This window comes from Caloenas nicobarica, chromosome 1, assembly GCF_036013445.1.
Source record: "Caloenas nicobarica isolate bCalNic1 chromosome 1, bCalNic1.hap1, whole genome shotgun sequence".
Taxonomy (NCBI): Eukaryota; Metazoa; Chordata; class Aves; order Columbiformes; family Columbidae; genus Caloenas; species Caloenas nicobarica.
Genome location: NC_088245.1, coordinates 119706725 through 119930685, shown reverse-complemented (window position 1 = coordinate 119930685; position 223961 = coordinate 119706725). Strand labels below are relative to the sequence as shown.

General features: G+C 43.9%; 6 protein-coding genes across 14 annotated transcripts; 3 read left to right on the top strand and 3 right to left on the bottom strand.

Annotated features, from left to right (window-relative positions):
* Window positions 1-7558: 7558 nt before the first annotated feature.
* Window positions 7559-11634, bottom strand: LOC135991740 (trefoil factor 2-like). Its single transcript, XM_065640582.1, is given in 5 exon segments — window positions 7559-7575; window positions 8598-8747; window positions 10337-10483; window positions 11468-11565; window positions 11567-11634. Coding segments are annotated over 5 exon segments (480 nt in total).
* A 32400-nt stretch (window positions 11635-44034) lies between these two features.
* Window positions 44035-59725, bottom strand: TMPRSS3 (transmembrane serine protease 3). Its single transcript, XM_065640490.1, has 12 exons — window positions 59708-59725; window positions 58157-58301; window positions 56134-56244; window positions 55122-55238; window positions 53231-53354; window positions 52078-52203; window positions 51300-51343; window positions 50318-50483; window positions 48681-48850; window positions 46971-47066; window positions 45862-46004; window positions 44035-44412 (listed from the first exon to the last, which is right to left on the bottom strand). Exons 1-12 carry the CDS (start codon window positions 59723-59725, stop codon window positions 44035-44037), a joined length of 1638 nt encoding a protein of 545 aa, XP_065496562.1.
* A 2072-nt stretch (window positions 59726-61797) lies between these two features.
* UBASH3A (ubiquitin associated and SH3 domain containing A) lies at window positions 61798-83920 on the top strand. Its single transcript, XM_065643954.1, has 14 exons — window positions 61798-61910; window positions 65330-65383; window positions 66889-67075; window positions 69388-69586; window positions 70294-70463; window positions 71506-71714; window positions 72576-72702; window positions 75000-75108; window positions 76519-76641; window positions 77449-77541; window positions 78627-78771; window positions 82191-82297; window positions 82790-82896; window positions 83783-83920. Exons 1-14 carry the CDS (start codon window positions 61798-61800, stop codon window positions 83918-83920), a joined length of 1881 nt encoding a protein of 626 aa, XP_065500026.1.
* A 9886-nt stretch (window positions 83921-93806) lies between these two features.
* RSPH1 (radial spoke head component 1) lies at window positions 93807-101156 on the bottom strand. Its single transcript, XM_065643967.1, has 9 exons — window positions 101092-101156; window positions 100401-100514; window positions 100178-100283; window positions 98942-99032; window positions 98575-98710; window positions 98196-98267; window positions 96367-96556; window positions 95779-95922; window positions 93807-93962 (listed from the first exon to the last, which is right to left on the bottom strand). Exons 1-9 carry the CDS (start codon window positions 101140-101142, stop codon window positions 93931-93933), a joined length of 936 nt encoding a protein of 311 aa, XP_065500039.1. The 5' UTR covers window positions 101143-101156; the 3' UTR covers window positions 93807-93930.
* Window positions 101157-110853: 9697 nt separating this feature from the next.
* Window positions 110854-152569, top strand: SLC37A1 (solute carrier family 37 member 1). 3 transcript variants are annotated; one of them, XM_065650554.1, is made up of 21 exons: window positions 110854-110935; window positions 112371-112433; window positions 115493-115660; window positions 117304-117385; window positions 118264-118390; window positions 120759-120837; window positions 121705-121840; window positions 123428-123504; window positions 125326-125492; window positions 126238-126275; window positions 131914-131997; window positions 135388-135519; window positions 137562-137652; window positions 139178-139240; window positions 140930-141015; window positions 141666-141714; window positions 142555-142628; window positions 145093-145171; window positions 145748-145845; window positions 148216-148268; window positions 149469-152569. In XM_065650554.1, exons 3-21 carry the CDS (start codon window positions 115605-115607, stop codon window positions 149482-149484), a joined length of 1587 nt encoding a protein of 528 aa, XP_065506626.1. In that variant the 5' UTR covers window positions 110854-110935; window positions 112371-112433; window positions 115493-115604; the 3' UTR covers window positions 149485-152569. The 3 variants fall into 3 exon arrangements, with proteins under 3 accessions (XP_065506626.1, XP_065506610.1, XP_065506617.1); XM_065650538.1 differs by lacking the exon at window positions 110854-110935 and adding an exon at window positions 111206-111329; XM_065650545.1 differs by lacking the exon at window positions 110854-110935 and adding an exon at window positions 111206-111329 and having other exon boundaries at window positions 112371-112450.
* Window positions 152570-168067: 15498 nt separating this feature from the next.
* Window positions 168068-222351, top strand: PDE9A (phosphodiesterase 9A). 7 transcript variants are annotated; one of them, XM_065628632.1, is made up of 18 exons: window positions 168068-168143; window positions 183974-184044; window positions 185873-185950; window positions 186909-186952; window positions 194278-194332; window positions 195168-195238; window positions 200042-200126; window positions 205174-205255; window positions 207632-207706; window positions 210817-210903; window positions 214039-214143; window positions 215264-215346; window positions 216917-217073; window positions 218243-218356; window positions 219028-219132; window positions 219512-219640; window positions 219830-219925; window positions 221446-222351. In XM_065628632.1, the coding sequence occupies exons 2-18, from the start codon at window positions 184010-184012 to the stop codon at window positions 221494-221496; spliced, it is 1452 nt and encodes a 483-aa protein (XP_065484704.1). In that variant the 5' UTR covers window positions 168068-168143; window positions 183974-184009; the 3' UTR covers window positions 221497-222351. The 7 variants fall into 7 exon arrangements, with proteins under 7 accessions (XP_065484704.1, XP_065484685.1, XP_065484732.1 ...); XM_065628613.1 differs by lacking the exon at window positions 168068-168143 and adding an exon at window positions 169181-169448; XM_065628649.1 differs by lacking the exon at window positions 168068-168143 and adding an exon at window positions 169514-169534.
* Window positions 222352-223961: the final 1610 nt, after the last annotated feature.

Genomic DNA, 223961 nt, shown 5'->3' with positions numbered 1-223961 from the left:
CCCTGACAAACCCTACGCAGGTTGAGGACTTACTCAACCAGTGGGATTGTCTTTGTATTTTCTTGCCTTTGATGGATTTTCCTTCCCCAGATTTACCTGCTGTTCATCTTGACCATGCTGCCTACAAGTGTCAGCAGATGTTCCCCATGCTCTTTCATTACAGAAGGCAGTAAAGGATCGTTCCCTCTTTACCTTCTGCTCAACACTTTGCAATGTACAGATTTCCTCCTCCCTCGTTCCCAGCTGAGGAGAAACCATATTTTATTCTGCCGGTCACACCTGTCTGTTCCCCATTTTACAAGACACTGTTCTCCCTCATTCAGCGACAACACCCATGCTATGTTCTTCTGCAGCCCTCTGTGCATTTCTGTCACCATGAAAGGTCTCTTCAGCTAGATCAAAAAGCCAATATTTTTCTTCTCGTGTTTCTCCTGTAGATCCACATTGTCCAAGAAATGACATGCTTACTGTTTCTGCCAGTCTCCCAAAATGCAGTCCATGAGGTGCTGGGGCTGCTGCTTCCCATCGCGCTGGCAGGGAATCTCTTGGGCAGAAAACTCAACCTGTGTAAGGCCTCAAGAAGAGCAGTGTCAGAAGGAGGATTTCAGTGTAGGTGTCCCTTACTTTGCCCTATACTTTGGCTTCGTGGCTTTTCATGCTATTAAGCTGTCTGATTGCGTATCGGACTTCGAGTCAAGCATAGACAACATGGCTGTCCTTGTGCCGCTCCTCCTGACCACCACAGCAACAAAATTACCTGCATTGGTCACCACAGTTCACAGGTAACAGCCATGACTCTTACAAGTTAGTTAAGTATCCAGTCCTAGATAACGTGAGCAGCGATGCTTAAAGGATTAATTACCCTAAGGATGCAATAGGATTGCATTTTCCAAACTGGCAGCAAGACAATTTTCTGATGATAACAGAGATCACATTTTGTGTTATGTTTTATAGACTTGCAAATAATACTAGGTTGAAGGAATTATGGTCCCAAAAACTCCCCAACTGGCAAGGAAAGAGGAGGAACAGGACTCCTTTGTATCCCGAGTGGCAACATAACTTATGTTAAGTGTTTCACATTACAGTTGATGCTATGAAATAACCCAACCATAAACTTCTCATTAGCAACACTGCAAAAATTAATATACCTCACATGCAGTTAACATGCACTGTGTTCTTCAAATGGATTCATAAAATAAAGAGTGTTTTAAAACAAAGGACAGTTTATGTTGTGTTTTCTAACAGTTATCAATTTAAAAGCTGCTTCGTAATGCAGGTTGGAAGGCATTGGAAGCCAGGGAAGCTGCTGAGGTAAGAAAAATGGCCTCTTTCAGCATGGGAGGATACCAGGATCTGTGCAGTGTCCAGGTGAGCAATGAGCAGCTGTCATGCTGTCAGTCACCAGCACTGACACCTTATCTTGGGAGAACCTTGACAAAGGGCTTGGCAGGGAAGTGTACATTGCAAGCTCTGTTTCGGGCAGAAAAGCTGTCAAGGGCTGGATTAGTCAACTTGGCACTAATTGCATCAATTTCTTTTTTTTAATTTATTTTAAATTTCATAGCCTCATTTGTTTTTTTCCTGTGCCTTGAAGATTTTTTCAAGATTTGTGAGTTTTATATGCAATGTTAACTTCGTGCAATGGCACTGCTGGATACCTGACATCTCAGGTTTGTGTCTGTGCCCACACACACACATAGGAGGAGTCTCCTCTGGAGACATTCAAGACCCGCCTGGACACATTGCTGTGTGATCTGCTCTGGGTGAACCTGCTTTAGCAGGTGGTTGGACTAGATGATCTCCAGAGGTCCCTTCCAACCCCAACCAGTCTGTGATTCTGTGAAGGCTGAGAAGGAAGTCAACACTTGACCTCTTCCACAGATAGAAAATATTATCAAAACATGAAGCTGATCCATTGTCAGCCTCTGATTGCAAGAACACCCCTCAGAGTTTCACTATTTCCCCCCACTTCTTTCTAGCACATAGACATCCTCTTGTTTCACTGCCAGGTCATCTTCTCTTCTGGGAGGGTTGAATAAAGCTCCACCCTTCCTAGGACCTCCCTGCTCATCCCCACTGGCATCTGTAGAGTCAAATATTAAGTAGATTTCATGGCTTTAGCAAGAGTCTCGCAGGTGCTTTTTGTCTTTCTGCTGTGTAATGTTCAGGAGGTAGCCCCAAAGTAGTTACACAAGAAAAAAAAGCTACACTAAAGCTTTCCATTTTGCTCCTTCTGTTTGTTGAAAGCCGTCTAAGTCTTGGTGAAGCATCCCTTGGATGGGGTGTAATGCCAAGTCTGAAAAAGGATAACAAGCAGGGGAAATCCTCCTTTGTGGCAGGAAGGAGCATGTGTCCTGGCGTGTTTTCACTTGCTAAATTTACCTTTCACAAAGTTTCCTGGAAACACTATAGACCAAAATAATCAAAATGATGATACCTGCTTTGGAACAACAGTCAGTCCACTCCTGTGTTTAGTCAGACCCAACTAACTTCCACAGGCTTTGAACCCTGGGAATTTCCTGGAGTTTCTGCAACAAGCTCAGCAATAAAGGTGTTTGGCTCAGCTGCAGTGAAATATTCTGATTCCAGAATTCCAGGATTTAATTTCAGTTGTGGTATTTCAGTGTTAAATCCCTCAAAAATATTCTTTTTTTCCAAAACAACCTTTTGCTATGCCCAGAGATGGAAGCACATGTAGAAGGAAGCCTGGAAGACGTAACTCAGAGATGGATGGGAACAAGATACTGAGAGAGTCTGTCTTTATCTAGTGTCTTCTGAGGGGAATTTCTAGGTAGCACCATGGGTGTACAAAGGCTGCTCACAAAGCACAGGAAGTTATTACAGCTGGATTAATAGATACACTAGCCTCCAGCAGAAAATTACTTTGTTTTCTTAAGCTGCTCACCTCTGACAGGCACACGGAAATTTTACCATTCCCTAGCGGGAGGGAGTAGCACCAAACGACTACGAACACTTGAACAAACCAGCATCCTCTTCGACAGCATCTGCGAGTGGTAATTCTAGCACTTGAATGTGTTGCGCCTTGCAGCACACATATTTTAAAGCAAAGTCTACCTGTTTGGCCATTGTCTTCCACTACCACGGACACATTTGTAGACTCATCCTCCCATTGTGTACCTGGTGGGGTGTACTAGGACAGGGACCATGCATGCGGTCTTAGGTAGGTGGGCAGCTCACTGTTTTGTATACTGACACTGGCAGCTTTCAAATGCTTTAGAAGAAGGTTCAGATGGGGAAAAAGAAGTCTACAGGGTAATAATGGACTGTTCTGCCCAAAGAGGACTTTTGTTTCTGGCAGAGAGCTGCTTGGGAAACTCTCACCTGAACTTTGCTCATGAGGAAGGTTTTTCAACCCACACCTCAGAGCAGTGAATCTCCCTTTTTGGACTCAGCCTGGCAGCGAGGGCGACCTCCTGGAAACTGAATCTGGGTCTTGAGATCATCGTTCTGCCTGGTTTTAACACAGGGAATCAGATTTGGTTCTTCTGTCTTACCTTCTGCTATCCAAGCTGTTTCATGGCATCACGGTCAAGTTTTCAAGCTTTAGTAAAACCAGTAGCTTGTTAAAGACTTGTGGCAGACACGGTGCAATTTAGCTGCTCTCAACAAAGGAAGATTTCAGTTTCTGTATTCTTTTCACTTTGGTTTAGCACCTTGTCTGAAACCTTCCTTTTGAACGGGAGCTTTGCCGGAGGGAGTGTCTGATATTAACTGTAGCAAGAAGCAAACCCTTTCCAGAGACATTTGGGGGTAGGATCCAAAGTAAGTGGGCACACTAAAAAATTAACATTTTTTGAGGTGATTTCAGTTATATCCCTTTTTCACATTGCTACAGGTTTGTTCTATGTTCCTAGCACCCATCTGCTCTGAGCTCCTTGTCTGTCCTAGTTTTCTCCCCTGTTAATTCTCCATGTCAGCCAAATACAGCTTTCCTGCATTGCTTCAAGATGAATGATTTCTGAGACCTTTTCCTTGACTACAACTGCTTTAAAAAAACATAGAATATCCTCAATCACTGGAGAAGCACACAGGCAGTCAATCTGCAATGTCAAACATTTTCTCTTCAGCCTTTATTAGAAGCTGAAGCATTGGTTGTACACAGCTGTCACTATTACAGACAGTTTGGGACTACCAGGCATTTGTGATTTTAAACGTCATTCGCTATCTGCGTAATGGCCTCATTAGCACAAATGCTTTGTGTCACAGAGAATTGATTCCTGTTATGGTAGCACCTTTGCTGACGAAAATCATGTAGCTGACCTACTTTTTTTTTCCCTTAGAAAAACATTCAGAACTTTGTTTACCTATTCAGCACTGGCTGTAGAGAGATGTGGGTACGCAAGCGGAGTTGCAGAGACACAAGGTGTGAGTCTTCATTTGGGCTTCTCATATTCGCTTCTCAGAACTGACTCACACTTGTGACAGTCCTGAATTTTGTTAGAAGAGAAACCTTGTTATACGCTCATCCTGCCTCTCTCCCTAGACAACCCTTTTGGTCACTGACGGACGGGGGGCTGGATGAAAACGTGAAATGACCCAGTGTGGCCACCCATGATTCTCAAGGTGTTTTGGGTGCACTGGGATTTCTTTCCAGTATACACTTTAATTGGGTAAAGTAACCAGCCTGAAAAACTAATAACAGTTTTGAAGTTTCTGTTTTAAGTTCTCTTCCAAGTGCTGGATAGAGCTACATGCAGCAAAAAGAACAACAACAAGAAAGATGAAAAAGGGACAGAAAAAGGCAGACTTTACACAGTCCAATAATGTGATGCTATTTCAGTTGTGTTATCTAGTGTAGCTTGTTGATTGATTGACGCAAAATAAATAAACGAACTGCGCGTATCTACTTATGTCTATCTGCTGGCCAGATTGTGAGCTCCAAAAGGAGATCAGCTGCCAGCAGCCAGGACGCCTTTGTTCCCATGCAGTGGTTTGTCCTTTTGGGGCCTCTGCCAGCACATCAGCTAGGAAAGCTGAGATCGAGTTAGAAATCTGTGCCAGGGCAGTGGTGTTCCCCGTGTCTCTCTCCCTCCTGTCCCTTCAGTGGCTTTCTCAAGCATCAAGAGACACTGATGGGAAAACCCAGGGAAGGAGAAGAGATGCATAGAGCTGCTTGTCTGGACACCCCATGGAGCTGCACAGGGAGGAAAGCCTTGCTGGGCAGTTCAATTCATCCTATGGGGGACATCTGAACCAGTCAGATGACTTCCAGCCCAAAGGTGTCTTTTTCTCTCTGAGGGCTGGGAACAGGGCCCGTAGGGACTGACTCAGCTGTGGGGAGCCTGCAGTGTCACCCTGAAGGTGAGGAGAGGAAGGTCCCTCCTTCTGTAGCCACATCTCTGCAGGTCCTGCACATTCCCTGTTCCAGGATCTCACTTCGCTCTACCTGGCTTCTGCCTGTCATCTTCAAATCCTTAGCAGCTGTGGCTTTTATTCTGTTTCTGCGGCTTGTTTACTCACAAAAAAAATGTTAATTTTAAGAATTCTAAGCAGTTTTTTTCAAGTGAATGAATGTAGATAACAGTATACATAGGGGGAACTCAAGCATTTACTTAATGTAAATTCCCAGAATAGCCATTGTCCCTTAGGGCTTAGTGATGATGACAGATCCTTAGGTCGTAATTCTTTGTGCTATGAGCAACTAACTCTGATTTACAACTTCAAATGCCCAGACCAACTGCATGACCCATTGCCTTGGCTTAGCATGCTGTTGTGACTTGTTTGCTGGTCAGCACACAGCATTTAATGGTTTCTGCAGGGGACACCATTCCCAGGGACAGTAGGTGAGCAAGTTCAGCCTGCATTGCATCTGTTTGGGGTTAGACTGCTGTCAGCATGGCTTTCTTGCACCATCACAGCTGTTTTTTCCATGCCAACATGCAGACCATGTCAACAGCGAGGCTCAAGCAGTTCCCAGGACTTGCATCTGCTGTGCCTTGCCAGGCTGAGTTTCCCAACTAGGTTTTGCAGCAGAGGATGCCACAGTACCCACCACCCCCCTTACTAAGACATTTCTGTTCATAATTTTTTCTTGCAAAGGCAAATACAGTCCTGGTGCGCTGTGGCAGGGGAAGCTCAGCAGAACCACTGACCTGTGCCTGCGTGGCTGGCACAGCCTTGACAGAGGGATCTGGGAGGCTGTGACAAGTAGTGAGCGGTGGTCCATCTGAGCCTGTCTCTCTGAAACATTCATGTGCCCCCTTACACTCTATGTTGGGTACGTCGGCACATGCCTCTGCAGAAGGAAAAGGCTTTTGGTGAGTACGTGCGGCTCAGTGAGAGCTCTGCCCTGGCAGCGCCCTGACTCTGGCAGCCTCATTTCAGTCCCTGCAGATGATTTCCCACAGCACTAATTAGGGTTACACTTTTCAGTGTGGCTGCGTTTTCATTCTTTCTCCCAACAAGATTCCTTTGAAGGCCCTGGTACCTGATAAATGCACCTAGATGTTGCACCAGATTTTGCAGTGCAGTATTATCATGATTGCACTGTGCTTGCGCCTTCCAAAATTCACCTGGGCCACAGCACCAAACTTTCCTCAGCAAAGACCTTCAGATGCCTTCAGTAGACTTGTCAGTTTATTGCTCATATTACAACCAATATCCTACCATATTCAAATCGTATTATTGAGCCTATCATAAGTGCAAGATAATGAAGTTTTATGAATGACTAAATTTTACTCACTTGGATAAACTTAGTTATCACAAAAGGGTACTTGGAAAAATCTCTAAGGAAGCATGTGTCTCCACCATTTTCTCTCTCCCTGCACGACTGTTCTTTCCTGCTAAGCCTGACTACAGCTTGCTGCCACAGCAAACTTGCATCACCCATTTTGTTCCCAGTGGTGCTCTTAGAGGCTCTTTACTGTGCTCTCAGTCAGCTGAAGCAGGGCAGTATCCGAGCTGCGGTGCCAGGCATTAAAGACATCCAGGAGAAAGCAATCATACGTGCCTGGGGACCAGGAGCTTCTCCTGTGGCTGGCAAGACACAGCAGCCTCTATTTCAGGTATAGGCCAGGGCCAGCGGGACCTGTTTCTTGCTGTTAGTGTTGCAGAGGCTTTTCCTGAGCATGACCCAGGGAACCCACCTGCGGGGACTCTGGTTAACAGTGAGGGTGCGTGATGATTCAGCTCTGTGTTGCATCGGCAGCTGGGGCCCGTGATGGTTTAGGTACCAGGTGGGTACCTGCATTCCCGAGCTGCTCCGTGCCCCACTGATAGTGGCACCAAGGGATCAGCAGCACCAGAGACACGGTGATGCAGAGAGCAGGAGGTGTCTGAGTCAGACCAGCTCGGTGGTCAGCTGACAAAGGTACTCTTCCCTATGTCTTGAGGGGAAAAAAAAGTCCAGACCCATAGATGTAACTACATAAAGGGAAACACTGAATATTTTCAGTATTCAGAAGGGCGAGTGACCCGTGTGAAGCTGGGTATCAGCTAACAAATGCCAGCAGTCACTTGCAAGTGTGAAGCATAACTAACACCAAGTGCCACGTTCCTTTTTGGAAGTGTTAGTGACTACTCTCTCATCAACACATTGCTAAGATGCCAAATTTCCTGGGAAACAAATACAGAAGTTTAAAATAAAGACAGCAGAGAACTCACAAATTGTGTCTTAGGTCTTTTATTACAGTGAAAACCTGCACAGTACTAGCCTACTGAAAGAATAAAAGCTGCAAGTAACTTTTCATCAGAAAGGAGTCAATCCAAGGTAAAAATGACCTAGAAATCATAGCTGCTGCAAACTGTAAAGTCTGAGTTGGGACCCTCAGCTGTTGTTTCCCATTGGAGTATGTCCAAAGATCCGAAGGCTCTCGATGAAAGTTTCTCCTTTAACAAGCTGGGGAGGTAAAGAGGAGAAGCAGATTAAGGGACATGTTTTCATCATAAATTACACAAGAAGTGTTTTTCCTACATGCAAGACATCAAAAAGGCAATTTTTTAGCAATTGCTTCTCCCTGCTACCATCCATACATGTGTTTTCCTAACTATGATTCAGATCAGTAAAACCAAACTATGGTGAATTGTTTCCAGGACAAAGTACACTGTGAGGCAGGTTGGAATTGGCTGAGGCTATTGGTTAGTTATGTTATATATGCTGAAAGGTCAATCCTAATTAAAAAAAATTGAAGCAGTGGATCAGGAATTTCTGTAAAGTTCATACCACATTTCTAAAGCAAAGCCTTTTATCTCTCATGACAAAGTAGATGTGAGTTTGGTAGCTGCACCTCTACCATCGTGTCAGCTGAGGGCTTGGGCTCACACTTGAGCCCAGGCTGCCTGTGCAGTCACATTGCCCACAAGTCTCTGGCTCAGATGCAATGGCAACACCCACTCCTCTGCGAGAAGCCGGTCTCTTCAGGGTTTAGCCACGTCTGCCCCGCTCACACCCTGGGTGAGGAAGCTTTGCACCCACACTGGGAAGGAGACGAGACCCCATCTTGCTCGTTCCCTCCAGCGTGGCCTCCCGTCACTCTGAGCTGGCAGAGGACACCAGGCCTGGGCACAGCATGGACCCTGCCAGGAGCTGTGGCGTGTCCATGGGAACACGGGGGACGATGTCTCATGCAGGACGTTACCTTCCTCCGTCATGCGGTGGTAGAAGCACCAGGGGACACCAGCGGGGTATGCCCTGAAGCAGCAGCCTTTCCTTTCGCACTCCTGAGCCGTGATGCCGGGGAAGCCGCAGTTTATCCTGATGGGAGCATCGTTGGGACATACTTTCCTAACTGCGTAAAGTAAAATGGAAGGAAGGAGGCTGTGTTACTTTATGCTCCATTTACCTGGTGGCATGATTCACAAATAAAGAGCAGGCCATGAAGGTGAGGTCAGTGAGCAGACATGACAGCCATGATGACCTTCTCCACACCAGTTTCAGGCAGCGGGTTCACCCAAGCTCTTACCATGCCTGTTAGGCAAAACTGAATAACAAGGGGTGAGGAATTGCTGCTGTGCCCCAGAGGCCAGAGGGGACAAAATTCATCCCTAGAAAAGCCTGGCAGGCAGCGACCCGGCTTTACCTTTCCTAGATCCAGCAGTGGAGTCAGGAGGTGAATGTCTCCTGTAATGGTACCACAGACACTAGGCTCAGACCAGAGTATATTTGTGACCTGAGCTAATGCTAACTCCAGAGCAGCCTGGCTAATGTGAGGAGAGGAAGATCCAGTCTCCTCTGCATGCCAACTTGAGTTATGGAAAGGAGGCAGGTCATTTAAGAGGAAATCACAACTCATGCAGGCAATTAAAAGTAAAATCACAGGTAAAGAGGTTATATTACCCAGCCTGAAAAATCTGGTTTTCCTCTCCTGAAACAGTTCTGCTCAGAAAATCAATTCTATGAAAATGACACTGTAAGCTGCTGCCATTTGTTTTTCAAGATTTTAATGAAATGCAAGCAGCGTTCAAAAGCAAGATTACTTTTTTCCTCTGACAGTTCTGAGCCCCTTTGACCAATCTGTATTCATATCAAGCTCTTTTATCCGATAATGTTTCCTTGGCATCTTCGCTTCCTTTCATTTCACCTCTGCAACTGCTGAGATTGCCCTGAACTTCTCCTAAGCAGGAGTCGCACAGTCAGCCCAGCAAGTGTAGTTTACGTTTAGTAGGTGTGTAAAACATACACCCAATCCTTGAAGGACTGGGACAGCAGCTCTTACGCTTTCTGAGAAAACAAATGCAAAAAAATGGAAGCAGGAGTTTAGAAGCTTTAGAGGGAAGAATCTAATGGAGAAAAGGATTTCTCTGGGATATTTTTGAAATTCTGTTGAAGACTGGGAGAAAAAATGGGAGAAAAAGAACCACCAAGAGGAATTATACTGGGAAACAGAAGTAGTAATTATCAAAACAGACTGGAGAAAAGGACAAAAAACCTAGAAGTTACAGCATGTCAGTGGTTTTTTGTACAGGTACCGAACAACTACAGATGGACTCATCTACTCAGGACATTCTGATTTCTTTGACATTTAGCACTAAAGTTCTCCTCAGCCATGCAGAAAACCCATGTAAATAAGTGCTGAAGATCCCTTTCTCCACCAATCAACAAGACCACAACAGGCAGTGAAATGTTTTTAAACAATCAGCATGGGTTATTTGATAGCTAGAAGGCTGAAGGAAGAGGAAATGTCTTGTGTGAAGAGGCTGAGATAGAAGACTTATGGGTAGGCAAGGTTCAACTTCGCATTTTACTACCAGTGATCTTCCAATAGACGTTTATGCCCCCTTCATTGGGTTAGGAAGAAAAGCCGAGCTGCTCCCCGATTGTACACATTTCTGCATAATCGAACACTAGGTAAATCAGTGTTTCTGGCAGAGATATTACCTTTCTTTACTTTAGGAGAAAAGCACCAGGGAACGCCGGGGACTGAAGCGTTGAAGCAGCATCCAGCCTTCCTGCACTCCACTGCTGAGATTCCTGGGTAGCCGCAGTTTCTCCGCTCCCTGGGGACCTGTTTGCACTGGCATCTTGCTGTTCAGGACAAAAATCACAAGTTACTGGCTGTCAGTTTGCACATTTTTTAGCAGAAATTCATTTGTCAGGTGTCCACTGTGAACAATTATTTTTCCCTAGACTCTGTCTGTCTTTGCAAGTGTACATTACGTGTTGCTTGCTTAGGCCAGAACTTGTGCAATTTAAAAGCTGCTTTTAAACTCCCACACATTTCAGTAAGGGCTGTACTCCAGCCTTTTGTAATCTGTGGCCTCTCTTAGGGCCAAGTCAGCCCAGCATGGTGGAGTCTCTGGACTTCAGATAGACCACATCAAATGTTAAGAACCCGTAACTTCAAAATGTCATGCCAGTGAACGTTTGCTGCTTTGCCCATCCCATGTGAAGAAAGAAAGAGTTAAGAGTCCAGTGGATATTCAAACAGGTGTAAAACCACAAAATTTTTGCATTATTGTCAAGTGACCATAGAAACACAGGATTACATGCAAATAGTTGCAGCTATACTTTTAACATTTTAAGTCTACTGCATAGTCATACACAACCAAGAAATTCTAGAGATGTCCCTAGGTGTCTGCCATTGAGTTACTTGCTTTCCACTTAGTGTCTAAATGACGTGTCTTTTATTGACGAGGCAGACTTCTTTGAATTTGTATTCATGTTGCAAAGTAGCATAAAATAAATGTCAGAAGACTACTCAGACAGAGGTGTCTCCTGTTCCAGTCCTGGTCCTGTTCTATCGAGCTCCTGGGCATGTTTGTCCCTCTGCCCTTGCAGCAAGTTCCTGGTTATTCCACTAACACAAGAGCCCACCTGCAGTCTTTTTTATTTTGCCATAGATTTCTCTGAAAAAATTAAAAAGTAGACTCCAGCTTTGGTAATAGCACCAGAGCAAGACATCTGCTGTCTTGATATGTAAACGGGAGACACACTTTTGCTGCAGTTACAATCAGGAAGATCAGGCCCACTTACAAGCCTGCGAACACAACAGCAGATGAAGGTACTTACTTGGTGGTGCCTTTCCCTCTGCCAAGGTGCTGAGGGCTATGATGAGGATGGCAGAGAGCACGCAGACCACTTTGAGATCCATTGCTCGTGGAAGGCGGGTGCCACTCTCCCTTGGAGCAGCTCGTTTTATACACTCCTTGTGTTTGCCCGGCGAGGTCTGATAACATTGTTCCATCTGATGCTTCACTCAGAGGTTGGGTTTTCTTTTGTTTAATTAGGAAACGTTGCCATGCACATTTTGATATCTCTGAGATAAATTTCTAGGCTCCCGTGAGCTACTGATCACGTATCTATTACGTACCTATAGATACATATCTATTATGTGACTCCGTAATGTATTAATTGGACATTACTGCATGTCTCTGGCAGCCCCAGCTGATTTCATTGCCATTAATGTATTTCAGACCTCTGTGTTTGTCTTCAGACCTTCAGTGTTTGCCACTACTGAAAAACACATCCATATATTTCCTATATAAGTGTATCCTTTCTGCCTGAACTTTTCCATGGCCTTGAGGTTTTGGGTTATGCTTGCTCTGAAATGGGTAAGGCAGGAGAGCTGGAGGTGTGACACCTCCGAGCTTCAGGAGACCACAGGGGGAACCATGCTGGGGAACCGAGAACTGATCCAACAGACCTGAAGAAATATAATATGTAAACAGAGAAAGTGGAAAGTGTGACTGTGAAATACTGAGCCTGGCTGAAGCCACTGTTTGTTTCCACACATGAGGCAATTTACATCAGTGTGGAACAGGAAAAGAAGTTAAGATCAGAGGAGTAAAAAAAAAAAAATCACTGAAGAGAGACAACAGCATAAAGAGGCTTGAGAGAGAAGTATCCCCTCAGCCTGTTCCCCAGAGAAGGCTATCGCTTTGCAACCTGTCCAACACCACAGGCACATGATCTGCCAAAAACAAACTTCTGAAGCACCACGTTTGACCTATTAATTTCCTAATTTCTTTCCTCCTGGTTTCAAAGTTGGCCTGTAACACAGCCTTCGGGCTGTGTCAGGACAATGGGCCTTGTGGCTTGGACTGCCCAGTCAGGCTTTAATCTCCTTTTTGGACCTTTTCCTGACATTTACTGTAACATTTCTTAACTTCTAGCTCCTTCCCAATGCTTGAACACAAGCAGAACAGTGCCGGGGAGGGGGAAACAAGCAGTGGGATAGTGGGACCAGCTCCACACCCTCTCCAAAGGAGACACCCGCAGAGCGTGCACGGCTGGCCACAGCCCTGTGGTGTTCTGCTTTGTCCCTTTTCCGTGGGAAAACACCAAGGAATTATTCCTGTTCATCTCCAGAGAGAGGATTCAATGCATCTTTTTGATCTTTGACAGAACTGTGTCTTCATGCCTTTGATTATGATACATGAGTTTGTTTTGTACCTCTTTCCTTGAAAAAGTTCAAAGTGAGAATTTTTAACTTCTACAGCTGTGTTTTGAAGGTAATTTATTTGTTGAGAAGTATTTTGAACGCTGTGGGAGGGATTTTGGTCTACAAGGGAAAAAATAACTGAGCTAATTTTCCTGCTGTTTATCTTATTTATCGCTTTATGGACTTTATTTATGTTCATCCTTGTTTAATATATTTATGGTGCTTCTCATTGAAAGTTACAATTCATAAACCAGACATTTTGTGTATCCTTCACTTCACAAGATACCAAGCTGTAGGCAGAGGAGGACAGTGCTCCAGGACTCAGCAGTTCACGTGACAGCTTTTACCTCCATCACTGGGAGAAAACGTCAGACTTAGAAAATCCAGTTTTCTCTTTATGTGCAACATCGACAGTGCTCCCAAAGGCCCATAGTGATGCCTGGTCCAGCAAAGTCTTTAGCAATTTTTCCGTCAGCTTTGTTCTCACAGTGCAGGGGGTGAGTTTGGTTGAAATGTTGCTTGTGCGTGAGAGGAAAGTGGTCATGCTGAGCGGGAGACCGTGCTGCCTTCAGACCTCCACGGGGTTCTCTATAGATTATCAGCCCATCGTGTGAGTCAGGTGAAACTGTTGATAACATTTGTCCCTCCCACCTCTTACTGGACATTAATTAAGTCCTTATCTGTAAGCTGCCACCTCTTGGGCCTGATCCCAACTGTGTGCACAAAGGCACATCTACCACTGAGCTTTTGCTGCGGAAATAGCGTATGATTGGCATCTTAAAACAAACAGACTGAAAGAAATAAGCTTCTTGTTTTCTGCCAGCGGGTTACTTTAAGATCTTTAATATATTTATATAGCAAAAGCTTTAAAATTATCTGGGGTTTCCCTGTAAATGTGTTTCCTTTCCCAAGACTGGCATCTACCTAGATTTTTTGGTAACTCAGCACAGGGTGCCCAGGCTTTGCAAGTGTCCATGGCCAGAAGGGGCTTGGAGGGCTCCTTCCTCCTCTCCAGCCTCTGTGTCCTCCCTCACCATCCTCCTTCCATCCCAGGGGTCTTTTAGCTGAACTGTGGTGCTCTTGCTTCCTTTCTCAGCAAGCAAATGGAGAAATCATAATGGCTGGTACAGACCTTCTGTCAGTAACAGGCTACAACCGTGTATTCTGATATCGCAGAGCTCTTAAAGGATGCAGGTATTTTTTTTCCTTTTCCGTTAAGAATGAAGAACTGGCAACCAACTGTACAACTTAGTTTTTCATCCTAAAGGAAGCCTTTTGTCCTACAGGGAATTTTCTTTTGTGGTAACTGTCACTATGAGTGCTGACCCGAGAAATCTGTCATTGCACCAATGCCACTGCATGTGAGCCCACAAAATAAGCCCCAAAGTTTTGAGTGCTCCCTAAAATAAATCATCATAAATGAGAAAAAAAAAAGAGACAAAAGAGGGGGTAGTCTTCAGCAATTTTGCTCCTCCCAGCTGTGCAAGAGCACTTGGCAGGAGGAGATACTCAGGTGCAGGGATAGTCTGACAATACCACTTAGATGAACCTCACTACATGCCACACATTCGCTGCAATACTGGTTTTTATGAGAGTGTTTCATACTGGGTTTTATGAGAGTGTTTCTAAAAACCACAGCAATGAGCAATACTCTCCTCCCTTATCGTCAGGCTTACTGTTTGCCTTGCTCCGACAGCCCCTGGTGCCCTGCTGTATCTCCCTCCACCCCTTTTAGAGGTACACGAGGGGTGGTGTGGGGAACAGGCAGCACACGTGTCTGCTCTCCCCCACAGTGTGGTCTGTAGGACCACAACATTTAAAGGGTGTATTTTTCAGGGTGTACTTCCCACAGGGCCCATAGGACCACTTTGTGCGGGGGCTCTACCATGAGGAGTTATATGGGCGGTTTGTGTATGGCACCGACACAAACCACCTCTGCGTGTGTACACGCCAGGTACCTACACAGCGGGCAACTGCTGCATCTGTGGGCAGGGTCTGGGCTCCCCACAGGGGGATGTTCATCTCAGAGTGCATCTCTGGATGAGATACTGTGGCTGGAATTAGGTCCTCGGCTACCTGCAGACCTTTGTGTTTTCAATAGGCAGGTTCCCACGTGCCACTTGTCCTTACAAGGTGTGGTACAGTGATGAGCTTCCTTGCTGCTCCTGATAAAACCTAAAGAAAATTAAGTAAAGATAAATAAACTAGGGGGATGGATTTGGAGCTGCAGGTTTCTGCATGCAGCAGGGATCCTGGTCTAATGGCAGATATCATTCCAGTCCTCCCCAATCCCTGGTGCAAACTAGGGTTACCTGGAGGTTGAAAAACTTGTAATAGAATCTTTAAGTGATGTTGCAGTCAATTCCTAATGTTCCTTCCTGTTCTGAGCCTGTTCTCATTTATTTCTGTGTCAAACACATATGGGAACAGGAATTTTAAGAGGCCGGCAAACTTGTTGGCATTGTGCAGGAGTGTGCATTTGAACTCAAGGAAAATTACCAGGGAGGGGTTCCCAGTAAGATTCGCAGCTCAGTGCCGGTAACAAGCATCATGGTCTTAGATTTCTATTGGGCTTCCCTAACAGACGTTATTCTCTAGCCCACATAGGAAATCCCTGTGTTTTTGAAGCTTGAAGGTCAGTAATTTGGGTGTGTGTGTGGGGCGTCTAACCATGTTATTTTTAGATATAGGTCTGTTGTAAAACATGCACAAAAATTTTGTCTCCCACAAAGCAGGCAGGAGCTGTGCTGCAGCTTGGAGGTGTCCACGCAGAGCGGTACAACCTGTGCTGCTTCCTTGGGTCACCCTTGTTGGGCACAGTCTGGGACTGGTTTTCACTTTTTTTTGTCAGGGTGGCCCCCGATTCAGAACCAACCAGCCAAGTGATGCTTCACCGGAAAGCTTAAAAATACCACATCTAGGAAAACACAGCCAGACCTAAATATAACACATGAGACCCTAAAGCTTGCAACCGTGCATGTTTTTAGACACAGACTGAAATATCAGACAGGTGAGATTTTTGGGAAAAGTTAAAGACTCATTTATATATATAAGGTCCTGGAGTCCAGCCAAAGGTTTTGCAATGCTCCAGTCACAGGGTTGCTGCTCAGTTTACTTTTGCAAGCTGTGCTACAGAAAAAGGTGTTGCATAAAAACATCAGCCATCAGAAGAGGGGCAGATATGTGTCACTAAGCAGAACAGGGGAAGAACTGAGTTAGGAGAAATTGGATATAGAAAGGAATTCTGTGACCCTCACACATCCTTAAGCTCAGATGTAGGTTACTGCAGCAGCCAGTGTCCCACCACACTTCTTGTCTCCACAAGCTGCTAAACTCACCCTCAGTGGAACCAAAATTTGAACAGGTCTGGAGAAGGAACTACAGAAAGAGAAAGAAGCATTGAACTGTAAATGAAAAGAAATTTTTTTTTAAAAAAAAGGAAGAAAGAAATCAGGAGGGATAAGAGGTACTATATGGTCTCTGACGACCTGCTGTGTAAGGTGTTGATCCATGCTTGGGAGCAGTGAGCCAATCCTGGCCTTTCTGATGTAAATGAGAAAATTAGCCTCCCACATATTTTAACTAAATTAGTTAGCACAAAAAAGCCCTCAAATCAGGATGCCATCTGTCTATCTACCAAATAACATTGTGGGTTCAAAAACTGAACAGAGAGAACTCTGCATCGTAATTCTGGGAATGGACAGTTCAAAGTAACCATTGAGATCCACCACTTTGATAAACAAACCTACCTGAGATATACTAAAGCAGGTGTCAAAACCGACTTTAACCTGGTGTGTACAGGCTCCTTCATGGGAGTTTTGTGAAAGAACATGTCATTTCTACAAACCATAGGCAGTGTTGGAGGAGAGCTTTTGTCACATTTCTGTGGCCAACGTCCTTGCACAAGGTAAAATGAAAAAAGTAATTGTCTGAAGTTAATCAAACATATAACTCAGAGCGGAGTCAGTCCTAAAAGCCTGAATTTCAACATCCAATACATTGCAAAAGGTTTCGGTTGCAACTGCAAATCTCAGTGCCAATTTAGAAACACAGATCCAAGCCTATTTTTCTTAGTTCTTCTGGGTTCTCCAAACAGTCCATGATATCTGCATTGCCAGAATTCACTCTCTTTTTTTTGTGAGCACCAAAGCAACACTGGAAAATGCTTATTGTTCCTGAGATGAGGTGGCAACCAGCCTGTGGAGAAAAGAACACACTGGTTGTAAGCAGCAAGGCAGGGAAAGATGTGTTTCATTTATTTTCTAGACCCCATCAGTTTTGCAGTGACCCAGAGAGGGGAAGAAACCCTTGAACTGGGCCAGAGAAATGAAGAAAATCTGGTTCAAGATGTGGCCATTGAAACATCTCTTTATGATAGCACTTGTGATGCATTCCAGCTTACCATGCCCCAGGCAATCAAAAAGCTCAAATCCTGATCTAGATCCTGACTTTCTAAAAAGGTAAACATATAAACCAAGGAGACTTATTAAATGGAACTTACAGGAAGAGTAAAATGGGTAAAATGTTTGCAAACAGCAGTGTGCAATTTAAAGACACAATATGAAAGACTCAGAGTAAATATTTGCCATCAAACAAAAAGTATGAAAAGGATGTCCTCCGGCATGCATAGAGATCCAGAATAACTAAATGGCAAAGTAAAGGAAGCTACTAGAAGAAAAAAGATCTATTTCAAAACCAAATAAATAAAACAAAAACCAAACCAAACCAAACAAAAATCTGACCACAGGAAAAGTAAAATCATAAAGAGGTAAACAAATAACTTCTTTTAAGATAGGAGATGAAGGTCAGCAATCACAAGGAAAAGGAGAGGATTTTTGTTGTTCATCATCCTCATAAATGATCAGGAAATCTTGGTGAATAATGAGGTGATGAATACACTGATGACTCAGAATTATTTTTCATATTTTTCAAAAGTGCAGGTAACCGAACAGTCGCAGAATTATCTTACGAAACTATGTGATAAATGGCAAATGAAAAGCAGAGTGGGTAAGTGCAAAGCACACGGAGAAAGATTAACCCAATTATATATAAAAAAAGATGGGCTACAAATTAGCTATTGTCACTTTGCATCACTGTGGATATGCTATTTGAATATTCGAAGTGTCAAAAAGGCAAATCGAGTTTTCATAGTTGTTAGGAAAGGGACTGAGTACAAAGCAGCAAACATAATTTTGAGACTGTTGCAATCCCTGCTGCTCTCATGCCTGTATCACTTTGTGATGTTCTGGTTGCCCCAAGTTAAAAAGGAGAAAGTAGCATTAGAAGAGATGCTTAGAAAAGCCCTCTGGTTCGTGGGAGCAATGAGTTATGAAAAAGGTTTTTTGAAGAGTGCAAGAATCTTAGAAACTAAGTTGTCACAGGACAGACATGGAAGTTTTCTCCTGGATAAATAACAGGGTAACAAGCAGAGGGCAGGAGCCAGTGGGTGGTTTTTCCTGAAGGGAGAGGTCACAAGGAGGCTCCTGCAGAGAGTTATGCTGGGACCTTTGCAGCTCAACAAACTCACAAACCATCTGGACGAGGAGGCAAGAGGGTAACATTTGTTGACGACACAATATTTCTGTGGTAGTTAAGATATGGGCCAATTGCTGGGACGGATTGTGCAAAACTGAATGACTTCAGAATAAGATGACAGGTGATGCTTAACATCTGTAAATATGAAGCAATGCATTCCTGGGAAAGGAGCAATTCTACCTTTTCAAACAAAATGATGGGCCCTGAGCTGATCATGATCACTCGGGTGCATGTGAGTGCAATGTAAGTATGACACGAGCATATGGAGGATAACAGACAGTTTTATGAAAACACCAGCTCAGTGCTTAGCAACCGTGAGAAAAGCAAATTGCAGGTTAACGATTATTAGGCAAGGGATAGAGAATCACACAGATTCACGCTGTTGTGCCATCTTACAAGCCCACAGTACCTCCACTTTCTCATGCCGTGTTCTCAACCTTCAGCCTGTAAAATGTCTTGTGACAGGGACAGTGGTGTGGGACATCATGAGCACCAGGAATGAGCACGTATGCTAAGTTTCTCCAGGCTGCGAGCTCCACACAGGTCACAGGAGGCAGAACTTATTGTCTCATCTGATATAAAAGTCTGAGTGGTGGGTCAGAAGCACGTGAAGGAAGAAGGTTCTTCACTGAGTATGTGGGCATGATGCAGTGGAGCTCCCTTCTGCAGGATGTTGAGGATGCTAAAACTTCACACAGGTCTGAAAAGCAGTTGGATGAAATAATTGAAGAAAAATTATTTGGGGCTATTAAACACCTAAACTGTTCATCTGTCTCAGGAAATATCTAATCTGTAAATCACTGGAGGTTGGAAGAGTATTCTGTGAAAGTATTACTGCCCGTGGTTGGCTGGACTTTTAACTAATGTTATTCATCATTTCTCAGAATACAGCAACCAGAAGGCATTTAATAAAATGATGAGGCAGGAGTTGTAAATGAGAAGAATACAGTGTATGACTGTATTCTCTCTACTCCTTCTTGAAGTTTTCGTGTAAGCATCTGTAACTGGCCATGCAAATCATGGGGAACTGGACTAGGGATGGATTTAGCTTAGCCTGCTGATCCTATAATTTTATCATGGCATGTTTCGATTTTCACCATTTTTAAGAGTATCTTTTCAAACTCTCCTGAAATGATGAGTTTAATCATCTGGCGAAAGTTTCAAGCTCAAAACCAAGATAATTTAATCTAGTTTTAATACTGAATCTGGCAAAAATGTCCCAGTTTGGAGAATGGAAAATTCTGTGATGGAGGGGAGAGGTTTCACAGATGCTTCTGAAACTCACCAAAACCCGAAGCAAATCCATCCCCATGGATTGCTTGTAATTACCAGAGGACAGGTTATTTCAGAGAAGTTCTGCCCTAACCGTTTCAAAAGCGAATAGCAAAAAGATGCTGCCTAAACTGCTGTTTCCAAATAACGGCAAGGACTGGAGAAGGCTCAGAGGGAGGTACACTGTGGCAGGGTCTGTAAAAATATTAGAAGGCAGAAAGTGACCTAGACCAGCTCAGCTCAGCTGCTAGCAAAAATTACCTACAGTGGTGGCAGGGTGGAGTCAAGACCATTGCTGCTTTTATCAAGTTTCAATTATTGCTCTTTTTACTGATCACAGTGAGTGGAGGAAATACTGGCCAGGAAGTGTTTCTTCTGTACCAATTAATTGTGGTTAAAAATAGAGGGAGAAATATTAAGTTCTAATATTAGCAAGAGCCTATGAGGATTAATGGGAGAGCTACTTCAGGGGAAAACCATCTATACAGTTAAATTCTTCAGATGAGTTAACTAAATAATTAAAGAAAAATGTAGAAAGAAGTAGGAATTTCAAAAGAAAAAGGAGGTTAGCTATAAAATTCCTTCAAAACACTCTTTTAAGGGATTTTAAATAGAGTGACTATATGAAGTGAACTGTAAATTTCTAGTAAGAATCAGAAAAGGAAAAAATATTTTCCTCCTCTCGAAACTATAAGATCTTAACAAGAACTTTTTTTTTTCTGTGTTTTTCATAATATGTTACTGCAGGTGAAAGCATTGCAGAAGCCACAAAGGTATTTAGCTCAGGCCTAGACAAGTGTGTCGCTGTCTCCAGGTGGGATGAAGGATGCCTTGTAGGTGAAATGGCACCTGAGGCTGCCCTTGCTGCATCTTCTTTCTTCGTTTAACCTGACAAAGGTGATGCACCAGACTGGGCTATAGCTGAGATGCAAGAACTGGACCAAATGTACCCAGCAGGATGAAAACATTGCTTGTTAGAGTTGTCTGGGATATTTTTTCAACATAAAGTTTCTTCAGGATGAGTAGATTGAAATAGATGCCTGTGAGGACTGCATTGGCAAAACACAGCTGTGACAGTTTTTCCCAATCTGAAGGTGTCTGGGGATGGGACAGACAACAAGCGAGAGAGGTCTCTGCCAGCTCAACAAAAAGTCATTTGCCACAGTTCCTGGAAGGAAAAATCCATCAGGCTTTATTAAAAAAACAAACAAACAAACGGAAAAACAAAAATCACAGTTGGTTCATGAATTCACTAACTCTGGAACAACCAGCAGCTGGGAGTATACTAGAAGTGAATGGTTGCCCTCTTGTTGTGACCATGGAGACTGGTGTCCAAGGCCGAAGGAAGCACAGCTTTGCTCTTTCACACTTGTTGAGAAGGTGGCACCAGCTCAGTCTTTTCCCCTTTCATATAACACCTTCCCTCAGATCTGTGAGGCGAAGTGAGAGCTAAAGCCAGAAAAACCCTTAATAGTGAGAACATATGGCCTTTTGTGTGCAAATAGGAAAGCAATCAAATTTTTATGATAAAATATGTTGTTCACATTTTCTGTATATGTCACACAGACAATGCAGTAACCCAAGAGGGCTCTCATGTTGGATCACTGGATTAAATCTCTCATTTGTAGCACAATAAAGTAAATTGTCAAACATATTTCTGTCCATAGTAGCAAAACAGAAATGGCTTCATGCCCATAAATACAGGGAGGAAATGTTAATATTGCACTAAATCAAGCAGCTTCCCTCTTTGTCATATTTTGCTTTTCAGAAGTGAGACCTGAATTCTCAGTGTCTCTCTGCTAATGGAAAAACTCTGAAACCTAATTAAAAAGTCTTTATTCGATGGGCTGTGGAGAATTTATAGTCGTGAAACTGTCTGTGTCAGACAAATATGTTATTGATAGTCCAGTGGGAGCAAATGCTGAAGAGACTACAAATAAGAATAGAGAGATGAAAAGGAATTGGGCAGTACACTGGGTGCTGTTTTGGACAGCTGGGTGCTGGTGTGCGGGGAGGCCGAGGAAGGGAGAGGGTTGGGGGTGTGCTGGTGTCAGCACTCTGCGGGAGAGGTTTTGATGCGAGAACTGGAGATGTCCTGCGGGCTTCTACCTTTTCTCAAGGAAGGGGCTGCATCTGTGGTTTTGGCTAACCAAAAGGGCAGCAAACCATTCCACCAGGCATAAGTGTCTGGTAACGTTAAAGAAATCTTGACCCTGGGTTTCCTGTAGCATAGTCTCAGACATCTGTGCTTACAGAATTGATTTAAGAAAAAAGAAAAAAGAAATTGAAAGTTACAGCAAATAAACAATTCAGACTGGGTCTCAAGGGGAGTGACCCCAAGAAAAAAGAGTCTTGGGCTTTTAAACCCCCTCAATCTATGCACCTCCTCTTCACATGTCCTTCATGCACTGACCACACGCCTCTCAGTCCAATGGTAATTCTGGGTCTGGGGCTTCTTTTTTTCTTATTGGATTCTCTTTTCTCCATCTTCCAGGCAGCCTTTTACTGTTCTTATCTTGATGGTTTGCAGCCTCTGATGACAGTGTTGTCTCTTTGTCTCCTGGTACCAGTCTTCATGGTTCCCCCACCACCATCAACAAGCAACCAGGTTAAGATAAGTTCACAGCTTGCGGCCTGGAATCCCAGCAGGCTTGGCCACTCACACTAAGTTTGGCTACTCTTGCTAGAACAGGTTATTCAAACAAAAGAATACAGCTAAGACAATAGAATACAATTTAAAAGTTAGTTTGATTTAACTTATTCTGCAACAGGTAACATCACAGATCTCTCCTGAAGGGTGAAGGCAAATACTGAACCACAGCACCAGACCATCCTGGACACTCTGGTACCTGCAGTGACACTTGGCCACCCTGGCGGTCACCAGCAAGTGGCGTTTTTTGAGAGCATACACCACAGCCTGGCTCAGCTCCAGCTCTGTCGGAGGCTTTTGGGTAGTTCAGGGGCTGCTGCTACCCTGAGGCTGCCCCACATGGTAGGGGACTCTGGGGGTGACCTGCGCCCTGGGCTGAAGGAGGACAAGGCTGCTGGGATGGGCTGTGTGCACAGCCCTGGCCATCCCCAACAATTTTTCCTTTTGGTCCCCAGGAGCTGTGGTATCTGCATTATAGCCCTTAGCTGCACTTTGTTCATAGATAAAGGCATATTAACCACATCTAGGATAGACAAGGAGTGCTAGTGAAATTCAGTGACCTGTTGTAACAGCCATCGAGGCTTCTGGGTGGCCTTCTTCAGCAACATCGCCTGCACAACCGCATGTGTGCAGACGGCAGGCTTTGCCATTGATGAACTTCATGCAAACCTGGCGGACTTCAGGCTGGGTCCATGGCATTTCTCATTTCATCAGCCAGAGATTGAAGACAGCTTTTTTCCCAAAGTGAAACCAGTTTTCCCAAAGCAGGAACAGGCTCTTGCCCAGCCGTTACAGGCATGTTCACGCCAGGCAGGCAATGGAAAGCAGGCCAGCCCTCTTACCAGTCCTGCCCCACTGAAAACACTTCCTTGGTGGCAAATGTCCCCCTCCCACACCCTTAGAGACCCGCTGTGTCGCATCCTGAGCTGGTTACCGGTGCACAGCATGGGTGCACAGCACTTTGCAATGGCAGAACCCATTGCTGATAGCAAGGTTTAGTTACATATAAACTGAGCTATGAGTTTCTGGTTGCTGGAACCCACTGTTACTGTGTTCTCCAAATCTTGTTTCTGGGTTTTAGTCTTGGGCTGGCTGGACTTTGTTTGGAAAGGTTCAAAACCTCTTACTTCATCTCCTTGATAACAAAGGAGGGCTTTAGAAATGTGGAGAACATGAGGCCCCTATAAGAAAGGGCCTGATTTCTGAGCAACAAGCCAGGTGGCCTTACCTTCCTGCCAAATGTCCTTCTTATTAGGCAATAGGATCAACCACTTTCACCTAATGCGCATTTAATTGTTTGCATTAAGGAGGCCCACCTGCAAGGGAAGAAACTGAGAGGGGAACTATGTGAGTCAGAATGAACAGTCAGAATGAAGCCTCAAAAGTAGGGAACCCCATCCAGGTGCCCTCACCTGAAGAGGTTTGCATTTTTCCCCTCATTCTCTCCTCTAGCCTGGACTGGAGGCAAATTCCTGGCTCAGTCCCTTTGCCCCCCTAAAATACTTTTACTTAGTGAAATTACATTAGTAGTAAGAAAAAGTTCAGCTAATAATTTAATTCAAATTATTTGTTACCACCTATACAGTCCCTGATGTTTGTGTTGGGATCTATTCAGAATAACTATTATGTAGTAAGTGCTTTGTTTGCCATTCCTAAGTGTAGCTTTATACAAACTTTGATTAGATCATTCCCTGCCCAGTTTTGGGAGCCAACACGCTGGTCAGAAATTTTCAGTCAGAGGTTTTCTTCCCGTGCTGTAACTGAACTTGACTGCTGTAATTGTGTGATGTAACAAAATGATTGCTATTTTAAGTGTGAGTTTTGGTGTTACATTAATCTCAGAGATTTTCTGTGTTCAAACCAAAAAATCCCTATTGTTGATCCTTGGGAAATGCAGACCTGGAGATGGTGTGAAGCAGTGACCCTGGTGAGATACCTTCAGCTAAAATGTTCCTGAAAATAGTAGATTCCCAGCAGACTTCAAGTGGCAGATGCCATCAGGACAGCTGGGAGGTCCTGCAGAGGGAAAGCTCGACAGTGACGCTTTCTCCTTTTCTGAAAGAGCCTTCCTGGCCACAGAGGGAGCAGGGAAGGTGAGCTTTACTGACTTTAGGTGGCTCCAGGATCAGTGCTTCAGCTCAGCACAGACATTTGGTTCCCATTCACATCAAATGGATCATCCTGGTGCCAGCACGACTTTCTGCTACTGGTTTGTCGTCACTCACTTCATCATTTAACAGAAAAAAAGAAAACAAGTTTATATGTGTTCTTGAAGAGACAATTTCTCTGTTGTGGTCATAGCAAAATGGATGGATGAGGACAGGATTAGGACAAATGACTTTATGTGCTCCATCTGTCATCTTTCTCTTCCTCTATGATACAGAAATATGAGGCATCTCTCTGTAGGACCGATGGGGAGAAAATAAACCCTTAAATACCCTTTATTTCTTTCTCTTTTATTTATTTTCTCTCTTTCTCTTCTTGGTTAACTAAAAATGGCTCTGGGCATATAGACCTCAATAAAGCAGATGTGCTTTAAATCCTGTGCTTTGTTACACCAACATTTGGCCATTCCTGTCCTGAACTCATTGCTCTCCCATGACACAATGGGAAGGAGGAAAATAGTTTTCTCTTAGTATTCTTTTACCTTTTCTGACATTTAAAAAAAAATGTATACATGCTTTAGTGGATATTTGCTTTAACAGCTTCATGTTCCCGGTTGCACTACAGGTCACCTTTCAGAGTACAGGTCACCTTTCAGAGTACATGTCACCTGAAGCTCAGTGTGGGCCAGTGATGGTTTCATAGGGCTTGATGTGACTGCACCTTACAACTGGGGAAAAAAAAACATCGCAGCAGAAGGCTTATGCGAGCATTGCTGCCTTTTTCCTGCTTGGGCTGGTGGCTTTTAATCTGATGCGTCCTAGACTAGTATCCAGAGAAATGCGACAGCAGACCCAGACTTAGAGGGTCAGTCATCTTTCCACCTGACTTCACAAACCAGGAGGTGACAGGAGTATACCAAGCCTCTCCATTTACGCCGAGTCAGTGCTCATTCCTGAAGAGACAAGGTTGCACATACTGGATCAGCCCTCTGTCCTGAGCTTTAGGTACCATCCTCTTCCCTGAGGTCTTCCCTAGTCCAGTTTGCTCGGAGGACATAGGCAGCAAGCTCCCTCTGCAAGAAAGATGCAGAAGGAAAGTGGATTTCAGTAGATCCTTTGCCTCACCCCCTTTCCATTCAGTTAAACTCAGAAGATGTCTTTCCTTCCTGGTCCTCCATAACAAGCCTCCTGGGCCTAAAGTTAGCAAAAGTGTTTTTGAGATCTTGCACAAGTTGTAGGGTAGGGTGAATTGTCATAGAATCGTTTAAGTTGGAAAAGACCTTTAAGATCATCAAGTCCAACTGTTTTTCAGAGTTGGAGTCATGAGAGCAGACCCTCTCTGAAATTCAAGGCCCTTGCAGGAGATGGGGAGAGATGAGGTCACAGTGTTTACATTTGGCAGGTTTAACCCTGCACATAGAACACAGCTCTGCTGGCCATGCCTTTGTCTGCACCAACACCTTGCAAGAGAGCACAGCCAGGGCCGCAGGCTCCTGATGCCTGAGGCTGATCATTTGCATCTTGTGCTGCCTGAGCCTTTTTTCCCCACTTCCCATGAAAACACAAGTGTCCACAGGTAAAGCAGCAGAAGTTCAGATTTAGCCGAGTCACAGGACAGAAGCTGCAGCAGCCATGGCTGGACCCTCCCTGCCTGTCCCTCCCTGTCCCTGCCTGTCCCTGCTTGTCGCTGCCTGTCCCTCCCTGCCCGCAGCCCTGGACCCGGGCCCTTCCATGCCCAGGAGAGCTGTTGCAGCTCCCCAGGGCTGCTCCTCCCCTGCCAGCCCTCAGGGTTGTGTGGGAAGGGCTGATAATTGCAAACCTCATATTTCCTTCCTGCTTTTTCTTCTTCAGCGATATTGGGACGGGAAACATGAAAGGACTAATTGCCAGAGTCAGAGGTCTGTATTTTTTCTTTCTAAATTGAGCACATTTGCTAGGAAGCATGGATCACCCAAAGAACCGTGTCCTGCTTTGTGAGTGAGCTTTGCACTCCCTCTTCTGGCACACGGACCAGGTGTGCAGGAGGAGAAAGAGGAAGGACAGTGGTGGTTGTCCCTTGCAGAAGGGCTGCTAGCTGCTTGCAGGTGCTGGCAATGGGGACCCTGCCTGCCCAGCTCTCCCCAGCCATCCTCACCCAACTGTAGGGGCTTCAGCTCCTCTATGCAAAGGAAACCACTTGCCTCTCTTTTGACAGGAGCCTCCTGCCCCAGCTGCCTAGGTGCAGATCCCAGTGAGAGGATCTCCTTAAGCAGAAACCCTGCTCTGTGGGTTATGTTGGGGAAAAGACCCTGATGGTGCTTGCTTGTGGATTTGCGCATGTCAGGGCCCCTGCGAGCTTTGCATCAGGGCTCGATTTGGTTGTCTGTACCTCTAGTGCCAGCTGCACTACCCTATGGTGTCTGTGACTCTCCTGAATGCTGGTCAGTATCACATAGGACCTGGGGGGTTTGCTACAGGGTCACCCAACACCCAGATGTGAGTGCCAAATCACAGAATCACAGAATGGTTGGGGTTGGCAGGGACCTCTGGAGATCATCTAGTCCAACCACCTGCTAAAGCAGGTTCACCCAGAGCAGATCACACAGGAATGTGTCCAGGAGGGTTCTGAAAGTCTCCAGAGAAGGAGACTCCACAACCTCTCTGGGCAGCCTGTTCCAGTGCTCTGGCACCCTCAATGTAAAGAAGTTTCTCCTCATGTTTAGACAGAACCTCCTGTGCTTCAGTCTGTGCCTGTTGCTCCTCATCCTATCATTGGGCACCACTGAAAAGAGTCTGATCCCATCCTCTTCACGCCCACCCTTGAGATATTTATAAGCATAAATAAGATCCCCTCTCAGTCTTCTCCAGGCTGAACAGACTCAGCCTCTCTTCCCTGTCGTGTTTCCTGAGCACAGGCAACACAACACTGTTTGTTTAAGCAGGTCCTGTAATCCATGCAGTAGGGGTCCCAAAGGGTCAGCCTCCTGTTTCCCCCCTGCCCTCCCTCCACCACCAGCTGAGCACACCAGTACCTGAGCCACCCCACAGCACTCCAGCTTGCTGCAAGAGAAAGAAATTGATTGCTTCTAGTTATTTCATGTACTTAACGGCCTCAAGATAGAATTGTTTCCCTTTGGCTTGGTCCGGTGTGTGGATAACCCTGAGCTCCTCCCAGCACTTGTTCTTGCTCCCCAGCTGTGCTTGCTCAGAGCAGGAGATCTCTGCTATCGGCATGCAGTGGCATTTGATTCCCCGCTATTCCCAAGTACCTCCTCCCATGCCGCAGACCTGGTAGATCAAGCACCAAGGTGGCACCACACCACAGCCTGTCTCCTTGGCAGGACATGAAAGGTTGCATGTCACCGGGCTCTGGCGTCAGCAGAGACGGGGGGGAGGAACGGCCTCTCCTTGGCCCCCCATTCACGTCAGGGCCATACCTGCCCTTGCTGCTGTGCACATTGGCAGGCAGCCAGGCACATACCTATATACCATATACTGCTTTCCTTCAACCCGTGGTGTTGTGGAATTGATCAGAGAGTGACAGAGCTGCAGGTGAGGTGATGTTTAGTCGACCCTGGGGTCCATTCTGCAAGGTCCAGCATGGGTCTTAAAGTGCAGATGCACCAGTGCTGAGCCCTCACCATAGCACAGGTCTGGGAGAAAGCCAAGAACAGAAAGGTCTGCCATTAAAAACTGAGGAGAACTGGTAATGCTTCTGATGATTACTCACCACCTGGAGACAGGCCTGAAGCACCAAGGCACGTCTGGGATGGTTGGGTCAAAGCAGCACATCTGTTTGTAAGCACTGTGATGACTCTGTGGTGCCTAGAAACCTGCAGTTTTCTCATTCTTTTGGGAATCACATTAGTTGTAGCCTATCTAAGGGAAATGATAAGGTAAACAATATGTGTGTGTACATATATATGCCACAGAAACATGCATACACAGACAAACATACATTTATATAAAAGTATATAAAAACAGAGAGATACATATATTTTTTTTTCCTGACTAATAAATGCAGCCACTTCAAGGTTGTATTTGATATTTGACTTGCCTGGTCAAATGTCAAAAATAGCTGTGAACTCAGGTTGTATTGCCTTCTGCTATAAATAGGCCCAGCGCAGGTCAATCCTTTAAGCAAAGGGCAACTTAATGAATGAGGTTATGGCCTTGGCCTGCTATCAGGAGCAGAATATGCTAATCTTCACAGTTTCTCTCTCTTCACATTAGTCCCCAGCACCTCTCTGTGTGTATGACCATAACGCTGCTGTGCAGACTGATGTGCCTCTAAAGTGACACTGGGCTGCTCTGCTTCCCTGTGGAAACAGCCTTGCTGACAGGGGTGGCAAGTTGTAAATATCAGGCATTAAAAACTGGTGAGGTGTAAACATGAAGCAGGGTATGACTGAGCTGTAACACGAGAGCGATGCCACTGAAACTGTGGGTGATGTGTCAGGGTGACACAGAAAGCAGTCTGTGTGAAAAGCGAAGGAGGCTCTTGCGCACCCGCAAGGACAGGTTTGGTCAGTGCGGTGCCTGCCTTCAGCCCTGTCCGAAGGGGCTTTTCCCCATCATCTGTGGGAAATGCTCTGCTGCAGCCGTCTCACTGCGGACACCCCAGGGACCAGAGGTTGAGCCAGAGCCACCTGTGCCATCCAGAGTCTGGATCCTGACAGCTTGTTGCACCTTGTCTGGGCGCTAACACTCTAGCTCCTTTTTTCAGATTTTGTAGGGTACTGTCCATACACGTTGTACTGCAACCACCTGAGAGACTCTCTGACTGACCCTGTGTCTCTTACATTCCTCTGCCAGGGGAGATGAAGGCACCTGCATAAAGAGTATTTCTGAGCACTGTACAGCAAAGATTATACAGGATAATGCCATAGAAACATTTAAATAAATCTTACGTATATTATTAAAACTAGATTAACTAAACATTTAGAAAATCTCCTTTACTTCTGAATATTGTCTTATTTTGGAGTACATTTAACTTCGAGAATGAACATTGATTAGACCACTTGTAACGTAAACCTTTAGGGATGTTCACAATGCCACTTTATTTTTCCTAATGTCACATACGTAACAGAGTGAGGGACACCCATACACAATCTGAAAGCAGCTACTTAGCTTTACTCCCTGAGTCTCCGTTGGCAGAATGGGGGTGCTCCATTTGAGCTGCTGAATAGTTTAAATCCAAAATTAAATCTGCTTTTCGCCAACTCGAGAAAGAAAATAAATCTGCAGTAATTCCTGATCAGCTTCAGAAAAACATTAGTTTTGAGCTGCTCAAAAAGCATCACTGCAGGGAAAGCAAACTTGACTGTGACTGCACTACCACAGCTAAGAGAAACACAAATCATTGGTGTCCTGATCTCTCCCCTCCCTTCTTCTGACAGGAACACACTGAGAGTATCTTAATTCGCTGTGTCCACCATGTTTTTTGTGATCCCAGACCTAATTAGGTTTTATCTCTGCACATAGCCTGACAACTATGAGGATAATCAGCTAATATTTAGTATTTTTGGTAATGAAGCAAGCCCCCTATGAAAGGTGTTATTTAGCAGCACTCCTAAAAGGCGCAGGCTAATCTAGATGTCTTGATTTTATACCCAGTACAACTGCTGGATGCTGATATGGAAACTCCTGGGCTTACTCCCTGGGGTGCTGCTGAGCCCCACAGCCAGCGAGGTGGTGAGGAGCCAGAGCAACATCTTCTGCACAGCTGTCTTCCACCTGCAGACTTTAGGTAGGATGTGTGTCCACAGAAAAAAAAAAAAACCCAAACAACCACTTCTGAGGCTTGTATTTTATATCAATTGTGTTTGTCCAAATAGTCCAGTTTACATTTGCTTGAGGAGGAGCTTTTTGGCTGTTTTATGCTTTTTTAGTCACTCTTTATTAACATGTTGTTGGCACATTTAATGTTCTATAAACAAGTGGGTTGCTAATCTTTGGCAAAGATACCCCGTTCGGTGTCAGGTCTGTGTGGCAGAGAGGTTTGACCATCCAATTGGTCATTCACACCAGTGCTAGCCCAGCTCTCGTTTATCAGTAAGTGTGTGTTCTACCAGTTGCTAAATAGTTATCTTTAACATGATGAATCACCAAGTCAATGCTTTTATGTGTGTATACAGCAGTATCTTTTATATACTCCTTAAATTATGCACGTGATGGGGAGCCTTCAAATAACGCTCAGTTCAGGGGCAAAATGAACAGGGGCTGCAAGTGCTGGGAAAAAAAAGCAAGAATGGGGTTTTCTTTTTTAGCGAGGCACATAGGCACAGAGTCAAATGCAAATGGGTTTGCAGAGGGGCTTATTATTACCCTTCCTTTCTTTTAACAGTGTCTGGTAGATATGTGCTTACAGGTATATGACGGGTGCTTGCTGGGGGCCTGGTTTTTATGTCCTTGCTGGATAGTATACACAGGTTATCTGTAGCACTGGGGAAAACTGGGGTTATGGGTCAAGTGGAGCTGCACTTCTGCCCTTTGTGCTGCAAAAATATAATCGGCAAAACAGTCTGGAAAAAGTCAGTTTCCCCTATATGTCTGTGGTTCCTGTTGCTTCTCAGGAACTTCTACAGGGCCCAGGGAAAGGTGTTTAAAACATTCGGCTCATCGCAGTTGCGGATGCTGTCCATAGGGACTTACAAAGTCTCAGTCAACATCGCAGAGCTGGTGATGTCGGTGTGGTAAAAGGGGTGACCCAGCTGCCTGCTGCCCGGCGTAGGTGGAGGGGTTACCCCAGGGAGGCACAAACGGGGTGCAGGCAGCCCTCAGGGACAGGCAGCCCCTGGGAGCAGGCAGCCGCCCCAGGGCTGCTGCAGGCCTGGTGTGGGTGGTGTGGGCACTGGCCTTCTCCTGGGACAGCCCTGCTCTGCCGTAGCCTTCACACTTCAGTGTGTGTGTGCGATTTATGGAATTCTAGTGAGTGACAAATCCCCAGTGACATGCAGGTCGCCATAAGGACGGGTGTCACAGTGATGTCCCTGGTGCCCCACAACAGGATGCTGGCAGTGCTCAGGGAGCTGCTGGGAACAGCAGTCGCCACTCTTCTCTCCAGCTCAGCCATGTTTCAGGCAGGGGTGAGCAGCTTCAGGTCCCAGAGAAATCAGCAGTCAGCATTTGCTTGCTGTGCCATGGCAATGTGAAAGGGAATTAATTCATCATCTGGAGCAGCGTTTCTGAATCTCCTGTCTCAGTCTGTTAGTGATCAGAGGGGGATCTGCACAGCAGCTGACAAAAAAAAAAAGAAAAAAAATCTTTATAAATAGGAACATGTGCCCATGCATACAGGTGAGTGAACAGAGAAAGGAAACTAGCATCTCTACTTGTAAATTTTAAAAAATCATTTTGGCTGCATGTTGCAAGATGTTCCCTAGCTTTGTTTAAAATGACTCTCTGGCCCTCAGATTCAGAAAGGTGGGAAATGCTGATCCCAGCGTAGCACACGCACAGTATATCTGGCATTACACAGCAGGCAGGGCTGCCAGCAAAAAAGACCTTGCGTTTGGCAATGTGTAAATTGAGATGCTCCCAATTTGCTCTGCCTGCCCCTGTCAGCGAGTGCAATGGCTCTGAGCCCCTTTGACGGAAGCAGGGGCTCCACCACGGGTGTCCTTACAGCCACCTGAGGCAGTGAGATGTGCTCTGCCTCTGCAGCCACTGGCCTGGGCTTGATTTTCTCTGTGGAGTCCAATCTCCACCAAACACACCCTTTCGGGGTGCTCCTGGGCTGGCGGTACCTGTAAAATAGGGGGAGCGGCAAGGTCCCAGATAGATGTTGGAAATGAACCACAACCATAAAGCTCTTTAACTTTTCCAAGTGTTTGTTAGTGGTGGTGGCTTGCTGGCTTATTTCAAGCCTGTCTTTTTGAGGCTTCGTTCTTTTCTCCACCACACTCAAGAAGACAAACCCCTGAAGGCTCGATTGCCCAAGGCCAAAGGATAAGGTGGCCAGCAGAGCTGTGGGTGTCCTAGGAAGGAGGAGTGCAGGGTGCCCAGACATTGTGGTCACCACAGGGGACTGCGTGTGGCTCCCCTGCCCTGGAGTGGGTGACCCGGCTCTGCCAGGCTTGGCACCTGCGTGGGGACAGCAACAGAGGCTTCATCCCAGTGGGCTGAGGAGTTGAGAAGGAGGAGAGGCTGCTACCTTTGGGAGGGAATGAAGGCTTGAAGCTATCCCATGCCTTGGGGATACCTGTGGGGTTTCACCTGTTTTTTGCCCTCCTCCTGCCTGGCTTCCAGATCCCCTGATGGCTCCTGAACCTGTTGAATATTTTACAGAATCACAGAATCACAGAATGTTAGGGATTGGAAGGGACCTCGAAAGATCATCTAGTCCAATCCCCCTGCCAGAGCAGGAACCCCTAGGTGAGGTTACACAGGAAGGCGTCCAGGCGGGTTTTGAATGTCTCCAGAGAAGGAGAATCCACAACCCCCCTGGGCAGCCTGTTCCAGTGTTCTGTCACCCTCACTGAGAAGAGGTTTCTTCTCACATTTAAGTGGAACCTCTTGTGTTCCAGCTTGAACCCATTACCCCTTGTCTTACTGTTGGTTGTCACCGAGAAGAGCCTGGCTCCATCCTCGTGACACCCACCCTTTATATATTTATAAACATTAATGAGGTCACCCCTCAGTCTCCTCTTCTCCAAGCTAAAGAGACCCAGCTCCCTCAGCCTTTCCTCATAAGGGAGATGCTCCACTCCCTTCATCATCTTTGTGGCCCTGCGCTGGACTCTCTCCAGCAGTTCCCTGTCCTTCTTGAACTGAGGGGCCCAGAACTGGACACAATATTCCAGATGAGGTCTCACCAGGGCGGAGTAGAGGGGAAGGAGAACCTCTCTGGACCTACTAACCACCCCCCTTCTAATACACCCCAGGATGCCATTGGCATTCTTGGCCACAAGGGCACAGTGCTGGCTCATGGTCATCCTGCTGTCCACCAGGACCCCCAGGTCCCTTTCCCCTACACTGCTCTCTAATAGGTCATTCCCCAACCTGTACTGGAACCTGGGGTTGTTCCTGCCCAGATGCAAGACTCTACATTTCCCCTTGTTATATTTCATTAAATTTTTCCCCGCCCAACTCTCTAGCCTGTCCAGATCTCGCTGGATGGCAGCACAGCCCTCTGGCGTGTCAGCCACTCCTCCCAGCTTGGTGTCATCAGCAAACTTGCTGATAGTACACTCAATTCCCTCATCCAAGTCATTCATGAATATATTGAACAGTATTGGTCCCAGAACTGACCCTTGAGGCACTCCACTAGATACAGGCCTCCAACCAGACTCCGCCCCATTGACCACAACTCTCTGGCTTCTCTCCTTCAGCCAGTTTGCAGTCCACCTCACTACCCGATCACCCAGTCCACACTTCCTCAGTTTTGCCGTGAGGATGCTGTGGGAGACGGTGTCAAATGCTTTGCTGAAGCATTTGTAGACCACATCCACTGCTCTGCCATCGTCAATCCACCTTGTTACGTCTTCATAAAAGGCTATGAGGTTGGTCAAACATGACTTCCCCTTGGTGAAGCCATGTTGACTGTCCCTGATGACCCTCTTATCCTTGATATGTCTTAAGATGGCACCAAGGATAAGGTGTTCCATCACTTTCCCAGGGATGGAGGTGAGGCTGACCGGTCTATAGTTGCCCGGGTCCTCCTTCTTGCCCTTTTTGAAGACCGGAGTGACATTTGCTTTCCTCCAGTCCTCAGGCACCTCTCCTGTTTCCCAAGACTTAGCAAAGATGATGGAGAGCGGTCCAGCAATGACTTCAGCCAGCTCCCTCAGCACCCGTGGGTGCATCCCATCTGGACCCATGGATTTATGGATGTCCAGATTGCTTAACTGGTCCCTAACCCAGTCCTCATCAACTGAGGCAAACTCCTCCATTGCCCTGCCTTCCTCTGGGGCCTCAGGGGTACGGGGCTCCTCAGGACAGCCTCCGGCAGAGTAGACAGAGACAAAGAAGGCATTCAGTAATTCTGCCTTCTCTGTATCTTCTGTCACCAGGGCACCCACCCCGTTCATCAGTGGGCCTACATTGCCTCTGGTGTTAGTTTTATCTGCCATGTATTTGAAGAACCTCTTCCTGTTGTCCTTGACCCCTCTCGCCAGGTTTAACTCTAAGGAGGCCTTCGCTTTCCTAGTTGCCTCCCTACATCCTCTGACAACAGCCTTATATTCTTCCCAAGTGGCCAGCCCCTCCTTCCATGATTTGTAAACTCTACTCTTCCACTTGAGTTTGCCCAGCAGTTCCCTGTTTAACCACGCAGGTCTCCTGGCTCCCTTCCTTGACTTCCTGCGCGTCGGGATGCACTGATCTTGAGCTTGGTAGAAGCAGTCCCTGAATGTTAACCAACTATCTTGGGCGCCTTTACCTTCAAGCAGCCTTGCCTACGGGATTCCCTCCAGCAACTGTTTGAAAAGGCCAAAGTCGGCCCTGCTGAAGTCCAGGGTTGCAATTCTGCTCGGTATTCTGCTCCCACCACAGGAGATTCTGAACTCCACCATCTCAGATTAAATAAATTTGAGAGAGAAACTGGAAGATAAACTATTGGAATAGCCATACCAACTTCTGACAAGTTTTGTGCAAATTTGCAGCTGGGAGGAAGAAAGAGATCTGAATGACTGTCCCCATTGAAGGAAAAAACAGGGAGGTTTCAGGCTTTGGTTTGGCATCAGCAGATCAGTAGTTGTACTGACCAGCTGGCTGCTGCTTGTCCTGCCTCCTGCCCAGCTACATCCCATGGGCAGGGGACACGAGGGGCAACCAGGGGAGGGAATGTGTGTATTTAGAGATACAGAGGAGTGGAGAAAGCAAAGGGCTTGTGAGGCAAGAAAGAAGTCTTGAGAGGTGGAGAGGATCTAGGGGTATTGCAGAGGAGGTGCTATAAAAAGCAGGGATTATGGTGGTGTGGCTGGAGGTGGGGACGCAGTGCCATGGCAGGACAGGGACTGCAGGCTCCCGCTGACACGGCCCTGCCTTACTCCTCCTACAGGGAGAAGCAAGAAGAGGAGGTGAAGGAAACCTTAAATAGAATCATAGAATAATAGAATAGTTTGGGTTGGAAGGGACCTCCAAAGATCATCCAGTTCACCCCCTCACCCTAAACAGGTGACTGTCTTTCCCTTCACTCTCACTGCAGCCTCAGCTCAATGAAGTAATTTCTTTCTGGAGAAGCTTAACTTGCGTTTTCCTACCTGCTTTAAGGGTTTATTAAAATTAAGGTATCTAAAGGGCATCTGAACATGGCAAGTATATAGCACTGGGTACCTCTACAGAAGTATTTGTATGTGACAGCTATATTTTTCCCCTGAAGTGTGTAAATTATGATGCCATCCTAGTCCTAGTAAAAGTGCTAGTAAAAAAAAAGTTTGCTAAATTTCTAAATAAACTTTTTTCTTTCTGCCATTGGTGAGTGACACAAAATCATTTGCAGTGAAGCTTTTCTTTTTCACTGCTATTATCCAATTATAGCTTCAGTCTAGCCAGGTAGCTGGAGATGTGGATAATACACTGCTCCACAGATCTTTCTGGATCAAAACCAGCTTTGCAGTTATATCTTACTGCTATTCTGCTGTAATTCTTTAATATATTAAATATATCAAATATATCACTTTTAAATACATCAAAGCATGAGAAAGCCTGAGGCCATGATTTCCAGGGCATCCCGTACTGCGAGGAGCCAGCAACATCAGCACACAGCACAGCCACACAGTTCGGGGAGCCACGATCAGCACTGACCAGAGACCTGGACAGGCTGGTGGATGCTCTGACCATTCTCTGCGTGCCTGGGAGTCCCCTCTTCTGCTGGGACAGCTGCGTCTCCCCAGTAACCTTTCCTCAAATAGCCAAGAGTGCGATGGGAACCATAATGGTGTTCTCCTTGCCAACTTCTGGCAGTTGAGGCATGAACTGTTTAGGCAGTTAGTTTTGTGATTTGTTTTTTTTTTTTTTTTAATGGAGGATGTAGGCAAAATTTTGAGGTATGCTGCCATCTGCTGTGGGCTCAATATTATCATAAGCATTTCAAATTCATTTCTAATAGAGGTAATGCTGCTGAGAATAAGGGTGCTCAAATAAATGATACATGTCAGTCACACTAGTTGTAAGAAGAGGATCTAACACTCCCATTTGACTGTCTATGCAAAACACACTTCAAAAAGTGGGAAATCTTTAGAAACGAGTTATAATTTACTAGTAATTTGATTTTAAAGTACAAATTATTTCCTACCTCAAGCACTTCATGCTGTGGTACTTCAAGACAGTCTTACTCTTCACTCTCCCCTTCTAATTTTTTACTCCCTCACTGCCATCCCTCTCTCATTTGAAAGCTTCAGGGGGACCATATTTATTTTAAGATCACATGTCAGAGAAGAAGGCCGCATTCCCACTGCTGCTCTTGGGAGACACTTTAATTTAAATCAACAAGAATTAAGCAAGTGCTTTCTCGGGAAAGCCGCAGGCAGTCACCCAGCCACCAGAGCCCCACCAGCCTGCCCGCACCAGGCTCTGCAGGGAACGGTCTTTGAAAAGTGGGTGCACAGGGTAGCACCCCACTTGCTGCAGCTTATTTGCATTTATTTAGTCCTCTGCTACAGGACTGAAGCAGTTGCTTTGGCCTTCTAAGGCTGCATTTTACCAAGCTTGTTTTCACCATGCGACCATACCCAGCCCTGGCTATGGGGACACACAGATGTTCGCTGGTAATCTCAGAGCAGAGTTAATGTGGATACCCGAGGTGAGGCCAGGCTCCTCACTCAGCTACCAGTTATGTGCCTGCATTTACCTTGTGTAAATGCACTCTAGCATTAGGAAATACAGGATCATTAATTTTTTTGCTTTTGCCCATTGCTCTTTGAACATTCATATTGCTCCGACTTGCAGCTACCAAAGTGCTCTTCAGAAAAAAAAAAAAAAAGTTACAGAGTCAGTTTTCTTTTGATTGGGGAAAATTGATCTGAGCATTTTGTGCCATCCACAAGGCTACATTTTTACCTCTCTCCTGCCGAACTTTGAAGCAAGCTGTTCAAAGTCCTTCCCAGCTAATCAGTCTAGATGTTGGGGTCACAACCTGCTCTCCTCTACTGGGGCTGGAGTTCCACCAGCAAGAAAATGTGTGACAGAAGCAACAAATCAAACTCAGAAGCCTCTGTTTGAGTAAAATACAAAAAAAACCCCACCACAACCAGAGATTAAAGGCAATGATCTAGTGTGCTCTTTCAATTCAGATAAGCAAGACTTCCTTGTACCTTCCCTAAAGTTAAACAGCTGAAGTAAGCTCACTTCTTACTGTGCTTTATGTAATCTCAGGCTCCTGCCACCCACACGAGTGATACTGCTTCTCACAGGGCTATTTTCTGAAGAAAAGAAATTTGATCTGCATAACCTAAAATAGTACTACACTCACAGAGATATTGGAGAGTGTGTGCCTTTCAGGGATCAAACTAGGTTTGTCACCACACCACCAAGATTTACAGTGCAGCATTTATAATGTAAGATTTCAACCTGCTTTCCTTGGATGTTGAAGACCCTCAGAAGATTGGATGAGCCAGATCTATTTTTTTTTTAATTTAATGTGCAGGTTTTGTATTCACACTTGCAAACTTACACAAGTCTTGACAGTGAGACAGCCTCTATGAGCAGAGCTGTGTGGCACCTCTGCCTCTGCGCAGTGATTGCTTCCTGGTGAAGGATGTGTTAGCTTGTCAAAAGCATGTCACCTTCCAGAAAGGACTGCTTTCTCAGACACCAAACTTAGGCATTTGTTTTTATGCTTATCTCTGTGTCTTTACAGAAATTGCCTTTTTATTTGTATATCTCAAGTGAAAAAAAATAATTTCAGATTGGCCAATGGAGAGTTTATCTATGTGATCTTTTTCACAGTATTTGGGAAAACTGCAGTTTGAATACATGTTACATCTGGTTCATCTAAACTTATCAGCTTTGTCTCAGTTTCTGGACTTAAACATCATAATGACAGGAATGGCTGATGAATGGCAAAGGAGGGTTTTTTCATATGCTGGACATTTCTTGTGAAATTATACGCTGGATTCATTTTCTGAGTCTATTACGTGTTATGTGAGTTTGCTCCACAGGCTATGCATGCAAGCGGGTATTATTTCTAAGGGATACTACAGCTGTAATGCAATCCTGTGTCAAACCAACCCTTTTAACCAGTGATCTGAGTCCACAAGTTAGAAACTGCTTCATCGACCTCTTTAATAATGTAGCAGATATACACTCCTCTAGAATAAAGATCTCAAATACTTCCAAGATGTTTACCATGAAACTCCTAATCAGGATTACCTAAACTACAGCTGCCTTTAGTCCCACCTGGTTTAGCAAGCCTCTGTACATGCACATTCAGTATAGCTAATTATTTTCGTCGAATAGAGAGAATAAAATCCAAGGAAAAGGAAAGGCTTGGTAACCTGTCATATAACCTCTTTGAAAAGTAATTTTACTGTTTACCAGTTCATTCCAGCTGTAATGCTGACTACCAGTAGAGACCAGTTCATCAATCCCACCTCTCTTTGAATAAAACACAATGCTCACGTCTGTATAAAACCTTTCCTGTGGTAAATGTCCTAAACCCTTGTGTATCTTCACTTGTGTTAACACAAAGAAACATGCTAATACTGTGATTATTTTTATTTTCAAACCTCTGGCATGCATGCTAGTGGCATAAATTGGGGGAAGAAGACCCAGCTTTATGGAAAGACTCTTGTATTCTGCCTATACCTAAGACACCACAGCAAGGGGCATAACAGAAATCAGAAAAAAAGATTTGCAGCTCTGTGAGCCTGGGTTAAGTCTACCCATAAGTGCTTGCCATTGACCTGGGGAGGCCAACATGGCTTCTTGTTGGTAAGAGTTCACTAGCTTTCTAGATTTTACATTGGATTTCTCTTTCATATAGAGGCAGACCACAATGGATATTTATTGTATAGTTTTTTGTTTGGTTTTGTTTTTTGTTTGTTTGGTTGGGGTTTTTTGTTTCTTTAATGGAAATAGAGGAGTTCAAAATGAATTTTCAGGGATGTTTTCATAAATATGAAATAACAGCTCTGTGAGCTCAGGAAACAGTGTCCTTATCTCCAGACTGCTGATAAAACTAAAACATGAGCCATGTTGAGGCTGTGAAAATGTTATGACGACAAACAGTGAACATTGAAACTCTGGTTCTGTCAAGTCGAAATTTCCCATTTCATTCCAGTTTTTGTGTCAGCTTTGCTATAATGCTTCCCTCTTCTTTCTAACAACATGCCATTTCTGGAAGTGCTCTTTCCATTGCATTGCAGTTTCTTTAGCCAAGGCGAAAGATATTGATTCAATGTCCTCTGAGATCAAAGTCTGTATCCACAGAAGAACATGGACGTTGACATTTCATGCAGGTTTGCTGTTCTCTCTCGATTTTGACCTAATATGTTGCAGTGAGAAAACAGGTTCAATTCCACTGATGCTTTCTTGCAGCAGTGATGGGTGACAGTGGTGATGCAGATACTGATTTAGAACCATACAGACTGCATCCAAAACCACATTTCAAGAAAATCAGCAGCCCTTGATGAGATGATAAGATCAATTTTGGCTGATATTCAAAAACTCTGACAATATTATCCAGTATTCAGCCTACCTAGTCCCTGGCAGTCAGTTCTAAAATGGACAACTTTCATCCCAGGATTTAGCAAAGGGCAAGTGCAAAATGATTGGGCATCTTCCGACTTAACAACGTGAGGCTGTTCTATTAAAATGGCTTGCAAAACAAGAAACCACAGCAGCACTTCAGATATTTTGTCCCTTGCCTTGGCTGGCATCAGCTTATCCACACCACTGATGTCACCAATAGACACAAAGAGTGTGGGATCTTCACTGTTCTGTCTGCAGAGAAAGGGAGTGAAAACGGGGAAGGCGACTGAGCACGAGTGTATTGGTGGACTGTACTACATGGTGTGAGCTGGGGAGTACTCAATGGCTATTATACTGCATGGTGCATCACGGGTAGAGCAATGGGTTTGGCTCTCTGGCCTACTGAAGGCAGTAAAGAAGCTCCTCTTCCTTTAAGATTGTTCAGTAATCTCAGAATTTTTCAGTAAAGTTAAAACCTGTGTGTTGTTCATTTCAGAGCTATTTACCATAAGGAAACTCTTAAGAATTCAATTTTTAGGGAGTTTGTTCACAGCCACATTATAAAAGATTTGGATCCAGATATTTTTTTCTATTATAAGAAGTTGACCATACTTGCCAAATGCTTGCCAAAATCAGCAGCTGCTTGCTTCCTGCTTGCTTTATGGCTTCAAAGAAAGGTGTTGCTGCCTGTGCAACAGAGCATGGACCTTATATATGAGTACTTTCAGGAAAAAAAGTATTTTGGAGTTGGTTCTTGGAAGTTAAGTACTAAAATAATAGCTTGCAACCTCATCTGAAGGTTCTTTAGTCTTTTGTTCATGGTGCCTGCAAAACTTTACCATGATAGCATCCTGGGTTGTCAGTCTCAGTACTTTTTCTACATATGAAATTTGTAGTTGACAGCTGATGCACATGCCCATCATCAAGCATCTAGCTGCCTCTTCCACCCAAAATAGCCTGATTGTGCAACAGTTTTCATTAAATACCGGTACCAAAAAGGAATGGTAAAAAGTAGTCCATGGAGGTACAAATCCCAGAGCAGGTGTCCGGAAGAGTGTGGTGGGTCCTTCTGTGGGACTGGAGCGTGATGTGGGTTTTCAGAAGCCCAGCACATTGCTGCTCTCCTCAGGTCTGCAGTTCTTCTCTCTGAGAAGAAAAATCAGATGTGCATCTATTCAAATACTCACGTATCGAACTCTGAAAGGGAATGATGTTTTTTCCATGCTGTACTAGGGTCACCAAAGGAACCAGAGGGCTGCTGGAGCCAGTTCTGCAGCTGAAGTTCTTCAGAAAAACACATCACCTCGACAGAAGAGATGTGCTCCAATTTCCATTGCGTGCACTGTGAGCCTGAGCAAATGCCATCAGCTTATCTCACTACTTTAGTTCACTGGTTCTCAGCTTTGCATAAGCTGAGACAGGAACATAAGGCTCATAAAGAACTATAGTTACAGGGGATGGAGGAATATATTAGTAATAATGCTAGATACTACATGCATGGGATACATGCATGCGGAGACCTAAGTAGCCTTTGAAAGGGTTTATTTTGTTTCGTCTTAGTTGTTCCATTACTTTTTTCTTTTTTTTTTTTTTTTCTGGGATGGGAACCTTTCATGTCTATTTAGATTTAAAAGTTGAGGCACAATATTTCTCAGACAGTAGGTCACTGGTACTCCCTTTGGTGCTATAAACTTTTTTCTTTCTCCCTAGTGGGAGAGCTCTTCAAAATGGAGGCAGCAGAAATTCTGTTCAACATGTTGGAGAAACATCTTGCTAAATGACATCAACTAATTTCCACCATAGTGGAAAGCAAGTGCTTTGTACTCACAGGAGAGAGCCTTTAGCAAAATGTTTGTATCCTCCCAAATATCTGAGCGACAGAAGTGCTTTATTCAGGTTTCAAAACTGGAAATGGAAGAGCAGAAAACATGAATGCCTCTTCTTTGATCATGCCTTGCATTAGATGATTGGCCCTGATGGCTGAGCTGTTATAAAGCTAATTTCCAGAAAGAAAGCCTCTAAGGGCATGCTGATGGCCAAATTCCTTATCTTGCGATTTTGCATCTCTTAGATCAAAATGGAGCTTTTTCCTAACTCGTTTGCTAAGCCTTAGCTATGAGAGTTAATTTTGTTTGAAGAAACTTCTGGAGAGACCAAACAAACCCCAGTCCACGGTGACCAACGGCAGGTAAGAGCAAATCAGCAGCATTATGCTACAATACAGATCTGCCAGGTGCAAGCCGTTACCTTGGTCCCATTTTCAAAGGCACACTAGCTCTACTTTCTTTCCATTTGTTTCAGAGTCCATTAAAGAGTGTCCATGTTTCTATGCTGCAGTTGAAAATCCGTTCTAAGAGGATAAATTGATTAATTAGTGTTCCCTGTGAAAAATTATAACATGTTAGCATTTAGCTAAACAAAGATGTAGCTGTACTTTTTTTTCCCCTTTGATCACTTCTTTATAATAGAGATCTATGCTTTCATTGGATATGAACTCTTCATCTGAAATGTCTGGGCTTCTTAATCTACAAATGAATCACAATTATGTATATATTTGGGGGGAAGGGAAAAAAAAAGTAATATTATAGGTCTTCAAGATTCTGGGGTGCATTAGGAAAAGTGCGACCAGCAAGTCGAGGGAGGTTATCCCCCCCTACTCTGCCCTGATGAGGCCACTTCTGGAGCACCGCGTCCAGCTCTGGGCTCCCCAGTTTAAGAAGGACGAGGAATTACTGGAAGGAGTCCAGCGGCGGGGTACGAAGATAATTATGGGCCTAGAGCACCTTTCTTATCAGGAAAGACTGAGAGAGCTGGGTCTGTTCAGCCTAGAGAAGAGAAGGCTGAGAGGGGATCTTATCAATGTTTATAAATATCTCAAGGATGGGTGTCAAGAGGATGGGACCAGACTCTTTTCAGTGGTGCCCAATGGTAGGATGAGGAGCAACAGGCACAGACTGAAGCACAGGAGGTTCCGCCTAAACATGAGGAGAAACTTCTTTACACTGGGGGTGCCAGAGCCCTGGAACAGGCTGCCCAGAGAGGTTGTGGAGTCTCCTTCTCTGGAGACATTCAGAACCCTCCTGGACACATTCCTGTGCGATCTGCTCTGGGTGAACCTGCTTTAGCAGGTGGGTTGGACTAGATGATCTCCAGACATCCCTTCCAATCCCAATCATTCTGTGATCTGGAAATGTTATCCTATCTTCTTTAGCTTTGTTGAGTGACAGATAGGCATGTGATAGCATAAATCTTCTTGTGTAATATAGGTTGTGAAAACAGCATGTGTCATACAGTATACAGATGGGAGACTGAACTGAAATTACACACATAACCTTATTTCAGGCATTTCCTTGTCTGTGAACGCTTGATATTGGCACTTTGGTTTGAGGAGGAAATCTCACTTATTTCACAAACGAGATGGGGGCAGGAGTGGTTTCCTCATGTGCCACCATGGTGGCACAGGCAGCTGTCGGGGCTGGGGGCTGTATTGCTGGTGGTGGAATAGCATCATTGCTATTCATTCCTTCCTTCCTTCCTTCCTTCCTTACTTCCTTCCAGCAAACTGGGTGCTGGAAGAGCAGCCCTGGCACCACTGCCTGTGAAGACCAGGCTAGAGCAGGATAGAATGTAGACTTTGGTGCTTAGGGTAGTTTTGCCATGAAGCTAAGAAAATGATAACTGAGAGCCTGTGCATAGGTGTCCACCTGTGAACTATGTGTCTGGGTTCCTACCAGGGCAGTGGAGGGCAGTTCACTTGCCTTACACATGTACTATCTAGTGCCACTTGAGGTGTCTTAGTGCACTTTGCTTGATCTCCAGCACTTGATCCGGAAAGCCTCAGATCTCCCACAGATCCTTTGTCATATCCACCTGAGCCATTGCAGGGTATCTGAGACATCCCTGTGGGGATGGTGGATACAACCCAAGGCTAGGTGCGGATTCTTGCCCTTCTGCAGGGACACCTGTGGGCCAGACAGAACAGCCTGATGTCTCTAAAATGGCTCTAGATGCCTCTGCTTAGTCACCAGAGCCCTTCCTGGGAGTCAACCTGAAGCACAACAACCCTCTCTTCTCCACTGGCTGAGCCCAGCATCTCTGGCAGCACTGGAGGGGTGCTGACAGTGTAGGACCTGGCTCCTGGAGAGTGGCCCACCCTCGGGTCAGGCAAAGATGTCTGCAGTGTCCCCCCACTTCCTTGCCTCTGCAAAGCAACAACCGGAGATGGAGACACAGGGCAAAACCTGACCTCCATCTGTTCGTGTATCCAGTCGAGGAAGGAGGTGGTTCGGCTGTAGACACCGGGCTTGTTCTTTTCTGCACAGCCCACTCCAAAGCTGGTGGTCCCCACCAGCTTCCAGATACTCATATCTTCGCATGCTAAAGGGCCCCCACTATCTCCCTGGAGGACAAAAAAAGAAAACAAACATTAGTGCCCCAGAAAAGGAGGGGAACTGTCTTTTGGGGGAGATAGAGGAAGAAGCATAGCCCAGTAATTCAAAGTCTCCTGTTTCTGCTCTGTTCTGGGTCCTCAGAAAAGGATAATTTTCTTTCCCCAATTAGCAGTATAGTACAATAGAAGCAATGTTGAAACCTGCTGTTAAACAACATTTAGGTGCTGAGGACCATGTCTGTTCTGCAAGGCACGGCATTGCTAGTCTGCGGTCTCCATGCCGTAGTCTTGTTTTCTCACAGCTGCTTCTCTCAAAAAGCTCATAGCTATTGAGCCTAGCTAAGCTCAGGCTCCAACAAGAAGCTTGTAACCAACCTCCTTCCCTGCCTGCCTCTGCACACATTGCTTTTCTGGCCCTTCCCAGACACTTTGCTAAGCAGATTCAACTCACTGGACTTGCATCTAAGTACTGAAAACTAATAATTTACTTTGGCTGGGGCAGATTCCTGCCTTATAAGCAACAGAGACAACACAACAACAACAACAACAACAAAAAAAGGAATTTGGAATAAGCCTGTCCCTTTGGCAAGTGGGGTTCATTGTGTCATGTGGAGCCATGTGCTAAGTGTGCTGCTTTTGGGCAGCTCTCCCAGCCTTAGTGACATGCTGGTGCCGGGTACCTTGCTGGGGAAGTTGTGCAAACAGGCACTTAAATGAAGATCTGTGCACCTAATGCTTTTTCTTTGTCTTGTCCCATGCATACTGGGGACTGAGCAAATCTAGAAACACGAAATTCTGTCCCCACCCTTGCTCTTCATCCATGACTAGCTAGGTAAGTCCACATTATTGTGTATGGAGATGAGTCCTGGCACTAGGTGGGCACTGTCATGACTCTGGCAGTGATTTTGAATCATCACCACCCTGTGTTGTAGAGGATTCTCTGATCCATTGCTACTGTGAATCCATCTCCCCTAGAGTCATTACCAGTCCTCTGAGTTACTCAAACACCTCTCCCTTTCTTTCTTCTCCTGCCTCACTCTGTTTTTTCCAAAATCACACGCTTCTGCTTCTTTATCAGTATGTGCTTTGGCTGCTTTTCACTATGGGGTTTCTACACCTTGCAGGTCTCCAGAGCTGCTCACAGTGCAGTGCAGAGGCCGCAGCCAGGGCAGAGAAAGGATGGCACCATGCTGTAGCACAAGCAAGAAATTAAAATAATGTCTTAAGCAAATTTGGCTTCAGAAGCAGCAGATACGGTCTACAGAAGAAATATAAGAAGGGAATTGTAGCATATGAATGCATGCAGTCAGTGATAGATATTCATGGTAAACAGAGTAAATGGCACAAAACTAAATGTTTGCCCAAGAAAAGCCTGGGAGTGCCTTCTGATAACTTATCACTCATGTTTTTCCATTTCTGCTCTTAATGAGCACAGTTGCAGTTTGGAAACTTCCATACCTGGCAGGTGTCTACCCCTCCCTTTAGGAAACCAGCACAAAGCATTGAAGAAGTTATGATCCCACCATAGACATCCCTGTGATTGCAAATTGCATTAGAAATCAGAGGAACACCTGCATAATTCATGGTGTCGGATGTATCACCTGTTAAAAAAAAAAAAAAAAAACAAAGAAAAGAACTATCTACCCTTGAAACTAATCTCTAATTATAAACAGAAAATATTTTAGTATATGAAGAACTGGCAAGCAAGGGTGAAAGAAATACAATTAAAATGGCAACATCGAGTAAGTAAACTAGGTGTCTCATCACTTATAGAATTCAGTGACTAGCGACTCTGTAAAGCTGTGGATTATCACAGTATGTAGTATAAAGCTGCACATCATATGTTTCTACTTCAAACTAGACAATCAATGACCGTAATGAACTTAAAAGCTACTTGGACACTGTCTCAAATACTAGTGTCAACATTTGTTTTGAATTTATCACCTGTTCTCTCAGTCAGGAAATCATCTGAAAACATCTGATTTATTTTATAAATATCTATTTTATTTTATTCAGAGTTTGAATGGATCATTTCTACAAATGGCAGTATTTGCACACTGTCTAATGTCCATTTTTATGTGGTAAACCTTGCTTTCATTTTTTTCCCACCTTTCGCTATTATCTGTAGGTCAGGTAACATACTGTTCTTGTTCTCTGAACAATGGGAACACGTTAAATGAGATTAATTGGAGAATTATAAAAAAACAATGACCTAAGAATTCAAGCATTTTCACACGAAAGTGATTCAGTATGTATTATTGATTAACATGACCCATGAGTCATGGTAAACAAAAGAAAGAATTCCCTTTTCTTTGTGCCATTATTCACAGATCCAATTTCTGGATCATCCAACCTGCCTGAAAATGCATACATGCTTTCTCTTGAAAAATGCTTGGTGGATTCTTGCATTAGTGCTGTGCTTTCTATGCATTTAGAAATACATCTTCTTTTCCACCCCGGCTATTCCAGAAAATTTAATGCTGAACAATGGTCCAACCAAATCTTGTATTTAGTGTATGTGAGATATTTTTATGTAGTGCAATCAACAGCAGACCATTTCAAAATACCTCCTTCCACAGTTGCTCCCCATCCTGATACCCAGCACATTTTCCCTGCTGGGAACTGTTCACCAAAATTAGGCAGGCAAATTGGCTCTATGTGACCTAGTTAAAAAAAAAAAAAAAAAGAGAGAGAGAGAAGAGAGAATTGCTTTTCAAATTAAGCAAAAATTTTGGCTTGCAGTGAATGTGTTATGAACACCACCCACTCTCCACATAAATAGCCTGGCAGTTCCACAGGTCTTTTGTCATTTGGCCAATACTGTAGGTCTGAAACAATACCCATACCAGGCCTAATTAGTTTCTAGTATAAAGCAACAGAAGGAGGTGTTGGCAGGCGAATAAATTGAAGAATGAGCAAACAGGAAATGTACCGTTTATGCAGCTGATGGGCAGATCAGACCCCAGAGAAATGGCCATGGCTGACCATGGCATGACTGCATGGCACCTCCTAACAGGTTTTGTGCAGCAGCATGTACAAAGAGCCATGCGTGCATATCTCTGTCCTCTTCTGAAAGGGCAAAAAGACGTCTGGGGTGCTCTTGGCTTCCCACTCATCAGCTCATAGAGTTTCAGTGCCTCTGTGCTCCGGGGGACTCAATGCCATGCATTATAATCAGTGATGCTTGCAGCGAAAAACTGTGATGTGTCAAGATGAGCTGACACTGAGCACAGGGAGGGAAGATACAAGGTATTACTGGGCAGCTCCTGATGGTTTGGTTCCCCCCATTGCAATGATCCCAACTCAAAGCATCAAGCCCCCAGTGTGGAGCCTCCAAGTCCCCCAGGCTGCCCTCCACACCCCAGGGCATAGTGGGTATCAATCTCAGGTAGTCATTACTGTTCTTGACAGCCTCCCAAACCTATTCCCAAGCAAAAGAAAACAGCACAAGCTGAGACATTAAAAAAAAAAAAAAAATCAAGCTTAATTCCCATTCAAAGTGGCAGTTTAAATCATTTCAAGAGAATCAATTTTGGAACTGACAATCTAGATGCATCAGAGAGAGCCAGCTCCCCTTTGCAGAGAGCTCGCACTGATTAGGAGGTATTGGCAGGCGATCATTTAAATTCATACAATATTATTGGACATTATTTCAATTCACTAACTGTGTCAGCTGTATGTAGCATCCTGCTGAGAAGATAAAAGTAGTTTTAATTTAAAAGCATCATTATATTTGAATTGCCTTTTCTTCTCTTTGCAATTTAAGCTTGATTTTCAGCTTTGGACATGCTGGATCTCCCTATACTCACAGCAAGGACATGATAAAAATCTCTGTGACCTCCGAGTACAATGAGGTGGGGTGTTTATTTTAGATAGGAAAAATATTTAGAAAGAATAAAGTTAATGTTTGCCTATTATTAAATGCCTTCAGTAAGCCAATACTAGAATGAACTGGGAACATTTTGCAGAGCCCTGTGACCACATTGTTGCTCTCTGTGCCTGGATATCGAGTACAGAGGAGTTCCTGACACTAAGACCGAGGGGTTTCTGCTGGGGTAGTCTGTACAGGGATCTCTGCCTTGCCCTCACAGCAGCAGACTGGCTGTACCTACACTGCACATCTCTCATTGCTCTTAGAGGTGGTGGGGATCTATTCGGCTGTCCTGGGTCAGGCATAGGGCACCAACAGACATTTACCTGTCTGTACTAGAAAAGACCTTTCTCACTTTTGTCTAGAAAGGTGAGGAAGTCAAGTGAAAGCTAACAGAAAGAATTACCATTGAGAGGAAGTGTTGCTGACAGTTTCATCAGTGCTATGTCGTTTCCCATTGTCTTGGGTTTATAATTTCGATGGTATATAATTTTTTCCACTGAATATGGGTGAACCTGGGTGTCTTGCTGAGTCACAAAACCAACCTGCACACTCCATGAGCTCGGCAAGTACAGGCTGAAACAAAGAGGTAAGAGAGAGTGAAAAACCTTCAAGAAAATCTTCAGGTTTTCTAATTGTCTCCTGAGTTTATGAACCATGTAAAACTGTACAGGCAAATATCTATAGTCGGCTCTATTTGCTTACTTATCTATTAATATTTGCTATGTTTTGTGTCTAGTTTCCAAAAATACAGAAAGGGTGACTAATCTTAGTAACACACTGGGTCACTAGTATATTATCTGTGCAGTTTTCTACAAACATATGAGAGTTTTGCATTGGCCTACCTATCTGTCCTCCTACGTGACCCACAGCAGTCAATGCTACCGCCTGACATGTCTGTGTTCAGCCATCAGCTCAGCAGCACTTGTGGCAAAGTGTTTCCAAGGGCGAGGCTTTCCTTCTGGAAGGATTTTCTGCCCCCAGCTGATGAGCAGTCACATCTTTCAGCATCCAGCACATGAGCAGCTCCTCATCTCTTGGCTTCACCCTACTGGGCTAGGTGGGAAAAGGCTCCAGGGATGTGGAGCCTTTAGGGATTCCCCTAACCTTTTGAACATGCCACAAGCAACTGGGTTTCGGGGGATAGAGCTAAGGACAAAAGTTCTAAAATGCTGAATTCCTAAGTAATTGTTTTCATGGCAACGCAGGGCTCTAAATATGATCTGGGAGTGGGGTTTGTCTGTCCCATCTCTTCTCTCTATTGGGTATAAAAGCATCCTACAGGACTTGCTCAGAAGCAGGCATCTGTGTTGTGGGTGCATAAAAGTGGTCAGATAAATCCCATTTTAGCTGTCTAAATGACTTTGGTGAAAGTGGGCTGGAATTTGTAAGAGGGAAAAGAGCTCTCCTGCACTATTAGCAACAGATGAGACTGCAAAACCAAAGAACTCATAAATAAGAGAGAGGGCTACCTTTATAACTACACAAAGGAGTCCAAACAACAGCTTAGCATCTATTTACAACTCAAAGACTACTTCGACAGCATAAAAAGGAGCAGTGGATATGTTGTAATTGGCGTTACCACTGATTGATCCTGTCAACTTGAAAAGGATCATGGAATTTATTTTGGAGCCCCAGAGTACCAGAGCAGCCAAGTACAAATTCCTCCTGAGCTGTTAACTCACATGCAATGTACAGAAACTGCAGATTGGGATACCTAAAGTGTAGCATTTAAGTGTTGTTCTAAGCTGATTTCCCAGGAAGCTGGAAGTGCCCAGCATATCTGAAAACTGGAGCCCCTGACCTAGACCACTTCTTGGGGAGACTCTTTTTCAATAAATACTTGCACTTGTGCAAGAAGAGAAAGAGATGGTTTAAATGTTACAGAGCAATCCCATGAAATAAGGATAATCCAATCTCTCCTGCAGTTTATTTTTAAGACAAAGTACAGTGCATTGGCCTTCTTCTGCAGTGGCCTCACACCCAGACCTGCTGCAAGCGTGGCCAGTGGGACACTCTGAGCAAGATGATTTAGGAGCTTACTCATAGACGCAGTGGGCAGCTGTGATGATCCAGCGTGGGGTGATGACAGACCCTCCGCAGAGGTGATGTCCCTGGAACTGCAGGCTGACCTGCCAGGGCCACTGCCGGGGGGAGGATGCATTGCCCCCCACGATCCGTGGCCCGTAGCTGGCCCGTGTCCCGCACACTGCCAGAAAGCAAACGTTACGGTCCATGGAGGAAACACAGGCATGTTTTTGGTCACCTTCAGCCCCTCCACTCCCAGCCTTGCTGAGGCTGCGAGGTGTCTGCAGCAGGACTGTCCCCATCCCCATGGCCCACATCTCGAGCTGTGGCTGACCCCAGAGGTCTCTTCTCCCCGCTCCCACTCCTACAGCATCGTGACAAGCAGCCAGCATGGGAGCTGTGGGGCTCACATCTTCTCTCCTGCAGATGTAGTGCTCAGCTGAGCTGCAAAACTCACTGTTCTGCCCTCCTTAAATGCACAGGGTCCCAGGGGCACACACAGGCAAGCTGAAGCATCTCCCCTTCCCTGGTGATTATTTTGCTGTTTTGTGGTTTTGTTTTTGTTTGGTTGGTTGGTTTTGTTTTGCTTTTGTTTTGTTTTGATTTTTACTTCTTGTAACCTGATCTGAAAACTAGCTGACATGGAGAGGTATGGGATGGAAGTTAAAATGTTAAGGCAGAATTTCCTTTCTCTTACCAAGAGGTCAAAGAGTTGGAGTTACAATATCAGCCCACAGACTCCACTCTCAGCCCTTACATGTCTGGTTCCTACTGTGATTCTCACCAAAACACTCCTGCTACCTGATGCTCCCAATCTGCCCTCCCAGCCTATTCTCACTTTCTGAAATTCTTTTAAATTTTATACAAGAAATATAATTTTTTTGGTGTGATAAATTGATGGTATAGTATGCACTGAGTACACCATTCCTCCCACCTCCTGCCATGCAGTGGATGAAGGACAGTTTATGATTTTATTTTCACTTTTCCTGATTCTTACCTAAACATTTTAAGATGATCACATTGCCAGAAGTGCATTCCTCTCTAAGATGAAAAGACAGTGCAGTATTAGTTCTGATCCATAGATACTGGGGTTTTTTTTCTATATTGTTTCATCTTCCTGTACAGATATGTGCACATAAATATAAGTAGCTCATATATTGAAAAAGATACAAAGCCATGTACTAATCCAATCTATGCAGGCCATTTAGCTGAAGTACTTCAGTTAAAAGCTTAGACACCATCAGGAGCCTACAGACCATATGTTCCCCTGCTGAAGAGTGGTTTGCTTTTCTGTGAGGGGAGGCTCATCAGCAATTTTCAACATGTGATCTGTAGTCTCCTTGGATCCATAACTTGCTTATCAGTGAAAGGTAACTAAGAAAAACAAGCAATTGTCAGGAGGAAGAAATGGACCATAAAGGGTTCATAAGCCCACTGGGAAACATCTAGAAATCTGTAAACTGAAACAAACTGTGTCACAATGGAAAAAGATAAGTGTCTGGTGTCTATCCATTTGCAAAAAAGGGATCATGGGATAAATAGGCTTTTCAAATAGCTGATTTTAAATGCTTCATCGATTTTAATGGGCCTTGGATCAGGCTCTTAATTCACATTCCAGCAAGACTGCTACTGAACCTTGGTCCATGATGCATAACAACACCAACCACTTATGAAGTACTACATGCCTGAAAAAATAGGCAACAATCTCAGATGATTAGTAATTCTCCTTCTATTGATTGCTTTCTTTCTGTTAGGATGAACAAGCTGAGGCATACCTGAGATTTGTTGCATTGTACAGTGATGTCACTTGATCAGCTGAAAACCAGTGGCTGAGGGATACGAAATGTCTTTGAAACTGTTTTTCAACTGCAGACACAGGCAGGTAACCTGAACTCACGTAACTGCAAATAAACCATAAGCACAACTTCCTCAGACGGCATTTCAGTAATCTGTTTAAATAATTCAGTGGTTCTGCTAATGAAAATCCAGTGTAGCAACCACAATAATCAGATTCTGACACTTGATAAAGTAATCCTATCCTCCCCAAGAAACATTTCCTATAGGGTGCATGTATTTTTGCCATAATCATGTGTGCAAGGCATTTAACTGGCAGTGAAAGTAAATTTTAATTCTAATATTGCAATAAAGCTTTTATTGCAACAAGTTGACACATTACCTGAAGAACTGACAGGCACATTGTCTCCTTTTTCTAGAGTTATGATTTGCAACAGGGAAGACAGATAACTTGTAATCTTTTTCTTGTCTTTTTTTGTTGAACAATTGAGATGTATTTTATCCAAAAGCCAACAAGAATTTATTTAAAGACACTTTATACTGCTAATTATAATGTGCAGAAATTAGAATGACACCATTGTAAGAAATAAGAGAGCACCATTGCAAGTCACAACTTCAAACTCTTTCTCAATTGTGTGAAAGAAATGGTGCTTTTTTCAGGAATGGGATCAACCCGGTAAGAATCACCTCACCAGTTCTCTAATTGTGAGGTGGACCTTAATTCTTAACAGATGTCATGACATGAACTGTATATACAGTTTTCCTACAGAGGAAGTAAAAGAAATGGAAAATGATCATAAGATTTTTAGTGCCCCACTGACAGGCTGTATCACTACTAGAGAGATGAGCAGGGTTCAGGCACCTCCACCCCATAGCAAAGATTTAACCAAACCATTACATTTAGCTGTCATCCAGGATTTATAACAGTAAAAAATTATATTTGCAGTGCACAAGTATTCAGGGCTATTTCCTGCATCATCCCAAATCTCTTCAACAGTAGCATTCACAAAGGTGGATGGTTAAGTCATTTTTTCTTTTAAAGCACAGACTAATACGAAGTTTCATTAGGAACATTAAAAACCTCAATGTTAGTTCAAAATGTCAAATAAAGTTTCTTCCATTTTGTGTTCCTACCTTGAGAAACCCAGGTGTTTGCAGGTGGTATTTCCATACTCTGCTTTCCAGTCATCAGAGCAGACTGTTCGCCAGGATCCAGAAGTGAACACTTGCAGCACTGCTTTCTTACCACTCAACCTGACTTTGAGATTCAGGAGAAGAAAAACCCGAGTGAGTCATGACCCACTAGGATCCTTTGACAGAATTTTTCTGTGTGTGTTTGTTTGTTTTTTCCCCTCAAGGAAGGGAACCAAGGTATGCTGAGCTATAACAGCTAGGAGAAAATCATCTATGCTCATGGGAATGGATAGGGGATGGTAGCTCTAATGCAGATGGAGAAGGCTGCCTTGCCCTCCAATGAACCCAAGCAAGCCTTGTTGATTGCAGTGAGCTGGAGCTGCAGATGCTTGTCACCAAGGAAACCTACGATCAAGATAAGTGATGAAAGGTGGTTGACACCACCTGAGCTGCTCAACACAATCAGAAAGGCAAATGCACTTGTACCCAGCCACTCCTGGGCTACCATGGAGTTTCCTACCTTCTTCCCTCTGTTGAAATAGGGCTGGCATGTCTGGGCTGATGGGCAGGTAAGGGCTGGGGAGATGTACAAGTTGAGACCTCATGTCCCAAGGACTCCCTCATCACACCAACCTGGTTCTGCTCAGCACAGCCCTTCCCTGTGGGTGGCTTTTCACAACAGCCCTGCACAGGGCTGAGCCAATCCATGGAGCCAGCATGGCTATAAGCTGTGCTGTATCCAGCCCTACAGTAAACAGTAACACCAGTCAAGAGACTGATGGGGAAGCACTGCAGGAGGCCCAGGTACAGAGTCATCACCTACAGTCCCTTCATCCTGCATGTCACTATGTCCTCCTCACCCCTGCACCACAGCCACTGCCAGGGTGCAGAGCCCCAGAGAGCAGGAGGCACCTGGACCTGGGAAAGGGCATGTCTACGTGGTCTCCCCAGGGAGAAGGGAGGTCATGCACATGGTCACTGGTGGACAGGGATTTCCCTCAGGTGCCCATAGGCCAGGGCTACGGCATTGCAAAGGCAGCCAAGAAAAGCAAATATATTGCCCACGGTTTCTACAGAGGCCCAATGTCTCCCTGGGGAAAACACGCCAAAGGCTGACAGAATTGTGTGGGGTTAGCTGGGGCCAAAAGCTCATGGTTCCTGTCATTCCTCGTACTGCACAGATGGAATGCTGTGCTGCCTCCTTACTGCTGGGTACAGGAGTCAGATTTATACATGTACTGATCTAAAAATCAGTTATTCTGTTTACTAATATTAGAGTCCTTTCTCTCCAGTGGCTGCAAACACCAAAGTCACCTTCCATAGCACAGGACAGGGATGGACCTTTTAATATGGTGTTGTGATGCCTGAAACCATTACAGAGGGAAACTCAACCACGGGGGCACGCATTTCACACATTAAGCAGAAAACTCTGCAGTACTCAACGTACAAAAGGCAGTGCTGATCTTTCCAGTTCCCATGTCCCTTAGGGAAATAACAGGCTTTTGCAATCTTCAAAACTGATACAGTGCAACTGCGTGCCAGTGAATACAGAGGGTGCTGTATATACAGACTATAATGCAGTGGTGGTATACCTTGCAGGCAGAGAAAATGCCAGCAGTCAAGAAGCACCTAGTCTTCTAAGGGAGAACCATGCCTGATACGGCAGTAACAATAATCAACAATCCTCACATTTCTCTTAAGAGCAGGTTGATTTCTTATAAACTGTAAATCAATACCTCAGGGAGATTGTTCCTCTGAAGTGGTGATTTAGGTAATCCATCAGTGTCTATCTTTCTTGTCTCACGCAAACTCTCTACAACATGCATTTCTTGATAATGTGCCAGATGCTACAGGAGGAGGTAGGAGGGACTTATAATCAAATTTAAATTACCACATCCGTACTCATCCTCCCCTTCTTTACAGTTGAAGACACCATTGCACCTGGCTGATTTCTGGATACACTTAAAGGATGATCGGCAGCGAAACTTCCCAATGCAGTTGTATTGAACTAACAAGAATGAAAGGAAACAGGGTGATGAAAACACATGTGGATATTAATGTAACACTTCTGACTTCCATTACCTGGCCAGATTTCTATCTTGCTAAGCAAAAGATGACTCCTGTACTCTAGGAACTTTTGAAATTCAACCTGGAGGTTGCTACATGGTGCTGCTAAACTCATCCATTAATAATGATTTCTAGTAAGAATCAGCCTTGCTCTCTGTGCTGACTCCTTCCCACCTCCCTCTACCCAGTTTATGTTTCACTCCAGGGCGAGCTTCTATCTGGTGCCTCAGCCCCTCAGCAGCAAAGCAAGGAGACCCTTGCAAAATACAACCAGTGCACTCCCTTCCTGAGGGGATGCCTCAACCTGTCACAAGCTTATCCCTGCTATAGGTGTGGAGGCAGTGTTCTAGCATCAATGTATTTGGCATCTAGAACTAGGCAGGTCACGCTTCCCAGTCACAACTCAACTCATTCCACCTTTCCTTTTCCTTTGTAGAAGTTGTTTGTGATAGGGGAAAGTTCTTTATTTCTTTGAAAACAAACTTAGAGAAGTGAATTACAGGAGAAAAATATGGTGTGTGCTACCTGAAGCCTCCCCCAGTTTCTAAACTCTTAGCTCAGCACCTGAGATGAATCAGTGAAATTTTACTAGAGAAAGGTTTCCTGGAGCTGTGGGTTCTCCAGTGTTGTAAATATTACACCAATCCTCTCATGACTGCCAGATCTATTTTATCCCTACATGTAAATAAAATTTAAAGCCATCACATCAACAAGATTTTTTACTTCAGCAAACAAGCCACAGGAGCAGTTTAGTTCCATTCTAAGTAAAAGGCTCATGAAAAATTAAGCATTTGAATGGTTAAGTGAGAACCTAATGAATAACTAATAGTACTCACCACCCAGGCCAATGGCAACTGCTAGGATTACTGCAAGGAATAAACCACAGATATATGGAAAGTATTTTAGGGAGACAAAAACATGGCACAGCGAAGTTGGTTCGATATCTCCTAGAAACCAGACAGAGAGAACAGATTCTGTGAAGTTAAACCAGCTTGAGTTTGCAATGAAACAGATTTATCTGTTATTAAACTAGACAGCAGTGCTAACCCCTGCATGCACTTTGTGAGCTGACCTGACCTGGAGGGGTTCAGATCCCCTGGCTCAGGGACTGAGAAGGCTCCAAGCGCTTTGGGGCTGGCTGGTGCTCTCAGAGACCTCTTAAGCGTTTGCCACGTAAGGGTTCTGAATCACGCCCTTACAGAGCATCTGGCCTGTCCTCAATGCAAGTGAGAATGTGAGCTCTAAATTTCTATTTTTGTGGGCTACTTCACACTGTGAGCTTTACAAGTATATGACCACTTCTGAAAATGTGAGTCATGGAATAAAAATGTTTTGTTTGTTTAATCAAATCTCTGTGCAGGGTACAGGTGCAGTCTCTGAAGACTTCAGAAAGCTTAAGTGGACCAAAAAATTCTTGCAATGGAAGCAGCAGCAAACAAACTAGTTTGAGTCTCCTCTCTACAACCATGCCCATCTGTGATGCCTCCTGACTCTTGCTGGTACCAAGCCCGCAGTCCCAGTGTTCCTTCCAGCCATAGCCCCAGCTGGATGCTGCTCTGAGCACTGTGGGACAATTGAAATACTGGGATAAGGCTGGAGGCCACATAGCTCCTCCTTGTGCACTGGGGAGCTAAGTCCCATGTGCAATGCCTTCCTCCAGACTTGGGGTAACAGAGGCACAGGAACAATTGAGGAACACAAAGATTCAGACAGGAGCAAAGATTTTGGAAAAAGACAGGACTCCAAGAAGGAGGAAAGTCACTGGTCCTTTTGGACTTGGAAGGAAGGTTAGCTGAAAATGATAGAAACCTCAATTTCTTAAAAACTGGACCACCAAACTAGTCTTGAAAAATATGGGAAAAGGCAATCTGTCCAAAGTTTTGCTATAAAGACAAGGAAAAAAGATGCAACTAAAGTCAAAATATGCATTAGAAGTAATTGCATGACACGTTTCATGAGCTGGAGCAGTCCTGCTCACTAGCCACCTCCATAGCTGACTGCAACTTAGTGGTATTGTCAACCTTGAAGACAACAACAGATTCCACTGAAAATAATGAACGGTTCACTCATTTCAAACGTATTATGATACACAAAGGGCAAACTACGGGAAAATAGCACACACAGCTTGGTCATGGGTACACACAGGAACTGGCAGAACCTTGTCTTCAATTTTAATTCATGCAGTTCTTCGCCCCCTCATTCTTCAAGCCTTGAATTTGAGACTGGCAGACACGATCAGTCAAGGATGAGGAGTGTTTCTCAGTGCTTCTAGACTCACAAGCAAATCCCAGCCTACACAGACTCTCTCAGCAGTAGCTGAATAACTGGTTTTGACAATGGAATTGGTGTCTGGTACACCAAAATTCTTAGACAGTTGTAGTAGCTAATGGATTAGAAAATTAAATTGCTCTATCTTCATCCTCAATGCTCAGCCTGCCTGTGTTGAAGTAAATGGTTATTTTTGCCATGAAACCTATAGGAAGTAGAAAACATGCATGCTATTCCTCCAGGGCTGCTGTATTTTATATTCAGTTTTTTAAAGGACCAATTTCCAGATTGGTAAAATTTCAATTAGCCATTCAAAAATGTATCTGAAAAGCGTGGGCAAATATTTGCTGTGTGGCTGAAGTGTGTGAATAATCTGTTTGTGAAAATTGCTTGCGTATGCAGGCTGACACAAGATGTGATCACCTGTTAATATGCCTGCAAAACTTCACAGCTGGGGGAGTGAGGCTGTGTTTCTTCTTCACCTAAGTGATTGCACTCTCTGACTGAGTAGACAAGCATAGTTTTGCAAGGCTAAAGAACTGCATTAGCCAGTTAGATAATAAAGGTCAAAAAGCTGTGCAGTATCCCTACCAGATCCATCTGCAGTGGGGTCCACTTTCACTTGTGGTATGCAGAAAAATCTTTTGAAGGAAAACTGGATTTCTGGTACTGGCGGTTCATCTTCTGTCACAGAGATGATTTCAAGACTTCCAGAAGTGGTATTTGTCTCTTGTACCTAACTCAACAGGTTTAAAATACAGAAAGGAAAAAAAAATATCGCCTTTCAAAATGTTATTGTAGAATCATAGAATAGTTCGGGTTGGAAGGGACCTTCAAAGCTCATCTGGTCCAGCCCTTCTTTAATGAGCAGGGACATCTGCAACCAGATCAGGTTGCTCAGAGCCCCGTCCAGCCTGGCCTGGAATGTCTCCAGGGATGGGGCATCAACCACCTCTCTGGGCAACCTGGGCCAGTGTTTCACCACCCTCATTGTAAAAAATTTCTTCCTCATGCCTGGCCTGAATCTCCCCTCCTTTAGTTTAACACCATTACCCCTTGTCCTGTTGCAACAGGCCCTGCTAAAATGTCTGTCCCCATCTTTCTTGTAAGCCCCTTTAAGTACTGAAAGACAGCAATAAGGTCTCCCTGGACCCTTCTCTTTCCCGGGCTGAACAGCCCCAACTCTCTCAACCTGTCCTCACAGCAGAGCTGTTCCAGCCCTCTGGTCATTTCTGTGGCTCCTCTGGCCCCTCTCCAACAGGTCCATGTCTTTCCTGTGCTGAGGGCCCCAGAGCTGGAGGCAATCTATTATGTACTTAATGTTCACAAGAGGATCTCTTATAACTAATTTACCAGCAAACTACTGAAGTTAATTTTTGTTCAAATTTGTCTAAGCACCGCAGCTACTTTTAATAACTCACACTGGGGGTGTGAATCCATCCCTTGCTCTTTAATTGCAATAGGAAACAAGAGAAAGACTAAAAAGCGTATGACACCTGCACAGCACCTGACAGGATTCTCATGCAGGGGCTCACTGAATTTTATTCCAGAAAACTTTTGATCACTTTCTGCACAGAAAAAAACAGTTAAATCAGGCAACACTAGAATTCAGGGTAAACGGATTTGAAATGCTAATTTCTGACTCTGGTTCTGCACACACAAGGAATCAGATTTTTGAACTCACAGTGGTGTGAAACAGGTTGATATTTGTTAAAGACAGTGGAGCTGGTAAGCTGTAAAAGCAGCGTGTTTGCAGAATCAGTCCCAGAAAATGCTTACAATGACATATTTTAGACAAAATACATGTTTTCTCTGTGACACTATATCTTTAAGTCACCTGGAAAATCTTTTCACCTTTCAGCAAACAACTGCAATAAGGTTTCTACTCTTTCATTTGACAAAATTTCACGTACATTTCAATGAACATAAATGTTATATAGATTCTGCTAGCTTTAAGGCAAATAAAAGGACAGCTTGCTCTGCATGACTTTTAAATATATATTAAAAAAAAAAAGTCTTCCAACTGTTGCATAAGTTGTCCATCAGGAAACAAAACAGCATGGTAAAGAACATTACACGAAAGCTAAACACTGATGTATCATTTATTTAGAGGATATCGCATGCTCCCAAAGCTTCACTCACCTCTTCCTGAGAAGTCATAGTTAAAAGCAAAGCTGTTTTCTTTCTTCATTATCAAAAGAAACCAAAAGGAAATTCTGAGGTTGCTAAGCCAGTCTGCTCTGGAAAGTTTTTCGCTGAGCTGCCCACGGCTGCCCATTCAGTCATCTGTTGCATACAGCATTATTACGGCAGCAGCCTGTGAAATTCAACCTAGTGAGGGGTATCGGGTAGCCCCGGATGGCATGGCTGTGGAGAGGGGAAGATAAAAATTCAGCACGCTTTTTAATTAGCCTAGGAGTGTCAGGTAATATTGTAGTATTTGCAAACCTTTCTGTAATCCCTCAGCAAAGGAGAATCGCAAACTGTACAGGCTGGCGCTCGCTCATCTTTTATCAGAACTCGTGCAGCTGAGGAGGCTGCGGGTGGGTTGCCCAAGGCAGAAGCCCCAGGTGCTTCATCTCTTTGGCATGCAAGGCTCATAGGCTCCCCTTGCTCTTCCTTTACTTGGTTTAGCCTTTGCTGCGTGCTTGCAACAAAGAGCACACTTCAAGAGGGTTTTTGAAAGAGATCCATGGTTTAGTTATGGATAACTTTTATAATTAAATATTGCTCAGCATTTTGGAAGTGCTTTGCAAGCAGTATCTCGTGTTCCTGAAGAACCAATTCATTTGTGCTTTCGGATTTAGAAAATGAAAATGTATGCTCAGCTTCATAAAATGCTCAAGAGTAGTAATTATGTGGCTTATTTTATTACTAAGAAGAGGATAGGGTAGAGGGAAGAAGGAGGAGGGGAGATGAAGCAAAAAGCGATGGCATTGTAAGCGAAACAAGGCTCCTGAGAGGCCAGCGAAGAAATGAAGGTTTTCCATGAAAAAACCCCATGTTCCTGGAACATGGCTGCGATGAAGCTGTTCAGTCCCTTTGCTGTGCACAATGGAAAGTGGCACTTCCATAGGAAAGGATGCTACATCATGATCCTGTTAATTGTTCACATCTAGGCCATGACATCGAGAGTTCTTTATTATCTCTTATCCCACTCTTTCAGCAGCCTTCCCTGGAAGTGAGAAACACAGGGGGAAATTAAAAAAAAGAAATAGCAAGCAAGCAGGCAAAGATGTATAAAGAAAGCTGTACTTCTTGAGTTGCTCACAGTGTTCTGATGTTCTCCCCACTGCACTTCAGAGAAAAATGGCTGGAGAAGCAGCCCAAAATGGCCAGGTGCCCCAAGGGAAACTTCAGCCGAGGGGTGGAAAGTGACAGCTCATTTCAGGGGACCTGGAGCTCATGTGACCCTTTCAGTCCATGGGGTGAGATGCCCTGTCCTCCCCAGGGAGCAGTGGTACCTTCAATGAGGACAGCCCAGGACAAAGAAAATTTTCTTCAACCATTTCACCTGTTCTGCCCATACTGGAAACCCTGGGAACCAGCCAGTGCAGCTCTACAAAGGCTCCTGTGGTGGAACTGGCACTACCGGAAAGGACAGGTTTCTCCCCGATGCCACCCTGGGCTGCTCCAAGCCCAGCTGCAGGGGGCTTGATGGGACGTTGAGTTTGACCTCGCACAGACGGCCAGCTCGTCACCTTTGGCTGAGAAGACCAAAGCAGGAGTGATGCATGATAGGGATGAGAGGATGTAAAAATTGAGCCCAAATGTAAAGAATTGGCTTACGGACTAACTTCTTACACACTGCAGGACATCCCTGCTCACCTCCTCCATGCTGCAGTAGCAGCTCAGGTGGAATTCTCAGCTTTCAGAAGACAATTTAAAATGAAAGGCTAAAAGATCCCATCTCAGATCCTTCAGCAAGTCCAACCTGACTGTGGTGTTTATCTTTAGACTGATAATCTTGTTCTCATCCTGGTGGATGAGAAAAGCCTGCTGATAGCTTTTGGTTTTTTAACCACCCTAAAACAAAAATTCAGAGATGCAGATGCTACGAAAACAGGATGTCAGCTTTTGTCAGAAAAGATCACAAGAGGTTAGGGGTTTTTTTGCTTTAGCTGCCTCTTTCTCTTTCTCTCATTTTCTCACTCCCCCCCTCCCTCACACTCTCCTCCCACCTCCGAATTTCTGTCAGCACTCAGCACAGGGTCACGGGAAGAGTGGAGGAGATGGCGGTGGCTGAGGCTCAGCTGTACGCACAGGTCTCCAACAAGCATAGGAGCAAAAGCACCTCTGCACTCCTTGATTCTCTCCTTGCCAAAGGATTCCCAGCTCATATCGCGTGAGTAATGTGTTTGGCTGCCTTCGCACAGTGAGAGGTATTTAAGATAAAAGAAGTATTTCTCATAAGTTCCTGACAGCAGGCAGCTTGCTTTTTCCTTCAAGAGAGCATGCTGCTCCCTGGGGGTAATGTCCCCATATAGGAACCAGACCTGTCCTGCTTTGAATTTCTTGTAGAGCAGTGTCTATTGATCATAATACAAAAGTAACCTCGTCTGTATCCATTTTTATAAATACTGTGTATATCTGAAGACATGCCTTTCCACGTCTTCAGGTTGAGAATCTTTGCAATGAGTTAAGAAGTTGATGTCCATAGTTTGCTCTTGAGAGATATCCTCTCTCATTTTTCCTTCTTATCACTGTTACAAGGGAGTTAAATATAGATGTAACTTCTATTCAAAGTTTTTTCAGGCCTGGCAAAGTTCTCCTGCTGGATCTTGTCACTGGAAACTGTTTTAAAAGAGTAAGCTTTCCTTAACAAGATGACACATAAGTCTGTCAATTTTTCTTCCTGTCTTGAATCACGACCTTGTTCAAAATCATGTCCTACCTGGAAAATGTAATAGTGAAGAATGAGGCGCTATTCTTGGTGGACCCAATGGATGGGAAATTAACTGGTGGCAGCTAACCAAGTTAATAAAAAAGTGGTGGTCACTCGTCTCCCAGAGACCCCTCTGGTTGGACAGTGAAATTTTGGGGAGGATTTTCCAACTTCTGAAGGGCGAGTATGGGCATTTCATTTTAAAAAAAAAAGAAGTCTTTGTAATGTCAAAGAACCCCTCATAAAAATGTTTTAGAAAGGAGAGCACCATCTCTCCATTTTGACTGAAAATTAAGCAAGTTGAAAAGGCTCCATTCATAAATGCTCTGGTGCTTTTTCAGGAACATCTGTTTTTAGTGGGTCAACTTTAAACACTATGGGCACAGCTTACAAGGAAACCGAGGGTCCCTTGTTCCCAGTTATGCACAGTGGAACTGGAGCTGTGCAGCTGAAAACCTGGCTCATCATTTCTCTAGTAATACTATAAGTTTTGTCACCCCAAAGTAATAGCGGTTTTCAAATTTTTTGTCCTCTATGTGATATTTTTCAAATTCCCTTTGAAACACTTCCTGCAGTTGCTGAGATGGCTTTGTGCTTCCCAAGCCAAAATCAAGCAGCAGTGGCAGAAGTACTATGCAAACTGACATAAAATTACAAAATGCCCAAAAGCACTTTATTTTTTAATTTATTTGCTTTTATTGACTTTAAGACCTTCAAAATTTTGATTTCGTATTTATAAAATCTTATAGATGTCTCTGTAGTTCCTGGATTGAACCATAAATTAAAGTACTGAAAAATTGTTCTTTTGAGGTGTCCTGGCCTGAGAAAAATGAGGCTGGGTGGAAATACCTACAAAATCTTTCACAATGCAGAACCAGCATGTCAAAGCAGCATTTCCCCAAAGAACAAAAAACAAACATGTGAAGATCAAGCCTAGCATCAGATCAACAAAACGGGCCTCCACTGGTGCTTACACAGAACTGAACTGTGTCAGCAGCTTCTGCTGTAGGGAAGAGCCAGTTTATTCTTACTGTAAAGACACTATTTTTAATACACATTTTCAATGGTTTATTCCTACTGTCTATCTGAGAGAAATTCGTATGCACTGAATTTATTCTATGCATTATCTTTCAATCTTCACTGCTCATCTTGAAAGCATAGGATGTCTAATCACAGCCTAATGTTCTCCTGACTCAGCTCTACAAACCCCACTGGAAAGCATCCTATGGCCAACATATATGATGAGATAAAAAGTGGGAACAGGCACAGAGAGGAGCCCAAGGGAGCAAGGACTTAGTACTGAGCAGCATGACAGTCCATTGTCTCAAGTCTTGCTTGTCTTATTACATTTACAATTTTGCAGATCCTGTGGTAAAGAAAAGCTGATGTCAAGCTCCATTTGGCTTCAGGGCTGTTTGCACAGAGCTTCTCTCCGAGTGGGAGGAGCAGTGTGGCACAAAGTGGTGAAACACACACTCTGAGCTGTAATGAGTGGTTGACAAAGTCTGGTATCACTGACGGAGCCGCAACAGGCACTGACATTTCAACAGGATACAGCAAGAAGGGCTGCATGGGGAGAACAACAAGAACACAGATCATTCATGTTTGATGTGATGGAAGAGGGGGAGTCAACAGAGATATGGAAAGAAATTGTGCAGTGTTCAGTCACAGAGGACATAGGCTAGTTTTAGATCAGCTAGCTCATCGTTTTGCATTGATTTGGCCATGGCAGTTGACGGAGAAGAAAGTTAGAAGGTAAAGCTTGAGTGCAAAGACTCATGTAAACCCCCATCCATGTTGAGCCTCCACTAGAGAGCCAGGCATGGTTGAATATGCACATAAGTATATTTAAATGTTTTTAACAAGCCCGTGTGTAGTTTTTGCACTAGAGAGAAGACAAAAGGCTAGAAGGAAACACCAAGGATGAATCTGAGTCCTGCTGCTTAATGCACTCATTGCACTGCAGGTGCATGCACAGGTATCACAGAGATGAATGGATGAATGGAGGATAAAAATGTGAGGAGACTAAATGAATCAATGCCCTCAGGACCCAGTGGCCAGAAAGGATGGTCTCACAAGAGAAGGAGAGAGATGAGCAGATGCCAAGTAATTCAGCAGGTTTTCCTCTATATCTCCATTTCCCCTTCATGTCTCTTCTGAGAAGGTTGTAGCTGTGTTACAGGGCTGGAAATGGGGTTCATGGGTGCAAGTGCTACTTAACCACTGGAATCCTTCACCTGTCACCTAGCATTTAGTCACAAAGACTTATCCATGTAAAGTACATAGTTGGAATTTTGAAAGCTCTCTAGTGAAAAAAGGAAATGTGAATCAAATCCAATCCCAGACTACAACAGCTCCATTAACAGAGAAAAATGTGAAATATTGTCCCTCATCTTGGACTGAACTGGTGGCTTAGATCTGGCTCCCTGCTGGCCTATGGGAGATCCTCAGTCTGGATTTTCAAACCCCAATATAAGTGTGTTTTGCTTTGTTTATATGTAGGGGCTTGGGCCTGGCATCTTGAACCAGAAGAGTGTCCTATGTATGGAGCAAACCCTGCTTTTACACTGTGTGGATGGATGGTTTCCCCAGCCCTAAGGAAATCCATATAGTCAATAGGGCTGCTAAGGAAACACCTCCAGAACAAAAAGGAGGACATCCTGTGGGGAGGACAGGTTACCAGTCTTTAAGGAATTGAAGACTTACAGTGGAAAAAACTTCAAGAATGTTAATATATGCCAGGAATAACCTCATTGTTAAAGGTCTTGTCTGTGCTGGAAAATAGACTTGGTGACCACAGCATGTCCATTCCTTACTTTCTGGGAGTTTTCTTTCTGTTATTCTGATTAATCCATTTTGGTTTGGTTTGGTTTTTGTAGGCAAAAAGCTTTGGCTGCTACTGGACAAAAGACAATAGAAGATGCTGCAAAATGGTAAGTACCTGTGATTTCCAAGGAGTGCTTTGGCATTAAACCTGGCTAAAAATCCTCATTCATGTGCTGATTCTGTCACTGAATTTGAAGTTAGCTGCCATAAAAACCCCTGCATCTGAGTTCTTTTATTTATTTGTTTATTTTAGTTCATGCAGAGAAATAAATAATCATATTTGTAGTTATTATTGGAAACGAGGTTATTTGCAGAAGGTCCAGAGTAAATTTAAAAAAAAATGTGGAGGAAAGGACAGTCTTGGGTAGAAGCATCTGCTTTTACCACAGTGATGTTAGTCAGTTCATGGGACTGGCTGCTTGGGGCAGACACTTCTCAGTTTTAAGCCTCCTGCTTATTTGAGGCCATGGCTGCCAAGGTCTTCTCAACTGCCTGTGCAAGGGCTCCCAGGTTCCAAGCCAGCACTGTGGGCATGCACTGCGGTACGTCTGGGAAGGCTCCGGGAGTCACCCACAGGTTAAATGTCCTCACACCTCACGGAGTGCACCTGTGGGCAATGGGCACGGGGCCCGAGGGGGAAACTTGGACTCTTTATCCAAAAAAAAAGGAGGAAGGAGACAGGGAAAATATTTGTAAACCCACAGCTGCAGTTACAAATCCCTGCAGTAAAAACGTGGGGTTAAATGGCAATGGCTGAAGGGCATTCTTGATCCCTACGACGTTTTTTCCTCTGTATCAGGACTATAGAATATTCATATGTTATTCATATGCTGATAATTGATTCTTTTGTTTTAATCCACCTTTGAATTAAATCCAGCCTTTCCTTACACTTTCTTCTGGTTTTTGTTTTTCTTTACTTTTTTTCTTTTAATTGGTTTGATTGCTTTTTTCTTTTTTGTATGTACGTGAAAAGCCAGAGGAGACATTTGAGAATGACATGTTCTTCCCCAATAGTCAGGGATGCTACCATGGTTTCCAACAATCACTCCCAACTCCACAGCTGTGAAGCCAAACATACAACCTGTGAAGAACAAGATGAAGGATATCATCACATGAGATACGAGTTTCTGATCTTTGCTTATATATTTTCTGATTTGTCTTGTTTGCTTTTATTAGGGCGGAATAAAAAGGCTAGCTCTTTTTGAGCATTTTTTAAAATCTTCAGTTAGTTTTCATTTTGTCATTCTTCAACATTTTCTACCCATTGCTTCTTTTTCCTCCTCCATTCTTCTGTTTCCAGTCATGGAAAAGGGGAAAAAATAACACAACAAAAAAAACCCCAAAATTCTTTTTGTTGTCTTTCCTTTTCAGACATTGAAAGGTACATGATAAATGTAAAGTACACAAAAAATAAGCAGAAGAAATAAACCCATTCTCCATTAGTTAGCACTTCAGAGACAAAATTTCTAAGGAGCTTTTATTTTAACTTTTCACTTCTAAGAAAATAACAACCTTGTATTTCCTTTTTCTGGTCTCTACTATGGATGCCTTCAACCACAGGAAACAAGAGTAAGAGGTACACACGCTTTCTGTGATATGCTCTTGATTTCAGGTTGCACTCCCACTGCAATGATCCCTCTTTGGAAGACCCAATCCCTCAGGAGTATGCTCTTTACTTATGTCCAACTGGCCGTTTGCATAACTACCTGCAAGAATTTTGGAAGGAGAGCAAGCGCCAGTGCGGAAAAAACAGAGCCCACGAGGTTTTTCCACACGTCACTCTCTGCGATTTCTTCACGGTAAGGCACAAAAGATGTGCAGGGTCTAATATCAACTACTGGTGAAACTGGGCCACCTGCAATTGTCTTATCCCAGAACTTCTCCTTGGTGATCAAACTGGCATGCCCGAGGTCCAGGCGTGCTTGCTTAATATTTGAGTGTTCAGCCCCTGCGTAAGCACTAGGGGCTTTCTTCCCACCACCCACTTTAGCTACCCTCCTTAGGCCTTGGCATACCTGAAAATTGGATGCTGGAGCCAGTGGGATACTTCAGCACAGCTGAGTGACACGTGTCTAGCATCTGTCTAGAGTAACATCAGCCCAAGCTGCATATGGACCTGCCAGCAGAAAGCACTGCTCCCCATAAGCAGATGTCGGCAGGGACCATGCCCATTGCTGCATTGATCTAGGATGTTAAACTTTCATGGCCAGGGCAGCAGTGGCTGCCTTCAGACAGCTGTGATGGTGACAAGGCTATCAAAGGATGTAGATAACTATGGTATGATGCCTATGGGAAACTCAGGGAAACCCCTGCCTTCTCCAGAGAGCCCCAGCCAGAAGGTCACTGCTATGGTGGCATGTCCCAGTCTTCACCCCTTCTATTGAAGCCTGGATGTTGTAAATAAGAGAGAAGCAGAATGCACAGGGTTGGAAGGAGCAAGGGGAGCCAGACTGGAGTACAGTAATGCAACTGATTATCTTTGTCAGTAATTTAACATGGAAGTTAGGCTCCTGAGCTGGACTCCTGGTGGGCTGTTTTCTGGTGCTAGAGATGCTGCTGTCCTCCTAGGTAGCCTTCTGAATGCTCACCAACCCTCTAGAGAACTTCCCAGCTGAGCTCCTTCTCCTGCATAGGTGAATGTGCCAGTATCAGCAAAGACCATCAAGGAGTCACTGCTCTGGAAAAACTCTACGGCCACCTGAAATCCAGTTTTCGTATGTCGATGGTGCAGCACATGAACATCAGCTGCAGCTGAGGTGGCACTGAAACAGGCATGAGCTAGAGTGGCTGGACAAATATTATGCTGTTAGTCATGCTTTTGTGCTAAACCATGCCACTAAGTATAGACAGTGAAAATAAGAGTATTTTGTTGCAAAATATTGAATAGTACACTGTGGCTGTTAATTGCAATTATAGAGAACAAAAATCATTAACTAATAATGAATATGCTTCTGAAAGGTGTCAGTTTTAAAGGCCTGACCCTGGAAGAGACAACTGAATTGCAACCCTCACCTTGTGCATCTCAGCCCCGTTTCAGGTAGCATATTTCTAGGGATAAATGCACCCTTCTGTGCTGTTCTCTGCTTCTTGGCTGACCTGGCTACCTCACAGGCAGAAAGCGAGACACACTGACCTGGCTCCCACCTCCTCCTCCCCACCCATCCCTCTCCTGTTTCCTGACTCCCCACGTCTTTTGCAGCTCTCAAACTCATCAGCCCCAGAGGAGCCTGCTGCAGGGCAGTCGTGGTGCAGGATCCCACCTGCCTGACCCCCCACAGCCCAGTCTGCCCAGTGTCCCTTTGATGCATTCCTCCTCCCTGTGGCCTGAGACATGCTCCAGAGAGAAAGATGGTCTAAGCAGGAGGAGCTCTTTTCTCTCTTCTGCTCTTCCCCTTCAGCAGGTTGACCCAGTGTAAAAGATTAAACAGAGCAAATAACCCTGCAGAGGAGAACAAAGCAGCACAGAAATGGAGCATCATTGCTGTTCCTGTCTTTGGTTAGATGGCACAAATTCAGTCTTTGTCTCTTCACTTCTTAAATTGCTTAATTGCCTTTTTTTCTTTTTTTTTCTTTCTTTCTTTTTTTTTTTTTCTGGCAGCATAGCACTGTACAATCCCTTAATTTGCTGTGGTTAGAGCATTAAGGATCATAATGACAAAAATCAAAAATGCCTTGTGAATTTTGCTAGGTATGTTGCTCAGGATCCGAGATCTTGAAGGTTTAGCAGGAGCCATTTCAGCTAAGGACTGTAGGATAGCAATAACAAAATTCTTGCTTGAATTGAAGAAGGAAATCATGATCCCTGCCTCATTTCAGACACGTTCTGCTCACCTGTCAGATGCCAAAATCTTTCGGATCTTTCCTATGCAGGCTAGATACACCTCCTGGCAGAAGGCTCCATCTCCTCTTATAGCATCAGGATACTGAGCTGATCAAACTGCCCAATATTACTGGTTTTAATACCAGGAGTTTCAGGGAGGTTCGTAGATGTGTTGTCTTTCTCAGGAAGTCTAATGTCCACAGTGTTTTCTGGTACTCCTGTATAACACAGGCTACAATACTGGCTGTTGAGTCAGTGGGTAAAGCCTGCTCCTCCTCTGTTTTCCTTCAGTGCGAAGACCAGAAAGTGGAAATATTGTATGATGCCTTAAAGCGAGTCGGTGACAGCTTTTCACAGTGCTTTCCGCCGTCCATTTCTCTGTCACTACACTCATCCAGCAGCTACCTGGGCTTCTTCATTGGTGACAGCCATGCAAATATCCTCAAAGAGTTTGCTCTGGCATTCTCATCAGAGGCTTCGGCCCTGGCAGGTAGGATCAATACCAGAAGAAAGATGGGTGGGTCATAGCGTAAATGTTTAGGCATGGTACTGAAAACACCTCCTGTGTCTCCGGGGAAGGTTAGTTGATGTTTTACTGCCAGCAAGCACCCTTTCCTCCTACAAATTTGAAAACAGCATGGCTAGGGGAGCATGTTTTAGACACAGTGCTTTTGTCTAGAAGCTGAAATGGTTGTCTGTGTAACTTCATATGCTGTTGACTGGGATATCCAAGATAGGCAGGGATATAATACTCCCTCTTCCCAGACCTCCAGCCCCATGGTGCTATGGCCCAGCCTGATGGTCCAACTGCATCCTTGAGAAGAAGGTCTTAATCCCCACTCCAGTGACATCCAAGGGAAACTGTATCACCAGTGGAGACTGAAGGGACACAGCCCCAGCATAGCTTCATCTGGGAGAAATGAGATGAATACATCTCAGGCTGGGAGAGGAATTGAAACCTTGTTCATTTTTTCTGCCAGCTGAAGCCAGGGAGCAAATCCAGTCCAGATTTGTGAATTATTTTGGCATGAGTAAAACCGTAAAATTCTGTGAAACCATTATTCAGCAAAACTATGATCTACTCTACTAATAATTACTATATTTCCTGAATCATGCAACACATGTAGCATAGCATAAAACAAGAACAGCTTTAAATGATCTTTGTTTTTATGTTGTGAATGATTATTTCATTCCTAGATTGCCATGTGAAACCCTGCCTAAAACAGCTCCACCTTACCTTGGCTCACAAGTTTTATCCTCACCATCAGAAGACTTTGGAACAATTGGCCAAATGCATTAACCCAGGGGAGGCCTGCCAGTGGGTAGCTGCTCTCTACTCACGGGACATGCGTTTTGTGCATTACCAGGTATTGTCATCAGATATATTTAATTTCCTGAGTCCACTGTCAGACGCTTTGTTACAGTCATCTTGCCTTTTTTTCCACAAAGAAAATCAGTGCATGCACAATACAGTATTTCAAAAAGCATGGCTGTTTCAAGTACCTCTTTGGATTCAAAAACTGTACTCATGAATCAGTAGAAGATACCTTTATGGTAGGTTGCTTGACCTGTGTGTCAGCAAAGTCTAATTCCAAACTCCAGCAGAAAAAACTAATCTTACCATGATATGAGAAAATAAAAGAGACAGAAAATGAAGATCCTTGAATATTTACTAGGATTTGTCAGATCACAGCTTTACAGTAATATTCCATTTAGCAAAATTAGTTTTCTTGATTGTTCCAGCTTTGAGGAAAATTGCACAGATTAAATATCAGTGAGCAGAGCACAGTTCTCGCTGATGATTTTCTGCTTAACAGACTCTTAGTTACAACCAGTCAACATTTTTCCAGTTCTTATTTCCAAATATAAATTATAGAATGATCCAGATTTTTTAGTCAGATCAGTATATTGCTTTGTCACAAGCCTCATGTTGGATTTTGGTCATACTCAGGAGAGCTGAAAGTAATCACCAAAATAACTGATAATGCTTTTGCCGTGTTTTCAAACAAGTCAGTACTAGTTACAGGAGAAAAAGTATTTTCATGAAAAGCAAGTGGTTATTTTTACACATACTGGAAATGCAGTAATGTCTTCTTTTTCTCTCCTGAAGTGCCATTAAAGAGCATGATGCAGAGCGGAAAATAGTACCAGTCACAGTGTCCAGTAGAGAGTTGAACAAGCGTAGAATCATCAAATCATCAAATCATAGAAGAGTTTGGGTTGGAAGGGACCTTCACAGCCCATCTAGTCCAACCCCTCTGCCATGAGCAGGGACATCTTCAACTAGATCAGGTTGCTCAGAGCCCCGTCCAGCCTGGCCTGGGATGTCTCCAGGGATGGGAAGTCACTGCAGCACGTGCAGCAGTGGGCTCTGGGCAGCAGCCTGACCCCACTGCCTGTGTCCCCCAGACGCTGAGGGCCCTCTTCCAGTACAAGCCCCAGAACATCGACGAACTCATGATCAACACCGGAGACTTCATCTACGTCGACCCGACGCAGCAGTCTGACGTGAGCGAAGGCTGGGTGATAGGGACCTCGCATCGGACCGGCTGCAGGGGTTTCCTTCCTGAAAACTACACTGAGAGGGCCAGCGAGTCAGACACGTGGGTTAGGCACAGGTAAGCTGGGGTTTCATGAGTGTTGCTTTACGGCATCCACTTTTCCTGCTGGGGAGCTGTGTCAGCGTTCCTCCTCACCGTCGGCTGTGGGCTGCCAGGCGGGAGCTGGAGGTGGCGTGGGCAGGGGAGAGAGGGGCCTCAGGGGTCTGGGTGGGATGCTGAGACTCCTGGAAGAAAAGACATAGTACACACACCCGTAGGCACCCAGAGTTCGTTAGTTCATCTGCTGAAGGGATGACCTCTGTTTTCTCTTGAACAACCTATAACAGCCTAAGGGATTTTAAAAGACCACATTCTGCCAGGCAGGCCGAGCCCTCAACCTGGCTCGCTGCTTTCTTCTTTTTTTTTCCTCTCAAGAGCTGGCAAAGTTCACTTGAAACCACACAAAGGTTACTCCACCACCTTGAGCCCACCCTTTTCTTGTTGATCTAGCCTGTATCAGCAGGCATCTCCCTGGCTTCCTGCACTTTGCTCTGCAGCTGCCAGCGCGCCTGATGCTACTTGTAGATTAGAGCTGCTTTTTCTAAACAGGGAGGTGTAGGTGCACTTCTTGCTGAGTCCTCAGAGACAGAGAGGAGGCAACCAGGTAGTATTTCCTGTTTGAAGATCACACTTTAGCAGGGTTACACCCAGTATATGCAATCAGTTTGTATTATTAATATTTTAGCCTCATTTTTACTGGGAAGATTCTAAATCAAGGCCAAAGTGAAGTGGATTGCTAGTGTGCAAAAAAATATTGAATGGAACATGAATCCTGACTTACATATGTCTGCAGACAAAAACATGACTTAAAAATCCCTTCTATTTGCATGTGCACCCATATGTTTCTGTGTGTGCGTGTTGCTTCTGCTTTTTCTACAGGGAATATGTTTTTGTAACAGCTTCGAGATTCTTCACCCAAACTGAAAATGAACCTAATGTAAAGCTGAATGGAGAAGTCCATAACCCTAGTACCTCAAGGAACGTAACAAATGTACTTTCTGTTCAGGTAATTGGGGTTTTTTTTTCAATTTCTTATCTTTGTTATGTGCTTGTACAGGTGTACTATTAATTAAAAGCATTTAGTAAATTTAATAGTATCTTCCTTTCCCCTTCACATTTTTATGTTATGTTGGAATGTACATAGATATATACATGCACACACATACTCATACGTTCTTACTATATAGTATAATGTCTCATAAATATCATGTAATGTATTTGATGTGTATTACTCTTTCCTTCTTTCATAAAACTTTTTTGTTCCTGTCATAATAACACAATATACAAGTTCTCTGCTCAAGTTTCTCTGTGCACAGCCTGACTGGGCAAGATGTTCAAAGGTATGGCAACAAGTCTGAGAAGTGAAATGCAGGAACAACTTCCACTGACTTTTATATAGGTTCATAGCAGAGTAACTAGAGCAGAATTAGACTCATTGTTCATTGTTATTTTATGTTCAGGTTCTATGGATGTCACCTTAGTGGTTTACCTGGTCCTAGATCTTAGCACAATTAAATGTTTCATCTTCTTTTGTATTTTTAGATACATAGCCAATGCAAATAACTGCATAGAACTGCAGCAAGAGAACACATAGCTGTAAAGGCTGGCAGCACTGACGGGATTACATTTTTGTCCCAGTTTCAAAATCAACATGTATAATTTTTTTCTCAGGTTTTCCACTGGCCTTCTGTTAGGAAGAACAAAACAAATAAAGACTCTGGTTTTTTACCTGCAGCACATTTGCACTTGCACTGCCGTATTGGCTCTGACTGTCAGGGGTGCCAAGATGGCCCTTTCTGGCACACTGACATGCTGCAGAAATCCCTTTGAGTTTGCTGGCCCCACGGCCTTTCTTCATATTGTGCTGGGGGATAACCCCAGGTTCATTTGTGTTAGCATCAAATAAACTTGAGGACGCCCTGAGGGAATTTCCAAAATGGGCCCTACGAGGATGCTGTGTATACTACTGTAAGACAGAAACTTCTGCACGAGTCACATGTCCTTCCACCAGCTCTTGGCCTCTCTTATCTAACTCAGATCTGTGGCAGAGTCACCATTTGGCCCAAGGAACATGTTTTGCAGATGTGCACGTCTCCAGTCTAGAAGTTTCCCCAGCCTCTGGGTTCTTCCTAGGCAGAAAAGCAAGACCACAAAACCTTAGTTTTAAACCCCGATCTTGTGGCAGTTGATTTGTGTTTCATGGCAGAAATGCAATAGTGTTTAGCAGAATACATGACTATAAATCTCATACCACTTCTTAAGAATTTCCTTCCCTGCTGCTGCAGATACACATCGCTAACCTCAGTGCTGCAGCAGTAACGCTGTGATGGGTTGCTCTTGAAAAAGTTTTAAAGCCTTTGACCTTTTCCTCTTGATCGTCTTATCTGTATTTAATGTGCATTGTATTCGAACCCCAAACTGCTTAGAACTCATTTGTAATTCCATGCAGTCTGAGTAAAAAAGTGGCCTCAGAAGAGATCTGGGTTTACTGTTGATTTGGCCACACAGTTATAAAAAGTGTGTTTTCATCAGGAAATGAAGAACAAGCTTGGTGTTAGTCCTGATTTAGAAAGGAACATCACCACTTGAATCTTAGCTAGTTTCATTCTTTTGTTTATACCAACCATATGATGTACATTAAATTATAATTTCTTCCCACACGGAAATTAAAAGATCTGTTATCAGCACTACCTTTCACTAATGTAAACACAGAGTTAAAACTTGGTCTGTGGGCCGTGAAGGTCAGAGGTCTCTTTAATTTGTCTTCAGTGGAGAGCCAGTCAGGCTTACTGTAGTCCTGAAAATAGGCATCTATTATAGCAGCTTCTTTCTCTCCTTCTCTGTGCTTCCTTCATCAGGCAGCATCCAGGAATCCAGACTTTTCATGCAGGTCATCATAGAATCATAGAACAGTTTGGGTTTGAAGGGACCTTCAAAGCTCATCTAGTCCAACCCCCTGCCATGAGCAGGGACATCTGCAACTAGATCAGGTTGCTCAGAGCCCCGTCCAGCCTGGCCTGGAATGTTTTCAGGGATGGGGCATCTACCAGCTCTCTGGGCAACCTGTGCCAGTGTTTCACCACCCACATTGTAAAAAATTTCTTCCTCGTGTCTGGCCTGAATCTCCCCTCCTTTAGTTTAAAACCATTACCCCTTGTCCTGTAGTAACAGACTCTGCTAAAATGTCTGTCCCCATCTTTCTTACAGGCTCTTTTTAAGTACTGAAAGGCTACAATAAAGTCTCCCTGGAGCCTTGTTTTCTCCATATATATAATATCATATCGAAACCCCCTTTTTACACAGCTGTCTCAGAATGCCACCCTGCAAAGAGGAGTGCTGGTGATGCGCCACGGGGAAAGAGTTGATCAGGTCTTTGGCAAATCTTGGCTTCAACAGTGCTTGACTGCAGATGGTGAGTAAGATAATTGAAGGATCTTGGCAAATCAGAACCAAAATCAACTAACCCCAGCAATGGGTACAAGAGATTTAGTCTACTATGTCTAAATGTAAACACTGACACAAAAGAGTGAGTAACACTGCAAGTCAGGTACAATACTGTTTTGACCTACACGTATTTCATAATGTCCAAAAGTGCTTCATGTTTATGTTGGATAACCTCTGCAGAACAAGCAAAGCCCTTGTGATACTGACAGGTATGTGTTTCACTGACAGATGTACAAAACATAAGATCTCTTCCGCTCATTACACAAGGTTGTGGTTGACAGACCCCTCCACCTTTCCATGGTTGAGTCAGAATTGTGGTCAGTTGATCAGAGTCACAGTACGTCACTAGTTGAACCTGGGGAAGAAGAGCAAGAGCAAACCACAGTGGAAATAAGATGTCAGCACTGACTTAAATTAAAAGATTAATTTCTTGGCCCTCTCTCTCAAAAGAAGTATGTTTTGAGGTGAAGAAGGCTGACCCAGCATAGGGAAATATATGTCAGGATGAAGGAAAGGAACAAGCAGGTGCGAGATCAGAAGGAAGAGCTTTATGCTGAAAGTCTCCTTTGTTATACTGGAGATCTACTATATTTAGTGTGTGTAATTCACACTAGATAATGAGGGTGGTACCTTCTGACTGCATAATCAATTAATTGGTTTCATTTTTCTTTTATGGAAATGTTGGGGTTTGTAATTTTGGCAATGGTAAAAGAATATCGATATGGAGTGGATTTTTGTTTTATTTGACTTTTGCAAGGCCGAATTCTCACAATTTCCTGTCCTCCCTCTGCTCCACCCTGTTTGCTCCTTTAGAGCTTGCAGAAGAGGTGTTATTTTGTTAGGACAGGTGATTTCCCAAGCCAGTGTTGTGACCTTAAAATGCCATCTCTTTAAGGTAATAGCAGTCGCAGGGTTTTTTTTTTTCATCATTGAGACACTACGTCTGTACTGCTACTACAATAACCCTCTAGGCACCAGAGTCAGGCGGTACTGCCCCATGATCCCCCAAAACTGCTCAGTTATTAGCTGTGTCCTTGGTGTGGTCTCAGCTGATGGCAGCTCCCTGTCACCCACATGGTTTCCAGGTGAGGTTTGAGGAGGGCACAGACCATAGTCCATCCCCAGTGGACAGACGGCATGGGTGTTTGAGGTAGAAGGAAGAGAGACTAGCTCCTTGCACAGATGCCGTGCTTCATTACTTGCCCTCGTGGCCAGAGAACAGAACTTGATTTGCCAATCAGGATGTGACTCTGAGCTGAGTTTTCAGAACTAGCCATCCAACCATTCAGAAGAAATGAAGCCATTATAACAAAATGCGACCTGTGCATTCAGCTGCTGCCTCCCTTGTGCTGTGACAAAATGTCACACCTCATTTCAGGAAAATACTACAGAGCAGATCTGAACTTCCCTTCCACCCTGCCAAAGCGGAAAGACAGCGTGAAGCATTTTGAATACGATCCTCCTTTATCTTGCTGTGGTATTTTCCAGTCAAGGCTTATAGGTAAGCTGGATAATATCCTACTGCAAATGTAAGGGCTTGGGAAGCAGGCTTTCATCATCTGCAAAATGTTGCTCATATTGGCTTTGCAGTAGAAAAACTACCTAGCAGCACTTGTTGTGGTAACACTATTCTACGGGCAATCTCTACAAGATCTTGTTAAATAATAAAATAGAGAGCAAGACTGGTTGCTCATCTTTGAGAACCATTCTGCCAGTTCCTGGCAAAGAAAGCTAAAACACAGAAGCTGCAACACTACCTGTGCCATGCTGCTTGCCTGCAAGGGACTAATGTCTCACACAATTGTCACTGAATGGGCAGTGAGGAGTGAACAGCCTGGCCGGAGGAACCAGCTTTGTGGCCAGCAGTGTGGTCACCTCATCACAGGTGCCTGACAGCTGGGTGGTACAGGTTAGTCTGAGTCATTTCACTCACCAGACGAGGTTGTTTCTGCTCCCTCTGCAAGTGTGCCTGACAGTGACAATGCAAGTCTGATGTAAATGCGTGTCTGTGATGATTCAGATGCACGGAGACAGACAAATGCCTAACTGCCGCTTGCAGAACTGGAGTGAATCTTCCATAACTATCTTATTGACACCCATTTTAAACTTGCTGTTGCCACCAGAATGAGCTTTTTAGTGAGCTCATTCAGCCAATAGTAGGAAAAAATGAATAGAAAGGGACCGTCAATGTATCCCATGTCAATGAAACCAAAAAGCTCTAAGCTGTTTTTTGCAGCAAGTATTTTGTAGTACTTTCTCATCTGTCATGATCTGTTAAAGAGAAACTCACTTCGCTGTCCCCATCCAGGGGAAGCTCTGCTGGACCAGGAGGTGACCGTCAGCTATGTGTACTCATCACCTGCTCTCCGCTGCATACAGACAGCTCAACACATACTGCAGGGTAAGGTATCAAAACCAGACAGGTGTTTTTGCCACGGTGAAAATGTCTTCCTCAAACTTCTGTGAAGTCTCTGAGATGAGTAATTAAGAAGATGTATGACTTTGAGGTTATTTATTGTTGTATTTAAGTAGGGAAGACAAGGTGGTTTTTGTCTAGCTGGTAATATAGGCAGTAATAAACCTGCTGCCATGTGTATGGTCTGCAGAGTACTGTCCCGTTGACTCTAGTCCTTGCTAGTTAAAATGGAATCTAATGTTATATGAAACAGAGGTGTTCCGCATCAGGTTGAATTCAACACTAGTAGCTGCTCACCAACTCAACACTGCCACCTCTTCCAGAAGATATTCTGAGCCAAAACCCAAATGTTTCTGGTGCTCTGAAGGATATGTATGTGAATCGGGAAAGATAGGTTTCCCCTGAAAGCATTTGCCTTTGGAAGCCAAACTATTTTAGTTCCTTCATATTGCAGAACCTCTTTCTTTCTCCTTCTCCTCCTCCCTCTCCCTGTCCTCCTCTCTTTTTCCCTGTCCTGTCCCCTTCGACAGGTCTGTCAGGGATTCATAGTTCATTACCATGTTTACATCAGAATGACAACGTGAGTGCATTTCTTCTGGGAACTAGTGTCACTCAGCAACCTCTCAAGAATAATCAACAAAATAATGTATTTTCACAAAACAATTCCATTTCTAACACTGTAGGACAATTATTACCCCACCAAAGACCACTGAGCAAAATGCTATGTAAAAATGGTAAAAAAATTTCCTGTCTAAAGTTTATTCTGATTGCAACATTACTGAGGTCTTTTTCTTCTGTTCTCTCCTGTACCTTGCAGATCATCACAAGAGATCTCCAGAAATAATAATAACAACAACAATATTAACATAAGAATTTGTAGTGCCTTAACATTACTCAGACACGAATATAATGTTGGCTTCATATAATCAGCACACTCCTCTTTTGTTTGACAATAAGTAATTATTTTTCATTAATGAAAACATTGCAACAAACAAGGTAGAATGTACAGCATAAATGTAACACTTCAAGTGTACCTTTGTCTTCTTAATAAATATTTATTGTTCTTGCAGGGCTTAAATTAGATCAAAAAGTCAAAATCAGGGTGGAACCAGGGCTGTTTGAATGGACCAAGTGGGAAGCAAGCAGAGTAATTCCTAACTTCATGACTGTGACAGAACTGGCAGAGGCCTCTTACAAAATAGACATAAGTTACAGGTAATTGCTCCATATCTAGCTGTTAAAGCCCTATTTTTTTTTACCTGAGGCATCTCTTCATCTTTTTATTTGTCATAGACCATTATGAACACTGCAAAAAATGGGTGATTCTGATCAAATTCAAGTCTGCATGGTCTGTTCCTAAAATATGATATGCTATTAGCTGTCTTGTGCCAAGACAACTTCACTGCTCTGACACACAGACACACACATAAGCTTGGGAATGTGCACACATGTCGCACAGAGGTGCAGCTGCACATGCACAAACATCTGACGCTTGTGGATGGAACCAGCCCTGCTTTGGTGTTGCCATCAGTTCCACCACCTCAGGCCCATGGCTTGTCCTGAACTGCATATATATACGTGCATTATAGGCATTAGTGTCAGGTACCAGGAGTTTTGTTTTTACCTTTGGCTCGTGTGAAGCACACTTTAGAAATGTGAAGAGTAAATAAGATGCTGCTCTTCAGCGATGAAGAAATGTGACATTAGAAAATGCCAGTAAGCTCTTTGTTTAGGGTCTGCAGGGCAGCAGCAAGAGGTCTGCCCTGCTGCAGAGGATGAGCCCAGGCTGGGAGGTGGCAGGGAGCACGGCTCCACACCTGAAACATCACTGGTTTGTGTCACTGGAGCAACAGCCACAAGAGGAAGGGAAAGTGGGGGTCACCCCTGTGCACCCCAGGGCAGAGCCACACAGGGTCTGGGGAGAGGGAGGCAAGCCCAACACCAGCCAGCTGCCCTTCTGGTTTTGGGTGGAGGCAGGGTAGCAGCGTTTCACTATAATTGATATTTGTGCCAAATTCAGTCAGGGAGGGGAGTGGTTTTAAGTTGCTCAAAGATTAGCTCAGCAAGGACTTTTGGGGGCCCTTACAACTTGATGGTGGTGGGGAGTGATGCCTTTTCTGAGTGCTAGAAAACCACAGCAGGGCAGGAAATGATAAGCCTCCAGTTCAGTATAGCTCCTCATCTTGCTCACAAACCAGGCTGCTCTGTGTTCACAGTGCACAGCCAGATCCAGGAAATTACTCAGCTAATAAAAGTGAGTGTCTCTGGGGTTTCCCACATATACAAGAAAGGAGGAAAGGAAATTTCTCATGTCTTAATGCAGTTCTTACAGCCAAGAAACTGTCATCATTTGAAATTGCATGAAGGAATAGGATCCTTCATTTTCTTGGATCATAGTGCTTTCTCGTGTGTTTTACCACCAACTGACTATTTATATAGTACTTTTTTATTAAAAAATCACCTCCCTCAAACTTCCACAAAGAAAAGGATGCAAACACAGAGCAGTGGGAAATTCAGAGGGGAAGCTCTGAAGCAGTGCAAACTATGGGGTTCAGACCCCTCATGGCTCACTCAGGTCCAGGAAAAAATAGGATGGATGAGCTATGAACTTGCACATATGATGCCAGTTTCTTCCCATCACATGCAGGGCTCAAAATCCTCAGGTCTCAGGGGCCGGCTTTACTATATTCTACCACTGCAAATGACAACCTTCAACTAGGTTAAGTCCCTGATCATTCCCTGTCAGCAGTGGACCTAACCCAAATTCTCCTGTTTCCAGTGCCACTAAGCAGCAACTGAAACATTTGCTGCCCATGTGTTGTGTGCTCTGAAATCACCTTGATGTTCCCTGCACCCATTTGCAGACATCTGAGTTGGGTGCCTAGGCTGTGATGGTTAGCTAGGAGCCTTCTTGTGGGTGGAAAGAAGGGGACCCCCAAGACACTTATTTTCCATCTTAGCTAGCCTATGCCAAACACTTAAGATGGCATGAAGGGGCTTACTTGTCCCCAGTGACCTGGCCAGATGCTTGAGTTGTAGGTAGCTAAGGCTGGTTGAGATTAACACTGCCTCTCTCTCCTCTCATGCTCTCACAGGAGCAGAGGGGTGGTAGACACTTCTTGTCCCAAAGCAAGATAAACTCTGCCTTTGCCATTCCTATTGTTAAAGACTGCCAGTCACAGTGTAAGACACTTATTACTTTCTTCTTCACCCTTTGCATGGAGGACAGACCCTTCCTTTCCTCTTCACAACAGCCTTTTGTAGACTATCATCATGTCCTTCTTCAGCCTCTTCCTCCAAGCTGAACTGTTCCTATCTTCCTTTGTAGGCTGTGCTTTCTGGATCTCTGTTCACTGTTCCCCTCTGGATTTTCTCCTGTTGGTTCTCATCTTGCACTATAGCACTCACAGATGGACACAGCACTCTCACCCAGACCTGGGCTGGGCACCTCTGTTGCTATTTAGCCTGGAAACCACTCGGGCCAGTGCTGGGGATGCTCAGTTCTACTGCAGAATAACTGGTTAATAACAGGGTTAATACTGAAGGGACTGAGGTGCCAACAGGACAGCACATTTAAAAAAAAAAGAATTGCAGCTCTGCCAAAAGGCAGACTAGTTTTGAGTACTTCCATCTAGACTTCTCCGATCTGGCCAGGATTAAAATTAGCTACAATTAACAAACCAGCATGAGCTTTTCACATGGTTTTACCACCTCTTTTCAACTGTGGTTTGTGCTGAATCAATGTACTGAGGACTCACCTGCAAAAGTACACTGTGACACCATACCTTACTACAATATATTCATCTAACCTTTCTCCTGCCTATTCACTGAATAAGGACACAATCAAATCAGGGCGAGGGGGGGCAGCTGTTTATAGGAAAAAAAATAACACACTGCATTGTGTCCCAACATATGGCTAACAATATTTGCCAGCCATAGCAGCCAATGCCTCCCCTTCCAGAGAAGACAGGTTAAGACGATTACATGAAAAAAATAGACAAAAAATAGAAGAAAAGCTCAGACACTTAGGAGTGGTATGTTGTGATTCATGTCCTTGGAAACACTTTTTTTTAACTCTGGGAGTGAAAGTCTTTACTGCCCATTTGTCCAGCTAATGCAGATATGCCTCATTTGTTGTTGATTTTTGTTTTGGTTTGCTTTGTTTATTAAGGAGATGAACACTGAGGTGCGCAATTTTGAAAGCATTCACACTATCAGTGTCTCACCTTGGTTTGGACTCAGTCAGGATTGCTAGAGCTGGGCTGCACTGCAAGTCTGCAGTCTACACCTGGGCAGTGGTCCTCGCCAACAGAAGTGCTCAAAGCACAAGATTTTCTTAGGCATGAATCCTACTTTAAATAATCTCCACTGTAAACAAGAAGTTTTATTAAAGTGTGGGTTTCCCTGCATCTGGTGCTTTATGAGCTATGAGATTTAGCCATGAGATTTACTAGAAATTACTGTGGGGGAAGCTAATGCTCCATGCAAGCTGAGGTAACAATATGACAGCAAAGTCAGTCGGTAAACCTATATCCTTTTAATCGAGTGCCTTTTCTCTGCTGTAGTCATTCAATACTGCTAACAGTGCCCCCATAATTATCTAGATTAACATATGTTTGTGATTTTATTGTCAGGGGTAACTTCCCACTCTCTTCTCTGGTGCCATCAGAAAGTTATGAAGAATATGTAAGCAGAAGCTCTGCAGTTATAAAACAGATCATCACTGCCTGCCCCAGCAAAGGTAAAGGTTTCAGATCTTTGTATGTTCCGTCAGACACTTTCAGTAACAGGAACAGGCAGAGATTCGCCAACAGAAGCACATTTAACAGGAGTTGCTGGTGTCGTACAGAGCTTAAGGTAGTCTCTTAGTCCTGGGCTGCAGTAAATCAAAACACTTGTAATTTATGGGACAGAAAAGAAAAAGCAAAATTAAAAATAAGACAGTGGAGTACTAAATATACTCTTTGTTTGGTCTTTCCACATTGGGAAGTAGCTCAGCATAAGATAATATATGTTTCTGGAAAGCTTTTTTTTCCTCTTTTCCTAGCAAATACTTTCTCTCACTATCTGACATGCCTCCAACACACCAGGCTTTTTCTGATCAGCACAATACACCCTGCCACATTATCAAAGAGATCTGCCAAGATCCACAGCCCTAAAAGAGACTCATGCTGATGGGTAACCTGACAGTACTGCAGCTGACTACTTTTCTTTGCTTTCTCTGGTCTGGCAGGAGTCATCCTCATTGTGGGCCATGGCTCTTCCTTGGCATCTTGCACCCGACCTCTGGTAGGGCTCCCTGCCAGAGACAGCAGCGACTTTGCCCAGGCGGTACGAAAGGTAAGAAGTTTTTTCAGCAGGAAGCTTTCTTTTTGTTTTATTATACTTTTAATTAGGAGACTGCTTACACAGCAAGACATGCATATAATTGCATGCCAATACCAATGGCATTAGGTTTTTCATTACAAAGGGAATCTAATCTAGTTTTAGCAAAGCACTGGAGGTCAAGAGAAGGATTTTCTCCTGGTGAATATTGTGTGACTTTCAGCTAAGTCCTTGGAGAACTTCATGCAGGTCCCCTGGAAGGTCAATGCCAGACAACACCTAAAGGCAAGAGGCACATTTGGAAACCTCCCCATCTGGAGCTAGCCTCCTCCCTTTAGCAACAGGGCTAAGAGTCTTCCCTTTCCTCCTCATGGTGTTGGGAGTGTAACCTGCAGCTACATTCATTGTGTCACTCTTTAAGAAGCTCTGTGTTTTTTGAGTCACTGTAAGCTCACAACTTTGGTGCTCAGCTACAGAATGAAGTGGAGAAGGGTGTTCTTGCCAGCTTCACAAGTGGGGCGTGTGCTTGAGACTTGGATGCCAAGGATTTTTTTTTTATTTGTATATTATCACCAGTGGGAGAATTCTTCACCCCAGTTTTCCTTACCATCAGCCTTGGTATGGCCAACCAGAGAATTCAGTCTTTGGATATATTTTTACTACCACTTTCAGTGCATAAGGAGTGAAAACATTTTGATCATCAGATCAAGTATGACTGTGGGGTCATGACACAAGCTCAGCTATCACCCCACAGGCCGCCAGTATGGTTTTAGTTCATTTCAGAAGAGGCAAATTTTCCCAGTCTCTCTTCCCAGAACAGTCTCAGGATCTGCTCTCTTCTGCCTCCTTCACATCAAAGCAATGACCCTGCTAGTAACTCTGCTGGTAAATTCTTTCCTAGATCCCTTCGCTGGGCATGTGTTTCTGCGAAGAGATCAAAGAAGAGAACAAATGGAGGATGGTCAACCCACCAGTGAAGACATTAACTCATGGAGCAAATGCAGCATTTAACTGGAGAAATGGTATCATGGAAGATTAGGAGGCCGACTCTGCCTTCAAAGTTGTCAGAAATGAGCCAAAGACAGGTTATGGCTCAGTGCAGTCCAGAGATTCATCCAGAAGACTTACAGAGGCTACAAAATACCCTCTCTGAGTTGTCAAAGCACAGAAAAACACTTCCAAGTTTCGTGCCTGAATTTTGTTTTTATTTCAGTGGCTGAGAAGAAATAACCTATGAAATGGTGTGCAAGTGAGCAATAATTCTTCTGGTGGTGAAGAAAGTGCCTTTTCGCCTTTTCTGAGAGTACCAACATTCAATGAATATGGAACTACCTGATTTCAAATTCCACTGCTAAAGGCACTAAAGCAGATAATGTTGTGTTTTCCAAGGCCAAAATACATCCCATAAGAATTGCTTTTTTTCATGCACTTGGTTATTTTCAGACAAGCAGAAAAACTAGGACTGAAAAGAAGTTATTTTCTACCTGAAGAGGAAACCAGCTGTACCCAAAGCCACTGGGTTTCCTGTTCGCTCCGACAGTTCTGCAAGAGCAAATACCACACTGACTATTTATTTACCTTTTCTACAAAGGGGGCCCATTTTCTATCACAACAGCTCCCCACTTAGTGATTCCCAAGTGATCCATATTGCACAAGGGACTAAAAGATTCCTTTTTGAAGAAAACTGAACTGATTGCTTTACTGTTGCTGGGACAAAGAAAGATGCCCTGCTTTACTGTACTGGTGACGAAATCATGACGTGAGCAACTCTAACTGCTGAACACTTCCTGAGACGGCACTCGCAGGACAGCAGCTTGGCTTTGTGCTGTTCCGTGCCAAATCATATAAATGGTGACACACCTACTAGATGGGTCACCCAAAAGGTCTCTGTAGCTCTTCTCTTGGTGATCTGTTTAATTAAGGGAACGTAGCCCTAAAATTTTGTGCACAAACAAGTACATGCCTTTCCACAGTGTGTTTTCCTTTCTAGTTATCCTCTCATATAACTACCTCTGGGAAAGCACAAGCATTTCTTTCAAAGAAAGGAAAAAATAGAGGTTTCTTCTTCTCTCTTAGCGTGACTAAAAGTGTTTTCATTTTCACTCTTCACCTCCCTGCTCCTTCTTGACATATGTCTGCATGCATGCCATAAGCCATCAGGGCATGTCACAAAGCCAACATTCAGGCTTTTGGGCTGAGAGGTATCTGACAAGAACCCTTATCTGTGGGTGTGAAGATTTCATATCTCAGCCTTGCACCTGAAATGATTCATTTTGACTTTCTAACTCTGGTGAAGTTGCTTGAGCTCTTGCTTTTCTGACAGCGCTGTGATTTTAAAGTGAAAATCAAAAACCCCAGGGCCAAGAGAGGAGCTCTTTAGCTAGCAAGCGACACAAGGAAGGGCACAGGACTGCATCGCTAGTTGTAGCTTGAGCATATGAGCTGGGTGGCTACAGATGCAACCCCAGAAAAAGGTAAAAACCTCAAGTGCCATCATAGCCCCTTCTTGCTCCGAGGGAGCAGGATGCCACTGCAGCACTGAGAAGACCGTGGTTTGGTTACTTCTCTGTATCTTGCCCTGTCATGCACTTGCTGTTAGCTGGGAGGGGTGGGTGTGGTGAGGGATGGTTTTGCCCTGACCCCTGAAGGCAGTGGCAAGGCTCCTCTGTGGTCTTCAGGAAGGGCTGTGAGTCAGAGGTCTAGCTGAGAAAAGGAAGTACGATAAAAGAAAATCAGCATGTAGGGGAAGAGCAAGATGATGAGGGAGGAAGCAACACCTCTGCCTTGTGCTCAGCCATGCTAACAGCAACCAGTAAGGGTCTCCCACCACATTGCCTGCGCCCTTGGGCTGGGCTCAGCCTTGGCCACGGGTGCAAGCCTGACTCTCGGTTGGTGAAAAGCAGCCCCTCTGGGCTGCTTCCTCACCAAGGAACCTGTCCAAGTGGGAAGGAATAGGGAAATGGGGACAGCAGGACAATGAGGGTGGCGTGTGGCAAGGACTTGGCCCTGGGCATGGCACATCTCCAGTCACTCCCAGGAGGTTTGACCTCAATGCCCATAAAGGAGTCAACTTCCACCTCACAGTGCTCCTGTGGGTCTTTCCTCTCTATGGAAGCTGTCGCTTTTGGTGTGATTTGCTCTGATTTCATCAAGTGATTTCAAGCCATAGGACAGGTGTCATCTGAGAAGCTGTCACCCCAGACTAAAACCCCCATGTGAGAGATGGTCCCAGCTCTGGCCAGGGCTTGAGGATGTGCAGTACCAGGATGTAGGTGTTGGTGTGTGCTTCTGGGTCAAGCTTTTGCTAGGGATACAGTCCCTGGACAGGGATTTGGCTCTGTTTTAACACGTGATAGCAGCAGCACTTGTTATAGGCCATGCTACCATTGTCCCTCACATCTGAAAAGCTGCCCTTTGAAACAGCTTTTGCAGTCTGTGTCCCAGGTTTCAGCTTATCTGCTTTCAGCCTTTTGAGTTGCTCCAGCCTTGGGACTGATCCCTCCTGTCAACACGAGAAGAAACACAGGCGAGTTGCAGGGACTGTCTTTCTTCTCTAGTGGGGCACATGTCTATGCAACTATATTGAATAAGGGGAGGTCTTAGCTCGGTGGCCCCAACATGGAGGCTGGTTGGGGTGAAACAAAAGCCCTGATGAAGATAAGGACAGGTGGGAGTGATCGTGGTGCTCCACATCCATGCAGGAAGGGAAAATGCCTGCTGCTCAGATGACACTTGGTGAGAGCAGCCATGATGGCACACTGCTCGCCGGGGGACAGAGCCAGGAGCAGATAAGGAGAGGCAAGTGAGACTCACCTGGCTGCAGGATATGGAGTTGGCACTAACTCACAAGAAAGAGAAAAAGGAAACTTCCTTCAGGAACAGGAGTCTTCAAAGCCATTTAAAAGACTGGTCATTTTTAAAGCATTATTGGCATAAAATTTCAAGCGCTTTCATGAGAAACTTTCCCCTATTTTTTTAGGAGTAAGAGTTTTTTTCTGTAATACTCTTATATATTAATCCTGGATTGTGCTGCACATACTGGTTTAGGTTGAGAATCTGGACCTCCTTTTAAAACACCAAATAAAACACAAAATGACATCTCTCCCTTAACCCAATGGCATCAGAAGTATTGTCAGGGTGGGTCTGTTGTGAAAAGTAACCTGTAAGAACAGCATCACCTTCCTTGGACCAGCTTCCCTACATTGCTGCCACCATGTGCAACATAGCAATGAAATACCACTCTTTGCTTTTCACTCCTTTTGGTCTCCAGAAGTAATGTTACTAAAAGCCAGTTTACAGCAGTCTAATCCTGTAATTGTCCATCAAGTTCCTATCTAAAATGAGTACGTGCAGGCTGCCCTAGAGGCAGGTGTTGAGAGGGGAGATGGACATGGCTGGGGGAAGTGCCTCTGTGGCTGGTAGCCCTTTCTTACCGGTGAGTGGAACATGAGGGAAGGATTCAACCAGTATGCCCAATCTTGGTATTTAATCAAGAGGCCCACAGAGCACAAACAACACTATTTGCAAACTAAATATGCTCAACAGGTAGATTGCTAAGACACTTCAATAATAAGCAAAAGAAACAGGAAATTATTTTCCAGTTTCTTGATTTTTTATTGCGACTTCAAAAAATAAATGTTGCTTTTCTCCATTGCAATTTTCTTTAATCTGATCTATTTCATTACAAAGTTATGTGCTTTAATAGAAGCTTTTAATACTACCTAGAGAATCTGAATGTTTTGTTTATATCTCAAAAACTGAAAATATATATTCTTTTGATAAAGATATACAGTGCAGTTAATATATGGTGACACCTTGTGGGAAAACACAGCCTCAGAACTACAACGACTAAATAAGATCTGGTGTGATTGAGAGATAGGGAGGGGGAGCAGCATTTTTGTTTTCAAACAAGAATACTCTTTCCATACACGTTGAAAGCATAATAACAGAGAAATTTACAGTAATGTTTGGGACTACTTCTAGGCAGAACTGCTTGGGGAGACACTTTTGCCCAGTTCTTCTGAAAAGCAAGATTAAAAAAATGCTGCGCATGTTTTGTTCCTGATTTTTCTAAATCTTTTTCATTGTGCCAGTGTTGTTACTGCTGCAAGGCAAATGGGCGGTTCGGCTGACACAGAACAGTAGTTATTTCTATTCAGTTTGCACAATTTTAAATCATCAGGTGGGGAGTAAAGCAGTTGAGTAGATTTTTGGCTGTCTTCTGAGAGTTTTGTTATCGAAATGCTCTGAAACATAAGGAATTTTTTTGAAAAGAATGTATGCAGCTGTTTATTGTGAGTTCAGAAAGAAGTATGGGTCTGGTCTTTATCTTTTAGTGCTTTCTTTAGTGGGTGATTAAAAATTAAAATGTTCATGACCCTTTGAACCTGAGAACAGCACGAAAGCTTTGAACAAATAAAAGATTGTACTATGGGGAATAGGAAGGAGTTAGTGAATAATTTAATTTTACAATCCAGTTTTTTGTGGAGATCACAAAGGGTCTGGACAGCACATCAGGCCTCTTGATTCCATCACCTAGTTAGAAGAAAAACTTGGAGAAAAATTGTGCAAAACCTCAGGAAGCAACGTCTCCTACCTCTATGGGTGCAAGGAATAAAAACAAAACCATATTGTTAGAAGAATTTAACCCTATCCACCTGAAAGTGCCTCCTTAATGGAACTATTTCTGTAATCAAGTGTTTGGAAAACCAGGGCCTAGATCTGTAGCATTTTGGCATGCAGATACTGCTAGGTTGGGGAGGAAAGCAAATAGAGATGCTGCTAACATACACATGCTCTGGAAAATGGCATAAATTTCCTTAGCATGAAGTTGATGAAAGAGGGTAATGCTTGCTTTATGCAACAGCTCAAACTGGTCTTGGTTCCCTTATCTTCTGTGACTGTAAAATGAACTTCTCTCCAAAGGTGCTTAAAACATTTGCATTTTCAGGTGGAAACAAGTGCATCACAAGACCTTCTTGGTGTGAGAAGAACCACAGATGTCTCCTTTAGCTGCAATGAACTCTTGTGACCAGCTTCCTTGTCAATTGTGGAAAAAGTTCCATCTCTGGGAAAGAAGCTCTGCAAGTTAAACATGACAGGGTCTCCTGATGTTTTTCTAAGACATGTGGAGCGCAGATACTCTCAGCACCATTTTTCATACACAGCTTTATATGTAGGAGAGAATTATCTGACTCTTAATTTCGAACTCATAGTGTCTTATATGTCTTCAATATACCAAGGTCAGGTTGGATGAGGCTGTGACCAACCTAATCTACTGAAAGATGGCCCTGCTCATGGCAGGGGAGGTAGACTAGAGGATCTTTAAAGGTCCCTTCCAACCCAAACCATTCTGTGATTCTATGAGTCTATGATTCTATGATTCTATGATTCTACGATTTAAAGGCAAAAAGCTGGGCACCTGCATCAATATCAGATGCATAAGTTTAAATGGTCCAATATTTTTAAACAGTATTTGTACCAACTTTGGAGTACACTTTGGACAACAGAGTTATAACCTAAGGATGAAAAGGTGGAGGGAAAGCTTCAAGGTCTTAAGTTCAACATTATATCCTTGCATCCGGCACATTGTGTTTCTTACTTTATTTAGGAAGATGTCTGAAAAATGGCTGCTATAATACTATCTAAAATGGTCTTTCTTCATTACCAAGAAGTGAAGAGGCAGAAAGATGAGAGAGGTTTAGCATACCTTCATGCAACAAGTTTTGTCAAGGGTTCTTCTCTCTCCAAGATGGGGGTGAAGGAACCACTATTAACTAGTTTCCAAATTATCCTTAAGGTATTTCTGAAAAATACAGTGAAATGAAATGTCTCCTCTGACAAAAGCACCAGTGGTTTCCAAAAGGAGCAAGCCATCTTCTTGGGAGCACTTTTTAGCACATTAAAGTCTTCCACATGTTCTTAGCTGCTCTTGGTTGTATTCTAGACAGGATGGACTTTTTGCAAATATACCCACTGGAGGTCACTCATGTACTAATAAATGGTACCGTGCTGGCTGCTGCAGGGGAGAAGGTAGTTTCATAAATCAGCCAAGAATGAACTCAGCTTGAACTGAAGATTACTTTAAAACAGAAATTAGTTGGGAAATATGCTGTGTGGATATTTCTCAAATTTACAATAGAATGTACTAAAACTAGCAAACAAACTAATGATTTTTAGCTTTTTATAAATAGACAAAAACATCAACATTAGCAAGCCAAGTTTGCTTTCATCTAGTGACAGTAATAATGGCAATGCAGCACTTCTCTTTGCCAAAGAAAGCAAAAAAAGGAAAAGATAACCACCTTTAAAAATACTCACTGAACTCAAATTCAGTGCAACAAGAAATAGCAAACAGTATTACATGTAAGATAGGAGGGGAAAGATTGCATGGGAATTTTCTCACTGTGACATTTCTGGTAGGAGACAAATTGCAAGAAGAAGTAATAAATTCTGTTATATGTCTTGTTTCCTTATCTCTACTTTCTGTTAATCCATTTTTATCACTAAACTTCTGGGCACACCTTTGCTGAAATTGTGAGTTGTTGAGAAAAGGAACTTGCTAAAATGTTTTCCCTTTTTCCCCTAAATAAAATTTTTAGTATAGATTCCCTGCTCTGAGGTGAAGAAAAAAAAATGCAGGTCTTGTTTCAGCAATATCAGTACAATATCTCTTATCCCAGCTGGGCCAAAACCAGTTATTTTACTTCAAAAGCAAACTGCTACTGGCTGGCAACTCTCTACCTCAGGCTCCAGGCCCATCAACATTCATACCAATGTTCTCACTGTACAAGAGAGTCAATGAAAGTCAGACAGATACATATGTTAATAATTAAGGTATTGCTTACGTATTATCAGGAAAAAAATGTTTCAGAGCAGCTCCATTCACCTGCATAAGAGGAGAAAAGTTCTGTCCATGTCATTTAGTGTTTGCAAAATACCTTGTGCAGCTCTGCCTTCCTCTCTACTTTTAACTTACTATTTGTATAACGTCATTTGATTCTGTAGGCTTCTAGGGGACTTCTGCAGCTTCTGTCTCCTGTTGGCTGTTCTCTGATTGACAGGTTCTCGATTTAAAAGGAGCTGCATGTTCAGTAGCTAGCTGCTTGCTGATAAGTGGGTGCTGGACTGGTTTTTGTCTACTGTTTAGGGATGCTTATTCAGCTGGGAGATGGGAATAGAGCAAGCAGAGATTTCGGTAGCTTGTGTGGGTGCTGGGGAAAAGCAGAAACCCTCCTGCAAACAGTATGGGGCTGTGCAACACCAGTGTGGATAAGTTACTGAGTCTGATCTCCAGCATCAGCAAAGAAAGTACCCTTGGCATGTCAGTGATGACAGCCTAGACAGGGCTTGAGCGGGGGGAAGTTGTGTCCAGGTGTCTCACTGGGGCTGTGGGTGATGGGGTTCTCCCCTGTGGGAGGTGTGTGGTGGTCCAGGTGCTGTGTAACCAAGGGCCTGCAGAGGAAGGTGTGCAGGCTGCTCGCTATTAAGGAGTGTAAATGGGATATCAGGAGGGTCTCCACAGAGGTGAGAGCCTGAGGTGGAGGGATGTCTGGGGGCTGTGCCGGATGGAGCAGTGTACAGGGACTCCCCTGAGGCAGGTTGCTGAAGTTCATGACTTCTGACAGCAGGAGAAATGTTCCTCCTCCCTGCTCAGACCTGAATACAGAGTTGGTATTGAGCCCTAATAGCCATGGGAGGAAAACAGATGCTGCTAAGGGAGGCTTCAGAGCCAGCTGTGCCCATCTTGAGCAACAGCAGCAAATGGTAGCAGCTGGAGATCTCCTTCTGTAGGGAATAAAGAAACCTAACTGCTGACCAGATATGCTGTCATGGGATGTTTGCTGTTTGGTAGATGCCCAAAGACCAGGTGTTGTAGAGAGATGGCCAAGGCTCATCCAGTCCCCTGACTGTTACCCCTCATTGCTCATCAATGTGACCATCAGTGATGCTGCTGAGAGACACCTGAGGCAAAACAAGAGTAACTGTAGGATTCTGGGTGGCATAGGGCAGGGAAACCCAGAGGATGTCCCATTAAACCTCCATGAGAAGAGGTCAGCTGGAATGGACACAATCCTGGGAGGTAACGACTAGTCACACGGCTGTTGCCATAGGTAGTGCTTTAGTTTTCATCACCGTGGGTCCCTCTTGGAGGAACAAGGCAATCTAATAAAGTGGAGCAAGGATATCTTTGTCAACAGGTTTGTAAATCTGGTGATGAGAGACTTCAACTTGATACCTTGAAGGATGGTAATTGTGTACACTAAGTGAAGGAATGGAGTTCAGAGGTGGTAAATAAATGGGGCAGGGTGATAGGAGCAAGATATCTCTTGGGCAAGATAAAACAAGTCAAAAGGGGCCCTGCCTTAACTATACATGTAGAAATGGATCCAGCCTAGGAAAGAAAAAAGAGGAACTAGAAACTGCTCTGTGTGTAGATGCAGAACTGTGAGTGACATTCTTGGAAAATCTGACACATGGCAGGACAGCTCACACATCTGGAGCTCTCCAATTAATGAAGGGATCATTGGTAAAGATAGAAAGGGAAAATGAAAGGAAGAGTTTGTTTGCCTGCCCTGAAGAAGCAGCTTGAATGCTGCTTGGAGTTCTTCTGTGCTACGGGCAATATGCTGCTTAAGAGCTGGTGGATCAGCAAGGGTATAAAGTGTGGCATAGTGTTGGGAATTTGTTACAGACCCACTTCCTCACCCTGATCAGTTGACAGTCTCCTTTAAACAGCTTGAGAAAGGCTACAAGTTAAAAACAAACAAATAAACAAACAAACAAAAAATTGGGACTAAGCTGAAACACACACAAAAAAAGTGGTGATATACAGAATACACTGAATAAGTAGTAATATACAAATATTCTGAATATTGTATCAGAAATAGTGTGGCCAGCAGAACTAGGGAAGTGATCATCCCCTTGTACTCGGCACTGGTGAGGTCACAACTTAAAAACTGTGTTCGGTTTTGGGCCCCTCCCTACAGGAAAGACATTGAGGTGCTGGAGAGAGTTCAGAGGAGGCAATGAAGCTGGTGAGGGGTCTGGAGCGCAAGTCTGAGGAGCGGCTGAGGGAACTGGGGCTGTTTAGCCTGGAGAAAAGGAGGCTGAGGGGAGACCTTATCACTCTCTCATTTGTCTGTTCTCCCAAGTAGGTAGTGATAGGATGAGAGGAAATGGCCTCAAGTTGTACCAGGGGAGATTTAGATTGGGTATTAGGAAAAATTTGTTCACGGAAAGGGTTGTCAGGCTTTGGAACAGGCTACCCAGGGAAGTGGTTGTGTCACCATCCCTGGAGGTGTTCAAAAGACACGTAGATGTCACACTTAGGGACATGGTTTAGCAACGAACTTGGCATTGTTAGGTTAACAGTTGGACTCTATGGTCTTAAAGGTCCTTTCTAACTTAAAAGATTCTATGCTTCTATGAAAATGGAAGCAAAAGCAGACTACAAAGGGAGAATTTAAAAACACTACACCAGTGTTAGGAAAGCAAAATTCAGTTTGAGTTCAAACTGACAAGGAGAGATTTAGGGCAACAAGAAGAGTTTCTGCAGCTACACGAATAAAAAGAATAAACAAGGAAAACGTAGGTCTGTAATTAGTGGTTTCGTGACAGGGGATATTGATGAAGCTGGGAAGCCCAATGCTGCCTTTGCCTTTACAAGCTAGATCCCCAGATCTCTGTGCCCAGAGGAAGGATTTAAAGAAGAGAAGAACTACCAGTAGTGGGAGAAGATTGAGTTTGTTTCTGCAAACTTGTGAGGAGACAACTTCATGAATCCAGGGTAACTCCATACTGATTTTGACAACTGACTACCTGCTAGATGGAATAAAGAGACTTACTGTGAGACTGCACACTCTGGGATCGTATAAGTTTCAGAGATATTTATTCCAGACGGAACAGTGATGGAAGTGTTTATTTAAAGTATCTTAACTCAGCCTTCTGTGAATAAAAATATTGCAGGTTTACTCTAGTAAATGATTCACTCTGAAATTTCCTTTTCTTGGCTCTTTAGATGTATCCAATTAGTCTGCTTCCTTTGATTCATCCTCCTAGGTCCTCTAAACTAGTAGTTGCTGTGGAGGTGAAGGGAAAACAGGTCACAGAGATACATTATAAAATAGTAGAAAATAATCCTAGTAACCTAAAATATAATTCTAGAACTATGCTGTCTACTTCAGTCATCTTTCCCATTACCTTTCATTGCCAATACTTGAATTTAATTGTTACATACTGTTTGTCAGCTGCCAGACAGACTCAGTACACACATATATTGACTGCCAGCTGGCCCATGCGTAACTCTGAAACAGCCAAAGAACGTCTCCTGTTTAGACAAGTATCACAAAAAACATGGAGCAAGAAGGATGGCATTCCTGTCTGGAAAAAATGATGGTAATGGGAGAGAATACAAGGCTGCAAGAAACAAAATTTTGTTACATCTGCTTTTCACATTATGCATATTTTCTTCATTTCATCTTACTATGACTTAATCTTGCTAAACATAAAGACAAGAGGAACAATATGTTGCCTAATTAAGTATGGATGTAGACCTATGCTGCAAAATGTATGAAATTCAACTCTTTTATACTAGAAATAAAGAGCTGGAAGGAACTGTGAGAAGATCTATCACATTCCTATGTTTTCATGCATTGGAATCTGCATCTATGCTGTCTCTGACAGGTGCTTGGGTCCACTCGCTCTTTTTTTTTTTCTTTAAATAATAATAATAATAATTTTTAAAAGGAATACCAGGACTGCTTCATTGTGGCAGGCCAAAAATTTGTTAGAACAAAGTTCAGTTAAAAATAGTTATTTGAGTCCAAGAGACTTTGAGGCAAACCAAGTTCAATGAAACTGCCAAATCTGCAGCAGAGCTATGCAGGAAACCGCTTAGATTTCTGCTGGATCTGATCCAATCCCAAGGATCCTGTAAGATACCAGTCCCACACACCAGCTAGCTGGCTAGTCTGCCCTGAAGCAGGACTGCACCTTCAGAGGTGATGAGTTAAAAATGAGAGCAAATTAACTATGAAAATACCAAGAGCTCACCTAAATGTTTAGTGTACTCCAGACATTCTCACAGGGTTGAAGAGTCTTTCTGATCTCTATGGATAGTGCTTTGTTTTGATTTATTGTAAAATGGACTGATTACAAATGGATAAATTTATCTTATGTTTTCATCCATCAGATATGTAATCTTGTAAATGTTAACACAATAAACACAAACAACACAATTTGGTGGAGACCTATAGGCTAAATATGAGCAAACATAGATGCATCCTTTTGTTGCTGCTTAGTAATTTTGTATTCAAAAGAGGCTTCTGAACTGCCAGGAAGAAAACCTGAGCATCTGAATTCCAGGTTTCTTTGTTTCGTAAGAGAAATAAATCAACCAGAGACTGTTCAAACCATAATGGATAACAATACATAAAATTTGTTTCTTCAGATTTGTTTTGCCTGCTTTTTAACTTCAGTTGAGAGAATAAGAATACGCAGTTCCAGTCATGAGAGAAAAGTGCAGTGCTCAAAACCCCTTGCATTTCCCAGGGTCTGAAATTTTCTCTCTCATTTTTGTACAGAAAAAAGTGTGCAAACACAATCACTTACAAATTCAGCCCTACAGTTGCTGTCAATTGAACATGCATAGATAATGCTGCACAAAGGTGTCACTTCTAATTTGTACTGTTATGACATATGAACTTGACTACTCAAAACCAGTTTACATCTATAGAGGACTGCCCCCCTTATAAAAGGTAGAGATTCCCATGGTCTCTTTGGCTTGATAATGGACCTCTCAGCAGCAGCATGACTTCAGCTATTGACATACATCACTTCAGACCCTGGTTGCTAATTGAAGAGTGAGAGAATGAGCATGCATGCCCCATTCCTCACCTTGATCCTCCTGATCTTTGTTTTGTTCTTCCTCTCTGTTTCCCTCATCTTCCTCTTCTGCATCCCTTGCTGGGCTAAGAACTTCACTGGATGCCTCATGAAGAGAAAGCTCATCATCCCTACCCTCAGCAGCCTCATCAGCAACTGAAATAAGAGAAATTAGAAATACCAAAGTAATTTTTACAAATTTGCACTCAGCCATCTCTTTCATGCAGTAGCAAATAACTCTTAATGAAGTCTGCAGTCTCTATTGATGTGAAAAATCCCACAAAATCTTCTGTAACTATTTAAAATCAAGTTTGTACAACAGTCCATTATAGAAACTAAAATGATTCATAGGCTTCCCAAGACAGTTGTACCTAACTACACTATGTAAGATAAAACAGACATATACATATTTTGTACAGATTATGAACCAGCTTGGCGGTTCCCAACATTCAATATGTGGTAAAAATTATAGGAGGAAAAGAAACCAAAACCAAAACCAAAACAAAAAAACCCTCTCACACCACTTGATATTAAACCTGAAAAATACTGTTTCAGGGGATAGTCAAAGCATGGAGTTTCTAGGTGTCCAGCAGAACAAACCTGAAATTGTTGGTATTATATTCTCCTCTTCAGTTACTGCTGCTGCTGCTGCCACTAGGGAGGCTTCTCTGGGAGAAGGTGGGTTTTCCCCATGGGGAGTCCAGAGTGTTAATTTGGCAATTTCTGATGCTTTCCATTTTGGTGCAGCAAGTAACGAGGGTTCTATCTCTTCTTCATCCTCTCCTTTATCCTATAAACAAGTCATGAAATCCAGCATCTCATCTTACAGGTATTAAGGGAATAACTAAGATAATGGTTCTGTGTGCTGAAAACTCTTTATCTGGGCTCAAAACAGCAATCACATGGCCTTTTAAAGTTTTAGTGGTGAAGGAACTTCAGCAGCTGCAAAATCTTGGAAGAGAACTGCGGTTTGAACCTTGATTATATCAGATGACTACTACCAATGATCAGTGCTTGCCAGCTTGCTTTCTTTAAGGTAAAATTTTGTCTTTTCCTAAAACAGAACGGCTTTGAGGGGCCTATCAACTATGTCTCCTCTTGTATGCCTGTCTACAGTATAACAGCAGCAAATAACACCTGATTCTCTCTATGGTAGATGCTACACTGTCTATCTCACACAGGAACAGAGTGGTCAAACATCACTTTCTGCCTCTTTTTTTGCTTAGGGAAGACTATGGAATGGATCTAGGAGACAGTGAGGTACTGCACAAATCTTATGGGTTTGAAATTTGAAGAAAACTTTTTTAATCTAAAAAATTATGCTTTATTTTATCCAAATGTGAAGGAATCTTAGTAATGGAATAATTACCTCCACTGCAAACTAATTTGTTTACATTTTCTTTAAATGAGCCTTGTTCTGCAATTACTTCAACTGAAGAAAACAGGCAAAATATAATCTTACTTTAGTGACAGCACTGCCCCTTGATTTACACAGTCATTACAGCATTCACATGAAAATAAATTATTGTTCCTGCAAGTAATGATTTTCAGAAGCTGCGTGCTTAACCATGGGTTCTTAAATTCATGTTTAAACTTCCACATCAATGGCCTAATATTCTAAAATCAGCACATCCAACAATTCCCAAATGAACTGAGGATACTAGATACACATTACTTTGGATACTCATATGAATCTAATACTTAATGTGAGGATCTCTTGTGTTAAGCCAAAAAAGCAAAACAGTCTCCATGTTTTGCAAATCTCTGGCACTAATGATAGGATTTATTATTATTACTATTTCGTCTTTGTCTTAAGAAACACTTGCTGCATTGGTGAATTTTCAAAGAGTATGTAATGGGAACTAATCTATCTGTCAACAGAGGTAGCAAGCTCTACCCTAAAATGCAGCATATTTTCTTGAAATCAAACCATTAATGTTAAGTTATATTTTGCAGCATATTAATCAATAATATTTCAAAACATTCCTGCATGAAGGAGAAGGAAATATAGGCACCAGTCCCAGCTGTTCCCTACAATTATTAGGAGCTGTGGATAATAAGCTCCTATGAGGACCAGGACAACAATGGGACGTATTTCCAAAACATAAATCTGCTGAAAGTTACCATTTGTATCCATAGCATCAAGCAATTCAAAATATAAGAAGAAATATTTTGAATTGTTTTCTGGTGTTCAGAATGAAGTGAAATACAGGCTAAGTGTACAGACAAATACATCTACATTCTTCTGTGGTTTGAAACCTCAAATGTTGTGAAAGGTCCTGATTCTTCTAAACAACCTGATTCTTCTAAACCACTCGTTAGATTGACTTTAACATCAGTATCTGTAAGACATTTTATAGATTACTCAACAATAGATTTGATTTACTGAGTTCTCTGATATTAAGTATAATCTGCATTATTTCATTTACCTGCTCCGCTTGTATGTATTCACCATGCTGTTCACATCCAATATCAAAGACATATTTGCCATGACCTACAGGCTGCACAAAGATAACAAAAAATTCAGCAGAACTATAAAGTTAGTACATTCTAAGCATGTAAATGTAAAATATGCTTTACTACAAAATACCTAAAATAGCTAATAACAATATAGTTTGAAAGCAAAGTTGCAGAGAAACTTGGCATTCTGTCCTACAGATTAATTCAGTGTCATATGTTACACTTATGGTACAAGAAATACTAGAAAAGATGAGGAGCCTAGCTTCTTATTTTGAGTGGAAAAAGATCATATAAAGGCAATTCTATGCTAGCTGTTCAGAGTAATAGAGAGTTTTGCAGAACACTTACATTTCCATTCAAGTACCTGCCCTTAAATCTATGGTTTAGGTGGATAAGTTCAGCTGCTCCTTCCTGGTTTCCTTTTACCCAACCACCAACATACTTAGATCTTGTGTCTTTATAGACATATGTACCTTGCCCATGCCTAAGGAGAAAATAATAATTTTGGTTTATATTACTGAATATTAAGAATTTAGGATGTTGTTAAGGTATTTAAACTGTATTATTCAAGTAGCTGAAGTGACTCAAGTTGGAGTAAAATGCCAAAGTCATCCAGTAGCACTTGATTGGCTGCAATCAGCCACGCTCTGAAAATAACCTTTGCATTTTAATGCCATTGGGTGACTTGAAACATCACTGCAAGAATGAAACAAACCTATTGTGGTCACGCCATTCTCCAGTATAGGTGTCTCCATTCGGATACGTATACTGTCCATAGCCATGTCTCTGGTCATTCACCCAGTCTCCTTTAATGAGAACACAACAAAACCAGAGTGAGATGTGGCATATTTCATAGTCTGATATGGTGGTCAGTTTGTGAAGTTATCATACGCAAATTATTAGAGAAGGAAAAGAAAGCTATGACATCATTATGATTCCTTACTGTTCCTTAAACTAAGCCCTTGCTCTTTTTTTCTTCTGTCTGTGCCACTCCACAAATATTTTGGCAGCTGCCTGATCCCCCTTTCACTCCAAACACATTTTGTCCATCACAGTCTACTCCATTATCTTATGATGAACAGAAGAAGCCCTGTAACATCCTGCTCCTATCTTTAAATTTGGTAATAAGTATTACAGTTTCATTAGATAATGTGACACTTCCACTCAAATGAAAAGGGGGACTGCTACAATTTGACTCATTTGCTAAAATTGTCCTGACAGTCACGGGACATATATACTCAAAAAGATGCTAGATTGTGTGTCTTAATTAATCTTCTGTTCAATCTTTAAAAAAACCCCAACCAACCAACCAACCAAACAAAAAAAGCAATCACAGGTGGATACAGTCCTGTAAGGCAAGAACTCGGCTGCTCTTTTTGCCCTCTGCTTCTAGCTCTCACAATGTCAATGTTCTTTCTTGCCCAGCTTGGAAAGGAGGGGGGGAAATGTTGTCCCTTGAAGGTTAACTGATATTCAGAATGCTTTGGGTACTCTCCAGGACAAGGGAAACAATGCAAGCTTCAGCTTCTTCAAACTTCAGATGTATGCCAGCCCCTGAGTAAGTGTTCTAATCAGTAGGCTATTTTTTAAGGATGGACTTAATAAAGTTCTAAACCACTTTATACTGAATACAGTCTGTAGTTCTAATCATCACTCAGAAATAAGTAATTATACTCTTTTCTACCAAGATGGCAAGAATAAACCACTACTAAAAACCACACTTCTCAGAAAAATCAATAAATACCCATAGATAAAATAAAACACACTCCTCAGTGCTTATAGTAGTAGTTAAAAAAAAAAATAAATTAAAGGCAAACATTTTGTAGCAAATTTATCTTCCTAAAATAATACTTCCTCCTATTCACCTAACTCCTTGCATTCCAGGGGAGGGGAGAGCAAGAAGGTGTCCTGTCAGTTACAGAAATCCTTGCAAGTGTGTTCACTATTTTACCTTCATATTTTGATCCATCTGGATAAAAAAAAATACCCTGGCCATGCTTTTTGTTTTGAAGATACTGTCCAATGTAGCGAGCACCATTTTTAAATCTGTAGGTCCCCTGAAAGATATTTGGTATAGGCAAAATACTCGTCAGTTCTCACTCTTGTTTCAATACAGTGCCCAAACAGAACTGTTGAGACATACACACAACCACTGTCTTCTGTCACTGTCTTACCTGTCCATTTCTGAAACCGCGTTCATATTCTCCATCGTATGTATCACCATTGGGTAGACGAGCCTTCCCACGGCCATGTCGCTCACCTTCTGCATTGCGTTCACCATCATATTCCTGAACAAATGTGACAAAAAGTTAAACAAGAGGGCTAGACCTGACTAAATTTAACCTAACTAGACAGAGGAAAACAGGTCTTTTGCTCAAAGCTCCTCCAGCTCAGCTTGAATCCGAGGCTGCAGGAGCAGCTGGCCAACAGATGCACTGCTTATGCAGACACTTTCGTCAGACCCTGGCACTCAGAGGCTTTCCTTCCCTTCCTGAAACGCTACTGGAAAGTATGGCTGACTTGTTTTCATCCAGTGGAGAAAGTCAGGCAGGTCCCAGCGAAAATGGTACTGCCCCACGTCCGAAACCCCTGCTCCCAGGGAAGAAGCGCCTCGGCAGCTCTCCCAGGCTCGTCACGGCCGGTATACGGTATTTCAGACCCCGTGACCGGTAACGTTCACTGCTCCTTCACCGCTGGCGCTCCCCCACCCCCTGCCCGGGGCGCCCGTGGCCCTGGGCCGCTTCCCGCCCCGCTCCTCCCCAGCGGGGCCGGGCCCCGCCAGCAGCAGCGGCCGGGAGGCGGGGCAGGGCCGCCTCTACCCCGCGCTGCTGAGCCGCCAGCGGCACCGCGACCGCCCCGCCGGACCCCCAAATCGGCCTCGGCCTCCTCGGCCTCCTCAGAGCTCAGGTCCGACATGGCCGCGGCGTCACCGTCACCGTGGCAACCACGGCGAGCGGGGAAGGGGAGGGCGGGGCGTGGGCTCGCGCTGCTGTCCCGGGTGCTGAGAGCAACGGCCGGCGGGGCGGGGCGGGGCGGGGCGGGGCGGGGCGGGGCGGGGCGGTGAGCGGTCGTCCGCGCGCTCTCGCCGCTGAGGAGAAGCGGCGGCGGCCGGCGCTGTTACCCAAAGCGGGGACTCCCGCCTCCCCAAGGGGCCTCCCGGGCTGCCTGGTGGCTCTGGGAGCGGAACTCCAGGGAGGGGTGCAGCAACCCGCCCTTCCCCCGGCACTGATGTCCCTTCTGGCTTCTTGCGCTGAGCTTTGCCCAACCTGTGCCTTGGGGGTCGTGAGACAGGCTGCTGACATTGGAGATGAGACCTGGGACTCCTCGGTCTTCCGAGAGCTCCCGGGAGTTTGGCCTGTAAACAACATTTTAGATTTTAAAACCATTCCTGCGTCTAGATTATTTTTTTTTCCCATCAGTTTTAATGATATTCAGAAATCCCAGCCCATCTTTTTGTTTTATATCGTAAGAGTTTCAGTCTGATGAGGCTCATTCACCTGCTCGACAGACAGACATTTCCCCCCGATGAATCCCACTGGAAGTTCAGCACGTTCCTTCAGTGGGAGCCAGGAGGCCAGCAGCGTTCAGCTCCAGCCTGAAATCCCACAGGAATCCCACAGCTGGCTTGACGGTGCACATCCCATGGCATGGTTAAAGGCAGAGGACCCACACATACTCATCAAGAGGTGTCACTGAAACCTGCTTTGACTGTCACCAGCACTGTCGTATTGTTAGTGGTCAGGCTCTGCATTCTGGGGCGCTTTGAAGAGATTCCCTTGTTTGCTATGAAAAGAACAACAGAACGGTCCATACGGGTAAACTGGGGGTCAGGACAGAGGTGGGAAATGCTCTACCACAAGTCGCTTCTGGAGCTTAGGCACTGGAAGTCAACAAACCACTGAGTTGTCTTGCCTGGAAAATCCTGTGTTTCTGCATAAATGAATGAAGGGAGTGTGAGTTACCTCTCCCATTATTTTTGCAAAGTTGCACTGAACTGCTGTGGTGACAGGGGCCCTGTGCAGTTCTAAGAGAGTTACTGGTGAAATAGCGGAATGATGAGTCAGTCAGGTTTTTACATCACTTAAACATCTTCTGCTTTCACATGTGCAATTACTTTTACTTCCACTACATTGTTTTCTTCTCCTTTTAGTAACTATAATTCTCAATTATCTTAATATGTAGGAAATTATCTGTATTCTGACTTTTCTCCAAACCCCTCTACTCAGTCAGACTCAGCAGTGATCTCAGATGACAAGCTCACTCACCTCAGCCGGTCAAGAGCCTCCCATACTAGCATGATTACAGCTAAATCAATGCTGGGAGGCAATAAGAGGGCTCTCCTTCCTCAAAAGGCCAAGAAGAGTGGAAGGGAGTAGCTCACGAGGAACAGGAGAGAGGATCATACATGATAGCCACCCTCAGTCCGTATTAATCAATAATAACACCCCATGTGGAAAAGACCTGTTTTGCATTTCATGTCACTTTTTTTTTTATGTTTCATATGTTAGCTGCTGTATTCAAAACCAATTGCTCTTCGAAATTATCTTATTTGCCTCTCTGCAATGTAGTGCTTTGTTATTCTTTGCAGAGGAAAATGCCCTAAAAATCTGCCTTGGCTAAGGGAGTTGTTGGTGACTGCGTTACAGCTCGTGCCCACCTCCTGTAGATGTGAAGGATGAGCTGGTTTGGTGAAGGCAAGTGGCACTTCACTTCTCTGCGAAGCAGCAGCTTCACGGTGCTTGCAGGAGCCTGGGGGGACTCAGGGCCTGCCAGTGGTACAGGACTCAGGCAGATCCCCTCACTATCACTTTGCACAGTAGTTTAATGACCGAGGTTTCACAAGCGGACCCCTGTGAGGATACATGTGGTAAAAAGCTGTTAGCTAACTAGCACTGGGCAGAGGAGGTGATGCTTCTGAGGTAGGACAAGGAGTGGCAAGTGGTTGGAAAACATGGGAGAGGTCACCTTATACCATAGGTCAGAGTTGTAGCACCTGAACCACAAGAAAAACAGGGTCGCCTCTATACAAAGATACATCTTAGTTTTCATAGGCAGGAATCTAAATAGCCAGTATTTAAATAATAAATAAATAATATTTATTTATTAAGATATGTCTCTTATTTGGCATATGTATCTTTTCGGTTTCAGCTGGGCAAAGATAAAAATGAAAAGAGAACTATTGCTAAATACCATCATGTTCTTAGCTCATAGGAAGCATTTGGGCTTCTGAGTTAACACCCAGTTACTAATTTGAATGTACTTTCTGTTTGAAACAATTAAGAACACAGAAATTAAATTTTCTTATCTGCCAGAGCTTTAAGAAGCTATATGTCAGAAAGCAAGATGTGCGGTTCCAGCTACCTGAATGATAAAGGAAGATCAATACTAACATGACCATCTGGACGGTGAAAGAAATAGTACTAACATAATTAGATCACAGCAAAATATAAAGGGCCTTGGACAGATTGTGTTGAAGTACATTTCTCATAATTGTAAAGAGTGATAGCCCAGACTCGTGAGAACAGTATCTCGGGCTGGATGACCGTCCCCAAGTGCATGGGATGTGTGGATGTCCTTGGGCCTGGTTTGTGAATGAGTGGGAATGTAACTGAAACAAACATAACACGAGTGTGGTGTGTTTTTAATAACAATTATTGGAAAAACATCTTATGTAACATCTTAGTCCAGGGCCGTATCTGTAAATCCTATAAATTGTCAATGGCTAATAAACAGGGCCTCAGCCTGGCTCAGCTCTCTGCTCTGCTCGGCTCTGCGTCCTTTCCTGAACGAGATCTCTGCCTGTGTGTGCATCTTTGTCTGCATTCCGGTATGCGTCGTTCCTCATCGCTGCAGCTATACATTTATTAACTCAAAATTGGATGGCTATTTCTCTTTCCTGCACATCTCCAGCATTTGACTAGAGAAGCTTAATTTGCATAATGGCCGTACTGTTAATAAGTAACTGCAGAGTGTGCAACATACTGCTCTGATTGCTTACCTCCTGCAGAACTGGATATGAGTGCATATTATCTGATATACAGTCTGCTCATTTCTTTCTTTCTCACTTTTGATGATGCCTCAATTCCTTCTTTCACCTAAGGATGGCTAAATTATTTTATCTATGATAAGATAATGTCTCTAATTGTAAAACTGGTTACTTAGGCTGTGAGTGGCATATTAATTCTAAGCAGACACTCTGGCTCAGAGTTGTAAGGGAAAATACGTTTGGGATGCATATGGAGGTGCTCCCTGTTAAACTCAATGACAAAAATAACCAGATATGTCTTTTGACTTCAAAGTTCACGTAGCCCAGGGGACAGCTGTGATGCAAAAAGGACACAGTGACAAGCCATCAGATACTCTCCCCTTAATGATCACTAAGTGTTCTTGCTCGATGTATTATTTTAGAGTCCTGAAGGAGGAACAGTTCACTTCTCTTGGGAAACAGCCAGGAACTATTGCTTTATAAAATTTAAACTGCTCTGAACCTAGAAGTGGCAGATTGCACAAATGTCTGTGTGTCAGGATAACATAGTTTGACCTAGATGAGGGAGGCATCATTTAAAGATTTCTGAACCTAGAAACTGTCTTATGAGGACAACTACAAATTATATGGATGCGTATAATTAACAACAAGGAGGATGTATTTTGTAGTTTCTGGTCTTCCAGTTGCATTTGGGTGTGTTTCAATGTCAAATTAAAGTCAAGCTTTACATATGTTACTATTGAAAGAAGGGCTGCTGTCATCCTTATTTTCTTGTTCTTTTTCCTTCTTTGTCGAAGGACCAACATAATACCATAAATATTCTTAAGGTCTTGCTGATCTTATACATAAATTTCATTTGCCAAAAGGCCCGAGAAGGTCAGCGGCTGTGCTGATGATCTGCTCAGCTCTCACTGCTGGCTCAGCTGGCAGCTGGCAGCACCGGCTGCCAGTCGCCCTGGCAGGGGAGGGCAGAAGCTGCCACAGCTGCGGGCTGCCCTGGGGAAGCTCCTGGTTTGCAGTTTGAGCAGAAGCCCCACAGGGAGATGCAGCTGCCAAGAAACCCAAAGCTGTTGCTGCCGGAGGTTCTTAGAAACAGGGAAGGACAGTGACACAGAAAAGCAAAAGGTGGTGAGGCACAGGACACCGTAAGGTGCCTCCTGTGGGAGAGGACAGCCCTGCATGTCCTTTTATCCTGCTTTGCAGGTCCTCACTTTGAATTTAGCCAGAGCACATCTGTAGGAAGGAATAGCTGAAAGGCACTTTCGAGGCCTGCTACACTCCTGGCTCTCCTTGGACTTCACTCTGTGCTATGAGGGGGAAGACTTTTGGCAGTGTCCTCCACACCTCCAATTCAGAACGACACCAGATTCTGAAATGTCAAAATCCATTGTAAAATGGGAACTTTTCTCTGCACAATTCTTTCTAAAGCAAAATGAAAGCTGCTTAGTATGTTTGTATACCAAATAAAAATAGCCTCTATTTGTGTGCAAAACCAAGCCAGAAGAACAAGTAAATGACCTTTCTAGCCACTCAGTTGACAACGGCCTTCTCCAAGTACCATTAATGTTGGAATATCCTGAAGGCGAGATGATTAGGAAAGAAAAGTTTGTATGAAAGCCATTCTTGAAATACCGGTAATATTTTTTTTTTGCATCTTGTTTAAATATAACCTTTCAGTTCCCTCCTGCAAATTATCCAAGGGAAAGCATTCAGCTGCGTTTATACCCTGCCTCCCATTTCTCTGACCTTACTGGTCATTTTGAAATACAGAGCACGTTCCATTCTTCAGACATATGGGAAAATTTTCAAGTTTTTCTTTTATATATGGGGTCTCCCTTTCTACTGAAGTGAAATAGGAACAGATATAGGTCACTTCTATTCCATTTTGGAAATTGTTGCTAATGTCTTTTCTCAAGACTTTTATGACGGTTAGCGTTGCTACTGCTGCCAAGAAAGCAGTTTGCATTCCTAGAATGAAAGAATATCGTATGGTCAATATAAGAATAAAGCAGTGTTAATATTACATTTTTCTCTGTTTTACTTGGGAAGTGGGTTTTGTTTCATTAAATAAACAAAACCCCAAACCTAAGCTTCTTTATTTAAGCATAGTTTGTAATGCTATAAAGCTAAAGCAGCCCAATCCTTTTGTTCATACCATCTCAAGTCCTAACCTGGTAACTCAGAATTAATTCAGCTGAGAAGAATGAAACCATTGGAGTAGATGGGACTAATCTGCTGCCTCCTTACTCCTGTCAGCTCAAATACCTTTGTACTTCATCTTCTTGTGCATGACTTGCAAGGCAATTGCTTTAGTGTCAGCTCTCTGTTATGGTCTGCTTTCTGTTTTACCCTAGTATTTGTAACTGTTCTGGTATTTGGTTTCTACTAAAATATGCCTCACTACTCCCTTCTCATGTAACTACTTTCCAGTGATCAAGTCTGCAAGCAAGGAGAAATGAAGTCTGTCAGTAGTCTTCCTGCCCATTTCATTCTGTTTACTCCTTAGTGATTGTTTCTGTAGCGATTTCTTGCTCTTCCACTCAGCTCTCTGGGCAATTTAAGAAAAGCAGAAATAAGGGCACGGTAACAAGAGAAACTCCTACTTCCTGCTGGAAGCAGAAATAAATTCTTCAAGATATGTTCCTCGAAATAGTTGTTCTTCTTTAGATGGTCTATATATTGTTTTACAGGTTCCATTTATAATAATACAGCTTGGTTGTGGTTTCGTTTGTTCATTTTTCTTAAATTCTGTGTTCTCAGTACACTCTTGTTCATTTTTCTGCGAGCAGGCAGCTGAAGGGATAAGACCTGATCTGAGTCTCTAACCAGGGACCCTCCAACCTATCTACAGGGGCCACTGATCCCTGTACCAACAGGTCATCTGCCACAGCTCTGCCCAGGACTCCCTCCAGTAGATCCTACCCCATAGACACCACTGTTGCTATAACCGCATTTCTACAGATCTTTCCTTAGACAGCACGAGGTGTTTTAGCAGTTTCACTCTCCATCCCTCTGGAAAGCCTTGGGGAGAGTTGGAGTAGCACACTATCAGCACCCCAGTCTCGTTTTTCCAAATGGAACCACCGACTGATAGGCAGCTCCCAGGGTTCAAATAAATGCCATTATTCCTTCATGTCTCCTGCAGTCATAGCAACATCTGCCTTTATGTAGGAGGCCTGGAGGCAGTTCTACTGTCCCTCTCCCTCCATGTTCCACATGCTACAGGCTTTTTAACTCATAGGTAGCCTGCAGTGGTGAGGTACCGTCCTGCTCTGGCTGGGGAAAAGGCTGTGCTGGAAAAGTGGTCTCGTCTGCTGGCCTGTTTTCCTAAAGCTACCAACTCTCACTGGCTTTCTGGCAAGCTAGATGTGATAAAAGTACTGGCTGGGAAAATATGTAGTCATATTAGCGTGGCGCTGTGCCGGCACTAAAATTTCTCATCAACCCACAGGACATCCTGTGCTAACTCAGCTCTGTAGCTTCCAGAGCACAGCTGGCTCACCTCCAGCCCTTTCCGAGTGTGGCCACAGCAGGGCTAAACCTGTCCACTCCCAGCCATACAGGTATAGCCTTTACAGCCTCCTTCTTTTTTGGCCCTTCTGGATAATATTTTTTTTTTATGTCTGCCATAGCTCAGTGGCAGGTTATATTTAGATTGCACCCAGTGTTGATATGAATTGCTTATACAATATCCCAGCTGTTCTGTTGGGAAAACAAAGCATGTAAAATTAATGAAGGTGAATAAAAGCTGTGATTATATCAGTCCTGAGAATCCTGCTACTTGTGTGGAATAAAGACTAAACAAATATTGATTTTTATATAGTAAAATACTATTTAACAATCCATTCTTATGTAAAGAGGTTATGAACTTTTCTGATCCCCTAATACAAAGAGATCACTCAGTGGTTAAACAGATTAGCCTTTTCCATCTGTGCAATTATGAATCATAAAATATACTTGTGCAATTTACAGGAAAGAAAATAAATACTTTAATCAACTAAAGGATGCAATACTCTGCATTCAGACCACTGGTCAGCCAGCATCACCTACTCGGCAAAGGAAAGACTATGCTGACATCCACTGACTTCAAAGTGGTTTGCAACGTCAGGACTTGAGGAATTAAGAGCACCACTCATCTTCACTGGAAGTAAAATTTAATTGTCAACCAGGAAATTAGATTATCTTTTCTGAGAGGAGCACCAGCAGAAGCATACGTAAGCATCTGTCAACTCATAAGGCTTTACTTCTGTTTGGTTTTGCAGACAAGAACACACCCTTTTCTGTTTTCTCTAGTATGAACATTGCCAGAGGCTTAGAAAACCAAGCTGCTGCCACGCTTGCTACCTAATACAACCATTTACAGGACCATATCCTTTATTCGTATTTCATTCTAGAAAGGAACTGGCAACATGTCCTTCCTGTTCTGCTCTACGAGGCTCTAGATCACATATGTTATTTTAAAAAATGTTATTTGTGTGCTGTTTTTTAACCATTTACTCCCGGCTGTGGACCTCCTTTTATCTCTGGCAGACCTCTGGCCCTCCTTTGATAACTGTACACCAGGAGGCTGTTGTGCAACCAGAAGCATGAGCTCACACTGCTCCTTTTCTCTGTGTTCTCACTTACTTGACGGCTTCTGGCAGCTGGAGCTGCTGGTGACCAGCGCTGGCACAGCAGGGAGAGCAGCTGCGCCAAGTGTGGCAGCCAGCAGGTCCCAGTGATGTCAGAGGAACGGATTACGAGGGACATTTATTTTAATGGGAGATGCAGTTTCTACTTTAAGTAGGAAAAATATCAGGGGAGTTCATGGCTGTTCGGCTCGTGCTTTTTGCAAGTTGCCTGTAACTGAAGATATGAAGACACTCAAGCAAGGTTAAATTCTTTAAGGAACTTAAAAAGGGCCAAGCCAAAATAAAATTAAAAAAAAAAAAAGAGGATCCTACATGATGATGACAGTTGTTGTGATTATTTGAGATGTCTAATCATGTATACAAACAAATGCACTGCCATGGGCCTGACCTTTTCTGCTGTAAAGAGACAAAGCCTCATTTTTGCATGTGCCTGTGCCGGTAAGAATAGATGGTGCCCGGGTGCCTTCCCGTGCTGGTGCAGAAGAGCAGCCACATGATTCATGCAAATCCCTTTTCCTAGGGGAGAATTCCCTGTCTAGTTTTGTCTCTGCTAAATTAATGATACAGAAGAAATGATGAAAATCAACATGAACAGATGCTTTGCTCTGGCTGTAATTACCCCATCTATATCTGACCTTAATGTGTGCTTTTCTACCCTAGAGAACAAATGCCCACTCCATAAGACAATGGCATTTCTATGATAAGCCTACTTAGAAGAATAAAGAGGCTTGAAGTATTTCCTCGTCCGGTTCTTGCACCATCATATGTGGGACCGCAAATGTGAAGAGCTTAAGAAGCTCTGAGACATGCCTGTCTATGCTCCACCTCTAAGTGTTAAGAGTCAGCTAAACATAGTCCTACTGCCCAGAGCATCAGCCATTTCAGCTGAGCTGATGGGGGGTTGGGGTAGATGATTTTTCGTTTGGATTCACAAGGAACGCAGGACTGTACTGTTCAAAAGCCACTAGACACTGTCCTTTCCCCAAAACACTGGGCGAAATTGTGGTTTGTTTTATACTGCATGATGGTTCTGTAAAAGCAGTGCTAATGCGAGACTTTTTGATGCTGAGTAGTGGCTTTGGCTTTTATCTGTGAACCAAAAAAATCATCTCCTTAGATTGCCGCTAATCAAGAGCAGTGCATTAGCTTTTCAAGTAGGAACTTTGTAGGATTTGGGGAGCCGAAGTGAAGACTTTTTTTTTTTTCAACCTTTGATTCACTACTTACAAGCCTCAGAAGGATGTGAGCCTGAGCAGGAATCAACATCAGCTGCTGCAACACCCACCCGCGTTGCAATGGCCTGGTGAAACTTTGCCATCCTGGTTCTGCAAATGTCATTTTAACAGAGAAGCACTTGTTTATCGACTGGAGAAAGAAAAGGAAAAATGCCACTGGGATCATGGAGCAAAGCTGAGCATGTGTTTAGGTGTTTGAAATGTGGGGCCTAAGTGATTTCATACTGGGAATCAAAGTATCTTTAACTGGAATTACCAGCATAGGCAGTGTAAGAAGAGAGGGAAGAGACAAAATAAACCCAAACATTTTAGTGAGTGCCTTAAGTGGGTGGCTTGTGCCAGGCAGGTGATACTCTACATGGGACAAACAGTTATACAGATAAGTTAAAACCTGCACGAGGTAACTGTTAGAAGCTATTCAGCTTTGGATGAAGTAGAAGCATGGCATTACCAGCACTGGTGAGATGGTCAAGATAGAGGAATACACCTGCAGCTGCAAGTATGCATTTAGATAAATAACTAACCTTTGAAACATATACGTTTGCTGAAAATGAGAATGCACTGCAGGATCAGGACACCAGAAGGCGAATAAAATATATATATTTTTTTTTTTTTCTCTTTAAGAACTGCCACTGAATTTTTCCGTCAGTTTTTGGAAGACCCGGCAAGTGATTTCCTAACATTTGCGGTTTTGGCAGCAGAAATACCTTTCGCGCATTTGACGCGGGCAGCCGAGAGCGCTGCAGTGCAGCACCTGTGCGCACCGGCCGGGGCCGGGGGATGGCACTGGGGATGCCGGGCAACGCCGCCGGGCCGCTCTCGAACGCCTGCAGCAGGAGAGGCCGCCGGGGCGACAGGTGGGCGGGCGAGGTCTGCGGGCAGCGCCGGTTCAAGAAGCGGCTTTTGTCTCCGCGGCGGGCCGGGGGTGGCGCCCCGCCGAGGAGCCGCCGCCTCAGCCCCGCGGCGGCAAAGGCCGGGGAGCCGGGGGAGTCGGGCCGCGGCTCCCCCCGTTACAGAGGCGGCCCGCAGGCTCTGCGGGGCGCGCTGCCGGCGCGGACTCCTACCGGCCGCCACGGCCCGTCCCGCTGCCCGCCGAGCCCAGCTACGGCACGGCCGGGAAGGGCCCGGGCAGCCGCGCAGCTCCCGCGGCCGGGCGGCGACCCGCAGCCGCGCAACCCCGCCGGGCTCGGCGCAGGCCAGGCAGGAAGCAGGAAGCTACCGGCGCCGGGGGGGCGAGAGCGGCGGCGGCGGGTAGGCTCGGGCGCGGGCGGGCGGCCGTGCACCTGCCGTGCCCGCGGCGGGGGCGGAGCGGGGGCGTCGCCGCCGCCGCTTCCCGCGTGTGCGGCCCCGGCCCCCGCGGGGCGGCCGGGTGGGGGGTATGTCGGTTGGGAGGGCGGCTGCGGTGCTGCCGGCGCTCAGGCGTTCACCTCCCCGGCCACCGCCGCTCTCCGATTGCTTTCCTTTTGTCTTCCTTTCCCCATTTTAACTCTTCGAGGCTGGGCTTGCTGTATGACCCCCCCCCCCCGCCTTCCTTCGCCCCAGCCGGGCCCCGGGGGGGATTGTTTTGGGGTCACCCCTTGGTTTCGTCGGTAGCAGAGGGGACAACTGTGCGCTTGTGCCCGCCCGGGTGCGCGGCTGCAGGCGGGATCGCGCTGCCCGGCGGGAACCCAGGGGCGTTGAACTGCCCGAAACCTCCCCGGGAGCAGCAAGCGGGGGGGTCCCGGAGGCCGCAGCCCCTGGTACCGCTGGGGGAGAGGCGTGCGCTGGCCCCCTGCCCCTCGTTGTGCCCCTGGTCTGGCCCCGCGGGGTGCGGGGGTCCGTCCCCGCCCCGGCTGCCCCCGGGTCATCGGGGGTGCGGGGGCCCCGGTGCGGGGCAGGTGGTCACGCAGGGTCCCGGGACGCGGGTGTGGGTTTGCTGTGTGTTCACCAGCTCTCTTGTCCCATGTTGTTAAGATGGGATTAGCTGGTTTTTTTTTTGCTTTCTGTATTAAACAGAAGGAATATGGCCGTTACAGGTCCACAGCTGATGGATTTGGCAGTTTATGGCTCGGCTCATGTGCATTTGATCTGCATGTGCCTGAAGGCCCTTTGAGTCCTGAAGGGACGCCGATGAGGACTCCCCCGCTGTCTGCGCGCACAGAACTAATGTCTGCCCTCCAGGGGAACTGTGCGCAGCGGGGCAGGAGCTTCTCTCCGTGTCTCTGGCACGCAGCACAGCTGAGCCAAGGTTTGCGGTATGATTATTTGCAGTGGTAAAGGCCAGTCACGAATGACCATATTTTCCTGAAACAGGGAGGGAGCTGCGTTTCAGCCAGTGCAGCAGGAAGCCTGAAGAAGCAGTACAAAGTTTGGAAGGTAAATATGGATTCAAAGTAAGTACCAGGATATTGCTTTATATGTTGCAGTACAGCAAGGAGGAAGCGAAAGTGTTTGTTTTCGTTGTCAGGTAAAATAGTTGCTGAAAATAAAAGAACAGAAAAACAGTTCAAGTGATTGAAATGGAGCTCGTCCTTGGGCTTCATTAGGAGAACGGAAATATAAAGTACGTGTTAGTAAACTACCGGTTATGTGTTGTAGCCTGTTAATGTAATTTCTGGAGAATAGCTTGGTTTTAAAATCTGTTTGAATCTACAGCAGGATGTAGTCTTTATAACCTGTTATCACAAGTTTTATTGCCAGAAGTTTCTTTGCTTCCGTAGAGGATGTTTTATTCACTTATTAAAAGCACATGAATGTCAGAGGAACTTACAGATATATGAGGGCAGAGGTAAGCTGTTGACGAGTAAATGAGAACTCAGGTCTGTGTGCCTGCAGTAGGTAAAATGAAATCAGCTCCTGTCAAAGAGAGTTAGGCTGCAGTTCCCTAAATGCTGCTGGTAGTCCAGTCACCTTTGTGACTCTGGATCTACGGCCGGGATACTGTTAGGAGGTGGTGTGAGTACGATCTGTGCAGCAGGTGCACACATGTGCGACCTTGTGTGACCACTTGGCATTGAAGCCTCTGTAAGATGTGTGAAGTCTTTTTCTGCTTACGCTAAAGCTGTTAAATAGTAACCTGCTAAACAATTACTTTTCTGTGATGACAATTACCTTGTCCCATTATATTTTAAGGGAACTGTTTAAAGAGGTTTATGACCTCAGATTTTTGTTCTTTGTTGGTTTCTCACTTTTTTTCCCAGTAGATATTTCTGTTGCCTCGCTTAAAATGTGACCAGTTAAATAATAGTTTTGATGTTTGGGATAACTGCGAGTGAGGGGGGATGGGGTTTGTGATCACCCTGGAACAGGTCTGTTACTGCTGGAAGAAAAGTTCACTCCTCTGCTGGGCTGCTTGTGCCTACCTCCTCTTACCTTTCTTCTCCCACTTGAGCTGTTCACAGCTCATTTCAGCCAAACATGGAATTATTGACAAGCAGTTATTTGTTTGAAATTAGAGTTCAGCTGACCTAACTAGCTGGCTGTGGCCGTAAAGGGCAGTCCCACCTTTAGTCGCTGCCTTTATGCTCCTGCTGCTTTGGATTCATTCTACATATTAGTTTTGTGGCCAGAGAGTGAGTTAATGTTCTCTGTTGGATCAGTTGTTTTTCAGGGTGGGTTTTCTGATAGATCAGCCAGCTGAACCATTGCTCTATGGCTACAAGGTCTGACATGGAGACAGGGACCTGCAGCTGGGGTTGGGAGAGGGGTGGAGGGTTGCCCTTTCCCTAACCTCTGCAGCCTCAGGGAGGAGGTAGGAAGCTCATGTTGGGTGGGAATGATTATGGGGTTTGCTGGTTAATCGCACAACCAGTTATCTGATTTGGGGCAAGGGGGAGGAGGTGGAACATGCCAAACAAGATTAGCAAGTCAATTCAGTTTTAGGGGAGGGAGGTGTCAAGCTGAACCAGGACACTGTGGAAAAATTAAAGGTATGACAAAAATGTGTAAGCATAAGGGAGCAGACCCTTGATCTTTTGATGGGAGACACTGTTAAGTGAAGAGGTGGTAGTTTTCCTCCATTCCTGGGGAAAAAGCCTGTGTGGATAGTGAAGCTTTCAAGTTCTCAGCTTTGACGCAGCAGATGCTGTTTGGTGTTGTCATTCAGCTGGCAGAGGAGGAGTAGTTTTGATTTCTGTAGAAAGATGAGAGGAGAGAGGATCACACCTTTGCCTGCCCTATGCCAGTGTCCAAAATTCCCAGGTTAAGACAAACCCCTTGGTCTTGGCAGGTGTGTTTTCCTCAAAGGAGATTTTGCTGTAGCTCTCCTCCTGGTGTTTACCAGGAGAGCTAGTCCTGTGTTATACCAGCTTCCCATCAGGACCGTGGCAGTGGCTGGTGCTGCCATCGGGCTACCGGGAGGGCAGGGGTTATATTGCAGGCCCTGGTGTATTATTTGGCATCCTGCTGTGGTGGCTCTGCTGTTAGCACACAGGGAGTGAGGCTTGGCTTGCACGCCCGAGTTGCAGTCACACCTTTTGCCTACAGTGCCTTTTGTCATCTTACTCAACAGTTGGCTCAGGCTTGCTGAGAAATAACAGTGCAGCTAGTTCCTGCTGCAGTACCTGCAGTAAAGGGTACTGTGCATCTTTTTCTGCTGGGGGGTTCAGCCTGAATTTGAAGAAGCAGGAGGAATTCTGCAAGATTTTAAACCAAACTGAATTGATGCTGCCACAGTCTCACTTTTTCTTGCATGTCAGGTACACACGTAAGCCTGCCTTCTCCTTGGGGCTGGATGACTGTGTAGGGAGCTCAGGTGGTGGAAAAAACTTTTTCGTTGTTTTTTTTTTCCTTTTCCAAATCTTCTGACAATGTGGTGCTTTGTGCAGCACTGGTGCTGGGACAGGGAAATTAGGCTGGAAGGGAAAGTGCTGGTCATGTATTGCTGGCAGCATTGTTCAGTATCACCACTCAAGCTGGAGGAATCTGTTCTGGGCAGACAACACTACAGTAATTTTTGAACAAATTTCAACTTCATGGATGTTTTTGATGTGTTAAAATAGATCTTTGTAAGGTGGGGAGTTGCCTATTTGTAGTCTTTCTGGGACAAAAGCAGAGTGTTTTGGTTTCAGCTGGCTTTGAATCATGTTCTAAGTGCATCTTTCCCTTGTCTTCGCTATGCTGACTTCTCAAAATAGATTATACATTATAAAATTCAGAAAAGGCTGTGATTTATATTGGCTTAAAATTCTCCATTGCATTTTTGTTGTCTGGAAGGTTAGTTATGGTAATTACTTGTCTCTGAAACAGATAATTGCTGATTCAAATGTTATGATTAGAAAATATTACAGTAACTTGATAAGAATATTTACTTATCAGCTTCTCTTGTTTGAAGATCAGCAATTAACAATTGCCACGTCGTGACTGAAGGTAAAAAAAACCCACCCAACACTACAGGGAGGTCAGCTAAGCAGCATATCTTCCACCTTTGTTAACAGCCTACCATCACACAGCTTTGGGAGGATCTTTTTAAGACATTCTGAAGGACAGATAACGTTGTCACGAGCACGTAATTGTGTCACCTAAAATTTGATGCCAGCTGTAGAGTAGATGGCTCAGCTTCCTCTTGGGATTCGCTTCATCACTTCATTTTCACGGGATCAGTGGTAAGTCTGGAAGTATGGTGGTGGTCTTTGTTTTGGGTTATGTGAGTTTGTGTCTGGGGACAATGATGCTGTTGCCTTGCTCTATTTTTGCTTTTTTCATTGCTTAGTATGTACAGCAAGAAAATATAGTCGGTTGTATAGTAAATAAATATTGCTGAAATTTAAATGTGACATTTAAAAAGATAGACCCTTTCTAGTCAAGTGCGCTAGAGAATAAAGCCTTTTTTCCTTTTCTTTGCAAGGTATGTATTTGAAGGGATACATTTCAGATTTGTATTTTCAAACTCTTAGTTGGGAGGGGTGCTCGAGGTTAGTTTTCTTAACCAGAATTGTATTTTCTCCTTCATATTTGGATGTGTAATATAGGCTTGTAGAATTACAGTTTTACTTCTTGCTACTGTAATATTAAAAAAAAAAAGCTTGGAAATTGGATGGTACCAGTTCTTGTGCTTTCTGAGATAAAATACTGAGGCAGTTGTGTGTGAATAACAAAAAAAATAACAAATGAAAGACCAAGCACTTCCCGTTTGAGCAATTTTATCACATGCTTTCTCTAGTAAAGCAGCAAGGATAAGGTCATTTCAGTTTTACTGGTTGTGAGGATGTTTTCAGTTATGGGGGTAAATAACTCGACTTGCAGGATAACTCACTCTTTTTTTAATGTCCCTGTGAATATGCCAGAACTGTAAAACCAGACACTTGTTATGTAGAAGTTTATAAGGCAGAGAATGATTGAAAGAGATTAATTTAAAATTAGGGACCATAGTAGGCTGTGTGATATCAAATCTTTGTATGTATATATGTACTTTTATTTACAGATGTTAATTTTAGGGTCAAGGCTAGAAGCAGCCAGTAGATACACTCCAATCTCTGTGTGTTGTTAAAAGCACAAATCCACAAAACACTCTCCTTGAACAACTGAAACATGCTGCAGGTAGAGAATAGAACAGATGAGATTATCTTTGTTTAAGGCTTGCTGCGACAGGGAGTTTGAGGTGCCCATTTAATTCAGATGAACTGCAGAAAGACCCAAGGATGACAGTGGAGGTACGAGGGAAAATTCCTTCCCAATCTCAAAGCTGGTCAATTATGTCCGTGTGCTGCAGCTGACAGTACACACAGTCAGTGTCAGTCCCCTCGTCTGTCTCTAGAAACGGCTGATTTCTGTTGTTACACATGAAGACAGAAGTAAAACCAGTAAGGAAGGAAAGAAGTAATAACCCACAGTACCCAAACTGACGATTCACCAAGCCATCATTTATGTGCTAATCATACCAGAAGAACAGATGAGACAGTGAAATGTGAAATCTGATTGTCGGTGTGTTTAATAATGAACTGCCTTTTAACAGCTCCCAAAGGAAGCTTGCAAAGAAGGCAGATCAGTGGTGTGGGCTCCAGAGCACTGCCCTGTGGTCCTGCCCGTAGCGGTGTGGTACCCGGCTGCCCCCCAAAGCCAGCTCAGAGCAGATGTTGTAAAGCAGAGTAACTGCTGGGGTGGTTTCTCCGGCTGTTAGAGAACGGGGAAAAAGTTGTATTCCACTGTTCTAAGGTTGTCAATGACTTGTGTAATGCTTTTGTGTAACTTAAAGCTAAAAATAAATCTGAATGAAATAATCTTCAAATACTTTGCTTTTATATTGTAGGTATAGAGCCTTCATTTTCTCTCTCACTTTCTTCTTGTACGCCAGCTTCCATTTATCAAGGAAACCTATTAGTATAGTCAAGGTAAGCAAGGCTGTGTCCTTGTTTAAACATCCTTCTACACCTATCAAAAACGGAAGTAGTCGTGTTTTTCAGCAGTTCCTTTTATGACGGTAGTGTTAAACTTTAACCTGGAATGGTTTAAAAGTTGGGATACTGATGAAGTTAGTACGTGGTGACATTTACTTGATAAACTTTAGTGAGCCCACACCTATAATGTTGTGTATACTTCTGATCTTTGGCCTTAACACTCGAAACAGCTGTGCCTACGCTAAAGACTATTTGTGTGAATTAGTCTAATTATAGATACTGAAGAGCTTACAGGTTTACATTCATATGTTTGAGAAAAGTTGCTCATAACTGATGAGTCAAAGGTGATAAAAATCTACTGGTGCTTACAAGACTGTTCCAAGTACTGTTGAGCGTCGTAGTACTAGTTGTCTGTACACTTGGGACTCTGTGGGATTTTTTTCTTTTTTTTTAATTTCTCCTGTTCCCAGTGAAGCTGCTGGCAAAATATTATCTAATTCCAGGTTTGTTAGTCTAATCTTTGGCCTATATAAGTTGCCAAACACAAATCAAATCTCCCAGGATGCTATTATAAATAACGGATGGGTAACAGTGGGCAAAGTAGCTTGATGATAGTGAAGAATTTTGAAATTCTGCAGTAGCAGAAACACCAGTTCACTATAGCATGTTGTTTCTAACCACATAATTACTCTGTCTTGTAATGGTGGCTTCACCCAGCAAACTACCAAGCAGTTAATGATGGCTAACAATTTTACTGATTTCATTTGGTTTGACATGGGTTCATATAGAGCTAGAATAGTTAAATTTCTTGCTGTATCGCATTTAACAGTCACAAGTTAATTTGACACTTTCAAATTTCCTTTCTGTATCAGGGAGAGCTTCATAAACATTGTGCTGCTTCACATGAAGTTGAACTCAGCTCCTACAAAGAATATGCTGCCCAGATTCAGCCTGTCAAAAAGCTGTCTAATGTATCTCGGTGTGGTTGGGAGCCATTTGGTAAGGGTTGGTGGTTGGTTGGTTGGTTTTTTGTTGTTTTTTTATGTGTGTGTGGGTTTGTTTGTTTTGTTTTGTTGGGTTTTGTTGTTGTTTTTTCATAATAATGAGCTGATATTCATAATTAGATTATTTGCCTGTTGCTGATTCTTCTTCATGTGAGGGGGGATTTAGGAGATGTATATGGGAGGAGTGTTTTGTTTTCAGTGTTCTCATTGACTTTTCCAAAGAAAGTTAAGTTGTGACTTACTTTATGGTGTCTTTCCTACTTTAAGTCACTTAAAGAACTTATGTTATTTTACCTGTTATAGCTATGAGGTGGTTTCAGTACATCAGTTTTCAGTCAGAAAACGAGATTTGTCTTTAGAATGTCTATTAAGGCAAAAAAAGGATGAAGAATAAAATTTTCTGCTTTTTTCCTTCAAGGTCCATCAATCATTTAAACGAAATTACTTAGTGTTTATCTAAATTGGAACTTTCCAGAGCCCTTATCTGCGAGAAAGAGTATTTTTTCTTCCCATTTTAATGGAGGAAAATGTGAGACTTTATTGCGGAATAGAGTTGACAACTTACTGAATAGCTTATGAACCTGGCCTTTTACTTAAATAGAAAAATACTTGCCTACTTACAATTAAATTTGAATTTGTGTTTGGATTTAATGGAGGTTTTGAATAATTCATTGGCACTTTTATCACTACCAAGAACGTCGGTGGAATAGAATAGTACATTCTGCCAATGTGCCAGTCTGCTCCAGTCTATCTAGCCATCCATTCTAATTATTCTTCAATTAGAAATTTAAAAAAAAGTCCCACTCTGTTCAAAGATTAATTAAAGATCTGAGCCCTGGGTTTTCTGTGGACAGAAATCTGTGTATTAACTGCCTGCTGCAAGGTAATCAGTTTACTGAAATTATTTAGTCCCACAGGTTTCTAAATACATTGAGATGCAGTTAAATTTTGTTGCTGTTTTCTTGGACCAAAGAGAGACTGAGCTTGCTCGTCTAAAACACTAGTTAGTTTTCTTAATGGAGACTTCTGAGCTCCAGTGTCCTCTCTTTTCATGGATACACGTTACTGCAAAGCTGCCCCTTTGGGATGGCACTCTAGACTTGTTCTTTCAACTCCATTTTTGAGGCAGCATGGGCGGCAGGCTGGGAGTTACTCTGAAAGAAGGAAGGGTTTAGTGACTGTGACTTTATTCTCAAAGTCAATGGGAATTGTGGTTCCTTGCAGATACACAGGGTATGAGCTCAAGTCTCTTGAGACTACATTTGGTGTTTCTGTCTGGGTAGAGTCCTGTTCCCTCCATCCTGCCTAGAAGTCCCATTTAGTTGTGATTATGGTCACCTGCTGTACAAAGCAGAACCTTCTTGTTTTTAAATGAGACATCTATCTCTGTGCATTATGAGTAGCTGGAAAATGAAATGCAAAAGGCTTTAAACATTTCAAAAAAATCAATCAAAACTATATTAAGCTGATTCCTTAAAATCCTATATGATGCTGGAGTTTTTTTAGCCATTTTGACTTTTAGAACTTCAAACATTTGCAACACATCTTTCCACTTATTATAGAGTCAGTTAAAGTTTGGATTTTCTTTTGTGTAAGGAGCCATAAGAAAAGGCTGCCTTGTTAATAACTGATGTTTCTTCTCTTCCAAAATGCTGTTATGAATAAGGTGGAATTAAGAATGGACCTACCAATATAGTTTAAGAAGGACAAGGAATTACTGGAGGGAGTCTAGTGATGGCTACAAAGATGATGGGGGGCCTAGAGCATCTTTCTTATAAGGAGAGACTGAGAGGGCTGGGTCTGTTGAGCCTGGAGAAGAGAAGGCTGAGAGGGGATCTCATCAATGTTTACAAGTATCTGAAGGGTAGATGTCAAGAGGATGGGACCAGACTTCTTCAGTGGTGCCCAATGATAGGATCGGGTTCCACCTGAATATGAGGAGAAGCTTCTTCACAGTGAGGATGCCAGAGCCCTGGAACAGGCTGCCCAGAGAGGTTGTGGAGTCTCCTTCTCTGGAGACATTCAAAACCCACCTGGACACATTCCTGTGCGATCTGCTCTGGGTGAACCTGCTTTAGCAGGTGGGTTGGACTAGATGATCTCCAGACGTCCCTTCCAACCCCAACCATTCTGGGATTCTGTGATATTTTCCTAATATGTTACAGCAAAAAGATCAGTTGTAGGAGGTTAGTTTGTTTGTTTTAATAAAATGTGTTTTGCAAAATGAATACCGAAGTCTAAAAGTGCCCATTGAAAATTAAATGTCAGTGCATGTCTGCTAACATTTTTCTTGTAATATGTAAAAATAGTTGGAAGTTATTGGTACATTTAAGCTGGTAATTTGTTTTGATAATTATTCTTAGATAAGAACAACTACAAACAGTTACTGGGAGCACTGGATTACTCATTTCTGTGTGCATATGCAATTGGAATGTATTTAAGGTAAATCTCACTGTCTTGGAAACCTCCTTCATTGCTTACTGTTAATATATGTGGCTGTACTAGTTCTGAGATATTGCCCTTTCCTACTCTAAAGTTTCTCATGAAGAGAAGGAGAACTTGAGTGTAATTATCCCATCTATGTGCTAGTTGATGTGGAAGAAAATGCATCATCTTGAGTCCCCAGTGGTATTGTACCTGTTGGTATGTAGGGAGCTTTCTACCTGGTCCCGTCCTGGCTGCCTTGTGCAGGAATGTCTTCCAGCTCACAATCTAGCCTGTCTTCCCTTCGTATGCAATATGAAGCAATATGTGCTGAAATATATGTTGCCAAAACTTACTGGTCTCCCAACTTGCACATGTAGACTAAGCTGATTGTCCTGGCTTCCTCTGTAGTCAAAGGACAGAAGCAGATGCCAGGACAAGGGGTGATGATTTTAAACTAGAAGAGGGGAGATTCAGGCTAGATCGTGAGTTGGAAGATCTTGAACTAGATCGGGTTGCCCAGAGAGGTGGTAGATGTCCCATTCCCTGGAGACATTCAAGGCCAGGCTGGATGGGGCTCTGAGCAACCTGATCTAGTTCAAGACAGTAAATCACTTCCAATAGGCTTCAAGGGGGTGTCTCTCCAAAAGATGGTTGTGCAGATGTCAGCATGTGGCAATTAGTGAACACAAAAAGTTTGTTGGTTTTTCCTGTCAAGTGATAAATATTGCTCATGCGCCACTGTCAAGAAAAACAGCAGTTAACAGTAAAGTTTATCCTCAATCAGAATTAAACAACACAAAAATATTCTTTATTTGTCAAGACTTGGGGTATGATGTGATTTTTAATTGTTGCCTTTCTTTTTATTTCTTTTCACATTCCAAGTGGAATAATAGGAGAACGGCTACCTATCCGGTACTATCTGACAGTCGGGATGCTTGCCAGTGGACTCTTCACTGCAATGTTTGGATTGGGCTATTTCTATAATATACATAATCTGTGGTTTTACATTATGGCCCAGGTAGGCACAATGTTATTTAGATGCTCTGAGTTTCCATGGTGCTGTTTAGTGTTGTACTGGCTTTTTTTTTCAGTTGCCAACAGTGGTTGAATGGGAGGATGTAAATCCTGGCACATGTTGTCATTGATGACAGGCAGAAATGGTAGAGTGGATAGCCCCAGGTTTTATTTTTGAATGTTGTTGGGGGTTTTTTTGTTTGTTGGTTTGGGTTTTTTTTGTGGAAGAAGTCTTTGAAAACAAATTAGTGTGTTTCAGTCAGTGTCAAAACAGTGATCAAATCTTTGCAAGCTTAAATGTGGGCGAGTTTTAAAACAAATGTATTTACTTTTGTCAGTCTGCCAAGACCTGAGTGACGCACCCTGGCTTTCTCTGCAGGAAAACTACATTTATGGTGCTAATAATGGACAGTCTCCCACATCGGTGTGGCTGAGAACAGTCAGCTTCTGTAACGAGATTTCATTATGTGAGATTTTTCATAGCACTTGTAGATCTAATCAGGCGTCACAAGAATGTTTACCATTGACCTAAAATGGAATTTAGGTCAGGACCAGGATCCAGTTGGCACTTCTGAGTCATTTTGGACAGGTCTGCACCTCGCACTGCTGCTGGCTTTGTGTTATTGCAGCAGCACTTTCTCTGCCAGCATGTTTGCACGGCGTTGTGCAATGGGGCACGCAGCAATGCTAACTGGGGAACTGTGAGCTTTTATACACATTTCACCAAGTCGTCCCTTCAACCATGTCACTGCCCCAGCGCTGTTGGCTTATGTGGCTTCCAAAACAGGATCCGGCTCCTTTGGGGTTAAGCTAAATACTTCTACCAACGCCACGCTGCTGCACTGTGTGGTCTGTGAATCCTGTAGTACCAAGGGGGTCTTGCACCACCAGCCTAATTGGGTTTTGTTGGGTCGAGTGAGGTTGTTTCGTTGCATGTTCAAATGCTCACTGTACATGTGAATTAGGGTGTTGTGATCTTTGTGTTAATGTGTAATTCTAGACAGGGAGCTTTTTAGGAGCTGAGTTGTGATCTGTGCAACGTTGAGGCTGAAATAGTTCTTACTTCAGCCTGAATATAAGTTAAGTTTCCCCTCTCAGTTTATCTACATGTGTCTGTTAAGCATTTTGAAATTAATGCTCAAACTTATCTGGGCTCCCCTGAAGTTTTATTTTTTCCTGCTTGCTTTGATTGCAAACATGCTTTGCTATATGTTCAAATTAAGATGAGTATTACGTTACTATTTGAATGTGGGGAATTCGTTTCTCTGCTCAGTTCAATACAATGTGATTTTTTTTTTTTTTTTTTTTTTTTTTTTTGGTAAGCATGGGATTGAATTACAATTTTCTTGTGTTTTAAATCATAAAATAATTGAAGAGATGTAGGTAGAGGAAAGAATCTCTGGAATATCTGCAAAACACTTTAACTTGTTTATTCTTGGGAAAGAATGCTTTCAAAACCCCCCACTAAATTTCTAAATTCAAGGCATTTGTGTAGGCTTCCTTTTCCCAGTGCAGCACTCGGCAGGAATTATGTAGGAACCTGAATTATTATAGGGTATGTTTATTTATTGTTATTTTTGTATACTTTCAGATAGCTAATGGATTGGTGCAAACTACTGGCTGGCCGAGTGTCGTTACGTGTATTGGCAACTGGTTTGGAAAAGGAAGGTAAATAACACATAATCTGAAGTTTTGAAAGTACAAATCAACATGTTCTGGGCTTTACTATTATAGTAATTTTAAATATCTTGCTTTTGCTTTGTTTTTTTTTTGGTACGAAACAAGCAGTTAGGTTGATCTTTGAGAGGAGTTCACTTTGTTACACTGATTAGTTTCTATATCAGTTTGAAATATTCTCTCTCATGTCAAAACAGTGTTCTGTCTGTGGTAGCTGTTTAGTCTAATGTTTAATTATTCAGATGAAGTACTTCAGAATTAAATTAGGAATAATTCTTACAAACGGTCTAAACCCGCTTTTAATAAAGGCTGTTATTATGCCATTTTAATGTGGAATTTCTCTTGTTTTCATTTGTTTTTCAAAGCAGTTGTCAGGGTGTAACTCCAAAAGTATCTTTTTGTCTAATGTCTTTTTTCCTAACCCACAGAAACTTGAAAATGTAATTAAAATAAGAAAATACATATGGCAAATGATTTAAGCTTTCTTTTTGTCAGTTTCTTTAATTTTTTTTTTCCCTTCATCCTGCATAGAGATCACTCATAATGTTTATTATGTCATACCGTACAGGAGTTTTACATAAATTTTACAAGAGCTACATGCTAAATCCATTGCCTCTGGTAATGGTTGATGCATGTAGCATATAGTAATGCTACTGAAGTGCCATCCGTTGTAGGTACATACCATCGAATGAACATTATTGTCAGTTGGTTCAAGAGAAAGACATAAAAATGAAGTATATGCTTTATATATAAAATCACGGGATAGTTGAGAAGATGTAGGCTCACACTAGTTTTCTGTAGTCCCTGTAGCCTTTTTGGTGAATGTTGCAAAATGCAGAGGTTTTTAACCACCATACAATATTGAAGAAAATTGGCAAGTCTGTACAAAACAAATACATTTTTTCAGATTTTGATTTGTGCAAAAGCAACAGCCTTTTCTTTTAGGAGGCTGCATAGTGGACTGGTGGATAGGGCTCTGGTTTGAATGTCCGTGGTCTGATTCTTGATTTTGCTACAAATTCCATGAAACATGAACAGACCTCTTAGATCCTGTTTTCAGCGAAAGGAAAATATTTGGTTTAGTTCAGATTGCGTTGTTCCAGATAAACTCCTGCTAAGGGCAAGGCAGTTTTCCTGTGACTTAGAAGGAAAAAAATACCTGTTAGCTGTCATGACTTCAGTATGATTTTTGTGGTTGACATTAGCTCAGCTGTAGATATCCTTCAGCAGTTCTAATCTGGGATTTCCAGGCAGACAGTTTGATGTGCCTGTTAGCCAAGCATGCACAGGCGTTGTCTTCCACTAGTGCTTAGCAAGTCCAGAATGTGATCAGAAAATACTGAACTCGCTCTACCCATCCTGCACAGATCGTTTTCTTCTGCCTGATGAGTCTAGCGTATCCTGAAAGCATCAGATTACTGGTGCAATGTGTTTGCAGGAAGACTTTAATTCCCAGAAGCATCAGACTTAGTTTGCACATGCTACACAACATCTGCATACTTGTTTTTATCAAAGAAACTCTCTTGCTCTCTTGAGCAAGCGCTAGTGGTGCCTTTAAATGCCATTAAATGCAGGATGAGTTCTGTCATGCACAGAGAAGTATTTGGAACACTTCTATTAATATTTAGGTGCCTTGAAATTGCCAGATGAAAGACAGTAGCATAAATAAGTGGTCAGTTAAAGAACAATAAGATTGCAAATATTACACTAACACCACAGATAAACAGTCACTTTTGATACACTTTTCTCAAGATAGTAATGCTTATTGTTGGAATAATAAGAAATATTTGTGGAATTTTTTTTTAAATGCAGGAGAGGTTTGATCATGGGAATCTGGAATTCACACACTTCAGTGGGAAATATCTTGGGATCCTTAATTGCTGCTTATTGGGTGTCTACGTGCTGGGGTCTCTCCTTCGTGATGCCTGGTGTTATCATTGCTGTGATGGGGATTGTTTGTTTCCTGTTTCTTATCGAACGTAAGTGCTTTAATGGGGTAGAACCATGGAGGGCTCATTATGGGAGAGGAACACCAGCTGTTTAAGCTAAATGACCCATGCAAAATATATTCCTCAAGCTGCGCCAATACTTAAATAACTTTTTCCTAGAACACTAGATGGAGAAGAACCTTTGTACATCTAAAGAGTTCATACACTCAGACTCTGGCATACCTGAGAGAGTAACACTTCCAAATTCAGTCCACTGCCCTGTCATTACTTCTGTTTCTATAAGTTGTTCAAGTGTATCTTAGCAGAATGCTCCACCTGGCTGCAATGTATATTCCGTGCTGCCATTCAACCCATGCTATCCATTTTTTGTGCTACGAAATACAGAAATCAGCTGATAGAAAAAGCTTTGTCACTTTTAATTAGAAATTAAAAAGGAATGCCCTGTCTTGTCCCTACACAGACTCAGAGGTATTAGTACGAATGTGTATCTTACTGTAACTGTCCTGTCTCGGGAAGCAGAAAGTTCTGCAGAGATATCTAGAATGCTGTAATGAGCTGGGCTGCCACAATAGCACTTAATGTGGTCGCAGGATGAGAAGTGTACCACGGAGCACCCTTTTCATTCTCCCCAAAGCTACAGTTACATATTTCTACCAGGGCTGCTTCTGTGTTGTCTGTACTGTTGGTTTATTGTTGGCAAATTACACTACTGGTGTGTTAAGAGAGATTCATTATGCTTGTTTTCACTATTAAATATTTTGGTATTCTATTTCAGATCCTAGAGATATAAGTTGCTCCTGCACACCATCCAGTGTAAGTGAATGCTTTTTCTGTTTTGATTTTTTCCACCTAATACATGCGTTTATTATGATAGTTCTGGAAATCAAATAATCTGCATGGCCCTTTTGTGTCAGGCTGTTATAACTGAGCCTGTGCTTGAGGGAACGGTAGGTCTTCTGTGCTTCACTGGTAAAGCAGCAACTTACTTTCTATCAAAGCAATGTGAATCAAGAGGTGAGTTTGTTTTAACTAAGGTTTGGCAATAGATTATATTACTACAGTAAACCAAGTGAAAACTGTTTGTCTTTTTTGGGTGGGGGTTTCTTGCTTTCCTCCAGTCTTCCTGGCCATCTCCAGAGCATTTTGACCTGTGTCCTGCTGTTGCATTCTTTGTTTAGGCATGACATAATGAGATAGCTGCCAGACATATCCTATGAAGGGTCTCACTGTTTGAGAACCCTGTATTAGGCATTGCAGAAAGTAAAGAGCAAACAGACCTTTTCCTGATGTACCATCAATGACCCATGCATCTACGGGCTTGGGAATGGAAGGTGAGATATTCCCTTGGATGGAGGGAAGGACAGTAGGAGCACATTACTAGGGAAAAGAGGAAGCAAGGGATGGATATGAAGCTGAGGTAGAGAGGCTGCAGAAGTCAGTCGGTCTGACAGTGAGCTTAGTCATGGTGTAATATGGCCTTTATTTAAACAAAACTGACATTAATGAAGAGGTATGAAAAGGAGAGAGAAATGTTCTGTGCTTAGTGGCATGGCTCACATGACAAATCAATGCTTTAGTTTTTCTGGCATCACAGAATAATTTAGTTTGAAGGGACATTGTATGGTCCTACTGTGTGTTAGTATTAGGCCAAAATTTGACGTAGGATCAAATCGCTTAGGGCTTGCCTGTCAAATTTCTAAATCCTCAAGGATGGAGATGTTGTTTATACATAGTGTGGTTTTTTTTTTTTTAATATACACTAAGATTTTTAGAATGCATTGATCACATGCTTTACTGGCATCAAGGCAGTGGATCGCACTATTGTATGAGAGCTTATACTTCCAAGGGCTTAAATTTTGGCAAGGTAGTGAACTTCACTAAGCTGTAAGTATACTGTCATGCACACAAACTGCGGAACGCATACTGCCTGGATCACGAGGGAAAATGTGACTCTCTGGACACAAGAGTCTGAAAATCCAGCATCAGAGAGTGACTGCTTAAGGCATTGTTGAAGCAGGATTCAAGTGTATGCGTATCAAATGTCTAAGCTTTCTCTGGGTTGCTGAACATTGCATGTATACTTCCTTGTGCCATTGTGGCAGCAAAACTCAGAACTTTTAATTGTTTCTAAAAGGAAAGTTTTCTCTCTAAGTATTAGTGTAAAGTTGTTCAAACACTATTTTAAAAGTAGGTTGGAAATGGTTAAGCTTTGGTACCAAGATGTTTGCCCAATGCTTTCAAAACAAAAATTTGAAAGATACTTTATGTATTCAACATTAATAATGTAGAAAGCCGTGTCAATGATGAAAAGATGCACCTTAGAAAGCTTTAGCTAATACGTGGGGTGATGATTCCTTTCTTGCCTCGTGTAGCTATGACCCAAGAGGAGAGAGGCAATCCAAATAGAATTAGAGAAAAATAACAAGGAAGGAAAGGGAACAGAAAAAGAGAGCATTAGGAGGACCAACTGTGGATAACTTCTTATAACAGAATGTCATCTATAACCTCATTCCATTTAGGATTTGCAAAGAAGGTCTTAAGGTTTCCTGTGTGTGAGTGCAAATCAGGGCTGTTGGGGAAATTGTTGGAGGGAAGGTCCCAAGGGAATCCCATGTGTGTTTTTTCTATACTAGAGGATTATACATGGAGATTGTTCACATATGTAGGTGTATGTGAACTCTACATTCTAGTTGCAAGTCTCGCAGGTGGATTGTACAGGGATATTTACTGGTTTTTTTACCCCTGCGTCTCAGTAGTTTCAAATAGATGTTTTTATACATTTTAAATGTTCTCTTCTTCTTGAATAGGAGCTGGAGGTGACTTTTCTAGTCTGTGTTATCTCTTCTTTACCAGTAAATGGATTTTTTTTTCCTCATATGGCGTTCTCCTGATAAAGCTTCTGAATACTTTTAATGGTCTGTGGAACTCCTATTCTTAGTTTGTTACTGTGAGATAAGGTGTGCTCACAAGGCACTCTATTTTTTTTTTTCATTTAATTCTCTTTCATTTTCTAAAGGTAACAGCCATCAAGTGACAGAATATTTTAAGTGACTGTTAGAGACTCCTAATAGGAGGCATTTTTTTCCTTAGCTTTTATGTAGTTCAGAGATGCTCCTATGAACTGCTGTTTACAATACCCAGAGCATAATGTTTACAGAATTTGCTGGTAAGCTTTATGGAAGTAAATTTTTGTTATTTGTTTCAAATGCACTTATACTGGAAAGCATAAATAAAGAGTTCTGCACAATATGTTGCTCTTATGTCTCAAGGAGCTGGTATGGAAAAACTTGACATTCATTATCTACTTGCCATTATATTTTTAACAAAAAAATAGTATTTTAGGAGGTTTTTTACATTTCCATTCACCACCGTTTCCCGAAGTCCCAGAAAGGGGCTGTCATTTGACATAATCTTCTCTAGGACATCAGCAAGTTCACAGCTCCAGGCACAGTCTCATTGTGTAGAGATGCGTTTGACCTTCTGTTTCCCTGGAAACCTTGCTTTCCAGAGCAAAAAGCATCACTTCTTCCTTCTCTATTCCATATATTCACGTCTGCAAATCTTGCGGGAGGTTTATAAAAGTGCTCTCCCACGGGCCTTGGACCTTTCTCTGATTAGGATTTGCCATTGTCTTGGGAAGCTGTATCGTATTGAATCGCTCAAATACCTCTCTTCAGACCTGTGTGGTCTGCAAAGTACATTGAATTCTAAATCTTTAGTGAATAGGGCTCGCAGCTTCTGTTCGCTGCAGGGAGGGTGGGTTTAGAAGTTAAGGAAATTAGTAAGGTAAGAATAGAAGTTCAAGAAGACCTACAAATATAGGTGCAGTAGTGACCATGTCTGATTGTAAAGAAAAAAAAAAAGATTACTAACTGAAGAAAGGCTCATGTAATAAAATAGACTGTGTTATCACTGGGAACAAAAAATTTCAGCCGTGTTGTACAAGGGGTAGAATTTGCTGGCAAGCATGAAATGCTAGCTGTCCTTTTTTGCTCTGTCATTTCAGTGACAACCTGAACAACTTGTGTGCTTTGGCAAATAGTTAGAAATATATTTTTCTAAGAAATTAAAGAAGCATACACACTTGCTTTTCTTATAAAGCTGTAGTATGTCACTTTGGACCTATGTCTTGTTTAGGTGCAGGCAACTCTGCCAGCTGGTGCCAAAAGCCAAACCTCATTGTGGAAGAATGAGGCCAGTTAAATTTAAGCACAACTAAAATAAATGCTCAATGTGAAGGAAGGACTTAGGGTGGATTTAGATCAGGATTTATAGATCAGATTCATCTCTGTGTGATATCGCTGTCTTGGATGAATTTGGTCTACTGTTTATTTGCGGCACGATCGTGAGCCCAATATTTCTACAGAGTTTGTAGTGGTGAGTAATCTGATTTCACTGAGTTGTCCAGAAGGCGGAGAGCCAGGCACAGAGCCTTGCATGTGTGGTTCTTTATTCACTGGTTTCTTGGGCTGTGCTTCATTTACTTGTCTTCACCTTGGCTCTGCTTTATGAATCTGAAAGTTGTTTCCAAACAAATATTTGAGTACAGTAAAGTGCTTTTAAATGCTAGCATTGGAGGCTTAATCTATGACTTTCCAAAAGACCAAACCGATGACAAATCCAGACGAGAAGCCAGTGTGCTTTATTAAGCATTGGTGCACTTTCATAACGAAAGTTAAAAAGTAGATTTAATTGCTTTTGTGAAATGTGATTATTTAGAACTTTTTTTATTGCTTATCTTTTCTCCCTGGAGTTTGGTGTTTCGGTTTTTGGTTGTGGTTTTTTTTTTCGTAGGCAAACACATTAGTTGCAGCATGTTCATACAGACCTGTGTTTATGTGCCAGGAATTTTCTTTAACCTCATTTGCATTTCCAGAAAACTTAGCTCTCGTCAACTCCTGTGGTAAAGTACGTGTGCATTTATAAGATACTAGGCTGCAATTTTTATATTCTGAAAAGGAGAAAGAAGTCTAAGTATTAGATGTGTAGCCTCTCAGTCGTGTCCTTATCCCCAGACATTTCCTCCTTACCACAGTAAATCATGTCTTTGACAGGCAAATGAAAAAGTCTTTAGTTTTTTCTCAGCTGCTGAATAAAGATGTAGATGACTTGTCTTTAGATAATGGATTTTCTTCCCCATAGGTTATTGTAAATAACTTTTTTGACAAGAACCTGATTTTCTGTAAGATAAAATTTTAAAATCTGTTTTATCAGGCCCCGGGAGCTTCAGTGTTGTTTGTTTATTTTGGGGAATGCATTCCCAAGACTGCTTGTGCTTCAGCTCTGCATTGAGCAGCAAAAATATTTTATCCTCACCCATTAAAAGTTTTTGACCTTCTTAGAAGGATTTGGCTGATGAATTGCAGTTTGTCTAGAGAATACTGCAATACATATCCTTGTATTTTTGTTGGGGAAGAATTACCTAGTGATCAATTTTGATTTAAAATGTTCAGTGAGGATGGGCATTATTTTTTTATTTGTGGTGGTGGGTTTTGGGGGTTTTATTTGGGGCAGGGGGTTTTTTTGTGTGATGTTGTTGGTTGGTTGGTTGTTTTGTTGTGTTTTTTTTTTTTTAAATAATATGGCATTCAGAGTGTGGTTAGACATTTAAACATCCCTTAGCAATGTACAGTGCCTCTTGTGGTCTTAGCAACAGGTTGTCCCTACTTGGCTGCAAAGCTACTTCAAAGCTGTATTTTTAATTCAGTGGACAAACCTTGATGTCCCCGGCAAATCTTTTTAGCCCAAGGATCTCAGAATGATGTTTTGCAATGAATGCAATTTTGGTGTGAACTGATACACTAATACACTTGTTAATAAGTATGTATAAAAAGCAGTGTATTAGTCCAGATCCATCTGGGGCCTAGAATATAGCTGGTTGCCTCAGTTTCTGTACTGAGCATGCTGGAGGGGCAGAGACGCTTCGCCAACCCTCCTGCTCACAAGAGCACAGTCCATTTCTGGGTTAGAAGAATACAGCTACCGTAAGCTTAAAGGGATAAAATTTTCTTTTAAAATGATAGGGAAATGAAGAAACATGGTTTTCCTGAAACAAATAAACTTTTGTATTGCTACTGGAATCATCTACTTATGAGAAAAAAACCTGAGTTTTCAATATCAATGAAAGTTCAGTAGAGGAAAAAGCAGCTAAATATTTTAAGAATGGCATGACTGTACTCTGAATTCAGTATACTGCTTCTGTATAAAACAGTGTGACGTTAACCTTCAAATAAATTTGTGATTGCGTTTTATGCACATTGCCATAGGCCTGCATAAGAACTTTAAAACCCCGAAATACAGTTATTACAGGAAAGATGCTCCATTGGGTGCTATATTTATGTTACAATGCACAAAGACTTTTGTTGCAGAGAAATGATTAATACTTGTTAATCCTTTAAAAACAAGCAACAAAAGTATGAGATGTTTTGTCTTTGTTTATTTTTTTTTTCAGAGTTCTAAAACTTTCCTGAATGGTGAATCTCGATTTAGAGTCCAGATGCCAGCCTTAAATTCTAAGGAAAAGAGCAAGACTCAGGTAAAATACAGCATATTGTTGTCAAGTAGTATAAAAGACTTCCTAAAGCTCACACAGAATATTTACAGTAGATTTACTGTTGGTAAAGATTGCTCTTCCTTTTATAATGCTGAAATATACCTCACTTTTCATACACAAATGTAACTTCAGGCAAGAGGACTAAGCATTATCTGACATAAATACTGCAAAAAATGCTGAATAAGATAGCACGCTTACTCAGTTGGTCTTAATTTGTGATCTTCATACAATTCCAGCAAAATATTTTCGAGGTAGCCCATTTGAAGTCTTTAAACTACTTTATGGTGTTTGTCCCATCTTTGCAGTCTCACTTCTCTCCTTTTTAATGTAATAGATGTTTGTGTGTACAGGATTATGCAAGGAGATGGAGAGTTTTAAATATGAGACATTATTCACAGGGATCCTGCTTAAAATTTATACCTGTGAGTGCTGGTAATTATCACTAGAAACTGAACTCTGAATTTGCCCATTCACGGGCAAAACCACAATTTGTCTTATGATGGACATTAACTGAAAATTTCCATTTGAAAGTTTGTATTTGCATTCAGTACACTTGGCACATCACATCCTGAAAGCAGAACTTTTTTTTTTTTAACTTCTTTCAGACTTTTAAAGGAAAATGGAAACTTCCTGTTCTTTTCATTCTTTGCGCATAGAATAATAAGTAGCGTTCAGAGGGTATAATAACCAGTGTTGATTAAAAGGTTTTGGATTTCTTGTTAAGGCTACACTTTACTCATAATTTTGATCAGTCCAGCTTAAACCCCCTCCGTACTGAGTTTATTCATGTTTACGTTGAGCTGCCCAAGAACTGTCTTCAGCACAGAAACCATTTGTCAGTATTATTTCACAGCCAGCCAGAAGATAAGGGGAGAAGACAAATGAGTATCAGTAGCTGTCTTTAGACAACTCATGAAGACACAGCTAAAATTGCAGTCAGCAAATTAGTAAACAATGGTTTGTCTTCTAACTCTGCTCGTACCTCTACTGTCAGCTGGTGCAAAGAGCCTGCATAGCAAGTGGGCAAGGAAAATGTGCCCCCTCTCACACTGACTTGCGGGCAGGACAGAGAGACAGCAAACCATGAGGGCGCTTGCTGGCAATGCTCTCAATATTCTTTTTTTCTTATTATTATTTTTTTTTAACTGCATCACTCTCTGCACCCTGCCAGATGGGTTATATGTTTGTAGTATGGAGTTGTAACAAGCTTTAAGAAGAAATAAATAAAAACCTAAAAATCCTTGTTTATCACTGTTTGGGACTCCCCTGATTTTTCTGCCAGTGACAAAAGATAATATTTTTTTTTCTGTCAAAGTGGAGTTAAATCTTTGCTCTTTACAGCGGTTGTGTTACAGTTATGCTGAGCTGATTATTGCAGTCAGCTTTTGTGCTGCACAAACAACAGATGTTTTGCATTTATGAGCTGGTCTCCTCCGAGCACCCTGGAATGGCAGTTTTACTGATTTTTTTCATTGACCTCTTCAATTGCTGTAAAAAGCAAGCAAATATTTGAGACATGCAGTGATTGAAAGCAGAACGTGCTTTTGACTGCATGACCTGGAATACCTCTGTGTGTTCATTACCGCTTATATCAGGTTGGCCTCTTAAAAATTACACGAAGTCGAGGGATAACGAATCTGTTCCCAGAGATCAAGAGTCTGCTGTATGCGTAATCACACTCCGCGACAAGCTGGCAAGGCTAAACAATGTTATCTCTGGCAAGCACAAACTGCTGGTTTTATTTCTCTTTTAACTACGTGCAATATAAAAATCCTACATTGTTGATAAAAGTTTCCAGCATGAGTTGCTAAGTAAGTTATTTGGACTTCGGTGACTTCCACTTCAATATTTAACCCTCTCTTCTTAAATAAGCTTGGAGCTCCCTGTCTGAGAAAAGTGCAGCATTACCCTCAGACAGTCCTGGTTGGGTTTGTTGTGCAAATTGTGGAGGAGATACTCACCTAAGACACTATCTAGATGTGTCTTCCATCGAATCCAGTGGGGAGCTTGACTATGTAAACACCTTTCTCTCTTTCTCCTTTTTTTTTTTTTTTTTCCCAAATGTTAGTAGCTGATGGTTTCATTTGCTGCTGTTAAAGTAGTTCCAGCTTTGAAATTGCTTCAGTAATTCAGGAGATAAATACTGATGATGATGGAGTGACTCGTGTGCCATGTCAGAGGTCCCTAGATGTTTTTCTGGTCTTTTAGTTCCCACTTCATCAGGGTGCACCATCTCCCATAAGTTCTGCATCTGATCTACCAACCTGTACAAATGTTTGGGTAGCTTCTAAAATTACAAGAAGTGCCTGGGCTTAGGTGCCCAAATGGTTCCCTAGTGTTTTCTCTTAAATAGAGGTCTTTAAAAACAGAATTTATTTAGAATTATGGAGTGTTAAATAGAAGGATTGAATCTGAATTTGTCCAGCGCTTGTTTTTTTTTTCTTTCTTCCTCCACCAGCTTGCCAAATAATAATCAGAAAGTTTTCATCTTTGTGATAACTATGGGAAATTGAATGATATGCCATTTTATCTTTACTAACCTACATATATGATGCTTAATTCTTTACTAACGCTTTATTCAAATGCACAAGGCTTGGGAGAAAGAAGACAGTATCTACAATACATCCATAGCTAGTAAAAGTACGCAGCTAGGGAAGCTTGTCAGCAAGCAGGTGAAGGAGAGGACCGCTGATAACTTGCTCCACAAGTAGTCTTAGCAGCTGGTGCAATTATTAGAGTAAAATCCTTCCCAGTGCTAGAAAAGAACTCAGAATTCACAGCTTGTTACTGGTAAACTCCAGGCTTTTATAATTTGTGGATTGCGATGCTCAAATGAAACAGACGTGTAAATATAAGGAATTGCTTAACATAAAGCCCTCAGTATGCATAATTCAATTGGAAAGATGACCTGTATTTAAATCGGTGAATAAGATGATGTTACAGTCTGAAAAATGGGCATAATATTTGTACAGAAGGAAGATAATTCATGCTTTTATGCGGAAGTGTGTTGTACTACTCAGTGGATTGTCAGTTTTAATTAGACCACATTTATGTAGTGAGGTAAGGGCAGACCAGAAATGGTTTTGTTCCATTCAACCGTACTCTATTGCGCCACAAAAGAACAGAAACTTGATTCCATAATAGAGTGTGTGCATTCAGACATAAACAACCAGACTTGTTTCACCTGATATTCTGTCTATATTCTGTATGTACTTTGTATATCCAAATCAAAATATTTTTAAATGCTGTAAGTTTCTGTGATTAAAAAATATACAATTAAAAAAAATATTTTGGAACTATTTGATTCCTTAATACATGTTTTGATACATTGTTCCTTTCTCTTTTATGTGGTGTTGCTGGGGGAAATTGCAGGATCCAGAGATGCAGCATTTGCTTATTGCCAGTGAAAACTGCAGCGTGTCACTGGACTCCAGCACTGTGGTCACTGGGGAAGGCAGACATGGGACATCAGCTATCAGCTTCCTCGGGGCCTTGCGAATACCTGTGAGTACATACACTATCATTGTCTATTCTTCAAATAATTAAGTTTTGCTTCAGAAGTCACATTTCCATGAAGCTCTGCATGGAGTGGTGGATGCGTTTAACTTTGCATCACAAGCTTTGATTGGCAGCTCTGCTGTATAAAGGGTAGAGCAGATTCTGGTATACATGACCAGGTGTGCTCCTCTCGGAGGAGGAGTGAAAATCAATACAAGTGTACTTTCTTCCACAGTAAGCAGATGGCACAAGCTCATTGGTAGCATCGTACAATCACAGAACCAGACGACACCAGGTTGGAAGGGACCACAAGGATCATCTGGTCCAACCTTTCTTGGCAAAAGCAGAGTCTGGACAAGATGGCCCAGCACCCTGCCCAGCTGAATCTTAGAGGTGTCCAATGTTGGGGAATCCACCACTTCCCTGGGGAGATTATTCCAATGGCTGATTGTTTTTGTGAAAAATTTCCCTCTTGTGTCCAATTGGAATCTCCCCAGGAGTAACTTGTACCTATTGCCTTTCATCTTTTCTATGTGACTTCTTGTACAAACAGGAGTCTCCATCATCCTTGTAGCCACCCTTTAAATAGTGGAACATGGTGATAAGTTCTCCCCTAAGCCTTCTTTCTTCAAGGCTGAAGAGACTACAAGAATCTAGGTTCCAGTACCGATGTAAACTTTTTTCTTTTTTCTTGTTTTTGTTTTTCCTTTTTTCATTTTTTCCTATTTTCTTCTTTTTTTCTTTTTTTTTTTTTCCCACATCTCATTATAACTAATGTTAGAGCAGCCTATAATGTAAAAGTTTATTGGTCTTAGTTAATGACACATGAGTATTAAGGATGGAATAGCAGGCTGAATCTATAAGCACTTCTCTGCATCAGAACTTCCTTCCATGGCTTCCCTTTTACACTCCTCAACATTCTTTTCAAAAGCTTCAATTTTAAAATTTCTTGTATGGTTTATATTGAGAAGTTTCAAACAGCCCAAACATTTGGACTGTTGGCAAAAGGAGAGGCAGTTTGCTTTAGGTTGTGGACTGCTATACTTGATTGTTCTCTAAGCTTGAAGCCTAGCAGCTTCAGTAGTTTGCACAAGTAGAATTATATGCACATTGATTTGGACCAAGCGTAAAGGTAGAGGAGGAAATCCTGAGCACCCAGCTGCTGTGTTTCTGCATCTTCTCATCCTGTTCAGTCTGGTCCTTGGTCTCAATTGTTTTTCCTGTGAAAAAGTGGAAGTACTGGGTAGAAGAAATGAGTAGAAAAGTTGCTGCTGCTGCGACCTGGAATCGCTGTAACTCTGTGGTATTTTTCCTGCCTGTTGTTGGGGAGGATCAAAGCTGTATGTGAAATAGAGCAAGCTGTGTATGTGTGTTGTCCATGCAGATAACTGCAGTACTCCATACCAGGGATTTAAGAAATACATGTTCAAACAAAAAGATGTCAGATGGTGTGGGGAATGAAGATAGGTTGATTTGGCAGTTTAGTTGCAGCTCTCTGCAGTAAGTATACTTCTCATGTTCCCAGCAAGAAAGAGGATGGAACAAATTAGTGTTTTAAATAGCCATGTGCCCTGTCTGTAACAGTCTTTTACCACATACTGATTCGAAATGTATCATACCAGTTAACTGGCTTTTTGTAAACAGTTAAACAATAATGGAGAAATCTCAGACCCATCTGAAGGAAGGATCTAAAGAACAGAAAAATTTGCCCATTTCTCTGGAATACACTCCAGACCTGCTATAATGCTTTATAAAAACTCTTTACATGAGGAAAGTAAGTGAGGCAGGTGTCCCAAACAGCATCAAATCTTTCCTATTCATTTTAGTGTGCTCTCTTTGGTCAATTGAGTACCATTAAGAGAAAACAGATAAGTAAAATATCACAGTCTGCTCTGATTGGAAGCTTGGCTGTCAGGGGAGGAAGGCCTTTTGGGAATTCTTGAGAGAAGATAAAAGCCTAAATGCTTCTTAGAAACCATTTTCATAATGGTCTTTGAAAGCAAATAGCAGCCTCTATCAAGATACTAATTTGCTGTTTTCTTTCTCAGGGAGTCATAGAGTTTTCCCTTTGTCTTCTGTTTGCAAAGCTGGTGAGCTATACTTTCCTCTTCTGGCTTCCCCTCTATATCACAAATGTAGGTAAGTATCATAGTGAGGAGATGCAGAATTATGCCTACAAAGCATCTGGATATATGAGCTTGAAATACATGAGAAAATAAACATTACTGCTTCTGAAGTAGACTTTTTGCTACAGTAGCAGGAGAGTTGTAAGTCACCAGCTACCATATTTTGCAGTGCTATTAGTTCAGTATCATGAGTGGGCATTTTCAAAACAAAAAAAAAGAATCTGGCTTATCTTCAACAATTCCAAGTGTCAGTGCTGTGGCTGTGGCTCTTGCAAATCAATGAAAAAGGTTTACTTTCTGATAATGTTTTCATGTGATTGAAGTGCCTTATTAAAATTTATACCAAAAACCCAAATGAGCTTCTTCATCTGTTCAGTACTGCTGTTTTGGTTTGTGCTGTAGAGTGCAGAGAAAGGAATTCTCCCTAGCCAGAGAAATTTGTGGTTTTGTGAGTCATGATGTGACCTTTAAACCCCCAGCTGACAAAAAAGCTGTACTGGACAAGTCTGGCAGTAACAACCAGCAGAGAGAGGTAACTTGAACACTCTATGAAAACACACAGAATCACAGAATGGTTAGGGTTGGAAGTGACCTCTGGAGATCATCTAGTCCAACACATAGAGCTGCAAATCCTGTAGCTAAAGGCCGTTGTGTGTGGACTCCAAATAACCAGTGCTCCTGCAGGACTGGCTACCTTGAAAGCAGCAGACTTTTAGTAGAGAAGTTAATGATATTTACCACAGTACTGCCAGCTGTGCTGTGGCAGATGTTGGTGGGGTTATGGTAGTGCCGGACACCACTGCCTTAGCACATACTGTGCTTTCAAATGTATTTCAGAGGCTTAAAAAAATACTGAGGGGGTTAGAAATTCAGTTCATTTTGAAACTTCACACTTAACATAATGGGACTTGGATGCCGAACTTCCTGATGTACTTTTGGAAATCTTACGCCGTAGCTTACCAGTAACTACATTAGACTCAATGTAAGTGTGTGCAAACAGTGATCCTCACTGCCCGTGGCAAATGGTGGAGTTGAGGAAATCATTGTCTCTTCGTAGTCCCCATAAACTGCACAGTGCATGTTGTGCCAAGCAGGGTGGTCAGATGTAATTTAATGATGAATATTGCTGGTCATGTGACAGTGGACTCCAGAGTGAGGCTCTGTAACTGATGCAAATGTATGCCAAATATGGTTTTAGGGCAAAGAGCCTCACGGGTATTTATTAACTGTTTATGAATCTGTGGCTATTCACAAATGGGAATATTGTTAGTCTCAACTTTAACAATCAACAGCTCTATTGCTTGGACTGTATCTACAGTTAAAGTGGTAAGATGTCGTGTCTGGAGTGTAATGGCATTCAAAATACTGTATTCCTGAATACCCAGTTGTGATACATACTTATTTGTCATATGGTAGCTTATTCCTGTGAACAAGCAATACTGCCTTAAGATGCCTTTAGCCTACCGTGACCAGACGGTGTTGAGTTTTCTACATTTTGTGGTCTGGAAGTAATACAAATGTTTTACTTCTGTTACTAGAGCATCTTGATGCCAAAAGAGCTGGGGACCTTTCTACGCTGTTTGATGTAGGTGGAATCTTTGGTAAGTTTTAATATTTTATCCTTAATCAGACCAGCTTATGAAAAACTGAAGTGTGCACAGCTTACGTATATTATTGGTTCTTGTGCCTTGTATCTGCTAAAGAAGAGTGGCAGTAAAGGTACTAAGTTGGGAGCTGGGTTGGTTGTTGAAAACCTAGTGAAATATCATTAAATTGAACAACTCACAGAGCCAATGATATTGTACAGTACAGATTGTAAGAGTTAAGTATTGTGGAATCTTTTAGCTCCATCAGTTCTGGCCCATGTGTCTTGGTCACACTGCCTATCAAAATATCTTCCTTTTGTCACTCTAACATAGTAGAACTATCCCAGCTGTTACAGTTGTGTAATTTTTGTGGACACAGAGCCTGCAATTTTATTTAGCCGCAGGTGGCTTTTTTTTTTTTTTGATGCCTCGTATAACTGTATGTGATAAAATTGGGAGATTGTAATAATAAGGATGAGACTATTCCATTGTAGTTTGTGAGGTAACCACGGAATAATTAATTTTTATGCCAGTGCAGACAGTATAGCTCACAATAAAAAAAGCATCATCATCTAGGTGCCCAACTGATTTGGGTGACCTGCCATCCCCTTCTGCTTCACCCACTTCCCTTATGGAAATAAGCCATGTGTCAGTCTGTTGGAAAACAATGCTCATGATCGAGAAGTTCCACTGGATCAAGAGCTATGTAGACCCCAGTGGTTCATGATGCAGGTGTCAAGGTGTGTTGCAGTTACTGTTCCAGTCTTGTTCTGGATGTGACTTCTGCCATTTTTCATTGGTCATTTCATCCCAGATCTGTGAAAGCCGGAGTTAGTAGTACCTTAGAGATGTGGATGACTTCTTTTAGCAGCATCTTATTCCGCTGTGAATGCAATCTTAATAAGGTGCCCTATGCTGCACAATACCATTGGCATTTAAATTCAAGTGTGATGTGAGAACTTTGGAGATGGGCAGCTGTGAAAAGAGAGGCAGGCCCAGTGATATTTAGGAATCCAGAGAATCCAGGAAACCTCCTTTCCTTTTCCCCATACCAAATTCCCTTTATATCGTTTTGGCAGCTCTTTCCCTCAGGCCTTCCAGCCCCCTCCTGCCACATGATCTGATTAGTACTTCTGTGTACAGTTGTTGGCAAACACAAGAAGTAGGGAACAATAAAGAGCTTGGAGTGACTGCCTGGAGAGAAAAAACTAATATTGCAATTGCCCCAAGATCTAGAATAGGTAATTTCCCCTGGTTTGGCTGTGACACAGAGCGCTTTAGACCCAAGTTTATTGTTGCATGTGAGGAGTTGGGACCAGTGAGCAGCTGGGCACAGCTGGATGCCAGGGTGCCAGCAGTGGGGCCATGTGGCACCTGGTGAAAAGGCTTTTTGCGTTCAAAAGCTGCAGAATAATGACTTCTAAATTTCTTTCTTCTCTGTTCTGCCCCTGCCCATTCATCCTGGATAATTGGTTGGCGTAAACAATGAGGAAGAACAACTGTCTGCTTCTGTTATCTTCCAAGTCAAAACCAGCTGGGTTAATAAGGATATTGCTAAGTGCAAATTATGTTGTCAGTCTTCTCCTCTGTGCTGCTTTGTACATCCTATTGTTTTAATCTAGGCTGAGTTTTATGAAGTATAACTGATGTCTTTTGTGTAAAACATGCACAGTGTTTTCTTCACACACCTGTCTCTTCTTTCAGGTGGAATTTTGGCAGGCTTGATTTCAGACAGGCTGGAGAAAAGGGCATCAACCTGCGGAATGATGTTATTGCTTGCAGCACCCACAGTAAGAGTTTGTTCCTTTCTTGAAGCTGTGGCTGAGACTTTGACAGCATTTCTTGGGAAGTTCTGCAGATAGCGTCATAATTTGGGTATAAAGACTTCAGTCTGGGTTAAAAGCTGGCTTGAAAAGTTGAGCATGTGAGCAAGTATAGACACTGGGGCTGCCTTTACTGAACAAGCAAACAAGTCTAATGTATTGCTTGTTAGAGGATTATATGGAAAGTTTATCACTCTCTTGTAAAATTTGATGTTCAGTTCTTAGCCAGAATTTTAGGTGCTCAAAGGCTAAAATTTCTGTGCTGTAACGGTTGGAAAACTGGCAGTTGGACATATGAGATGCATTTTCCTTTGATTCTCTTGTGAACAGTATTCTGTGCTGTGTTGAAACTGGCAATTTGAGAGTTTAAAATTGCGTGGTCTTATAACACGACCCTTCAGAAAGGACAAATTGGGGAATACGAGCATATACCTCATCTCCCTCCTCTGTCCAATCAAAGAACCAACCTGCTATGATCTGAAAGGGTGTAGTATAACCTAGAACTAGCTTGCACATAATACCAACCAAAATATTTTACAGTTAACATGTGTAAAATGGGGGACCTAAGATCAGTCCTGAAGTTGGTATTCAACATGTTTGGTTTTTCATCTTTACAGTTGTACATGTTCTCTGCAGTCAGTAAAATGGGCCTTGAGGCAACTGTAGGTGAGTATTTTTAAGTCATTTTCTGCCTGCTTTATGTGAACATTTCATTTATGATCCTTTGATGCTCTTTCCTATTTTGTTTTGGTTTTTTTCTATTTTTATTTCTATTTTATATTTTCCCTGAGCAGAGGAAGTATGGAATCAAATTCTCTAGACTTTGCCTTGCAAGCTTTTTACAGAGTAAGCAAAGAGGCTAGGAAATAAGTAAGGGGTAGCCCGAGAACAGTGATTTAGTTAATATCATTAGTCTTCTTTCTGGAGCTTGTTGTGTCAGCACAAGCTTTATTATATTCAGTATGCCAAACATCTGAGGTGGTTAAAGACTACTTGTAGTACTTTTGACAGCAACGTTAACATTTCTTGTAGAGGCTGAATTCACTTGTGGCTTTCTATCCCAAAACAGAAGTTGAAAAAAGTGCTGACAGTAGTGTCTCACCTACCTAAAGGCCTTGTTAAGTTTTAGGGCCTTCTGGTGCTTGGTGCTGTACAAGCAGAGAAGAGGCTTATGGGTGGCTCCCTGTGAGCATCCCCTGCTCTTAGGGACAGTTTGGTCAGATTTTCCCCTTTCTCTGACCTACCAGGATTAATAAAGGCCCTGGGGAGTGCCTTTTGACTCAACTCCGTCTCGTGGTATGTTTGAGAATGTACATCATGGAGTAAGCATTGCAGGGAGATATGAATATATGTTGCATTTCCTCCTTTCCCAATTCTGTAATGGGGTGAGGGAAGCCAGGGAAGGATTAAACTGTTGGAGAATGACATACTATGTCATCTCCTCTTGTTATAGTTAACAGTCATCCAGGCAACTCACATTTTCCATTTTTGTTCAACTTGCAACAGTGATGCTGCTTATCAGCGGTGCTCTGGTGAACGGCCCTTATGCACTGATCACCACTGCTGTCTCTGCTGACTTGGTGAGTTTCGCTTCGCCTCTGCTTCCAGTGTAAGAGCTTTGGCCTCCAGAGGGAGCCCTTTGACTTCTGCAGGGGGGCATTGTCCCAAAGTAAAGGGGCAAGGAGCTGGATAGGCAGCATTGAACTTGGCCACTGAGATTGTTTTAGAGTTCATGTATTAGTACGAATGAGTGTCACGAGTGTGAGGCTTCTAAATTATTCTTGCCTACTAACAGGACAACCCAAATCTTGTAGATGGCAGCCCAAAGTGAATGTGAAGGTTGCATGCAAGGCCAAGTCTCTGTAGAGGTGCCTTCTCCCCTTTTATACTTTGCATCTTTAAATGAGGAGAGGGCCTGTATCTGTTAGAGGGCAGAGCTCTGTGTGAGAGATGAGCTGAAGACTTAATTCCCATCAGCATGGAAACCTGTATGTGGCACATACCTTTATTTTTGCTCATGCTACCCTCTGCCTTTCACGCACAGTTTCTCCAGTTGCCAGCACTTCCAGCTGGATCAGGTCAGTCAGTCACAAATGCCGTGTGACAATATTGACCCTGGTACCTTTCATTAGCTCAGCTTTGGAAGGTTGCTTTCAAAGGTCCTTATTCCTTAAGGCACCAAGCAAGAGGCAAAACTTGTCTAAAAACAGACGTTCTAAATATAGGAGAACAACCTATTAGCAGTGCAGGGGAAAGGGACCTGGGGGTCCTGGTGGACAGCAGGATGACCATGAGCCAGCACTGTGCCCTTGTGGCCAAGAAGGCCAATGGCATCCTGGGGTGTATAAGAAGGGGGGTGGTTAGTAGGTCGAGAGAGGTTCTCCTTCCCCTCTACTCTGCCCTGGTGAGACCTCATCTGGAATATTGTGTCCAGTTCTGGGCCCCTCAGTTCAAGAAGGACAGGGAACTGCTGCAGAGAGTCCAGCGCAGGGCCACAAAGATGATTAAGGGAGTGGAGCATCTCCCTTATGAGGAAAGGCTGAGGGAGCTGGGTCTCTTTAGCTTGGAGAAGAGGAGACTGAGGGGTGACCTCATTAATATTTATAAATATATAAAGGGTGAGTGTCACGTGGATGGAGCCAGGCTCTTCTCGGTGACAACCAATGATAGGACAAGGGGCAACGGGTATAAACTGGAACACAGGAGGTTCCACTTAAATATGAGAAGAAACGTCTCCACAGTGAGGGTGACAGAACACTGGAACAGGCTGCCCAGGGGGGTTGTGGATTCTCCTTCTCTGGAGACGTTCAAAACCCGCCTGGATGCCTTCCTGTGTAACCTCACCTAAGTGTTACTGCTCTGGCAGGGGGATTGGACTGGATGATCTTTTGAGGTCCCTTCCAATCACTAACATTCTGTGATTCTGTGAGAAGGGGCAAGACAGAAATCTCCAAAGGTCTTCTGGAGCCCTGTCCTTGTCCTGGAGGTCTTGGCAAGCAGAGAAGGCCAAAATGCATTGCTCGTTTTATCTTTAGTCTTGCTGAAGGGCTGCTAGCTAGAAAGTGGGGTCTGACATTGCAAGATCCCTACCTGTCCTTTGGGAAGAACGTTGAAACTGCCAACCAGTTCCTCAGATGTCAGCAGTTAAACAATTGACATGAGGGTAATGGTTTTAAACTGAAGGAGAGAAGACTCAGGTTAGACATGAGGAAGAAAATTTTTACTGTGAGGGTAGTGAAACACTGGCGCAATTTGCCCAGAGAGGTGGTAGATGCCCCATCCCTGGAGACATTCCAGGCCAGGCTGGACGGGGCTCTGAGCAACCTGATCTAGTTGAAGATGTCCCTGCTCATGGCAGAGGGTTGGACTAGATGAGCTTTGAAGGTCCCTTCCAACCCAAACTGTTCTATGATTCTATGAGCAATGCAAAGCGCTAATTACCTGACAGTATTCTCCTCAGTGTACTAGAGATAAAGGACTGTCTCTTGTTAGCAGTTTGCTGAGCTATTCAGTTTTTCTGTCTTTTTAAGTCACTCCCTTTATCAGTTGTTCTATTCTGAAGACATGGCTTCTAAAACTTGGACTGACCGGCTTCTTTTGGCTCAATAATTCTCTGAATTAGCATTTCAGTATATATCTGTAATTCTGGTACTCCAGTATTCCTGTCACAGCAGTGATCTTTTTTTTCCTGTTGTCCCACAGAGCTCTGCTGTCTTAGCAGAGGGAAAGATGACTGTGGAAACAGCCTGACAGCAAAATGCAAAGCTGAAGTGCCATCCTTATTGCTTGAATCCAGTGTGCAGACCAGAAAGCTGCTTGGCTCCTGTGGTTTAAATAACATGATTTAATAAAGGAGAACACTGTAGGCAACAGGTTGATGGGGTAGAAGGCTTCTTTAAGTAGTGGTAAAAGGGTTTGAGCTAGGATATTTAAGGCACCTTCACAATGTACATCTGATGTGGAAGGGTGTGAGCTAAATTGCCATTGTAAGGACTTTTTCTGAGTTCAGCTGAGAGTGGTTCTAAGCAGTCTTTGTCATTTTAGGGTACTCATAAAAGCCTGAAAGGGAATGCAAAAGCTTTGTCCACCGTGACAGCGATCATCGATGGGACAGGATCTGTAGGTAAGCCAGAGCTGTAGGGTATCCTGCCTTAGCTGTGGTAGGTTAAAAGGAGGGATCTTTGAGAAACTAGGCTCTCTCCAATTCACATTTTGCCAGGACTTGGTACAGCTTTGGAAATGGGGAGCAGAGCAAACTTAGCCTTAAACCTCTCTAGTGGTCCCACACCTGAGGGAAGGAGGGAGAGAGAAAGAGGGTGGTAGACTGACACTGGGCACAGGCAGCAAAAGTAGATACCATCGGGCTGTTTCTGAGATCAGGGATATTTCATTCATGCCCTCCGCACTGGCACATGAAAGGGAAAATTGAGTAGGTTTTAGCTGAATAGCAGATGGGCATCTTGTTGAGCCGAAGGATGGCATTTCTCAAACTTCTAGCCTGCCAGCTTCCGTGTGTCAGGTTTCCTATTGGCTTGCAGCTGTACCAGTATTGTGCTGCACTTCCTGGGGCCTTTTAATACACAAAGTAATACTGAGTTAACTAGGCGGAGAGACTGATGTTCTAACTCAGAATAACTTATCTTTCAGCACAGTAAATCTTACATTGCATCATTCTGACGATATCAATATTATGTTTTAGGTGCAGCTTTGGGGCCTCTCTTAGCTGGTCTTATTTCCCCATCTGGTTGGAACAACGTGTTTTACATGCTTATGGTGGCAGATGCATGTGCCTTGCTAGTAAGTCTAAAACTATTATTTAGTTGCTGTGTATCTCCTTTGTACTAAACTACCTCAAAATGCCAATTTTCCTTTTGCAATTTCAATACTCCATTTTATAAGAAACTTTCAGTTTTGTAGGAAATTTTCAATTAAACAGCAACGTTGCTCATTTTGAAACTCTCATTTAATTTTAAGCAAAAGTGCATCTTCTGATGCACTTCAATTTCTGAGCAAATATACATCTGTCAATTGCTGGCTGAGCAGATAACAGCAGGCATAACTGTATAAACCTTCGTATATAGACCTAGAAGATGCCTCAGATTCCACTTACAGAGGAATTACTTCTGTTTTCTTTAAAGCTGGTTTAGTGAACCGGTAACAAATGCTTTGCTACATTACTATATCACCAAAATCACAACGATAATGAAAATGTTGAAAGTTAATACATCACATTTTCCAGATGGGCCCTAAAACTGCTGTAGTATGTTAGATGGAAAACTGACATCCTAACTTTTGACAGTAACCTGGAGCAGATGTTTAGGGAAAAGGAATGTGACACGCACTCTGGCTTAATACAAAGCACATCCATTTTCCTATTTTTCTCTTTGAGATCCTGTATGATGGATAGGAAGATCTGAAAATGTTTGTGTGGGGTTTCGTTGGTGTTTGTTTGTTTTTGTGCTGGTTGGGGGTTTTTGGGTTGGGTTTTTTTTGTTGTTTTTCTTCTGATTTGCCCTGCTTTGCTTTTGAAGACCGAAGAAGACTCAAGATGAGGCAAGGCACGTCTTGCCATACCTTTGAAGTCGATCTTGCTGCCCTCACCTGTAGGTTAGCCTATAGGTTATGTTTTTGCATTTGCCGTGGATTTCCCTGGCAGATATCAGTACCAGCTTTGTCCTCCAGCAGAGCAGAATGCTACTGTGACTACCTCAAACGTGCCCTGAAATGTCACCTTCTTATCCTCTCCTTTTGAAGTCCTGGGCAGAAGTGCTCATAAAAGGGCAGGGTGACTGTAAAACACTTCAGAAATCCTCCTTCCTCTGTACTGACTGTGCCGAGACAAAACCCTCTGCCTGCATGTCTTGCACTGAGGTCTGTGCTCCTGCAGAGGAGCTAATGCCGAGTGTGCCGGGTCACTGTTCCCTGACACAAGAAAAGCAGAAAGTCTTGCTTTGAGTTACAATTGAGGCTTTTATCTAAATTCAACTTAAACTTTTAAAGTAAATTTTTCCACATTTAAGATGTGAAATCTCTGGAAGTTAAGTAAATATATTAGGTAAGTTAACAGCTGAAGTATGTTCGAGCTGGTAGTCAGCAGCTCTATAAATCCCAATTTGTGCTGTTTTTAGTATTGCGTATTCCATGCTGCAGAGTGAGGTTTCAGAGGTTGTTGTAGTTTTCCCAAGTAGGCTTAAAGCTCTGCTTCTTTCTCTTTTACAGTTTATTAAAACCGAATTTTAAAATCCCCCATTTCTTTGCAGCACCAGTAAAAATGCCATTGTAAAGTTCTGGTTTTGAGAGCATTGACTCTGCTGTTGTAATCCTGGTTTTTGTTAACTCTTGTTCTGCTTTTCCTGTTCTTTGCAGTACAGCATATAGATGCCTGCGTTCAACTGTTATTTCTTCAAAGATATTTGGAGAGGCTTTCGCCTCTTGCGTGGTATTCAGTTCTGTCATGCTTGGCCACTCGCATACCTCTGAAATGTTAGGTTTAACTTCTTAAAACACCAATACTTATAATAGTGAAGAAACTTCAATTTATAACAGTGAGACTCTGAGGATAAGGAAACCTGTAACAGCGAGGAACCCTGGAAGTTCTAATTCTGTCTTTAATGTACATGGGAGTCATGAAATTTTGTTTGTAAAATCACTTTCCTGAGTACTATTTTAGTACACCTTTTAAAGTGTACTTGAAAGTCCTGATCCTATACATACAAGTAAACATGACTGACTTCACTCATCTTGACTAATTGAGCAATTAGAGCTTTTCACACACACAGCTGTTTTTCAGAATAGCAGCTGAAATAGTTTAATGCTCCAGAATTTCTGTCTGCCATGTTTTCTTAAAGTCTTGGGTTCCCTGCTGGTTTCTCTACACATCTGCTTGTAAAGTAACTTTGGAAACCCATTCTGTTTTTTACAAAGAAATCAATCTCTCAGTTGAAAAAGGGAATTATTTTCTTCTTGCCTATTCATTGTGAAAGCTCCTCTTCCAAACATTCACTGAGCATCTCTAATTTTTTTTTTTCTTTTTTAACTGAGTTCGACATTACAGGGTAGTGTTTCAAGTTAGGAACTCTTTTGAATAAGTGTACATCTTATCCTGAAACTTACCCATACAGATATACGAATGAGGTATTAACACAGATACTGTGTCTATTCTTACAGTTCTTACTCCGTCTTATCCAGAAGGAACTTCGGTGTAACACAGATCATACCCTGTAAGTGTTATGCGTGGCAGTTGCTTTTTAATGACAGTTTAAAACTATGTTACTAAGCCATTGCCCCATAATACCTCGATGTAGTCTGAATGTGTTGTTTCTGTATGTCCATTTCTGTTTTAATTTTGTTTCAAAAGAGTAACCTCGTTTTGATGTTTTCATACCATGAATCACAGAATCACAGAATGTTAGGGATTGGAAGGGACCTCAAAGATCATCCAGTCCAATCCCCCTGCCAGAGCAGGAACACCTAGGTGAGGTTACACAGGAAGGCGTCCAGGCGGGTTTGAATGTCTCCAGAGAAGGAGACTCCACAACCCCCCTGGGCAGCCTGTTCCAGTGTTCTGTCACCCTCACTGAGAAGAAGTTTCTTCTCAAATTTAAGTGGAACCTCTTGTGTTCCAGCTTGAACCCATTACCCCTTGTCTTACTGTTGGTTGTCACCGAGAAGAGCCTGGCTCCATCCTCGTGACACCCACCCTTTATATATTTATAAACATTGATGAGGTCACCCCTCAGTCTCCTCTTCTCCAACCTAAAGAGACCCAGCTCCCTCAGCCTTTTCTCATAAGGGAGATGCTCCACTCCCTTAATCATTTTTGTTGCCCTGCGCTGGACTCTCTGCAGCAGTTCCCTGTCCTTCTTGAACTGAGGGGCCCAGAACTGGACACAGTATTCCAGATGAGGTCTCAGCAGGGCAGAGTAGAGGGGAAGCAGAACCTCTCTCGACCTACTAAAAAAAAATGAACATTTTTCTTTAGAACATCTTGTTTTGAAAAGCATTTGAAAACTTATTTCTCTATCACAGTCTCTTAGTTATTGTTTGTTTTTTTCCCGAATATGTAATCTTCCTGGTTTTCTTCATGGAGCTTGCAGGTGGGGAGTAAGAAGCTACTTGGTTGCTTGCTCTGTGTTTTTTGATAGTGTCAAACATAACTTTTTCCAAAAGGTCTCCTTAAAGTAAGGGTGACTCTGAATTTACAGCGTTTTGAATTCAGGGCGCCAGAGGGGTGGAATATACTGAATCAACAAGGTTGCACTTGCCTAAGCAAAATCTAAATTGGGCCTCTTGGCTGTAGAAAAGTAAAAGGGACAGAGAATAGAAAAATGCATGGCAAGGAGGGGATCCTGCATTTTGAAGTTAGTGGCTGTTAAGCCTCACACCTCAACTTTTCCTGCCTGATTGCTATTCTTTCCCAGGTTCAAAGAACACTGAGCTAAGAGACCAGAGTTGGAATAAGGACTGCATCAGTGATCAGAGTTCTTCCCTGAAGAAGAACCTTCATGGAATGCGTTATTCTATATTTAAGATATTCTGTTTGATGAAGAACTTTGCACGTTTATGGGAAGCAATGTGAGAAACGCAACTGGTAAATCCCTGAAGCTCTTATTTTTGCACATGAATATGTACCTCAGGATGGCAACTATTCATCAGATGAAGAAACAGGAACTTTGGGAAGGTTTTAGCAGCGCGTCTCAGCTGAGCCAAAGAGAAATACCAAGTGCCTTTTTATTTCTTTTGATAGGATGTTTTTAATGAAAATGCTGAACTGTGTGTTTTCCAAAAACAAGTCAAAACTAGAGGAAAAGGAAGGCAAAATCATAAGAGTCTAGCAGTCAAATGTCCAGTGTCAGTGAGCAAAGTATGTATCCCTAATGTCATCTTGCACACATACAAGACAATACCAGCTGGTTATTCAGATGCACTGCTATCAGTACTTTGAAGCTGCTCAGACAATAAGAACCTCACCATATTATTAGTTTTTAACTACAGTACTACTTCTAATCCCAAGGACAACATCCAGCCTTTCGGTAGGTAATGAAATGGGATTTACTGTTGCGGTGTACTGCAGTTAGCAGGTTTCACAGACTCTCTGGATGGATGTTAGTCCTCAATTAGGATTGTGCAAAAAGGAGTCCTACGCAACAAAAAAGTAGACTGTGAGTCAGAATTTCCACTGGAGGGCTCTAATGATTTTTGGGGCATTATAAACTGGTTGTACAAACGTCACATAATTGTTGTGCTGCTCCTCTAGCCTGGGCTGAAACGAGAGGTTGTTCCTTTGGGGTTGCGGAGAACTGTGGGGTGTCACGCTTCAGCATACAGGATTGAAGAGATGAGCTGCTTTAGTGCCGACTGCCACAGCAATCTCTGGGTACTCCCTGCCTTCAGTGCTGGGGTGTGCACGTGGAAGTTGTCATCAGATCAGAGCCTTAATAACCAGGAATCTTTCAAGTGGCTGGTTTCAAGTAGCTCTGAATTTTAGATTCAAGGCCAAAATATCTTCATATCAGAAAATAAAAATTATCTAGGTGGTAGGTTGTAAGAGAACATTTCACGAACTGGTGTTACCAGCAAATAGATGGCTTAATGTCTTCAAAACATATCATTTTGTTGTACAGCTATCTTCTTATCTCCTTTGCAAAACAGATGTTTCTGTGGTGGTTTTTTTTAATATGTATAAAGTGAAAAGGATTTTTTTTTTGTATGAGGTGTTTATACTTAGATCATGAAGACTAGATAATTTAAATTGTGTATTATTCTTAACCGTATTTATTAAAGCTCTAGGCATATGTGTTGTTCTGAACTACACTTTAAGTTTTGTGAAACAATGCAGTAGTCTTAACACTTGACTAACAGAATGACACTCTCCAAAATAGTCCTGTAAAACCTGCGGAAATGTCTCATCGGCTGCTGGTGTTGTGTTCCATGTGCTGGCACAACACTTAATTTCCAGGGCTATTTTGTAATTGTTCAGCCTTCAATCAGTTATTTCACTGGTTTGATTCTGCATGTATTTGATGCTTGACTTGGACAGTACAAGAGTGTGTTCATTTTTAACTTTTTTGCTGAACAGAGAAGACCTCAGTCCCACAAAGACATAAGGAAGGTACCAAAGTCCTTGCAAGTGGATGCTCTACTTAAGCCCTGAACCTCCAGTTACGTAGATGAGTGGTTAACCTCTTGTTACGTCTTGTGTAAACCTGTTGATACTAGTGTGGATACTCAATGTCTGCATTTGTAAATCTGTGCTGCGTTCGGGCTCTAGGCTGTAGTTAAGCGTGACGGAGCTCTGCAGCAACGTTACTTGATAGGACCTCCATGCCGGTGGTGTGTCACCCTGCCTCTCACTTGGCCAGGCTGGCCCTGGGGATGGGTCTGGCCTCTGATGCGGGGAAAATAACACTGCAACCCCAACACAGCTGTACTGGCACAACTTCACTGGCTGAGGGAGGGATGGCGCACTTCTTTAGCTGTAGATGCCAATCCTTTCACCGTACAAAGGTATGTAGAGCTATATACTAATTTATCAAACAATTTCAACTCTGATGCACTCGGATTTTGTGAGGCTGAAGTCTTAGGTTAAAACGCTTTCAGTTGTATTTAACAGTCACAGGTTGTAAAGGTATTTAAACACATTATGGGTTTTACATGTTTTACTTGTTGGGGCTGCTGCTGTTATTTATTTATTTATTTGAATAGCTTTTGCACTGCAGTGCCTCGGGCATGGGATGATGACGGTGTTGGAGGTGCCAGGCTGAGTCCTTCCTTCCATCGACTGTAGGTGTGAGTTAGGACTCTGAGTGTGCCAATGTCTCCTTCCTTGTTAATGTGCAGCATTTCGGCTCTTCCCAGCTACGCATTTGTAGGACAAAAGATCAGGCTTTGCTTTTCTTTCTTAACAACCCTAGAAGTCCCCAGGTTGTGAATAAACTGTGTGTTTTGTTAGTATCGGGTGTCAGTATCCGTTAATCTGGAAAAGAACAAGACTGACAAAATTTTCTAGGTAGAAATGTGAGTGACCAGTAGGTACAGCCAAATTTAAATATGGCTGCAGGGTTTCTTTGTTGTTTTTTAATGCTGGTTATTGTGAATTTTATCCAGTTACCATCCTGTGTCAAATAAAAATAGATTCTGCTTTAAAAAGAGAAATGTTGATTACTTCATCTTTTACATCTCATGAAGAAATGCTCCATTTATTGGTTGGAAGGATAGATATCCCTGCTGGGACAGCACTCCTATCCCTTGTGAGGATAATTAAAATGGCTCGTTAGGAGAAAAATTAGAACCTTTTGTTTTGTAAACTGTGCTCTTCTCAACTTGAACGTGCAATTTTTTTCATTTTGTGGATTGTACAACACTAGTGTTTCCAATCAGCTGCATCAGGTGGGTATATTCTACCGACTTATTTTGGTCCAGTAGGGAAGGAGGATGCTCACCTGAGTCAAGGATCCAGCTCCTGCAGCATAGTTTTAAGGTGACATTTTTGTTGTCTACTTTGCTTGCCCTTCAGTTTATATGGAATCGAAATTGAAAAGCTTAATCTTTTCTCTCTACCTCAAATTATCTTGAACAGTTCTTGTCTCGATTCTGTTATGATTTTTGATGGGGCTTGTGGCCTCTACCAGAGCTACAACGTCCACATGACAGATGCGCTGGGGAGAAGCTACTTGGAAAGGAAAACAATTTCTGGTTAGAAAAAGGTGTCTGAGGGTCTTGGATAGAATTTCTGATCAAAATGTGCCCAAAGTGCATCCCAGGAATAGGCAAATAATAGCTGGGGCATCGTATAAAAGAAGAGAGGCTGGAATCCAAGTTTCTGTTCTGCCCAATTCAGAGCAGGAGCCTCCAGCAGAGGACTTGTGCCTTCATGAGCACCCTGGCTCTTGCTGGGTATGCTGCAGTGAGTGGAGGTTTGTCTCCATTGTGTGTAGAAAGGGTTTATAGGGTGGAAAAAAATATAAATAGGTAGTAGGGAAGTTGGTGTCATATTTGGAGATGACTTTGAGACTTCTTTTGCCTTTAAGTTAAACCGCTAACCTGCTCCATGCACTAAAATACACCTATTCCTACATGGTTTTTTCCAGTTAAGAAATTCCAGAGAGATTCTGCCACCCACTTTGGGGGGTTATTGCATGTATTTCTGGCATAATATCCTTAGAATAACAGTGGGAATCCTCCACATGTGTTTGTGCCAGTGTCACACTGCCTCAAACTTTGGCTGACCTCATGTTTACACTTGGGAGTCTGTCCGGTTCCTGCTGGGGGTTTCTCCAGTGACTGATGGGTGAGGTTGTTTATATGAGAACTGCTGCTCAAAGTTAGGTAGGTGTAAGATGGTATAAATGAAATCAGAGGATGATTAGAGCTGTTGGAGGCTACTGGTCTTCATATGGAATTAATTTGAGGAAGATTGTTTACAATCCCATCAAATGATGAGGCCTGGAATTGGTAACTATGGTGTTCCCCGGTCTGAATGAAATTTTATGGCCTGCATATTATATAGGAGATTAGATTAGATTATTTCATTATTTGTCCAAACCTCAGAGCTTATCTGATATGATGTTCTGATTGCTGACCTACGTCACTTTCACCTTACAGCAAGCCTGGTTAGATTTTTTGTTTTGCTCTCGGCTCAACCAGCCGGGCGATGGTTCGGACTCTTCCTCCTGCCTTCCTCTTGCTGCCCACCGTGCCTGCGGAGGGGCTGCAGGCAGTTTGCTGGGAGGTTTGTCTCTGCCCGCTCTGGGACTGTGGCAACCTTCAACCGCATTTTCTTCCATGCCAAGCTAAAAATCTGTCATCCTTAAAAGCTAGGGAGGGGGAAGGAGAGGATTTAACTGCTGGTGTGCTTCAGCCTCCTGTGCCCAGTGGCCGTAATGTTGTGTTATGTGCCTCGCTCCCTCAGAGTTTAATAAACTTGATTGCTACAAAATGTTGGTTGTTCCTTTCTTTGTCTCCCTTCTTTTGGTTTGCTTCCAGTTTGGAATAAGGAGAGAATTAGAGAACATCATCAGCTGATGCTCGGGGTTTTATTTTTTCCTCTGTGTTTCTCTCTTGGTGAAGTATGCCGGTTACCCTTCTGCTACAGTGAAACTTTTGCAGCTCTGCAAACTGTGAAGATGAGCCAAACTTTCTTCAGGCGTATTTCAGGGAACCTGCTCATCTTCCGCATCAGGAGATTAGCTGTCAAAAATGTGTTGAAAGTCTCTTTTGATGCTGTACTTACCGAGAGGATTTTAAGGATGTTTTCTTCACCTCCTGATGATACTGGGGGTAGGGTTTCTCTCCTTCCTTCTCTTATAAATGCAGCTGACAAATATTTAGCCACATTTCCACAATACTCCATGTGGTCTGGTTGGTTGTTTCAGGCAGAGGAGGGCACTAAACTGACTTCATGTGTCCTGCCACCTACATATAAATATTGGAACGCTGTTAGAAGGCTGACACACCAGGTGACGTGCCTCACTTAGATGGGGTTGCAATAACATTTCCTTCCTGAGAGTTGGTTACAGTCTTCACTCCAGGCTCTTCCAGACAGTCAGAAATGGAAGACAATTAAGAACTCTTTTCATTAATGTTTTATGCCACAACTTCACATCATAAAGGACTGTCTTTCTGGTTGAGAGTTGATATATGTATTCTGTGACAATCAATATGGATATGAGCACACACATATAGAATATCCTTGCTTGTGGCTGTTAAATATCCAGATGTAAATAAATACAAATTAATCTGTTGGGGTGTTTTCTCTCCATCCCCCGCTGGAGAGATGTATCTGGATGTCAGTAAGGTTTAAAAAAAAAAAAAAAAAAGGCAAAGGGAAGTAAAGTACCCATTAGTATAATTCAGCAGAAGGCGGCATTCAGGAGCTTGAAGGGATTTCGTCTAAAGAAGAGCAAGGGCTTTTGTGTATGGAAAATTGGCTACATATTAAAAAAGGGCAATGTAAAGACGGAAATGATGGTTCAATTTTGGAAATGAGGAGGACATCAAGTGATGCCACATGATTAAAACGCAGGGCATAACTGGGGTGCTATAGAAATGTGAATGTGGGATGGGGTAATGGTAAAAATACGAAGGTGGCAAAGCACAAAAGACTGGAAAACTATGAAGAGAGATGAAAATCTGGTGCTGGGATCCAAAGAAACCAGGTGGGGATAGAGCTGCCTCACTCCAAAGGCCCTGCATGCTGAGCAGTGTTTGAAGGTGGGAAGGAGGGGGCTGCTCTCCCCATCTGCCCCTGCTGGGCACCAGGCTTGGGAGCCCAGGAGCCCCAAGGGAGGTGTCCCCATGGGAGGGGGCTGGTATGGCTGGGCATGCAGCTGGTCAGCTCCCGGGTCCCTTCCCACGGGTTATTTAGGCATATGTAACCTGTAAGATCATAGAATCACAGAATTGTTTACGTTGGAAAAGACCTTCAAGATCATTGAGTCCAGCTGTCAACCTAGCACTGCCAAGTCCACCACTAAACCGTGTCCCTAAGCAGCACATCTACACGTCTTTTAAACACCTCCAGGGATGGTGACTCAACCACATCCCTGGGCAGTCTGTTCCAGTACCTGACAAGATACCTAGATCTTATGGCCTGAAAAACCTTCTGACTTTTCAACTGTGAGTTCATTTGAAGTCTGGCATTTTTGTCCTCACATCTGTAATTTTTTTTTTTTCCCTCTCCAGGAACCGGTTGGCTACTGTGCTTGTAACAAACGCCTGTGAGTGTTTGGGTGATGTCCTGTCTTAGCACTGCAGCAATCAAGGGCTTCTGCAGGTCTCAGTGGAGCTGTCATGAGACTTGCATCCAATAACATTCAGCCGATTTTTCACTTTTTGGCATCTGTGTGTTCCTTTGCTTGTGTGGTGACAGGCTGGACGCAGAACAGCTCGTGGAAAACCTGAGTGGTGCTGACATTTAGGATGTCCTTTTCAAGCAAGGTGCAGGATTGTCCATGTGGAGCTGACTTCTAATTCCATCATCTTCAGGTTACCGCAGTTACTTGAATCTGGGCTTGGGGCTAGAGGTAGTGCTTCAAAAATTAATGTCTTGGAACCAGAATTACTCTGATATTTGCATTTATTTACCATCATGCTAATAGATTCTCATGCTCTAATCACATAAAATACAGCAGAAAAACTTGAACTAAAACTTATTTCTCATTTTTACTCATCCGTAGAGGTCACTTTCTTGCATAAAGCTGGCCCTGAGCTTGTAAGGTTTCTCACAGTCTCGCTGGATGTGGATTTCGTATTTGTTAGAAAATTGCCTTTTTGTGGCTTGCCATCTGTGACTGAGTTAATGTTGGTTTGTGTTTTTTTCACATAAAGATTCACAGAAGGCAAAACCTTGGCAAGGTGTTATTGGATAAATGAACTGCAGCTGGACAGGGTGAGGTAAGTTTCTTAACCTTTCCCAACTGTGAGCACTTTGGCAAATGTACTCACATGCTGCAGCGAAGGTGTCATCCCTTCCAGACTTTACACCCAGGAACTGATTCCCCTTTTGCTTGCCTTGTGTAGGATCAAGCGTTTGAAGAACCCAAAAATTCTATTTAAGTCTTTGCCATCTTGGGCACTAAAGTTTTTTAGTTTAATCTAGTACCTAAATCCTTAACAGGTGGCCTGAATTTCTTAGGTTATTCAGAAACCAATGCTTCCTGCATTGAGGCCAGAACTCAAAGCAGCAGCCTGAGTTCATATGCCAAATCAAGAGGGATACAGATGCCTTTGTGTGTGTGTTTTTATATATATATATATATATATATATATATACACGCACCATGAGTCACAGCATGAATTGGGAACAAGCTGAAAGGGCTGGATTTCACTGTCCAATAGGCACAGGGAGTCTAGATCAAAGACAAGTGTCAAAATGATAAATAACTTCTGAGTTCTCACCTTCTCTTTTTTGTGATGGAAAGGGTAGTTGGTATAGGCAGCCCATTGTAGCTGAGTGACGTACAGGAAAAACGTTTGGAAGGAGGGAGTTTCTTCTGAATCTTCTGCCAAACACAGTGATGTTATTTCTGCTGCAGAGGACAGAGTATTATATTTGGGTCTGAGTCACCCGATTTCACCACAGGCCACGTGAGACTTCAGCTTAATAAGTACAATAAGTTCTGAATCTATTCTTAAATTGCTCTGATCATCTGGTAGGAAACAGCTGAACGTTGCGTCATTCTGTGGCAGAATCTGCAGGTTTGGTTTTATACCAGTAGGTGTAACAACAGGATTCGATTTAGTCATCCTTCTTAGAAGTCTTTATAAAGCTTCCTTCCTCCTCTTCTTCCTCTGGCCGCGGCTTTCCAGTTACATGAAAGGAAGAAAGCATGTTAACAAAGAACAGAAGAGGTCACAAAAATGTATCAAAAGCATATTCTCTCTCCCAAATAGAAGCTGAAATAGCATGCAGGGTCACCTGTGCTGGGGTGACCATCACCCCACCTCAAGCGTAGGTGCGTTCAGCTTGGTGCCAGCTCTTTGCTTTCCTGTTGGCTGTGTTAGGGGTTTGGAAGTAAGAGAGTTTGCTCGCTGGCTTGGCACTGAGGGAAATCCACTACTACAGCTGGTCTGCATGTCAACTTGCAAAATAATGCAGTTGCTGAAAGCGGAGGGAAATAGAGAGAAACCTTCTGGTTTCTCTGCTCTGATTTTTACAGCAGCAGTTCTCAAAATAGGGGTCACCGTCCAGAAAGGCCTGACAATGTGAGTTTTAGGACTGATATCTGTATCAGAGCTGCATTAGACAGGCTAACTTCCCATACGCTTTGCTGTCAGGCACATCACCAGACTCTAAACTTACCCCAGATTACAGCAAATAATTTTTTGAGGAGGATGAAATCCCTCTCCAGCAAAGCACCTGGAAGTGGTGGGAGGATGAAATCCCCTGAACATCTGAAGCAGAACTAACACATCTAGTTCTCAGAACAATTTTCACTGTCATTTGAAATGAGACCTCTTGGTAGAAAGGTTACAGATTATTTAAGTTATACAGTAACAGGAAAAACAAAGCTCCTTGTATTTGCCTGCTTGAAATCCTCTAATACAATAATGTCTCTGTCGAAGCAGCATCTAAATGTCATTTCTGTGTGTCATCACAAAGGAAATGTTATTCCTAAGCACAGACTGGTTCCTATACACAGGTTTTTTTAGTCTTCCCAGACCCATAAAAGCAGTCAAAATGGATGATTAGCAGCTCCAGTAAGTTTATCTTATGCATCCCTGTAAACATCAGGAACTGCCTTCTCTGTTGTTTTTGCTGTCTCTGTTTTTCAAGTACAGTTGAAATTACCCATGTAAATGGGTTCTGTTGAGAACAACAACAACCACGGACAACCCTGTGATGAACTGTCTTGCCAGTCTTATTTTTTAGGCCCAAAAAATTGATCTAGTAACCACCCAGGTGCTGTGTGACTTTCCAGCAAGTTCAGTATTCTGTGGCACGAGTCTATTTTCAAGCAAGTTTGTCCGAGCAGTTACTTTGTGAATTACAGTGCGATTCACACAGAACCAAATCCTGGGTCATTTCAGAGGGTGCAGCCTTTGCTGGGCTCTGCCCGTACAGGTGCCCGGGCTGTCTGCGGCAACCGATGCTCCCCAGGGGATGCGCTGGCTGGCAGAGGCTGGGCCAGGATGCCAAGGGCCAGATGCTTTCACAGACTCACAGAATGGCTGGGGTTGGAAGGGACGTCTGGAGATCATCTGGTCCAACCCACCTGCTAAAGCAGGTTCACCTAGAGCAGATGGCACAGGAATGTGTCCAGGTGGGTTTTGAATGTCACGAAGTGATCCCAGTGATGGATTTTGTGTCTTGGGAGAACTCGGCCAAGCTTAAACCTCCTCACCTTTAGAATATGAAGCAGAGTCACCTGCTGAACCTGGCAGGCTCTCAAGTGATCATGTCATAAGAAACACGGGGCAGATGCACCCAGAGAGCAGCAGCAGCACTGGGGAGAAATTGGACTCCAAAGGCGTGAGAAAGAGCACGCGGCTCCTTTCAGGTAGTGGGGAAATGTCTTAATCTTGTAGGAGGTTTGGATATCCTCATGGAGAACTCTGTAGAAATTCCTACAAATAATATTTAGAGATGCAGAAATGGCTAGTAATGGTGATTTTTGCATGTTGCAATATGATGCTGTATCAGGCTAACAACGTGTAATTCATGGTAGCCACCATGTCTCAGGGGGGTGTATGTGTGTTTGGAGGTAAGGGTAGCATGTTTTTAATGTGTGCCATACCTTAAAGATCTATAGAGACTCACACAGGCACGTGCATACAACCCAAGCACACACCTCTGAACAGCAGCTCTTCAGCAACAGGCACTGCTTTTCAAATAAAACTCAGGTCTCCGTCACTCACTCTGGGAACACGGCGTGATTGATTTGGAGGAGGGGAGAGGGATGCGCAGAAGACAAACAGACCAAAAGCACCATTTTATTAAAGGCAACAAAGCAATGTGTTGCCTTTGGCCTTCTCTCTAGCAAGCGTTGGGGTCGAGCACTCATATGCTCCAAAGCAAGCAGGACTCGGTGTCTCTGCAGGAATCCTGTTTTGTTGTGACTCTGGCTCTGTGGCTTTTCTGCTGCTTGTGGGCACCGTTCCTTGGGCAGAGGGAAGGCAGAGAGCTGGTTGCGCTACTGGCAGGAGTGATGGATGGCAAACGATGGGGAGACTGTGCCCCTCAGATGAAACAGGGCAGGGGAAGAGCGTGGGGCACACCCAGCCATGGCACGTGAAGACACTGGGGCAGATAGTGGGGAGCAGAGCGCTGATCAGAGGAGATGATAATGATGGAAGAGCAGCAAGAGAACCAAAAATAAAAGACCAGAAGTGCAGGGAAAAAGTGTGGAGTTGGAGAGAAGAGCTGGACACAAGGTTGTGCCCTTTTTAGTGGAAGGCTGTTGGGTTTTTACTTGATTTCTGCGTGTTTACTTTATTTCTGTATGGTTTTGATCTTTTTAGTTTCTTGTCCAAAACCTTCTTTGCTGCCTCTGGGAAGTTTTTAGACAGTGGCTAGGGTTCAACAGTGCATTTTCATCAAACACTTGGGCAGAGGGAGAGGTCCAAGGAGGGAAAAACTTCACATCCAGTGTCCAGGCTGTGTGGAAGCAGCTGGAGGTGAGAGGATAAGGATTAAAAAAAAATAAACAAAAACAAAACCAAGCCAAACAAAAAAAACAAACAAAAAACCAAAACCAACCAACCAAACAAAAAAAAACCCTGGGTGAATCCAGTGAAATCCTTTCAAAGAAGGAAGAAAGGAGGAAGAGGAGGATAAAAGACTGGGAAGGAGACATGGCTTCATCTGTATTGGAGTATGACGGGAGAGGAAAGCCACTCTGGAAGAAGCCAAAAGCCAGCAGCTGTCACACCAGGAGCCCTCGGGGACACCCAGAAGGCTTGTCCCTGGTGATGGTCCCTGACCTGCTCTTCTCAATTTTGAGGCTAAATACATGCTGTAGAGCTAGCCTCAACGTGGTGACATTGGGTCCTTCCCTGCGCAGGAGCTAGGAAGGAAAGCCCTGGCTTGAACTTGTTTTCTTTACCTCTTGCAATATCTTGGACTTCAATGTTCACAACTCAAAAAGAATGTTACTGGTCTTAGGGTTCACTTGGGGACACTGCTAAGAAAGGGGGGTGTGCAGGAGAGGAGGGGATGTATGGGCTGAGACCCAGCACCGTGGTGAAAACTTGAGCCATGCAGGGCAAAATCCAGTGGAGGATGGAGAAAGGGTAGTGAAATATATTTACAAAAAAAAGAAAAAAAATTGCATGAGACACTCCCTTCCCCCATAAGCTACTTCCATTTCATTTTCTGTAATACTTTGGTGCTGCCCTTTCTCCTGACCGTACCTTTAATTTATTATATTTACCTTTTTCTTCAGGAAATGGAATCATCTTATTGCATGAAAATCTCAGTTCAATTTTGTTCCTTAGTGAAAGTTTCTGGCTTTCAAAGTTGTAGAGGAAAGCTCACGTACGTGACCTGGATGAACAGTGAGGTTCAAAAAGTAGGAGACAAGTAAAAAGAAGAGCCACAAATGTGTTATTTGAAAGCAGATGCTAATTATTTCTTATCCAATCCTTTGAGTTTCTTTGGTCGTGACCTACGATTTTGAGATACAGTGACAACTTAATAGAGAGATGTGTGATGGGTGATAGTCTGGCTAATGCTCATGGGGAAATGCATCACTCAACTCAATGTAGTTTTGTAAACTGCAAGAATAGTTAAAAACTGTCCCATTTCATGCAGCTTTCAATATTCTGGTGGAGCAGATCAGGCACTTTCTCAGTGCTATGTGAGGCTCCTGTCATCCTTTTCACACAGTGTCTGTGGCTCTGTTCTGGCCTCACACTCTAAAAGCTGAGAATCTTTAATGTCTTTTATTGAGCAAATGTGCTTCTGCCCATTAGTGGAAACAGCACTGAATGATCTGTGCAAACAGCAAATATGAGAAAATATGTACGTTATAGAAAAACGTTATAGATTTGAGATATTATCTAGCTGTTTATGAAGATCAGTATTTTACAAATCACATTAAAATAGGAGGTCTAATATTTTATGTACTGCAAAGAAATTGGCAAAGTCCCTTTATGCTGACCCCCCAGGAATTCACACAGCTAGCTCTGATTTTTATGGGATGCCGTTAGGATGCATTTCAGGTACATTCTCCCACCCAGAGTCCGAACTTGGGCAATGCATCTTGCTTGCTGGAAGGAAATCCCAAGTAGGGAAACAAATATATTGCAGCCATTCCTGCTGATGTGACGCTGTCTCGGTGGTGTGAGGAAGGGGTGACCGTCAGTGTGCAGATGAGGAGGCACCCAGGGCTGAGTCATGGATGCAGCAGGGATTGCCTCCTCCTCTGCCCATGTCAGGTCTTTAGCCCAGACGCAAAAGCGCAGGGACACCCCCATCCCTCAGACCCCACACCTTGTGAATGTGTGAATATGCCAGGCTGGCACCAGTATTAGCAACCCTTCATTAATCTTTGGGTTGCCAAGACTTTGGAGTGTCTGGGGTCTGCTTGTCAGAAAGATGGAAATAACTGATTTATGGTGAGTCACTGAGCTGCTCAGATGGCAGTCTCCCAAAACAGACATCTGAAGTAACTTCACTTTCCTGCACCATGTAAAACGCCAGGCAGTTTTCCCCAGGTTGAGCCATATACTGCTACTCTCCCGTGTGGGAGCACAGGCTGCGGCCTCCGCTCAGGCTTTCCTGCCAGGAGCATGAGCCAACCTTGTCCAACAGAGGGAATGACTTTTCTGCTTCTTGGCTATCATCCCTCTGAATGATCTAGCGGGTGACTCCAGACACAGTTAATTTCATTTATTTTTTTCTCATCAGCTCGTGAAAGTTCCAGTTGTGCCTGCTAATTTCTTCCATAACCTTATGAAAAGACAACTTTTATAGCTGGGCTTTCCCAGGCGCTCTATACCAGGGATCCAGTCATGCTGACTGCCTGTGTCATTAGCAGCTAATTAGAGTCCATGTGTGTACGTATGTATTGCGTACTTCATATTGTATACAGCAGTGCCTAGGGCAAGTTCGCAAGTCACTCGCATACTCTTGGCTCCATGCTGATACTCTAAATCATAGAACCACAGAATAGTTTGGGTTGGAAGGGACCTTCAGAGGTCATCTAGTCCAACGCCCTGCCATGAGCAGGGACATCTTCAACTAGATCAGGTTGCTCAGAGCCCCGTCCAGCCTGGCCTGGAATGTCTCCAGGGATGGGGCATCTACCACCTCTCTGGGCAACCTGGGCCAGTGTTTCACCACCCTCATTGTAAAAAATTTCTTCCTCGTGTCTGGCCTGAATCTCCCCTCTTCTAGTTTAACACCATTTCCTCTTGTCCTGTCGTAACAGGCCCTGCTAAAAAGTCTGTCCCCATCTTTCTCATAGGCCCCTTTTAAGCACTGAAAGGCCACAATAAGGTCTCCCTGGAGCCTTCTCTTCTCCAGGCTGAACAGCCCCAGCTCTCTCAACCTGTCCTCACAGCAGAGCTGTTCCAGCCCTCTGATCATTTCTGTGGCCTCCTCTGGCCCCTCTCCAACAGGCCCATGCCTAGGAACAGGTAGCTGGATTGCAGATGTAGGAGAGGAGTGAGAAATGAAGAGAAGAGGTGGAAAGCGGAAAAGCACAGGGAGGGAAGTGAGCCTGAAAATCAAGCAGTGAGGTTGCTGTGGAAGAGAGCGCAGCCAAGGCTTCCCCTAGGGAGCTCGCAGCACACTGTACCATGGCATGGGGCATGGTGATGCCTGAGGCCCTGCTCGCCACTGGCAGGGAGAAGGGGTCGCTTGAGGAGGTGGTGCCAAGTGCTCTTAGCAAAATCAAGACATAGAGTTGTTTGAGCTGCAGCGTTGCAGGGCCTGTGCCACGGACCTGATGGTAGCACTGCAATGAAAATAAATGCTTGTGGAGGCTGAGCTTCCCCCACACCCAGCAGGAAGCAGGGAAAGGCCATGGGTTTGCACCCTGAGACACCTTGAGGAAATCAACCTGGGCACCTGCCAGGTATTGCAAGTGCTTTGAAAAACAGATTACTAAAAAAATTTCCTAATGTAGAGCTGGAGAAATAAGGTTTTTTCCTCGGTGGATAAAAGAGGAAAGTAAAGAAATGCCAGATGCTGCAATGGACACATGCTTTCATAAAATGGAAGGATTGCCCATGGCTTGAGACTACTCTTCTTCTCCAAGCCACTGCTGGACACACAGACAAGTGGTTTTTAGTTAACAACATCTCCTGTTTTCACTTTCCCAAGATTTGAGCCTATTAACTGGTACACGTGAGTTTTGAGACACAGGTGAGAACTACTGGTACCAGAATTTTAACAATTATGAAAATAATAAAGGCAGTATTCTCACCGAGGTGGCCAGCATTGTCGGATTAAAGAGCAAGGCTGGTTCCCGAGTGAGTAATAACCATGTCTCCAGCCCACAGGGCTCTATATCTGTACCCTGGTGCCCCAGACCAGCCACGTCAGGAGATGCAGCAGCTCCCTTCCAGCCCACATTACTGGGGGTTTGCCATGGAAACCGGGATGCAGGTGATTATGCCTGCACCATGTGAGTTGGGGCTGGGGCTGGAGTGAGCAACAGACCCAGAAATGGGGCTAGAACTAAGAGTGAGGTGGAGAGCTGCACTGCTGCGTGGTGAAGGGCCAAACTCAGGCTTTCAGGGCCTGTATAGACAAATCATAAAAAGGTCCCAACATTAATAACCAGTCATTCTGTAATTAGCATTAAATATGATAATTTCCAGGACGGATCCTGTGGAAAGCTGGGAGTGTATAAGAGAAATGTGCAAAGAAGCGACCTAAAATTTCTGTATACAGTAAGCCATACACTTTTCATAGGCTTATGGAAAGGAGCGAGGGCTGGACTGAAAAAGTCCATCATGCTCTGCAACAAGCGTGGTGGAGGAGCCGTCAGTGTAGCTGTTAACAGCCTAACTGCCGTGGAAAGTTAATTCCTGTACAGATTCAACCCTGACTCACGGGTTTGTGGGGGAGAAAAATCTCGAAGCAGGAGTGGCAAAACACCAAAGATAGTGAAAGGAGGGAGAGAAGTTTCAGCGAAATAAAGAGGGGAGGAGGAGCTGGAAGAGTGAATGGGAAACCTTTCCAGCTCCAGGGGCAAGCAGACATTTTGGTAGGTTTGAGGGAAATGATGCAGAGAGGTAAAGCAGTGAGATGAGGTCCTGTGGGAACGTGGAGACAGACAGACACATGCAAGAGACTACAGCTGAGGGAGGGGACCTGCAAGGGAAGGGATTAGTGGGCAGAGGAAGCAGCTGAGAGGCTGAGACACAGAGTAGGTAAGGAAAAAAAAGTTATTTTTGAAAATTATTATTCTTTTCTTCTGGGCAAACTTTGTCCAAAATATATCACTGTCCTTAAAATACTTGGCTCAAGTCATACTCCAGCTGCCCACCACCTTCTCAAGGCCGGGCTACACCTTCCCAGTCCCAATGACCCACGACGCATTTCCAAATACAACCTTAGACCCTCATCAGCCCCTTCCGAGGGCATCCAGGTGCTCTCCATGCTTTGCACAAAACCTCAAGGTTTTCCTTCTCCATTCTTGACCACAGGCATCTCTTCCTGCCCTTCAGGTGGGGCGACCTATTTGGTGTTGGGTCCAGCCCCACGCAGCCTTCCTGGCAGGAAGCAGGCAGGGGCAGGCACCGCAGGCAGGGCACCGGGAGGTCTCACTCCATCGTGGAGGGCCAGGAGACCCAAAGTGCACCAGGGAGTGAGAAAAGAGGGTTCAGCAATGACTCATGGAAAGGTATTCCTCTGAGAAAAACTGAACAGGAGATCTTTCACTGAAAGGTTTAATTTATCTGGCTTTTTTTTTTTTATCTGTCTAAATCCTTTTGAAGATTACCACCCTGCACTCCCCCAATTTGGATGTGCAGCTTCTCGCAGGAGGTTGCAAGGGGCACTCGGTTTCTTGAGTGCTGCAGGAAAACTAGGGTTTAGAGATGCTGGGGGTCACAGTCTGCAGTGGGTGCCACCACGTGAGCACAGTGACTTCAGGACTGGTGAAGTGAGCTCTGGAAGCCCCATCTCGTGGCTGTAAATAGGTGACTAGGATTGATGGGGATACTTTGGAGAAAGGACAGATTTGGGGAGACAATTGCAAAGGATGTTGCCACCTTAAGATGTATCTGACAGGGGCAGCTCCCCAGAGGGGCCACCCACACCAGTGGTCCATGGAAAATGTGAGCAGAGGCAGTGGACATGCTGTCCCTGCCTTGTCCTTGGCAGCTCCCCACCTTGGTCCCTTCCGTGTAGTTGCAGCCATGAGCAGGGGGGACAGTGTGGATGGGGATGGTGCCATGCCACCTCATGCCATCCCTGCCTGGAGAGTGACCAGGCAGCCCGCTTCATCTCTAAAGCTTTACACTCACCCTTTAAGTAGGGTTTGTAGCAGGGGTTAGATCTTGACCCATGTAAAGACAGCATAGATGTTCTGTGTCTTGACAGAAGTGAGTCCAAGTGCAAACCATGTGTGATCTGAATATCCTACAGTTACACCTTGGAAACCCTAAAAAGCTGCCTCTGAACCACAGATGTGGGGCAGATGCTGGGACCGGGAGACAGAGGCATCTTTTTTACTCCTTGGTAGCACCCACCAGGGTAAGTGACATCTGGCTGGGTCATTGCCAAATTGTCAGGCCACAGGCTCAAGTCCCAGAGCCCTCTGGAAGCATCACCTACTTCTAAGCACTGAGTGTACCAAGTGCTGTGTGTTGGCCTCAGCAAACAGCTTAGCAGAGAAAACAAAGCAGAGCTCTGCAACACTTGAGGTACTCCCTGTGGTCTGGGGCACAATAGCTTCATGCTGCACATAGCTGGTCAAAATGCTCCTTTAGGGCAAATGTCAGAGAAACATTTCCTGGTGCTGTATTGCCAAGATTTGGCCCAGCTGATGGACTGTTGAAGGGTTTGATAAGATAGGATGATTATTCCAAGTAATTTTTGACCTGCATTGCACAGCATGTAATGAGATAAGGGGATTTGAGAGGGTTAAACCAGCTAAAGGGAGGCAATGATCTCACAGAGCTGCACATCCTCTTTGATGAACACTGTCTTTTGTCACCTTTAAGATATGGGCTTGAGATACCATAATTTCTGAGAGCTCAGGTTTTGTGGGTTCACCTCTACATGAAAAGTTCTTGAAAAGTCCAGTATCAGCAATTTTACAGCAAAGCAATTTTTTCAACAAGTATCAATGTAACTAAGCAGGAGTGGTATGCGTGCTGGAGCTTAAGAAACATAATTTAAATGCACAGGGACAACAGATATGACAAGGAGGGTGGAGAGGCAGGAACAGGATCATCACCTGGATTTTGGAGCCTATCTTTTTGCTGGCTGAAGAAGCTGGCTGCTTTTTTAAACAGAAATCAAAAGGTGGATGCTCACTGGTGTGACATTCTGATCTTTAGATGTCTCAACAATGTGCAATCAAATCCTGCAATGCATCGATGACCTTGTCCGACCACTCTTGGAATAGGTCATCGTGGAGAGAGGTCTCAGGCGCTATCTCTACAAGATCAAACACCCCATGTGCATCTCCAAGTGTGAGTGCTCTTGCTGCCTCTTTCTAAATGGCTGCATTTTTGTTGTCGTGGCTGCCTTCCTCCGGTATCCACTGCTTGTCAAGGTCAATCAAATCACCTAGGAGTGAATCATGGTAAAATGGGGTTAAGGCAATGCTTAGCAGAGCAGGGTATGAAATGATCAGTCACAGAAGTCCTGACTGATGTACAGAAGCAGTAGGGTTGATGTGGAAGGGCTGTTGCAGTTGGAGAAGCACACCTCAGAATAGCCATGGGCATAGCCTACGGCACAGCCTAGGGGATTAGCCTCCAGGATAGCTTACAGTATAGGCTATGGGATAGACTGGAAAATAGCCTAGAGGATAGCCTAGCGGGTAGCCTCCAGGACAGTTTAGGGGATAGACTGTAACACAGCCTAAAGGATAGCTTATCTGGTTGCCCATGGGATAGCCCTACAGTGGCAAGGGCTCTCTCCTGGGAGACTTCAAGTACCTGCTCCAAGCTGGCAGAGGAAGGATGTGAAAGTATCTTATGAGGAAAGACTGGGAGAGCTGGATCTGTTCAGCTTGGAGAAGAGAAGACTGAGAGGAGATCTTATTTACGTTTATAAATATCTCAAGGGTGGGACCAAACTCTTTTTAGTGGTGCCCAATGATAGGATGATGAGCAACGAGCATAGACTGAAGCACAGAAGGTTCCATCTGAATATGAGGAGAAACTTCTTTACGTTGAGGGTGCCAGAGCACTGGAGCAGGCTGCCCAGAGAGGTTGTGGAGTCTCCTTCTCTGGAGATACTCAAAACCCTCCTGGACACATTCTGGTGCGATCTGCTTTGGGCGAACCTGCTTTAGCAGGTGGGTTGGATTAGACGATCTCCAGAGGTCCCTTCCAATCCCAACCATTCTGGGATTCTGTGAAGCAAAGGCTTGTACCTCCCAAAAGAGTCACCTTGCTGCTGGCTCTGAGAGCATTAGGAGTGTCTGTCACTGGCTTCAGTCCCGAAGGCCAGCCTGGCTCTGCAGGTAAGTTGTGCCTCGCTCGTGTTGCAGCAAGGGCCTGGGGGTGCGACCCCATTGCCACGAGCCCAATTCTCCCAGACCACAGTACGAAAGAGGCCAGGAAATGTTTTTGCAGCTGCTCCATCAGAAGCCTTAGAAAACACAGAGAACTAACGCTTGCAGGACAGGCTGTTTTCAGCCTCTGTGCATGCTTGCAGCCCATCAGACAGCCTCTCCCCAGCGAGGATGGAGGAGCTGCTGTCTCCAAAGCTCTCTCCAAAGCTCTCTCCCCTCTGTGACCGAGCATCACCCACCACCGCTGCTTCAGCCCCACTCAGGCGCCGGCACTGCAGCACAGCACAGACACACAGCAGATGGCATTTGGCATCTGCTCAGGGAATCGGCTGTCGGGTGCTTTGCTCCCTCACGGTTTTCGGCTGCGCCTTCCCATGGGAGATGCCTGTGCCAGGATACTTCATGTTCCCTTAAATAACAAATTCCTTTGCTCCGGGGGTGGTATGCACAGGGTGTTGGGCGAGAGCATGGGGTTTACGCTTTATTTGCCTGCTGCTTTTTCTTTCCATCCTTGTAACAATAACAGGAGGGATGTGGAAATTAAGCTGCCGAGTTTGGGCTGAGATGGTGTGAGCCCTGGCTGTGGCAGGTGTCCGAAAGGAGACTCCCAGCGCAAGGGACAGCTGGGAGCCTGTCACACCGTTTGCAGGGTGCGGGCAGCTCACCAGAAGGGTTGGTACTAATTAGTAATTACGGTCCTATTTCAGCATAAAAATGAATGGCATCTCTCACCACCCTGATGATGGAGGATTTTTCCCCTCCCCAGCCACCCCAGGGGATAAGTGCCACTTGGTCTTTTGTGTATCAGGGGCTGGTCAGCCCCAGGGTCAGAGCTGCAATGCGAATGCCCAGCAGCTCTCAGCCCTGAAGCTAAGAGGGGTTGTTGCTATGGGAATGGAGAGGGCACTTGGAGACAGCATCTGGAGCCCGTGTCTTCCCTTGTCCAAGGCAGCTGGATTTGGAGAGAAGCAAAACTAAAAGGAGGTGGCAGAGAGAGACAGAGGCACAGCAAAATGCATGCATGTTAGAGGAGGGACCTTCCCAGAATGAGAGTACAGTGGGATACAGAAGAGCGGGGACACCAAACTGTCAGGCAGCAGTGGTTCGGCTTAGTAGGATAAACCTTATTTTCTGCTCTGTTTGACACTGGAAAAAAAAGTCCAGTGAAAACCCAGCTGTAGCAAGATGGGATCTGCCTCCTCAACTTACCGGCCCAAGTGTATTTATTTGGATATTGATGGAAGAATTCAAAAGGTACTTATGCTGTTTTTCACAAAGTAGCGTCTCCGGAGGCAGCAGAGGCTGCGGGCTGTGTTTGCTGCACGACCTATTTCTGTAATGTGAGTTAGACGCGTGTTTGCATTCAGCGCCGTTGCGGGCTTCAAATCCCTTTTTTTAAGGGGAGAGGGGGAGATCTTGAGTGGCTTCTGCTTTGCACACGGATGTTTATTTAAAGGGGAAGGGGAGGCTGGCAGCAGGGGAGGGCTGCTCGCTGCCAGTTCTCGCTGCCAGTGCGGGGATCCTTGGCTTCACAGCCGTGCAGGCTTCCCCTCTCGGAGCAGCATCGCAACATGTTTACAAAGTTTTGCCTGCGGAGAGGTTTTTCACCCAAGCAGTGGGAGCTGGAAAGCATGGCATGATGAGTTATTTAGAGATTGCGTGCCGGAGGGTTAGCGATGGGCATTTTCCTCCCACCACGCTCAAGGGCAGGCAGGTGCCCGGCTGTTGTGCGATGGGGTGTGCTGCTTCTGCATCGTCGGGGGGCTGAGGGGTCCCCCCACCTTTGCCAAGTTGTTCTTCAATGGCAATAGACGTTAATGAAAACTTTCACTTCTGTTAGCCTGCCTTGTTTGCTTAACCACGGTTCACAGCACAGGGGAAACTGCGGGAGAAATGTATTCTGGCTGAAAGGGAAAGCTCGCACGCTGTCGAGCTGACAGCCCACTGCTTTTAAACAGAAACAATGCCTCTGTGTCTTTGTAAGTCAGCTTTTTCTTCTTTTTGTCAGCAGTTCTTTGGCCATAAACCAAGTGCCTTTTTTGTAATAGAGTGAGAGGGGCCACGAGGCTCAAGAGCAAGTAAACTCTATCTTGCAAAATTCAAATATCTCTCTCTCGTCTTCCTGCTCTAAATCTTCTTTTCGCCCAGCCTCGCCTTTTGTTTCTCTTTTAAAAAGGAACAGCAAAGATACCCTTTCCCTTCCCTCCCCTTTGCTGTATGAGTGACCGCAGAAACGAGGTAAAGGGAGAGCTGATACTCACAGTCCCGTCCCGCCGCACACATCTCTGTTGCCTGTGGTGCCCTCTGCCACTTCCCTGGAGACCCACCACGACTGCCGGAGTCTGATCCTCAGGAACAAGACCTCAGAGAATCCAAATCTGCACCCTGTTCCCCAGAGCAGGCTGCTCCTCTTCATCCATCTTGGGGTCTTAGACGTGACGGTGGTCCCTCTGCCACTGTGGTCTCCTCCGTATGGGTGGGCGGGAGCGTGCCGGCTCTGCTAAGCTGAAGGTGCCGCTTCTCTTTTGCTGGAGCTTAATGAGTTGGTCGCCTGGCAGCCCCAGAAGCAAGGCTTTTGCCGAGCTCCCTGGCACCTTTACAGTTCAACATGAAAACGTTTCAGTATTTTGAAAGGGTGGCAAGTGTTTCCATAGATGCTGGTAAAGCACACTGTCTGTCATCTATGCTGGTTTAAAAAAAAAAAAAAAAAAAAAAGAAGAAAAGAAATAGCATTTCTCAGAATCAGTCTCTGGAGAGTACTTTTGACACTAAAAACACAGAAGAGGCACACTCGCATGAGCAAGCAAATGCAAACTCAGGCAGTATGAAGGGTTTTTCTGCCTGATAAACATTATCTGTTTCTTCTGTCAGATGTAAAATTCCATCTGTGCAATGTTTGGAAGGATTCCTGCAGTAAAAATGCCATGTAAATGGGGTTCACCCAGGGGTAAGAAGGGCATATCTCAGATTCTCATGCCTCCTCAGTAACAACATCATTAGAAAGAAAAAAAAAGCTACCCTTAATCTTCCAAGGAATGCAGTATTGGAGGCTTCTAAAGGGAACTCATTAAATCAATGCTAAGCTGCTCATCAACCCATTAATGAGGTATGGGCTTCATTATAACTGCGCTTGTTAAGTTTGAAAGGGCTCAGTTCCAACTTGCAACTGGCTTGCTGGACATTGCAACCAGGCATCCTACAATAGCGCTAGATGTGCCGGCAAATATTAACAGGTAATTGTTTCCATGGCCTCATCCTGATTTTCTACCACTGCAGCCACAGGGCATTCTACTGACTTTGGGAGAAGTTGTTTTGCCACAGCACTGAGGTGAATGAAGGGACACACCAGGCTCAGAGACCCGCTCGCCACCTCTCCTGAGAACCTGCGCATTGCAGAGGAGCACTTGGAAGTGCTTTGCAACAGGAGCATTGAATTAAGCTAAGTAGGTTTGTGTGTCAGCAGGTCCAGAGGGGCACAGTGGGGAAGGCAAAGGGACACGGTGATTGTTGGAGGAGGGTTTGCTGGCTTTGAAACCGTCCTCAGTGGCTGCTGAAATAAAGACAGCATCATAGAATCATAGAATCATTTAGGTTGGAAGAGACCCTCAAGATCAAGTCCAACCATAACCTAAGTCTAGCAATAAGCCATGTCTGTAAGAACCTCATCTACACATCTTTTAAACACCTCCAGGGATGGTGACTAAACCGCTTCCCTGGGCAGCCAGTTCCACTGCTTCATAACCCTTTCCATGAAGAAATTTTTCCTAATATTCAATCTTAACCTCCCCTGGTGCAACTTGAGGCCATTTCCTCTCATCCTATCACTTGCTACTCAGGAGAAGAGACCAACCCCCTCCATGCTACAACCTCCTTTCAGGCAGTTGCAGACAGCGATCAGGTCTCCTCTCAGCCTCCTTTCCTCCAGGCTGAACAGCCCCAGTTCCCTCAGCCGCTCCTCATCAGACTTGTGCTCCAGGCCCCTCACCAGCTTCATTGCCTCCTCTGAACTCTCTCCAGCACCTCAGAGTCTGTCTTGTAGTGAGGGGCCCAAAACTGAACACAGGATCTGAGGTGCAGCCTCACCAGTGCTGAGTACAGGGGGACGATCACTTCCCTAGTCCTGCTGGCCACACCATTCTTGATGCACGTGATCATCAGCAGGGCTGAGGATAATCACAGAATCACAGAATGTTAGGGATTGGAAGGGACCTCAAAAGGTCATCTAGTTCAATTCCCCCACCGGAGCAGGAACACCTAGATGAGGTTACACAGGAAGGCGTCCAGGCGGGTTTGAATGTCTCCAGAGAAGGAGACTCCACAACCTCCCTGGGCAGCCTGTTCCAGTGTTCCGTCACCCTCACTGAGAAGAAGTTTCTTCTCAAATTTAAGTGGAACCTCTTGTGTTCCAGCTTGAACCCATTACCCCTTGTCTTACTGTTGGTTGTCACCGAGAAGAGCCTGGCTCCATCCTCGTGACGCTCACCTTTTATGTATTTATAAACATTAATGAGGTCACCCCTCAGTCTCCTCTTCTCCAAGCTAAAGAGACCCAGCTCCCTCAGCCTTTCCTCATAAGGGAGATGCTCCACTCCCTTAATCATCTTTGTTGCCCTGCGCTGGACTCTCTGCAGCAGTTCCCTATCCTTCTTGAACTGAGGGGCCCAGAACTGGACACAATATTCCAGATGAGGTCTCACCAGGGCAGAGTAGAGGGGAAGGAGAACCTCTCTGGACCTACTAACCACCCCCCTTCTTATACACCCCAGGATGCCATTGGCCTTCTTGGCCACAAGGGCACAGTGCTGGCTCATGGTCATCCTGCTGTCCACCAGGACCCCCAGGTCCCTTTCCCCTACACTGCTCTCTAATAGGTCATTCCCCAGCCTATACTGGAACCTGGGGTTGTTCCTGCCCAGACGTAAGACTCTGCACTTTCTCTTGTTATATTTCATTAAATGTTTCCCTGCCCAACTCTCTAGCCTGTCCAGATCTCGCTGGATGGCAGCACAGCCTTCTGGCGTGTCAGCCACTCCTCCCAGCTGGGTGTCATCAGCAAACTTGCTGATAGTACACTCAATTCCCTCATCCAAGTCATTGATGAATATACTGAATAATACTGGTCCCAGTACTGACCCTTGAGGCACTCCACTAGACAGGCCTCCAACCAGACTCTGCCCCATTGACCACGACTCTCTGGCTTCTCTCCTTCAGCCAGTTCCCAGTCCACCTCACTACCCGATCATCCAGTCCACACTTCCTCAGTATTGCCGTGAGGATGCTGTGGGAGACGGTGTCAAATGCTTTACTGAAGTCAAGGTAGACCACATCCACCGCTCTGCCATCATCAATCCACCTTGTTATGTCTTCATAAAAGGCTATGAGGTTGGTCAAGGGCCAGCATGTCCCAGGGGAAGGGCTGACACCCACAACTGCCAGCACCATGGGCACCCAGGAGTCCAGTGGCCTCCTGTGGGAGGGCAGTGGGAAGCTGAGAGCAGAGGGGAGCCCAGCCCAGTGCTGCTGTGCGTGACTCCTGTATCACGCTGGGGAAGCCTGTTGCCCACCTCAGGAACTGCCTCGGCTCCTGCCCTTTCCCCTCAGCCCCATCCTGGCTGTGCCCACAAAGGCTCCCGGTCACCTGCCACAGTTTGATAAACTGACCTTTCAGAGGCATGGGAAGGCACAAAATGTTCTTCACCAAAACTGACTGCAGTGGCAGGTTCTCCTCCCATGGACAGAACTGACTGAGTATCTCCCCATGCTGGAGGAGCAAAGGCTCTGCTTTCAGAGGGACACAAGATGACCCACCCTGTCCCAGCAAACACCAGCTGTGGAACCCCCCACAAGCACCTGAGCTCAGGATCCCCAAAGGGGCGACTTTTGTGCCCACCAGGGGAAGGCATCAAGCTGTTGTTATCTGTGTCCCAACCATGGGACAGGGGATGGAGGTCTCCCACAGGGCAGCCACCTGTCTTGCTGGTGGAGGTGGAGCTGAACGTGAAGCAGGAGGCAAAGGGGACAGCCATGCCAGGGCTGCTGGAGAGGCAAGATCAAAGACTTTGCAGCATTGCAACCCCGTGCCAAACCAGGGACTCCGTGCAAACCAGATTCAAAGAGGTCACTTGTTCTCGGAGCTGGTTCAAAAATGAAGTTACAGCGTAACGCACTTCCTATCCAGTGCCTACGTAAAGGGGATACCTGCCCAGGGGAAACATGTTCTGCTTGGTTTATTTATTTTTAAAGGATTCTCTCACCCAGGAACAACCAGCAGTTCATTACCCACTTGCCTGGACACAAACTCCCTCTGCATTTTGCACACGTGCCCGGGGCTTAGCACACCCGTGAAATACCTCCCTGTCCCACCTCTGACACAGCCTGGTCTGCTGCCAGGTAAAGGAGAAGACAGCGGGATGGGGCAAAGCAATGATCATGTTTCATACAGGATAAGGTGATCTTGCAGTACCCCTATGGATGGGGATTTCTTGTTCCTGGAGTGCCGATGGATGGGGTCAAGCACCTAAACCTGCAACCTGCCAGCAGAGCAGTGAAGTTTGCTCTACCAAAATTAAGGCAGATCTGTAGTTTTATATTCCTTCATAATTTTATTAACCCTTTGGGTGCATTTTTAGGAAAAATTCCTATTGAGTCTGTTTCAAATTAAAAATCCACCAGAAAGAAAATATTCCCTAGCCCATGCCCAAATTTTTTCCATGGAGAAACTACGGAGGAACATTTTCTTCTGACCTTTGAGATTTAAATGGTTGCAGACCCAAACCAGACAGTGACCATATTCCCAGATGGGTGCTTCATGGCTCTTGTTTTCAAATGTCACAGGTCTTTGCTCACTGAGTTGTAAGGAGTTCCTTTGACAAAAATGTTTAATTGAAGAGGATTTCTGTTTCCAGTGTCTTAATCAGCATCACATTTGTAACAAGGATGGAAAGTTAGAGGGGTACGGAGCCTGATCTAACCGGAAAAAAAGAAAAGGACTGCCGCCTTTGTCAAGGATCCAAGGAAATCACTCAGAGTGGTATTTTCTTCATCTTCAGAAAGCAAGTAAAGAATTTTGGAGCCATTTTGCTGGTTGAGTGAGTCATTCTGGGTACCAAACAGAGAAATGACCCTTTTTTTTTTCTCAAACAAATGCATTGACTTCAACCTTTCTGGGTGTCTACTGTACTGGCCTGTGTAGCAGGACATGGATCCATCCACACCCATTGTTCCTCTTGGCCTGAGGTCCACAATGAACAGAACAAAGCTAAGATTGCATTTTGGTGCTGTGGTTATTGCACTGAAACATCAGCACATAGGAATCGTTTCTGTCATGTGAGCTTTCCTTTTTAATTAGAGCAAGAGCAACTGTGGTATAAATGCCTAGACTCCAGCAAACCCAACAGATTTTTCCAAAGCTTGCGGTGCTATTTTTAACACGCCAAACTGGATCCAGATTAAAACCAAAACACAGCGGAAAAATAATGGCGTGATGATCAGTTCAAGGCGATTAAATATTTTTACATCCCAGTGAATCTCAGCCCAGCCAGGCAAGCGTGCTTTGCGGTGCCCATGGACCCAGTTCCCTGCCTGTTTGGACCAGGTATTTAGGGCAATACCCTTTCAGCTGCCAGCCATCGGAGGGGTGCACAGACAGGGGGTTCACAGGCAGTCGGGACATGGACACCTCTGGGAGCTGCTCTGCCTGGCTCGTGTTTGTAGGTCCCTTCCATATACGGACAAGGTGGTGCCAAAACCCTCTTTAGCATGGTGAGGCATGAGTTTCTTTTTGTGGGGTCTAGGCCATTTTCTTAGTGCTGGCAGAGCTCTGTGGGTGAGGGAAGGTGCAAAGTAGCACAGTCTGAGTCTGGCCAGCGGTCTTGACTCACCTTGGCTTTCCGATTTTAGCTGGCCCCAGTGAATTCAAGGTGGCTGCTAGATGCTCTTGTTGTAAAGCAGCAAGAAATGAAGAGCAAGTTACTAAAACTCCACCACATTACAGCACATATACATTTTAAAGAGTAAGAATATCTTAAAACCAAGCTTTTAAAAAAGTGAGAGAAAATGTCACCCTTGAGGCCTCTCTCATTACTACTCCACCTTCTTTTTCCTCCCCAGGGAGGGCTCCTCAGAGCATTTGGGAAGCCAAACCATAATCCTAGCACAGCTCCGTAATTCCAGCATAGCTCCATAATTCTTCTGTACCCATCACTCAAAACAGCTTGTTTACTGCTGTTTGTGTTTCTGAAGTCACATGCAGTCTGTTATAGTTATTACAGTTTATGCTCATGTTAGCCAAGACAAAGCGTAGGTCTAACACTCCACTACTAGCTCTACTGATGGATTCAGACAAGCCAACCACAGTGACTTATGCTACTCATGTACAGACTCCTTTGGCTTTAATACAAACAAGGCAAAACCATTTTGTTTCTATCATGTTTCTAGTGAACTTACTTCTACACCTGCAAATTGGCTTTTCATTGGCCTCCCACCATACCTGTTTTTCCTTACTCTGTTAACTAACGTCACCCTTCTGACAGTCCTATTAATATACTATCAAGCATGTTGTAATGTCAAACATTAATTTTGTGAGTAGTTTTGAAAGAAGCATCCTGGCTTCACTCACATGTAGTGAGGACATTTAGTGCTAAAGCATCCTCATTGTCTAGTTTATGAAACATTTTAAGCTTAATGCACTAATGTGCTACAGGGCTAATTGTACTTAGCGCTCCACTAGCAGCAACTGTGTGCCTGTTTTGTGTTAAGTAAAGCCAGAGCATAGACATTTCTGTTATTTGTCAAAAGCTGAAATACTTTTATGTGCGCTGCAGAAAATAAAAAACTTTTAGCTCAGCCTCTCAAAAGCAGCCATGCTGGTTCCTGGTTACATTCTGCCATTAATCACTAACACTGAAAGACTGAATAGTAGTAATATGTCCCTTAGTGTAGTCAAGAGGTTGCACAAGGCTCTCTTCAACGTAACCTGGCTTCCCCTATGAGCCCCAGTGACTTTAAAAAGTAATAAGATCCTTCCTTGCTCATAGTGACCAAGCCAACCCCTGTCATGCTGTCCCTCTCAATTGACATCCAAGATTGCCCTGAGGGTCACATGTATCAATGTACCATAGAGAGCTTCTCTTTCCTGAAAAGGGAAAAAATCTCTTTTCCCATAGCACTCTGTTCAGGGATGTTATAAGGATGGGAATTGCAACTTACCATATTGCTGCGTGCCTCAGGATCCTGATACGTCAGCTCTGTCTGCTGGCTCCTGTATCTCATTTTAAGGTAATGTATATAATTAGGAAGCTAACAGGATTCACCCCACTTAACCGTTAACCGTAGCCATCTAAAAGTTAGCAATGACTGCTCCAAGCTAGTCACACAGGCTCCCCCGTAATCACTGGGGAGGTGGATGGTATCTCCAGAGGATGATTCATCCCATGTTAAACTGTGTTTTGGAGATGTGTGGGCTGATTTACCCTTTGGAAGTTGTCCTCTTTCTCTGCTGGCAAGAGAGAGAGTCTAGCAGAGCGACACGCATGAGATGCCAAACCTGTAGATGGCTAAAGTTACATCAGACAAATCCCACCTGTATATTTCACTTAAGTGTCATGTTGACACGAACGTTGCCAAGCCGCATCGCTGCCCAAAGGTACGTGTGAATCAGCAGGACCGCGGAGCTCCGGCTGGTGGAAGTATAACGTCTACCACGCTCCTCACCCTCTGACAGGAGTGGTGTTTGAAGATCTTGGGGGTGCTTCCATTTTTGCTCAGACTCTCAGCTGAGGGCTTTCATGTTTTCTTCCCCACACACACACACACACCCTTGTTTTCTGTTCTTCTCTTAGAGGACCTCCTACTGCCTCAAACAGATGGCATATTATTTTTAATACTGCCTAACATGTGAAGCTCTGATAAACGGAGTGGTTTTCCAAATATCGACTGTTAATTAGCGCAAGAAATTAAAAACAGACAGGTAGTTTGGATATAGTTGGGCTCACGCTATGCTTGTGTCCGAATTCAAAGAATAAGAAACCTGGAAGATGTTTAGATAGGGGACTTTAGGTAGGGCTTCTGTTGGATATTGGAAACCATGACTGATGGGTCATTTATCGCTATTTTTTGAGGAAGACCTATTTTCTTACATGTTTAGAAATATGAATTCTTTCAGTGATTTCTATGGAGTGGTATCTAAAACTTCTGGATCCTGTTTCCTTTTGATATGGATAACAAAGACCACTGGAGGGACAGGGGAAATCGCAATGAAAAATTTCACATCAGCCTTCTGCCTTAGCAATGCAGAAATCCTCCGTAAAAGCTGCTGTTACAGAAGCAGCAACATTTTTCACCATCCATGCAAGATACATAACTGAGTTTTACCAGACTGTTTTCTAACACACCCTCTTCTGATCTCATTAGCGAATGATTATCATTTTAGATTGTTTCAACTCGACACTTTCAGCCCTGACTCCGAACATTGCTCACTGAGCTGAATGAAAAACATCACCACATGCTAAAAATCTGGAACACAGCAGGTTGAGATGAGCAAAAGGAAGTAGGGCTGGAAACTGAGGGTACACTGGCTTTGAAAATATTTCTGCATTATTTATTTAGGAATTTTACTAGGGGAAAAAAAAAAAAGAGACAATTTAAATTCTTGGAAGAAAACCCAATTACCAACAGCAGATCAGAACAGGATAACATTTGGGACAGGGTTTGCAGTTTATAGAGAGGATTAGCTGTTCTGAGGATCAAATCTAGAACAGTAATTGGATTTGTAAACCGTGTTTTTACCCATCCTATCTGAAAGCAAAATGTAATGTGATTAGTTGTAAATCGGTAGGTTACAGAGTATGTGCGCAACGGGCCCCTAGTAATATCTCCATCACAGTCCTTAATATTGAACTGCTCCTCTGAGTAGGAAAGCCAGCCAGAGTGACAGGGCTCTTAATCCCTGCTCTTTCTGAGAGGTGTTTTTAGATCCTTGTCCTCAACCAGAGGTGAATACTATGGATAAAGAGACAATGGCCCCTTATTTCAGAGGAAGATGTTTCAAAAAATGCAGAACTGTATCCAGGAGAGAAACCAGTCCCACAGAAATGAGCTCTGGGCCAGAAACCAGGCATCCCCATGGAGTCCCACTGTCCTACTTTGCACTCACTATATGCTTCATCAAAATTTAATTTCCACTTGAAGAAGCCTCAGTTATAATTCATTCTGCTTTTCCCATCTTTGCTTCACGTTACTTTTCAAGGCAGACGGACACCATTCCCCACTTAAATCAAATGGCCGCCTCTTGGTCTTGATGGAGACCCACTGAAACAATCAAACTAAGCATTCGGAGATTAGTTTTCCTGTCACTTTTTTCTACACATGGTAGAAGTTTTACTAACAGTAACAAGGACAGTTATATGAAATAATGTTAACACTCAAACAGGGGAAAGGAATTGTTTGCAGATGCTGCATCACTTTTGAGGAATACATTCTTTTCCTCCTGGCACAAATCCAAGGGAAATGCAATTAACAGGGTTTATATGTGTCTGATTTTCTTCATGGCATTTAGTGCCAATCTGCAGGCTGAAGGAGAGGCCTCTGTTTCCCTTTCCCATGCAGTGTTATCACTACCGTGACTCTGCTTACACATGATTTTGGCTCGGCCTTTGCTTTCAGAAATGACACTGGTAGGCTGTAGAAACTGTGGTCTCCTCTCTTCGGCCTCTGTTAGGATCCATAGCTTGGTCACAGTCCTGTCCTAAGCAGCGATTCTCCCAGCACCAGGCATTAGTGCAGGGAGTAAGGTGCTGTGAGACACACCATAGCAGTGGCTTGCCACCCAGGTGTAGAAACAGACACCTAAGCAAGAGGGTGACTGTGGGTCAGAGATAGATGAGACAGGTCTGAAGGAAGTTGAAGTCCCTCCATGCTGACTGCAAATCTGCATCAGACCCACAAGCGTTGCCAGAAAAGTATCATCATGGAGACCCAGGCTGAACAGCAATGGTTTCAGACCATCTGTCCAAGGAAGTACATATTCAGAGAACTGGGTAAGATGCTCACTTCTGCAGCTAGTGCCAACAGGGCTACCTGTCCTCAAAGCTGCAGGTTAACCATCTTCCTGGTCATGGGAGAAACCCTGTGTCCCCAGTGGCTGAAGTGTAGCTGCAAGATCAGTGTCACTATATTTGCCCTCATGTTGCTAATGTCCCTGCATTGATAGTGGACTTTAGGCAAATAGGATTCCTATACTGTGCTGGACCCATCAATAGTACACAGTACTGTCCTCCCGTCTCTCCAAAATACATTCCAATAGTATTCCATCAGCACAACTGACATCGACCTAATTGGGAACATAAACCTGCAGGCAATAACAGGACCAATTGCATATTGCTGGGAAATGTCTGAGGGTGCCTGCTTTGTTTTAGAACAGAAGGAATTTGGTCAGAAAAGTTCCGTAGGCTGCAATAGAAGAAAACTTTAGCAGCATATGCTCTTTGATTTAAAAAAAAAAAAACCAAACAGCTGAGGACAACCATCCTGAGATGAGTATCAAAGTGCAGTGGGTGATTCACAAATCTACTTTTAGCAAACCTAAGTAAAAATGCCAAGTATGGAAAGCTAAAAAGCATGCATTGAGACAGCTCATGATCTAGTATCTACAGTCTTTGTTTTGCTTCCCACACTTTCACTATTACATGGAGTAAAAGGATGCATTAACATTTATCCTCAATGCATTGAAAGCTCCTGCTGCTTTCTATGAGTCAGGACAACTTTCTTACCTTTAATGTTTTTAAATTTATTTATTTATTTTTCATCTTTTCCTCTCGTATCTGTCCTGGTCAATAATAATTGATTTCCAGAATAAGAAACTTGAATACCTGAAATAGCACTCCTTCCATATCACAAGCCTTTACTGTCTGTTCAGCTGCAATTAACATAAGCTGCTCGGTTACTGCATGTACCAGCTGCTGTACCCTCCAATACTCTATCAGCCAGTTTTCACAGCAATCACACCAGTAGGACGCTGTGTTTTTGCTAGGAGTAGAGTTTCAGTCCTATCTGAACTTGACCGGCTATGTTTTATTGCTTTGATTGCTGCTATACTTTAATAACCAAGGGTCAATCACTGGGCAAAACAGGTCTTCAAAACAAAGACAGGCATTAATCCCACCCATTTCCCTGGTAGGCAATTACTAACTACCTCAGCAATTAAGTGCTTTGATGTTTTATAAATAAAAATATTGCCTAGTGTAATCTCATCTGGGTCAGAAAACAGGGAAGGTGGGTGTGTGTGCACGTATCGGTCACAGCCACTTCTTTGAGGTGACCAATATCGTTCTCTACCACAAAACTCCTGACACTTCACTCAAGAGTAAGAAGGCTCACCACCACCAGTGAAAACTGAGGTCTGATGCCTTAGAATCATAGAATGTCCTGAGTCGGAAGGGACCCACAGGGATCATCGAGTCCAGCTCCTGTCCCTGCACAGGACAACCCCACAGGTCACACCATGTGTCTGAGGCCTTGTCCAGTCTCTTCTTGAACACTGTCAGGCCTGGGGCCGTGACACCTCCCTGGGGAGCCTGTTCCAGTGCTCCACCACCCTCTGGGGGAAGAACCTTTTCCTCATGTCCAATCTAAACCTCCCCGGCACATCTTCCTGCCATTCCCTCGGGTTCTGTGGTTGGTCGCCAGAGAGGAGAGCTCAGTGCCTGCCCCTCCTCCTCCCCTTGTGAGGAAGCTGGAGCCGCCATGAGGTCTCCCCTCAGTCTCCTCTTCTCCAGGCTGAACAAACCCAGTGACTTTAGCCACTCCTCATACAGCTTCCCCTCCAAACCCTTCACCTTCCTTCAGCATCAGCTCGAGTGTTAGTGTGTTGCATTCCAGGCACAACAGGACTTAACCAGGCTGGCCAGATCTTGCACCATTGCCCTGATTCTCCCAATACACCAGGCTGGTGATGTCCTAAGCTGTCAGCAGGCATCAGCAGCTCCTTGCTGGCAGAGCATCCTGCAGGCCCTCCCACGGCCTTGCCATTGCCAGCAGCAGAGGTTTGGGTTGACAGCACCAACATCTCCAGGTGAGGGATTTCCCTTGGTGTCTGAAAGGCACCTTAGAAAAGGCACATGGGAACCATGTTACTGCAACGCTGTTATGATTTAGGAATTAAAGCACTCAAAAGCCAAGACTGCTGGAGTGAGGGTGCAGGCTTAAGTAACTCCTGGCACCTACGCCTTTCAGAAAAGTATAATTAGATGATGACATGCTGTTTTTCCATTGTGGTCCTCACCTTGCACGACATATGGGACCTGTTCGACTGATCAGACCGAGGGAGGGCGGTAGCAGTCCCTATTGCCCTCAGCCCCGGCCTCCTCCTGGCAGCATGAGGCAAGGCAGCAAAAACAAACCATTAGAAGGCCATTCCGGGTGACATGCTCCTCATTTTCTGGGTCACCAGCCTCCAAGATGATCTGTGGGCGTGCACATCTCCTGTGCCCATGGTGGATGGCAATGGAAACTGCACCTGAGAATATGGGATGTTATGGGTGGCCATGGGGGTTGGAAAATAGCATTTCAGGTGAGGCACCTGCAAGGAGAGGAGACTTTTGACCTTGATCTCCCTGTGCCTCAGACCTCATCTGCAAAAGATCATTTTCTCACTCCTCCTGAGTTTTGCCATTAGGTCTCCTCAAGTCCCTCTGAGCTGTGGCGTTCCAAACCCAGTTGCTATTTTTTTTTCAGGGGTGTGAGGGAGCTGATTTCCAGCCCTGGCCAGGGAAGCCGGCCCCCTCCACACCACCACTGGCCCCCACAGCCTGCAGCCATGCTGTTAACACCAGCAACCCAGGACAAATCAGCCCTGCCATTTGCTGTTGTGCATCTTTGAGAAGACAAGCCAAACTTGACTGCAATGAGGCATTTTATTTCCACAGCAGATTCAAAGCCTCCACTGCAGTCAATCAAAGGCACAGAGAGAGGCTTTCTGCCCCCCTACCCCAGCTGCAGAAGAGCTTCTCAACCAGGGAGCACCATCACCCATGTGTCCTGATGGATGCAGGAGTCTTGGGGAAAATTGTGGCATGGGATTGCGTTATTGAAGGCTGTATCACAAGGGGATCAAGGGGATGCTGTGTTCCCAGACCCACTGCTCCAACAGCCTTCTGCACACACGGGCTGTCTGGTGTGTGTGGAAGGGCAAGGCGATGAAGAGGTGTTTGGGGGTGTGGGAAGGAAACAGTGGCAAATTTTGTAATTCAAGATCCAAGCTCTGACCTAACAGCAGGAATGATACAACCTGATAGTCATCAGGAAATATGGCACAACCTGAGGGGGAAAACACCCTCTCTTCTGTTGAAAGCTACATTAAGCTGGTGTAGTCCAAAATGCAGTGCCCTTTTATACCATCCAAGGGCTTCCCCAAATCTGGGATGTTTTCTTCCTAATTATGGGCTCTTACATCCTTAATTTTGCAGTTGTTATCATGCTGCACCAATACTGCATTATGAGATACCTTTTGCTCTCAGTTCACATACATTATTGCTCTACTTCTGAACAACGCAACTGGCTCCCCAGGGCTTGCTTACTTTATCAAAAAAAGCACAGGTATTAAATAGGAGTAGAGAAATATTCCAGCTCACAAGTCAAATCAGATAATTTGAGTGGCAGGATGAGCCTTAAAATTAGCCCAGTTCACACCTGAATAGAGTTCATATCTCACTGGGAACCAACTGTTCTTTCTCTTCTTTGTCTTCTGCTTTTTTTTTTTCCCTTGCTGCTGTTCAATTTTGAAGGTGATCTTCAGTAAATATTGCAACTCCAAAGATATCATGGACCTCTTCTGCATCGCAACAGGGTTACCAAGGTAGGTTTCTCTTTTCATTTGTGACATTCTGTTCACTTTTGTTCCTCTACTTCTGGGGACAAGTTAAAGACAGGTCCCAAGTGATTCCTTTACCTGCCATTCAGAGTTCTCTCTTGTTACAGTCTACTGGAAGAAGAAATTTGGGCAATCCAGAGAGCACCATATGGAAAAGTGGATAAAGCTCTGGCAGGCATTGAGCCACTTCAGTGCCAGCTGTGCCTGAGGAACAGAGTGGAATAGAGTAGAATGGAAGAGATATAGACTAAAAATATAGCTAAGTACAGAAGCCCAGCCCTAAGTGCACGCAGGTTGTGTGCACCTACCAGTTGTGCCTCAGCACTACATTTTTGGCCATATAGACTGAAATGCAACCATATGTTTAGAACCTGTTTTTTAGGAAAAAAATTGGGGCCAATGAGAATCATTGCCACTAGGTGATAAATTTTCTGTTTAGATACAGTACAACCTAATCCTGGGTACAGGATGATCAAACATAAAGTACTCCAGCAGAACCATTTCAAAGAACACAAATATCCCCAAATCCATGGCCCAGGCCAAGTGTTTCCTAATTTATGTCATCCTGCAAAGTCCAGGCATCTCTCCTGCTGTAATTGCTTGTCGTGTTTGTTTCTCTTATCTTCAACCTAGAGAGCAGCATCCAACTTAAATGTCTGTGTTGAGAGGGATCCAGGATCAGGTGTACATGTGCGTCGGGGTCGGAGAGGCTAGTGCATGGTGGAGGGTGGCTTGGTGTAGCACCCAGACACTTCTGCACTACCTCCCCAGAGCAATGGTGCAGGTGCAAGGGGGAAGCCCCTTAGTCACATCTAGAAGGGGACATCTGCTGTCTGCATAAGGACCTTGAGCAGCGCAGGCCAGATGCACAGCAGTGTGCAATAAGCCATAGTCCTTACCTTTGTACACACAGGTTTACGATACAGGAAAAGCATAGGAATAAAACCCAAGCCAATCCTTTAATTGTGGGTTATTGCTTGACTCCAGCTCTGGGGACTGAAAAATAAAATTATCTGTATTGACTCAGAATTTGCATAAACTGCTGGACAGAATTAATGACATTTACTGTTTATCCTGGCTATTTCCTCCCATTTGCCATTAGAGAGGTTAATAACTCTCATTTGCCTATGATATCAAGTACTTCCACTCCATCACCCAGGAAACTTTGTTTAGCAGTTTTAGTCATTCATGAACAGAGTGTTCACTGCGTATTTGTCATTTCATTTTCAACAGAAGACTTTTAAAGAATGTTGATTTCAACCACTTTCATTTCTGGCTCCTGGAGCCAGAGTAAACCTCCAAGGCTTACATCTGAGTCTATGAGATCACACCTAGCAGAGCATTAAAAAAAAAGGTCCCATACTCAGCAAGATATTTGTTTTGGTTTTGTTTTGCTAAAAGAGTAACTAGACAATTCCAAGACATTCATAGCACCGGTAGTCATTTGTATAGCGTGAGTCAATACATAGCCGAGTCAATGTTTCACAAAACACAGCTTTTTAATAGAAACTATTAGTTGATGAGTCATCAGAATACATGAGTTAGCAGGGAGAAAAATTGCTCTGAGATCAAGGATGATCACACTTAACATTTTTCTGGAAACCTCTCTGGTAATTGAAATGGGTGAAACATCAAGACTACCCCCATCCTGTGCTTTGATCCTTTCTGAACCAAGGTAGAATGGGTCCAAGTCAGTGCCAGGCCAGGCCAGGAACGCTGCAGGAGAGAAGTTGCCTATGCACCATATGCAGCAGCACAGAATTTCAGCCAGCATTTCTAGGTCAAATAAACCTCTTTCAAACATGCTTTTCAGGAACACAACAATCTCCCTTTTGACAGCAGACAATTGCATGGTATCCATTGATCCAACCATGCCTGCAAACTCAGAGAGGTAAGCCTTGCTGCAACCGGCTCTTCAAAAATGGGGTCAAGCCCAAGGGAAGCGGGGGTGGTTGCCTACAGATTCCTTTTGTGTGTATTAGGGGGTGAGCAGCTCTCTGGAGGGAGATGACAGTAAGAATTGCATGCTGGCTTATAACAGTAATGCCTGCTGGTTTTAAAGCTTTTTAGTTGTCGTTAAAGTAGGAGTAATTGTCTGAGGAAAAAATACCATTTTTAAGTATTTCATGTGGAACATCTGTTCCCATTCCACCCTGTTTGCTGTCAAGTCTCCTAGATCCTTTGTTCCCCCACTCCTTTATTGCTCTCTTAGGACACAATCATGACATTACTTGCAAAGCAAAGTCAAGGTCTTCGATGAGGTTAGGCCTCTTCCATGCTGGCTTTGGCCCTTCCCACCTCCAAGTCCCTTTCTCTTCTTCTCCTTGGCTTCTTGTTGCTTGTTCAACCTGGCACTTTTAGTTTCACTCTACTCGCAGTTACTCTTTCTGCTATTAGTTACTTCATTGCATATTTCATCATTACTTATCACTGGCATTACTCTCACTGACACTGTGTGGCACAGCCCCAACAGCTGGGAGAGTTCTACTGCACAGGACAATGCATGAGCACAGAGCAAAAAGATGTTCCCCACCCCTGGAGCTCCCTTCTGACCTACAAAATTTCCTCACCATCTCAGTCCACAAGCTATCAAGGCTTGCCAAAGAGGAGGGTTTTTACCATGTTCATTGCTTGACCGTACAATACAAGAAGGATCTTTGTATCCAGTTCAGTAGTAAACCAAAGGGTCATGTGTTCATAAAAAGTGTCCATTGCATATTCAAACAGACAGGTTTTAAGAGAGCTTAGAATACATTCAGATGCTTCCTTCCTACTTCTCAGGGAGTATGGATGTAAGTACAACCTGCTTTCTGAGTCTTGCTAACATCAATCCTCCCTGACTCTTCCAGGTCTCCATACAAAGTGATACCTGTTGCCACGGGGCAGCTCTCAGGTAAAACAATCCTTTTCAACTGAATTTACTAACACTGAATTTGCAAACATTTGCACATGGAAATTACATGGCTACGATGCAAGAAAGAAAGATGACAGTGTCATGGTTGTATAGCTATGGCAGAATAAGAAATGTTTGATCACAGCGTTCTGGAGAAAAGTTAAAAAAACATCTCCAGATTTCAAAGTATTTGAGAGTGGGGTGGAATGTCTAGGGTTCAGGGGACTTTCACAGTGCTTAACTCTGGTCTGACTCAGCACCACTGGTGTCCTGGGGAAAGTGTCACATGGAGCGGTGGGTTTTTTTCAGGCAATGTGGAAGATGTTTGAAAGCCGGTCCTGCAGTGTTTTGTTAAACTCGTTCATCTCTCAGCACAGCTCTGATGGAAAGCTGAGCACAACATGTAAACCCCATGTTATTTCCAAATGGCTGAAGAACAAGCCTAATTTCTGTTGTGGGCATGGTAGCTCCAAGTATAATAAATACATAAATACACCTGACAAGATTAAAGAGGGCCTGGATGAAAGAACACATCTGGAGCACATTCTCCAGCTCACCACACTGTTGTACTCCACAGGCAGGACCGAAGTGGCACTTCTACCATTTCTCTTTGCCTGCCAGTGTCATGCTCAGGCCAACAGCTCTCAGGCACTGGAGCAGAGCACTTGTTTGAGGCAATTTCTGTAGAGCATCTGGCTCACGGTCTCTCTCTTCTGTGCAACTGCAGTATCTCCTGCCTCTCACTCCAAGGCAGCCTGAGCAAGAGCCCTGTACATCATGGATATACAGGGAGAGGCTGGCTGCTAAGGCAGGGGCTGCAGGATGATAGGAGATGTCAGCTGGGGACACATTTTGGAGCAGTAAAATGAGAAGATAGGAGAGAAAAGGGCCAAGAGGTTACGATTATCTTGGAAACGTAGACTGCACAGAAAGGAGGCAGCCAAGAAGTCTGGGGCTGAAAAAAAGTAGTTTGCAGGAATGGGTGAGGCTCTTGGGACAAGGACAAGGCAGTTTTGCTGGTCCCACCTAAACTTCTTGCTAATGCTAATTGCAGGTCCCACCTCTTGTTCTTGCTTAGTCTCCTGTGTACGCAAGAAAACATAGTGTCTCACAACACTGTCTTTTATCAGATGGGGAGGTGCAGGGAACCGAAGCCATTGTCTGAGGTAGCCACGTCTGCTGCTGCAGCAAAAACATCTGTAGGAGAAGGGCACAGCAAGGCAGTGTAGGAGGATGTTGGGGGGGACCAAGAGGCAACAGCGGGGAGCTTCTGCATGTAGAGAGCAAAGGCAAACAGAGAGCAAAAAGAACAAAGAAGCTAGGAAACAAGGAAGAACTTTATCACAGTAACATTTGTTACAAGCCATAAACAGGTCCCATGTCAGTGATTGCCACCGTTGCCAGAAAGCGGTAGTCAAAGCAGAGGGATGTGTGACTGCTAAGGGAAGCAGTCTCCTAAACTATTTCTTTATTGTAACAAACTCTGCTGGAATGGCATCACTCTTCTGGTCCAGGAGCAGACTATTTGCATTATCAGATCAGAAAAGGTGGGGTCTTAATAGGAGCATGTGTCTCCATGTACCAGCTGGCACGGGTAACCAGCAGCCATGTGCCCAAAGACAGAGAAAGACCAGCGAATGGGGCCGGTAGGGCTCTGCCGGGGAATGCCACTGTGCTATACCAGCTGGGAAGCTGGTTGAAGGGCCTTCTAGAAAATCTACCTTTTTTTTCCCCCCTAACATGAAACTAGCTGTATATTTTTATAAGACCATGTATGACTTTTTGCACTCTCCCAGGGCCCTCATTTTTCAGCCCAGCTGACAGCATATGGCTCTATTTTGTGCAGAATACAGCCCACTGTGTCAGCAAGGTCTGTCTTCCCTCTCTGTACTTTATAAACCAAGGACTTCCAAAAATCTAAGCTGAAAAGGGCAAGAGAAATTCTAGTCGTAGGTTGCCAAAGCACAAGTCTGCTATGGAAAGAGGAGGAAAGTTGAACTGAGTGTGATGGAACTAATGTTCCTCGGTATCTGTTTCTCTTTCACATGGGTTGTCATTAATCTTAAGCATTCCTGACATTTTGCTGAGAGTAGGAAGAATAAACAGAGTGGGAAATTGTTCCTCTTCATTAAAAGAAAAAAAACAGCTCTGTTCTAGTCTTCACTTCTTAAACAACTCTGCCTGTGTGATTCTGCTTCCTAAAGCAATTCGTCCAGACATATGCCAAAAAAGGGGTAACCCCAATTTTCACAGCAGTGGGAGGTAACACACCTCTTTTCAGCAGTATCCCAAGCAGCTGGAAAAGACTAATGCACGCCTCAGTGGAGAAAAGTCTGTAAAAGGTGGGACTGGAAAATACGATCCTTTGGGAGGAAAATACAAGCCATGGCTTTTGTCCAGCAGAGGAGATATCCACCGGAGTCCTGCTAAGAAACCGTTCTTCATTTCCTGGCCATAGTCCTGGGACAGGGTTGGAATTAAAAAAATTATGATTCCACTGAGCGTCCATTGGATGCAGCAGCGATTGCCGTATCACAGCGGGGTCAGCTGGCTGCAAGGCAAAGGGGGGCCCAGCTGGCCGGTTCTGAGCCTGTGGGGCCACTGCATCACGTGCAGTCTGTCATCCCATGGCCCCGGACCAGAAGGTGTGTGGCTGTCCCAGCAGACCATCAAATCCTCGGTGCAAAACCCTTCCTTCTCTCTAGGAGGTTTAAATTCCCAAGCCTATAGAACGGGCATCTTTCTCTCTTCTGACAGCAGAAAGGCTCTGGTCTGCATCCTCATGGTGGAACAGGCTCAAAACTCACAAACCAATAGCTTTGTTGCAGCTGTAATTAGTAGGGTTCAGGCAGTCTGTGATATTGCTGGAGATGCCAATTAAATGAACAAATCCTACTGGCAGCACACTCTTGAGAAATAAAATTGAAGTCTGTCACGTTTCTGATAGTGTGAAAACGCTATTGTGCAGCTCAAGTTAGCCTGACCCACCATGGTCCTAAACAGGGGGAAACATACGCAGGGGCTCCTCTACCTCTCCAAAGTTAGGGCAGTGAAGCCCAAAGAATGACCCTTTCGAGATCTCACCAGGGATGTGACCTGAGAGAGCATGAGATGTGCCGAGCTTAGCCCCAGCTCTCTCTGTACCTCTGTCCTCAGCTTGTTCTGATGGTTCCTTCAACACCAGCATCTCCTCATCCCTGGGGAAATGGGCAAGGAAAGCCAAAGAGAGCAGTGCCCGGCAGGGATGGAGGCCAACATGCCGGGAGAGCTCACCACCTGCCATTCCTTGCTCAGCAGCCTCACTGCCAGGGACCCCTGCCAGCCTCAGAGCCGCTTGGCCAGGCTGAGGCTGTAGGCAGCGTCTTCACCTCCCACTTCAGTTGCCATTCAGTTATTTGCCTTTTCAACTAACAAGTTATCTCGTACTTGCAAGGAGGAAAACCCACGGTCTCTCCTCATGGATATTGGCTTGCAGAAGGAGAGCTAGCTCCACCAAACCCGTGTAGCTTCCTGCTAGGAGGCCCACATCTGGATCGGTGCTAGCCCTGCCTTGCCCACCACTGAGCCCACCGACAGCATGCATAGCTGCACCAGAGGTCTCCGGGGACTGCTTTTTTCCTCTGAATGATTAAATACACAAGATCTTGTGCAGATTGCTATTGGTAAAGTGACAGAACCTTGTCACTGTGCCTAAATCTTCTTATTGTGGCATCTCTCTGCCTTTTGGAGGCATATTCACACTCGCAGCTCAGGCAAGAGGGAAAAGGCAGAGAGTGTGAGAGAAAAAACCCCTCCTGCCTGCTGCTCCCTACACACATCCCACGTGGATGCGTTGCAGTAGGGTGAGGGCAACTGCTCAGCTGTTTCAGGATTACTCACACAAGTAGGGACTTACATGCGGCAGCCCAAATTAACCTGGGCTGTCAAGTGAATTCGGTGTTCAATATGATGTCATTCACAGCTGTGGGCTTGGGCTTTAAGCACACCCCTTCCCGAGGCTTTTGTCCACCTGGCTGTTTGTTTTTTCTAAATTCCTCTGACTGCCCAGATCCAAACAAACTGCAGAAAGGGAAATACAGACAGGAACCCAAGCCAGAGGCACAGGCACACGTGAGAAAGAGACCGTGTGGCAGGAATTCACCAGCCTGACGCTGGCAGGGAAAGGCAGACTCCCATGTCCTCCCAGCCTCGCTTGGCCACAGCAGAAAAGACGAGGGAAACCAAGCCACCCCCACGACCCCCTGCCCTCCCCGTTCGCACCCCATTGAGGCTGGCAGGGTGGTGAGAGGAGCTGGGGAGGGCGGGAGGACGGAGGTGTCTCCCCAGACGTGATCCCGACGGGTAAGACGGGAAAGGAAGAGTCGCTGCCAAGCAAGGGCGGTGTGAAGGAGAGGGTGCATGTCAGGTGGTTATAAACCATCTGTGTCAGTGGGCACATAACCTGAGCTGCCCCAGTGTGTCTCCGTCTGGCAGGGAAGGTGTGTGTTCACTGCCAGCCCTCCGATCCGGCCACGGCAAGGAAAAAGTGCTGCTGCCACATTCCCCCTTGCCTGCTTTCCATGCAGACCTGCTGGAGACAGAGCTGCTGGGAGAGAGGGAGGGAGGGCAAAATGGCTCCTTGGTCTGCGATGCCCCAGCCAAGATCCCTGCTGAGCTTCGGCCAGGAGCCAAAGTCCCCGTGCCAGCAGCGAGGGCGGGAATGGGCCATGGGAAGCCCGGGGAGGCCTGAGCTGGTCTGTCCTCTGCCTGCCATGATGCCATTGCAGCGCCTTCTGGAGGTTTGTTTGTTGAGGGTTTTTTTCTACTTTTCTTTTGTCAGCTCTAAAATACAGCAAAAATCTGACTTGCTGAACACCCACACTTGCACACGTTGCACATTCATGGTGCTGGCAGGGGGTGAGCTGAGAAGAGGGTTACTGTTGGCTTTTGGGTTACTGCAGATGGGAGCTGGCCACCCTCAGCAAGGTGCACAGGCTGCAGCTACCTGTGGTAGGATTTCCTTTCCCCTGAGGTAATTGCAGCAGACCAAAAGAAGCAGCTGAGGGAAAAGGTAGCTGCGTGCATCTTGGGTATGAGCCCTGCCCAAAGGTATAAAAAAAGAAGACAGAGGGTAATGAAGGCAGTAAAAGGACACCTAGCCTTCCTGTTTCACAAAGGAGTGGACAAGCAAGACTGATGTTGGCACTATGTCTCACTTTCTTCAGAAGCAGAAGTTAGCAAAGGTCTTCCCCTTGGAAAGGAACAGGGCAAAGAAATGGATCTTTGTCTCTTTAAGATGAGATGAGCTGCCACTCTTAGTCATATATCTTTACTGCACCCTAGGGTTATAAAAACATACATCTTCGTTTTGAAAGTCTTTTATTACATCCATAAACATCAGATTGCAACTGACTGTTCCCTGGATGAGAATGTCCTAGTACTCCGAGTGAGTTTTGACAGGGGGAGGGAGTGAAAGTAAGATTGTGGGGCTTTTTTTACTGGAACCATGTTTATAGGGAACTTGTCAGTCTCTGGCATGCTACAGCCACTGTCAGAGAGCTGAGCGGCACCGAAGTGAGAGGACACGGGTTTCTCTGCTTTTTCTCACTGTTGGACTCGGGTACCACCCCAGGTGCTGCAGACGGTAAGCTTTCCTCCTGTCTTAAATAGGACGCAGTGTTTGCTTTGCTTCAGCGCTTGGGTTTTGTGAGAAAACTGAAAAATGGGTCTCTGTGAAAAGAATTAATCTCTTCATTTTCTCTGCTAGCCACTCCACTGGGAGTTGCACCGCTGGAAAAAAAAAAAAAAAGGAGGGAATTAGATCTGAGATTTGCAGAACTCAGAGTGCTTGCTCCAGTTTAGAGACATGGGGGTAACAGCCAAATTGTTTTGGCCAGAAAAGTAAATGCTCTTGACAAGTATTTTTGATATCTCTTATACCTGAGCAATTGCAAATCCTTTCAACAGGTATAAGAGCTACTCTTTAGAAATACATTATAAAAGCCGGGTTGTACTTCTGTCTGGTGTGTTTCGCCTGCGTGATTCCACTCCTGAGGCATCGTGTTCCCTCAGGCAAGTGCAAGAAGAAGCTTCAGAAATACCATTGGGGTATTTCTATGTAGGGTATAAATGGGTGTTCTGTAATCTGTAGCATGCATATGAGAGCATGCAATGTTTCTGCTCCTTGAGCATGAGAAACCAAGAGAATGACCACATTGCAGGCACAAGAACGACTGCAGCACAGTGCAGTTTAAATTGACTGGTGGGGGGAAGTGGGAGCAGCCTAGAAACAGCAGCTCACAGCTCAGCAAAGTGATTTATGCTTCCCCTGCTTGTGTGAATACAGTGTGGACAGACTGGAAGATGAGAAAACACTGGTATCGTACTTATTCCTTCCTAAAGCGCACTGTCCCTCGAAATCTAGGGTCTTGTTTTAAGGACTCTCTTGCTTTTCCTGTGCTACTGATTGCAATACTGTGATGTTCTCGGGAAGGGGCTGGGGTTTCAGGAGGCTGACTTTCCTGAGCAAGCTGAAGTGCCCAAGCACTGTGGTTGGCAGCGGGAGGTGGGGAGCTGCTGGCATGAGAGCTCCCAGCACGGATGCTGCAGCTCCATCTGAATTGTGCTCTCAAGGGAAAAGGGGCTGGGAAACTTGTGCACCGCTGCGTCCACCCCAGGAACAGGGGAGGGCAGACCTCATTTAGCAAGGATAATCACTTTGACATCTCATGTTTCCTGAAGTTTATGCATGGCAGTATCGTTCTTATGAAATTGCACCAGAAAATTGGTCTCCAGGATAATGTCCTGGTGTAAATCTGAAAGGCAAACTGGGTTTACTTGTGTTCATAAGCACTGCTGTGTTGTTTGTGGGTGTTCGGGCATGGGGTGCTGATGATGTAGGGGCAGTCCTTGTGAGCCAGACCTTTCAAAAGCAGACAGCAATTCTGGGTGTCCCACTCAAGAAATGCGAAACGGGTCTCCTGCTTCTCAGAGACCCAGCACCCCCCAAAAACCTTCTGACAAACTTTGACCATAATCTGCAGGCAGAGGATAACAGGTGAGATGAGGAGTCATTCCCAAACACTGCTACTGTTCAAAGGATCAGAATGACTTTTTGGCTAAATGCCTCATCGTCAGAGCTGGAAGTCTGGAGACATCACTTTGCATGGGGGTTGAGGGTGTCTTCTTTCCTCTGTCATTGTATGTTATGTCTTCCTCTTGGTTTTTTGTTTTTTGTTTGGTTTTTTTTGTTTCTTTGGTTTGGTTTTGGTTTGGTTTGGTTTGGTTTTTGTTTGTTTGTTTGTGTTTTTTTATTTTGGTTTGGTTTGGTTTGGTTTTTTTTTCAGAGAAAGAAGAATTGTTCCAGAATTTATTGGGACAGATTGCTGAGCAGTTCTCCAGGTAAGAAGCTGAACATCATTATTAATTTAAAATGCTATTTCTTGTATCAGCCTGAAGTGAAATTTTCACAAGAAGCAGAGGAACTTTTAAGATCTCTTTCAAATCCCACTCTTCCTGTGAAATTTAGGATTGGTATACATGTTATTTCCTGCTGACAACAATACAGTAGTTTAAACCAAAAGCAATTTTGGCAATTATTTTTTATCTAAAAATGAGATCAACTAGTAAATACAAATATTCTTATTGTATTCTTGGCCTCTTAGGAAGCAAAAGAAATGCTTCTTCATCGAAAAATCAAATCAACTGATTTGTATCACTTTTCCCTTTATCACCCCAAATGTGTCTCCTCCGAGAGGATTTCTGAACATCTGTACAGCTGCTTATTTTATGCCAGCTGTTTTCAATAAGACAGGTCAATCCCAGCACAACTCAGCAAATCGCCAGAGTAACTCAAAAGGAGGAGGGCTTCAGAGTGTGCAGACACCAAGGTGCTGCTGTTAGGCAAAGCATTATCAATTTAACTTTGCTTCCCTGGGGGGCAGAATAACAAGTCTCTGCCGAGAGATGGGGTAATGAAGTGTTGCAGAGCCACAGCACATTCTCAGGGCCGTAACAAAATCATTTGTTGTTAATTTTTCTGAAAATTAAACCTGGGTGTATTTTCGTCCCAAATTTTAGCATTTCCATGGAATATTTTATTTTTTCCATATGGCAACTGCACTTGGACTGATCAGCCCTCTGAAAAATGTAGACGTTTCTAGCAAATGGTCCTTTGTACCTTGGGTAGGTATGGCACTGAATGTATGACATTAATACATGAGGGTTTTCTTTGCAGGGTTTTTAAAATCAATGAGCTGAAAACTGAAGTAGCTAATCACTTGGCAATGCTGGAGAAAAAGGTTGAATGTGAGTGTCCCTTTCGTCATATCGCGGCGGGAACTGGTGCCTCAGAAAACCCCTTCACCTCAATGCCCCATTGTACTCCCCTCTGTCCTGCTCCTCACAGCCCCTTTGCTTTCTCCGCTGGCTCATAATTTGGCCGGCATTGAGCCCCAAAGGCCACAGGCCAGCCTGGGGTGAGGCCAGGGGAAGGCGGGAGCCTGTGGTAGCACCAACTGCTAGGGCAAGGCTGGGGAGGGCCCCCTTTGAGGGGCCAACCAGCCCCCCGCCAAGCTTTGGGCCTGGGGTCACGTCCTCCTGCTACCATGTCCCTGTAGCAGAGGGTTTCCACTGCCCACCTCCCCGTCCCCCACCTCCGGGCCCCCCGTCTGCCCTCCTGCACCCCTGCATACCCCAGCCCCCCATCACCTCCCCTGCACCCAGCAGTGACACCCCATGCACGGGTACTCCCTGCAAAACATCGTCCCCTCAACACACCCGGGCCCCAGCGCTTGCTGCTGCATTTTGTGATTAATTAAAGGAGGGAAACGCAGCTGCCTTCCTTCTACTTTGAGTTGGATATTTGCACAGGTCAAATGTGTTGTCTTGGAGAGAGACTTTCTCCTTTCAGAAATGCATTTACTGTGTATTAAATGGTCAGGTCAGTCCTCACAGCTGACCGAAGCCCAGCGCCAGCACTGAGACCTGACTATATTTCTGCCAAGAGTCATGTCAAACTCCTCCCTCTGCTGGGAAAGGGCCCGAAATGGGATGAGTTCTGTCCCCACAGCACACGTCCATGCTACATGCACAGCACAAACACAGCACAAATGCCGAAGTGTCCATGACGGGCAGTGTAGCATGTGCTGCCATACAGCCAGAGGGAACATCCCATCATCTTGTGAGGCAGTGATTTCTGGGCTGAAAACATGGGGCTTCACCCCTCACTGGCCATATTGCCTGGCAGACTACTAGGCAGCATCGATTTCCTTGCTTGTTCAGTGTGTTAGCAGTAACACAACCATATTCAGTTACCGTGCAACAACCAAGCTAAGTTCATCTGGTCAAAGAGCTCCTTTTCTATTGTGGCTTGTTGTTTTTCAGTATATTATGCAGAACACAGGTCCCAGAAAGGCAGGGAAGGGATATGAATAAGGCCCTGTTGCCCAGCACTGTTTTGACACCAAAGACCAGATCCTCGCTAATATGCAGCATCTACTCTAGGTGCACCTGCTTTAGCAGGTGGGTTGGACTAGGTGATCTCCAGAGGTCCCTTACAACCCCAACCAGTCTGTGATTCTGTGATTTAAGTCAGGATCCTTCTCTGGAGACATAAAAACCCCACCTGGACACATTCCTGTGTAACCTCATCTAGGTGTTCTTGCTCCAGCGGGGGGATTGGACTAGATGATCTTTTGAGGTCCCTACCAATCCCTAACATTCTGTGATTCTGTGATCCGGCAGAGTCTTCCTCGACACTACAGCTGTAGAAAGCACATTCTCACTGGAGCTGGCTGGAAAAAAAAAAAAAAAAAGTTTCTGGGTCATGGAAGAAGTTATTTTCTTGAGATTTCCCCTAACCAGAAGCTACCTTGACCCTGCAGCTGCTCAGTGAGAATGTTGCCTTTGTCAGCACCGAGAGGGAAAAATGTCCTTACTCAAAGACCAGCTGCAGGGGAACGTCCCTCAGAGGCCACCCCAGCCGCAGGCTCCCAGTGCAGTGGGAGCCCTCTGGCAATATCCCCAGAGGGGGCACTCCACGGTGTGCCTGTACCCCTCGCATAGACCTCTGCATCAAGCCCGGGTAGCAATTCTTCCCTGTCTGCTTGGCTGCTGTTTACTCAAGGCTCCACTGATTTATTCTTTGGTCCAAAAGAAAAAGAAGAAAGAAAGAAAGAAAAATAATTAGCTCAGTCACTCTGCATTTTCTGTGAAACTTCTGACCAACTCCAGACCTCGGGGCTATGTGCCATGGACCAGAACAAATCAGGCAAGCATTCCTGTGGGTCTTCTTATCCCATTGACAGCCCTGGCAAACAACTGTCCCAGCCGGCAAGGGGCTGCTTTTGGCCACTACCTCGCCCTGTAGACCCCCTAAGATCCCCGGCTGCACCTTGTGCACACTCTGCCTTTCAGCACTGGCAGCCCTTGGCAGTGGAAGGAGATAACGAAGATTTTCATGCCGCTGCCAGCAGAGAAAAAATGTGCATTGGCACTATTCAGCACTCTGCTGCTGGTTTAGGGAAGGCAGCATACCCAGAGCTGCCGTGCCGTGCAGGTGAACTGAACTCACTGGTCCCCAGAGGAGGCTTATTTCCATAAGTGGGTCTCGCCGCTGATGGAAATAGCAGCAGATGTAGCAAATCTGCTGCCATTCTGCCTGAGCGCTCGCGATCCCATCTCCGGCAGCCTCAGCCTGCAGGAAGGAGCTCCCTGGGTTGCCTGTCTACAAGTGCACCCATCTGCTTGAAATTGGACTTCCAGAATTTGCGACGGAGCCAAATCTGAAACATTTTGAAATCATCTCAGGCTTTCATCTTTGAAAAGCAAAACTGTGAGAGAAGGGGAGCGTCCAGCACCGTACTCGAGCTGGGCTCCCAGGGGTTGCTTTAAGAGCTGGATTCAGCCCAAGGATATCTTTAGACAGCACAAGGTCTTTTCAGAAGGTATTTCTTGCTGCAGAATAATATAATGGGCCCTTAATCAGTGCACATGACAAGGCCATTTATCATTTGCGAGCCAAATGTGAAAAGAACTGTGCTTTTGTTTTGCCTTTTCTCCTTCCTCCTTTGGAGATCCCTTTTCTACCACTTTCACACGTGATCTCCAGGATTTCTTCCCCAGAGGGGACATGTGTGTGGGCATAACTGCTCATGACAGCGCTACATCTGCACCTCACATAAAATGTTCTCAGACTCCTTCCCATTACTGCCTAGAGACGGCATCACAGAGATGTGTTTTCGAGCAGCCAAATCTTTTAACTGATTTTTAAATCCCACCTAAAGCTTGTGACTTCCCATTGGAAAATGCGTCCACGCAGGGCAAGCACTGGCAATGTCCCACGGCTTGACTTACTCTGCTCCAGTGTTTGCGCAGCAGCCCACACATGAATAAAGAAGCTGGCAAAAACTATTTACGATTTGTAAGCACCTCACATCTACCTTAAGAAAATAATTATGTAAATTCTCTCCTCCCTGGAGAGGTTTTGGAAGAAAAATAAAGAGATGCAATAAGAAAAAATGCTCAGGGCTGCCATTTTGCACCATAACTCCTCTTCTCTCTGCAGTTGCCTGCCCAACTACCCTGCTGCTCTGATAACTCTGCTTTGCTCCTACTGCTTCAAATAGGCACCAGCCAGCATTTAGACAGCTTGGAAAATGGACTATTCCATGAACTTCTCCTAGATTAATGCTCCGGGGTGGTACATAGCAGCACAGGACCTGCAGGTCAGCTGCAGCTCATCATCAGCAGTTGAACCAAGTACCGAAAAAAGCACAGCCAGATACTCAGAATGAAAACATTGAATAAGCCTGTATCATCACATTGTGATCACTCAGAGAAATTGCTTGTAGCAATGCTAGACAAAAAAAAAGTTCACCTGGAAATGAGATTTTTAAGTGGAGGGTGTCCCTGTAATCAAGCATAAATCAAAACCCTTTCCCTTTTCTCTCCTAAAATGTGGTGGTTTTGACTCGGTTCATATACCTCTCTGTTTTTCCAAGTTCCAACAGCAATCTTTGTTGTTACCGGCATAAAGAAAACAAAACTGAGGTCTCTGCTTATCTACAGAGTTGTGCCCTTCCAAGGCAGTATTTTGTCACTTACGTGCTACACTCCAGATAAGTGTGATTTTGACCATTATTTTCTAAGAAAGTGACCAAATACTGATTGTACGATTGCACATTCCCTCGAGTTCCCTGAACCACAGCTTGTCCGTGCAATGAGTTCAGTAAACAAATGAGCTGTGAAATGATTGCATGTGAATGACATATACTTCATAAATGGTGCTGTACTATGTCCTTGAGCATGCTGATAGTTCAACAAGAGGAAAAGAAAAGGGAGAATATTCTCATACTTGCAGTGTGTTAGGTTCTCACAGCTATGTGGAATGAAGTGCATTGCTGCATAAACGGGCAATCGAACTTTTTGCCTTGTGGCTCTCATAATTACACACAGAAGGGGAATACAGGATTTTTTGTGCCACATGCAGAAATAACCTTTGATTACAAAACTGATTGGCAAAAAGAAGTGACAGATCGTCAATACCTAAAAAAAATGAGATAAATCGTTAGAGCAAAACTTTTCACTATTTTTCTCTCCTGCGTTTTCGCTTTAGTTTCTCTGTATCTAGCAATGCTGCTTGGAGCTCTTTAATACTCTGCATGAACTTTCAAATTAAAACCTTTTATCTTAATGGGAATTCTAATCCTACCGGGACATGTTTGCCTAGCTGCGCTTATCATCCCATCACGGAGGGGTTTTTTTTTTGCTCAGGATTTCCTTTCATTCGTGTTCTACAGCAAAGAAGTGAAGGCACTAGAAGAGCTGACTGCTGCTAACAGCCGTGGAAAAGCTGAGAGGTTATAGCCATTCTGTGAATTAAAATACTGTAGCTATCACCTAAAATTGGCAGCGGTGAAGTCCTATGGGTTTTCAAAATATATCGCTTTGGCAGCACCTACCTGTGTGAGAACCGGGACAGACTGTAAGAGCTTGCTGGCTCACTGGATAACCCCACTGTTCAAGCCCTTTGAAATTTTGCACAATTGTGAAACGAGATCCTTCGACTTTCACCATGGTAACACCCCTGTTGTTTTCCTTTGTTGACAGTGGAAGGCCTGAAAGTAGTAGAGATTGAGAAATGCAAGAGCGACATTAAAAAGATGAGGGAGGAAATGGCAGCAAGAAGCAGCAGGTAAGTTCTTCTTTGGACCTAAGCAAAGAAATAAGCAGCTGGTTTCAAACTCTAATGTAATGTTTCTGCAGAATTATGTTACCTTCTTGGCTTAGAAGTAAAGGAGCAAGGAAACCAATAACCATTAAGGACACGGGCTTTAATTTAATGTTTGAAGATCTGTAGCCATTCACCAGTTAAAATAGCTTGGGCCACAGAAACAGAGAAAATGGTCTTGCAACAGAGAGTTATTTTTCAGCATACAGCAAGGGAATTCTTCATCCAGATTTACTTGGAGAAAGGGAATGGGAAAAGAACTTGTGCAAAGTGCGGTGTTTGTTTGGGAACCGGCTAACACTCGAATCAGCTCCAATATGTTCTGGGAAAATACCAAATAAACATGTAGCGGCTCTTCTAAATATGATCTCCTGCTATTATAAAATATCCATTTCAAACTCAACAAGAAATTGGAAGTTTACTTTCTGATTCAAGGGCTTGCTGTGCTTGTGAAGCTTGGTTTCACTGTAATTAAAACAACGGCAGAAAAAAATTGCATTTTGTATGGTATGCAGTCTCAGCTGGAAAGTCTGCCCCCTGTGTCACTGAAACACCCCATTAGGACAAACAAATCATCACTGCAAGATTATGAATACTTCTGGGAAGGTTGCTGAAGAGAGATATAGTGCGTTGCTCAAAGTGTGGATGAAGGGGAATTTTCTCAGCAAATGTAACTATGCTATCTTGACAGCCTCTCTCTTTTTCTTCATTTGGGGTCAAATTCTCTGACCTTTAATCAAAGCTATTTCCTATTGAGGGCAATGGGAGATTTGCTCCAAGAATTAGGCTTTACAATGACTCGCTTTTTTAAATCTTGATATGCAGATATGTCAGGAAGCACGGTGTTAATACATTCCTATTAAGTCTAAGGCCAAATTCAGCTGTCATACTAGTATAAATGCAGAATAACATTATTAACCTCAGATCTGCTCCAGATTTATACCAGTAGGATGGATTGCAGTTTGCCCTGTGACTTGCGTATTTCTTTTTCAGGTGTGTGAGAAAATCTCATTAGAAAACTCAGAGCTCAGATCGGCAGCAAATGCAAAAACATGTACTCTGATTCATGCTGGGTGTGATGTGAATAATGTGTGTTCCCAAGTGTATGTCTTTACTTTTCTTCAACTGTTGTAGGGAGCTGGGAGAGCTGCATTTACGAGCATAGTGACGCACAGGCAAATAGGGAATTAAAACAAAAAAAAAAGTTGTGACAACTTGACGTTCGCCCAGTTGCCACCACACACACATCAGGAAGTACGAGACTGTCCCAACAGCAGCAGTGACTCATTCCCGTCCCAGATCTTGTCACCATACTATCTATATTTTGTAGTATAAACAGCAATCTGTTAACAAGAAAAACAGGAATGGGGAGTGCTACATCTGCCCGGTGCAGCCAGCTCCAGCTGAGATGTAGCCTTCACCAAGGGCTTGTAGTGAGGTATGACAGCCACCAAAAGCCAGAGACCAGCACAGAGCGTGATGCTGGAAAGCTGTGGTAAAAACCAGTGCTGTGCCCAGCAGCAGGCAGGGCTGGGCACACCTGCCCAAGCCAGCCTGCTCCGAGCTCACACTCCGTAGCTGCTTTCGCTGAAGCAGGAGCTTAACCTGCTCTGCTCTGCATCGCTTTGTGCCGTATCGATGTGGTAGCTACCTGTCACAGCTCTTCTGGGTTGCCTTGAGCTGGGTCTTCCTCCTCCCAGCTGCACAAAAGCTCCTCCACCTTGCACAAAACTCTGCTGGCAATCAGCTGTTACCCTAAGGGCTCAGATCTCAGAGTAGGAGCTGCATGTGGCTTGGTTCCGTATATAACCAGGAGTGGCTATGAGTCACTTTTTTTGCTATGAGAGTAAGGAGAGGATGCTCCTTGGTGGCTGGCCATTAAAAGGGATGAGCTGTGGTTCCCTATTCCCAGGCAACCACAGCTCTGCAGCAGCCATGCCCCCAGCCTGGGGGTGCTTCACCCCAGAGCGGCTGAGCAAGCTCTCTTCCATTGGCGTGAGATATATGCATGCTGTGGGGGGGAACAGAGGCATCCCAGGGCAAGTGGAAATGGTTTTGCCCCTATTTAGACTTGTCATCCATTGTGTAACATCATTTGCTAGATAATGCGTTACGATCGCGATTAGGGTTCACATCTAAATTTAATTAATGTACATAAGTATGTGTGAGTGCATATATTCCTTCAATAATATCACAGTGTACACAGCTGTATTCTTGTACAGAAAGAGGTTTATCAAAGTCATCACTCAGTGAATTCTGCTCCTCTTTAGAAAGCAAAGCAGCCCTGCTTGCATCCCTTCAAATTGCTTTTTTTGCTAGTCTGCTTTTTGCGCTCGCTACTGGCAGACGCTAATAACATTATAGTGTCATTTAAAATCACGATCATTTGCAGATACTGTTTTACATTTATAAAGGTCTGGTGCATCCTGGCTCTGGTGTGTTCCCCAGCATGGCAGGATGAAGGCTTTGATATCTTACTGCAGCTGGGAATTAGGTAGTTGGCTGACCCTCAGCTAACCCTGACAGCCAGCTCCAATTAGGGCAAGGAATGCCCAAATCTCACTATTTTAGTCCTACTAATACTCCTCACAGTGGAGTTTTGAGGAAACAGCTTTAGAAACAATTAAGGCAGCTTTTCACCAACTGAGGATCTCCTTAAATAGGACAGAAAAAGGCCACTGGTTGAAGCCAGCTGACCACCATGAATTGTAAGATGATGTAACTTTTGCAGTAATCAGACAACACCATCAGAAATGACAGCAGACATCAGGAGAAAATAAAAGAGATTCAGACCAGTTCCCAACAGAGAAGCACTAAAATCAGATGCAATGCAGAATATATGAAATAATTTTAAAAGGAACTGGCTGAAGGAAAGAAGCCAGAGAGTCGTGGTCAATGGGGCGGAGTCTGGTTGGAGGCCTGTCTAGTGGAGTGCCTCAAGGGTCAGTTCTGGGACCAGTATTATTCACTATATTCATCAATGACTTGGATGAGGGAATTGAGTGCACTATCAGCACGTTTGCTGATGACACCCAGCTGGGAGGAGTGGCTGACACGCCAGAGGGCTGTGCTGCCATCCAGCGAGATCTGGACAGGCTGGAGAGTTGGGCAGGGAAACATTTAATGAAATATAACAAGAGAAAGTGCAGAGTCGTACGTCTGGGCAGGAACAACCCCAGGTTCCAGTAGAGGTTGGGGAATGACCTATTAGAGAGCAGTGCAGGGGAAAGGGACCTGGGGGTCCTGGTGGACAGCAGGATGACCATGAGCCAGCACTGTGCCCTTGTGGCCAAGAAGGCCAATGGCATCCTGGGGTGTATTAGAAGGGGGGTGGTTAGTAGGTCCAGAGAGGTTCTCCTTCCCCTCTACTCTGCCCTGGTGAGACCTCATCTGGAATATTGTGTCCAGTTCTAGGCCCCTCAGTTCAAGAAGGATAGGGAACTGCTGGAGAGAGTCCAGCGCAGGGCAACAAAGATGATGAAGGGAGTGGAGCATCTCCCTTATGAGGAAAGGCTGAGGGAGCTGGGTCTCTTTAGCTTGGAGAAGAGGAGACTGAGGGGTGACCTCATTAATGTTTATAAATACATAAAGGGTGGGTGTCATGAGGATGGAGCCAGGCTCTTCTCGGTGACAACCAACAGTAAGACAAGGGGTAATGGGTTCAAGCTGGAACACAAGAGGTTCCACTTAAATTTGAGAAGAAACTTGTTCTCAGTGAGGGTGACGGAACACTGGAACAGGCTGCCCAGGGAGGTTGTGGAGTCTCCTTCTCTGGAGACATTCAAAACCTGCCTGGACGCCTTCCTGTGCAACCTCATCTGGGTGTTCCTGCTCCGGTGGGGGAATTGGACTAGATGATCTTTTGAGGTCCCTTCCAATCCCTAACATTCTATGATTCTGTGATTCTGTGAAATAAAGTTAATGGAATACTTTAATCATCTTCTTTTGAGGAATTTCTTTTAGCTTCATTTGACAGAAGGCTTGAAAAATGAGAAAGGATAATCCAAATGTTAGGACTACAGGGATAAATACAAAATGCAAGCAGATCAACCTCACATGATAGTTATTAAATCCACCTGATCAGCTACCTGGGAAACACATGTTGAATTGAAGTACCATGATTGCCATGGGTGACACCACAGAGCTCTTAGTTTTATTGTGCCCCCCATGGCTGTAAGGCAAGAAACTGCTCTCACGGTGTGGTGCAGTGCAGTGCAGTGCAGTGCAGTGCAGCAACCTCGATGTTCTGCAGAGGCTGCAAGGCTGGTGTGCACCTCTCATCGTCATGGTCCTCTGCTCAGGTGGGACAGCAGAGCTCTTCCCCACACAGAGGAAGGAAAAGTAGATAACTGGCAGCAGGTGCTGGTGTTAATAACCAGGCAAGTGTTAACTACCTGTAATTGCTAGCAGTGGCTCCCTTCCTCCAGGACCAGGGATGGAAGAAGACTGTGCCTGCAGAACCCATGCATCACTGCTTTTTTTTCCTGCCTGGAGGGCAGCAGGCAAGACAGTCATGCCATCAAAATGGACGGTCTTACCTGAGCTTTAACAAGGCCTGGAGCTGGGCTGTAATAAGCCATGGGCTCAGAGGGTGCCTATGCCAGTAAATAAGCACAGGTGTGGCACTGTCCGTGCCCAGTGTGGCCCCTGGCAGGGCTCTGTGGTCCTTGGACCACCATGCCTGCTGTGGACAGCAAGCTGCTCGCTGGAAGTTACTTGGTTTAAATAGAAGCGGTTGGGTATCCATGGATACATGCCTGAAGACAGACACTCCTTGCTTGAATTCAAATAGATCGAGAAGGGGCAACGGCGGTGTTGTGCAAGGGGAGAAAATCCTAAATAGGATCATATTTTTAAAGCATTTGAGCAACACCACATTGGAAAAGAGAGAGGCTGGGGAGTGGGGTAATTCTCTGAGTGATGCCTACTGAATGACCAGAGTACTTCCAGCATTTTTCGAGGCACTGTGGTTCTGTTTCCATGATGTTAAGAGCTGAATATTTCATTTCAGGACTAACTGTCCTTGCAAGTACAGCTTTCTGGACGAAAACAAGAGGCCGACTCCCCGGCGGGATGTACCGTCCTACCCAAAGGTACTGTGCAATGCTTGCTCTTCTAGCAACCTGATCTAGTTGAAGATGTCCCTGCTCATTGCAGGGGGGTTGGACTAGATGACCTTTGAAGGTGCCTTACAACCCAAACTATTCTGTGATTCTATGATTCCCAGAATCCTACCACATACTTGCCATCCTGACAAGTGCTGGTTCACAGTGCGTGACTCCCTAGCCATCTACCTCCTCATTATTCTAAATGCAGGGCCTGATCCAAAATCCCTGGAAGCCAACAGAAAAAGCTGTCGTTGCCTGTGGTGATTTAAAGTTGGATCCTCAGTAGTCTTTAATAAATGAAAGCTCATTAGTGTTTGAAATGTTAATGAACATTTTGCATTTGTCAACATCTACCACTCTTTTGTCTAGTTACATTTATTTATTCTCCATGCTCACAGCAAACAATCAAAAATAGGCTATAATGTTGTACTCTAATTGAAAATAGTGCTGCTGCCTGTTTTCTCTAATGGATTATTTTTTAATTTGAAAAGTAATTTATGGAGATGCTTCACCTAGGGAAACAAAGAGAAAATGTGACATTGGATTCTCTCCAGAATGATTCATTGTCCCTGTGAAAATGAGTTAATGTATTTGCTAGAGAAAACCGTAATGCTTGAAGAAAAATATCTACTGGGCAAGTACAAGTACAAATTCACCGTGATGAATGAGGCTGAAACCATGAAGCATGCAGGATTTTTGGTCCTAGCACCAGTAGTCTTTGCCCACAGGAATTATTTAAAGCCACCAGGTTATGTCTGCTCAGTGCCCAGCTCAAACTTTGACAAAACACCAGCTCACACATGTGCAAACCAGTTTAACAGTAGACATTCACTTGCACACATCAAAGCTGGCTCAGCCACTCTGAAGTTCATGTGGTCCAGTGTGATGCAGGTGTATGATATGTACATGCATTCTTGCATATTTGTCTTCAGAGCCTTTCAGAGCAACGAATAATAAGTTTGGCTCTTTATTCTCCTCTGCCTAGCAAAAGTAACGTCTAGGTCTCTGAAGTAGACATCATGAGACTTAGATTTCTTTTAATTAACTTTTGACCAAGAGGCTTGTGCTCCTGACACTAACGTGTTTTTCTGAAACATATCAGTTCTAAACCAGGTTTTGTCCTTTGATAAGTATATACGTCAGATCAAACTTTGATGCATTGCTATGATATTAGAATCTTGAATTAACAACCAGTGTTACAAAGAGTTGTACTGACTGACTGCAGAGTAAACTGGTAGTCTGTATTTCTGTATTATCCTTAGGCCAAAGATCATAGGAGTTTTAGTTTTAGGAGTCTGGGTTCTGTTTGACAGATTTGCAAAATTTCTTGTCAGGTGCTGGATTTGTCCAATGTCAGTGAGGCTAGGAAATGATGAGTGCACTGAAAGAAGATGTCAGTGTTATCAAATAACGAATCTGTACTGCTAATTCACAGTTTTCTTGCAGAACATCGTATTAAATGCATATTATATATGCAAATGCAAAAATCGTTGCTTTCTCAAGGAGGAAAAAATTAATTTTCAGTGTTATTCTTCCTTGGATTAAGTATCAACAATTTGATGGCTTAGAAAATTTCGTTCACCTGCTCAGTACAGTAAGCCCAGACTAATTAGAAACAGGCATGGTAAATGGGCCAATTGAAGCTACAAGGTTTTTGTGTCCCAGAAAGACTCTGATCAATAGAGTCTTGAAAAGATGGATTGGTACGTATTCCTTTTTTTCATTTCATATACAAACTGTAACAGGCTGATGAGCTTGATTTTTGTTTTAAGCCTCTGAGCGTAATGCTAAAAAATCACTTGAATCTTGCAGGCTGACAACCAATTTGAAAATGTGGGCGTTCTTGAAAAAACATTTGGAATGAGAGCATAAATCATCTGAAAGTAAATATATCATACCCACCAGCTAATTTAACACTGTAAGCACAGACACTTCACACCATTCAGCCATGACTGGCTGCACCCAATGTTACTGGTGCTCTGCAGGCAGCAGAACCAGTGCAGCTGGGGACGGATCTGTGCCCTTTATATCCCTGTGCTGGATTTACACACAACCCCATCCGTGACGCCTCTGCTCCCCTCCCTTTTCTCCCAAGCCCTCCACCTTCCTGCTCCGTAAGGATCTCCACTGATCAGCATCCTGCCAGCTGGCACTGTGGATATCCTGGCATGACCACGAGCAGCCGATGGGGAGGGTGAGGAGGGTTGGGCAGGCAGAGGGAGAGAGCAGTTGGTTTCTCCTTGGGAAATGTGGTTAAACCCCACATAAATGAAACCCCAGGAGTCCCAAGAATGTGCCAATAGCAGGTCCCATGACAGGGTGGGAGAGCCTCACTTATGCTGGCTGCCTTTTTGTCTGCAGTACATGCTGTCCCAGGAGACCATTGAAGCCCTTCGGAAACCGACCTTTGATGTCTGGCTGTGGGAGCCCAACGAGGTGAGGATGCCACATTAGCTGCTTTAGCACCCTTTCTGAGAGCCAACAAGAGCCCTTTGAGGTGGTCTGCAGGGTTTTTCCCCTTTTCTGCCCCTTACTCTCTATACTTGTTTAATTTTCATATCACATCAGAATACAGTGCTTTTTCCTAACAGATACCAGATAGATTATGCTGATTATCATATCCTGACCCCTCTTTGTTTTTCCTTTAATTTCTTCCTAGTAGTGTCCCACAACAACCAGTGCACTATCATTACTGCCACATGAGCTCTCTAATGCCATCTATCTGAACAAATCGATCCCTAGCAAAGCATATGCTTAAGCACATCATCAATAACTCTGCTCGAATCAATAAAGCAGGGTGCTGCTGTGTGAAGCCAGGCAGAGGTGCACACATTGATTCACAGGCAAGGGATTTTCTGTGGTATATTCTGAAGAGGTTGCAAAGCTGCATGCACAGCATATTAGGATTTTCTTCTTGCTTCATTTTCTTATTTTTCTTATTGCTATTGCTGTTTTTCTCATTGCTGTTAGTATTATGCATTGTTTGTCATGTGTGTTGCCGCAGGTTCTGGAAGACCTATGTGTAAATCTCTGTAGAAACTTGAAGGAGAAGGATGTTTCTGTAATGGACAGATTATAATATAATCTAAAATAAGCTTTAGCAAATACAAGCAAAGCTCACTTAGGAAAGACGTAACTGAGAACAGGCCCAAATCAGGATTTCAGTGTTGAATTTTTACCAGAGGATGGATTGGATGGTTCTAGTAGTACCCCCAGCAACAATCACCTTCATTACCTTCTGAATCAGATATTGTGCATACAAGTCATTCTGGCTCAGCACCTGAAGATCAATGTAACAGGGAAAAATACCCCATACCCCACCCACAGTAACAGCACACTTCCTTCGGGATATTTCATCTGGTTGGTAGAGTAACAAAAGGAATTTTGATGGCTTTAGGTCTATCTCCCATTCACACAGGCTGGCAGAGCTGAGGCTGCTGCTGTGTAGTTACTGCTCCCTCTCCAGCCCCTTTTCTCTGTACGACGGCCATACAACTGCTCAGGAAAAATGGCTCACCCCCAGCTTTTGAATGCCTGTCAGGTCTTTACAGCAAGAGAGAATTATGACCTGCCAGGTGGACCATAACACCGTTGGGTCATTGTTGTTCTGACTATTAAGAAAGAATAGGGAGAGACAAAAACCATTATCCACGGATTCTTGTGTGCTGAGCCATAGTATTTTAGCACAGTAAGTCATTCAGAGTACCAGGAAACATTATATGGTGGCACGAACAAGGCTAGCAAGAGGGTGCAGAGATTAGATGTGCCCTGCAAGGGCACAGAATTAAGTGCTGCTCAGAAATAAGATACTGCACAAACTCCGGCGAGCTGAGCACCGTAAGGGTTTATCTCACTCTATTATCTCTGCTTTATGTTTACAGAGAATATTTCAATTCTGTCAATGCTTGTTTAGCAATGAGCATTTGCTCACGTGCTCAATGTGCGACAGGCAGGTTATAAACCATAGTCTTCTGTCAGCAAAGTGATTATGTTGTGCCCTGCAGCATCTCAATGAATGGAGCTAGGCAGCAAGATTGCCTTCTCTTTCTCAAATGCCCACTGACTTTCAAGCCTTAGAAGAGTCCAGTATGTGAGCTGTTGACTAAGAAAGCTAAAAATGAAAACAGATTCTCATGTGCTCAGGAGCTTTGGGATGCAGAATCACCCTGCCACCCACCCAAAGCTCTCTTGGCAGCAGCTGGAGGGAGAGAGGCATTTCTTAAGGTAATTCAGCCCTTCTGGATGAAGTTTATTGTCTCAGAAAGTGTTTTCTGAAACTATTGTGAAACATACACTCTACCTCAGGGACTAGGAACAAGACAAGCAAAATGCTGGCCTTGTGATCTGAGCACAATTCAGCTTGTGACATTGTCCCTCAAGTCTTGTAGGAAAGTCTCTCTCTTCCTGTTCACATGACTCAAAACCAGCCCCTTGTTACTGCATGAACTATGTATATTCCCTGGATAAATATAAAGTTTCATTAGATGAAATCACTTTTCTGGAGAGTTTTTAAGAGCCTAAATAACAGAAACCTAACTAAAAATGTTTCCAAGGTCGTATTTGTGACATTACACTCCTCATGCTAAAACTCCTGGATCAGTCTACAGCCTAAGAACTGCATCTGCTAATATAATGCTAATAATAATTTCATCCCCTGCAGATTTTGCCTTCAGAAATGGGAATGTGGATACGTAAACTCCTGAACTTCTGGAAGTCTGTTCATTTCTGAACCAGTGGCAGCTGTCATGTGCCCAGACACATCAGATTGACAATACCTTTCTTTTGCAATATTTTGAAACCTGGAATATTGACCAGGAGTGGTAGTGCTAAACTACCTGCAACCCCCTTCTTACCACAGAGCAGCTGTTGTCTCAGAAGAGCAGCCTGCCTTTGCATTTCAGCTTTTGGGATTCATAGTTTCTGTTTTATGGGAGTGAAGGGTCACAAACCTGCTGCAGTTTTGCAGTTTTATAATAGGAGATCTTTCATTAATCAAGAAATTTCAGTTAAGAGGGTGGATTTAGGAACTCACGGGAAACCATAAAGAAAGAAGATATTGACACATGCCTGGAATAAATGTTTCTTTAAGGACCTCTTATTTTCTGCTGTCATTTTCTATACAGCTAGGATTTGATCCATTTCTGTACAGGTTAGGGCCTTTGGAGTCATTGGAAAAACTCCCACTGATTTTATTGAGCATCAGAACATATCCTAGCTGAATTAGAAAAATGGCAATACCTTTTCATGAGAAGGAATTGCTGTGATACATATGAATCACAATTACTAAAGAGAGCTGGTGTGATTGAAAGCCCTGCAGAAAACCTATGAAGTCAACAGCAATCTGTCTCCTTCAAAAAGCTTTCAGAACCTCTCTGTCTCCCCTCTTGCACTGTCTTTAATCATGCAATCTTTGAACATCTTTCTTTCATCTTAACAAGAGAGCTCTGCAATTATTCGATGCTTGCAAGGAGGAAATTCACTCTGCAATGTATCATAAAGAAAAGTGATATTTACCAGGCCAATAACCTATCTGTTCCTGGCTGCAGATGCTGAGCTGTTTGGAACATATGTATCATGATCTTGGGTTGGTAAAAGACTTCAACATCAATCCTATCACGTTAAAGAGGTGGTTGGTAAGTATTTCAAATTACTGATATTTGCAAATTCTCCAATTCAAAAATTCATAAACAAAACATTTAGTCATGGAATTAACTTGACTCACACGAGTAATCCCACTGAAAGCAGGCAATCTACACAAATTCTTAAAATTTAAGCACTTCAGCCGATGCTTGCATTCTTGTGTTAACAGACGATGTTTTTTTAACTCTTTTACATTTGTTTGCTGAGCTTTCTATTACTGAAATCAGTACATTTCCAGTCAATGCTCTTGGTACCTAATGTAAATGGAAACGAGTGTCTTCAGATATGGCCAAAAAAACCCCAGTATGTGCAATAATCGTCACGTGCTAAATCACAGGGAGTAAAAGAGCAAGGCAGGAAGGCGAAGGAATTGCTGAGTAGATAAATAACTTCCTTTGCCTTGGTTTTTAATGCTGAGCATGTTGCAGAGATGCAAGACATGATAAAGATGAGATCATAACAAAACCAAGATATCTAAAGAAGAAACACTGGAGTATTTTAAAATCAATGTTATCATGTCCAAAAGAAAGCACAAGAAAGAATTTGTTAAAAAGCTGAAGAATATATTGGCTTTCTCAGAAAAACCCATCATGTTCCTAGAGAACTGGGGAACAGTAAATATTTTACCCATTGTTTGAAAAGGACCTGGGGACAGCCTGAAGTATTATAGCTAGTAAAACTTAACATCTCTGCCTGACAAATTGGTTGAAACAGTAATGAAAAATATCATGATGTGAAGTTCATTATACAGATGTTTCATATAATTCCTATAGCAAAGAATTATATCTCGCTAATCTCTTCTAATTAACTAAAGAGTATGAACAGAATAGAGGGAACTGTTTTATAGGACTGATATAAACTCCCAGAAAGGCCTGAACAAATTCCACAGATTCAGAACGTGGCTAGAAAACGCAAAGCAAAAGACCAGATTCATCATCTCACAAAGTGTAGCAAAGGCATAAAGCACCTGGGCACCAGCGTGCCCGGGGCTGTTCCTGTCAGCGCTTGGCGTGCTGCTGCTGCTGGAGCTAACGAGGCATCAGGCTGAGCAGACAGTGGAAAAAGGGATAAAATGGACCCGTTTTACCATGTCTCCATAGAGGGCATGAGCCTTACCTGGAATCCTATGCCTAGGACTGGTCAAGCCTCTTTAGGAAAACAGGATGACTACATTAAAGGAGACATAAAAAATGACCAAGACCTAGGAAATCTCTCCCCAAAGAAGGCAGATGAAAAGCTCAGTATTGTTGACCTTAGGAAGCAGATGACCAGAAGCGGTGGGATGAAACCAAATGTAATCAAAGCTAGCACAGAGTAGTTAAAACAGAAAATTTCCTCCTCCTGTCTTACAGCCTGAAAACGTGGGAAACAAGGTGTTATGTCAATACAGATCAACATGCCACCCACACACATTACTGGAGGCAGCTTCCTGTTAGCTTATATCTCCAAGGGATTTGTTACCACCAGCATTTAAGACAGCCTTGTTCTGAACAATGAGGGGAGTTTGTAATGTATTCTCTACAAAAGTAAGACAGGGTGAGATTTCCTTTCTTAGACACAAGCTTCGCAGAAAGCAAGATGATTTTAAAAAGCCCCACAGACTCTGCTTCAAACTGTGATACTTCCCCAGGCACAGTATGGGCATCAGTTTGAACTTAAGTGGGTGAGAAAAATCCACCTCATGCATATGCTTCTTTTCTGGCTCCCACATCCACTGACTACAGAAATGTTCCAGAAAGGGGAGGAAAGAATGACTAATACAACCCAGTCAATCCAGCCCTTCAGCGTGCCGAGTCAGGAGTCCCCTGAGATGCTCTGGTCTCCACTGCTGGATATATACATTCCATCCATGAGGTATTGCACAGTGCCTGGGCATGACCACAGTGTCCATGTGGAGGCTGTGAGATGCTGCCCACCACGTGTGAGCCTGGCTGTCAACTGTATGTGCCATTAGTTATTCATTTTAATATAATGTAATATATTTCTAAAGTCCTTGCTGCAGAGTAATCTGAACAGCTTTTGCAATGAAGCCCCCAAATATTGAAGCAGCATTGAAAGCCCACAGTTCTCTTGATCTCATCCAGAGCTTTGAGGCTTCCTAGAAGTCAGGTCCCATGTTGAAGGGTTTGATCCTGATGGGGCTTGAGGACTCCTGAAGTAAATTCACTATTTAGCTGAAGAAGGGGACAAGAATTCCATTCATGTCATCAATTCATTCTCAGTAATTGAAGCATGTGCATAAGGGCTCTCTAGGGTCCAGGCTACAGAGGATTCAGCAGAAGGGGTCCAGCAGTGCTGCTGATGCATGGCTGTTCTGTGCAGGACAGGACACCCAGGGCTACCCACTGCATTGGAAGAACGTCTGTGGCATGTGTTAACCCATCTGTGCTAGCTGCCCTCAGCTTGCCCAGCTGACAGCAGCGAGGACATATGGAAAGACAACTTTAGCTTGCATTTGCAATGAGGGCACATAGCCAGGATCTATAGAAAGTTAAAATCCACAAAATCAGACCCATGTGCCTATATATGGCTAAATCTCTCCCATGCTGCCTAGCTCAGGAAATTCATACAGGTATGTTAGTGCATGCACTTTCACATCTTCACTTTGCCAAGCAACACATCCCAAAGTGCTACATCTGAGCATTTGCAAATGAAATCACAACTACATTTCAGCCTTGCAGATTTCAAAGCGGCTATTTGCATTCAGTGAGAGAGGGAAATGGGGATGTACTTCGAGTTCTTCACACACCCCAAAGTCACCATTTAACCACAACATGGTTTGAAATACAAATTCAGGATGAGACGACAGAGTCCTTTCTCAAGACTGAGATGCGCTTGCAGCTGTGCTGAGATGTTTACCCATTGCTAGCTGGTGTGAGAAGCTGCTATGAGCTTTACCTGCTGACAAATTCATGAAAGGCAGTAATCTCTCACCCTTCCCCAGGGAGGCAGAGAGTGTCAGAGGGCCTTTTGTTGTCACTCTGTCCTAGCAGAAAATAATACTGGGCTCCACAGGACTGCTGTAGGGATATACAGTGCTTCCAGGGAGGCTGGGAAGCATACCTAGTCATGTTTTTTTAAAGAAAGAGCTCTCTTGTCTCTGACTGCTTCAATTCCTCTCTCTGCAGCTGTGTATTCATGACAATTACAGAAACAACCCCTTTCATAATTTCCGGCACTGCTTCTGCGTGACCCAGATGATGTACAGCATGATCTCGCTCTGCAGCCTCCAGGTATGTCCCCACCTCAATAGCATCACACGATTTCCATCATGGGGCACATGTTCATCCGCTGAGCACCACGACACCTTTGCCACTTCTTGCAAAACAGGCCACCAGCTTGCTAGCAAGCAATGAGCAGCTGCACTTGTTTGGTCCCTAGGGAAAAAAGAAGGGTTGCATTTCCACCGCTGCCCACTCAGCCACCCCATCCCAGACCCCAACACCCACACAGCTTTCTGAGGCTGCTGGGCAGCTACCTTCACCTCCTGGATATCCCAAATTTGTACAGTGAAGATCTTCTGACACTCGGATAGCATGAAATATCTATGAATCAGATCCAACAGCCTCCTGATCCATGGACACGGTCTTCATCTCTGACACAAAATGCTCCCACAAGAGGTTTTCTCCAAATACATGCTTGCATCTGGGTGAGCTACTGCAAATAATGCCTTGCGAGTACTGTATGCAAGATTCTCTGTCAGCCTGGACTCTAACCCAAACTACAGGCATCATTTATTTTCATTGACTGGATAACCTGTGTTTATATATTAATTTCATTTCTGTACAAGCCAAATTTTATTCAGTTAAAAAAGCCCTTTCTTCTCCATAGTTAGACATCTCAGTTACTGACCCAAGTCTATTTTCTTGCCAATAAGAGTATGAAGAAAAACTTGCTTCAATGGAAGGTCATCCTATGCAGCAGCTGTGGGAATGCAACACTTAATTTTCCTCACTCTTCATAACTTTATTTAAGGCAGAATGCAATGGCAACTAAGCTGTCTTCCAGCCCTCCCTTAACTAATCAGGTTGCTCAAATGACTTGTCAGAGACTGTACTAATATCTCAGTGCTTTTATATGATCTCTGCAGTAATAGCAAGTTTCAAGCAAATTGCCTCCTCTGAGCTGCTGTTATTTAATGAGACAAAGGCAAATCTGAGTCATTTTTACGGGAATGGAAGGCAGAATTCTCTTTCTTGACTGAAGTAAATTGATCTATGGAAAAATACTTCATTTTGCTCAGATTTGCATTTCTCTGAAAAGTAAATGTGGGTGTTTTTTTCACTTCTTTACAGTTATAGGGGTAGGGGAAGTACAAATCATAATACTACATTAATGTTTTGCATTTTACAGGAGAAGTTTTCCCAAATTGACATCTTGATTCTCATGACTGCAGCAGTATGCCATGACTTGGACCATCCAGGCTATAACAACACGTAAGTCTCTCTTTCTTTCTTTCTTTCTTTCTTTCTTTCTTTTCTTTTCTTTCTTTTCTTTCTTTTCTTTCTTTTCTTTCTTTCTTTCTTTCTTTCTTTCTTTCTTTCTTTCTTTCTTTCTTTCTTTCTTTCTTTCTTCTTTCCTTCCTTCCTTCTTTCCTTCTTTCCTTCTTTCCTTCTTTCTTTCCTTCCTTCTTTCTTCCCTTCCTTCTTTCCTTCCTTCTTTCCTTCTTTCCTTCTTTCTTTCCTTCTTTCCTTCTTTCTTTCCTTCTTTCCTTCCTTCTTTCCTTCTTTCTTTCCCTCTTTCTTTCCCTCTTTCTTTCTCTCTTTCTCTCTTTCTCTCTTTCTCTCTTTCTTTCTCTCTCTCTCTCTTTCTTTCTCTCTTTCTCTCTTTCTCTCTTTCTCTCTCTCTTTCTCTCTCTCTTTCTTTCTCTCTTTCTCTCTTTCTTTCTTTCTCCCTTTCTTTCTTTCTTTCTTTCTCTCTCTCTTTCTCTCTTTCTCTCTTTCTCGCTTTCTCTCTTTCTCTCTCTCTTTCTCTCTTTCTCTCTTTCTCTCTTTCTTTCTCTCTTTCTCTCTCTCTTTCTCTCTCTCTTTCTCTCTTTCTTCCTCTCTTTCTTCCTCTTTTTCTTCCTCTCTTTCTCTCTTTCTCTCTCTCTTTCTCTCTTTCTCTATTCCTTTTTCTTTCTCTCTTTCTCTCTTTCTTCCTCTCTCTCTTCCTTTCCCTTCCTTCCTTCCTTCCTTCCTTCCTTCCTGGGAAAGTAATACCAGCTGGCATTTTTGGTAGATCAGGTTTTCCTTCTCACAGCTTGAGCTGGCCATGACCTTCCCTCAAGGTTTGGCTGTCCACTCACACATGGGCCAAGGCAAAGCTTCATGCAGAAAACTCAGGTCTGGGTTGGGGTTGCCAGCTGTCCTGGGCTTTGTAAGGCAAATGCTTTTTCAGATTTCTGTTCCAATGTTTTCCCTCACTCCTGAGAAAACAAGGTAAAATGTGTTACAACTGAGAGAGAGGACATAAATTATTATAGCTCCATTGACTGAAATGGAATAATTACACTAAAATGCAAAGGGTGGTTTAACTTACACATTATTCCATAATTATAAATCATGTGGTGCATATTATTCTATTTATTATCATGTCAGGCAATTAGAATTGTTGACCCTTGGACAGTTCTATGTGTGTGTATGTGTGTGAAAAAGAGAGAGAGAGAATCTAATCTATTTGTAGTCATTTATTAAATAAGGGCAGAACCCAATTCTGACTGGGATCCGTGAGAATCTCTCTCTTAACATTAGTGGGGAGTTGAATGATTCTGTGTTTGTTCTATGTCATTTTAAGCTACAGAGACTTGGTAAATAATAATTTTTAAAAAACCTACAGGGGAATAGTGACTGAGACAATGTTAAATGATATCTATCTTGTCTAAAGTCTGATTTGGTATTAACAATCAAAAAATAAACTGCAGCTAATTGAATAAGTATCAAAAAGAATGTAAACAAAAGTAAGCAGCATGGTTTAGAGCAGCTGGTGTGTGTCTGCAGGAGTTCTCATTGTTTTTCCTCACATCAGTTATCAGATAAATGCACGAACTGAGCTTGCAGTACGCTACAATGACATCTCCCCACTGGAGAACCACCACTGTGCTGTAGCTTTCCAGATCATTTCCCAGCCAGAATACAACATTTTCTCCAATGTCGACCAGGACCAATTCAAGCAGATAAGACAGGTATGAATGCTGCTCCCATCTGTGTCGTACAAACTGTTCCTGAAGATGCAAGCACGCACAGACTTCCCTGCTGTACAATGCAAGTGAATAATTTTCCCTGGAGGGTAGGACTGAAAAAGCCCCTCACAATGGAAGGATCCAAGAGGGATTCTTGGAAAATTTCCACAGCAGCACTCCCTGGAATGTCTTGCTGAGAAATAATGGATATATCCTGGCTATTAAAGCCTATGACATTTTGGGGGTAGATATTTATATTATTGAAGAAGCCAGTTAGCTCTGACTGGGAAAGAATTAAGCTCTCATGGCAGAAGTTTATGCTTTAAGAGAACATTGTATTGATTTTAAGAGGGGCTTCAAAATGGGAAAAGATTTACAACAGCAGAGCACTTGTACTGTTGGAAGAGGCTCTGGTGGACTGGGAGTCATCACAGTTACCTCTGAGACAGTGAACAATGCTACAATTCCCATCAGAGCACTACAGACCAAAATTCAGTCTTAGTTTCCACGTTACACCTTCCTTAAACACCAAATGAAAAAGCAGACCAATGTAAGCCCAGATACCAGTCTGGCTGGAGTTACTGGTGCATGCCAATGCATGGGAAGCAGGCATGAACCCAAAATGGATAGATCAGTATGAAAACCTGCAACTTTAAATTAACCACATGTTTTCCCATCATAAACTCTGCCTAACAGAAGGATACAGAGCTCCTAACATATTGGCTGCATCTGGATATTTCAAAGCCCTTAATCCAAGGAGGATGAGCACAGAGGACATCCACATCTACTGACCTTTGTCTCTTCCTAGGGCCACTAAGAGTTAGCAGCAAAACCTGTAGTGCTTTCCAAGGAGACAAAAGTGGATCTTGGCAGAGTGTGGCTTTTAGCATTCTGTTGTACAGTTTGTTTTTCCACAATTAGTCAATCAGAAAGGAAAAAAACTCAATAGCTCTGGAATATCCCATCAGTGTTACAGATTGATCCAACCATGGTCTTCTGATGCCATGAACTCTTTACAGCTCTCTTCCAGTTTCAAGTCAGAAATTTCCCCCTTCAGTGCTGTGTAATTCGTCTGAGATGTTGTATATGTAAGAAAAGACCCTACTTTGCTCTGCAATAATAGACTTTGTAAAGAACGTCGAGTTAATATGTGAACATGTTTTCTTTGCTAGGGGATAATTACCTTAATCCTGGCTACAGACATGGCAAGACATGCAGAAATACTGGACTCTTTCAAGGAAAAAATGGAAAATTTTGATTTCTCAAATGAAGAACACATGACCTGTGTAAGGAGGTTTTGTAGATTATTATTTCTCTGTGCATAGTGTGAAAGCTTGTAGATTAACATCCGTTTTTTCAAAAAACAAGATTCAATATACATTATCAAAAATTAATCCTTTCTACATTCTCTGCCCCACCAAAAATAATTAAAATTTGGAACTGTTCTATACAAAATAGATTGTTCCAGCTTTAGAAATTCTGGAGACCCATCAAGAGAAAACATATATTTGCTCTGTCAGGATACAAATTATTATTGTCCATTTCTGTGGGGCAAAAGGTATCCACAAGAGTAGAAACTCTAGTCTCCTCTCCTTCCTAATCCTGTTGTCTTCGACATCCAGGGAAGCCTCTCCCAGCTGCCTCTGAGTGTTCCACAAACAACTTCATGGTCATTTGCAGCTGAATCTCTTCATGCAGCAGATAAGTGCACATCCCACTGTGACACATTCCAGTGCTACAGACAGGGAAACAGAGGCAGAGAGGGGATAAGCTATTTACACAGGTTAACTGAGAGAGTGGAAAAGAATCTAAATCATTTAAGACCTCTGATTTAATCCTAAAACTGTCCTTTCTGTTTGAAAGCATTGCCTCCTATTGTATTGTAAAGGCTCAGATTCTGGATGAGGGAAAAGGGTTGGCAAGAAGACTGCAATATTAAAGTATTATCCTCTTTCAGCTGAAGATGATACTGATAAAATGCTGTGATATCTCCAATGAAGTTCGCCCAATGGAAATAGCGGAGCCCTGGGTAGATTGCTTACTAGAGGAATATTTTATGCAGGTAAGAATGAGGGCGAGATGCAGTTGCACAAATTGCTGCTCTTCCTGAATCCCACCTCAGCTACAGGTGCTCTGCTGTCTGACAGCCCAGGCTAGCTCTAGCATGAGAAGGCTTCTTTCACAGAAAGTTGGAGGAGGATGTCAGCAAGAAAAGCTATTCAGAAAGAAAGTGAATGCAATTGACTGTAATTTGCAGGTGAAGGACAATAGCAACCTAGAAATCCTAATGCTATCACTGTGAAGTGGGTGCCAAATTCGTTTGACATATAAATGATTTTTGAGCCAAAAGGGCAAGAGCAGTGACAAGAGAAAGTTGTCAAGTAAATTATATCAAATATCACACTGGAGCTAGCTTAGATAATTTTCATTGTGTGTTCCAGAGTGACCGAGAAAAATCTGAGGGGCTTCCAGTGGCACCATTCATGGATCGTGATAAAGTGACCAAGCCAACAGCACAGATCGGCTTCCTGAAGTTTGTTCTCATCCCCATGTTCGAAACAGTAACAAAGGTAAGTCACCCAAGGTCAGAAACAAAAGTGGGGACTTGCAGAGCTTCAGTGTTTGCTTCAACAGGTGTTAAGTTAGCCAGGGGAAAGGGGATGTATGGTTCGCATTCTGCCTTTCAGACCATTTCTAGCATGTATAGGTTAATGAACACAAAGGGAAATGTTGATATTCTCCCTCTTGTTTTCACCTAGCTATTTCCAGAAGTGGAGGAGGTGATGCTCCAGCCCCTTTGGGAATCCAGGGACCGATACGAGGAATTAAAACAGATAGATGATGCTATGAAAGAGGTAAGCTCTAAATATCTTATTGATGAAGCAAACCTTATGATTGAATAAGTCAATAAGTCAAACATTATAATTTATTAGCGGTTTAATTCCAAAACAGTAGGGATGCTTATGGCACAATCATTATTATGAGAAACTCGTTCATTACACCTAGCTGGAGAAAGGCATGTACCACAAGCAGTAAGTGTGTGCAGGAATGTGCCCTTGCAGAATCCACCATGTATGTACCATGTTTTCTCTCTCTGGCCACATCTGCACTGCCTGACAGGGCAGAGATGGAGGCCAGGCCCTGGGAGCGGGTGCCCCACGCTCCCAGTGTAGCAGCTGGGTGCTGGCCCAGCTCCCCCCAGAGTCCCCTGTGACACTGGGCCTTGCACACCTTCCTTGCATGCCTCTTTGAGTGCTGCTTTTCCCTGCCAAGGTAGATGACAAACCCTGCCCAAATGGGACCAGTTTCTTTCCAGTGGTGGCCAATGACAGGATGATGGACAACAGGCACAGACTGAAATATACGAGATTTCATCTGAATATGAGGAGAAACTTCTTTACTTTGAGGGTGCCAGAGCACTGGAACATGTTGCCCAGAGAAGTTGTGAAGTCTCCTTCTCTGGAGACATTCAAAACCCGCCCGGACACATTCCTGTGTAACCTGTTCTAGGTGAACCTGCTTGAGCAGGTGGGTTGGACTAGATGATCTCCAGAGGTCCTTTCCAATCCCAACCATTCTGTGAAATGGCATCACATTAACAAATTGATCCTGCAGACAGGACACTATTTGTTACTCTGCCATTAATATATTAGGAAGTGCCCTGGAGTGTTAGTTGTGCAGATAGTGTTTGTTACATGGCAAATGAAAGTTCATTCACTTGATCATCTCTGAATAGATGAGGTGAATAGTAGCTTTCAGGTGTAGGTCCTGCCTCCTCTCAAGTGCTTTGGAGGAAAAGCCCCTCAGCAGCCAAAATGCTAGGGCTGGTTAATCAAAGAGCACATGCTTTGGGGGCACTAAGTTATAAAGGAGAATAAAGTCTTTCAGGCATTTTTCAGTTTAGAGGGGAGCATTTCTCAGAGGAGGGAAGAAGAACTCAAATATGACTGCCAGACTTTCTGAGTCCTATTCATCTTTCAAGTTGCACTGAAATTTCACTTCTGGTTTACAGAAGCTGTCAAAACAGAAATTTCTTACAAACTGATGGAGCTTTAATTATGTCACAAGAAGTCTTAGGAAAATAGGAGATGCCTGAATTCAGAAATATCCTGAAACAAGAGGAGTTGGTTAATAATCCAAGAGCCCAGCACAGCAAATGATGGGAAAGACTGAGTGCTGTTTACTCAGGTCATACATCCAGAGCTGTTTGGATAAAAATGACTGTGATGACTGCGATACACCAAGCTGCTGCCTGTTATTTCCCAAGAAATGTTGTGCATGCCTTGTGCAGAGATGAGCGTTAGACTCACAGCAGTGGTGAAAAGTGTCACTGTGTGAGTCAGGGGTATTAATCCTGCTTTGCTCTTCATTTCAGTTGCAGAAAAAGAAAAGTGAAAGTTTGACCACCAGCAGTACCGAAAAGTGAGATGAAAGGTCTCTGAGCAAAACACAAGCCCTAAGGTTATTCTGGTTTTGATAAATGCTGTATTTGCCAAACAGATGTGGTGGTTACATCAAAACCTAGCTGGGACCATGTATGTGGAGAGGTGGCAGGCAGGGATGCCCTGCCTGCACACCTGCCTGCCTGGGCGCCTTGTCTACAGCCTGCAGCCCGCTCATGCAGGTGCTGCTGCCATGGGGCACCGAAGGATCCTCTCATGCCCATCACAGCCCCCCAGCAGGACTTCTTCCCCTGTGGACATTGCACAGGTTGGAGCACGGCTCAAATCTTCAGCAGATTTGCCTTTTCGGTGACCATGCTTACCACAGTCTGTAGAGACAAAGCAGAATTTAGCTAAGGAGCCTTTTCTGGAAAATGATCCACTGGCATCCAAAAACAAAAGAAAAACTTGTTTTATTCGAGATACTATATACATGTGTGTACAGCAGTATGCTAATTGCAGCATAGCTTAACAGATGCTTATATTCTGACAGGGGTCCTGGCATATATTTTTGTTTGCCTAGGAGGCCCTGATGACACATTTCTCTGTATTATTCTCTGAATTTTATAGTCTTCACAGTACATTCAGAAGCCAGCATAGTGGATGCAATTTTTTTTGTTTTCTACACTAGAAGAAATCAGAAGAAACCTTAACGAGTTTGCAGCTTCGCTTTGTGGCCTGGTCCAGCTAGAGTTCACAGGAACGTTCAGCATGAGCAGAGAAGGGAGCACAAAGCTGAAACCACTGTGCAAGCATATTTTTATCCTCGTGGATGCAAAAAGCAACAACATGAAAAACCTTCAAAGATGTACAGATTTTCTTTTTTAACTTTTAAACTGATCTGCTAAATAATATATTCTTCTACAGAAACGGGTGTTGTACTTGTTTTCTTTTGTGTATGCGTTCATGTGAGAACTGTCTCTGTTCCTAAAGCCAAATGCTTTCATAATGAATAAAAGGCAAGGGGCTGTAAAGCAGAGGGGGAGGTCGGTTCTCCTTAAGAGGAGAGACTTTAGAAACATTTTTTGCGGTATACTTGCATCTTAAGCGCAATAATGAAAGAGCTTCACTTCCCTTGATGACTTTGTAAAGGTGAGGAGCCAAGCTCTGCCTGGAGTTGCCGCCATGTGAACAGACAGCAGGCAATACTGTGATCAGCTTCTGTGCACCATCTCGCCAAAGGGAAAGCTGGAAGAAATCCCATTTCCTTGTGCCCACGAGAGGTGACTCACGGCCACACTGCTCATCCACTCCTGATTTCTCCTGCCAGGGAAAGGTTGCCCTCCCTGAGGGTTTTGGCATAAAGGATCAGTTCCTACCACAGCATGGCTGCTGAGACCAGTGACTCGCATGCACCCTGGCTTGCTGGCATCTCCCCCAGCAGCCGCAGGCACGCAGCTAGCGAAGCATCACGCATGTTGTTCTGGTCCTCCTTGGCTCAGCCCCCAAGGCTGCCCCATCAGCTTTGCTACATATGTTAGCAGTAAGGGTAACACCAGTGCTACATCACTGTGAAGTCCAAAGCCACATGTGTTGTCTTAGCTTGTTTTTCACAAAGAGATGAGCAGATGGTGGCCAATCTTTCCCCCCATGACCCAGGAAACACCTGAGGAAGCTCAGACTTTCTAGCAGGTGTCTAGAAACCAAGCTCACTGCTGAACAACAAACCTTGCCTCCTGCTCTGGAAATTCAGACATATTTTCCTGTTTGTTTCTGCATGTTAATTCCAAGCTTAATTCTTGTTTCTCCCCCAGTACCATTTCCCATGTTTGTTCTCTTTCTTTTGTACATACCTGTTTTACTTTAGCTACTCTCCAGCCTCTCAGGGAAATCACTATTACCTTGAAACATGCATTCTAATCCTGCTTTCACACTTCCAGAGACCCAGAGCAAACACACAGCTTAGTTCTCTCTGCTGGTGCCTCTTTCTGCCCAAGCTGCCTTCTCCTTTAAAAAGCTTTTTGTGTGTGTGGTTTGAGGCTTTCTGCTGCAAACTGCAAAAGGGTCTGATCCCTGGATTTGCACAGTCCTGGGGGATCCCAAGGGAGATGGGAAGATCCAGGCAGAAGGTCAGCTCCAAGCTACACTGGCATCTTCATGAATGGATGAACTAAACCCTAGTTTTGATTAACATCAAAATTTTGATGCTTGAAAGTTGGATCTGAATTGTGTGGTTTGGGCCTTTCTTCTGTACTAAATCTTATAATCCAAAGTACATTGTGACCAAGAATGTTCTGCTATGGAATTCTTCACTTATTTTTCACAAGTAAATCAAATTTACCATTTCCATTCAAGCAGACTTCCGTCACAAATCAGCTCTCAAAGCAGATGTGCTGTGCAGGAGCTATAAACAATTGCTTGGAATATGCCAAGTCCTGCATTGAGCTAGATACATTAGATGAGAAAACCTGCTGTAGAAACTTGACTGCACCCTCCTCTCACTAAAACT

What these genes read in the sequence shown, in the direction of transcription:
- TMPRSS3 (XM_065640490.1), bottom strand. An exon ending in AGTTGCCATTGGCCTGGGTG is followed by an intron (nt 55,239 to 56,133) that starts GTGAGTACTATT and finishes CATTCTTGTTAG; the next exon opens with TTCAATACAACTGCATTGGG. An exon ending in TACAATGCAACAAATCTCAG is followed by an intron (nt 51,344 to 52,077) that starts GTATGCCTCAGC and finishes TTTTCATCTTAG; the next exon opens with AGAGGAATGCACTTCTGGCA.
- UBASH3A (XM_065643954.1), top strand. Translation starts at nt 61,798, where the DNA reads ATGGCGGTGGCTGAGGCTCAGCTGTACGCACAGGTCTCCAACAAGCAT. An exon ending in CAAATGTACTTTCTGTTCAG is followed by an intron (nt 72,703 to 74,999) that starts GTAATTGGGGTT and finishes CTTTTTACACAG; the next exon opens with CTGTCTCAGAATGCCACCCT. An exon ending in TTTCCAGTCAAGGCTTATAG is followed by an intron (nt 76,642 to 77,448) that starts GTAAGCTGGATA and finishes GTCCCCATCCAG; the next exon opens with GGGAAGCTCTGCTGGACCAG.
- RSPH1 (XM_065643967.1), bottom strand. Translation starts at nt 101,142, where the DNA reads ATGTCGGACCTGAGCTCTGAGGAGGCCGAGGAGGCCGAGGCCGATTTG. An exon ending in AGGCCGAGGCCGATTTGGGG is followed by an intron (nt 100,515 to 101,091) that starts GTCCGGCGGGGC and finishes ACATTTGTTCAG; the next exon opens with GAATATGATGGTGAACGCAA. An exon ending in GCGGTTTCAGAAATGGACAG is followed by an intron (nt 100,284 to 100,400) that starts GTAAGACAGTGA and finishes AATATCTTTCAG; the next exon opens with GGGACCTACAGATTTAAAAA.
- SLC37A1 (XM_065650554.1), top strand. Translation starts at nt 115,605, where the DNA reads ATGGCTCAGCTTCCTCTTGGGATTCGCTTCATCACTTCATTTTCACGG. An exon ending in TGATGTAGGTGGAATCTTTG is followed by an intron (nt 139,241 to 140,929) that starts GTAAGTTTTAAT and finishes CTCTTCTTTCAG; the next exon opens with GTGGAATTTTGGCAGGCTTG. An exon ending in CGATGGGACAGGATCTGTAG is followed by an intron (nt 145,172 to 145,747) that starts GTAAGCCAGAGC and finishes ATTATGTTTTAG; the next exon opens with GTGCAGCTTTGGGGCCTCTC.
- PDE9A (XM_065628613.1), top strand. Translation starts at nt 169,380, where the DNA reads ATGGGATCTGCCTCCTCAACTTACCGGCCCAAGTGTATTTATTTGGAT. An exon ending in GGCTGTGGGAGCCCAACGAG is followed by an intron (nt 207,707 to 210,816) that starts GTGAGGATGCCA and finishes TCCTGGCTGCAG; the next exon opens with ATGCTGAGCTGTTTGGAACA. An exon ending in CATCCAGGCTATAACAACAC is followed by an intron (nt 215,347 to 216,916) that starts GTAAGTCTCTCT and finishes TCCTCACATCAG; the next exon opens with TTATCAGATAAATGCACGAA.